This window comes from Watersipora subatra, chromosome 5 (genome assembly GCF_963576615.1).
Source record: "Watersipora subatra chromosome 5, tzWatSuba1.1, whole genome shotgun sequence".
Classification (NCBI taxonomy): domain Eukaryota; kingdom Metazoa; phylum Bryozoa; class Gymnolaemata; order Cheilostomatida; family Watersiporidae; genus Watersipora; species Watersipora subatra.
In genome coordinates, this window is record NC_088712.1 from 1,898,560 (window position 1) to 2,180,360 (window position 281,801).

A 281,801-nucleotide genomic window follows, 5' to 3' on the forward strand; every position below is an offset into this window, starting at 1 on the left:
TCTGCTCACTAGAAAGTGTTTTTAGCAGGTAACTTGTATAAGAATCTGGTTTAAAGTATTCATAGTGTAAAGTTTAAGGTTAAAGTTCATATGATGATCTAAAGTCTACTTGTTTAAACTCATATAACCTCTCAAACCTGCATTTAAACACCAACTCTCAGATCTTGCTGACAAGACGTCATTAATATACAATATCATAGAACAGATAGATAAGGATTTTGACTAGAAACATATAAATTAAATACAACTTTTAAGTAGCTGATACTAGTTATAATTATTAGTACCAAAATTATTACTAAAGTATTAAAAAGTGGACAATGAAGATGATAATCAATGAGAGAGACAAAACTTCCATGACTCCTTTGTGTCTATAGGAGTTACGATCTCCTAGCAGTTTCATTGTAAAGGTTAACAAGGTTAGACATATTCAACATTGATAATTAAGAATTTATTGATAATTGCTGGAAATTTATTGCAATAATAATTTATTATTATCTTTAAATGTAATTTGTTTTTTTTTATTTGATTATGTGCATCACGGTTTTCACAAATAATGTTATACTATAAAACTCAATAGGTCATATGATAATATAAATAACCCCGTAACCAAAGCTATATTAAAAAAATTACTCTTATTTGAATATATATAAAGTCAAACCGCGTCATACAACCTTAATACATATTGGGCGTGAACTCATATGTCAAAGTGCTTGTATCTCAATGCAATATTTTCTATATAAAGTAACTAAACAAAAATTAATCCGTTTGCATACTAAGGAACAAACACCTAAAACAGGACAAAATGATGAAAAAATACCTTTTTAAATGTAGTAATTAACTATATATGCTCACAAAGTACCAATTACCTATTTAGTGGTTATGATTTGCAATAAAATGTAACATTACTGAGTAAAGTACTGTTTGGAGTGTTTAACTTTGAGACAGATGTAATGGCTAACAGCGAAGTGACAGAAACTTGAAAGTTTGTTTTTCAATAAGTTAGATTAGCGTGACGCTGCGTAACATAACTGGAACTTTAAATTTCATATAAATAAATTTAAATTTAAAGTTTTCGTTATGTTACATGCTGCATCATGCTAGTCTAGTGTGTCGAACACAAAGCTGTCAAGTCTCTCTCACTTGGCCGTTAACCAATGTAAATGAATTTAGTCAAAGGCTTAAAGCTATGTTTTATTCATTTAATAAACTTTAATTTTGTTATTGTCCTAATTTTTTTATTACCAGCTTCTGGCTTGGCAACTTTTTGGAGCTCTGACTATAACTATTAGCCAACCTTTTGTACATAAGCCATTTGAGTGATGCTGCTCTCGAACACAGCCTGTCGCACACTTGGCCATTTGATGACTATATTAAAGGTTTCTCGTATCTCAAAGTAGTAACTGACTCAAAATTTTGCTGATATCTCCATTTGCTTGTATCTCGGGGCACTCGTTTGTTGAGGTATGATTGCACTACATTTGCTTAGCTTGCATTCCTAGCTGCTAAATTTATAGCAACATTATGCAGTTTACTAGTAATAAATTAAATATTCACTAGCTATCTCATGCTATCACCTAGTATATACACTTCATGATAGCCACTCTAACTAGTTCTGTTATAATAATAAGTCTTGTAGAGTTAATAGTGTTTATATAATATAAAATAACTAGTTATCAGGTAATTATAGTATAATGATACATCTAAATATAATTATGTTTATATAAGCTGTGAAAAGATGAACAGCTACATAAAAGTTTATACTTACAATGGAATGATGTTGCACAGTTGTCATCACTCCATTCATCATGGTCTCTGTCCTTTGTAGAGAAGGACATACCATTGTGGTTGGAGAGACCACCTTCATAAAGACTCCCACTATAAGCTACACCGCTAACCTGTTGGTAATATACATAAATACATAATATAATACAGATTAATACATTGGACAATGACAAATCTACAATCAATAATTTATTAATTAGCATGAATAGTACAATCAAATAAATAATAGCTTTGAGCATTAAAACTTTATTATTTACCAAAATTTGATTTTTAGTAAAAAAAACACCTTGTTATATTTAAAAACGGGGTTCAAGTGATTCGAACAGATCGAAGCATTTTTTGCTCAGAATCCTAGAAACAATCAAGTTCAAATAAAGTTGATGCCATTTTGATTAGTAAAATTTGTGTGAACGCATTTGTATTGAACCTACTATTTAAACTCACAGAAACGCTCACAGCGGATGGATTTGAATTAATAACAATTGATAATACCAAATTAAGCTTATCAATTATTCAATTAAGCTTTCCCGGTGGAAGTAAAAAAAATTAGTGCATCTCATTACACTATCACGTGGGTCTATTATAAACACTATTGCTAAGGATAGGTTGGTCATACAACAATGATGAGATAATTACATTTTTATTTTTTATTCTGTTATTCATTAAACAAATGATCCTGCCGCTTTTACAGACTCCCACTGCACTGTTCCTAGGCTTAACACTTCAAGTATTAAAACATTTTTTTGGCTAAAACTGATTGTCATTCATGCAACCTTTGATGTAATAATTGTATAGCAAGTAGTAAATTCCACTGCTGTTTTGTAGTGTAGAGGGGTACTCATATTATTAATAATAAAAAAATTCTGATCAGATATATTGGCTGAGTTAGTACAACAATTGTATGAAACATTAATTGAAAAGTGACCCAGACCCAAAAGTGAGTATACCTTAACCCTTTCACTGCCGTAGACGCATAAATGCGTTTTCGTGGGACGACTGCCGTAGACGCATTATTGCGACTTTCCCAGCCATTGCGTAGTTACCTCATTTTATTATTCGTTGACAGCATAACCCACGGTCTTTAAGACTTTTATGAAATTGACAGTGTTGTCTGAAGATTTGTCTATAAAATTAGCCTAAAGTAACGAATCAATTTCAAACTTTTGTTAGAGAATTTCTAATTTAATAACGAACATTTTTTGTGTGAGTTCATTAATTACCGCGCGCGAGTCAGAAAACAGGTAATTAGTAATGTTGATGGCATTATAGCCATTTCAGATTCAGATTTTCGTGATTATACAGATAGTTAAAGCAGCAGCACTGTCTCTGAGAGTAGTGAAAGTAATAATTTTGTAAGAGTAAGAAACATGGAAGATTGTTTTAGCTTCGCATCGATCATAGCATCACACAGCTTTATCATCGCACAAAGTATAGATCCGTTAGATTTTTGCATAGCAATGATGGCTAAAACGTTAGCAAATTAAAATATGTAACTAAATAGCTCTGAATAGAGATTGAAATTGGAAAAAATACTGTTTACATATCATGAAGCAATATCGGCAATTTTCGGTAAAATGGCTGGCACTTGGCAGATACCCAAATTTGTACATGCTCGGCAGTGAAAGGGTTAACAAGTTATGTTTTGAAGAGTACACACTGTAGCTAGTCTTGGAAAATTGATAAAGTGCAACTTTGAATCATGGAAACGGTATTGGGCAAATTGGTCAGCAGAGATCAACTCCGAATCTATTCTATGCATATAAATCCAGTGATTAAAACCCTTTGTTATTTATGCATAGAAATCTATTAAATTTCGCTGATTAGAAGAGTATGAATCGAAGCTTTACAAGCAGTTATATTTTTTCAATTGAAAATCAGTTTTTATCGTTATAACACTTTTAATGAAAATACTAACTGAATGAAGGTATTCTACAAACCAAATTGCTAACTTACTATTTAGTGAGAGCTGTAAGTTTCAATGTACATCATATGTAGCGAGTTAAAATCTTATTTTTATGATAGTTTCTCAAGCAAAAGTGACATAGAAATATTGCATTTATTTAAAAGCGCACTTTGATGTTGGTTTTGAAACGACCATTGTTTTTCAATAGAGTCTTGCTTTTAAAGTATGCGTGTCACGTCATATGGTTAAATATATACGAGAAATTTCTAAAGCTAACTATGACCCAAATTAAAAGAGAAAATTAAATTTTGTAATAGGTTGAGAAAAGATAACTCCTGCAGTATATGTATTTGTAATAACTGGTTAGTTCACATAATAATTATGATGTGTTATGAGCATTGTTTAGAGAGGTAAGAGGTGATATCAACTTAAGGGAATATGTCTACTCATGTTTCTTTGTTAGGTCTATTATTATTATTATTATTATTAAATGTTAACCTAATATTAATTATGATTATTATTAATATATTATATGAATTCTATTATTATTATTAAATGTTAATTTAATATTAATTATGATTATTATTAATAAATTATATGAATTTTCATCATGAATTTTATCAGCTAGGTTTTACTTAGTTTAAGTTTTGAAGTTTTAGTTATTAATAACTTTGTGAATATAAAATACAGATAATTTACTCAGTGTGAGGCAGAGGTAACACTCACTGGGTAAGTCCATTTATATACATATAATTATTGGTAGACCAATAACATTAAGGTGACTGATGATCATAGGAGGTATGTTTATGTGTAAGAGACAATTTATAGGGCAGTTTATTTGCGAAAAACACATTGCTTCTTAGTGTTCAAAATCATTTGAATATTTTTCCTTCAGATTAACTACTTAAAGGTTGACTTGCAAAAATTTCATATTACAATTATTTGGTATCAAAAGATTCACTATGTCTTACTCTGCTGTGTTGTAAGTGCAAAATATGTGAAAATGTGATTACAAGCTCTTGAAAGCTCAAAAACGAACAGTTAATCACTGCCATCACAAGAGCGCAGATTAGAATCTTTTTCCAAAACAGCTCAAATGGGACGTACTTGAACAAGATGGCTTCTGTTTACCCTATAACGCAACTTTATTCGTCGAAATATTTCCACAAATATACTTCACGCATTCAATAAAACCGGGTCTATTGTTCTTTTGTGTCTGTTTTATCATCATTGTAATGCTGTAATTTTTGAGCACTGATATCCCAAAACCTACCATAAAAAATTGTTTAATGTTTTAACATAGCTCGAAAGGATGTATATCATCATCTGATAAACATGACAAGCCTGTTGATCACCTGTGATAGTCAAAAAATGCTGAAAAAATTATTCACGCTGTTTGGCAAGAAGTATGGGTCCTATAATCAGACTACGACTGGGCGATCAGACCAAGTCGAAACAAAACAGTAAAGTAGCGAGCATCTATATTTGATACGGGCTTTTGGTAGAACCCGAAGTGTTTGTCATAAACTAGTGCTACGATAAGTTTATATCGAGATTGTTATTGGCTTTTCAATTCGTGTGAAACAGCACATGAACAAAACAATAACCAAATGTAATGACAACGCCAGAGAAATAAACTGTTTCAAACTACGGGGGTTTCATGATGGCGGCGATTAACTGTTCTTTTTGAGCTTTTAAGAGCTTGTAATCACATTTTCACATTTTTGCACCTACAACGCAACAAGGTAAGACATGGTGAATATTTTGATACCAAATAACTGTAATGTGATTTTTGTTGCAAGTCAACCTTTAATATTTTCTTTTCAGAGTAACTATTGTCATTTTAATCATCTTTAGCTGGAGGATATCTCGGAGCGATATGATTCTGACCAACTGTGAATTATGTGTAACTGTCATCATATCAACTCAGCACACAAATCCACCTCCTTCTACTAATTTTATATACAATGTTTCTATTTATCAACTTTTTATGATTTCATTCAGTCCATATTTTCCTATTTAACCATGCTTAATTTGGAGTTGTCTCCTTCACTGCTTGCATACATACTCTTCATTTAGTCCTTATGCACTACATACTCACACTTAGCTTGTAATTGTCTCCCTCGCTGCCAATTATAAAGCTAGACCAGGTTCCAGAGTATGTATTCCCATTGGCGGCTTTCACAAGAATGTTCAGCTTCCTATTAGTCTGAGTTAAAGCATGAATCTTACCCAGTCCTTAAATATGAAATAAACAAACATAATATTGGTACATACAATAATAATATTTATTTAGAAGCATATATTCTGTAATACATAATAAAAAAAACATCTGGCCTTCCAGATCATAAATGTCAGTTTGTTGAAAAGCGTAGAAAAATGTACTCAGATACCTAGCAAAATAGGAAAGTGATCTTCAGCTTGTTTTATTACTAAATTTATTGGCCAAGTAACAAAATTAGATGTTGAGTAGACTTGCTGATGGAATAATTGTTACAGTTACGCAGAGTAAATCAAAGGTAATGAAATGTTTAATATTATATGTTAACAAAGAATTAATAGCTGTTTTATTATTTCTTTTTTATATATTCAAATTTATTGGCATTATGTTTTGACTTCCGTATTGGAATTTTTATTCATGTATTTCATGCTGAACCAACTTTTAAAATATCTAGAAAACAAGTTGCTTTAGTAGCATAATTAAAGAGAGGATAAATCCAATATTCTTACCCAACCAGTACTCTCCAGTTATATTTCTAGATCCATTTTTGTAGCTCAATCAGTCTTTGTAAAAGTCAATGCTGCCATCGCAACGTTTCTGGATGACAGTCCATCCATGACCATCCAGAAAATCACACCAAACATCAAATGGCTCAAAGTTGCTGGAGGATGGATCTATTAGGTAGACTCCAGAAGTAGTCGCCTCACGTTCATAATGCTCCTGACAATCTATTAAAGTATTAAGCAAAGTTATTGAAAAACAATTTTATTTGTTTTGTCCAGTAAAGACATAAATAGTAATTAATCACAGAGTAACACAGTCTAATTTTAATTACAAAAAGAGGCACAGCTGAGTGCAAGAAAAGTGTAAGTTACCTTTGCTTACTGGCACTGTCATTGTTGTTGTTTCCACTTTGGTAGCTGCTGATATTGATTTGACTTCTGCAAACAAAAATGGGTTAAAGTTACTCTGGCTATAAAGACTTTCTATGTTTGACTTTGAATATGCCAATTTGCAAAAAACTCAGTACGATAACAATACATAAATATTCTCAGTGTTTCACATTTACCAGATTAATTTTGACAGTAGAAAATATTTTCTCGGCACTCAATTAGAATTACATTTTGTTTGTCGAAGTGTTGTATTCTCATTTGCCCTCACTTCCGCTGTTGATCTGTAAACTATAAATGACATGTATATATTTATACTCATATTTATAGCAACCAGTAAAGTTATACATAAAACATAGTCATCTGTAGGAATCATATATTACCTGGTGCAGTGGATGAGCTGGTCATCACTGCATGACTCTTAAGACTAGAAGAACGGCGTGACTGGAGAATTACCAGTAATTTGTTGAGTTTAGTTTTTGCCAACTCTAAATTTAGCGATGTGAAGTCGTCATGGTAGAGTTCACGCTTGACTCTGATTAGGTCAGGGCACTCAACTTTTATTATTTGGTGTATAGTGTAGATTTGATGTTGGTAAAAGAACAGCTCTTGCTCAATCGTATCGAGTTCAATAACATTAGATTGTGCAGCTGATATTTGCAGAGTGAGCAGCGCGAGTTGTAGAAGACCAGCCATTGTAGAGTAGCGCTGTTGATAATGATTCAAACAGGTCCACTTTATCTATTTGTATACCAGAAACTTGATAGGAATCAAAGCTGGTAGAGAGATCCACCCACAATCTGCTTCAAGCAACGTAAAGCCCTTGTGCAATGTTATAATGTTTGCATTACACTACCGTATTCTCAAACTGTTCAATCTTTTGGAGCGTTTGTTCAGTATTCTTCTTTTTAAGCTAAAAGTTGTATAATATTCATTCAATAAACAATTGACATTTTTACATCATTGATGTTTTTTACAACAACGAAACTTAATGAACATTGTTTAAAAGAATAATTTTTATGTTAAGATTTGTCTCAATGGCACCCAGCAACATTATCTTACAAAATGACAAAACTAACTTTTTACCGGTAGTTTAATTTCAAGGTAAATTTTAACATTTATGTTTACATTATTCTTGCTGTGACTTCTCATTTTCACAGCTACTATCCCGAGATCTACAATGTATTCTCTAGAAAGTTTGTAAATATAGACATTCATCTTTGAAAGGGTAGACAGTTGTTTAGGGTCAATAGAACTGATTTTGTTGGATAGAAACTATTGTAGGTGTGATAGATGTTGTTGGTTTTAGAGTGCTCGATGATGTACTTGGTGATTAGCCAATAGAAACTTTGTTACATATGCATGGCTACAATTTGAAGTATTTTATATAATATGTAGTTAGATGTACATAAGAAAAACATCCTTCTTTGATTAGTGGTAGTTATAAATACTAATTATAACAATATCAGGTAGACTGTCTGTCACCTACTTATCAGTATTATGGTAACTGAGTAAATATTTGATAATTTATCTCTTACTTTAAACTGACTCAACTGTATGATAACCATAGTAATGTCAATGACAAAGTCTGGCCTTAGATAAGGGGAGGTCTAACATGTGATAATGTGGAACAATTTATTGCAGAGGTTGCTGACAGCCTTGAGTTTAGTTAGATAGTCTGGTATGTCATGGTATGCTTGAAGACTAATACGGTATTGGCTATTGAAGCCTCGTCCGCGCAGATCAGACCATGCAAGAGAGTAGCCAATGAGAGTTGACACCCTGCGAAGAAACAATTAGGTTGCCTCACAGACTTTAAGAAAGTCAATGCGCTGACACCAGAGTGCTCAAATAACCATTGTAGCGCAGCATGGTCACTAATGACGCTGCGGGTCCACTTGATCAATTTATATACAGAGAAGCAAAAAAGAAAACTAAGCCCATGTCTAGCCCCGGCCACACGTTGGTTCAGTCATCATAAAGCCTTTTCATTGGGTTAAAACATTTGCGTGTCGCCTTCGTATTCTCATACTATCCAAGTTTAAAAAACCTAAAAAATAGATATATTCTATGGTGAATATGCTGAAACCCAACCCTTTGGAGCATTTTTCCGGTATTCTTCATTTTGAGTTGAAGTTTTTTTAACATTCATTTGATAAGAATTTTATATTTTCACATAAATAATGTTTTTATCATCATGAAAAATTAAATTAATATGTTTATAAAAACACTTTTTAAGTTGAGGCCCGTCGGAACAGCACCCAGTCACATAATATTTCAAAAGGACAAAATTGACTTTCTACTGGAAGTTTATATTAAAGGTTCAAAATATCACCTGCATCTATATTATTCCTTCTGCCACCCATTATTATTTCCTCTGATGTCTTATATTTATATTCTCTCAAAAAGGTGTCCATATAGTCACTCATTCTTTTAAAGAGGTTGATAGTTATTTAGAGAGCTAGGAGAATTAACTTGACCAGAATCTATGATATGTGTAATGGACACTGTTGGTTCTACAGGGCTCTATGAAGTACTTGGTGATTAACTAAGGAGACATTGTTGTACATGCATGGTTACAATCAGAAGAATATTATTTAATGTTTAGTTATATGTACAATAGGCAAACAGCTTTGCTTGGTTGGTGGTAATCCAAGTTCTTAATAACAAAGATGTCAGGTAGACTATCTGTCACTTAGTTATCAGTTCTATTTGTAACTGTGTAAATGTTTGATAGTGTATCTCTTACTTCAATCTGACTCCATGTATGATAACAGTAGTATTGTCAATAGGAAAGTCTGGCCAATGATAAGGTGAGGTCTAACATGTGTTAATATGGAACACTGTATAGCAGAGGGTGCTGACAGCTATGGGCTTGGTTAAAATCAGTCAACATATATAAGCGTTTAGATGTGTTGCTATGTATACATGTAATTATATACATATAGTTTTGTTTATATATATTTATGTATGTACATGCATATACACGTATATATATATATATATATATATTTCTCAAAGTTGGTAGAGTGTCAGTTTATATATATTTGTAAGTCCATCTATAGCTATTAAAACCTTGGAAATTAAATTCCACGTTCTGTTGGATTTGAACTATGAATACTGCCCCGAGCTTTTTCATCCAGGCTACATAAGGCATATGGATCATAGACATTATCGTGTACTGTATACTGTATGCACTCGCCAAAGGATGTGTTATTGAAAAGTCCACTAATTCTATTAGCTTTTATGAAACATGATGCTGCTTGGTGTTTTAATGAATTTGTGGTTATTATTTTCCATTAGGTTCAATTGTTATATTGCTGTCAAGGCCAATATTTTTTCACGCGGAAAACTGTATTGTTTCTGTAAAAAGAGCCTTGACATTTTCTCTCCATTCGGTCGGACCAAGTCAGTACGACAGTTCATTTTTACCAGTATCGAGAGGTGCCATAATCGTTTTATTTAAAATTCTGAACGATAGCTTTTGGTGGTGGTCAGCTTGAGATGTGGGCAGGATGATTGCTCCATCCTTGTTGCTTTATTAGATAATGCCTCTAATGAAGGGGAAGGTGTGATGGACGCCGGGCCATGACGTTGCATTTTTTATTTTAAGTGTTGTCCTTTTTATTACATCGTTGTTTTACTCGTTATACTATCACTTAGCGTCACTTATGTGGTTGTCATACCAACACACTAGCGATCCTATTTATTCACTTTGTTTGCCGGTATTCTCACTGTAAGCGGTTAGCCGGAATGGGTGATATTATTATATATAAAGGAGCACACTCATTTAGTTGAGAGAGCAGATAGCCGTATACTCTTCGGCTAGTTGGACTTCTTTCTGTAATAAAAACTGAACAAAATCACACGCGCTATCTTTCTTTATGAGATAGTCTAGATCATGCCAAATCAAGACCAGTAAATTCCTTTACACTGGTGGCAGCAGTCGGATTGCGCCGAACCCAACAGGCACCAACTACATATTTGGAAATCAAACTCTGGCAGACCTCTTGCCCTGCTTGCAAAAGCAGCCTCAGCAGAAGAAACCGGAGTAGTGCGGCAAACACTGGCGGTTTGGAATCTGACCATGATAGCTGTACGGCTATCACCCACATTTGTAGAGAAACCTGGTGTTTTAGAATAAGCAAGTCATATAACACTCCAGAGAAGGGTTGTTGACTGGCACTATGCTAACCACCCGTCACTCTGTAAGGCTCTCTGTACTGCCAACAAAGACTTAAGCACTCCAAGTCAGGCCACGATCATCTATAACGCTCTCCAACACTCGGAGAGAAACACAAGTCATGTCTTAAAGGCGAGCAAGGAGTGTAAACTGGGACACAGATCGACTAGCTGACAACATTGGGCAACTTTTCAGATAAAGTCAGAACTCAGAACCGGCCTCTCAGTTCAAAACGTCCAAGCACAATGGCGTCGGAGACCGGAATACTTTATTACTAGGTTTACAAAATCACAGCTGCAAATCAGTCGGTCAAAGAAACCAGCACACTGCACCTCAGAGAGGCTTTGAAGCAAGAGGCAGAGTCCTGCAGAAGGGCAGTTGGGGTGGCAGCCATTTTTGAATCTATCCCAGCACATTTTTGACTATCTTCCTAACAAGCCAGAGCAGAATTGAGAAGTTTGAAAAAAGAAACCCAAACCTCCCTGCAGGAACACGCAACGGATATTGAACGACTAGTCCAAATAGCCTACGCTGAACAACTCAAACCATTCAGAAGTAACATGGAAAAGGAGTATTTATCAAACTCCTTAAACTATCTTGCCCTACAGCGGCACTTCCTAGCGGTACTCACGAAGACCCCACGGATGCAGTGTGAGCTGAAGGAGAATTTCTCAAGATCAAGTCTGGAGAAAAACCAATTCTGGGCAGAGCCGTCTGAACTGTAGTAGAACAAATAAAAGACTCGGAGGCCAATACAGAACATGGCAAAGTATGCGTTGTAGAAGAGGACACCTTGAATGTACTGCTATCTACAGTAAAGCAGCTGGCAGAACAGTTAAAACAGCAGCAAAACAAGCCAACGGAGCTTTGAGAAACTAAGTCTGTCATTTATTGAAGGTGTGGAGGCACAGGACATCTCTGAAAGGAGTGCCTTAGTCAAAAGGAAAAGGAGTCGGAAAACAGAAAAAATGCCGCAGCAGCAGAAAACTCTATTAGCTGCAATAAGGCCCCTGCGGAACCCTTGGAAAAAACAAAGTTCTTATTCAGCTGAAGGCCTCACCCAGATGAACCTATTGGAGAAAATCAGGCTGAATAAGAACCCCACCTCAAGCAACTCTCATAGCTGCCCAGAACACATTCCAACGCCTACACCTAGAATAGCCAGGCAGGAATCCCTCCGAATAAAGCACTATGTCTTTCTCTCAGGTGCCTTGGCGCCCTGTCATACAAAGGACAGCACCCCGCTATTCAAGAAGACTCACCTAGGCATGTTTTCTACCTGCACAAATGGAGCAGCCTCAGGCAGCCTCTTTCGAATGCAGGGAACGTGCTCAAGCACGCCTTCTCGGGCACCCACATTCTACCAGTTACTTCTTCCGGAGTGACTTCAAAGGTCGTGCAGTTTACTTCCTGTTGGATACAGGATGCACCACTAACCTGCTGGGAAAACAGGTGTTCGGCCGAATTTTCTGGGATATAAGAGAACAAATGAAAGAAAGTGGCACCCATGGCCTGCTTGCTGATAAGACCAGGTTACTCTTATACGGTGTATCCGGCTCTTAGTAAGGCTCCGCGAGCTGAAGACCAAATAAGTTTTCATAGTCAGCCAGATTAGTGAAGACGCTATTCTTGGCATGCCCTTTGTATCGTTATTATACTTAAACGACTCCTTTGAAAAAAATGGCTAAATTGGTTGATGAGAGTTCGGTACAAGGGTTTGCGACGGTGTTGATGAATAATTTTCAAGAGCTGTGTGCACATGCATGTATCATAAATCTCTCAAATCATCGCTCTGCTCGTGTTTGATCGTGGGATAATCTTGTTGAATATAATTCAAAACATGATTTGCAAAACATTGAATATATCATCGCCCCGTAGACACCTGTGCTGAAATGTTGTCTGATAGATGAATTTATGAAGTGTAATCAGAGCTGTATTGACAGGTACTTTTGCATAGCTCGACCATTTGTTTTGTTCTTGAATCAACTAATCAAATGTGACCAGTAAATTTATTTTTATATCTTTACAGCGACTTGATAACGACGACTATACATTGTACATAAATTTTAGGAAGGCAAATAGTTTTGGCACATGTTCTTTTCAAAGACGCAGCTTGCTTATTTTACTTAGTAACTAACTTCTGTTGTGAGTAGCAACAGAACTGCTAAAATACAATGAGCTTATTCTACTTATTTTGCTCGACATAATTACCGTAGACTGGTAGAATTGATGGTACTAAAATGTTTACACAGCATTTAGAGGAAGCTTTATTTGCCTTTTTGGCAAGTAATCTTTGAGCAAGACTGGGCATGTTTTTTTCGCCTGAGCGTTTTCACTGCGTTCAATTTTTTTCAATTTTAATCTTCAAATATCTTGACAATGGAATCGCCTAACACAACAAACAACCTATGGAGGTCCTACCACACAAATTTGTCGTCAGAATAGTCACTTTTAAAATCACTGTCGTCACTTTTAAAATCACTTCCACCTTTTGCAAGTCAGTAACCAAAACAACATCTTTCTTCACATTCGTTATTTTAATACAAATATCCATTCTGGTGGCACTGGATTGCGTTAAAAACCTGAAACTTCTCAGGTTGAACTTCCGCTAACCAAATGCATGGCTCAACCAGCGACCTTCACAAACTTGTAAGAAATGTTTGGGAGCTTTGTTGATTACTCCGCAAAAAGTGACTGCCGTCTCTGGCTTTTAGGGCTACATTTCTTGTACTGAAAATTAACCGAGATTGTTTTTAATAATCACTGTCAGTCACAGACTTGGAAACGGATTTGCTGTCAATGTCGTGGCATTTCATTGCGGTTTACTTTAATTATTTGGCAGTCTATAAATGCTGGACCAGATGCTTCAAAACAATACTAGTTAAGTTTCAGTTGGACGTGTTGATTTATGGACAAATAATAAGTTAGTAAAGTTTTTCATTGGTTCTAACCGAAATCACGAAATGATTGAAACACACAAAATTATTCTGCGCTGCTAGAATCGTGCTAGCAAGCACAATTCCAGCAGCTTTTGCAATTAGTACATGTATAGTCCTATAGACGTATAATGACACACAATAAAAATATATAAGTGCAATTCAACATAGTACATACACACTAGTGTTTGGCCGGTATCTAATTTAGTGCCGGATCGGATATCCTTGCACATTTTTATCGGTTTTTCCGGTATCGGTATCCTCGGTATTTACCATCTTCGGTATCCTTTGCCAACTAAGAAATTTGTTCGCCAATGCATGCTCAGATTGGCATGTTCGTCATGAAGCGTTTTAAAAATCTCTCCGGATATCCGTATAACCATATACTGATAAGCTTTTACAGATAAATACCGATCATATCAAACCGGCCGCGGATACCTAGCTGATACCGAAAATGATAGGTTTCCTCAGATACCTATAATCCCTCGGTATCGGTAAGAGCGGATAAACCAATACCGGCCCAACGCTAGTACACACGATGCAACTGCTTAAATTGCGTTATTGTATGTATTTATTGTTTGGGCGCTATAGCTACAAATTGTTTATTTTTTAATTATATTTCCTTTTTAGCAGCAAAAGTGTTTTGTGGTAGAAAATGTTGCCATCTTTAGCGCAATCAAGTCGATTGCATCATATTTACTATGGTGAATTTCCAGAATGTTTTTTTGTGTGTTGCATTATGTTCTTGGGCTACATAAATTAAAAAAATTGTTAGAGTCGCTCACCAACAATAGCGCAACTTAAACAGTTACATTGTGTGTTCTATGTTGAATTCCTTTCGTACTTTTATTGTGTGTCGCGATACATGTCTTGGACTATACTAATTGCTAAAGCTGCTAGAATTGTGCTCGCTAATAATTTGTTTAATCTGAAGCGTTTTGTCGACAAACTCGGTAGGCATGCACAGCTCAAATAATTCTTAGAATTTCGACCGATTAATTCTGCGTTTTTCGTCATTTCGGCCAGAACTTAGAACCAACGAAAAACTCGTTTCCTGTAGCCGTGTACCTTTAGTAATCCTACTTACACAATCAACATCACCTACATTGATAAATGGTTGTCTCATCTGTCAGTTTTTAAATATCCCTGTCGTTGGTTCGTCAGAATCGTCACAAAACATGGGAGCACCCCCACCTATCAACTAATAGAAAAAATAGTTTCTTTTAAAACCAACTAACATTTGACGCAATCCCATTTTTAATATTTATCATTCAGTCACAAAGCCATGATTTTTTCAAAGTGAATGAATGCAATAAACACATAGCTTGTGATTCAACTACAATGTTAGGACTTCATGAAGAGTATGAGTGAATAAATCATGCAGCCTTTCAGCTTTGGAGCAAATAAGTGAAAAAATCCATAATTTTTTTGACGAAATCAAGTCGTTTGCACATGCGCTCGTTTACAAAAAAGCCGGTATTGTTGTGGAAAAAGATCGCTTTTATTATATGTATTTTATAGTAATTTTATGTGTTTTTCTGATACTATAATAAAAAAATTGCAAACAAAAGCATTGTTTTCCAAAATAAGTTGGAAAAGCTTCGTGTTTTTAACAATAAAATTGTCTAAAAAGATGGCCGACGACGATAAAATGATGTCACAAAAAAACAAAGGATGTTGATATACAAATAAACAGAAAGACTAACCAACCAGAATAAGAAGGGCTACAAAGAATGATAATATGTCTATACACTGGAACCTTGGTTCTCAAACATAATACGCTCCAGCAAGTTGTTCGAAAACCAAGTTGTTCGAGATCCGAAACTACTTTTTCCAATAAAATTATTATATGAGAATTTTTATACATTTCGTGACAAAAAAAAACTTACGTAAGGTATTTTTTTAACCTTTCACAATATAAATGGTACTGTATACTGCATACTATAAATAAAAATAGGTAGATGTAGATCTTGTTAAACAATATTAAAATATTTTTCATTTACGATTACGAAAGAGAAACGAAGAGTTAACTTTTATTTGTTTTGTTCTTGAAACATCGAAAACATTAAAGGTTAAGATAAAATTTCAAAAATGGATAATGAAACAGCACTAAATACAACAGATTGGTTACATGAAAAAATCGTGAAAAAAGAAAATATGGACAACAGTGGCATGTTTACTTTGAAAGAGCATCTTCCTCCGAAACAATTTAGGCAAACTTGACTGAATGAGTGGTCTCTCTAGCAAATCTTCTCGGTAAAGGAGACACCGTTTCAGATGGTTTCTTACATTTTGTAAAAAGTTCATGAAGCCTAACTTGCAACTTTTTCTGTTTAAAAACCCTCCAAAAGTTTCCATGCTGTTTCCGGAGCTGTTTTGAGCGTTTAATTTTAATGCACATGCTCCGGTTTGGTCGCGAACTGAATTCATGTTCAAGAACAAAGACGATTGAATCTAAAAAGGTTTTGTCAGAAAACCGAATTGGTTGATAACCGAAGCACTTGAGAACCGAGGTTCCACTGTACATGATGATTTTAATAAAAATCTTGAAGTCATCTTCGAAATCTTTAAGCTAATTTCTCTTCAACTTCCTTTTCCTCTTGCTCTTCGTCATATTGTCATACTCAGCAATCTCCTTCACTTCAACTTCCTTTTCCTCTTGCTCTTTGTCATATTGTCATACTCAGCAATCTCCTTCACTTCAACTTACTTTTCCTCTTGCTCTTCGTCATTTTGTCATACTCAGCATTCTCCTTCTCTTCAACTTCCTTTTCCTCTTGCTCTTCGTCGTATTGGCATACTCAGCAATCTCCTTCACTTCAACTTCCTTTTCCTCTTGCTCTTCGTCATATTGTCATACTCAGCAATCTCCTTCACTTCAACTTCCTTTTCCTCTTGCTCTTCGTCATATTGTCATACTCAGCATTCTCCTTCTCTTCAACTTCCTTTTCCTCTTGCTCTTCGTCATATTGTCATACTCAGCAATCTCCTTCACTTCAACTTCCTTTTCCTCTTGCTCTTTGTTATATTGTCATACTCAGCAATCTCCTTCTCTTCAACTTCCTTTTCCTCTTGCTCTTCGTCATATTGTCAAACTCAGCAATCTCCATCACTTCAACTTCCTTTTCCTCTTGCTCTTCGTCATATTGTCATACTCAGCAATCTCCTTCACTTCAACTTCCTTTTCCTCTTGCTCTTCGTCATATTGTCATACTCAGCATTCTCCTTCTCTTCAACTTCCTTTTACTCTTGCTCTTCGTCATATTGTCATACTCAGCAATCTCCTTCACTTCAACTTCCTTTTCCTCTTGCTCTTCGTCATATTGTCATACTCAGCAATCTCCTTCACTTCAACTTCCTTTTCCTCTTGCTCTTCGTCATATTGTCATACTCAGCAATCTCCTTCACTTCAACTTCCTTTTCCTCTTGCTCTTCGTCATATTGTCATACTCAGCAATCTCCTTCACTTCAACTTCCTTTTCCTCTTGCTCTTCGTCATATTGTCATAGTCAGCAATCTCTTTCACTTCAACTTCCTTTTCCTCTTGCTCTTTGTCATATTGTCATACTCAGCAATCTCCTTCACTTCAACTTCCTTTTCCTCTTGCTCTTCGTCATATTGTCATACTCAGCAATCTCCTTCCCTTCAACTTCCTTTTCCTCTTGCTCTTTGTCATATTGTCATACTCAGCAATCTCCTTCACTTCAACTTCCTTTTACTCTTGCTCTTCGTCATATTGTCATACTCAGCAATCTCCTTCACTTCAACTTCCTTTTCCTCTTGCTCTTCGTCATATTGTCATACTCAGCAATCTCCTTCACTTCAACTTCCTTTTCCTCTTGCTCTTTGTCATATTGTCATACTCAGCAATCTCCTTCACTTCAACTTCCTTTTCCTCTTGCTCTTTGTCATATTGTCATACTCAGCAATCTCCTTCACTTCAACTTACTTTTCCTCTTGCTCTTCGTCATATTTTCATACTCAGCAATCTCCTTCACTTCATCTTCCTTTTCCTTTTGCTCTTTGTCATATTGTCATACTCAGCAATCTCCTTCACTTCAACTTCCATTTCCTCTTGCTTTTTGTCATATTGTCATACTCAGCAATCTCCTTCACTTCAACTTACTTTTCCTCTTGCTCTTCGTCATATTTTCATACTCAGCAATCTCCTTCACTTCAACTTCCTTTTCCTCTTGCTCTTCGTCATATTGTCATACTCAGCATTCTCCTTCTCTTCAACTTCCTTTTCCTCTTGCTCTTCGTCATATTGTCATACTCAGCAATCTCCTTCACTTCAACTTCCTTTTCCTCTTGCTCTTCGTCATATTGTCATACTAAACAATCTCCTTCACTTCAACTTCCTTTTCCTCTTGCTCTTCGTCATATTGTCATACTCAGCAATCTCCTTCACTTCAACTTCCTTTTCCTCTTGCTCTTCGTCATATTGTCATACTCAGCATTCTCCTTCTCTTCAACTTCCTTTTCCTCTTGCTCTTCGTCATATTGTCATACTCAGCAATCTCCTTCACTTCAACTTCCTTTTCCTCTTGCTCTTTGTCATATTGTTATACTCAGCAATCTCCTTCTCTTCAACTTCCTTTTCCTCTTGCTCTTCGTCATATTGTCAAACTCAGCAATCTCCATCACTTCAACTTCCTTTTCCTCTTGCTCTTCGTCATATTGTCATACTCAGCAATCTCCTTCACTTCAACTTCCTTTTCCTCTTGCTCTTCGTCATATTGTCATACTCAGCATTCTCCTTCTCTTCAACTTCCTTTTCCTCTTGCTCTTCATCATATTGTCATACTCAGCAATCTCCTTCACTTCAACTTCCTTTTCCTCTTGCTCTTCGTCATATTGTCATACTCAGCAATCTCCTTCACTTCAACTTCCTTTGCCTCTTGCTCTTCGTCATATTGTCATACTCAGCAATCTCCTTCACTTCAACTTCCTTTTCCTCTTGCTCTTCGTCATATTGTCATACTCAGCAATCTCCTTCACTTCAACTTCCTTTTCCTCTTGCTCTTCGTCATATTGTCATAGTCAGCAATCTCTTTCACTTCAACTTCCTTTTCCTCTTGCTCTTCGTCATATTGTCATACTCAGCATTCTCCTTCTCTTCAACTTCCTTTTCCTCTTGCTCTTTGTCATATTGTCATACTCAGCAATCTCCTTCACTTCAACTTCCTTTTCCTCTTGCTCTTCGTCATATTGTCATACTCAACAATCTCCTTCACTTCAACTTCCTTTTCCTCTTGCTCTTGTCATATTGTCATACTCAGCATTCTCCTTCTCTTCAACTTCCTTTTCCTCTTGCTCTTCATCATATTGTCATACTCAGCAATCTCCTTCACTTCAACTTCCTTTTCCTCTTGCTCTTCGTCATATTGTCATACTCAGCAATCTCCTTCACTTCAACTTCCTTTTCCTCTTGCTCTTCGTCATATTATCATACTCAGCATTCTCCTTCACTTCAACTTCCTTTTCCTCTTGCTCTTCGTCATATTGTCATACTCAGCAATCTCCTTCACTTCAACTTCCTTTTCCTCTTGCTCTTCGTCATATTGTCATACTCAACAATCTCCTTCACTTCAACTTCCTTTTCCTCTTGCTCTTCGTCATATTGTCATACTCAGCATTCTCCTTCTCTTCAACTTCCTTTTCCTCTTGCTCTTCATCATATTGTCATACTCAGCAATCTCCTTCACTTCAACTTCCTTTTCCTCTTGCTCTTCGTCATATTGTCATACTCAGCAATCTCCTTCACTTCAACTTCCTTTTCCTCTTGCTCTTCGTCATATTGTCATACTCAGCATTCTCCTTCTCTTCAACTTCCTTTTCCTCTTGCTCTTCGTCATATTGTCATACTCAGCAATCTCCTTCACTTCAACTTCCTTTTCCTCTTGCTCTTCGTCATATTGTCATACTCAGCAATCTCCTTCACTTCAACTTCCTTTTCCTCTTGCTCTTCGTCATATTGTCATACTCAGCAATCTCCTTCACTTCAACTTCCTTTTCCTCTTGCTCTTCGTCATATTGTCATACTCAGCAATCTCCTTCCCTTCAACTTCCTTTTCCTCTTGCTCTTTGTCATATTGTCATACTCAGCAATCTCCTTCACTTCAACTTCCTTTTACTCTTGCTCTTCGTCATATTGTCATACTCAGCAATCTCCTTCACTTCAACTTCCTTTTCCTCTTGCTCTTCGTCATATTGTCATACTCAGCAATCTCCTTCACTTCAACTTCCTTTTCCTCTTGCTCTTTGTCATATTGTCATACTCAGCAATCTCCTTCACTTCAACTTCCTTTTCCTCTTGCTCTTTGTCATATTGTCATACTCAGCAATCTCCTTCACTTCAACTTACTTTTCCTCTTGCTCTTCGTCATATTTTCATACTCAGCAATCTCCTTCACTTCATCTTCCTTTTCCTTTTGCTCTTTGTCATATTGTCATACTCAGCAATCTCCTTCACTTCAACTTCCATTTCCTCTTGCTTTTTGTCATATTGTCATACTCAGCAATCTCCTTCACTTCAACTTACTTTTCCTCTTGCTCTTCGTCATATTTTCATACTCAGCAATCTCCTTCACTTCAACTTCCTTTTCCTCTTGCTCTTTGTCATATTGTCATACTCAGCATTCTCCTTCACTTCAACTTCCATTTCCTCTTGCTCTTTGTCATATTGTCATACTCAGCAATCTCCTTCACTTCAACTTCCTTTTCCTCTTGCTCTTTGTCATATTGTCATACTCAGCAATCTCCTTCACTTCAACTTCCTTTTCCTCTTGCTCTTCGTCATATTGTCATACTCAACAATCTCCTTCACTTCAACTTCCTTTTCCTCTTGCTCTTCGTCATATTGTCATACTCAGCAATCTCCTTCACTTCAACTTCCTTTTCCTCTTGCTCTTTGTCATATTGTCATACTCAGCAATCTCCTTCACTTCAACTTCCTTTTCCTCTTGCTCTTTGTCATATTGTCATACTCAGCAATCTCCTTCACTTCAACTTCCATTTCCTCTTGCTCTTTGTCATATTGTCATACTCAGCAATCTCCTTCACTTCAACTTCCTTTTCCTCTTGCTCTTTGTCATATTGTCATACTCAGCAATCTCCTTCACTTCAACTTCCTTTTCCTCTTGCTCTTCGTCATATTTTCATACTCAGCAATCTCCTTCATTTCAACTTCCTTTTCCTCTTGCTCTTTGTCATATTGTCATACTCAGCAATCTCCTTCACTTCAACTTACTTTTCCTCTTGCTCTTCGTCATATTTTCATACTCAGCAATCTCCTTCACTTCAACTTCCTTTTCCTCTTGCTCTTTGTCATATTGTCATACTCAGCAATCTCCTTCACTTCAACTTCCATTTCCTCTTGCTCTTTGTCATATTGTCATACTCAGCAATCTCCTTCACTTCAACTTCCTTTTCCTCTTGCTCTTCGTCATATTGTCATACTCAGCAATCTCCTTCACTTCAACTTCCTTTTCCTCTTGCTCTTTGTCATATTGTCATACTCAGCAATCTCCTTCACTTCAACTTCCTTTTCCTCTTGCTCTTTGTCATATTGTCATACTCAGCAATCTCCTTCACTTCAACTTACTTTTCCTCTTGCTCTTCGTCATATTTTCATACTCAGCAATCTCCCTCACTTCAACTTCCTTTTCCTCTTGCTCTTTGTCATATTGTCATACTCAGCAATCTCCTTCACTTCAACTTCCATTTCCTCTTGCTTTTTGTCATATTGTCATACTCAGCAATCACCTTCATGTTGAAATGCTTCTTTGAGATGGTTTTTTCCTGGTCATTCATTACCATCAGATTAAGAAATTCCCATTCTCCCTAATAAAACTTACATCTTTCAATTACAAATATTTCCTTTATGACTCACAGATAGAGTAATTAGAGATAACAAATACACCAAGTGGTACTATCACAAACTGGACTCTACGAAAAACTAAGCGATTCTACGGTAGCGAGGGAATGCGATGAACAGATAATTATGTCTCAATCAGTTAGATATGATTATGAACTGGTAAAGGCAATGACAAAGAAATATGTAACTTGATGGTTATACAGATAGCTCTATGATCTGATAAGAATGCAAGGTAAGCTTGCTGATATGACTCACTTCTTTAGTTGCCTGATGAGTTAGGACTTCAGATTTAGCCTTAGGTCCCTTCTTTTTCTTTTTATGCCTGCTGGTGTGCACCTTTTCAATACCATCATTTAATGCAACAAATTATGATGCGTTGAATCCTTTTAATAGTTTATCATCAGAGAAAGCCTTTAACTTCGTAAACATTTGTCTGTCAGTTGATTTAGAACCACCGATATGGCTCAACAAAGGAGCTGAAGACACTTATGTTGTTCTATCCAAGTAAATAATACAACTGAATGTGCAACGTATAACAAAATTTACATGTTCATCCATTTCTTTAATCTGTTTCTGTTGTTTTAGCAGCTTTGCCTTTTCACGCTTTTGCTGTCGTTGTTGATCAAACATTGGCTCCACCTCCTTTGCTTTCTCCGCCTTTGTTTTCTTTTTTATCAACCCTTCAGCGGTGTCTTTTAGACCTGAAACATTTTAATGGCATACAGAGACAAAAGCAAAAATAAAGGCATGGTAACTGTTGTAAAAACTTTTACATTTCTAGTACTAATATAATAGCATTAGTAGGGCGAAAGATCTTTAAATGTTTCATATCACAAACCAGAAGTGGAAGACTGTAAACATTTATACAATGCTCATGCCTGTGAATTTGACCCTAGCGATACTCGAGTGTCTAATAAAATGTTCTACATAAAATAGCAGAAGCAATTAAGAAGATATTGGTTAATGTGAAAAAAGATTTGGCACCAAATAGGACGCAAGTGTGTTGAGTTTCCTAATGTAAGTACATCACAGCAACACTTACAGTTCAAAGAGATATTGTGCAAGAACCTTATAGTGAACTATAATCACACTGAAGAGTTGAAAAACTAGCAAACTAAGAAATACATTAGAATACACTGCCAGACTTAACCAAACCATCTCTGTTTTGGTTCAATACGGGTCTACATACCTGTATCCTATGTGACCTCAAGATCAACTGACCCGTCACTGTCCTCTTTTGTTTTCTTGACCCCTTCGAGTAGAAGAGCTCTGTACTTATCAATTGATATCTCCTCTTTCTCACCAGAGCTTTAACCAGCCAGCACGAGTAACTCTACACAAATATTGAATTGATGTGCTAGAATGTTCCTACTTATGCAGCCTGCCTAGTACTAACACTATGACTAAATCACAATAAAATGAAATTGTCTCTCTAAATGATATAATGCAAACAGACTACAAACAGTAAACAAACATAAATGTATTTACCAACCCTGACTAGCTCATGATAACACATATGATATGATGTTAACAGGCTGCACAGTCTTTTTCAAAGGTCATTCGTAAAATGCATAAAATAGAGCGTTCTAAAATTACTGAAATAAATTACTGAATGGTAAATGGGATGTAATTAACTTTAAAGCCAAATGTATCGTCTGTGAATTGCTTGAAAACATATTATGGTCCAAGTTGACTAAATAATTAGGACTATTACATTAATAAAAATGGGAGTTGTTCAGATTCTATACAAGTGGTGTAAACCTTATAGTGGTACAGAAGATAGTTTCAGATTCCAAACAAGAGGGGAAACACTATATGAGTACATGAGAGGTGCTCGGATTTTATACAGGTGGGGAGAATACTATGGGAGGTGAATGTGGAACGCTCAGATTCCATACAAGTAAATGCAATACTGTGGTGGTATACAGGAGGTGTTCAAAATCTATACATTTATAGGCAAATCTTAGGTGGTACACAAAAAAGGTTCATATTTTATAGAATGGAGGAACCACTGGTGATACACCGGTGGGATGCAGATTCCATACAACTGAAGGAAACACTACGATGGGGTACACATGGGAGTTTCCTATGCCATACTACTGGCCAAACACCATGATGGTACATATGGTAAGTATGAGAACATTATGGTGGTACACGAAAGGATTTCAGATTTGATAGATGTTGGAGAAACATTATATGGGTACATGAGATACGTTCAGATTTCATCTAAGTGAGGGAACCATTGTGAAGAATACACGAAAGGGGTTCATATTCGCAACTTGTTGGAAAAACATAATGAAGAGTGCACGAGATAAGTTAAGATTTTATACAGGTTGAGGACACTGTGGGATACATGAAAGAAGATTGGATTTTATATGTTAGGTAGAAAAATATTGTGGTACATGAAAGGGGTGCAGATTCCATACAAGATGGAAACACTATAAAGGTTCAGAATAACTTTTTAGACTCCATACCAGCAAGAGAGAGATGATATGATGGTACATGAGAGGGTTCAGATTCCATACAAGTAAGGTGACCACTATGGTGGTACGTAATAGTGGTTTATATACTGTACAGGTTAGGTGAACACTGGTGGTATGTGAGAGTGATTTAATTCCATACAAGTGAGGGAAACGCTATGACAGGTTTTGAGAAGGGTTCAAATTCCATAAAAGTGAGGAAAACACTATGTCAGTTCACGAGAGGTGTTCCGTTTCCATATAAGTGAGGGGAAACACTGTGGTGGCACAGTTGAGAATTTCAGTCTCTATACAATTGAGGGAGCCATCATGAGGGGCACACAAAGGGGTTTCAGATTACATGCAAGTGGAGGAACACTATAGGGGTATGGAAGAAGTGTCCTGACTACATATAAGCGGGTAGACGTTGAGCAATTGCTACAGTGGTACAAGAGAGTGATGAATAAGTAAGGTGAACACTATGGTGATACGTGAGAGGGGGTTCAATTCCATGCAAGTGAAGGAAACGCTGTGGCAGTTTGTCAGAAGGGTTCAGTGTCAATACAAGGAGGGTAACAGTGTGTAGGGGTACCGAAGAGGTGTTTAGTAAGCTAAATTGGTTTACGTTAGATCAGAATCGACCAAATATACAGGAACGACTTTTGTACAAATCGTTTTATGGTCAGCAAAAAACCAAACACAGATGTAAGTCCACGACGACCTGTAGTTGTGTTTAGTTACGGTATAGACTCCATTACAAGTCAGGTTTCTCAGAGACTATTTCATGGTAAAATGTTTCAAGTCAACTTATGTTTATGGTCATGTTGCTATAGAATCAAATCAAATATGAAAAGGACATTACATAATTATACACCTAGCATACACAGCATGATGGGAAGCCTAAACAAATGATCATAGCGAAAGTGCTTCACCATATATAAAGGCTAAATGTTATAAATTTATTTCCCAAGGATTACCAGTATCAAATTTCAGTGGAGGGAAAGCATGTATTACCAGTAAAACACTTTATGAGCACACGCAATCATAACATCGCAGCCACGAATGTTCTGTTGTCCTGCCAGTTTAGAGCTTAACGAGTAAGGTGTCTAGCTTATTTTTATAATGCAAACAGTTGTGTAGACGCTTGTGTATTTACGATGCAACAGCTTGTTGTACATGTAAACGTTATAGCTTACTTGGCTGTAGCCATAGCTTATTGGCTAGAGTTATTGCCTTTAGGGTTGTAGCTGTATCTTATTTGGTGACAGTTATAGCCAACTTGGTTGTAGTGGTAGCCTACTTTACTGTGGCAACTCATTTGACTGTAATTGCAGCTTTTAATGTCATTTTGTTATTGCTTTAGTCAAACAAGGATCCGCAGGCACCATTGGTGTAGACTGTGATAGTAAAGCTGCAAATAAGGCTGGGATAACTATAAAATTCAGATTTTGTGACTCTGCGGAATAGGAACGCTTCAAGTATATTACGAATGGGTTTAAATTTTCTGTAAAATTTTCAGATCAACTACATCAATCACACTTAGAAGGGATAGACTTGAAATATTTCATGGCATCTTTCTACTTCTTTGACTTTTAAGCCAACTTTGTTTGAAACTGCTAGTAGCTCTACTCTACTAATTCGCACGGTATAATTTATATTGCTGTTGAATGCAAGAAATATATGAAGTTGCCAAACCAGAGTATGTATGTAAGTCACTAATTGTGAAAGTTGGCTCACTAGCGTTCCGATTTGCAATGCACATTATAATAAAATAACATATAAAATAGAATACGTAGGATACAACATTTAATTTATCATAATAATAGGCGTTCATTTTGCCACCATCTGTTATTGTATGAAAATATCCTTTCCTATAAAAATTTTCTTTTATCAAAATTCATTTTCCATTCAAAAGAACTTACACCAGATTTTAGTAGATTTTATCAGAAAGTACTGACATTTTTCTATCATTTCAGATTATTTTGGTGTTGGAGGTGAACTGACTGTGAAGATGTTTCAAGATTAAGTTTGACAAAACTTGATTATTTTTAAAACGCTCAGATCAAGTGAAAGTGTGATTTCTTTATAGTTGCAAAGAGATTGACAGAATAGAGATGTGTAATACTGCAACATGTAAGTAACAGCCAATATCAACTAGTGATGTCATTATGGTATGTAATTTTCTTCTGAGTGTTTGAACACCGATCAAGTTTAGTACATCTTATTCTTGATGCATCCTGGCAGTCAGTTACCCTCAAACATCAACAACAATCAGAAATGAATAAAAATAATGATAATTGTATTTATTAATTATATTAATATTTATAATATGTTCCGGTAAAATCATTTGAAGTTTTCACTAGGTGTGAATTTAAAATTTTTAATCTTGTCCATCATTTCAAAGGCGTAGCAAAAAGATTCACATCGTGGCTGGTGGTGGCCGGATTTTACACCTCCTTTTCACATATCCTCGCTGATTTCAGATTGGATAGAATGTTTTACAACTATCTTAAGAACCAATGCTGATTGGCTGAGTGTTTTAGATTACTCACAAGGAGCTACTACATAAGAGCTTTTGGTGCTTGGCTAGTTAATGACATTTCGTAGTGAGTGGCAGGTGTCACAGGTAGCTGTTCACTTAAAGACAATCATAAGTTGTCATGTTTACATATTGCTATTAACCAACAAGCATAAGTCAGTGAAAAATTTGTCATCCACTCCGTAAATTTACTTGCATGGTTAAAAGTGGTCAGTGTCTCAGGGTCAAATGAAGATAAAATGTTCATTAAGGTTATGCAATGTGTTTGTTTCTTCGGCAGTAACTGTCTAGTCTGAATATTTTTCAAAACTGACTAGGGCATAATATATTTGCACTTACGCATTAGTTTGCCATTCTTTAAAGCACCTTGTGCAAGATGAAGAATAGACCGCTTGTTCTGAGTTATCAAGGTCATCATAGCTGATTATTAAAGTCTGTTTTCTGTTTTGTGGTATCTATTGCTTATCTCAGCTTTGAGTTTTTAGTTTTTTTACTTTCTGTGATACAAGCTGGTGCATAGGAATTATGGATATCTATAAATCTCAAAGTTTGTTGTCCAGCTATAACAATTAAAATCTAGAAAGGAAAAATCTGCTTCTCATTGGTTTAGAACTCGCAAAGTTCGCAAGTCAAGTGTGAAACTGGGACAATTATACTTGCTGCATTTATTAGAGCTGGGCCCGGGTAATGAAACTTGTTGAACTTCCGGGTTTATCATTTCTCTCGAGTCTCAGGCAATAGAAGTTTGGAGAATTTTGATATTGTTGGTTTGGGTTTTTACTTGCAAGTTTTGGGTTTTGTACACGAATCTGTCGAGTAGAGTAGACAAAACTCGTTCCATTGCGCTCTTCGCGCTGTTTAAGCACTGTTTGCAACAACTTACCGGTTAACGCTGCGAGAACGAATATCAGTTAATAGAAAATAGTAAAAAGATAATAAATCAATTGAGTAGAATTATAATCACATTGTAAATTTTAAATATGTCTGATGTTTGAAAATTTTTGACATAAAACCCTGTATTATTAAACCCGATACCAGATAAGCCCGTAGGCCAAGAAGTACTCGTGCTCATCACTAGTATTCATCATAAATTTAGTACAGCTACCTATGGCCATAAGTATTGGAGTTGTTTATTCATTATAGATAAGATAACTCTCATTACACTTGTGTTTGTTTTCTCTCTTTTTAACCCCTTTAGAAAGTTTTTCATTCAATAAGGGGGGCTGACACCGCCTCTCCAAACCCCTAGATGCTCATAGTTAGTCGCCTAACATTAGCCGCCCCAACTTGCAACCAGGGAATACAGGCCTGGGTAGATTGCACTCTTGCGAGATCTCGCAATGTTCGACATTAATTAGCCTCAGCCGTGCCCTTCAACATCACAATAAAAAGAAAGAGCTAGTACATAATATTATTTGGAAAATATAGTATAGTGTTTAGAATCTGAGTTATTTATCATAAAAATAATCTGTTCAGGGAAAAATAATGACACTGATTCCTTTGTCATCTTCATTGGTTCTTTGGAGTGGTCCTACCTTTGCCTGCCACTAGCGTCATTATCGTAGTTCATAATATAAGCGGTAAGCAATAAAAAAAGCGGTAAGAGAACACAACACCAAATATGAAAATTGTGTCGTCACAAATTCTGAGCCTATGTCACTGAACATTTCTGTGGTAGACCTCTGGGGAAATCTTATAAACACCCACCATTGTCTGTCTCACCTTGTCAAACAATGGCTTATTTAAAATCCAAGATATTGAAGAGCCTGAATAAGCTTAAACAATTCTTATGTAATTGATGTGCTTTAAACATCAGAGAACACTGTAAATTATAGACAAATGATACTCTACAATAAATCTGGTAAAGTTTCATGTAAGTTTATCTTTCAAGGGCGATAAGCTCTTAAAAAGCTGAGTGTTTGCAATAAGCAGAACAGAAGGATGAAAACATATTAGTGTTAATTTGTCGTAAGTTTAACTCGCTGAAAACTTTCTGATTTTTTATGATGTCTTACTTATGTATATAGGGGACTTGGATCCAAAAATGATGGGCTCTGGATTACAATGCAGTAATGCTGCCCTGCGTCGATTTCAAAGACAACAGGCTAGGACTGGGAAAAAAGTCTGTGACTGCTACTAATCTCTTTGCTTCCTTTGCTGACTGAGTGGCAGCTCTGCTGGATGCATTAAAAGCATGCTTATATCTGTGCTGTTTGGAGTTGTCTCTATTTACATATCAGTCAATTTATAACCGCAATTGATATCTATAAACAGTCTTTAGAATGACATTTCTCTGAGGCTTAACTGGATCATTCACATTTTCTTTATTTTCTAAGGTCTTTGGAGAAAGAAAACAAAGGGAAAAAAATGGTTGTGTTATTATTGATGTTACTTTCACAATTACTGCACAATCAGCCAGCCATTCAAGAAAATTGACTAAAAAATCTTTCTTTCTCTGTGAATGCTGTATCACCAATTAAACAAGCCACTATCAAATGCAAATAAGGGTCACTGCTAAATACAACTACTGTATATTCGAATCATTTTCTAAAACGATGATGTAAAAATAAAGCTGGCATCTTTTTAAATAACATGTAAAAGTAGGTAGTCGTGCGTTTCCATGACAACCAGCAGAGCAAATTTGTTGTATGAAGGAAATGTTAGAAAATACAAACATCTATGAACATCTTCGAACAATATGATATTTCATCACTCTTTGTCTAACTAAGCACCAGCCCAACGTCTGCTTATACAAGACGGTGTGTCTAGCGTATGAAGAGTGTCAGTGTGTAGGCTACAGTTGTACATTAGCCAGAAGGCCAATTGATACATACAGCGACTTCAAACCTTTTACATTATTTTAAGCTAGTTCATTGCTGATATATGCTTTTCTATAAACAAGTTGGGGTTGACGTTGCAACGGACATTAAATTCAATGACTTTTACAATATGTATGGCGACTAGCACTAACCAAACAAACTTAAACTAACTACATCCAATACAACATACCATAAAACCTCTAAATGAACGCCACCCTGAAAGAATGGTTAAAAAATAGACCGGCACTCTCCAATTGAACGCCACCTCCATTTGCCCACTACTTTGACATTATTTGATCTTTACGAGCCCATAATATCAACTGATCAGTAGAAAAGTGTCCACAAAATCGTATTACTAATGAATTGTTTATACCAATAACAATCAATTATCTTGCTATCCAATTCCAAAGCTTTTTGCTTTTTGTGTTAAAACTTTGAAAGAGACACCATAGGAATAATCAATAATGGACTCGGGCTATTAGTAGTTCTCTGTTTAACACGGTCTTTCTACTTTGAAGAAGCCTACATATAAAAAACGGCTTAATCTTTCGATGGTAGATGAATTTTCAAAGCAACGCTATAGAAATGATTACTATTTCACGTTAATAGTTTTGTTTAACGTGGTTCGAATACTTGAAGAACATGCATACAAATACCTGATAGCAAGTTTTGGACCAAAAATTACGTTTACTAAGTAAATCTTTAAGCAATACGTTCGTGCTAAATGCAGCGCGTGAAAGCTGTGCTAAAATATGTTTGCACGCTAACATCGACTAGTTCAGCAGTGCAAAAGAAGAGTTGAAGTCAGAAGATATTACAAGAAGTATTGGGCAACTAAAATATGTTTGTTCCATTCAAGCAAGAATCAGAACGCAGCTATCCGAGCAAACGATAGAAATACTTTTGTGTTGAGAACCTTAATTTTTGTTTCTGCATGTAATATAAGTATGATTCATTTATTTCAATTGTTCATAATATAAATATTTGTATCATTTGATAGATTATTATTGTATAATTTATAAATATCCTTGCAGATATCTTAACATGGTTTACGATGGAACGATGCTCATAACTCCACTTATTATGCACATAAAAAGTTAGTTTTGGCTGTACATTGAAGCAAACATATGAAAGAGTGCAATGAGCTTTTATTTTATTTGTCACGTCATTTCCGGATTTGTGACATCACCAAAAACTGTATTGGTGACGCCATGAATGTGAAAATAACGTCACAAAAAAATTATTAGTGATGGTCATTTGCGGATTCGTGACGTCACAAAAACAATTATTTGTGACGCCATTTCCGGATTCGTGACGCCACAAAAGTTTATTAGTGACGGTCATTTTTATAAATGGTCATAAAATCAAATAGAGATGTAAATTAAAAATAGGTCTTCAAATTCAAAATGAAATAAAAATTGAAAACTCAAGCCAGTTGCAAAGAAGAACACAGGCTATAATCTCATCACATGTCAATTGCACACAATAGATATCAACTAATAAATATATTTCTCGATGAACATTCATTAAGAGATCTTTGACATGTTAGAGGCAAGTTGACAGATTTATTGCATCCAACAGGTTTAATATCGTTCCAACGAAAAAAGAGAGCAAAATATAGGCGATGTTCGTTTCACCCGCAATAGCGCTAGATTTTCCTTCCAAAAAGTCTGACAAGCCATTTGGAAAAATACACCGCCAGCTTCTCTTTGAACACCTCCTCTAATTGACCGCCATCATAGAAGAAGGGTTGAAAAATAGAGCGCCATGGCGTTCAATTAGATGTTTTACGCTGTTTGGTTGCTAGCAATAGCAAAACAAACTGAAACTAACAAAATCAATAAAACACATAACGTTGCTATTGATAACAAAATTAACTGAAACAAGTTTCAGCAGCAAACAAAAGAAAACAAATAATCGTCCTTCTTTTTATAAAGCAATACAGTGAATTAAATTATTGGAGTATCGATAACTTATTCGTGCTCATATGCATGATGCTTGATTTTACATTTTCAAAAGGGTCTCCACATTACTAAAACGAGTGACAGAAATTTTAAATGTGTTGTTGGTCATTTTAATTGTCATTATATTCATTATTGTCGTAGTAATGAGTTTAAATTTGACAAAAAAGTATCAGCTCTCTAATAAACTTGTGAATATTTTAATAAGTTGATTGATGGTGCTTTACCCAGAACGCATGGTGTTTGGACAGCAGCCATATTTTACGAAACAATTACAACTTCACCTACAATAATGAGAGAAAGTGCGTTTGTTATGTTATATATTTGATTTTAGACAAAATCATAAAAGACTTATAGGAGTGTTTATGGTGACATCATCAGCCAACCAACATGTACTATAATTATAAATATAATATATTAGAGCTCCAACAGAGTCATGTTTGCACACCATAAAGTCAATAGAGTTTAGTAAATAGTTAGTTGTGTCTATTGACTAGAGTTGATACAACTTAATCTCTACTGACTCTCATTACTGTCTCCTTCAGATGGAATAAGGGATGCCACCAGATTGAAGTACCGCCACTATTATCATAGCCACCATTGAGGTTAAAATACCCACAATCCTTGTACCACCAGGCACCTGCAATATACCATGCAACCATGCAACCAATAACCATGCAACAAAAAAAATGTATCGCTGTATCCACTGAGCTAAGCATGGTTGTCGCGCGCAACTAAACAACGCTGCTAACTATTAATAACTTCCTGCGTACAATTATTTACCTTTTTCAAAAAAGCGCCTGAGTCAATCCGCATCATGCGAATGTCGTAGAGTAGTCCATGGAAACACCTAATGCGCAACTAGCGCACAACTCCAAATCCGCAAAATGCGAATGATTCGAATCATGGAAACGCAGTGTATCACTGCGTTTCCATGACCCGCATAATTCTCCCGCACCCACTACACAATTCTCTATGTTTACAATCCAAATAAATGCTCTCATCTGTTTATGCTATATATAATGTGTAGCCAGTGTTTCTGGCCGCTAACTTTATAATAACATTGTATTGATTTCCATTAAATATTTAGTTATGAGCTATTCTCCTAATATGTTTATGGAGTTTATTATTAATTTTATGTGAGACAGACAGCTATTTTAAAATAAAACTTCAGTAATTTTCGTAACTTTAGTAATCGTCCTAATTTTTTTATTACCAGCTTCTGGCTCGGCAACTTTTTAGAGCTCTCACTGTAACTATTAGCCAAGCTTTTTTACTTTTTTCACTAAATCAACAAGGAAAATTGAGTGATGCTGCTCTCAAACACAGCCCTAAGCCATACTGTACATAAGCCATACTGTTCTTGAACACAGCCTGTTGCGTACTTGGCCATTTGATGACCATTGACAACCTGTTGTAAGTTCATATCTTAATGGTTTTTTGTATTTCAAAGTAGTAACTGACTCAAAATGTTGCTTATATTTCCATTTGCTTGTATCTTGGGGCACTAATTTGTTGAGGTATGATTGTGCTACATTCACTTAGCCTGCATTCCTAGCTGCTAAATTTATAGCAACGTTATGCAGTTTACTAGTAATAAATTAAATATTCACTAGCTATCTTATGCTATCACCTGATATATACACTCCATGATAGACACTCTAACTAGTTCTGTTATAATAATAAGTCTTGTAGAGTTAATAGTGTTTATATAGTATAAAATAACTAGTTATCAGGTAATAGTAGTATTAGGATACATTTAAATATAACTATGTTTATATGAACTGTGAAAAGATGGACAGCTACATACACGTTTATACTTACCATGCCCGCCTGTTGCACAGTTGCTACTCCATTCATCATGGTCTCTGTCCTTAGTAGAGAAGGACATACCATTGTGGTAGGAGAGACCGTACTCAAAAGGAACCCCATTATAACCTACACTGCTAACCTGTTGGTAAGATACATAAACACATAATATAATACAGATTAATATAGTGGAAAATGACAAATATAAAACAAATAATTTACTAATTAGCATGAATAGTACATTCAAAGAAATAATAACTTTGAGCATTAAAACTTTATTATTTACCAAAATTTGAATTTTAGTAAAAAAAACATCTTGTTATATTTTAAAGATCAAGTTTTATAAAAAACAAAACTTTTAATAACTTTTTTAATTGTTTAAAGAATGACTTTATAAATTCCACAGCAGAGATAATGGTATATTATGCAATATATTATTTTGATAATTTTCATGGAAGTGCAAATGCACCTTTGTGTACCTTACATTGAAACCCATTATGTACTTTACATTAAAACTAGCTGTGCACTATGCATTAACTGAGTTTAAATCCTTCGAAAATATCGAAGCATTGTTTGCTCTGAATCCTAGAAACAATCAAGTTCAAATAAAGTTGATGCCATTTTGATTAGTAAAATTGGTGTAAAGGCATTCGCATTGAACCTACTATTTAAAATCACAGAAACTCTCACAGCGGATGGAATTGAATTAATCACAATTGATAATACCAAATTAAGCTTATCAATTACCCAATTAAGCTTTCCCGGTGGACGTAAAAAAATCAGTGCATTTCATTATACTGTCACGTGGGTCTATTATAGATACTGTTGCTAACGATAGGTTGTTCATACAACAATGAGATAATTACATTTTTATTTCTTATTACTTCATTCATTAAACAAACGAACCTGCTGCTTTTACCGACTCCCACTGCACTGTTTCTAGGCGTAACGCTTCAAGTATTTTAACAAGTTCTATTTTGAAGAGTACATAGCTAGTCTTGGAAAATTAATACCCTACAGGATGAAAATATTCGTTGGTCGTAAAAATTCACGATTTCGCGAACAGTCAATTCCGCGAATTATAAAATTCCGTGAATAGTTAGTTCTATTTTTAATCACAAGGGAGAATAACTACTGCATCAAATTGAAAACTAGCTGCTAGGCTAGTTTTTAATGTAAATACTAAATGTAGTTGAGTTCCAAAACATTTTTAAAATCCTTGCCTGGGCTTTGAGCTAACACCATTGCCAATGCATCACATTTATTTACAAAATTATTCAAGGTTGTCGCAAGATATGCAGAACGGCGTCATAGCAAAAATAGCCACGAGGCAGAAGTACTAAACATAGCCGAGTTCCAAAACTTCTTTAAAATCGTCGCCGGGCTTCGAGTTTTATTGCTATTGCAGCAAACTTTACAAAATTATTCAAGGTTTTTACAAGTTGTTCGGCATGGCTTCATCATCGCAAAAAGCTCTCCTAGTCTTTTTACATTGAAATCAACTCCATCATTCTCTAATACCGAAGTTGAGCACGATCATGATTCTGATCTGGACATTATGGTATGTATTTGATTTGCAGTGCAGATACGTTTTTCCATAATTAACTGCATTAGTTAATTCTTTTGTTTAAAAACTGATCGCTTCCATTAAATACTTCAGCTATCGTTTTTGTACTTCCTTGACACTTGTTAATATTTTTTTCTTTTTTGTGTTTACTGCAGATTGAGAATGAAACAACCTACTCCGATTACGAAAACTAGAGACAAGTAGTAATATTCATCAAGGCAGAAATATTGGCAGAGAAGCAACCAGTCAACTTAGACCCCTTCATCGACAACAACTCCTTGATATTGCTGCAGCAAACATGATTAAATTATATATTTTATTTCATGTATAGATATATTATAATTAATTACAAACTTGAGTGTACAAAAAAAAATACTTCAAATACAAATAAAATTTTACAAACGATGAATGGAGTAAATAGAAACAGTTTAGTCATTATGGCGGTTATCTAGTAATAAAATTAAACTGGTACTCTTGATAAGTGAATACTAGCATGTAATGGTGCTCTCTGACTAGTTATTTTGGACATAGCAGCTCTGTCACTGTCTTGGGTAGATGTTAAAGGCGATTATCTTGCTACTACATGGCTGGTAAGAAAGTTATTCTCAGAACTCTCCTCGTGGCTTACTATTGTAAAGTTCTGCCAGTTGGCCAAAGATTTGTTCCTTTTTTAAAACATATACTGTATTTTCTCCTTGTTAGCAGCTGCGGCCACTTCTATCTCAATTTTAAGACCTCCCTGAATGATTGGTGATCTTCTAAGAATGACATCTACCACCCTTGCAATCATTGTTCTTCCGAGTATGATGCAAAATCGCTCTCTCACACTAAAACAAATAATGAAGCGGTAGGGATGGAAAAAATAAATATTGCGTTTTACCAAAGAACCAAAGTAAAATTCAATTCATTTAGTAAATGTGAAAAACTCATTACTTACCACAAATTGTTGGTTCATCAAAGGCCTCCAAATCTATGAATATTTGTAAAAACCTCTGAACGCAGCAAATAATTTATAGCTTAGCACAATCCACCCGTAGTTGTAAGCTAAATAGAAAACGAAATGCGCGATGCGCGCAGCCGCGCATGCGTAAGGTTAACTCTATTACTAAATGTAATAGAGTTAACTTTTCCTAGAGAGTGGCAGTTTTCAGCCGCGAATAAATTCATCCGCGAATATGCATGAAAAGACAATTTTCGCAAAATATAAATCCGCGAATAAATTCATCCTGTAGGTTAATTCTTAATAATTGTATCGCAAGTAGAACATTCCACTGCTGTTTTGTAGTATAGAGGGTTACTCATATTATCAATAATAAAAACATTCTGATCAGATATCTTGGCTGAGTTAGTACAACAAGTGTATGAAGTATTAATAGAAAAGTGACCCAGACCCAAAAGTGAGTATACCTTAACAAGTTATGTTTTGAAGAGTACATAGCTAGTCTTGGAAAATTGATAAAGTGCAACTTTGAATCATGGAAATAGTATGGTGCAAATTGGTCAGCAGAGGACAACTCCGAATCTATTCTATGCATAGAAATCCAGTGATTAAAACCCTTTGTTACTTATGCATATAAATCTATTAAATTTTGCACATTAGAAGAGTATGAATCAAAGCCTTACAAGCAGTTATATTTTTTCAATTGGAAATCAGTTTTTATCGTTATAACACTTTTAATCAAAATACTAACTGAATGAAGGTATTCTACAAACCAAATTGCTAACTTACTGTTTAGTGAGAGCTATAAGTTTCAATGTACATCAGATATAGTGAGTTAAAATCTTCTTTTTTATTTCTTATCAAGCGAAAGTGACATAAGAATATTGCATTTATTTAAAAGCGCACTTTGATGTTGGTTTCGATATGACCATTGTTTTTCAGTAGAGTTTTACTTTTAAAGTGTGTGTGTCATGTCATACGGTTGAATATATACCAGAAATATTCTAAAGCTAGCTATGACCCAAATTAAAAGAGAAAAGTTGTAATAGGTTGAGAAAAGATAACTCCTACAGTATATATATTTGTAATAACTGGTTAGTTCACATAATAATTATGATGTGTTATGAGCATTGTTTAGAGAGGTAAGAAGTAATATCAACTTAAGGGAATATGTCCACTCATGTTTCTTTGTTAGGTCTATTATTATTATTAAATGTTAATTTAATATTAATTATGATTATTATTAATATATTATATGAATTTTCATCATGAAGTTTATCAGCTAGTTTTTACTTAGTTTAAGTTTTGAGGTTTTTGTTTTAGTTATTAATAGTTTGTAAATATGAAAAAAAGCGATAATTTTTTTAATAGCTTCATGAATATAAAAATACAGAGAATGTATTCAGCATGAGGCAGAGGTAACAGTCACTGATTAAGTCCTTTAAATGCTTATAAATGTTGGTAGACCAATAACATTAAAATGACTGATGATCAAAGGAGGTACGTCTCTGTGTAAGAGACAACTTAGAGTGCACAGTTTATTTGCAAGAAAAGTTTTATTTGCGGTGTGAGGTAGAGGTAACACTCACTGGGTAGGTCCATTGATATACATATAATTATTGGTAGACCAATAACATAAATATAGCTGATGATCAAAGAAGGTGTGTCTATCTGTAAGAGACAAAACTTATAGAGGAGTTTATTTGTGAGAAACACATTCCTTCTTATTGTTCAAAATCATTTTAGTATTTTTTCTTCAGATTAACTACTTGAAGGTTGGCTTGCAACAAAATTCACATTACAGATATTTGGTATCCAAAGATTCACTATGTCTTACTCTGTGTTGTTGTAAGTGCAAAAAATGTGGAAATGTGATTACAAGCTCTTGAAAGTTCAAAAATGAACAGTTAATCACTGCCATCACGAGACCGCCATAGATTAGAATCTCTTTTCAAAACGGCTCAAATGGGACGTAGTTGTACAAGATGGCTTCTGTTTACACTTTCACGCAACCTCATTTGTCGAAATATTTTTACAAATATACTTCACACATTCATTAAAACCATGTCTATTGTTCTTACGCGTCTATTTCATCATCATTGTAATGCTGTAATTTGAGCACTGATATCCCATAACCTACCGTAAAAACTCGTTTAATTTTTTTAGCTTAGCTCGAAGGACGCATATCATCCTCTGATAAACATGACGAGCCTGTTGATCAAATGTGACAGTCGACAATTGCTGCATAAATTATTCGCGCTGTTTGGCAATACGTATGGGTCACATGATCAAATTACGACTGGGCGATCAGACCAAGCCGAAACAAAACAGTAAAGTAGCGAGCATCTATATTTGAAACGGGCTTTTCGGTAGAACCCGAGGTGTTTGTCATAAACTAGTGCTACGAGATGTTATATATAGAGCCTTTTATTGACCTTTCAATTTACGTGAGAACATCACGTGACAAAACAATAACCAGATGTAATGACTACGTCAGAGAAATAAATTGATTTCAATCTACGGCGGTTTCATGATGGCAGCGATTAACTGTTCGTTTCTGAGCTTTTAGGAGCTCGTAATCACACCTCCACAACTAAGACATGTACACGTACGTTGAATTGTCGGACGGAATGGCCAAGCTGAAACTGTAAAGTAGCGAGCATCTATAATTTATACGGGGTCTTAGGTAAAACCCAAAGTGTTTGCCATAAACTATTGCTACGATAAGTTTAATATTGAGCTTTTTATTGGCCTTTAAATTCACGCAAGAACATCACGTGACAAGACATTAACCAAAATCCGAGGATATGTCATTGAAATCAAGAGATTCCAATCTACGGCGACTTTTCGTTATTGAGCTTTTAAGAGCTTGCAATCACATGTCCACATATTTTGCACCTACAGCACAGCATAATAAGACATGGTGAATCTTTTGATACTAAATAGCTGTAATGTGAATTTTGTTGCAAGTCAACCTTTAATATTTTCTATTCAGAGTAACTTTGTCATTTTAATCATATTTAGCTGGAGAGATCTCGGAGCGATATGATTCTTACCAACTGTGAATTACATGTAACTGTCATCAGATCAACTCAGCACACAATTCCACCTCTTTTTACCAACTTCATATAAAATGTTTCTGTTTATCAACTATTTTATGATTTCAATCAATTCACATTTCCCTATTTAATCAAGCTTAGTTTGTAGTTGTCTCCTTCACTACTAGCATACATTCACTTCATTTAGTCCTTATGCACTACGTACTCACATTTAGCTTGTAATTGTCTCCCTCACTTCCAATTATAAAGCTAGACCAGGTTCCAGAGTATGTAGTCCCATTGGCGGCTTTTACAAGAATTTTCAGCTTCCTATTAGTCTGAGTTAAAGCATGTATCTTATCCAGTCCTAAAATATGAAATAAACAAATATAATATCGGTTTACATAATAATAATAATAATAATAATAATAATAATAATAATAATAATAATGATAGTGGAGTTGAGGAAGATGTTGGATCCTTTGGCCTTTTGTTAAGACCCGGACTCAACATAGACTACAACCAGTCACCTACCACCACACGACTGTGAAGAAAAACCTTTACAACAATAATAATAATAATAATGATAATAATAATGATAATAATATTCATTTAGAAGCATATATTCTGTAATACATAATAAATAAAACATCTGGCCTTTCAGGTCATAAATGTCAGTTTGTTGAAAAGAGTAGAAAAATGTACTCGGATACCTACGTAGCAAATTGGGAAAGTGATATTCAGCTTGTTTTATTACTAAATTTATCGGCCAAGTAACAAAATTAGATGTTGAGTAGATTTGCTGATGGAATAATTGTTACAGTTATGCAGAGTAAATCAAAGGTAATGAAATATTTAATATAATATGTAAACAAAGAATTAATAGCTGGGTTAATATTTCTTTTTTTATGCATTCATTTTTATTGGCATTAATTTTTGACTGCCTTATTGGGCTTCTTATTCATGTATTTCATGCTGAACCAACTTTTAAAATATCTAGAAAACAAGTTGTGTTAGTAGTATAATTAAAGAGAGGATAAATCCAATATTCTCACCCAGCCAATACTCTCCAGTTATACTGCCAAATCCAGTTTTGTAGCTCAACCAGTCTCTGTAAAAGTCAACGCTGCCATCAAAACGCTTCTGGAAGACAATCCATCCATGACCATCAAGAAAATCACACCAAACAGGAAATGGTTTCAAGTTGCTGGATGGTGGATCTAATAGGTAGACTCCAGAACTAGTTGCTCCATGTTCATAATGCTCCTGACAATCTATTAAAGTATTAAGCAAATTTATTGAAAAACAATCTTATTTGTTTGTCTAGTAAAGACATAAATAGTAATTAATCACAAGGAGACATAGTAAACTGTAATTAGACAAAGAGACACAGCTGAGTGCAATGAAAAATGAGATTACCTTTGCCTACAGGCACTGTTGTTGTTGTTTTTGTTGTTGTTGTTGTTGTTGCTGCTTGTTTGGTAGAGACTGAACGACATGACATCAGAACTTTCAGTACCTTACTGTAAGCGATTTTTGCCGCTTCCAAATGCAGAGATGTGAAGCCGTCATGGTAGAGTTCGCGTTTAAATCTTATGAGGTCTGGGCATTCAGTTTTCAGTATTTGATGTATAGCTTTGATTTGATGTTGATAAAAGAATAAGTCTTCCTCAATCGTGTCGGGTTCAGGAACGTTAGTTTGTGCAGCTGATATTAGCAGAGTGAGCAGTGCGAGTTGTAGAAAAGCAGCCATTGTAGCGTTGCGTGGTTACGAATAATTCTGCTGGCCCACTTTATCTATTTATATATCAAGAAGCATAGGAGAAAACTAAGCCAGTGTCTAGCCCCGCCCACAATTTAGTTCAGGCACCAAATAGCCTTTGCATAAGGTTAGAATATCTGCATGACACCACTGTATTCTCATACTATCAAAGCTTAAAGACTTGGAAAATAAATATATTCTATGATTAATTTGTTGAAATCCAACCCTTTGGAGTATTTGTTCAGTATTATTTCTTTTGAGTTAAAATCTTTTATAAAAATTGGATATTTTTACACCAATAATTCTTTTGTCATCATGAAAACTTAAAGAAACATGTTTATAAAAATACTGTTAGGTTAAGGTCTGTCTGAATGGCACCAAACAACATAATACTTTAAAAGGACAAGATTGACTTGCTATTTCTAGTTTACATTCAACACATCACCTGTATCTATAGTATTCTTTTGGTCACTCCTCATTATTCCCTCTAACTTCTCATATTTGTATTATCTAGAATAGGTTTCCATATATACACTCATTTTAAAAGAGTTGATAGTTATTTAGAGTGCCAGATAGAGAATTAAATCTACCAAAAACTATGGTCTGCGTAATGAATGTTGTTGGTTCCAGATTGCTCTAAGACGTATTTGGTGATTAGCCAAGGAACATCACAAATAATTTTTATTAACATGAAAGCGTAAAGAAACATGTTTATAAGAATACATTTAAATTAAGGTCTGTATGAACAACACCCACTCACATGATCTTTCAGAAAGCCAAAATGGACTCACTACCGCTAGTCTATATTCAACATATCATCTGTATCTCTATTATATCTGCTGCAACTCTACATTATTCCCTCTAATGTCTTATATTTGAATAATATAAAAAAATGTGTTCACATAAACACTTTTTTAAAGTGGATGGTTGTTTTGAGCCAGAAGGAGAATTAACTCTACCAGAAACTATTGTCTGTGTAACAGATGGTGTTGGTTTTAGAGTGCTCTATGAAGTACTTGGTGATTAGACATTGTTGAGGAAACATTGTTGTACATGCATGGTTACAATCAGATGTGTATTATGTAGTTATATGTAATACATGCAAACAGCTCTCGCTTGGTGGGTGGTAGTCAAAGTCCTTAATAATAATAACATCAGGTAGACTGCCTGTCACCTACTTATCAGTATTATGGTAACTGAGTAAATATTTGATAGTATATCTTCAATCTAACGCAATTGCATGATGACATTGGCACTGTCAGTAACAAAGTCTGGCCTTAGATAAGGTTAGGTTTGACATGCGATAATATGGAACATTGTATAACAAACTCCCTGGTGTTGAAACCGTAAAACCTCTAATTGTACGTAGACTAAGACTTAAGACTATTAAGACATTAATGCCATGTAGACTGTCTGTCACTTACTTATCAGTGTTATTTGTAAGTATTATATATATATATATGTATTGTATTGTAGTGAGTATTATATATATATATATATATATATATATATATATATATATATATATATATATATATGATAAAGATATATATATATGCAGTGAAACTCGGATAACTCGAACTTCACGGGACCGAGCAAAAGTGTTCGCGTTATCAGAGCACTGTCACAGTGCATGTATTAATCAGTAGATACATGTACATATACAAACTATATATAAATCAAAAGCATAGATTGCTTGTTGCAAATTAAAGGGTCTCTCGTGAAGTTTTAAAGATTTTTATCAGAAATTATAGATATTTTTCTATCACTGGAAATTTGTTTGTTGTTTTAGGTGATGTGACTGCCCGGACATTCTCAGGTTGAAATTGGCAAAACTTGAACGTGGTTAAAACGCTCAGAAAAAATACATATTTTTCTACCAAGCATTTTAACCAAGATCAATAAGCAGTACGTCAGTTATTACAAAATTGCTTTACGATTAAAAAAACATTATCAATTTTGCCGATTTTACTTTAAATTTATCCGAATTTTACTTTGCTTTTTTGTGCTTTTGGAGGGCCATAGCTAAGCGAGTGTTTGGTAAAATTTGATTTTTTGCAAACCTTAAGTAAAGCCATTAGCAAAAATATTTTGCCGATGCTGGTAATAACAAGGCCTAAGAACTACAAAAAATTAATGCTTATATTTATGGCTTGGAATAAAGTGATATTCTAAAGCGATAACAACCGTCTCGGTAGCTGTTTGGCCAAAAAACTGTTTGAGTTAAGGTCGAGATATCTAAAGCAATTTAGCATTGCGTGAGAACAGACCAAACAAATACATTGAGTTAGCCATGTTTTCATGTTATCCAAGTTTTCCAAGTTTTAAGTCGCTAAGAAAAATATTTTGCCAATGGTGGTAATAATGACAGCTAAGAACTACTAAGAGTAGATGTTTATCTCTATGGCTTGAAATAAAGTAATATTCTGAAACAAAAACAACCGTCTCAGTAGCCGTTTGTCAAAAATATGTTCGCGTTAACGACGTTAAAGTCGAGTTATCTACAGTTGTGCGCGCTTTTCAGTGCAGAATTATGTGAATTAAAAGTATTGTGCATAGACCGAAAGTTTGCCAGTAAAATGAAAAATAATGCAAAGAGAAAGCAAATGATAACAATTGATAATAAACGGAAAATTATTGAAAAATATGCAAAATTTGTATGTGTGATTGAGCTAGCTTAGCAATATGACAGAAATACATCCACAATTATCGAACAGAAGGATTATATTCAGGGCATTTAGCTCGCAAAAGGACTAACCATAGTTTCTAAACGGCACAGCGATCTTCACGACCGCTGATGGAGAGACCGCTCAGGCATTGGATAAAAGATAAACATTTGGCCGGTGACAGCGTAACTGAAACGACGCTTTTTGAAAAGGCCGGCGCTATCTATCAAAACTATAAAAATAGACAATCGGACAAGTTGGCTAGTGGTCGTGCATTAAACCTTTCTGACGACACCTGTGTTCGTCCTAATCGCAACATGTTGAAAGGGCGACAAAGGCAAACCTCCTTGGATGGGTTCATCTTAAAACGGCCGGCTAATCGTGAAAGCGAAACAAAGGAAAAATTAGCTAACCAGCGGGAAACTTCAAACTATGAACGCCGAAGAAATTTTAATTTCGTAAAGTTAAAAATGAAAGTTTGCTTTCAGATTTGCTTCTAAGTTTGTCTTTTAAGACTTTGATAAAATCCAAATTTATCAAAGTCAACTGTTGTAATGAAGGATAACTTATACATCCCTCTCTGGCAAATGCTAGCATTAGCTGCTATTGTATGTATTTAATTTGACATTTTAATTTATCACATTTCCTTGCATTATTTTTTATTTGTTGCTTTTTGAAAGCAAGTGGTAAGTTAGGACAATAATCAACATGTTCTTTCTGTTACAATATCTTGTTTCGAATGTTTTATTTGCATTTTCTAGAGTATGGAAACCAATCAATATATATTTAATTGTTCTATATATTATAAATAAATTGCACCAACATACGAGTAAATTGACATACGAGCTCAGTCTTGGAACGCATTAAGCTCGTAAGTCGAAGTATGACTGTATATGTTGTATTTATATCTATGCTAGGCAACTTCGCTTCTCAACAAAGAATCCAAGTGCGGACTAAACCAGGGAAGAACAAGGCTAAAATGCAATATGCTTCCCCAACCTACTTTAAGGGGAGCATTTATTTCATTCTGCTATAAAATTGCTCAGAACAATGTGAAAGTTTGAAGATATTCTATATTTAATTAATTGAATTATCATCAATAATGTCACAGCAGCTAATCTAAAAAGATCGAAATATAACACAATAAAACATCTTTTACGAATACTGCGATTGAACTCTATCAGATCTGTTCAGTAATGAATTGAAGCAGCAACTGTTTGTACTAAGTTCAATCACTCTCTGAAGGATAATTAATCCTTATGTATTTTAAGTCTTCTTATTTCTACCACTAAAGTAAATATATATGCACAACCTCGCTATGGTGACCAGGGAGTCAGTCTGCGGCTCTTTTCACGGTGCTCCACTGTAGCAGTTGATCAAAATAATTTCATATTGGTTTTGTCTCTAGAGATGATTTTCCTCCAGACACTAACATTGATTTTTTTGCCAATATCTCTGGCCATCTCTTTGGTCGTGGGCTGTATGACAGTGGAATTTCTAGTTATAAGTACACTTGACCTGCTGGCTAAAGTACAGCCCTAGACCACCCACACTGACAGTCTTAATTCCACTAGACACAAAGTCTTTTATAAGCAGACCTTGGACTGGTGCTTAGTTTCTAGTGAGCCTTGGAAGGGCTATGTCATACTTAGTTACTTTTTACAAAATAACCAAGTATACCTGAACACCTGTTCAATTATACTGAACTGCAGAGCTACTATATGGTTTCTACTAAACTTTGTCACTGAATTTCTTTAGTTAAGGAAACTGATAGGTAGGTTTTATTTTATTCTTTTTACTACCTTTTACCTCTTCTATCATTTCCTTCCCTTGAGATAACAGTAATAACATTCAACTTTCGGTAGTGACGCTGGCCATATTTTCATGTATATGCATGTACCTTTCTTTTGTAGGTTTTCTGTTGTTTTCTATGCTTCTAAATTACACATATGCAACTTTTTTAACATTTTTACATGTATTTTTAGTCTTGACCGTGTCACAGTTACAATAAAAACTGATAGATCTATTAGTGACGGTCTTTCAAGACCCAGTTTGTAATATTAGTTTTATTATCTGGTTTTATTGAATTTTCATTACTGCTAAAATGTACAAATTAAGGTCCTAACAGATAAGGCTGCAATGGAAAAATTGCTTCTAGGCAACTAGTGCTATGTACTAAATGCTATTCAAATGGTTATTTTTGGGATTGTTTAGTCTGACAGAGGTTATGCTTTTCTTTGAGGTAGTAGCCGGAGTTTATGATTAAAGTAGTTCCTTCTGCCCCTTAATATCAGCCCATTATAAATAATGTATGCAGTCAGTAAGCAAACAAATGGGCAAGAGAGTGTGGAAAAGCACGTATGCAGTTTCTTATCTGCCTTATATAAACAGTCTCAATATAAATAGCTATTTATCAGTTACAGCTGACGCCCCCTGACACGTACAAGAGTGTTATCACTTTTACACCCTAGAATTGTGCTGCCATTAAATATTGGTAGTGATCAACAACTCTTACCGGAATCTCTTTTGCTATCAACAACTAAAGACTGGTTCACACAATATCACCGGATGTCAGTGGTAATCACACACTACTTTGGTGATCATCTATAATAATGATATTCATACTATCATAAACCCATATGATTTTACATCAGCAAATAGGCTGTGGTATAGCGTTCTCGTTATACGTTGCGGTCACAAAAACAATGGAATACTGATCCCACAACAACGGTCATGAATAAGAATATAGATCGAGCAATCCGCAATGAGTAATTATCATTACTATTAAACATTAGTGTTCTCATTCAACATATGATGAAATATTAGTCACAGCAACGATCACGAAAGAAAATATAAACCATAAAGGTAATTATCATCACCGAAGTGGTTCATGTTGCTTAAGGTCCCACCATCCGTGCCTACTTTTTCATTAGTTCTGATCGAATTCACGAAATGAACGAAAAACAGAATTATTTGGCCAAAATTCGTCGAATTCTCAGAGCTGTGCATTTGCACCGAAATCGTCTACTAAAAAATCTATTAAACAAATTATTAGCAAGCGCGATTCTAGAAGCTTTCGCAATTTATATACATGTAGTCTTTCCTGGCGCATCCACGTTGCCTCAATGAAGTCATTGATTTATGGTACATCTAGTCTGCAAACAATTACCGAGAAAACAACTCTGATATGTTAATATAGTGTGAACCTGTCTTTAGCTATCACAGCAATGTAATATGCATCTAGCTGCTAGTTTTAGTTTACACTGATTGTATTCATAAAATAGATGGATCAAGTCACGTGACCGCGACGATAGGCTTTTAACATCTAAGACGCGCCACATCTAAATACATCGTGAGATCTGAATCTATTGACACGCTTCCATTAGTATCAGTCTGAGCGTCATACGCAACATGTTGCTCGTTTTGCAGAAGTTATCTTACTTTTTTTTTACTAGGTCTCCCAGACCCTCTTTCTCTCCCAACCCCCAAGAGATCCATGCCCAGGCTAGTGTGAACCCGTCTTCAGCTATCACAGCGATGTAATATGCATCTAGCTGCTAGTTTTACAGTTTACAGAGCTAATATTCACAATGTAGACAAGGCTTTCCAGAACTGTTTGGGGGGAGTCAGTTTATTACATACATAAAGACTGATGTATAAAATATAAAAATATTAACACCTCAGGCTATCCTTTGCCATTCAATGGCCGTGTTTTTTTAGAATGCAGTCTACTTTTAGCTTTAATAGACTTCACTAGAGTAGATATATTCTTGTTTGATTCTGAGATTTTACTGTTTATCATTAGGCTGGTCTCTGGATCAATTTTCGGCTTTTTTGGTTTGTCAATGGACCGTTCGCTGTCACGTATACGACGATGCTTTTCATCAATTATTGCTTGCATAGCCTTAGTTTTCCTGTAGTCTTGTGAAGAGGGGTCGATATTGTAAGGATGAGATGAGTACATAGCCCTGAATCTCTCATTCTTAACCTCAATCTGAAATAGAGAGTTAAAGATGATATTTACTAATAAACAAAATTGTGGCTAATTGTGCACTAATAAACAACATGATGACGCACTCAGTCATAAAATTGGTTGTGAAATATATAAATATAAAATATGTCAGTTTTCATGATTGCCTGAATAAAAAAACAAAGGGTATGAGAACAATCTATCCATTATTTTCAGGAACTTTCAAATCTCCATACAATTAGACGTAATATTACTATCTACGAATAGACAACGATGTATGCTCTGGTGCTTCTGATAAGGCTGGGCATCTTCGTTAGTAACACCTGCCATTACTTGTCATAGTTTTAACTGGTGACTTCTATAATGAGTGATAGTAACTGCAGGTGTAATCTTTTAATAAACAATACAATAGACTGACAAACCAGATTATATTCCTAACATTGTTTTAAAGAAGTTGAAAATAGACCAACTGTAAACAATAGATGAGTTTTTAGCCTGTGACTTAAAGATGTGATTGCGTCAAATAGGTAGATTTGATGAAATTAAGACCAATAAAAAACTAAAACATCAGCTAAAATTTGATGTCAATTTTGTCTTCATAGGCTAACCTTGTCCAGAGATATAAGCGTTTGAATGAGGCCATCTTTTAAAAATTCATTCGTGATGAGTGATACATGTAAAAAGAGTCCACGAGTGATAAACATAACATCTCTTCTTTAGCCAATCATCAGCACAAAATGTTTATATAGGTCATAATAAATGTTATCACTCGTAAAACGTGTTGTCTGCGATCTGGAAGTTATGCATTTTACTCTATTATTAGATCGCATCAACATTGATATTTACAAAAAAAATTAACATCATTATTTTAATGAATTACTCGATCGACACGTTTTATTGACGAAAAACAGAATCGTAAAAATGCAGCCAGTTCCTGCGAAGATGACTCTTGAGTTTTCTGAGCATCAGGTGGTTAAAGTTTGGGACAGACAGCTTATAGTTAGAGCTGAGTGGTTTCAGCAGCGTGATGCCGCAGAGGAAGATAGGAGAATCAAGGTAAATTTATCTTTTACTTTGAGTCTCCTATAGATATACTGTTGTGTTTACATTCAGATTATATTTCCCCGTTCGAGACTAATGTAATTTCCTGTGCACGCGTGCGAGATACGGATGCACAGTGAGTTATTGACGGCTTCTTTTTAATCCATAGCATCTAGCGATACAATGGCTTAGATTGATGAATATACTAAAAGTAATAATTTTAGTACTCATGAATACATTTACTAATTAATAAAATTATAACTTTTTGCTATCACCAATCATCGTTTTATAATTTATTTATTGTTTCACCTAGCTATAATATTTGCTTCCAATTTTCTTTGGCAGTTTAAGCTAGTAAATTAGTTTTATGATTATACTTTAGATGTTCAATTCTCGCTTGTAGAAAGTGAGGATAATCGATTGATCAAAGCACATCTTAACTTCCAGAACCAAAGCTTCGAATCGTTAGCTTCGCGTACTTATGCTTTTGTTAAACATTTATTCATTTTTAAAATTACACTCGTAATCTATCTAACTCCCCATTTGATAGCTTTCAGTTGATACGCGTTAGAACGACATTTCTATGAATGACATATATTTATTGTATTTGTTTTATTGATTACAGGATGTTTATGTGGTCCCATCAGCGAACAGCTTTGTCAGTGTGGAAACTGTCATAAATGGGAAAGAGAGACTTGAATGTGTGCTGCATAAACCATGATGTTTTGTTTTAGTTTGCTGCAGTAGTTTAATTTGTCCTATTGTATAAGCTGAAACTATGTGAGTGGCCACGACTTGAATATTTTTAATAAAAGCTTTATGCCGGGATGAAAACTTTTTGGATTGTAAAAATTATATAATAAAATAATATTGTTGAAGATAATGCAAAACATGATTTGCAGAACATTGAATACATCATTGCCCCATTGACACCTGTGCTGAAACCTTGTCTGATAGATGGATTTATGAAGTGTAATCAGAGATGCATTGACAGGTACTTTTGCCTTTTCAAAGACGCAGCTTGCTTATTTTACTTAGTAACTAGTTTCCGGTGTGGGTAGCAACGGAACTGCACCAATACAAAGACCTTATTCTACTTCGTTTGCTTGACATAATTACTGTAGACCGGTAGAATTGGTAGTCGTTACTAAGATGTTTACACAGCATGTAGAGGAGGCTAATATGACAAGTTTTTAATTTCCCTTATTTGAGGCTTTTGAGACGTTCATAATAATGTATCTGTAGCTGGATTAAAAATTTTATTCTAGCCAACATGAGCAAATACAAAATAAAATATATGCCAATACAGTCACGTAGGACTAGACTTTTATCGCAATAGCCGATGGGAATACGAGATATAGAGACAGGTTCTATCACATGTTACATCATTTTGGGCAAGTCTGGGCATGTCTTTTTTGGCCTGAGCGCTTTGACCGCGATCAATTTTTTCCGATTTTAATCTTCAAATATCTTGACAATGAGATTGCCTAACACAACAAACATATCAACTGATAGACAAAAAATGCTTTCATTTAAAATCAACTAACATTTGATGCAATCACATCTTTAATATTTAGCATTCAGTCACAAAGCCAGGATTTTTCGAAGTGGATGGGTGCAAAAACCACATAACCTGTGATTCAATTACAATGCTAGGATTTCTCAGAGAGTGTGAGTAAATAAACCATGTAGCCTTTCATCATTGGAGTGAATGAGTGAAAGAATTGTGATAGACAAATAAACAGAAAGACTGAACCAACAAGGATAGAGGGGCTAGAAGGAATGATAATATGTCTATAAAGTGGAACCTCGCTTCTCGAACATACTCCGTTCCAGAAAGTTCTTCAAAAACCGAGTTGTTTGAGATCCGAAACAACTTTTTCCATTACAATTATTATATGTGTATTTTTATCCGTTCTATGTCAAGAAAACAACTTCGGTAGGTGTTTCTTTAACCTTTTACATTATAAACGGTACTGCATACTGCATACTATCAATAAAACGAGTAGATGTAGATCTTGTTGAATGTTATTAAAATATTTTTCATTTATGATGATGAAAAAAGAAAACAAAAAGTAAACTTTCGTGTGTTCTGCTCTTAAAAGATCGAAAACATTATAAGTTAAGATACAATACCAAAAATTGAAAATGAAAAATGGCAAAAAATGCAAGATTGGTTACATAAAAACTCGTGAAAAAAAGGAAATATAAACAGCAGAGACATGTTCACTTCACAACTTTGAAAGAGAATCTTCCTCTGAAACAATTTAAGAAAACTCGACTGAAGAGGAGTTGTCTTTCTAGCAAATCTCTTCAGTAGACGAGACGGCGTCCCAGATGGTTTCCTAATTTTTGTAAAGAATTTATGAAGCCTAACTTGCTACTCCCTCTGTTTGAAAACCTTCCGAAAGTTTCCATGCTGTTTCCGGAACTTTTTCGAGCGTTTAATTTCAATGCACATGCTCCGGTTTGGTCGAGAACTGAATTTATGTTCGAGAACTGAGACGAAGGAATCTCAAAATGTATGGTCGAAAACCGAGTTAATCGAGAACCGAAGCGTTCGAGAAATGAGGTTCCACTGTACATGATGATTTTAACAAAAACCTTGAAGTCATCTTCGAAATCCTTTAGCTCATTTTTCTTCAACTTCCTTTTCATCTTGCTCTTTGTCATATTGTCGTACTCAACAATCTCCTACATGTTGAAATGCTTCTTTGACAGGGTGTCTCCCTTGTTGTTCATCACCATCAGATTAAGAGACTCCCCTTCTCCCTAATAACACTTACATCTTTCAATTACAAAGATTTGCTTTCTGACTCACAGACAGTGTTTAGAGATAACAAATATGCCAAGTGGTACTATCACCAACTTGACTATAAAAATTTAAGCGATTCTACGGTAGCGAGGGAATGCGATAAACAGATAAGTATGTCTCTAGTCAGTTAGATATGTTTATGAACTGGTGAAGGCAATGACAAAGAAATAGGTAACTCGATGGGTATACAGATAACTCTATGAGTTGATGATCATGTAAAATGAGCTTGCTGATATGACTCACTTCTTTAGTTGCCTCATGAGTTAGGACTTCAGACTTAGCCTTAGGTCTCTTCTTTTTCTTTTCATGCTTGCTGGTGCGCACCTCTTTAATACCCTCATCCGATGCAACAAGTTCTGAGGCATTAAATCCTTCTGGTAGTTCATCATCTGAGAAAGCCTTCAAATTGGTAAACATTTATCTGTCAGTTAATTTAAGACCACCAATATGGATCAAAAAGGGAACTGAAGACCCTATTAAAATACTTGAACTAAATGGGCAACAAATGCAAAAATTTACCTGCACATCCATTTCTTTGATCTTTTTCTGTTCTTTTAGCTGCTTTGCCTTTTCACGCTTTCGCTGTCGTTGTTTATCAAACACTGACTCCAGCCCCTTTGCTTTCTCTGCCTTCGTTTTCTTTTTTACCAACCCTTCTGCAGTGTCTTTTAGACCTGAAACATTTTATTGACATACAGACACAAAAGCAAAGATAAAGGCATCGTAACTGTTGTACAACTTTTACACTTTTAGTACTAATATAATAGTATTAGTGGGATGAGAAATCTTCAATTGTTTCATATGACAAACCAGAAGTGGAAGACTGCCAGAATTCATATAAATGTGAGACAATCGCTTCCACTAAATAGGACATAAGTGTGTAGAGTTTCCTAATGTAAGTACAGACGCTACCCTACTTACGCACATTCGAGTTACGAGCGACGGTACACACGAACATATCTGCATGTATGTGCGCCGCTAATAAAGACGCTTGGCGTCGGTATTAACAGCGGAAAGAAACACTACTTGGAAGCACTACCCAGCGTCCAACTTCTTCTGCCCAGTTCGTTGCAGTGCACAAGTACGTGAACGTATCTCCAGTGCGCAAAGAACTTTTTCTATTTTATCATTAAATATCTCATCCATTATTCAATATGGTTGGTGAAAAGCGAAAGGCTTCTAGTGAGAGTGGTCGTGCAAAGAAGAGGCAAGCCATTTCATTTGAAATGAAAGTGTCAATAATAAAGAAACATGATGCGGCTGTGAAAATGGTGAGCGTTGCAAGGGCATACAACTTAAATCGTTCGACCGTTAAAAAAGAAGAAAACTGCAATCGTAGTTAGATTGCTTCTTTGGGCCAATTTCTAGTACATCCTCTAAAGAAGATGCTCATCAACACTCATCTTTTTCCTACATTGAAGTTACGGAAGAGGAAGTAACTTTTGAAACCCATTCCAGCGACGACGAAGACCCTCTCATGATATATAATATGTAGTACAGTACCGTACGTATTCTCTCCATTTTATTAAATGTTTTTTTCAGGACAAACCAATACAGGTTACTTATACAAGCCTTTAACATACTTATATAAACCTTCGATATACTTATATAGGCCTTAAACATAAATTATAATACAAAATATAGCACTGAAACAACTTACGAACGAATTCACCTTACGAACGATCTTTCGGAACGTAACTCATTCGTAAGTTGGGGAGCGTTTGTACATCACAGCAACACTGACAGTTCAAAGAGATATTATGTAAAAACCTTATAGTGAACTATTATTACAGTATGCTAAAGAGTAAAAAAACAGGCAAACTAAGAAATGCATCAGAACACACTGCCAGACTTAACTGAGTCATCTCTGTTTTAGTTCAATACAGGTCTATGTACATGCATCCTATGGGACCTCAAGGTCAACTGACCCATCACTGTCCTCCTTCATCGTCTTGACCCCTCTGAGTAAAAGAGCTCTGTACTTATCAATTTATCTCTCATCTTCCTCACCAGAGCTTGAATCAGCTAGCTCGAGCAACTCTACACAAATATTGGATTGAGATGCTAGAGTGTTCCTACTTATGCAGCCTGCCCAGTACTAACACTACAACTAAATCACAATAAAATAAAGTTTTTTCTTTAGGTGATATAATGTAAACAGACTACACATTTTTTTCAAACAGAAATGTATGTACCAATGCTGACTAGCTCGCAATAACACAATTTTTTCTCCAAAATATAATATGAAAATATAATGTTAACAGGCTAAAGTCTTTTTCAAATATACCCTAGGACACTTATATTTTGCTAGTATTTAGTTTCGTGAGTAGCATACAGAGTAAAATTTTGCAGCTACTTGATATCGCAGCTCTGATGAGTGCGAAAATATGGTGATGTGAAAATAAATGCAAAGGAACAAACGTAATTAGATACCTCATGTCCAGTTTACAGGTAAGGGAAAAATTTTCAATCTGGGACTAGTTTGTATTTGTGAACCGCAGGTAGAAATGTGTAGACGAGATCGATAATGCAATTTGATTGCTTGCTGCCATTTGTTTCTTGGACTATCAATGACATTTAGGTCCCTGGCGCCGTGACTGAAGTGGTACCAATATTAAATCTCAAGTACTTATAGCATGCGGAGGCCATGGCTCAGTTTGATTTCACTTGTGGGTTGAGATGATTTCATGTTTATTGAGAATTCTGGACTCCTGACATGGAAGATGTCTTGACAGTATGTTATCAACAATAGCAGAGGAGGAAGGCAATTACTCATTGACTTGTTTTGTTAAAAAAACGAATGGTGATTTGAATTTAAGTTTGAGAAGAAATTTGAGAATAAAGATTTGAGTTTAAATGTAATTGTGAAATAATTAGCAAGCAATAGCTAAATTAAATCTGTTTTCTTACGATTACAATAAAAGATGATTCAGTAATAATAGAAATAATATGAACTGAGAAAACAAAATAAAAATCCTGAATATGTTGAATTACAATTCTTGCATAGAAGTGTGCGTATAAATAAAGGGTACTGTTCAAGCAGAAGCTACCGATCAAAACTTTGAATACGACAATACTGGTAACTCTAGGTACTGGTACAAATGTAAAAATGAAATATCCTGCCTTTGTCTGACTGAAAGGAGAGAGAATGTCGAGGCTCTTCCTACGGAGATAATGTGTAGCTATAGCTATACTAGCTATAGCATGGCATATAGCATGCATTATATAGCTATACTAGCAATAGCTGGACAAACACAACGTTACAAACTTTGAGGGAGTCATATTACACCTTGACTCTTTTGCAGGCATAGCGACATTATGCCTGCAAAAAAGTTGAGAGTTGCAATTTATTATCGTTTCGCGATACTGACGCCAATAGGCAGAGCGACTATTATGTCGCAATGCGAACGTTTTTTATAAATTGATTTCTGGTTAGCTTATTGCCTCTTTATTTAATTTTTTTTACTAATAGAAAACTATAATATATTGGTCTCTGTTAACAACCAAAAAATTAGCCATTTTGAGAAGAAAACAAACGGTCATTTTTGCAATACGAAACGAACGAAAAATGCAAAATAAAAACGTATTTGAATAAAATAGAGAATTTTGTTTGTAGCTTGTTTATGCTTCTGTTACTACTCTCTGAATATTTTCCCAGAGTGCAACAACTTTCTTTTACTGTCATGGCGTCTTTCAAAGGCTATAGGCAAAGGCAAAGCTATAGAAGAACAATAATAAGCGCATGATGTCAAGACTGTGGTGTAGGCCTCTGCGAGGGCAAAAGCTTCCAAAATTACTACAGCTAGAGAAACACTTATATAAGAATTTGACTTATAAATGTTTATTTGTATTTACCTGTATAATAAAAACATAATACACATATACAATACCATATAAAAAACGTATCAATGATTGTTTTTAAATCAATTTGCGAAAAATTAATCTGCCCAGCGGGTCTTAAATAGCCCAAAAATCTTGCCTGCGAAAAGGTTAAAGCACATAAATTACGTAATTTTTTATCATATATTTCAATACATCAGACTCTTGGCTTTCGAATGAGCTATTGTTTGACATGGTGAGACAGACATTAGTTGGTGTTTATAAGATTTCCCCAGAGCTCTGCTGCAGAAATGTTTAATGGTATAGGCTCCAATAAATAATCTAATCATAAACCATCAAATAATAATTGACTCTCTATGAGATGATGACCATAAACAGGAACTTAATAGGAAAAGCATGAAGCAATATGTGGAGGCCAAAAGAATGTGCTATGAATGATGACAATGAAAAGGTGCTATTTGAAATTGTAACCCTGAAAGTAGCTACATGAAATCAAGGTAGGATAAGCATGGAATGAAACTTGTGTAATGAAGCGCTACCAATATATAGAAATGTTTGATGCAGCATGCAAAGAGGGAACCAGATGGTAGACACACATAGCGAAGGTGCTAAAAGATGCAATACCGTTTTAATGTCTCTTAAAAACAAACAGCTTTTCATGAGTAAATCACCCTACAGGAAATAGACATTTCAATATATCATTGTTACAAAGTATACAGATATTCGAAATATGATGGTACCTGATCGTTCTTTAGCTTTTGTACGAGGTTTCCCAGTCTCCTCTTCTTTGTCTACACAACATATATAATAGATTAGTAACAAGATTGCTATTACATGCTGTCACATGCCAAACAATTTATTATTAAGAAAGCACAATCAGAGAAACTTAAACCATAACTGCTATGAACAGGTTTCATTGTTTGTTCCATAGGTAAATCAAAAACGCTGAATCCAATTTTGTACTCAAAATAAAGACTGGTCAACTAACTTTCAAAGTCATGTTTGTTTGTGAAGGCTTTTTTACAGCGATTCAATATCAGTGTCGTAACCGACACAACAAGCCTCGCCAATAAATGTTTGACATAACCTCACGTTTTTGGGATGGAAGTTGGAGATGTTTAGTCTGATTTAGAATTATAGAGATGGGCGTCTTAAAATACATTATTTTCAAAATTCGGCCTTCAAAATAATTTCATTATTTTTATGAAGATAAGCTAGATAAGCTACCGTACTTTTCCGACTATAAACCGCACCTCTATATGAGCCGCAGCTGCTTTATTTAAAAAAAAAGGATAATAAAACAATACATAGGTCGCACCTTTGTATAGGCTGCAACACTCAGAACAGTGCTTTTTAACAAGGCAACAACTTTCCTGTTTAGAACGGAAAAGTACCTAACAGCACTGTTTCGTATTAACCAACGTTTTTTAACCTAGTGCCTAACGGAACAGTGAGTTAGGCATCATTTCGTGTTTTCTTCCACCGCTAAAGGCGCACTAACCTGAGATTCTGATTAATGTGCCCTAGCAATGAAAGGAAAAACTACAGATTAGCCGCACCCTTACATAACCCGCATGGCTCAAATCATCAGAAACAAGTAGCGGCTAATAGTCCGAAAAGTACGGTAATTAACATTGCTTGTAGCTTGTTACAGGATGTTTATTAGGCTGAACGCCAAAGAAATGAGCTCAAAAAGCGCGATAACTATGCTAGCTTGTGATAAAATCTGTGCTTGTGTAATTGTATAAACAAGTCTCATGTTAGCGACTCACTTAGTGTTTTCATAGTTGAGTGCAAAAAAATTGTTATTTAATTGTTTATTTGAAGATTAAATGTTTTAACTCAGTTAATCGTGTATTTGTATTAATCGTGTTAATCGTTTAATTAAAGCGATCATTGTGCAGCTCTAGTTTAAACCAATTTGAAAACCATAAAGTTTCGATAAATACAACCAACAATTATGAAATGTCGCTACACGAGGCTGAACCAAGCAGTGGTATCAACATCATTCCAGTTATTTCCTATTCTACTGTCCGGTGACTCCACTGATACCATTATATTTCTACCTAACTTGTAAGTCCTCAGATAATGGATAGCGATATGCTTGTTCTGTCATTTACTACTTTATGATGGTGAGTCAATAATGTGAATATTGTAACTGCTAATATTACGTTGTCCAATCAAACCTGGACTTCAGTTAAGCAGATCAAAGCCATTCAGTTCCACATTTTTAAACTTGGGCTGATTATTCTAACTGAAACTTTTGATGTTGAAAGTTTCTCTTATGCATATTTGACCTTGACTTACCCAAACCTCCTACCTGAATCAGAGGCCAGATAGTCATCCATGTCAAGCTGTTCAAGATCATCCGCTTGGTATTTCTTGTTAAGAACTTTACTTCTGTCAGGTCCATTCTCATCTTACCTGTAACATATTGTGCACTCTTTCAGTCTGAGCAAAACAATGATAAACCCTGAATAGAGTGGGTGACTTGAGAGTTATCAGCTCCCAACCACCAATTTGCATGAACACATTGCGTATGAAATGACGCAATAGGCAAAAGAAACTTTGTCAACTCAGACATTCCCAATTCTTATCTGACACAAATGGAATGAAAATATGCAAGTTCTCAGCCTATGCAATATCATCATTATCATAATCAGTCAAACACAGTTGAATCAATGGAAATTAAGTCTGCAGTGAATAAATGGCATTTCTGGTAAACTAAAGTCAAATAAAGTAACATCATAAAAGCTAATTAGGCGCATATTTTTTACTTTACTAGGGAATGCCAATATGCTTTCCCCATGGCCCAATCTTAACAGATCAGGTTTAAACAGTGAAAAGGGTAATCTCACTTATAGATGCTGATCAGGTGAAACACAGCGCCGAAGTTCAGGGTGGTGGACTATTGGTTGGACAAAATTTCAAATTAATATCGCAAGGGTGCGCTTACCAGTGATTGGCCAACAGCGGGGTTGATGAAGAGTTTAGGCTCACAATTATCTAGCACATGATCAGCAGAGTTTATCAACCCATCTTCATAAAACTCCATTCTTCCTGAAACAAAGAAAGGTTTCTTTCTGCAAATTAAGTAATTTTGAGAATAGGCTGATTGTGAAAACACTTCTTGATAAGATAACTAACAATGAAGTAAACTGGAGAGAACTATACAAAAACCGCTAAATGATTAATAGTGCTGATGTTACAAGAGACCTAAGGTCAGGCTGTGGGCATGACGCAAATTTATTTCTTGCTGTCAAACTAGTCATAGATACGGGCAGGGAGAGTCAAACTCTGCGATAGCGTAATAGTATATTTAGATCGATTGAGCTGGTGCTGTCACAGGTTCTCTAGCATCACTTTCTACTGGTCTACAAGGGACGACACTTGGAACATAAATCTGATGTTTGTAATCATGCAACATTTCATAAGTTCAAATGGTTAGTGGACAGAGGACTAACACAGCCATACAACAGACCAGCTAGAAATGAGGAAATATTACTATCATAGTCATACAACAGGCCAACTAGCAATGAGGAAAGGTTACTAGCATAGTCATACAACAGGCCAACTAGAAATGAGGAAAGATTACTACTTTAGTCATACAACAGGCCAACTAGAAATGAGGAAAGAAGACTATCAGTCATATAACAGACCAGCTAAAATAGAGGAAAGATTACTATCATAGTCATACAACAGGCCAGCTAGGAACTCGGAAAGATTACGTTCATAGTCATACAACAGACAAGATAAAAATGAGGAAACAGTATTATCATAGTCATATAAGAGACCAGCTGAAAATGAACAGAGATTACTATCATATACATGCAATTGAATAGTTATGAATGAGGAGAGACGACTAACATAGTCATATACCAGACCAGCTAGAAATGATGAAAGATTACTATCATAGTCATACAATTGACAAGCTAGAAATGAGGAATGAGAACTAACCTATCCATGCAACAAACCAGCTAAAGATGAGGAAAGATTCCTATCATAGTAAAACACCTGACAAGCTACAATTATGGAGAGAGGACTCACAAAGTCATATAACAGACCAGCTAGAAATGAAGGAGAAGTATCCTATCCATACAACAAACCAACTAGTAATGTGGAAATATTACGATCATAGTCAGACAACTGACAAGCTAGAATTATTGAGAGAGGACTGACATACATGTAAGCATAAAACAGACAAGCTAGAAATGAAGGAGAAGTAGCCTTTCCCTACAACAAACCAACTAAGAATGGGGAAAGATTACTATCATAGTAATACACCTGACAAGCTACAATTATGGAAAGAGGATTCACATAGTCATATAACAGACCAGCTAGAAATGAAGGAGAAGTAACCTATCCATGCAACAAACCAACTAGTCATGTGGAAACATTACGATCATGGTCAGACAACTGACAAGCTAGAAATATGGAGAGAAAACTAACATAGTCATATAACTGAAAGGCTATAAATGCAGGGAGAAGACTAATATAGCCATATAACAGACCAGCTAAAAATGACGAAAGGTTGCTATCATAGACATACAACCGACAAGCTAGAAGAGAGAAGAGGCTCACATAGTCAAAAACCAGACAGGCTAGAAATATGGAGAGAGGACTAACATAGTCATATAACAGACCAGCTAGAAATGAAGGAGAAGTAGCCTATCCATACAACAAACCAACTAGTATTGTGGAAATATTTTGATATTAGTCAGAAAACTGACAAGCTAGAAATGAGGACAGAGAACTAACATAGTCATAAAACGGACTTGCTAGGAATGAGAAAGGAGCACTAACCTATCCATACAACAAATCAACTAAAAATGAAAAAAAAACTATCATAGTACAACACCCGACAAGCTACGATTATAGAGAGAGGACTCACATAGTCATATAATAGACCAGCTGGAGATGAAGGAGCTAGAAATGAGGAAAGATTACTATCATAGTCCTACAACCGACCAGCTAGAAATGAGGAAAGAAGACTATCATAGTCATACAACTGACCAGCTAGAAATGAGGACAGAAGAATAACGTAGTGAAAGAAAAGATAAGCTAAAATGAGGAGAGAGTACTAACATAGCCATAAAACGGATCAGCTAAAAATGACAAGGAGAACTAACCGGTCCAGAAAACAAACCAACGAGAAATGAAGAAGGCGTGCTATCATAATCATACAGCTGACAAGCTAGAAATGAGGAAAGAAGACTCACATAGTCAAATAAAAGACAAGCTAGAAATGAGGACAGAGGACTAACATAGCCATTATGCATGAAAGACAATCATTATAATTATATAACAGACCAGGTACAAAGGACAAAATATTAATAACATAGTGTTACAGTCATACAATTGACAAGCAAGAAATGATCACAGAGGACCAACGTAGTCATATAACAGAACAGCTAGAAATGAGGACAGATGACTAAATAGTCATATAACGGACCAGCTAGAACTGAGGAATGAGAACTAACCTATCCATACAACAAACCAACTAGCAATAAAGAAAGATTGCTATCATACTCATACAACTAACAAGCTAGAAATGAAAAGACAAGACTAGCATAGCCATACAAAAGACCACCTAGAAATATGGAGAGAAGACTTACATAATCATATAACAGACCAGCTAGAAATGATGAAAAATTACTATCATAGTCATACATTTTACAAGCTAGAAATGAGGACAGAGGACTAACATAGTCATATAACAGACTAGCCAGAAATAAGGAAAGAAAATTCACATAGTCAAATAACAGACAGGCTAGAAATATGGAGAGATGACTAACATAGTCATATAACTGAAAGGCTATAAATGCGGGGAGAAGACTAACATAGCCATATAACAGACCAGCTAAAATGACGAAAGGTTGCTATCATAGTCTATATGGAAATATATAGAAATATGGAGAGAGGAATAACATAGTCATAAAACAGACCAGCTAGAAATGAGGACAGAGGACTAACATAGTCATATATTGGACCAGCTAGAAATGAGGAAGGAGAGCTAACCTATCCATACAACCGAGCAACTAAAAATGAGGAAAGATTGCTAACATAGTAATACACCTGACAAGCTACAATTATGGAGAGAGAACTCACATAGTCATATAACAGACAAGCTAGAAATAAAGGAGAAGTAGCCTATTCATACAACAAACCAACTAGTCATGTGGAAATATTACGATCAAAGTCAGACAACAGACAAGCTAGAAATATGGAGAGAGGACTGACATAGTCATAAAATAGACCAGCTAGAAATGATGACAGTTGACTATCATAGTCATACGCCACTCAAACTAGAAATCTTGAGGAAAGACTAACAAAATCATGAAACAACAAGCAAGAAAGGCAGTGAGAACTCTAATATAATCATACTACAGACCAGCTAGAAATGAGGAAGGAAAACTAACCTATCCAGACAACAAACCAAATAAAGATACACAAATAAACAACCAACAGAGCAGCTAGAAATGAGGAAAGATTACTATAATAGTCATACAGTAGACCAGCTAGAAATGAGCAGAGATTACTATCATAGTTATACAACTGACAAGCTAGAAATGAGGACAGAGAACTAACATAATCATATAACAGATCAGCTAGAAATGAGGAAGGAGAACTAACCTATCTATAAAACAATCCAACTAGCAATAAAGAAAGATTACTATCATATTCATACAACTGAAAAGCTAGAAATGAGGAGAGAAGACTAGCATAACCATACAAAAGAGCACCTTGAAATATGGAGAGAGGACTTACATAATCATATAACAGACCAGCTAGAAATGAGAAAAGAGAACTAACCTATCCATACAACAAACCAACTAAAAATGAGGAAAGAATACTATCATAGTCGTAAAACTGACCAGCTATAAATAAGGAGAGAAGACTCACATAGTCAAATAACAGACAAGCTAGAAATGAGGACAGAGGCCTAACATATATATTATGCATGAAAGACAACCATTATAGTCATATAACAGACCAGCTTCAAGGGACCAAATATTAATAACATAGTCATACAGTCGTGCAATTGACAAGCAAGAAATGGTTGCAGAGGACCAACGTAGTCATATAACAGACCAGCTAGAAAATACGAAAGACTACTATTATAGTAATACAACTGACAAGCTGGAAATCAGGAGACAAGACTAACATAGCCATCCTAAAAACCCGCCAGAAATGGGAAGAAAGGACTAACATAGCCATATAACAGACTAGCTAGAAATAGCCATACTAACTAGAAATGAAGAGGGAGGACTAACGTAGTCATGTAACAGACTAGCTAGTAATGAGGAAAGATTGCCAAAATAGTCATACAAGAGAACAGCGAGGAGCGAAGAGAGACGACTAACATAGATATATAGCACACTAAACACACATGAAGAGATAGGCCTTACATAGTCACATAATAGACCAGCTAGAAATGAGAAGGGGTTAAGAGAGTCAACAGAGCTGCCGTACCCTGCTCCGGTAGTTTGGTAATCTTTCTTTCGTCTTCCCTTGCCTTATCACCTTTTGCGTTGCGCAGTTCCTTTGGACCAGTTCATATTCCCTCGCATTCTCTTCACCAAATTCACTCTGGTATATCTGTCAAGTGACGAGTTCAAAATACTATTTTATCTATAATAGTACAATTATCGTTCTCATCATCACAAACTAGTTACCCTATGCCAAGCCTCTATTGACATAATATAAATATCATACCTCTATTAAACCTCTCAGTTATACCTATTAATCACAAAGAGAAAAAAAAACACCCAAAACGAGGATTAGAAACTCCAAATCAATAACCATGGGTTGATGACTCTGAGAAGTGTAGGCTTGACTGTGTGTTTCAGTCCAAGTGATACATACTAGATATTAGGTGTAGTTACACTAAACAAGTTATTTGCTAGTAATAAATTATATTGATCATGCAAGCTCGGAAATCCTACTTAAGGCTTCAGAGGTGTTTTTTGCAACTTCACCAGTTCCACAAACCATAGATGAACCTCATGTGAAAGCTTTCTTTTAAAAAGCTGGTAAAAGCACAAACATGTGCACTACTTGAATGCTGTTCAGAAAAAAAACGAAGCACTTGCCCAGACCTTGTACGAACATATACTGTCTATATTTTGAGAGCTGATCAAGTGAATCCTAACACAATTTTTAGCATACGATTGTCCTCCTCTACCCTTGACACTATGAATTGCACCATATAAAGGCCAATGGACTTTTATTCAATTCCAGTACATGTTCTGTATGGCCAGTTACTGCGTCTTCTCATCCATCTCTTCGGCATCATCAACATGTTCACTCCAGTCATAATCATCGTCAGCTTCCTGGTCATACGTAATTGCTATAATGTTTAAACACAAAGCTTATCTCTAGCGTTTGCTTCAAACTGGTTCTTGTGACACCAACTCTACTTAAAACAAACTCATACATCAGAATCTACGTAGACTGAAACCCTTTGGAATGGATGTTATACTAAAGGTGCATTAATATGTTGATAAGGTTGTTTGGGTGTGACAAGAGTGAGAAATATGCCTGAAATTTCGCAGTCATGAGCTAAAATTCTGTCATTATTAAAAACACTTGACAATTTATTTGTGCCATGACTTTATAGCCAATACGATTTCAGAAATATTTTGCACAAGGTTGTGTATAAGTCACAGTACTGGATGAAAGACTACAGAAACCCCTAATTTTTGTGGTTACTCGGGACGACCTGATAAGTAAAAATCTGGGAAATAAAAATTGATTTTAAAAACCACTATTTTATAACTGATAAGCCTTGTTTTTTCATTCTCAAGCTCATAGATGATTTTGGAAGTCGTAGGTGTTCAAGAGGCATGATGAAGGCTTTAACAAGTATGTTGCACTTACACGTAGGGACATACGGCAAGAGAATAGTAAACTGGGACTGCTGCTAATACAAAGATTGAGAAGTATTTGATCATGTTACTTTTAATTATTTTCTTCAAGTTTAAATTTTTAGTGAATACTTTTCACCCCGCAAAGGACTGAAGCCGTGACAAATTAACCACGTAGTAGCTTGGACAAAATATGATCGTTCATTAAAGTTAGACCGGATATAATTTTAGGCCAACATTTCGGTGGACATTGTTGAAGAGTTGAAACAAAATGTACAAATACTGACATCACCCAAAAATTATGATTAAACTAAGAGTATCTCCATAATAAGCTCGTTTCACTTCAACCTAGCCTGAGACTAGAGGTGGAACGAGACACGAGACGTCTCGAGTATCGACGTCTCGAGTATCGACCTGTCGAGACGAGACCGATACGAGACGAGAGCTGTCTCGTCTCGGTCTCGTCTCGACTTAACTATTGCCAAACTCGAGACAGGAAATAGAACTAAAGCCCCTGCGCACAGTTGTTAAAACATGGCTTCTTGCGGTAGCAACAACTCCAAATATTGTAATGGATTGCGGGCAACTGCCTTTAAAGTTACACCTGGTCCGTTACTACCTGTTGCTATTGATTATGTTGTCCACTGAGTCTAATCATGTAGCCCGGACAACGGCCCTGTTATATTTTAGTTCAGTTCTGTGTCCATATAACAGATACCGGGTCGTATCTAATTACTTTTTGGATAATCCAGTTTAATAAATAACACTTTGGCGAGTAAAATGTCTGTATTTTATCGTATCGTGTCTAAACACCAACCGCCCTTCATAAAATTTGGGCCTCTTTTACGTATATACTATCAATCGCGGGTAAAACTTGTCCGGACACGGAAAAACGAACGAAAGGCCGTGTCGACCATAGTCCGTGTTCGGTTAACAATGACGTTTTGTTAGCTCAATATAAGAATATACATGTGCATGTATACAGTAATTAATATAATCTCATGAGTACAATTTAAATATAATTCACATACTACAGTTAATACACAAACAAAACTTAATATTAATGAAACAATAAGAATGAAAATGTTATCGTGTGTTCTTTTAGTTGCAGTATTTCTTTGTAGAGCGACGGTTATCGGTTTCATTACACATTACATTAAAAAGTAAGAACTATTCAATAGATGGTAAAAATATACATGTACAAAGCAATATGTTAATAATAATTATGATCAATCAAGCTCAAAATTTTTAGAATAATAACTTCGGTATTTTAGAGCTGTTTGTGTCACTTTTGTTTACAAAAACTACATGCATATCACTATTAAAATGTTGTATTTAAATCGTTTACACCAGGTGAAAACTCAATTTAAAAATAGTTTCATTAATTTTATATATACCAAATAGCTAGTACTTGTGTAGTGAAATCATCACCAAATGTTCATTATTTTACTGTCTCGTGTCTCGAATTTTTACAAAACAGTGTCTCGAGTCTCGTCTCGAACTTAAAAAAATCTGTCTCGTTCCACCTCTACCTGAGACTATCAATTGTCAATTTAATACTTGGATAGGAGTAAAGAGTAGCGTCCCTTACTGGACTCGTCATCATCCTCACTACTGCTTGACGCTATCACCCCTCCTTGTGCAAAGTTCTTCGTAGAATTTATCTCCCTTGTCTGCCTTTCTGCAAATACAAACTGTCATTACTTGAACTGGTCATTAGAATGCATTGAGTAGTCTTTGTATCAGCAGCGATACCTTACAATATCATTTTGACCTTCTTTTTCTTGAGGGATTTTGTCTCAGACTAGCGTGAGATTCTAAAAGGAAACATATATGATGAGCTTCACTTCGACGTTGCTATTGGTTATTTTATAGTAAGTCTATTAACTAACAATACGAGTGAACAATAGCGAATAACCAAAAATTAATTCCTCCTCACCATTAGCTTTGCCTTACAAAATGCATTTCTTGATCAAATGATCATATGTTTTTTTGGGTTCGGTATGTGTTTCAATTTATTTTACAATAATTTAAGTTTTAAGTCAAATGAACCCCTACATACTGTAGTTCTCGAAACATTGTCAAAACACTGAGAACTACCTTAAACAAGACGAGAATTGAAAAAAAGGCTGCTGACATGAAATTAGTTTCTAATAACAGACTGGCTAAATTTTTGGTAATTATGGCTCTGAAATAGACTGAGATAATTATCAAGTGAGGCGCCTCTAGACCCTACATTCACACTAGGTTGTAGTTGCACATTCAAACTAGTAGCAGAAAGAAGAAAACTCTCACCAAATTTAGTGTACATACATGTATTTACTCTGTATTACTGTAATAACACTAAACACACTAGTTGATGGATTGAGCCGTGACCGCTGACGTTTGCAACGTTTAAACCTGTTAAATAAACAATGGCCAAACAAAAGACCTTAAATTCAAACATTTAGATGTTATACATGTTTAAATGAGAAAAGACTGTTTAAGCAAAGATCAATGCATATCTCAAATAGGATCCTGATTAAAAAAACAAAATTAGAAAAAGTAACCATGATTAAATAATTGTTCTGAAATCAACAACATCCTAATATAGCATCTAGTGAAGTAGCAGAGAGAACAAAACTCTCACCAAACCGGAATTCAATTCATCACGAGATTCCCCCTTGGAATTTTCTTCTTTTTTTCATCTTCTTTTTAGTCTATTGAAAATCAAATCAATAGAGCAAAACTACTTGAAACTTCCTCCAGATTCCATGTAATAATATAGCAACAAGTATTAGACTCTACTTCAGATGTAATCTCAAACACACGACGGCCAATATTTCTTAATATAACGAAAACTAGAGATCAGGTGAAGTTAGTCTAAACTTTACCTAGCCTATGTTGAGGAGAGTCACTATGGACATTTCTATCTCAACTCTACCTCTGAACCAGGGCATTGTTGAATCTTCCTTAATTTATTTCTAGTGAAAAATATAAGAAGTCTTTTATTTATTAGTACCTTATTGAAACACTCTTTTAATATATAATATAATTTTTATATAGATTTAGTTACACGATTCCACATATCATATTCGTTCGTATTGCTTTAGTAAGGAGTTCTGGAGTAGTGGAACAAATAAGATGAATTACAGTGTACTCTTATAAAAATATTTGTTTCAACTTACAATCATTTCAACGTACAGCGAAGATCTCAGAATAAATTAACTTTTCGAGTTCATAATTGCCACAGGAACGTTCAGGCTAATTTTTATCCGAATGCTAATCATGCTACTACAAAATACGTGTGTTGTCAGGTTATCTCTTTGACTGGAATAGACACAACAGTCCATAACCTTCCAATCAACTTCTAGATACGCTGAAGAACTGGTAGTAAGGTGTCCCTAGGAGACTCGCACAACCAACAATTCTGGCTTCTCTTTTATGCTCCTCTATGACTAGAGACTATTATTATCTTGTTATATTAACTATCACCCATTGTTGACAGAGTAGCCTTACGCCACTTTTACCTTCCTGACTAAATTGACTGAGTAATATATCTGTGACTGAGAAGATAACTTCTTAAACTTTGCCACAACCATGATCTAATATCCTAAACTTCTTTTCATATGTAATACTCCAAGACGCTAACATTTGCACACCAGCAGCTTCACATTAGCTAAAGTCACTGGTGAAAGGCTACCTAATGTGGTGGACGAGGCATCTAAAGTTATATAGTTAGAAATTGCTAGCTAAGGTTACGATGTAAGGTAAGTAGCTATTGTTCACCGTTCAAATATGCTGCTAAATATATCCAATATGGCCCCATATTACTGTTACCTCTGCGTGAAAATGAACAAGAGATACAAAAGTGTTAAATCAGCTGCTACAAATAACATCATCCAATCGCAATGAGTTATTGGGAGCATCATCAGGGTATATTTATTAACTTCTAGTTGTATGTTATGTGAGACTCAAAACCTTAAAATAAACAATGACTATTAACAAGTGTTTTAACAAATTTTTATATCGATTTAATATAGTTTTTCTATTCATCTTATACCAAAGTTTATCAGCTTTGTAGATATGATGGAATATGTATATACCTTGATTGTGGCTTAACTGAGAATGATTTTCACTGCTAAAAGCACTATCTTTGCTTGATTTCCCTTTTTAATGTAGACTTTCCTACACCTCCTTACTTCAATAATGCTCCAGACATTTTAAATTACAACACATCTCTTTCAACACACCTTCATCATGGCTGACAGACAGTCAGCAAAACAAGCCAAAGAGTCTTTTTCGAAGAGGACAAGACGGTAATTAGATTTTATGTCTCAGACACTTACCTTTCTATTTTTAGACCCTGTATAACTATTGCTTGTTTTCATGTTTTAAAAATCGACGCATGGTCTTGGGAAGACCCCAGAACATTCTGTACTATCAGGAAATCTCCTTTGAAACTATAGCTTACATTTCTCACATTTAGAGGGGTGGGGATTAACATGATAGATTGATTATAACAGTCAGTTATCAGGACCAGACTTTATTTAGTTGATCTTAGCAACAGTTACTTAAAAGCAGACCATCTCCAATCAATAATAAACCTGAGCCTTCCCCAATACACCATGGATTAAATGATAGGGTGAATAACACGGCGAATAACATCAAATATTGAGTCATGGTGCTATACCGTCTGCGGAAACCATGTTGGCTACTATTTATCAGATTGAAATGGTCTAAGGGTTGCGAGATGGAACTGTTTACCAGTCATCATGAATGTATCTTTGAAATAGATATGCTTGCATTATAAGTGTAAGGTATGGTATGAAATCTTTTATTTCAATGCCAAATGCTTTCAGACAGTACTAAGATATATTATCAGGGCCAGTAGCCTACAGGATGTCTAATGATTTGATTAGGTTGGCATTTCCTACCTCTGTCACTACTATCGTTCTCAATTTCCCTAGGGAGGCATCGGTAAAAAAAACTAGGTATTAGATCCATGTCTTTATTAAACACTGACAAAAAATAGTTGCAAAGACATTGGCGGTATTCTCTGTAGGAGTATTATCTAGTCATCCAATATAGCTCGGCGTCATGATTTGGTAATGAAGTTAGAACATGGCTTGCTATGGCCTCTTCAAGAATAAAATGTAAATTTCCTCATAGTTTGCCTTTTTGAAATTGGATTTTATCTTACTAGAACTGGGATATTTCTAGGTGTAATTTCACTGGGTCAATTTCAATTAAGATCATATCATTGTCTGACAACCCTAGTGGCAGTGTTACTTGAAGTTCAACTGTTCCAAAAGCTCTGTAATCACATGACCACTAAATGTAGTGTATTGTCTTTATCATGAGTATGCCAGTCGAGTCAGACCAGAGGACTAATGGTATCAGGAGCTTTCCAGTGAAATGCTGCCTCTTGGAGAATTCTTAACCCTCCCAGACTCACTGGACCAATCGATGCCAGGATCTCTTGGTCCTTCAACGGACATTGACCTTTTCCAAGAAAATAATTTACTTGACCATTAGGCTTACTAGACAATGGTGACATGACAGTATGTAAATGTGAACCTGATCTCACCCTTCCTGTCTACTACTACAAATACTGCCCGGGTTTGAACTACCATCATTGCCTCCTGCCCTTATATAACAAAATAAATAAGTTGTCAAATACATCCGAGCCACTCAAAGAAAAAAGTTGAAAATCAAAAAGCAGTGACTTCGAAGGTAAAAGTAAAACAAAACTATGCCCGACTTACTTTTTGTAAAGTTAGTCGGTGCAAAACTGAAATGCTCTTTTTAAATCCAAAGTAAAAGAGTAAACTACGCAGAGACTTTAATCAAAAATAAAAACTACCAAAAATTGTGCACTCGGAATGTACAAAAAACTTGCGCTGTTGTATGGAAATACTGCGAAAACAAGATACCAACAGAGAATGTAGCCAGACCACAGGATAAGCATATAATTCATACAAGCAGCAAGACACCCAAATACATTAAAGATTCAAACATTAGAAAATGTCAAAAGCAAATTAGAAACTTCAAATTTGGAAGAAATCAATCATAGAAATTGCGTCAACACCAGATAGAGAATATGCCAAAGGGAGGTCGAAGCAATTAAACCTACCAACCACAATCATCAAAAAGCCACCAGAGAGACATTAGAGACGAGTCAAATGAGTCACATACAGATCTGCCACTCCTGTCAAACATGACCTAGACACCAGGAATAACTCACGAGCTCCGCCCTACATGTCAACATCACATGCACCAGCTCAAGATTTACGCAAACAAGATATCTTCACACGCCTGACAGAAAGCATAGAACCTTAACACTCAACCTACACCCACAGGCTAACCATCCCACATGCCAGACATCTATAAAAGAGAACAGCTCCTATGACTCAGCATCTCTCCCTCCATCCCCATCTCTATCTCCGGCTCTAGCTTGAGCTCTGGTTCTCTCTCTCTCTCTCTCTCTCTCTCTCTCTCTCTCTCTCTCTCTCTCTTCTCGAGAGCCTCCTTGGACGCTTTCCCATATGCCTGCTGAGGAGCCTCTCTCTCTTCTCTACCAATGGAGCCTCCTTCTCCTCCACCAGCCAAGCCTCCTCTACGCCACTATCTCAACTTGGCGACTCTCTTTACCTATGACCTCTCACGTCTCTCGTTTGACTATTGAAACTCGCAGCCGCATGGACCGAGCCAAGCAAACACAGACGACCATTCGAGTAAGGATGTAATTTTTATTAGCTCTTCTAATTGTTTTGTCATTAATATTATTGTTTTAGAATTTTGTTAGTTGTGTATTTTAATTGTTTGACTTATAGAATAAAGAAGTAACTTGTACTGGTAAATATCAGCATTACTTACAATAAGCTTAACACCTTCACTATACCTGAACCAGTAATATTCAAATTAGCATTCACAAGCTAAGTAAAAATGCATAAACTAAACATAGTCAAAATAGAATAATATGACAAGCAAATTCAACACTGGTGTTCTGTGTGGATTCATATTATTTATGCATAACATAATTTCTCCACAACCACACATAACATTTTTGTTGGAGATGCCTTATCGGTCATCAACCTTTCACATAGCTAAGTGGGTAATCCCTAAACGCTTAAATCTTTCGTAATATTATTCATAGCGCTTACCATAGAACTGACATCTTCATCTCTATTCATATCTGGTTGCTTAGCTATTTACAATACCTAATTTGATCACTATATTCTACTGGGCAGGTAGAAATTCACATATCTATTGTGGGACTCATTAAAAAGTCTATGTTAGCTGAGATCTAGTGACTTATCTAGGCGTAACGTTTAGCTAAAGCATAACCACATAGCTAGGCAAATAATCCCCTGACGCCTAGACCTTTCGTAATTCCTACTTTCATAACTCATATTGGGATTGATTACCCATTGCATACTGGTTATAGGCTTGCGGATCCTAGTTTATTGTAAGAAAATCTGAGGTCAGATTTATATTTGCCTAGGAGAAAACTAGAACTTTCACAGCCGCGTGCTTCCACTTTACATTTGCCATAGTTTCCTCTATTTCCGACTGCTGTTCGCGGGAAATAAAACTCATATATCCTTTCCGACTGTTTCGTTTGCGGGAAAGGGAATATCGAGACTATACATACAGCTGAGCACTGTTATTACTATATTGCCTACCTTCTGACTGTTTTACTCCAGGGCAAACACAGATCAGAAGTTGATAAACGTACAACTTCACAAATTTCTTAGGACACTCTCTACCTTGATTTATCTTTCTGACTGTTTCACTTGCGGGGAGGCATAGATCATATTTATACATTGGCAACCTTTTATGTACGTTCAATTCTGCAGATTAATCCAGTCACACGCTCACACGCTCACACTCAACCTATCTTTCTGACTGTTTCGCTTGCAGAGAAAGCATAGTGTCATATTATTTCCGGCTGTTTCATTCACAGGGAAATAAAACTCATATCCTTTCCGACTGTCCGTTCGCGGGAAAGTGAATATCAATACTAACTATTAGTGACTGTAGATATATTGAGCTCAAGGTTATGATACCTAACTTAAACATGTAAGATCTTAAAAACTATTTACTTTATGTTGAAGTATATCTAAGCAACATGTACGATCAAAAACTACTAAAATAAAAGTAATTTACCCTAGGCGTAATTATAACTTGGAATCAGTTATTCGTTTACTGGATGGATAAGAATATGTGCGCAATGTTCTTATTATGGGATAGCTATTTATAGCAGGTCAACATTAGCTGAAGCGAAATACAGATTCATCATTTTCTTAACGATGAAAACCAAATTAAACTCTGAAGTAAACAATAATTCACTTTGTATAATGTAATAAGTTTGGCCGTGTACCCATTTCTGCAGCTTGCATTTTTTAAATGAAAATAAACTTAAAAAACTTAAGAAATAGTTCAAAAGAAATGAATATTAAAAACTCTAACTTTTCATTGAAGTGAATCTTAGTGATAAACTTCTATTAAATTCATAAATTAAATGTTTAAATTGATTCTTTGAAGCCTAAAAATGACTTAACACTTGGCAATTCTATAGAACTAGTACAAGTTCTTAAACTGGTTGAATAATTATGTTGCCTGCTGAGAGCTTGCGGTTATGAAAGAGTGATTAATCATGAATAAGTGACATGTAGAACTACTACTCTTTATTGAACTACGACTGTGTGATGTGTGCAAATATATTGACTTTTTAGGCGCCAGATGACTTTAACAGTTAGAAAAACCTCTTTCTTCCTATTACAGTGCTTAGCTTTAAGCTCTCAAGATTTCAATGATTTTATTACTTGCTTTCCATGATTTACTTTCCTACATAGCTTTACATAAATTAAACTTTCACTTTTGATAATTAAAACTTGAAGTTAAATATATTAATTTACACATTAGCTGAGACACAACCTTTTAATAGCATTCTAGTAGAAGCCTGAACCAACCATGCTACTAAGAGACATAAACGCAATCCATTGATAGCTTTTAGTTGAATTGAACAAAGCGTAGGTGATATTAAGACTTGTCTTCCCAAATTGCTCAAACAAGAATGAGTGGAAAACTCCAAAATACAAGTCTCAATGACTAGCTTATTTGAAATTAATTTCTGACATTATAACTTATGACATTTTCCAGATTTAAAACAAAAACAGATTAATTGTATTTGATGTACTTATGACTTTCGCTTAATAACTAACTGCTGACTATGACTTACTACTAATATACTTCAAGCAAACATGGAAGAATACCATATAATTTCTGCATGTGCTTCTCCAACCAGTTACAACTCTAACCTTACCTATGACCAGGACAATTAACTTCACCGATGATGTGACTTCAAATGCTTGACATTTATTGCTAGACTTTCTAATTTAATACTGCTTATGGATAGCTCTGACTAATATTCTCATAACCATCCACTTCCACTAACCTGTCTCACAGACTCACCTGACTCTCAACAATACTTTACAACTAAATTGAATTTTCATTACTCACTTGTCACTTACAATTATATCAAGTCACTTGCACAGACTACTATTCAAAGCCACAACTAGTATATGTCTCACAAACCCGACCTAGCTAACCTTTGACAATGCCTTTCACTATTAACCACAACCTCGTCTTTTACTGCATTGCATTCAAGGCACTCATTGACATTCACTCTTCCTTACGCTCACAACATATACACAATACTTAGAGATGAAACCCTCTCATCTTCATTGCAGTCACCCTTCCAACCCCTTTTTAACTTCCATCTAACTACTAACTATGACAGATCATTGACTTTCATTTTGTATGAATATCTTGTTTATAAAACTTGTGTTCCTTTACAGGTAACGTACCGAGTTTTTATTTTGGATGTGGCTAATTGATTGTAACTGATAATTTCACTCTTGATTAACGTTCTGAAAAATAAAAATCTATTTCGCCACATTAAAGCTAACAATAATGTTATAAAAAATTCCGTTTCCAAATTTTTAGGATAGATCTTTTGTTGTAAGTAGATCGGCACATAGCAAAAAAAGATATGACTACTTAATTGTAATTTTTTTTCCTCTTTAAAATTTTCGGAACTTTTTATTTTTAGGTTAAGATAGGCTAGTCAAAAGCAGGTGTTTTAAATAAACTGTTGGGTAGCACCACAAAAAAAGAACTTGCTGAATAAGTCACTCATTTAATAATTACTGTTAATGTTTTTTATTTCTTTGGAGGTACGCCGATTTGTGTTTGCAATGTACGCAGTTTCTGTTTTATGTTACCATCTTCTTTCTCTCTACAACTGACACCCAAATGACCACAGCGTTGCTTTCAGCCACCCGCAAGTACCGATATACGGGAGGACCCGTTTCCATCCCTAAGGGAGGTACAATACAAACGACAGGATAGTAACACTCGACTCCGAAATGACAATAGACATTTGACTAAATCGCCCGACAAACTACCAACTGTATTCATATATGACATTTCACTTCAGCCATGTTTGAAAATTGTCTACTATTGCGTTTTTTGTTTTATTAATCACGCTTAACTTTATTATTGTTGGTTTTAAAGAATACTATCATTTTAGTCTTACTCTCACTCCAATAACTAGATTCAATCTTTTCAATTTGTTAATCATGTATTTTTTTTCTACCCTTACATCCTTACGTCAGCGTCAACCCCACCATGGAACGCAGACACTGATATGAGGACATATCGTTCTTTAACAGCGGGAGAAATGTTGTATGGAAATACTGCGAAAACAAGATACCAACAGAGAATGTAGCCAGACCACAGGATAAGCATATGTGACCCAGGCAGTCAGAATGTACAATCGTGCTAAAACAACATTTTTGAGTTATTTACAGATTCAAGATCAGCAATACCTGAGGATTTTAATGCAATTTAAATTTTTTAAATTGGATTATATATGCCCAGGTTATGCAAGATTTAGTAGAGAAGGTCTCACGATGAACTAAAACTGTTGTTTTGAGTTTAGGCAGGATAAGGTTGCCGATTCATGAATCGTAAATCATGGTATTTGTTTACAAATCAAAATGCCATAGCAATAGACCACTTAATCTCAACCTATATTGATGAAACCTGGCATTCCACACATTAAAACCCTGAAAAAGTCGATGGTCACATTTTTATTTAAATTTGATTGACGGTTGACCTTCCAAAGGTCAGGGTAAGGTCAGCAATATATGTGGCTAAAAGCTCACCTTCCTGGAGATTTACATTAAAAGGGTATGCTTCAAACTGGGCACTTCTCATCAAGCTATATTGCTATGACTGCGTATAATGACAATCCAACGACTTATCAAAATGTTGGAAGTGTATTCAAAATTGTCCATCTATACAGAAGGTCATGGTAAGGTCAACGAAAGGTGACCACAGAGGGCATCAATATGCAGAAATATCAACCCAACTCATCAAGTGATCATTCAATCTAGAACTATTTTTATGTAGTTTAACACTCATTCATTGTAACACAGAGTACACTGCAGAAATTTATTGTAGCCCATTCTACGGGTTTGCTTGTTATATTAGTGGCAGTTTGTCCCAACACAACTGTCAAGGGAGAAATTTGTTTAAATAATAATTTAATTTATTATATTTATTTTAGTAAGTATGTTTATTTTAAATTTCTTATAATAATGAATATAAAAAGTAGGCTAATAATAATAATTTGATATTTAAATAATAATATGAAATGTATCGTTTTTGTGAGTTTCCTTTGAGTGAAATACTACAATGGTTCTATGGTTCTATGTGTAATGGTTAGCCTCTGGACCCTGAGTTCAATTTCTCCCAAGACAAATTTTGACCGCAGACAAAGTGGCACTTCTGCCCCAGAAAATCAGACCGTTGCTATAAAGCAAAATTGAAATACCAACTCAATCAATGGAGATGGGCACTACTATAGTTATCCTTGCAATTTGTTTTGACAGTAAGGCGTTGCTGTATCGATGAGCCCAAGTATCAAGTATTATTGAGATTATGAGGCCTACTATCTCTTGTAGGCAACTCTCTGCAGGTAATTATCTTATAATTGACAATAACACGCCAGTGGTTTGTTTCTATGTGTCTGCAAACTCTATTTTCCTCCAAAGGTCAAAATAACAATTATTCTGTCAAGGCTTACTAGCTCAAGCAAAAATAACAATATGCTTAGCCCTATTTGTTATGGCCTTACTAGGTTAAATGAGTACGTATCTGTTAGGCGTGTAGTAGTAGCTCTTACTGTAAACAGGGGCGGCTGAGTTAACTTTCTTCTCTCAGGGCTTTATGGCTTCCTGGCTTGCCACCTCTTTTTGGGTGAATCGTGTTTGTTGAGTCTATCCTCGGCGAGCTGGTTGCTGCTGGCTCCTTGGCTATCTTGGGCTTATGTTAATCCTCCTATCTTGGCTCTTCCTTGCGGCGCCCCTTTATCGTCTGGCTCGCTGCCAGCTTCTCCTTTGCGGCTCCTCTTTTGCCGTCTGGCTCGCTGCCAGCTTCTCCTCTGCGGCTCCCCCTTTGCCGTCTGGCTCGCTGCCAGCTTCTCCTCTCTCCTGCCTGGCTCGCTGCCAGCTTCTCCTCTCTCCTGCCTGGCTCGCTGCCAGCTTCTCCTGCTCTTGCTTGGCTCGCTGCCAGCTTCTCCTGCTCTTCCCTTGATTTTGCCTCTCTTTTATACTTGTCCTTGAGCCATTGTCGAATGTCATTGGTTGGTTGTGTTTTACTTGCGGTCTTTGCGTAAGCTTTTGTGTAATTTCTATTTCAGATTTTTTGCGGTGAGCTAAAATTCCTTACTGTGGTTGGGATTCCATGACGACAAGCGAATGAGAAGTGAAAAATATTCTAAGTCCGGTAACAAATTGTACAAAACTGGCCATAACTCAAAAACTAACAATGGCAGCATTATAAAATTAATTTTACAGTAATCCTCGTTCTAAGACGCTACTAGCTAGCTAATTTATGTGAAGCAAGAGAAACTATTATCATATTATGCCATTCTTTTTACAACCATTTCGTCAATATTTTCTCATAAAATACAATATCTGAGTTAATGAATAATTATGCTATGTTTTTCTACTGCTCTACAATACAACATTTTCTAGACTATAATGATGTTATAAGCTATAACTAAATATACTAAATAAAGTGTTGTAAATGATTCTTTCACTGATGGCTGGTTGCTGATCTAGTGCACGCCGGCTGCTTCTTCGCTCCAACAAGTCATTAATGTGGCTGGCTCCTGTAATATTGGCGATATACCTCCATTTTTGCCTGATACTCTGTAGAGTTGTTTGCTTCGCTGAATATCCATTAATAATTGTTGTAACTAGTTAGTCTCTTTCATATTAAGTGGTGTTGATCAATAATAATCGTGATTTAGTAACAATTTTATGCTGTTTTTCATTCATTAAGCTATTCATTATAATGATCAGACAACTCCCAATCGAACTGATGTCCCATATATTCACATTGCATCAGCCGTGATGGTTGGACAACTCCCAATCGAACTGATGTCCCATATATTCACATTGCATCAGCTGTGATGGTTGGACAACTCCCATGCTTGATATTTCCAGCAGCATAGCAATTGCCATATATTTCATGTCTGCTTATTGATGCATCACAGTGCTTGCTGCAATGTTTCGCAGCAGTTGTGGTATTAGGTGATCCCACAATTTATTATTTCTTTTGACTTTTGGTCATCTATTGCTTCAAACCCTGACACAACCATATCAAATGTGTCCTTCGGTAATCCTTGATAAACAGTTCTAACGAGGCTTATTTGTTTAGATGACATAAAACTAGTGAAGATTCCCTTACGTTTGAATCCACTTATTAGTTTGATATCAACAGCTATAATGGGAAAGTTATCAGCAGTGATAGGCTGATCGTTATTCTCTGTAATTTAATTAATTAGGATGATTGCTGTTACTCTCCTTATCGTTAGCAGCCACATATTGCGTAAGCGGCTGTATTTCTAAGGTTTCCATATTATCACAATCCTGATCATTGCTTTCACTATAATCTGAGGCAGCCGACTTAGCTTCTAAGTAGAAATACTTAGAATTACATCTAAATTATTAGCGTCAACTAGCCGTAATTTGTGCGACGGTTTATTTTTTGCGACAGCGTTGAAACAGAAAATGGCCACATACACGCGCCCACCCGCAAATAGAGTCTATACTTAAGATCTTGGGTTATGACAAATTCCATAGCAACCACCAATATGGGTAGATTTAAATGGCAATTCTGGCTTTATGATTGGTCAGACACAAAAATAAACAAGACCACGTGAAAGAGCAGGGTTGAATGCACTATAAACCACAGTTACTAAAATAGTGACAGTGAGTCATATAATAGCATATAGCACGCGTTGCGCTCTATTGTGGACAATCCAATTACCGCATGATTGTACATTCTGACTGCCGGGGTCACATATAATTCATACAAGCAGCAAAACACCCAAAGACATTAAAGATTTAAACATTAGAAAATGTCAAAAGCAAATTAGAAACTTCAAATTTGTAAGAAATCAATCATAGAAATTGTGTCAACACCAGATGGAGAATATGCCAAAGGGAGGTCGAAGCAATTAAACCTAACAACCATCATCATCAAAAAGCCACCAGAGAAACATTAGAGACGGGTCAAATGAGTCACATACAGATCTGCCACTCCTGTCAAACATAACCTAGACACCAGGAATAACTCACGAGCTCCGCCCTACATGTCAACATCACGTGCACCAGCTCAAGATTTACGCAAACAAGATATCTTCACACGCCTGACAGAAAGCATTGAACCTTAACACTCAACCTACATCCACAGGCTAACCATCTCACATGCCAGACATCTATAAAAGAGAACAGCTCCTATGACTCAGCATCTCTCCCTCCTTCCCCATCTCTATCTCAGGCTCTAGCTTGAGCTCTGGTTCTCTCTCTCTCTTCCCGAGAGCCTCCTTGGACGCTTTCCCATCTGCCTGCTGAGGAGCCTCTCTCTCTCTTCTCTACCAATGGAGCCTCCTTCTCCTCCGCCATCCGAGCCTCCTCTACGCCACTATCTCAACTGCCGACTCTCTCTACCTATGACATCTCACGACTCTCGTTTGACTATTGAAACTCGCAGCCGCATGGACCGAGCCAAGTAAACACAGACGACCGTTCGAGTAAGGATGTAATTTTTATTAGCTCTTCTAATTGTTTTGTCATTAATATTATTAATTTAGAATTTTGTTAGTTGTGTATTTTAATTGTTTGACTTATAGAATAAAGAAGTAACTTGTACTGGTGAATATCAGCATTACTTACAATAAGCTTAACACCTTCACTATACCGGAACCAGTAATAATCAAATTAGCATTCACAAGCTAAGTAAAAGTGCACAAACTAAACATAGTCAAAATAGAATAATATGACAAGCAAATTCAACACTGGTGTTCTGTGTGGATTCGGATTAGTTATGCATAACATAATTTCTCCACAACCACACATAACAGCGCAGCAGCACCTGACGCGACCGAGCTCTTTAATGTCAACATAGCAGGTCAGCATTTTACGTTAGTATAAAAGAGAGCAGTAAAAACAAAGATATGATAGATACAAAAAATATATATTAATAATATCTAAGAGCTAAAGGAGAGCTTCGAAAGGACGTCCGTTTCACGCAATCTCGTGTGATTAAAGCCATTGTAATTTTTTCAGGTGAACGTGTTCTTTCGAATTCTAGAAACTAATGACCAAAACAGTTCGTGAAAACATTTTCTTCAAATGTCCGCTGTTTTCCACGATTAATGCAAACACTTCCAAACTTCCAACTGCAAACACTTGCGAAAAGTACAAACAGGCGTGAGCAATTCGGAAATTTCCAACCGGATGTGAATGGTTGGGTCCAAAAAAGATTAAATCTTGAAGTCAAGATTTAGACAAAACTGAGCAATGCTTGGAGAACTTTTATTTTTTTATAATTTTAAAAACAGAAACAAGTGTAGTAATTTTCAAGATAATTCTTTTTGGTGTACGTTTGCTGCGGAGTTCGCTGTAGCTTCACCATATTTTTCATTTTTCAACAATCGGTGCTGTGTTACTGTAAATCTTAGTTATAGCCCGTGCAAGCTTGGTAATTGTGAACAGCGCACGTTTACCATTTTAGTTTGCGACTGGTTTTCTATTGTTTTTGTTTTGCCTGAAAGCATATTAGGTTTGCAGCAAAATATGTATATATTGTAGTGAATTTTTGCGTTTGCCTCGCGCTAATATAGCGAATTACGGCATTGCAATCACTACTAAGTGGGTTCTGGTTACAAGTGGTCTTATACTGAATAATTATTATGTTAGTTATTCGTTGTACATTATGAATAGAACTGTTGACTGACTTTAGATTTGTGTTAGTTTATGTATAAGGCCCACTCCAGGCTCTACAAAACATGAAACTAAGATATATGAGTTATTCAAAATAAAAATATTAAGTCACAACACAACATAAATGTTTCGGGCATATTATCAACATCCCTTTTACAATATTTGGAAAGAAGCATGTGATAAAGCAAGTCATGAATATCACACATTATGTATCGTATGTTTCCACAAAAGTATGATGAAGAAATTTGAAATGAAGAAACATGAATAGAAATGTGTGGTAATAGCTTCTCACAAATTTTTCTCGTATGTAATAGTGTATGAATGAAATATGAACTGAATCTGACTAATTGTCGAAGCAATATAGTTTGTAAAGTCTTGTCATCTATCGTCTCATGACCAGTATCAAAGAGATTGTTTTAGTCCCTTCAGGCCTCAGAGGCGCAGGCCCCCTCAGCCTGTTCCGAAACCTCCTGGGTCAGCCTGGACACTTAGTACATCTCATAATCCTTGTATTTGCTTGGTAGTTTGACTTGTCGAGCTCTCTGCCATGGAGCTGACATAGCTTCATCTGTAGCTACAGACTGGTCACAGCTAATTGGTGCCGTTTCAACATCAGGTGGCACAGAAGCATTTGCCTGAGGCTCAGGCGGGTTAATGACTTCAGCTTCGATGGTATGGTCAGGACCAGATACCATTGGTCTTAGATCAACTATGTTTCTTCTCACTGCATTGCCTGTGTTTTCATTTGATACCAGGTACGATCTGTCTGATAGCTGTTCCACTATCCATCCCTGATACCACTTTGTCTTTTGTGCTTGAATATCTTTCAGCATCACTGGAGAGCCAATAGCCAGTTCAAAGAAATCTCTGGCTGATTTATTATAGTATTTTTGCGTCTGCATTTTTCGATTTGCCTTATGCTTCAGAACCTCAGCCTCATAGTGAGAAGCTGTAGGGAGTATGGAACGTGTAGCTCTACCAAACATTCTCTGTGCAGGCGAGGTAGACATGCCGGCAGTGGTTGTATTCCGATACTCTAACAGGGCCAGGTATGCATCATCTGCCCTCCTCATCAATCTCTTTACTAGTTTTACGGCAGCCTCTGCTTTGCAGTTACAATGTTGGTGTCCGGGAGATGATGTGGTGTGTATGAAACCCCAGATCTTGCCAAAGTTGGTGAACTCTGCTGAGGTAAACTGTGTTCCATGGTCAGAATGAATCTGATGTGGAATTCCATATCTAGCAAACGCCTTCTTACAAGCTTTAATAACAGATCTTGACTCATCTCTCTGATCTTGACAGATCAGAACTGTAAGGTAATACCGCACAGGAATTACGATCTGCATTTACGACATCACGGGCGGAGGAGATCAAGGAAGGAAGGGGATGTTTCCGGTGGAAGGAGATCGGCTGGAGAAAAGGGAGGACCGGAGGCTACGACGAGAGCGGGACTATTCTGGGCGGGGTTCACGGAGGAGGAGCAACTGACGTACGCATAATCAAGTAAGATCATATAGCTTCATATGGTGTCAGAATATATCGAACCTACAAGCGTAATCGTGTAAAACGTTGCTGTTTGTGTGACGGTATTTTACAACGGCGAGCTCGACAAGGCACAGATTCTCTGGAAGCTGTTGCGTTGAGGCAAAGTATCGGAGATTTGCTGAGATATCGCAGGAGAAGGCATACTTTGTGTGGAGCAAAATTTTGCTACCCTAACTCTTAAAGACAATATAGTGAATTATACTGTCACTCTCATATATTTTGGTGTTATCTAACTTGTTTCCTGTTAATCACGATCCATAGTATCTTCTTGATTGTGGTGAGCGGCCAATAAAACAGTATAGAGTATGTCTGCTAGTGGAGAAACCAAGCCTGAAAAGTTCGTAAAGCCCTTGGATTTTTCCTCAGGCAACCTGGCTACCGCCTGGAAAGTTTTTAAAGAACAGTTTAATATATATGTGATTGTGAAGAAACTACGAGAACTCACTGTAGACGAACAGATCGACCACATGCTTATGGCCATGGGTAGTGACTCGGTACCAGTTTACAATCAGTTCACCTTCGTGCCATCTGACGAAAACAAGAAGAAAACACTGGCCAACTGCATCAAATTTTTTGATGCGTATTTTGAGCCTGTTAAAAATGTTATTTTTGAGCGCTCAGTGTTTAATAAGATGACTCAGCAACCTGGCCAATCTCTTCACCAGTTTATAGTTAAACTCCAAGTTCAGAGTGAGAATTGTGACTACGGGGATATGCGAGAAGACTTGGTAAGGGATAGAATAGTGGTGGGGGTGCGTGACATCGAGCTTCGCAAGTACCTGATTGATGTGCCTGATCTCACACTCAGGTTATGCATTCAAAAGGCGAAGCAATATGTATCAAATCAGGAGCATGTAGCTGCGATGGCGTCTACGTCTGGGGCTCAGTGTCCCGGTAAAGAAGAGTATGCTGGGAATGTAGACTCGGTACAGCGATATAAACCTAAATCATCTAAACAAATGACTGACACTGAAGAAAACAGGAGCAGTAACGCAAAGGACCAGCCATGCTCAAAATGTGGAAAGTGGAAGCATTTTGGTGGTCGTTGCCCGGCAGAAAGGTCAAGCTGCAACAAATGCAGGAGAAAAGGTCACTGGGCAAAAATGTGCAAATGAGCCCAGCAAGTATCTGCACTGGAGGAAAATGACGATGGAGTAGATAGCTTGTTTTTAGGAAATTACCAATGACTAAGCCGCTTAAACTACATTGATACCATTGACACCATTTCGGAAACAGAAAATGCCTGGTACGTAGAGTTACAGATGAACTCAAAAAATGTGAGATTTAAAGTAGACTCGGGTGCTGCAGTTTCGGCTATTCCAGTTAGTGTCTGCGATGCTCTTGGGTTGAAACTGACACCTGCTACTCGAGAATTGTTTGGCGCGGGAAACACTAAGCTTACAGTTCCTGGAGCGGCTATCGTTTAACTATCTCATGAAGGAAGATGCCACAAAGAGAGGGTTTACGTTGTTGAAGGGCTTGCTAGTCCTCTGTTAGGCAAACCGGCGATCAAACAGCTGGGCATTCTCAAAGTATCTGAAATCGCAGAAGGTTCGTCAGCAGGTTGGAAAGAGATGTTTCCGTCATTGTTCTCAGGCTTGGGTACCAATAAATCCAGAGTTCATATTCAGCTGAAAGATGAAAGAACTTCTTTTGCTCAGTCTACTCCTAGAAGAATAGCTGCAGCTCGGCGCCGGCCGTTACAAGAAGAGCTCCACCGAATGGAGAGGATCGGAGTTATCCAGAGGATAGAGGAGCCCACAGACTGGTGCGCTCTTTGTATAGTTGTGCCCAAGAAAGATGGGAAGATCAGAGTATGCATAGATTTTACCCGCCTGAATAAAGCAGTAAAAAGGGCTTACCACCCGCTTCCAGCCACTGATGAGACAATAGCCAGTCTGGGTAAGTCACGAGTGTTCTCGAAATTAGATGCAAACAGCGGGTATTGGCAGCTTCGGTTGGATGAAAGTTCGCAGAAACTGACTACTTTTATCACACCGTTTGGTAGGTTTTTCTGCAAGCGTTTGCCTTTGGCATTTCATCGGCTCTTGAAATATTCCAGAGGGAGATGTAGAAGGCTCTGGAGGGCATTGAAGGTGTGTTATGTCAAATGGATGACATCTTAATCCATACGGAAACTGAAGATGAACACGTCAGTAAAGTGAAAGAAGTGTTATCACGTCTGGCTTCTGCAGGCATTACTCTAAATGAAGAAAAGTGTGAGTTCTCTCGGACTCGTATCACCTTTTTGGGTCATGTCATAGACGAGTCAGGTATTCATGCAGATCCAGGAAAAGTATCAGCCATACAAGATTTCCCTATTCCTAAAAACAGGAAAGGCTTAAAGAGATTCCTTGGTATGGTCAATTATCTTGGTAAGTTTATGTCTACCCTAGCAGATGACACCATAAAGATGAGATCTCTCCTCAAGCTGAAGGATAACAATTGGTATCGGACAGCTGAAATGACCAAAGAGTTTGAGGTGCTGAAGCAAAAGATCTCCTCTTTCCCGGTGCTAGTCCCATTTGATATGGAAGCCGAGACTTGGCTTTCCACCGACGCTTCCTCCTATGGTTTAGGAGCGGCAATTTTTCAGAAAACTGTTGATGGTTTCAAGCCTATAGCATTGGCGTCGCGGGCCCTTACGGACACAGAAAAGCGGTATGCCCAAATAGAAAAGGAGGCTCTGGCCATGTGTTGGGCAGCAGAAAAGTTCTACTACTATCTAGCTGGCCGCGACTTCAAAATCGAAACAGACCACAAACCTCTGGTATCAATTATGGCGGAGAAAGAACTGTTCAAACTCCCCATTCGTGTTCAGAGATTTCGTTTGCGCATGATGCGGTTTTCGTATGATGTCACATACATCCCTGGAGAAAAGTTGATAGTTGCTGATGCTTTGAGCAGAGCTCCAGCAGGAACAGAAAAAGTGTCAGAACTGGAGCCGTTACTCATTCAGGAAATGATGGAAGAGCTTCCGATATCTCGAACCAGAAGAGAGCTACTCGAAGTTGCCCTTTCAACAGACCCCACAGCCAATCAATTAATGAGGTATATTCAAGAGGGTTGGCCAAACTACCGTGATCTGCCTCAATATCTGAAAAAGTACAATTCGTTCAAAGTGGAGTTGACTGTTGTGGGAGGATTGCTGTTTTATTACAACAGATTGTATATTCCCTTGAGTGAATGAGAGAGGGTCCTGCAGGACATTCACAGGGGGCATCTGGGGGAGAACCGCTGCCTCAGAAAAGCCCAGAGTACGATTTGGTGGCCAGGGATGTCTCAGGACATCAGAGAAATGGTTAAGCGCTGCAACACATGCATTCGGTTTAGGAAAGTACCCACTGAGCCATTGATCCCTACTCCTCTCCCAGAGAGACCCTGGTGGCAGCTTGCAATGGACTTCTGCGTCGTTGATGAAAGAGGTGATGAGTATTTGGTTATTAGTGACTACTATAGCCGGTTCATGATTGCTGAAAAGTTTCCCCGAGCCACTGCTGCAGAGATGTGCAGAACTGTCAACAAGGTCATATGTACATTAGGGGTACCTCACATTATTGTAACAGACAACGGTCCACAGTTCATTTCTGAAAACTTCGCTCAGCTAATGAAGAAATGGGACATTATTCATCGAACCAGTTCCCCTAGAAACCCCCAAGCAAATGGTCATGCAGAGAGAGTGGTGCAAACATTCAAGAAGCTTGTGGCCAAAAACGTTGAGATTGAATCTGCTGTTATGTGCTATAATGACAGTCCTTTGCAGAATGGCTATACCCCTGCCCAGCTGCTCATGGGAAGAGGGTTGAATTCAATGGGATATCTCGTCAACAGTCCAGTAGATGTAAAGAAGTTTCGCGCTTATGAAGCTAACTACAGAGGTAGGCAGGCTCATACTTTCAATCAACGGCACAGGGCGGTTGAACGGGACCAAATGCCTGTCGGAACTCGGGTGGTTCTCAACGACCCCTCAGCCAAACCATTGAGAGCTGTTGTGATGGCGTCCTCTGGCAGAGAAGTTGCGCTGAAGACTGACAATGGAGCCATGCTGCGCAGGAACAGAAAACTGGTGCAAGCTGATAAACCTATTGAGTCGTCCCCATCTGATGAGAAATGTATATCAAGAGAAGATAGCGCTCATCCTACACTGAACACTAGAAGTGAAGCGAGCACCAGTCAGGTAATCATGTTACCTAGGGGAGAGAACTCGACAGATACCGGACCTCGGCAGGCGCCTGTGCCAAATGCACCTGCTTCCGAACCTCTGCGGTTGCAGACTCCTCAAGTGAATAGGACCATTGAGCGGTCACCTCCCTCGAAAAGCGGTTGTTCTCCGCAGGCACCGACTGCGGCTCCCACTAGGAAGCGCAAAGAGAGTAAGGGATCAACCAATCTCAGTCTTCAGTCTCAGCCAGCACTCATCCCCTCTAATACTCATCGTCAGGGTGTACAGACCCATCAGACACGGGCCGGGAGAGTTGTAAAACCTCCAGATAAACTCAACCTGTAATGGGTTATTCTTTGTTTTGTAAATATTGTCTGTCTTTATACTCACTGACGTTCATGTGGCTAACATTGTTATTCTACTAATTTCGAGTTTTGTTCCCCCCATGATGCGGCGACGTCTTTAAAGATTTGCATAAATCTTGAGGGGAAGGTGTAAGGTAATACCGCACAGGAATTACGATCTGCATTTACGACATCACGGGTGGAGGAGATCAAGGAAGGAAGGGGATGTTTCCGGTGGAAGGAGATCGGCTGGAGAAAAGGGAGGACCGGAGGCTACGACGAGAGCGGGACTATTCTGGGCGCGGTTCACGGAGGAGGAGCAACTGACGTACGCATAATTAAGTAAGATCATATAGCTTCATAAGAACCTGTGCTGAGGATGTTGGGATTTGTGTTTGTCGGTGGGTGTGTGAGCCGACGATGCCATCGGTCTCCAGTACAAGTTGTGGAGTTCACAGAAGCCAGGGTTGGAAAAAAACACAGTTTTTTTTGTGAAAAACAGGTTTTTTTGTTTGAACTGATTTTTATGGTTAAAACCTGTTGACTTCTTCAATGTTCAGGAGTGTGAAATATCCAAGGTTTTGCACATTGTATTTTGTATCACGCAGACAGATTTACATTTATTCAAACTTCTAATTACACACAGATAAAGTATATAAAACACGAATGCTATAGCGATACTAGTATTTAACTGCCCGTTATATTGCAGTCCAGCCGGCTTGCCTAGAACAGCGTATATTTTCATAACGATGATTGGCTAAAGATTGTCATAGCATATTGCTGTCACGCTGTGACTGGTTGATTGTATATGGCCATATCATTCTAGCACTGTAATGGTCATGTCAGAGTAGCATATCTAAAAAACTGTTTTTTTATCATTTAACCAAGGTTTTTGCAATTTCACGTCTAATTAACATAATTTACTATAACTGTATGATTGAGTATTGAACATAAATATGTGGAATCATCTGTTAAAGACGGGCCTGTGAGAGCTGTTATGGGGAAAAAGAGACAACAAATTTGGAAATTTCAGAAAGAATCTTTAATCAAAGATGATTGATGAAATACATAGCAGAAATCTTATCACATAAAGTGAATATATTACATACAATTTGATGTATAAGTAGGAGTTTTAATCTAAGTGATTAGTCGTGTGGTTATGTAAAGCAGAGCATAATGCACATGCATTGCTAGTAATTCAACTTGTGAAGAGGTGGGCTTGATGTTAGCGCGCTCTGGTTACCCTGAATGATGACTAATGGACTTCTGGCCCGTCCCCTGCACTAGTCTTCTTGGGTGGTCTGATGATGATGACCAATGATAGCATTGGCTTTGGATCATCAAATTTTGTTTGTTCCCGCTTTTGTCTGGTTTTAGCTTAGTTACAGGGTCTAAGCAAATAAGACTTGTCTTTGACATATTTGCAGCTGTTTTTTACAAATATTGAACAGAATAAATAATGTAAAACTAGTAATGCGATTACGGTGGCACAAGGTTAGGGAAACAGATGTTACACATAATCTGTCATTTTGCTTGCAATTCTGTACTACGAGTCAGTTTTCCTGCAGGTGATATGTTTCTACCTGATGCTTTATATATTCTATGTTGGTTTACTTTATGTAGTAATATTCCACTAATTAGAGTACGTTCATTCATTGTATAGGTTTTATGGTTTTTCATATCTTAAAATAGACCACTGAGCTATAACTCCAAACGTATCACGCTAGTGTCTAGCCAAACTCAACACAACTACTTTTCCTTGTGCCCACTAAATGAAATATTAGTTTGCAAAGCTGTTGCCCAAAGGATTTTGTTTTAATTGCTTATTATAAGCACTGGTTAGATTTCAGAAAGTTTTCATCATTGAATACAATGATAGGATTAGTATACTTGACGTGGTTTTTATATTTCATAAGTAAAGGGATCGTTTTATCATATCACTTGATAAAAGCAATAGAAAATGAATTCTCTAACTCATTGTTGCTCCAGGATTTCATGTAGTTTCAACTTGAGCTCTGCCATCACTTTACTACTGTGTCCTAAAATAACTTCCACAGCAGCTGCTGATAATTACATAGAATTGCATTTCTACCACATAGGATCTTAAAATAGGAACCACTAGGAGCTTAAAATATTGTTTTTCAGAAATTAATTGAAAAACCATAATACCCGGTTTTTTTGGCTTGGTTTAAACCGCTCGGTTTTAACCATTGGTTTAAACCAAGCCAACCCTGATCAAAGCTCTTGTAAATTGACACAATAATAAATTATACCTTTGATAAATAGTAGTCTTCCTGTTCGCCCACTCTCCTTAGCTATTCTGGTAGCGGCAATCTCTACATATGATCTGATGAATGTAGATCGTTCCCTTTTTGTTTCAGTCGAGCCTGCATTATTGGGGTTACTAGCAACAGGCCTCCTATTCTCTATGGGTGGTGCTAGATTCAACAAGTTTGTATCCATGTTATGTTCTGGGATCCATGCAGGTAATCGAATCCCTGTATAATTTTCTTCTCCTTTCTTTCTCTTCTTATTGCTTCTAATTTCATGTTTTCTTCCCTTTCTAAATCCAACCTTCTAAATTCGTCTCTTACACGGACCTCACGTCTGTCAAGTTCTTCATCTATATCAAGTCTTCTCTTGGACGTTACCCTGTATGATAAGTTTAAGATCTGTTGGCAGAGGCCTTTCATCCCTACTATGGTCCAGCCTATTTTCTCTTCCCTGTTCTTCGTATGGTCTATTAGTCTGTTTCATTCTGCTAACTAACACAGGTCGATGCGGAAATTTTGGTCGAGACTCGTTCGCATTTCTTGACCTCTATTTTATACAGACGGATAACACTTATCCCGCCTTTCTAACTTCTTTGGCATTTGGGTTGCACTAATCCCTTAGTCTAGTGGTATGTAAGGTAAAGAAATTGGTGCCCTCCTTTCTAGCAAATATATCAGAAAGAATTCCAGCAGTTCTTTCTTCATAGGCACTATTCATCCCTCTCTCAATGTTATTACAGGGAAGTATAATGGTTTAATCAGTTAGTGACAGAGCAGTGGAAAGATATATTGGATATACCACTATGTTTTGTATATCCCTTGCTGTAGATAATGCTCTCTCAAATTCTCTCCTAGCAGTAATTTGTGGTTATCATCTATTCCCGAATCAGTAATTCCTGCTATAATGATTTTCAGAGCAGATCCCTATTGACATTTGGCAACATCCAAGAGGTCATTGAGTTATACTCCTGGCCTAGGACTAGCACTTGCATCCTCTATGTTCAATCTTGCTCCCATACTGTTTAAAATAATAACAGTTTCCATCTAAAAACCCAAAACTGGTTAGCATATCCTACCTTTGTTAGTAAAATAGCAAACTATTATTTGTAAGTCACCCTAATTGGTGCATCCCACACTTTGTAATAAAATTGGGTATAACCTACTAATTTTTGTTATAATAATTGGGTGTAACCCAGTAATCCTAGTTTTAACAAATACAATATTAGTGCAAATGTCCTTTTTTGACAGTCCAACCAATTTGTGTTCTTTTAGATCCTCTCGGACTACTAATTTTGTGGCTCTCTGCGTATGTATCCGCTTCGAATACTTTTTTCTGGGCTTCCTGTTGCTGTTGTGGAAGACCTTCTTCAGCTTCCACATTACTGCCGTCCTCAGCTTTAGAGTTGTTGTCATCTTCTTGAGATTCCGGTCTCTCTTGATAACTGCATTCAGGTGCTCAATAAAAAAGACATTCTCCCCTCGTACCAGAGTCATTGTCATATTGCATAGTTGGTGATTGCCATGGTTGAGGAGATTGAAACTGGAGAGTTCATGGCTGTAATAGTAGAGGTGGATATGTCAGTTATGCATAAAGTTGGCTCGTCCCGGGAGTAGCTGCAGCAGTAGGTGGAGTTGTTGGAGAGCAGCATGCTTTCATGGCTTGACCAAACATTCGTGATGTTGCTTAAAAACTTTCCTTGTTGTTTGGTCATCATCTGCATATAATCTTTCATCTGCTTCGATTGCTCCTCACGAAGGCTCTTCAAAAGGTTTTCTATGTCCCTATAGTGCTTTTGTTTACGTGAGGCGGATGGCTCACTATCACTTGCGCTAGCAGATAATGTACTTAGGTAGTCTGTCGCTGCTTGATGGCCTGTCCTGACCCCATCTCAACTTGCTGATGTCTTTGGCTGTTCTTGAGCATCTCGCTTGCTAAAAACACAATACCATAATAAAAAAAGATTACTTTTTTAAGATCACATCATTTAATTTCACAAGATTTGTAATCTAAGGGAACCATTCAGCTCTTCACGACTACAATGATTGACAAAACAGCTCATAGTAATAACTAGCCTCTCAATTAAATGTCTTCAGTGACGCTAAAAAGAAACACACATACATAAAATGGTATACAAGCATTCTTCCAATTTTCCATACATATATAGGCGAGTATTTAAACTTTTTGTATGTATCAAAGCTGTCCATGATCATTTTAATACTTATAGTATCTTGACTAGTATGAACCCTCACCTCCATTCTTCCTTGTTCATGGCTGCCAACTCATCAGATACATCGTTCATTATTGGTCTATATCACATCACTTCATGCGTCTTCCCGTAACATATCCAAGTTGACGGAGTTTGACCAATGAAAACAGAACACAATAATGTGATAATTATTATCTACATCATCTGTGTATTACGATTAAACATACTTTGTGAATCACATTATTCTGCCAAAACAATAATTACTTTAGCATTAATAAGCTGCTCATGGTAAATAAGAGTAAAAAGAAAACAATAAGTTTTTAAGCCAACACACCTGGGTTAGAAGACTTAATCCTCTCCTCCTTATAAAATGACTTCAGAGCCTTCCATTTAGTGTTGATCTGCTTTCCTGACAGTTGGGCATCCCCTTCCAATTTACAACGCCCATCAACGGCATTTGCCAGTTGGTTATAAACAGCCGTATTTCTATCTCTTCGGCCATCTATCTTTACAAAAATATTTATCGTGCCGATTAGATCTAGCATCACCATCACTAACTCGTATGAAAACAATGCATTCACTATATTAAAGATATCTTCGAACGCGTGCTTTAAAAACAGTTGCAAGGGATGCTGTAAGGACAATTACCAATGTTGACGATTAAAATTCAACCTTCGATCGCAAAGATTTGTGCAAAAATCCGAATGTTTGCTGTTTACATAATACGTAGTACTTCGTTGTTGATTCGATGTTTTCAAAAATACCCCTCCTTGAAATGGAGGTTTGAATTCGCTTCAAAGATTTAAAGATTCAACCTTTTGAACTATTTACATGCTACGAAGATGCAAAATATGACAACACTTTGTAGCATGTAACACTAGTGATTGTCTGTCACTTATCTTTTCTGTCTCTTTCGACTCCACGCTTTCTGGTCTCTTCCTGAAATGTTTCCTGTTTCTTCTAATAATTCTTTCACATCTTTGTACTAAGCAAGAGTCTGATTCACTTGTTTTCCTAATAACTACTGCACTTAGTGGCTCTTCCGTGTTAGATGTTCGAATCCATACTCTGTCACCTGGCTTTAATTCCGTTAGTGACTTTGGTTTTTTCCTAACATCAAACCATTCTCTTTGTACCTTTTTCAGCAGCTTGTCATTTTGCAGAAATTTTTGTATGTTCCCTATATCTATGAAAGGTAAGTTTCACCTAATCTTGCAGTTGTAGAACAACTCTGATGGACTGGGTTTGCTTTCTAATGAGGTCATTATGTACATTGAAAGAGCTGTATTGTAATCTTCCTTTCTCCACCAACGCTTTACAGACTGAACTATCCTTTCCGCTAGACCATGTCTAGACTTTCTGCGTATAGTGGACTGCTTGTTTTATGTTTAATTTAATGTTGTCCACACTATCTCTTAAATTATTCTGCGGCATAAAATGGTTCGTTGTCTGTTCTAAGTGCATATGGATATCCTGTCCTAGAGAAAATCCTATGCATATGTTTCACTATTTCCCGTGACGTTTCTCCTTCCATTAATGCTATCTCTACTCATCTGCTGTAATAGTCAACTAAGACCAAATAATCCTTTCCAACAAACGTCATCAAGTCGGATACAGTGACTTGACATGGTCCTTGTGGAACTTCAGTATTCCTTAACGGTTGATGCTATAGCTTGATGTATTTGATACATACATGTAGATCAGAATCCATTACCATTTCTTTTATGTCATTACTCAACCTCGGCCACCACACTGACTCTCTTCCTCTCCTCAAACATCTGTTTACTCCTTGATGGCCTACTCTCCCTTGAAACATCAGAAAATTGTCATGTAAACTAAGATCCATTTGCACTGAATACTATAACTGTAATTTTGGCTTTACTCTTTTCTAACCTTTGGCCATCCTTTTACCACATACATGTATGTCATCACTAGCTGGTACTCTGGGTCAGTGTTTGCAGCCTGAACAAATGTATTCAACGGAATATTTTTAAATCCTTCCTGAGTAGCTTCAGTAACTAGCAAGACATATTCCTTTACCTCTTCTGCTTGCAAATCATTCTGTTGAACCAATTGGAGCCTCACTCCCGCCACTCTTGACAGTTAATCGGCAAGTATCACATCCTTTCTCGGAGTGTGGAATATCCAGTAATTATATCTCATCTCAAATTTCTGGCATCTTAACAGCATCTTACTCGCTATATCAGATTCTCCTAACAACTTGACTAATGGTTTGTGGTCAGTTTCTATTTCAAAATGAGTCCCTACTAAAGATAAATTAAACCTTTCGCATGCCCAGGTGATACCTAACGTTTCCTTCTCTATCTGGGCGTATCTTTGATCCGTGTCTGGGAATGGTCTTGAAGCGTAAGTTATTTGTTATTTTTCTCGCCTTTGTTATTATTCTGTAGTATTGCTACTCCTAAGGTGTGATAACTAGCATCCGAGGTTATTTTATGCGGGGCTGTTAAACTACTTTGCTAATACAAGGGCCAAAGCAATTTCTTTTTTCACTTTTTCGAAGCTTTTTATTCAATGTGGCCCCTAACACCATTTTGATGTTTTCCTTTGTAGATTTCTTAGGGACTTCTCTAGCTCGGCAATTTCCCACCAATTTTTCTTAGGTCTCTCACATCTCTAGAAAGCTTTTGAGCTCTTTCAATTCATTTACATTTCCTTCTGTTTAATGTCAATCCAGATTGCTTCAACTTTTCAGAAACCTCATCGAGTCGCTTGTCATGTTCTATTTCATTATTTCCAAATACTAGGATGTCATCCATCATACACAGTTCTCCTTCTAGCCGTTCAAAAATCTTTTCCATCTGTCTCTGGAAAAACTCAGGCGCTGCAAAATTTCTAAACCTTAGGCTTCTTCTTGATCTGGAATCTTCCAAGAGGTGTAATGAAAGTTGTTAGCTTCCTAGATTCTGGATGCAAATTACTCTGCCATTAGCCGGAATTAGCATCCAAATTAGAAAATACGTTACTTCCTTTCAGGCCTGCCAATAGTTTCTCCACACTAAGTATTGGGTAAATTTCTCTGTGAACACCATTATTCAAGGCCGTCAAGTCCATGCATCTCATAACCTGTGCATTAGGTTTCGCTGCAACTACCATTCCTGAACATCATCCCGTTGGTTCTTCTACCTTTACAGATAAAAGAACAGAGGACACCCCACAAGTCGTCCTGTGTAATTTCTCAGATCTTCTGACCTAGCTCGCCATCTTTGCTGTTGTCCTCTTCACCTTGCCGATCCTTTGAAGCTGTCGCTGTGCATAGCAACAACTGTTGAGTTCCTGTTATCTTCTACATTTACTGCTCCTGTTTATAGACATCCAATGGCTTTTGGCATCATCTCTGCTAATTCAACCTTTCCTACTTGTAGGCCCGATTCTTCTTCAGTTAGTAGCTTACATATTAACTCCTCATTTCTTATCCCGATGATTACAATCTGTATGATCATATCATCATTTAATGAACCCAATTGGAACTGTGCAGCGGCTACTCCAGCTCTACTAATGAACTCTGTAGTTGATTCACCTTCCAATTTCTTTCTGTTAAAAAAGCGCAGACAAAGTAATTCCTTCTTTCTTTGAAAAATGTCCCTTTAATCCAGCAACAATATCAGTAAAAGCTACATCCGTCGACTGCATATCCCATTCTTCAAAGATTTTCATTCCTTCTTCTCCTATAACATTTAGCGGTGCTGCTCCCTTTTTCCATTCCCCTAGTTGTGTCTTACTAGACTATGATGTGCTTTCATCACTATCTTCTTTCTCAAAAGTAGATTTATTTCTGAACCAACGACTTCTAGCTCAAATTTCATCAAAAATTTGTCACAACTGTCTCTTTCGTTGGGTTGTTTTAACCTTAGTGGCTGTACTCTTAATCCATATCCTGCTGCTGTATTATAAGTAATAGCAGGTAGTTTGAACCAATTTAATAATGTATATATAAATTATACGATAGCGACAGTCAAATGTTTATCCTCTAAATGGCTAAATAAGTTTTACAAGTAATATTCAGTCCTTGGTAAATATATCTATTAACCAGAGATTTAGTTTAACAAAATGGTTAAAACTTAACAAGCAAACTCCACTCCTTGCAATATAAATCCCCATTAAAAATACCAATATTTACAATACTTTTAGATAAGGTCTTTAGTATAATCCGTGTCCTTCGTAATATCCGTGGTACCACGTGGAGTTCACAAAAGCTCCTGTAAATTGACACAATAAGGTATATGTCTGATAAATAGTAGTCTTCCTCACTCTCCAAATCGTTCACAGCAATTCATATTTTGTCACTTCTGTTGATTATTTTATAACTTCACACCGGTCTTTTTACATTGAATATTTTTTGTGTTAGAAAAAACAAAAGATACACGATCCAGAAAATTACTCACTTCAGTCTGTCTGTTGGTTCTACCACTCTACAAGTCACATTTTCCATTATTGTCTCTCCAATTGGTCTTTTCATTTACGTTGTTCAATTTAGTTTTGTTTAAGTAGAGTGTTGTGAAAGGCCTGCGCATGAATATTTGCTGCAGTATAACTTATGTATTTGCCCGTTTGATGCAAATGTTCAGGTGCTGAGCAATCAGCATCTTTTTTTGTAAGAAGTTTTGTTCAGGTTCAGCACCTAAAGTTTTTTATGAGCTGTGAAGCTTATTCCCATAGGTATGGTACAAGTTGTGAGATCAGTACTAAAAATATTCTTTCGCAAATGACAACTCGAAACTAAGATGAATAATGTTAAGTGTGAACTCAGCGGTTTAAAGTTTCGAGTCATGTTAGAATCACCTTAGCAACCACTATTAAACTTAGCTGTAATGCCACAAACACATTGGTTCTAGGTCGTAATTTATTGCTGATTCTAAACCATTAACAAGATTATGGTAACATGTAATATAAAAACACCTTTCATAATTTTAGGCAATGCAATGAAATGCAATACTAAATCTAAATAGTTGACTGAAAGTCTTTTCATCGCTAATGTTGCATATTAGCAAAGATCCCTACCGAGTTAAAATCAAAGGGCAAGATATGTTGCTGATTATGGCTACTTTACTCTTACATTTTCTTCAGTGTTCTGTCCGCACAGATCTGACATGCGTTAACAGCAACGTACTCCAGGGAACAGCAACTTCCACAGTCATTTAAAACTAGAGGTGGTGGCTTTCAAAAATTCCCCATTTCAACTTGCCTTACAATATTGGCTGTAGACGTATTTTTAGTCAAGTGTGAAGTTGCAAAGGTCTGAAGGCGCTTGAAAGTTTACAATTGCCTCTACTTTCTGAGGATCTGTTGAGATACCGTTGTCTGAGACAAAAAAACGGGAACTTTACGGGCTTGCTTCGAAACTGACACTTCTAAGCATTCATTATTACACCAACATCTTTGAGTCTCTCAAATAAAGTCTTCAATCTGTATGCATGTTCCTCTATCGTACTAGCTTGCAGGAAGTTATAGTCTGTCATATTTTGTACGTTTCTAATACCAGAGAGAGCTTGCTGAACATTATATTGAAAGCACTCAGGAGTGGCATTGGCACCCATAGTCAGCCGCTTGTAGGGATCCAGGCCAAAGAGAGTAGAGAAAGTGGTAATATCACGCGACTCTTCATCTAACTCTACCTGATTGAAACCCTGATTCATGGCAAGATTAGAAAAAATTTTCCTTCTCGTTTGCTAGCATTTTTCTGGTTGTGGGAATGAGGTGGCCCTCACACGTTATTACCCTGTTAACCTGGTGCATGTCAACCATTACCCTAATATCACCACCGCAATGGGAATACACACCAGGGGACTGGTCCACTGTGATGGGACACCTACAACCCACTTTATGACATCATCATCTACCATAGAATCCAGTTTGCTAAGTAACTTATCTCCAAACCCAAAAGGAATTTGTCATATATTCCTATTTAGTTAATTAGTTTGCTATTAAGTCAATTGCTGTTTTTCTTCTAGTAGTAATTGTTGACTCATCATTTGTCCTACTTTTAACACCTGCCCGATTTGCTGCATACTCTCTCTTGTCACGTTGAGCTATTATTGCTAACATGTCTTTATACACAATACACCTTTAGAGCAATTACCAAAGAAAGCTTCTCTACTAAAAAACATAACAGTTGGTGTCGGAACTGGGATTATTGAAGTTATTAAAGGCACAACCATGGCAGAGAATATTACAGAATTGATAGCAGCAATGCAAGCACAACAAAAGGCACAGATGGAGCAATTTACAGCGATTCTTGGACAACTTGCTACGAACCAAACAGCGCAATCAACTGCAGCGCCATCATCCGTAAACGTACCGAGGTTTGATGACTACTGCAGAGAAAAGGAATCTTGGGTACAGTATCTACAACGCCTTAGACAACACTTTACAGTATACAACATAACAGACAGTACTCAGCAACGTGCATGTTTGTTGTCATGGGTTGTTGCAGAAACCTATGAGTTACTAACAAAGCTGTATGGGCAGGATGACATAACAACAAAAGGGTTTGATGAGCTTACCATAAAGCTCAGTGAACACTTTGCTGATAAGAAACACGTACAAGCAGCTAGATATGAATTTTATAACTGCAGAATGAAGCCAAATCAGTCGTACTCAGATTGGGCAGCTGATCTGCGAGGCATTGCCCGCAACTGCAATTTTATTTGCAAAAACACAGGGTGTGGCGAAAGTTATGTCAACGATCAGATTAGAGACGTCATAATAAAAGAGACGCCTCATGCTGACATAAGACGCCAATGCCTGTTAGATACGGATCCAAGTCTTGAGGATGTGCTTAAAAAAGCTTCCACTTTTATTAGTACATCAGAGACTGACAGAGTCTTGAAAGGTCAGACAGTAGTGGAACCAACCACTCATCAAATGGCATCGTTGTGCAAGCATAGACCCCTTAACCCCAAAGCGCAATATACACAACGACATAGTAGTGATAAGACTATGCCAGAAATACATGTAGGTAAGACGTCTAAACTCAAATCTTGCCCACAGTGTTTCATACAGCATGACCGAAAACAGTGTCCGCATCGCAACAAGCAATGCAACTTCTGCCAAGGCCTTGGACATATTAGTTCTGTGCGCATGAAATCATCCAAGACTAATACAAGTAATGGCTACAACTCTAATAATGTAGTCGATGAAACAAGCAGTGTTTTCCAAATCTCGGACACCTACGAGCGCAAAGGCAAACAAATTTGGATAAATGCCACTGTAAATGGCAGACAGGCTAAGTTTCAATGGGACACAGGCGCTACTTGTTCAATGGTAGGTCTAAAAGGGTATCAACAGCTAGGTTTTCCTCCATACCAACCCTCAGAAACGTCACTTCGTGCCAATGGCAACACCGCTCTCAAGGTAAAAGGGCAATGCTTTGTTGATGTACATATTGGTCAAACTCTAAAAAGAAACTTGCGCTTACTTGTCGTTGACTCGGACTAAGGCACAAACCTTCTTGGACTGGACTGGAGTGATGAGTTTGGGTTATCTCAGCAAGGTCTTTCCTCTGTTGCACACGCTATTTCAGACACTGACACTGACCAAGCTCTCAAATCGAATATAAACTCAATCTCAAAACAGTTTCCTGACGTTTTCAAATCAGGTATAGGCCGTTGTAAATCACATAAAGTTTCTATTCATCTGAAAGAAGGAGCTAAGCCTGCCTTTTCTAAACCACGTGTCATACCTTACTCAAAACAACAAGCGACAAAAGATGAGTTAGACCGCCTAGTCTCAGAAGGTGTTCTAAAACGTGTCGACTTCAGTGACTGGGCTGCGCCCATAGTCGTTGTATCTAAACCATCTGGTAAAGTAAGAATCTGTGGTGATTTCAAACAACTCAATCAAAGTATATCTGTAGATCAGCATCCTTTGCCACAGCTCGATGACCTAATGGAAAAACTTCGAGGGGGGTGTGTATTTTTTGAAGTTAAATCTTGCAGATGCATATCTACAACTAGAGCTAGATGATGCTTCCAAGAACTTGTGTGTCATAAACACACCATTTGGTCTCTACAGATATGAGACCATGTGCTTTGGAGTTGCCTCAAGCCCAGCACAATTTCAGAGATGTATGGATGCTCTGACTCAAGAACTTCCTGGTGTGGCTGCCTATCTCGATGATCTCATCATAGCTGGAAGCACAGAGAAAGATCATTGGGATAACCTAAAACGGGTATTACCATGTTCCTGCAAAACTGCAGGAACATGGTTTTCGTGTAAGGCTTGACAAATGTCAATTTTTCCAAAACTCCGTGGAGTACTTAGGCCATGTTATTGACAAGCAAGGTAAACGCCCTTCTGCTTCATCTATTGCTGCCCTTAAACAGCTGCCTGTGCCCCAAGATGTCCAGCAGTTGAAAGCATTCATTGGAAAAATAACTTACTACGGTCGATTTATTCCTAATATGGCAGACAAAGCGGCACCATTGTACTATTTACTCAGAGACAGTGTACCATATGTCTGGAGTGACTCTTGCCAGCAGGCCTTCATCCAACTTAAGAATGATGTTGTTAGCGCCACTCACCTATCACATTATGACCAGACTAGAACATTGGTGCTTGCATCTGATGCATCTTCTTATGGAGTGGGTGCTGTACTCTCAATGCAGGACACTAATGGTGACGATGAAACACCAATAGCCTATGCTTCCAAGACTCTCACTGATTCTCAGAAAGGATACTCCCAGATAGAGCGGGAAGCACTCTCCATTATATATGGTATCACAAAGTTCCGTCAATTTCTCTACGGAAGGAACTTTATTCTGCTAACAGATCATGAGCCTTTAGTAAGCATCTTCTCTCCAAGCAAGAACATACCCACCATGACTGCCCAACGTCTTCAAAGATGGGCCCTGACTCTTATGGCTTTCCAGTATGACATAAAGTACAAACACACGTCTAGACATTCTAATGCTGATGCATTGTCTCGACTACCACTTGGTCCTGACAGCCAGTTTGATTCTGCTGAAGAGCTGGAGAGTCAAGAAGTATCACACGTGCTGAGAGAAGAAGTAGAAACCCATCCGATAGACCCTATGCTGATCCAGCTGTACACTAAACAGGATCCTACACTTCAAACTGTCTTCAAATGGATTTCCGAAGGATGGCCTATAAACAATCCCAAAGGGAAAGAATTTCACAAAATTTGGGAGCACGGAGTATCCCTCACCATACAAGACGACGTGGTGCTTATTCAGAGAGATGCCAATTGCAGAGTTGTTGTACCCAAGGCACTACAATCTGCAACACTAGAGACTCTACACACACCCCACTGGGGAGTGATGAAAATAAAGCAGCTGGCTAGGCGTTACGTATGGTGGGAGTCAATTAATTCTGACAATGAGGCAATGACAGGCACGTGTGACATCTGTAGACAGCAGGCCCCTGCGCCTCCACAACACTACACTTCATGGCCTGCATCAGAAGAGCCCTGGAGTCGCATTCACTTAGATTTCGCCGGGCTGTTTAGAGGCAAGATGTGGCTTTTGTGCATTGACGCATTCTTGAAGTTTCCCTACGTCGGCATGATGGACATTGGGCAGACTACAACTCAGCAAACAACTCATGTTCTCAAAGATATATTTAGCTTGGAGGGCCTACCAAAAACAATTGTCACAGACAACGGCCCACAATTTGCATCTAAAGAGTTTGAGGAGTTCTGTAGCCAACATTTTATTCAACATATCACCTCCCCTGCTTACCATCCATCATCTAATGGTGAAACCGAACGCTTTGTACAGACATTCAAGAAAGCAGTAGAAAAAAACTGTGTGGGAGGAATTCAGCTAAAGGACAGTGTACGTCTTGCGCTTGCCACCTACAGAATGCTCCCTCACCCAAGCCTTAACTGGAAAACTCCTTCCGAAATGTTGCACGGGCGACAACCAAGATGCCTACTCTCCCTACTAAATCCAAAAAATAAGGCTGCTCATGTATCTAAGAACACGACCACCTTAAACGCATCACAATTTGCAGTAGATTCTTTGGTGTATGCTCGCAACTATTCATCTGGCCCTAAATGGATTCTAGGTCAAGTCATTTCTAAAGTGGGCTCTACAATCTTTATGATTTCTACTGATAAAGGACTTTGAAAAAGACATTCAAACCAACTTCAAATTCGCATTTCAGAAACTAGCATATCTAGTGCTGCTCCTGTACCAGTTGACCTGGATAAAAAGTCTTCTGGTCAGCCTGACAGTACCTTAATACCTAATAGACGATACCCTCTTCGTGTTAGGAAAGCGCCTGAGCGATACCAATCATAAACTCATAACTTGTGTGGGAGGAGTGTCATATATTCATATTTAGTTAATTAGTTTGCTATTAAGTCAATTGCTGTTTTTCTTCTAGTAGTAATTGTTGACTCATCATTTGTCCTACTTTTAACACCTGCACGATTTGCTGCATACTCTCTCTTGTCACGTTGAGCTATTATTGCTAACATGTCTTTATACACAATACACCTTTAGAGCAATTACCAAAGAAAGCTTCTCTACTAAAAACATAACAGAATTCTCCTCAGAGGTTGAGCCACTGGCTCCACAGAAAGGTCTGTGTGGAATTTAACCTTGTATCCTACCAGCTTGCCTAAACCATTAAAAAATTGGGAAAACTTTTGACGATTTTATTAGTTTTCAGGCAAAACATTGCACACCACAATATCGCTGTAAGAAACTAATGATAGCTTCACAGCAGTTTCATGTGACAAAAAACACGTAGCCTCGCCATTGTATACATAGAAAACAGCATGAACATTGTTATCTTCACATTGTATTTTCGCAATAAATGAACCAAGCAAATCTAATTTGCTTTTCCTACCATAGCCGAGCAGTTTCTCATCATCTGAACCTGTTTTTAGTGGAATGGTGAGTTTCGACTTCAGCTTGTTATACTGGTCAACACCTATAATGATGCTACAAACACAAGTATCAAATATGAATGGAACAATCTCATCTAGTATGCTGACTTGGCATCTTGATCCTCACGGGCTGAACAGTGAACAAGCAACGGTGTATCATCACCCGACTCTGCGCCGTTTACAGCTGCTGCAATAGACTTCTGCCTCCGCATTACAAAACTTGGCTCCTGTATTGTGTCCTTTTTGCGGCATACTTTGCACTGGCAATCTACAGCTGCACATTGACTGCTGTTGCTAAGGTGACTATCGCTCTTGCAATGATATCACTCCTCATGTCTAGTACTTGTCTCTGCCCATGCAGGAGTAGGTATACCTTTGTACGCTTCTTAAAAGTTTGCTTTCTCACCGCTACAACTTTAGTAGCTGACGTAACCGTTATTGAATCGAACTTCTTTTCACTGTTACGAGCTACGGCTGTAACCTCTGACAAGACAGCTTGTCTATCCGTTGACATAGCAGCTATCATGCTCCGAACTGCCTCACTATTTATCCGATCCGGAACTACTCAAAAATGTCTTTTTCCTAAATTCCCTGAAATTTATATGTCTATGCCTGGAACCTCAACTTGAGCACAAAAGTTGATATGGTAAATGCTTGACTTCGTCAGGTGAGTCAGCTTTACCCACTAACACGTACACATAACCCAAACTCCTAGTAGACCTTATTCGAGGCCTGTCTGACATGCCCAAACGGACAGGCCAGTCCATGATAAGTACCCAGCAGTCAGGCTTACTCCGAAACCAATTTAGCCTGCTCTCTGTGTCCCTATATTCGACTAGTCTGGGTCTACTAGCAGCTCACTCTAGGGCCTGATCTCTTATGCCATTGCATATCCAATCAGGTGTTTGATTGGAACATTAAAATAAAACTTGCCTTTATATTTGATTGTGATTAAAACACAAAGTAATACGATGAGAATGCAATGGTAATTAATATAGTAGTGTTGAAAAAAATACTGTTAAAACTTATAACAGCTCAACTGTTGAATAGGCTAATATTATAAAAATGGCCTACTCATAAACTATGTTAGCATTTGTTTGTTAATTAAGTAGATATGTGAGTAATTGTCCATAAGTAACTGATACTAGAATAAAATAGTAATAAACAAAAAAGTTAAATGTCAATCAGATAATAACTCATTTATTTAGTCCGAAGGTATTATTGTGTTAATAAATGATGAAGGCCTACGATTAATTTTTAGATGTTCAGTGGGCCAACAATAATAAAATTTATATAAAGACATAAAAAATGGTGAAATTAGAAATAAAAAAAATCAGTGAAGCAAGCCATGTCCAATAGGAATCTTATAGTCTCAATAGGAATTTTTTTTTATGTTGAGTGAAAGGTCATCTGTTGTAGCTGTAGTATTATTGATCATATTGAATTTCTAGATAAATTTACGTAATATGGAGGGATGAGATCATCAATGGTCAAGTCTGAATAACCAAAGTATTTTGAAACAAATAGTAGTTAAAAACTTGATGTCCTTTACATGTTATGAAAACGGTCTAAATTGAAGTTGTGTTCTTTTTCGTTACCTATACATAATATTTTTAGTGAAAGGAAGCGCAACTACTTACCAATTTGGACCTCCGCGTCGTTAAATGATTTGAATCTAGTCAGAGCGCGAATTGGCAAAGATGACGGGAGAAAGCTATTCCGGATATCAACTATTTTATAATTTTTTAAAAAAGTGTTCGATGATCAAAATTAATCATAGTAACTAAAATTCTATTGAAGCAGTCAATCTTGAATTTCATAGATATTCACACAAATGGAAGGCTAAGACTCGAACCATTGTGGATGTTGCGGATATAGTGAGACAGGTTAAGCTATGAATTACTTCTGTTTAAAGAAAAATTCGGGAATATCTTAAAATAAATATAAGTAATTCATCTTTTAGTTTTAATTTTGGTCACAAAACTAAAGAAAATGGTACAAAGTTTAAATTAACTTGTTTATCTGGTTGTAAGTTACTAATGTGCATTCAGATGTAAAGACAGCCAAGTCTCTGCATGCTAACTTCTCTTTTAGTTCATCAGAAGTTGTCATAAATGTACTAAACTACCTGTTTTAACATACCCATGGCAACGAAAACTGGATCTGCTGAATACCCTGCCACCCAATACCAAGAATGTCCACTGCTTGCACCATATGAAAAATCCACTGATCATTATGCCTTGCAATCAAACATCCTCTTAGTTAAGTTATCATTCATTTATATTATTCTAAAAAAGAAAAAACAAGAATGCTAGCCTCTTTTTTACATGAGTGCAACCATCATTTAGTGATCCCAACAACCTTTTCCGTACTTGTACAACAGTAAATTGGCCTTGTATCAGACGCAGGGTTTTTTCAATTTTTATGGTGAAAGGCAAATGGCTGTTAAACAAAAAAGGAACTAGTTTAGGTTTTTACTTTTGTAGTTTTTTTGTAATTCGTTTGAGACCTGATCAGTAATAAGTAGTAAGGGTCTCTGTTTTTTTAATTTTCTTTTGATACTTTTGTCTTTTATTTTATGCATTATTTCTTTGCTAGTTATATTAGCTTACCAGTCATTATTATTTTGATTTCAGATTACGAAGCCTCTTGATTATCAACCCAAATGCTATTCAACAAGTACCGGAAACAAGCTGCTACTCGGTAGAATAAATGAAACTGCGCGCCAGTTTAGACGTTGTGCTAAGCAAGACACAAAGGCACCAATTATCGATGCACAACTGGCAAATCATGTCAAAATATTGCTTCATCCAAAATGACCAAAGATCAACTTGGCCACTGCCAAACATCTCGTTTCTCTACAGAGTTAATATCACTTCAAGCATCACAATAGATATTAGCAATCACACGATCTCACCTGAACCTCTTAATCAGGAAGGTTAAGATAGAGCTCGAGTAGAATTTCATAGCCTTTTATTTTATCTATCTTACGACACTAATACCGTTTATTTAAAAGACTTATTAGTTCAGAGACCCGGTTTGGAGTCACCACACAATAGATGCATTGGAGACATTTGGTTAGACTGTCGCCACCTAATTATGTAATGAAGATATTTTTGTCTGCGGAATAAGAAAAAAACCTTGTCCAGTTTTAATGGAATTATCGAAGGAAGTTAGCAAGATTTCTTCTCCATGTTCTTACAATTGAATCTGTTATCTTGACATGGTGATTCTGGTTTTCCATGAACAACCTTTTTATTCGTTCAGTGTCTGTGTATCTTGCTTTCTGTGTAAACATAATGGCGTTCTATTTAATTAATTTTTATCATAGCAACTCAGGTTCTGGGACTCTTAACATTTTGTAAACTGTATATAAGGCTGTGCTTGAGAATCTTTTGTGTGCATAAGGTAGTAAGCTAGCTGTCGAGAGTATGTTACAATAAAGTTTGACATAATCTACAAGCTCATCTCTTTATCGATTTGAAAATGGTCGGTAGTTTAACTACACCGCACCCGACTATCGCACTAAGAGCTTGTACATCCATGATTATCTAGAATAAAACTTTTTTGAGACCACTAGTAAGTTGATGCTGTTTAACACACCAGACCCTCACACCTAGGTTTACTAGCCCTTACCCACTGGCTGAGGGATGCAAGAACCTTGGCTAGCCCAAGCATAGTTATCATCCTTGTGGGAAACAAGAAAGACCTGGATGCTGAGAGAGAAGTAACATTCCTGAAGGCGAGCAGATTTGCACAAGAAAATGGTAAGAAAGGAAGTTGGGTGCGGAGCTGTCGGTCAGCTGGTGATATGAGCTTTACTGTTGTTGGACTTCAATCTTTCATTTATAGGTCCTGTTAAAGTAAAGGTGGCATTGAAGTAGTGGGTTTACGTTAATTTAAGTAGTTTTAGTGGAATATAGTCATTTAAAGTGTACAGCCAATAACAAGTCTAGATGGTGCCCTCAGACCAATAAAAACATCAATATTGCAGTATTTAGCAGATTTTTATTTCTGAGACTCAATGGTTTAGGTGAATACTTACGACAGATTTGTGTCGATAATCTTTATTATAAAAGAGATTAATCAGCCTATTTATATTGAGAGACCGTTAAATCTTATTGGTACATCATTGACCTTTGAACTGTTGTTTTATATTGCATACTTTCATCACTGCAATGAATGATGAAAGCAATACCATCTGTCATTACCTGCCATTGCATATCACTATTATTACCTGTCAGAGTGTTCGCTATGTGGCATCAACAAGTTGATGCATTCAACCAAGTTTAATGGTTGGTCACATGATGGCCGAATAGACTTAGGTTTGGTTTGGTTCAGAAGTGGTTTTGGTTTGGTTCGCTCAGCTCACATGGCATCCAAAATTACTTAATTTCCTGTCTATGTCTGAAATTCATAAAACGGATGTCATTGAAGAAGATATAGATATTATTCTTGCATTTACTTGTTTGCTAGTTTACACCTACATTTTTCTCAGACAAAGAGATAGGCATCAGACAGAGAGAGAATATTTGGTACATCATATGAACATGACTAGGAATGGAGACAGTATCACATTGAGGATTGACACTTTTTTAATTTAACTTGCGCATGTAAGGAAAAATGCGCAGCGTGCTAGCTGGAATTTTAACCAATAAAAGCAGAGATTCAGCCTATGAAATTGCGAGCAGGACTGAAATAGTTCGTTTTGGCTGGAAATGTCTTCGGCAGAACAGTTTACAACTGACACCGACGTCGTTTTGTGTTGCTTAGTTTGTTTCGGCCATCGTGTGATGACCCATTTACTGTTAAACTAAGAATTATATGATGAAAAGCTCTTTGTATTTTGTAGACATGTTTTTCCTTGAAACTAGTGCGATGACTGGAGAGAACATTGAGGAAACCTTTTTAAATTGCGCTCGGTCAATTCTCGAGAAATTGAGTCAGGTAAGGCTGATTTAACTAGCAAATGACAATTAGTTGTGTTTTGATTTGAAAGGCTGGAAAACTGAGTGAAAGCTGCTATCAATTCCGATGTTTCATTTTTCTGTCATTTGCTGAATAAGCATCTTGTTTTTTAACTAAAATCAGGTAAATTTAAAATGGTAAAGAAAGTATATTTAAGTTTCTTCCAAACTTTGACCTGTCAATTAAGCCAATCACAACTTTAGATAAAATCATTGAGTTTGCCAAAACTTTTATTACTCGTGCAACGCCAGGCATTCACTTAGTATTTTATAATATAAAATAATATTATATTATTTAAATGCTATGATTAATATGTGCTGGTAACTTTTACTGTAGAAGGGATGCGTCATCTTGTTCAGAATAGGAGAGCATTAAACCTTATTGGTACATCCTTGACCTTTGAACTGTTGTTTTATATCACATACTTTCATCATTGCAATGAATGATGGAAAAAATAGCACCTGTTATTTACCTGTCATGGCATATCTCTATCATTACCTGTCAGAGTGTTTGCTATGTGTCATCAATAAGCATTTCCACTCCCTCTAAAGTATTGTTAGATACTTTTTGATTCTCATGAAGGTTTTTATATACTGAGGATTGTTTCTTGTTGCTAGGCAACTCGGTTTACTGTTAAATTAAGAGTTATATCATGAGCAAATATTTGATTTCTCTAGACATGCTCTTCCTTGAAACTAGTGCAATGACTGGAGAGAACATTGAGGAAACCTTTTTTAAGTGTGCTTGGTCAATACTTGCTAAAATTGAGTCAGGTAAGGCTGATTTAACTAGTAAATGGTAACTTTTCGTGTTTTGATTTGAAAGGTTATTATAAAACTGCGTTACAGCATTCAATGTTTCAAATGTTTCTTCTCTCTGTCATTTGCTCAAAATGCATCGTGTTTTTTCAACTTAATTCAAAAAAATTTTAATTTTTTTTTTTGTTTACAATCATTTAGCAGGCACCCTTGACCTTTCAATTGAGTCAATCACAGTTTTATATAGAATCTCCCTAACTTTTCATTGACCCAGACAATAAACCTTCGTGTTCAGTTATCTTTCTAGTGAGGTCTCATAAGAAATGAGGATAGCTAGGGCTGTGTGCTTCCCTATTGAGAGTGTAAACATGAAATATAGACAGATTTACATCAATCCATTCTCAGCCTCAGTGTTTACTATATACAGAATAGTGTAACCAGATTGTTGTGCATAACCAAGCTAGGTGCACCAGACAGGGCTATGATTAAAACAGTCACAAGCTGAGTGAATGGTAACATCGCTACAACCAATCGTCGTAGTACAGTAACTATTCGAGTTACAGCCTGTAGCACTTACATACATTTTCAGTTGACACAGTTTCTTTTTCATGCTGTGTAGATGTCATCATGGACACATGTAGGCACAAACAGGAAACACCGCAAACATGAAGAAGGTTTCAATGACGTTCAACCTAAAAGTGAAATTTTATTTTATTTTCGTTACACACATTTTTATTGTTATATTCCCACGGCCACACGAGCGGAGCGGAAGTGTGGGAGTTTTTATGATAAATGCATGCGCACACAACTTACGAAAATTATTGATCAACAAAGAGACGAACCATCTTCAAGAAATTTCATCAAAAAATTTAAGCATCGGAATATAAAGTCGTTAAAGTATAATAACGATACAAAACACATTTAAACCTATTTAAATATGTTACCAAGTCTTTGTAAACCTTCGATAATATCTTAAAACTTACCCATCTGATCGGATTATACCCAAATAGACAGATTAATTTGAACGAAAATCGCCTCAAAAAGCTTGAAAAGCTCGGTTTTATAAAAGTTAAGACCGAAAATTGAAACGCCGAGGGACAGATAGAACGATGAAGTCTTGCGCAGTTCACTAAAAGATAACGTGCACTTTTCAACAGTCTACAGCGTTGTCGAACTGCCAAAGGTTTTGGCAATTAACATAGGAGTACAGAAATCGTTTCATTTTTGCCGATTTCAATTTTTTCATTTTCATTTGCCGACACATTTGAATACTTTCCCATTCTAACTGATGTCCAACGCAGTATAATTAAAGCAAATGACGATGATATTTTTAACGTTTCTTATGAGATTATTACAATACTTAATTATAAGTTTGGATGACTACAGAACAATAAATACATAGTACAGACTTTCTAAAAATCTAACGCAGTGTAAGTGAAGGCATGACGATGATATTTTTTCTAACGGTTCTTATGAGATTATTGCAATAATTAATTATAAGTTTGGATGACTATTGGACAATGACGACGTAGTACAGATTTCCTAAAAATCTATATAAATATCGCAACTTCGTGATATTGTTAGCTGTGCCATTTTGAAATGTAAACAAAATTGTGCATTGGTTTTTCATTATTACTATATAAATAATATTGGTTATTCTAACAATATCAGTGCATTTTACTTCTAATATTGGCCAATAATGCATTTCTTTTTTTGCAGGAGAAAAGATATAAACATATAATATTTTCCTTTCATTATTGCTATTTGTTGTATATAATAACACCCAGCACATTACAGCTACCATTGCAGTTATCCTATTTGACTGCTAATATTGCATTTCTCAACCATCAGTACCCTTTCTTTTTTCCAATACCACTTTGGTCGTGGGCTGTATGACAGTGGAATTTCTAGTTGGTATATTTGTGTTAATATGTACCAAATATTAACAACAAATGTACTTTCAGTTTCTAAAATGTTCTCGAGTTTTTTGATTTTAGAATTTTTAGTCAAAATAAATCATTCATTTTTGTAACGATCGAGCTAAAGTGTTCTCAGAATAAACTTTGCTAACGTTATCATAACGCTGTTAGAGAAGCATTGTTATTGTTATTGCATGTCTCAGCGGTATAACAGGAAGTTTACTTACCAGAGTTACTTAGGAATTTTGGGGTGTGAGCATCCATATAACATTGGCTTGTAATGTGACTGGAACGTTATCATATGTCATATTTTTACCTTCAAATGGATGTCCTAGCAATGTTTCAGGAAAGTCACTTTGAAATGTTGCAGTGTAAAAATTTACATAACATTGATCTGCAATATAAATGCCACATTAAGGTGGTATATCACTTTGATCTCCACATAAATGTCCTAGTGATGTTACAGGACAGTTACTCTGAAATGTTTGAGCCAATATTACAGTGAATAGTTTCTGATTACAAAGTGAAAGTGTCTTTTAAAGATGTAATTATACAAATTTTTAGTGTATTTTACAAGAAAATATTGGTAGTTTTGTATTATTGGCAATTGTTTTCGATGTTTAAGGTGATATGATTGTGAAGATGTTTTAAGATTAAAATTGGCAAAGCTTGATCTCTGCTAAAAGCCTCAGAAGAAGACTTGGTTTGAAATGACGTCACTAGCTGCTATCATTGCTATAGCTGATAACGGCTATTGCATTCAAGTTGCCTCGTTCCGTGGCCTTTACTCTGTAGGTTTCCTTGTGATGATGTACTCTCACTCCCACTTGATCTGAAAGTTTTGGCAAGTTTTTTAGGTTTTAATCTTGAAACATCCTGGCAGTCAGATCACTTTAAATGTCAAATTCGATTGCAATTGATAGACAAATGCAAATACTTTGTGGTGAAATCTAGTAAAATTCTGTGCAAGTTGATCCTTCAAGAGCGAATAAGGCTAAAGCTAGAAATGCCGCTTGTATAATTGGAGTGTTTGCTATGAGCAGAACAGAAGACTGAAAACAGATTAGTGTTAATCTGTCATCAGTCTAACATGATCATAACTGCTGTTCTTGATAGTGTTCTACTTACGTATGTAGTAGACTTGGATCCAGAAAGGATGGGCTCTGGAATACAATATGGTGATGCTGCCTTGCGTCGATTTCAAAGACAACAGGCTAAGACTGAGAAGAAAGTCTGTGACTGCTAGCAATTTCCTTGCTCCTTTTGTTGACCAAGTTACAGCTCTGCTGGATCCACATGCTTTTACTGGCACCGTTTGGAGTTGTCTCTACTTACATAGCAGTCAATATATAACCATAATTGATATATATATAGAAAGTCTCTAAGGAGGAATTTCTCTGAGCCTTGATTGGATTATTTATATTTTTTTATTTTTGAAGGTCTTTGGAGAAAGAGAACAAAGTTGTTACGTTATCGTTTATGTTATTTTCATGATTTACTGTACCATCAGCCAGCCATTCAAGGAAATTGCTTAAACAATCTCTCTTGCTTTATGAATGCTGTAAGGTTTCACAGATTAAACAAGCCACTGTCAAATGTTCATAAGGGTCAGTGCTGATTACAATTTGAAGTATTTTCTAAAACAATAATGTGGAGACAAAGTTGGCGCTTTATTAAATAACGTGTCAAAGCAGGTAGTCATACGTTTCCATGACAACTAGCGAATGTTTGGGATGAAGGAAGTGTTAGAACAGTGGAGCATCCTGTCAGAAGATTTTGTTCTGTTTTATTACCTGTAAGGAGAAGATAACTTTTATAGAAGTGCCTTAAAGAAATGCTTTACCTTTGACCAGATTTTCTATTTTTTGAAATCAGAGTAGGCAACTCCAAAAATTATTATGCAATTGTTATTGCAGCTTACTAATTATATTTATGTTAGGTTGAATTTCATAATATTTTATCTATCATTGTCTTAGAGTGTTTGATGATCGTTTCCTTTTTAATATAAAAGAGAAGGCAACTCATACTCACACATTAATAGCAGCATAAAGTTTGTGTGCTTTAATAACCCAAAGAAATATTTTGATTTTTAACATACTTTTTTCTAGTCTCATATTTGCCAGGGTAAGATAACCCTTAACCCATCATTGTAATCAACAGTTATCAGTTTGCGGAATGCAATAGGTTCAAGATTTTCAAACAATTTCATGTACAAATAACTATTCTATATTTGATAAAGGATTTTCTAAAGATTTAATTTATGAGATTACAATCTTGTTTCTTAAAGGTCAATGTTGGTGCCGTAAACAAACATTGACAGTACAGGTTATAGGATCTTAAGGGTACTGACAAACTTGATCCTGATTAAATATATATTTACAATGTGTATTTATACTAACCATGTGTAAGGAGCATATGTATGAGGAGCTTCTTTATGAGCTAACGGCAAGCTAGCCAAAGATGGGGGCTTAATAAAAACACCCAACAGAAGGCAAGACAAACCACTGTTAAGATCTACATGTAATAACAAAAGTCGACACTCTGATGTTTAATGACAACAAGTTATGATGTATATTATGATACATATCTATATATTAGTGGAAAATTTATAAGAAAACAAATAATTTGGTAATATACATGTAAGTTTGTGAAAATCAAAGAACGTCAATGTGGCTGTGAAACCAATGATATACAGACCCTTGTATATCATTGGTGAAACAGAGGTGCCGTTCACTCAAAGGGTGGCACGGTAATTTTTAACTCCTATAGCGGTGTTCTATTAGAGGTGGAGTTGAAACAAAGGTGGTGATCAAATTGATGTTTCGCAGTAAGTACTTGACGAAGTTATGTTTGAGCTGTGTCCAAGATTCATTGGGATTTCATCGAGGAACCTAGTCTAACAGGACTTGTTCGAAGTTTTTGTAAACAAGATATTGATGGATCACTTGTTGGTGCAACGTCTTCTCATCGAAAGTTTGTGATTGTTGACTCTGCTTTTTTCTCTTTGTTTTGTTTACTGTTTAAATAGCAATGTTATACATTTACCGTCTTAACTTACAGAAAGAAACCATTCTTATTGTAGTAAAGATATATTTTTTGTTTGATTTTGCTTTAGATTTATAAAATATTGTTTATTATTCTGTTTCTGACAGAAATGTCAGAATATATTTCAAAATATACTCTGACGTCTAGAAAAGAATAAAAATTTGATGTAAATTGACATGAAGGTGCACCTGCTTCATTTCATATGAGTCATATATTATTTTAAAATTACCACAACCATAGAAAAGGTGTATAATATAGACATTCACCTCTGGAAGAGCTAGATGGTTGGTTAGAAAGCCAATAGGATAACTCATCAAATCTAAACAAAAGCTATGGTCTGTGTAATAAATGTAGTTGGTTGCAGGGTGCTCTATGAGGTACTTGGTGATCAGCAGTAAAGGGTAAAAACATGCTAGGTGATATTTAGTGTGATATCATGCTGCATGGCTCTACTCTAGCCAGCTTCCGCTGAGAGAGTTGATGCAGAGTGATACAGTGAGACTTACTCAATCAGAATTGTCTCACATTCAAGGTGCACTCTGATTAGTTGTTTTTCCCAAGAATGCAATGCTCTGGCTTCTAATTTTTGTGTCACTGTTTACCAATGTTCAGCAACACCATTTTGCTATTTTGTTACAATTGAAACGGCAGCAAATTGAGCAGTAAATTGTTCATATATTTAATAAGAGCACAAGCAGTCCTGTAATATACAACGCACAAGGATTACAAAGATGCAGATATTACAGGATTACAAAGAAACATTAAAAAAACTAACATTTGGGATTCAATCGCTGACAATCTGGAAAATTTTAAACAAAACTTTATTACATTAAAGCTAAATGTAAGTTAAATAGTATATACAAATCCTTAAATAATATTGTTGAAAATATAAAAATCTTTTTTATGTGTTCTTGTAGCGAGCAATTCGTAAAAGTGTGATTGGCTTTTACAAAAGTCGAAGTTGTTTACGTTGCTGTCTACATCGTTGCTGAAGGCTTCATATTGAGTTGAATTAATTGTCAACTTAAAAAAAGATGAGACAGAATTTTATTGGATGTTTATGAGCACGCCTACGTTATCGCTCGCTAGAAAATCACCCAAGTTTGTTTGGGTACATGCCAGCGATTTTTCTGCGTTCCTCAAGACGCCCACAACAAAATCGTCCTGAGTGTTTTAGCTTTTAGATATATTGTTTTAAATGCATCGTTAAAATTAAAAGAATGTTATATAACACATGCAACAGTACATGTTGTATACAACAGTTAACAGTTTCATTTTTTGATGGTATTCAAAGTTTATAATAGTAACACTTATTAATGTCAGGTAGACTGTCTTTCACCCACTTATCAGTATTATGGTAACTGAGTAAGTAATTGATAGTGTATCTCTTACTTCAATCTGACGCATTTACATGATAACATTGGCACTGTGAGCAACAAAGTCAGGCCTTAGATAAGGTTAGGTTTAACATGCGATAATATGGAACATTGTATAGCAAACTCCCTGGTGTTGAAACCGTAAAACCTCTAATTGTACATAGCCTCTGTTTGAACACACCCTCCAATTGACAGCCACCCTGAGAGAAGGGTTGAAAACTAGACTGCCACTCTCCAATTAAACGCCACCTCCATTTGACCACCACTTTGACGCTATTTGATCTTTACGAGCCCATAATATCAACTGATCAGTAGAAAAGTGTCTACAAAATTGTATTACTAATGAATCGTTTATATCAATAATAATTAATTATCTCGATATCCATTTCCGAAGCTTTTACTCTTTTTTGTTAAAGCTTTGCAAGTGACACCGTAGCAATAATCAATAACGATCTCGGGCTAGTATATAGTAGTTCTCTGTTCAACACGGTCTTTCTACTTCGAAGAAGCCTACATATAAAAAACGGCTCAATTTTATGATGGTAGATGAACTTTCAAAGAAACGCTATAGAAAAGATAACTATCTCAAGCTAAGAGCGGTTCCTTGTTTAATGCGATCTTAAAACTTCGAAGGACAGGCATACAAAAACCAGATCACAAGTTTTTGAACAAAGGTTACGTTTACAAAGCAAACAGTTACACTTTGTGTTATTGCTAAATACAGCGATGCTAATATCAACACTAGTTCAGTAAAAGAAGAGTTGAGGTCAGAGGATATAGCGGGAGGTATTGGATAACTAAAATATTTTTGTTCCATCTAAAGCAACAATCAGAACGCAGCTATCCGAGCAAACGATAAAAATATTTTTGTGTTAAAAATGTTAATTTTTGTTTCTGCATGTAATATAAGTATGATTCGTTTATGTCACTTGTTCATAAATATAAATATTTGTATCATTTTATAGATTAACAAGCTGCATTACTTGCCCACCGGAGCAGATTCAGGGGCAGCATAAGGTTTATTGAGAGTTGTCTTTCATATGGTAAAACAACTCCAAATATGCAGTTTACTGAAATTGTCTTGATCAGAGTATGTATGCACATATACATGTCAATTTTGGCGAGAACAATAGAAATCTGCAATGTGCTTTACAGCTAGATGCGTGTAAAATCTAGTGAATGTTCTAGACTCATGTGTCTAGATTCATGCATCCGTTCACCCTCGTCTATATTTGCAGTTGACGATCGCGCACTCCTGTCGCTGAGCCTCCGCCTCGGCTGACCAGTCTTTACCCGCCGAGTAGTTGAAAATCGCGCTCTTGCAGTTGCCTCGCAATCAATCGCCTTGCAATCAATTGGCCTGCACCAGCCTCGCACTCAATCGGCCTGCGCACCTCGCAATCAATCGCCTAGCACTCTCCTCGCAATTAATCGCCTCGCACTCGCCTTGCAATCACCTCCCACTCGCCTTGCAATCAATCACCTTGCTCTCGCAACCAATCGTCTCGCAAACAATTGCCTCACACTCGGAATCAATCGCCTAGCACTCAATCGCTTTGTAATCAATCGCCTCGCACTCGTCAACTCATTCATCTGGAAAGCCGCTCCTGGAGACTCTCGCTGTACTCGGGGCGAAAAAGGTCTACCGCGCATCTCCGAGTGGCGCCACGGCCCCAAGCCTAGCTGTGCTACCCGGCGTTGCCCGGTTAGTAAAAAAGGTCTTTGCACACAAAAATGATTTGTATTTAACACATAACAACATTTTCCATTCTAACTTTCAAACTACATAGGTAACATGAGAAAACATGATAGGTAACCTATCATGAGAAAAGTGTTTTGTGTAGTTGAAATAATTTAACAAAAAATAAAAACAACTGTAAAGTTTATCAAACTTTGTCAAACAACTGTAACTTTCAAACTTCATATCCTGAGGAAAAGGGTTTCTGCTAGTCTAATAAATTAAATAGAATAAAACTATTGTAAAAGGGATTAGATGTAAATTTCAAATAATTAGCAAGTAATAGCTAAATTAAGTCAGTTTTGCAACAATTACAATAAAAGATGGTACGGTATAAGAAGATTACTGTCCCACCATCCATCAACTCTTTGAATACGACTATATTAAAAAATATGACAGAATATCTGTAGTATTTTGTAGTTGAAATTTTATTAAAACAATGCCTGCTAAAAATGGTTGATTAGAAAAATAATTTTTTCTTTTGACTAGAGCACTCCTTTTGGAGATGTCTCATGCCTCCACATCCCCAACAAATGACAGGCTTAGTTTCTGAAGGCTCTATTCGCTGGTTTTGCAGCTGCTTGACCTGTTCCGCCAGCTGCTTTACTGTGGATAGCAGTACATTCACGGTGTCCGTTCGACACTGCGTACTGCATTATGTCCCGTATTGGCCTCCGAGTCTTCTATTACTTCTACCACAGTTTGGACGGCTCTGCCCAGAGTCGGTTATTGTCCAGATTTGATCTGGAGAAAATTGCCTCCAGCTCGTACTGCATCCACGAGGGTCTCTGTGGGTAGCGCTAGAAAATGTCGCTGTAGGGCGGGATTGTTTATGGGAGTTTGAGAAGTAATCATTTGCCATGTTACTTCTGAATGGTTCAGGTAGTTCAGTGTTGGCTATTTAGACTAGCCGTTCAATTTCGGTTGCATGTTTCTGCAGGGAGGTTAGGGTTTCTTTTTTTAAACTGTTCAACTCTGCTATGGTTTGTCGGGGAGATAGTCCAAATCAGGCTCGGATGGCTTCAAAGATGGCTGCCATCCCGACTGCCCCTTTGCGGGATTCTGCCTCTTCCTTCATTGCCTTTCTGAGGTGCAGTGTGCTGGCCTCCTCAGCCCACCTATTTGCAGCTGCAATTTTTCTAAACTTGGTAACGAAGTATTCTGGGTCTTCAACATCATTTTACTAAGACGTTTTGAACTGGGAGGCCTGTTCTGGGTTCTGACTTAATCTGACAGTTGCCCAACAGTGTCAGCTAGTTGATCCGTGTCCCGGTCTACACTCCTTGCCCTCCTTTGAGACATGACTTGAACTTCTCTCAAGTGAGAGGTACCGTTATAGACAATCGCAGCCTGACTTGGAGTGCTTAAGCCTCTTTTTGGCAGTATCTGGTGCCTTACAGAAATGGGGATGGTTGGCATGGTGCCAGTCATCAACCCTTCTCTGGAGTGCTAAATAATTTTGCTTATTCTAAAACACCAGGTTTTTCTACGAATGTGGGAGATAGCCATACAGCTATCTTGGCCAAGTTCGGAACCCCTGGTGTTTGCCATACTACTCTGGTTTTCTTCTACTGAGGCTGCTTTTGCAAAAAGGGCAGGAGGCCTGCCGGAGTTTGATTTCCAAATTTCTACATGGTGCCTGCCGGTTTGGCTCAATCCATCTGCTGCCACCAGTATTAAGGAATTTGCCAGCCTTTACTTAGCTTGGTCTAGACTATTTCATAAAGAAAGAAAATCTGTGTGATTTCATTCAGTTTTTATTACAGACGGATGTCCCACTAGCCGAGGAGCATACGGCTATCTGCTCTCTCAACTAAATGAGCGAGCTCCTTTATATATAATAATATCACCCGTTCCGGCTAACGGCTAACGGCCAGAATACCGGCTAACAAAGTGAATAAATAAGATCACCAGTGCGTTGGTATGACAACAACATAACTGACAATAAGTGATAGCATAACGAGTTAAACAACAATATTATAAAAAGGACAATACATACAATAAAATAAGAAATGCAACATCATGGCCCGGTGTCCACCAAACACTCCCATCCAGTAGAGGCATTATCTATTTAAACAACATGGGTAGAGCAACCAGCCAGGCCCACGTCTCAAGCTGCCCACCACCAAAAGCTATCCATCAGATCTTTGAATACAACGATGCTGGTGCCTCTCGATACTGGTACAAATGTAAAAATGAAATATCATATTCTTTTTGTCTGACCGAACAGAGAGAGAATTTCAAGGCCCTTTCTACAGAGATAATAAAATTGTCTGCGTGAAAAAAGGGGCCTTGACCGCAAAATAGCATTTGAACCTAATGAAAAATCGTAACCACAACTTCAAAAAAACACAAAGCAGCATCATGTTTCATAGAATTAATAGAATTCATGGAGTTTTTAATAATACATTATTTAGCGAGTGCATACAGTATACGGTATATGATAATGTTTATTATCAAAATGCCTTATGTAGCCTGAATAAAAAACTTGCGGTAGCATTCATACATGTACATGTAGTTCAAATCCATCAGAACGTGGAATTTAGATTCCAAGATATTAGCTGGACACGCCAACATATATACACACACATTCTCCCAACTTTGAGAAATATATATATAAACTAGCTGCATTACCCGCCTACAGGAACAGGTTCACGCGTAGCATAAGGTTTATGGAGAGTTGTCTTTCATACTGTAAAACATCTCCAAATATGCAGTCTACTGAAATTGTTGTCCTGCTCAGAGTATGCATGCACATATACATGTCAATGTTGGGGAGAACAATGGAAATCTGCAATGTGTTTTACAGCTAGATGCGTGTAAAATCTAGTAAATATTCTAGATTCATGTGTCTACAGTAGATTCATGCATCCGTTCATACCCTTCTATATTTGTAGTTGACGATTGCGCACTTCTGTCGCCGAGCCCCCGCCTCAGCTGACCAGTGTTTACCCGCCTCGCAGTTGACAATCGTGCTCTTGCACTCGCCTCGCAATCAATTGCCTCGCACTCGCCTTGCAATCACCTCCCACCCGCCTCGCAATCGATCGCCTCGCAACCAATCGCCTTGCACTCGCCTTGCAAACAATCACCTCGCACTCGCCTTGCAATCAATCACCTTGCTCTCGCAACCAATCGTCTCGCAACCAATCACCTCGCAATCAATCGCCTAACACTCAATCGCTTTGCAATCAATCGCCTCGCACTCGCCAATTCATTCATCCGGAAAGCCGCGCCTAGAGACTCTCGCTGTACTCGAAGCAAAAAAGGTCTCCCGCGCATCCCCGAGTGACGCCACAACCCCAAGCCTAGCTGTGCTACCCGACGTTGCCCGGGTAGTAAAAAAAAATCTTTGCACAGAAAATTGATTTATATTTAACATACAAAAACATTTGCCATTCTAACTTTCAAACTACATATTATGAAATAAGTGTTTTGTGTAGTTGGAATAAATTAAAAGAGAAAATAAAACAACTGTAAAGGTTTTCAAACTTTTTCAAACTACCACAACTTTCAAACTTCATATCATGAAAAAAAAGTTTTGTGCAGGACAACTGATTTAGAAATAAATAAAACAACTGTAAAGGTTTTCAAACCAATGTAAATTTAAAATTTCATAACTTTCAGCGACCTAGTGTATATCTTTTGATAATGTATAGTGAAACCTCAGTTCTCAAACATAATCAGTTCTAGAAGTTCGATATCCGAAACAATTTTTTCCACTAAAATGAAATAATGAAAATTTCAATCCCCTTCAAGGTGAAAAAACAACTTCGGTAAAGTATTTTTCCAACATGTTACACCATAAGCTGTACTTGTAGCCGGGGAAAAAAGAAGTCTGCACAGAAAATCTATTTGTATTTTTAACATACACATAACAACATTTGCCATTCTAACATTCAAACTACATACATGTAGGTAACATGAGAAAACATGATAGATAACCTATCATGAGAAAAGTGTTTTGGGTAGTTGAAATAATTTGAGAGAAAATAAAAACAACTGTAAAGTTTATCAAACTTTGTCAAACAACTGTAACTTTCAAACTTCATATCCTGAGGAAAAGGGTTTCTGCTAGTCTAATAAATTAAATAGAATAAAACTATTGTAAAAGGGATTAGATGTAAATTTTAAATAATTAGCAAGTAATAGCTAAATTAAGTCGGTTTTGCAACAATTGCAATAAAAGATGGTACGGTAATGATAAAATTAATATAAACTGAGAAAAAAATAATATTCTTGAATATTTTGAATTAATAGTAGCAATTCTTGCATAAAAGTGTGTGGGTATAAAAAGGTTACTGTCCCACCAGAAACTATCCATCAATTCATTGAATAAGACGGTACTAAAAATATGACAGAATATCATAGTATTTTGTAGCTGAAGCTTTATTAGAACAATTTCTGCCAAAAATGGTTGAATAAAAGAATAATATTAATAATGAAGATTGGAAACTAATCAAGTAATAATAACAGTGATAGGAAAATGAATAATGTTTTAATTTCAAACACGATACTCAATTTATGTTAAAATAATGCAAGTTGAAATAATAACAAGGATGAAACCAACTTTAAAAAACCTATATTATAAAAGTTATACAAACTTTATAAAACCTATTATTCAAAAGTCATAAGAAATTTTTAAATGTAAGAAAATTTAAAATTATATATCTTCTATATATGAATATTTCTCAAGGTATGTAAATGTATGTAAATATAAGAGAGGGGAGAATAACTGATACTTGCAATCTTACTCGATTAATCTTACAGTAATCTTACAAATGTTTGTGGTAAAATGTGAAATTAATTACGAAAAACTAATTGGTTAGGTTTAAAAAGAAAGATGTGTAAGCTAATACATCTAGCTGTACAACGCAGCGTTGCCAGGGTAACAAAAAACTGAGCAAAAATTGATTTGTATTTAGCATATAACAAAATTGCAATTCTACCTAAAACAACTGTACAGGTTTTCAAACTTACTTTGTCAAACAACTTTTAAACTTCATATCATGAGAAAAATGTTTCGTGCAGGTCAAATCAATTTTAAAAATAAAACGACTATAAAGGGTTTAGATGTCACAGTGAAATAATTAGCAAGTAATAGCTAAATTGAGTCTGTTTTGCTACGATTACAATATGATATGATTTGGTAATGATACAATTAATACGAACTGAGAAAACAAAATAAAATTTGTGAATATGTTGAATTAATAATAACAATTCTTGCATAGAAGTGTGTGTATAAAATTGTTACTGTTCCACCAATAGCTATCCATCAAAACTCTGAATATGACGATACTGGTACGAAGATATGTTATGTAAAAATAAAATATTGTAGTGTCCTTGTCCGATCGAAGGTGAGAGAATCTAAATGCTATTCTTTTTCGAGGTACTAAAATTGTCCGTGTGAAAAGTAAATACCTTAACAGCGATCTAGCAATGGAACCTTAAGAAAAGTCAGAAATAGAGGTTCACAAAAACGGCATCGCGTTTCATAGAGTTAGTAAAAATTAATCGCCAAAGTCTAATATCGAAAGAGTCTATTGTCGATAACGTTTTGCCGAAAATAAATTAGCCCTAATACGTCGAGGACAAAAAAGCAACGCGTATCATGAAGCTAAAAGAAAGTCATAGAGCTGTAATTATTACCTCATTTTTGTGTGACATCGGCAAACGATTATTAGGTTATGTATAATAGAGGCGTGTACTAACCGGAGATTTCGTTTATAACTGTTTATATAGTAGATATTGTATAATTTATAAATATGCAGATTTATAGCATGTTATTTAATTAATAGCGTCTTTGCAGCTATCATAACATGGCTTACGATGGATCGATGCTCATAACGCCACTTCTATTGCGCATAAAAAGCTAGTGTTGGCTGCAAATTGAAGCAAACAAATAAAAAAATGCAATGAGCTTTTATTCTATTTGTCACGTCATTTCTGGATTCGTGACGTCACAACAAATTATTAGTGTTTTCATTTCCGGATTCATGACGTCACCAATAAATCAAATACCGATATTAAATAAAAATATGTTTTCAAATAGAAAATGAAATAAAAATTGAAAACTCAAGCCAATTGCAAAGAAGAACACAGGCCATAATCTCATCGCAGGTAAATTTCACACAATAGATATCAACTGATAGAGATAATTTTCGGTTTCTCGATGCACATTTATTTAGAGATCTTTGACAAGTTAGAGGCAAGTTGGCAGATTTATTGCATCCAAAAGCTTTAATATCGCTCCAACAGAAAAGAGAGCAAAATATAGGCGATATTCGTTTCACCCGTAATAGTGATATGTGCAAAAATAGTATACCTGATTAGCACATAGAAACAAAGGACTACAAATTATACATAGTAGGCTATAGCTAACGCAGTTGCCCTTCCGAAACAAAAGCCACGATCCATGACTGGCATATCCTATGAACTAAGTATTACCATCTAATTATACATACTTCAACGGAACCAATGCTGATGTAAGAATGAATAATTTAACCTTGAAAGACACACAGCATTGGATCTCTTATGGCTCAAATAAGGGTAAAGACAGCCTACCAGTTTCTAGATACTGCCTCTGAGTGGTTGATTTTAGAATAAGAAATCTGCAGCTCCCAATCTCAGTGAGCTCCACGGACTTGAAGTTGGACAACACTCAGAGGTAGACGTACCGACGAGCCCTGCAACAAGTCGCAAGCCTAAGTACTTTGGTGAGTCAATGTGCTCTCTAGTTGTCTTTGATTTATAGCCGGTAAATACTTATCACAACTAATTAACGGGATAACTAGATAGAGCATTTTTGGTGGAGGCACAGTGTTTCTTTCCTGTGTACCATACATGAACTTGTGCATATTTTTGCACAGAATAACTGAGATCTCTGGTGTAAAAACACTTTTGCACATACAATATATTTGAGATCTCTGGTGGAATAGCCCCATCCAACCAAAAGATTAATTGCTCTTGTGGTCAGTTGCCTTGTCGCGTGTAGTACCGCTCAAATAGGGCAGGGAGCACGCTTGATAACGCTTCTAGGCAAGCAGAAATCCTAGGCCTGGGAAATTTTTTTTTAACAATTTAAAAGATTGTTGAATTAGACCGCAATTGAGTAATTCTGACAAGCTAATATACGCCTGACAGGGAACCGGCAACCTGACTGCGCTGTGTCATTAGCAATTATCTAATCAATAAATTTTTGATAGATAACTAAAGGGTAGATTAAAAATACATTTAATCCCCACACTAAGCTCTGAAAGGACTTGATAAATTGTCAAGAGAGCGAAGTGAATTTGTCTGTTTGAGTAATTACCATTGGCTTGAGTGCAGTTCATATTATTTAAACAATTTCCATTTATCTTAGTGAACCCGCATTTGCCAAGAGTGTATTTACATAGCAACTGGCAATTAATATATTCAACTAAAAGTAAAATAATCAATTAATTCAATTTTCACAGCTGACTGTCTTGCAATTTGCTCACAGAATATAACCATCAAATGTTTTCATCTGACTGGTACAAAAACTTAGTAGGTGGTAGAACTCGTGGTGGAGCCACATATAAAGCTGTATCAACTGAATCAGTAACAGTGATGGCGTCAGAAGCCACTAGTACCAATTCAACCCCTCTCGTCACCACTGCCTCTACAGTCTCATACACTCCTAATCCTTTATCTACACCTCGTCATTCATCCACACCTTACCAAAGGCCAATGGACTTGCTGGATGAAATACGTGAGAGCCAAGCCCAGCAAGCACCTTCAGCCACACCCCCTCTACCATCCAACATGTCTGTACATGACATGCAGCTTACCAATCTGACCACCTCTACTATCACTCAGCCTCCATCACTGCAACCAAATCAGCAAATACAAATGGCAGCATCTTTTGGTACATCTTCCATACCACCGATAAATATGGCTTTTGGAGGTACATGTATGTGTAATGCTCGATTATCTAATCAAAATTTTCAGCAGTCAGTGGTAGATAGCCAACCAGTAAATGGAGCAATCCCACCGACTAGCTCAGCAAAAGCTAACACAAACATTTCCAGAGAACATCAAGCATTAGCAGTATGGAACTCTATACCTAATGACTTGAAAGCATATATATTAACAATGAATGGAGCTCCTGTGCATAGCACACCACTCGTCCCTCAAGCACCACCGCCTCGGCCGAACTTCACGGGTGCTTATCCTCGTCCGAACAACCCTAGGCATGGCTAAGGCCACCCAGGCAAAACCTTTGGCGCACCAGGAATGCCTCCGCCACGCTTTTCTCGACCCCCATACGAGAATCAGCAAGAACGGATTGCTCAAAGACCAGGAGCTCAAAGCCAGCTTAAGGAAATAAACCGAGTGCCAAGCGACGAGTTGCCCCTAACTGCTTCCGTCAATAATAAAGACCAAAAGGCAAGCGGTACCATCATTCTACCCAATTTTGATGTGAAGGAGACATTCGCCGATGAACCGACAGAGAGCTGGGAAGGATTCATCGAGCGTTGGGAGATAGGAATGATGACCTTTGGTCTGGATGAACTGCAGCTAGCCCAGTACTTACCAAAGTCATTAAAAAGGTCAGCGAATCAAACTTACATAGGTTTGGTGAAGGCCGGAAGCCCCGCCATTCGTGACTATGCAAAGCTCAAAAGTGAACTGAGCAGCGCCTTTTTGAGGCATAAGCCAATGAAAGGACGAAGTCTATTTACTCTATCACAAGGGAAAAAGAGCGTGGGCACATTCTACGATGAGGTGGTGACCGCAGGCAAATCAGCATATGCTGATATGCCAGCTGACTACAAAAATCGCATTATACGAGATGCATTCATCAATGGACTCAAAGACAAGTATCAGGACAAGATTTTGGCCAGTGGAGATGTGTCTCTTGAAAAGGCTTTGGACATAGCAAAAAGAGTGGAGTATACCGATACAATCGGTAAAGGCCAGAAGCTAGTGGCAGCATCCCAAGGACATGTAAATTGTGTTCAGGATAACCCTGACCAACTACAAGCCCTTACTCAGCAAATGAGTGCTTTAACTGAGTTGGTAAGAGCCCAAACTGCAAGGCCACCCAAAAGCCATGAATCTTCCAAGCATAGTTTTCTATCAAATGGTTCGGGAAAAGGCAGCAACTCGAAATGGGTTCCGAAAGCTCAGAATCAGCAAAAATTTCAGCATAAGAATACAACATCAGCGAATAACCCTCGTGAAACTCGAAACTTTGCTAATAGCCAGCCGAAGTCTAGACTCTTTTGTACAAATTGCCGTGTACCTGGTCATGATATCACTAAATGTTACAAGGTCAAGCGAGGTGTGAACGCGGTGGACCTTGACACAAACCATGAAGTAACAGCTGAAATGAGTGATGATCAATTTGCGGAGATGTTGTGCCAACCGGCAGAAGAAAAGGAACACGTGAATGTGGTGATGGACGAAAAACCAAAACGACGCCGTAATTGGAAAGGGAAAGGTAGTGGCATAACTCCGACCACTTACGCGCCGTTAGCATTGATGTCACTGCTCTGTCAGTTTGTAGGCGGAGAAGCTGTGCATGCTAGAGGCCCATTGATATGTGGATCAAAGAAAGAGGACAGTTCTCACATTTTTCGAGTTAATACAAACTACCACTGTGATAGTAGGGTGCAGAATGCCACACTGAAACCTGCCCTCCTACGCATGATGGTCTACCAAAGAAATTTAGTGAAATGGAACAGCCTAGCCTATCAATGCAGCAAATTTCGACAAACTATTACCACAGAAGTTAGTTTCTTCACTGAGATAAAAACCAAAACAACAAGCTCTGAACCACTCTCGATAACGAAAGAAGAATGTTTGACCATGGTCAGCAACCATGAATGCAAAGATGGAACTCTCTATGGAGAACAAGGTGTTTACCTAACCAAGAACCCTATTGATGCAGAATACAAATACTGTTGCAAGAAACACGACTTCAGTGCTGATCAATGCAGCACAATCGAAACAACTGTGTATAAAAGGCATGACGCTCAGTACTTTGAGTCACCTGCAGGAGATGTATCTCACTGCAATTATGACCATGGTAGTTGCCTACTGGCTGATGGCACCATGCTCGTTTGGGAAAGGAACGAAAATGTCACCTGTGAGTTTGAGCCAGACTTTTCAGTCAATGGCACATACTTTGATGGACATTTTGTGAGTGATGATTTCGATCTCGCCTTTACTTTCACTAAACATGGACTGCATCATCACAAGGACTGTCAAGGAAGAGTCGCATCTATGACGGACCAAGGACTCCTTGTGCGGTTCTTGACACCTTTACCAAATATCACCCTAGATGATCATGTTGTAAATGAGTATACAGCATGGGGAGACGATACGGCGTTACTCAACGCAATGATACAGGACGTAGCACCTGATCTTGCAACATCAGAACGGAAACAATTTTGGGACAACTACGCATACACTTGCCAGAATATTGCAGCTACTCTGAAAATAGTAAGTCTGCTGATGTCTCAACATCCCACAATTAGCGCTCGATACATGCTGAAAAATTCAAACATAACCGCCAAAGCCAGCCCAAGTTTTGTGCAAGTCTACCCTTGCACCTAACTGTCTGCAGGCATGTACAACTTTGTGGCAATGCCCAAGGATAACTGCACCGAGTACCTTCCAATGAATGTTACTATTGGTGGCAAGACACATACAGGATTCTTGGATCCAGTAATGAATGTCGTTCATTCCAAAAGCATGCAAGTAAAATGCGAGTTACAAGAAGAGGCATTAGTACAGCTAAATGGCACAATATATAAGTACAAACTGGATGGAACCCTGGAAGTAGCAAAAGTAACTCACAACCTTACTCTGCCAAATATCCATTTAGGTGCCCATCCAGTAGAGATTCATGAAAGTATTTTCAGTCTCGCCCATCGTCTCAATTGGCAAGAATTCAGTGACCATAGCGCTCTGAATGATATGCTTGCCACATTCAGCCGACAGCATCAAGTTCTACACGCTATGGGAGTGGCCACCTCTCCCCATAAATCATTTGAGGAAATTGTAGTTGAGTCCAAAGAAGAGGTCCTAGGCAGGTCCTTCATGGCTTTCTTATTTGGAGGACATGTCGCCTCAGGCTTCGAACTCTGGACCTTAGCAGTCAACGTGATTGTTAGTGTTATTTCTATAGCACTCCTAGGATATGGCTGTCTCCTTAAATGTTGTATTCCACGGTTTGGACCCAGTAGAGAGTCAGTAAATGCTATTAGAGCGCAGAACAATGATGAGGAAGAACTAGAAGTAATTGTTGACCAGACTCCAGCTTTCCAAGATGCAAACGATCTAGTTCTGGCCACAAATGAGCAGGAAACCATGTTACTCCCGTGTAGCGCCACGACCTCTTGGGAACTACCATCTGCTCCAACAGAATCAGAAGTGTATGCCCAGGAACCTTTGACCATGATACCGGAAGTAACATTTCCAACTTACTTCACAGAAGAATTTTGACTAGAGGCCGACCCATCCAACATCTCACAAGTTTTCGGAGTCAATAGCGGTAGACGATGCAAGAATGCATTGGTGAAAGTGAGCATAGCCAGTCGCAATTATATGGCTTTAGCAGATGCAGGAGCCACTATTACCCTAATGCGATTGAACATTGCTCAAGAACTAAATCTACCACTGCATAAGCATAAACTGTGTGCAACTGGAGTAACCAATGACGCATTAGCTATTGTTGGTCGTACCGCAGCACTTGTGAAACTTGGAAGACATGAGTATCAGCAATGTTTCTATGTTGCTGATAAAATTTCTCACGAAATAATCTTGGGTACCGATTTCTTGGCCAAGTTGGGTGAGGTCGCCTATAACTTTGATAAATGCACGATACAAGTCAATGGAGAGACGCTACCTATGGGCAACAAAGCTGTCAAGGCTTGCACAGTGTCGAGGACAGATCATATGGTCTGTGCAGTAAAAGTTGTACACAACACCGAACTGCCTCCATTTTCTGAGACACTAGTAGAAGCCCAGGTTAAATCATCAAACATTGACGGGCGTGACTGCATATTCGAAGGAGATTCAAAAGCTGGATCTCGACGTGTAATTATGGGAAAGTCAGTGTGTAAAGTTGATAGAGAAAAAATTTGCATTCCAGTGATGAATGCCGGACCATCATCCTATACACTGCAAGAAGGTACATTCGTAGGCAATGTAGAAACCTTAGAGCAAGACTTGCCTATACTCAATCTGAAATCAGTTCCTGCGAGAACCAAGGAGTCTACTAACCCAGGAGACACCCTGAAGCAAGAGAACACAGATCTGACAGACAGTGAAATGGGTCGACTAAGAACACTGATAAACAATTTTAGTGACATAATTGGAGAAAATGTCTCAGAGCTCGGAAGAACTACCATTCTCGAGCATGTTATTGAAACTGTACCAGGAGCAACACCTGTACGGAGCAGACCCTACAACATACCGGTACATCTGAAAGCCGAAGTGAAATCTCAGATTGATAAAATGCTAGAACATGGCCTGATAAAGATGAGCACAGGTAATTGGAGCTCTCCAATAGTTTTAGTTAAAAAAATGATGGTAGTTGGAGATTCTGTGTCGATTACCGCAAATTGAATGCCGTCACTGTCAAGCACTCTATGGCCTTATCTAACATAGAAAATGCCATGGAAGTGATGCATGGGAAGAAGTATTTCAGCAGCATCGACTTAAGCCCCGGATTCTATCAGGTAGCCCTCCACAAGAATTCTCAAGAGAAGAGTAGCTTTATAACACCATGGGGATCCTACGCATGGACAGTTATGCCTATGGGTGCATCCGGAAGCCCTAGCACATTCACACGGTTAGCGTTAGCCATAACTGCTGATCTGATTAGTGCTGGAAACTCTTGCGTTTATATAGATGATTGGCTACTCACTTCCAAAGATTTTGATCACCACATCAAACTACTGACCACAGTATTCACACGTTTGCAATATGCAGGCATAAAATATCGCTTCAGCAAGAGTTACTTTTGCCAAAAGGAGATAACGTATCTCGGTCATGTGATTTCACAAAGTGGTATAACTGTGTCACCACATAACACTGTGAAAATACGGGAATTTCCCACGTTGAAAGATAAAACAGGAGTTCGGAGACTCTTAGGATTGTTCGGATTCTACCGGTCCTACATCCAGAACTTCAGTAAACTAGCGGCACCATTGATAGCCCTCACCAAGGAGTGCAGTCCCTTCATTTGGACAGAGGAATGTGAGAAAGATGCCATTACGCTCAAGGACAGAATATGTTCAGCACCAGTTCTAGCATTCCCAAATTTTAAACAAGAATTTGTACTGACTACGGATGCATCAGCAACTGCAGTGGGAGCAGTTCTTTCACAGAAGGGAGAGGGTGGGAAAATGCACCCAATCTCCTTCTACTCGAAAGCCTTCTTAGCTGCAGAACAAAAATGGGATGCTTGTGAACAGGAGCTCTACGCCATTCTATGTGCAATAAAGCACTACAAGGCATTTCTCATGAACGCGCACTTCAAGGTGCTAACAGACAATATAGCCTGCACATTCATTGTAAAGAAAGGCGACTTATCACCAAAACTAGCTAGGTGGGCAGTGCAGCTAGCTGACTACTCATTTGACATCAGCCACAAACCTGGATAAGAGAATGTAGTAGCAGACGCTCTATCCAGAGCAGAAGTTGCTTTAGTCGAATCGGATGACGAGATTACTGAAAATGATAGGGCAACATCAGCTGCCCAAGCAAAAGATTACTATCTCTCACCAATCCTCTTGTATCACCAGAAAAGAAAATTCCCAATAGATGCCGGAAAACGAGATATTAACGTCATTAAAGAGAAAAGCAAGCATTTCAGAGTAGTGAAAACAGTGTTATACCGTGTTAAAGATGACAAGCTGTTACTGGCAATACCTTCCTCTCAAAGGAAGGAGCTGCTACATGCCGCACACGAGACCGTGATGTCCATGCATCCTGGCCTGACAAAAACAATGTTAACCTTTTCTGATCGTTATTGGTTTCCGAAAATGCGAAAAGAAGTTGGCCGTCACATTGCCCAATGTGGATCATGCCAACAGAAGAAAAACCCAAAAGTACCAATGAGAGTACCTCTGAAAAATCAGATGGCACAACACCCTTTTATGTACTTTCGGTTGATTTTCAAGGCCCATATGTTGAAAGCGAGTCAGGTAACAAACACATTCTGGTATGGGTAGACCATTTCACTAAATGGTGTGAAATGGAAGCCACCAAGGACCAATCCGCCGCAACGGTAGCTCGATCGTACATACACAGAATTTTCTGTCGATTTGGAGCTAGCAAGATTCTAATCAGCGATCGAGCAAAGAACTTTTTGAGTGATGTAATCTCAAATATCAACAAGTTGTTAAAAGTCGTTCATCGATTGACCACCCCGTATCACCCACAAACAAACGGTCAGGTTGAAGTTTACAATCGGAGCATCGGAAACATGCTATCACGTGTCGTAGCTGAGAATCACAAAAACTGGGATGAGTTCATTCCATTTTGCCATTCCATTCCATTTGTTCATTCCATTTCCAATTCTTCCCGACATACAATAATAAACGCCTCTCCAAGCCTACTCCTGATGTGTCGAGAAATGCGATTACCTTACGACCTAACTAAACCTGAACTACCTGAGAGAATTGAACCAGGAACATTTGCTGCTCAACTACATGAGAAAGTGTCCCAGGTTTGGCAACGAGCTAGGGAAGCTATAGAGAAAGGAAAGCTCATGCAGAAGCATTAGTATGATAAGAAGGCGAAGCCTTCAAGCTTGCAAGTGGGTGATGCAGCTCTATATTACACACCCAGAGGATACAAAAATCGTATCTCTAAGCTAATTAAGCGATGGACAGGAATATACATAATCAAGAGTATATCCGACACTAATGCTGACATCCAGCATTTTGATGACCCAGATGAGCCACCCTTCCGAGTACATTTAAACACGCTCAAGCTATATCTTGGACCACTAGTACGAGGAAGTAGTCATGAGATGAGTCTAGATCTTGGTTACTCACCTGATAGCGACACCGATGGAGATTCGGAAAGAAACGTTAGCAGTGGTTCCGAGTCGGATGATGATACTAGCGCATCAACAATAGATATTAGCAGAAGTGATGAACTAAGCGATAGCTCTACGGCAAATAGCAAACCTACAATTAAAAAGAAAGAGTTAGTAGCTCAACAATCAAACAACAAACAACCTGCAAACACAATAAGTCAGCTGCAACATTCGACAAAACTCGCAAACAAATTGGCGACAGATCAAGAGTCTGTAGCAAAGTCTGAAACAGGCAGCAACCCTACCACCACTAACGAGCAAAGAGCAAACAGATATGGTCTGCGGAGGAAGCCAAAGCAAAAACGAGAGAAAAGCTTTCTCTACTCCAGCCAATAGACTAACCTTGGCATCTGTCATTTTATAATCGCATATAACCGCATTATCTTTAACCAAAGACATTATTAAGAACCAAATAGACTGGATGTGTAAACACGATTACTTTTATTGAAATATTTATATATACAATTAGGCATCAACTTGTGCTAATTCAATTTGGATGGGTGCACGCTGGCATCTTCTATGTAAGTTCTATGTAAATTCTATCTTCTATTCTTTTACACATGACATGACTAGCAGAACTGAAAAAGGTAAATAAATAAATTTGTAAACCATAAATTGCTTAGCACAATTACCGATAGCTAGTGGCAATTCAGCAGTAGATGTGAACACAAACGGAGCTGTAGTAGGAGGCTTCAGTGTGGTAAGACGCTTCAGTGTTGTGACACACTCTGTGACACCCCTCCATCCTTTACAAGTGTTTCTAATCTGATAATTAAGTAGGAAGGAAATAGTCACGCGCCACTCACTTCTAGGTATTGCAATGGATAGTATATCTGTACCCTGTTTTCTATGCATACAAACATACATTTTTATTTTGCTATTTTTATTTTAACTAGAAACATTGCCACGCTTACGCTGCTTATATTGATAACCAAATTTCTGGGAAAGTGGTGAGGCGTTGCTATTACCTTCCTGGTAGTTAGGGACCGTTTGTACACTCTTGCACTCATGGATAACGAGTGCACTATTCATTCAGTTATATATAATGTAAAAGGCATTTATGTGAGCACAGATATGCCTCGAGTAATCTAAAGCTAATATAATCTGGTTAATGTAATTTTTGAAGAAAATCCCGAGAAAAAAAAACTTTCTCGGTCGCAAAGCCATATTTATGGCCAAGCACAAAAAAGGTACATAACGGCTTTGTGAAAAGATGCAATGACGGCCTGATCAAGAAATGTGATGTTTCTTCACAATTATGTTTTTATTTTAATACTTACAAAAGGTGTAGAATTAGCAGTAGCATAATTGATTATGAATGTAACTAGAAGAAACTGTTTTTGTAGTGACATGGTAGTGTTATGGATAGCAGTGTGTAGTGTACTTGTAATGCTGAGTACGACAAGGCGTATGTTGTTTACGCATGCGTAAATAGCCTAAGTGAACCATACGATTACTGTTTTTTTTTAATCTCCGTAGTTTCGGTTTCCACCCTCTGATTTGGTGGGATATTATTTTATAATTATTACTTTATTATGATCATGTCATTTTTGTTTTTCATATTAGGGACTAATATGTTTTAAACTGCGGGTGTATGATATGTGCAAAATTAGTATACTTGATTAGCACATAGAAACAAAGGACTACAAATTATACATAGTAGGCTATAGCTAACGCAGTTGCCCTTCCGAAACAAAAGCCACGATCCATGACTGGCATATCCTATGAACTAAGTATTACCATCTAATTATACATACTTCAACGGAACCAATGCTGATGTAAGAATGAATAATTTAACATTGAAAGACACACAGCATTGGATCTATTATGGCTCAAATAAGGGTAAAGACAGCCTACCAGTTTCTAGATACTGCCTCTGAGTGGTTGATTTTAGAATAAGAAATCTGCAGCTCCCAATCTCAGTGAGCTCCAAGGACTTGAAGTTGGACAACACTCAGAGGTAGGTGTACCGACGAGCCCTGCAACAAGTCGCAAGCCTAAGTACTTTGGTGAGTCAATGTGCTCTCTAGTTGTCTTTGATTTATAGCCTGTAAATACTTATCACAACTAATTAACGGGATAACTAGATAGAGCAATAGCGCTGAACTTGCCTTCTGAAAATTCTGACCGGTTGTTTGAAAAATATACCGCCAGTTTCTATTTGAATGCCGCCTCTGGTTGACCACCACCATAGAAGAGTTGAAAAATAGAGCGTCATGGCGTTCAATTAGAGGTTTTATGGTATATGGTTGCTAGCAACAACAAAACAAACTGAAACTAACAACAATCAATACAACATATATGGTTGCTAGCAACAAACAAAACAAACTGAAACTGACAACAACCAATACAACATATATAGTTGCTAGCAATAACAAAAACAAACTGAAACTGACAATAACCTATACAGCATATATGGTTGCTAGCAGTAACAAAGCAAACTGAAACTAACAACAATCAATACAACATATATGGATGCTAACAATAACAAATCAAACTGAAACTACCAATAACCTATACAACATATATGGTTGCTAACAATAACAAAAACAAACTGAAACTGACATCAACCAATACAACATATAGGGTTAAGAGCAACAAAAATAAACCAAAACTAACAAGATGAATACAAAAAATACAAAGCAAACCAAAGTTAACTAAATCAATACAACACATAATGTTGCTATCGATAACAAAATAAAATGAAACTAAAAAATTATTGCTAGCAACAACAGTATGCAGATACAAATTTGAGCAGCGAACAAAAGAAAACAAGTAATTGTCTTCCCTTTTATAACGCAATGGTAGTGAATTAAATTATTGGAGTATCGATAACTTATTTATGCTCATATGCAGTGTACGCAAGTGATGCTTGTTTTTACATTTTCAAAAAGGTCTCCGCACTTTTAAAAGGAGTGACAGAAATTTTAAAATGTGTTGTGGGTCATTTTAATTGTCATTATATTCATTATTATAGTAGTAATGAGTTTAAATTTGTCGAAAACTATCAGGTCTCTAATAATCTTGTGAATATTTTAATAAGTTGTTTGATGGTGCTTTACCCAGAATGCATGGTGTTTCGACAGCAGCCATATTTTACTGAAAAAAGACAGCTTTACCTACAATGATGAGAGAAGATGCGTTTGTCATGTTATATATTCGATTCTGGAACAAATCATAAAAAGGTTATAAGAGTGTTTATGGTGACATAATCAGACAACTAACATATACTATAATTATAAATATAATATATTAGAGTTCCAACAAAGTCATGTTTATACATCATAAAGTCAATAGAGTTTAGTAACTAGTTAGTTGTGTCTATTGACTAGAGTTGATACAACTTAATCTCTACTGACTCTCATCACTGTCTCTTTGGTCTGGTATAAGCGATACTTGTTATCCCACCAGATTGAAGTAACGCCAGTATTATTATAGCCACCATTGAGGTTAGAATACGCACAACTCTTGTACCACCAGGCACCTGCAATATACACAATTCTCTATTTTTACAATCCAAATAAATGCTCTCATCTGTCTATGCTATATATATCGTGTAGCCAGTGTTCCTGGCCGCTAGCTTTATAATAACATTGTGTTAATTTCCAGTAAATATTTAATTATTAGCTATTTTCCTAATATGTTTATGCAGTTAATTATTTAGGTGAGACAGAAAGCTATTTTAAAATAAAACTTTCTTAACTTATAAATATCAACAGCAGGTATCTGCTCACTAGAAAGTGTTTTACTGCAGGTAACCTATATAAGAAACTGGTTTAAATTATTCATAGTTTAAAGTTGAATGATATGTTTGAGTCATATGATGAATCAAAGTCTACTTGTTTAAACTCATACAATCTTTCAACCCTGCAGTCAGACACCAACTCTCAGATCTATCTGTCATTACCAGTAGATACCATTGTATAGATAGAAAAGGGTTTTGGCTAGAAACATATAAATTAAATACAACTTTTAAGTAGCTGATACTAGTTATAATTATTAGCACCATAATTATTACTAAAATATTAAAAAGTAGACAATGAAGATGATAATCATTTAGCTAGATCAACTTCAATCACTCCTTCTGGTCTGATAGGAGTTATGATCTCCTAGCAATTTTATTGTAAAGGTTAACAAGGTGAAGCATACTCAACACTGATATCATAAAATCTACAGCAAGAAACAATTGTATATTATGCAATATATTATTATGATAATTTTCATAGAAGGGCAAATGCACATTTGTGTACTCTACGTTGAAACCCTTTGTATACTCTACATAGAAACCCTTTGTGTACTCTACATTAGAACACTTTGTATACTCCACATTAAAACCCTTTGTATACTCTACATTGAAACCCTTTGGTTACTCTACATTGAAACATTTTGTGTACTCTACATCGAAACCCTTTGTATACTCTACATTGAAACCCTTTGTATACTCTACGTTGAAACCCTTTGTGTATTCTACATTAAAACACTTTGTATACTCCACATAAAAACCCTTTGCATACTCTACATTAAAACCCTTTGTATGCTCTACATTGAAACCCTTTGTTATTAAATTTGTTAGAAAATCGTTATTAAAACTTTCAAACCTAACTTTTATCAAAATTAAGACCGGCAATTGAAACGCCGACTGACAGAGAATAGAACCATTAGGTTGTGCGCATTTCACGAAAAAATAACGTGCACATTTCACCAGTCTATAGCATTGTCGATTTGCCGAAGGTTTCTGTAATTAATGTAGAAGTACTGAAAGATAATCGTTTCTTCTTTCAAAGTAACTGATATTTCAGACACTTTTGAGTACTTTGGTGTTCTAACTGGTGTCCAACGCAGTGAAAGTACAGGAAATGACGATGATATTTTATTAACGATTCTTATGAGATTGTTACAATATTTAGTTATAAGTTTGGATGACTATTGAAGTGTTATAGTCACACTAACAACATTGATGATGGGTAATATGTTACTGTTATTATTTTTTGTAAATATTTTTACTTAATTTTACTTCTAATATTTCATTTATCCTATTACAAGGAGGGAGATGTAAACATATAATCTGTTCCTCTCATTATTGCTGTTTGTCATGACCAAACACTTTTTTAAATAGATCTTCTAAAAAATCTATATCAATATCACAACTTCTTGATATTGTTAGCTATGACGTTTAGAATTGTAAACAAAATTGCGCATTTGTTTTGTAGTATTACTATATTAATAATATTGGTTATTTTAATAATGTCAGTGCATTTTACTTCTAATATTAGCCAATATTGCATTTATCCTATTGAAGGGGAGAGATATAAACATATAATCTTTTCCTTTCATTATTACTGTTTGTTGTATATAATAACACCCACACCCAGTACATTACAACTATCATTGCAGTTATCCTATTGCACTGCAGGGCCATTTGACTGCAAATATTGCACTTCTCAACCATCAGTACCCTTTCTCTTTTCCAATATCACTTTGGTCGTGGGCTGTATGACACGGCAATTTCTAGTATATTTGATAAGAGCACACAGTCCAGTAATACACAACACACAGTCCTGTAATACACAACACACAAGGATTACAAAGATGCAGACATAAGGATGACAAAGAATCAGAAACAAAAACTAACATATGGGATTCAATCGTTGACCACCTTGAAAATTTTAAACATTTATTTTTTTTTTATTATTTGCGCATAACTTTATTACATTAAAACTGAATGTAAGTTAAATTGTATACACAACTCCTTAAACAATATTGTTGAAAATATAAAGATATTTTATGTGTTCTTGTAGCGTGCAATTCGTAAAAGTGCGATTGACTTCTACAAAGGTCAAGGTTGTTTACGTTGCTGCCTAAATCGCTGTTTCATATCAAGGTAAATTTATTGTCAACTGAAAAAAAATGAGACAGAATTTGATTTGATGTTTGTGAGAGTGCTTACGTTATCACTCACTAGAAAATCACTCAAGTTTGTTTGGGTACATGCCAGCAATTTTTCGGCGCTTCTCAAGACGCCCACAATAAAATTGCCTTGTGTGTTTTAGCTTTTCGATATATTGTTTCACATGCATGCTTACAGTTTAAAGTGTGTTAAATAATACATGCATGAGGCTCCATGTACAACATGCAATTGGCATTCCTTTGTTAATGGTATTCAAAGTTTATAATAGTAAGACTTATGAATGTCAGGTAGCCTGTCTGTCACCTACTTATCAGTATTATGGTAGCTGAGTAAGTATTTGATAGTGTATATTTTTCTTCGATCTGATTAATATGCATGATAACCTTGGCACTGTCAGCAACAAAGTCTGGCCTTAGATAAGGTGAGGTTTAACATGTGTTAATATGGAACACTGTTTAGCAGACGATCTGCTTAGGAAAAAAGCGGCCAAAATGACGGCGCCGCTGGAAAATACCTCTGCCTTATCAATGGAGCCTGAAGGCCGGATGGAGTGGCTGGAGTTCAGCATTCCGCAGGCCGATGAAGAACTGTATGGAAGACAGGAAGAGTGGGCCCTGCAGCTGTTAAAAGACAGCAGACAGTGGCAACGCATGACACTGCAGAAAAGCCAGCACACCAGGTCCTAGCACCTGACAAGAGCAGACTGGGCATTTGAGGAGACCGAGGTGGCCAGGCTGGAGTTCAGTGCCCAGCACCAGCTGCTCTGCCTTCTCAATTCAGAGTGGACAGCCCTCAGGGCCTCCACTGTAATGGCATAGCACTGTGATCAGGGCTATAGCGACAGACCACCTGGCTACCATGGTCAAAGGACTGAGCGTTGGAAGCATCAAGGAAAGCCCCACCAGCAATAAGAACTCGGGCTACCAAAAGAAAAGATAAGGAACTGAGACAAAGACTGAGGGGTGAGAAGAAGATCAAGAAGTAACTTTGTGTAAAATAACTATATCATCACTAATACATCTATAATTTTTACTTTATTGTAAAGCATTACACTGTCAAAACTGAAATTATAAGATTCAATAATTTACATTTCTGTAATTTATAAGTATAGAATAATATTGATCAATTTACAGAGCAAAGGTACATGCATATACATAAAACCATGGCCTGTGACACTACCAAATATTGAAAATTATTACTGTTATCTCTGGGAAGAAGATAGATGAGTAATAAGATAGAATAAAGGAGAATAAAATAAAACCTACCTATTGGTTTCCTTAAACCAGTTCAGTAGGTAAAGTAACAAAGTATGACATAACCCTTCCCAGTCTCCCTACTAACTAAGCTCCTGTTGAGCGTCTGCTTATAAAATATGTTGTGTCTAGCGTATGAAGAGTGTCAGTGTGTAGGCTTCATTTGTACATTAGCCGGAAGGTCAATTTATACATAAAACGACTTCAAACCTTTTACATTAGTTCAAGCAAGTTTATTGTAGAAAGTGATACGCATATCTCTTCTATATGCTCTTCCGTATTCTCTTCTATAAACAAATTTGCGTTGCCGCTGCAACAGACAGTAATTTCAACAACCTACACAACATATATGGTTGCTAGCAACAACAAAACAAACTGAAACTGACAACAACCTATACAGCATATTTGGCTGCTAGCAATAACCAAACAAAGTGAAATTAACAGCATTCAATATAACATATCGTAAAACCTCTAATTGATCGTCGCCTCTTTTTGAATGCCGCCTCTAATTGACTGCCACCCTGAGAGAAGGGTTGAAAAATAGACTGCCACTCTCCAATTGAACGCCACCATGATTGACCACCACTTTGGCATTATTTGATCTTTACGAGCCCATAATATCAACTGACCAGTAGAAAAGTGTACACAAAATCGAATTATTAATGAATTGTTCATATCACAAACAATTTATTATCTCGCTATCCAATTCCAAAGATTTTTCTTTTCTTTTGTTAAAACTTTAAAAGCAGCACCATCGGAATAATCAATAACGGTTTCAGGCTAGTAGTAGTTCTCTGTTTAACACGGTCTTTCTACTTCGAAGAAGCCTGCATATAAAAAACGGCTTAGTTTTACGACGGTAGATGAACTTTCAAAGCAACGCTATAGAAGTGATTACTATCTCAAGCTAATAGTGGTCCTTGCTTAACGCGGTTCTAATCCTTTGAAGGACATGCGTACAAATACCCGATTGCAAGTTTTGGACCAAAGGTTACGTTTACTAAGCAAACTTTTACTAGTTGTGTTTGTACTAAATGCAGCGCGTGAAAGCTATGCTAAAATATGTTTGCACGCTAACATCGACTAGTTCAGCAGTGCAAAAGAAGAGTTGAAGTCAAAGGATACTACAAGAAGTATTGGGCAACTAAAATATGTTTGTTCCATTCAAGCAAGAATCAGAACGCGGCTATCCGAGCAAACAATAGAAATACTTTTGTGTTGAAAACCTTAATTTTTGTTGCTGCATGTAATATAAGTATGATTCATTTATTTCAATTGTTCATAATATAAATATTTGTATCATTTGATAGATTATTATTGTATAATTTATAAATATCCTTGCAGCTTTCTTAACATGGGTTACGATGGAACGATGCTCATAACTCCACTTATTATGCACATAAAAAGTTAGTTTTGGCTGTAAATCGAAGCAAACATATGAAAGAGTGCAATGAGCTTTTATTTTATTTGTCACGTCATTTCCAGATTTGTGACATCACCAAAAACTGTATTGGTGATGCCATGAATGTGAAAATAACGTCACAAAAAATTTATTAGTAATGGTCATTTGCGGATTCGTGACGTCACAAAAACAATTATTTGTGACGCCATTTCCGGATTCGTGACACCACAAAAATTTATTAGTGACGGTCATTTTTATAAGTGGTCATAAAATCAAATAGAGATGTAAATTAAAAATATGTCTTCGAATTCAAAATGAAATAAAAATTGAAAAGTCAAGCCAATCGCAAAGAAGAACACAGGCTATAATCTCATCACATGTCAATTGCACAGAATAGATATCAACTAATAAATATATTTCTCGATGCACATTTATTAAGAGATCTTTGACATGTTAGAGACAAGTTGACAGATTTATTGCATCCAACAGGTTTAATATCGTTCCAACGAAAAAAGAGAGCAAAATATAGGCGATGTTCGTTTCACCCGCAATAGCGCTAGATTTTCTCTACAAATTACCTAAATAAAAATGAATTTGTTTGCATACTAAGGAACAAACACCTAAACAGGAAAAAATGATAAAAAATACCTTTTTAAATGTTGTAATTAACTATCTATGCTCACAAAGTAACAATTACCTATTTAGTGGTTATGATTTGCAATAAAATGTAACATTACTGAGTACAGTACTGTTTGGAGTGTTTAACTTTGAGACAGATGTAATGGCTAACAGCGAAGTGAAAGAAACTCAAAAGTTTGTTTTTCAATAAGCTAGACTAGCGTGACGCTGCGTAACATAACTAGAACTTTAAATTTCATCTAAATGAATTTAAGTTAAAAGTCTCCGTTATGTTATGTGCTGCATCATGCTAGTCTAGTGTATCAAACACAAAGCTGTCAAGTCTCTCTCACTTCACCGTTAACCAATGTAAATGAATTTAGTCAAACACTTAAAGCTAAGTTTTATTCTTCTAATAAATTTTAATTTTGTCATCGTCCTAATTTTTATATTAACAGCTTCTGGTTCGATGACTATTGTGAGCTCTTACTGTAACTATTAGCCAACCTTTCGTAGATAAGCCATACTGTTCTCGAACAGAGCCTGTCGCATACTTGGCCATTTGATGACCATTGACAACCCGTTGTAAGTTCATATCTTAATGGTTTCTAGCATCTCAAAGTAGTAACTGAATCAAAATTTTGCTGATATCTCCATTTGCTTGTATCTTGGGGCACTCGTTTGTTGAGGTATGATTGTATTACATTTGCTTTGCCTGCATTCCTAGCTGCTAAATTTATATCAACATGATGCAGTTTACTAGTAATAAATTAAATATTGACTAGCTTTCTTATGCTATCACCTGATATATACACTTCATGATAGACACTCTAACTAGTTCTGTTATAATAATAGGCCTTGTAGAGTTAATAGTTTTTTATAATATAAAATAACTAGTTACCAGGTAATTATAGTATTAGGATACATTTAAATATAATTATGTTTATATGAGCTGTGAAAAGAGGGACAGCTACATTCAAGTTTATACTTACTATGGTAGAATGTGGCGCAGTTGTCACTCGATCCATCATGGTCTCTGTCCTTTGTAGAAAAAGACATACCATTGAAGTAGGAGAGACCGGGTTCATAAAGACTCCCATTATAAGCTACACTACTCACCTGTTGGTAAGAGACATAAACACATAATATAACACATATTAATATAGTAGACAATGACAAATCTACAATAAATAATTTATTAATTAGCATGAATAGTACATTCAAAGAAATAATAACTTTGAGCATTAAAACTTTATTATTTACCAAAATTTGAATTTTAGTAAAAAAAAACATTTTGTTATATTTTAAAGATCAAGTTTTATAAAAAACAAAACTTTTAATAACTTTTTTAATTGTCTAAAGAGTGACTCTATAAATTCCACAGCAAAGAAAATTGTATATTATGCAATATATTATTTTGATAATTTTCATGGAAGTGCAAATGTACCTTTATGTACCTTACATCGAAACCCATTATGTGCTCTATATTAAAACTAACTGTGCACTATGAATTAACTGGGTTTAAATGCTTCGAACAGATCGGAGCATTTTTTGCTCTGAATCCTAGAAACAAACAAGTTCAAATGAAGTTGATGCCATTTTGATTAGTAAAATTTGTGTGAAGGCATTTGCAATAAACCTACTATTTAAAATCACAGAAACTCTCACAGCGGATGGATTCGAATTGATAACAATTGATAATACCAAATTAAGCTTATCAATTACCCAATTAAGCTTTCCCGATAAAAGTAAAAAAAATCAGTGCATTTCAATACACAATCACGTGGGTCTATTATAGATACTATTGCTAAGGATATAGGTTGCTCATACAACAATGATGAGATAATTACATTTTAATTTTTTATTACGATATTCATCAAATAAATGATCCTGCTGCTTTTACCGATTCCCACTGCACTATTCCTAGGCTTAACGCTTCAAGTATTGACACATTTCTTTTGCAAAAACTGATTGTCATTCATGCAACCTTTGATGTAATAATTGTATCGCAAGTAGAACATTCCACTGCTGTTTTGTAGTGCAGAGGGGTACTCATATTATCAATAATAAAAAAATTCTGATCAGATATCTTGGCTGAGTTAGTACATCAAGTGTATGAAGTATTAATAAAAAAGTGACCCAGACCTAAAAGTGAGTATATCTTAACAAGTTGTGTTTTGAAGAGTACATAGCTAGTCTTGGAAAATTGATGAAGTGCAACTTTGAATCATGGAAATAGTATGGTGCAAATTGGTCAGCAGAGGACAACTCCGAATCTATTTTATGCATAGAAATCCAGTGATTAAAACCGTTTGTTACTTATGCATACAAATCTATTAAATTTCGAACATTAGAAGAGTATGAATCAAAGCCTTACAAGCAGCTATATTTTTTTCAATTGAAAATCAGTTTTTATCGTTATAAAACTTTTAATGAAAATACTATCTGAATGAAGGTATTCTACAAACCAAATTGCTAACTTACTGTTTAGTGAGAGCTGTAAGTTTCAATGTACATCAGATAAAGCGAGTTAGAATCTTCTTTTTTATATTTTATCAAGCAAAAGTGACATATAATTATTGCATTTATTTAAAAGAGCACTTTAATGTTGGTTTCGGCACGACCACTGTTTTTCAATAGAGTTTTACTTTTAAAATATATTCAGAAATATTCTAAAGCTAGCTACGACCCAAATTAAAAGAGAAAAGTTGTAATAGGTTGAGAAAAGATAACTCCTACAGTATATAAATTTGTAATAACTGGTTAATTCACATAATTATGATGTGTTATGAGCATTGTTTAGACAGGTAAGAAGTGATATCAACCTAAGGAAATATGTCCACTCATGTTTCTTTGTTAAGTCTATAATTATTATTAAATGTTAATGTAATATTAATTATGATTATTATTATTAATATTAAATGTTAATTTAATAATCAGTATGATTATTATTAATATATTATATGAATTTTCATCATGAATTTTATTAGCCAGTTTTTACTTAGTTTAGGTTTTGAAGTTTTAGTTATTAATAACTTTGTGAACATAAAATATGGATAATTTACTCAGTGCGAGGCAGAGGTAACACTCACTGGGTAGTTCCATTTATATACATATAATTATTGGTAGACCAATAACATTAAGATGACTGATACTCATAGGAGGTATGTTTATGTGTAAGAGACAACTTAAGGGGCAGTTTGTTTGCGAGAAACACATTCCTTTTTAGTGTTCAAAATCATATTGATATTTTTTCTTCAGATTAACTACTTTAAAGGTTGACTTGCAAAATAATTCACATTACATTTAGTTCGTGTCAAAAGATTCACCATGTCTTACTCTGCTGTGTTGTAGGTGCAAAATATGTCGAAATGTGAGTACAAGCTCTTAAAAGCTCAAAAACGAACAGTTATTCCCTGCCATCGCGAGACCCCCATAGATTAGAATCTCTTTCAAAACAGCTCAAATAGGATGTAGTTGTACAATATGGCTTCTGTTTACATTTTCATGCAACTTCAATCGTCGAAATATTTTCAAAAATATACTTCACACATTCAATGAAACCATGTCTATTGTTCTTACGAGTCTATTTCATCATCATTGTAATGCTGTATTTTTGAGCACTGATATCCCATGATCTACTGTAAAAATTTGTTTAATTTTTTTAACTTAGCTCGAAAGATGCATTTCATCCTTTGATAAACATGACGAGCCTGTTGATCACCTGTGATAGTCGAAAAATACTGCAAAAATTATGCGCGCTGTTTGGCAAGGCGTATGGGTCACATGATCAAATTACGACTGGGCAATCAGACCAAGCCGAAACAAAACAGTAAAGTAGCGAGCATCTATATTTGATACGGGCTTTTGGTAAAACCCGAAGTGTTTGTCATAAACTAGCACTACGATACATTTTATATAGAGCCTTTTATTGATCTTTCAATTTACATGAGAACATCACATGACAAAACAATAATCAAATGTAATGACTACATCAGAGAAATAAACTGATTTCAATCTACGGCGGTTTCATGATGGCGGCGATTAACTGTTAGTTTTTGAGCTTTTAAGAGCTTGTAATCACATTTCCACATTTTCTGCACCTACAACACAGCAGAGTAAGACATGGTGAATCTTTTGATACCAAATAATTGTCATGTGAATACTGTTGCAAGTCAACCTTTAACATTTTCTTTTCAGAGTAACTTTGTCATTTTAATCATATTTAGCTGGAGAAGATCTCAGAGTGATATGATTCTTACCAACTGTGAATTACATGTAACTGTCATCATATCAAATCAGCACACAAATCCATCTCTTTTTACCAACTTCATATACAATGTTTCTATTAATCAACTTTTATCATTCCAATCAATCCACATTTCCCTATTTAATCAAGCTTAGTTTGTAGTTGTCTCCCTCACTGCTAGCATACATTCACTTCATTTAGTCCTTATGCACTACTTACTCACATTTAGCTTGTAATTGGCTCCATCACTCCCAATTATAAAGCTAGACCAGGTTCCAGAGTATGTAGTCCCATTGGCGGCTTTCACAAGAATGTTCAGCTTCCTATTAGTCTGAGTTAAAGCATGGATCTTATCCAGTCCTAAAATATGAAATAAACAAACATGATATCGGTACATACAATAATAATATTCATTTAGAAGCATATATTCTATAATACATAATAAAAGAACACATCTGGCATTTTAGGTCATACATATCAGTTGGTTATCTGTTTTAGTGAAACATTGATTACTAATATATGTTATTAGGAGTTGAATAGAAACAGACTCTAGTTTGTAAATGTACTTAGACACCAAGAAAGATAGGAAAGTGATCTTCAGCTTGTTATATTGCTGAATTCATCAGCCAAGTAACTAAATTAGACGTTGAATAGATTTGCTTATACTATAATTGTCGAAGTTACGGCAAGTAAAGCAAAGATTATAAAACTTTTATATATTATGTAATCAAAGCAGCGAGGAACAATAGTAATGTTATTTTATATATTGATCTCTTTGATTGGTTTACTATTTAAACCATAGACTTCTTAAAGAAAGGGCTTCACACTGTGCCGCTCAGGATTTAGAACTTGGGTGCTAGACTTAACTTGGTGTATCTCTAAAAATGGTTCTAGACGCCCTAGAGAGGTGATTCTGGTGTCATAATGGGGGTTTCTAAAGACAGCAGATTTAATTATGCCAAAGTCAGTGTACTAAAAGGTCATCTAGAAGGTAAATAAGTCAAGTTCCAAAGACAAATAGCATAATTTGGCTTAAAATTAGTCAAAATTGGCCTCAGCATGGGTTACAAGAGTGATTTCAGTGTCTATTGATGGGCTAAAATAACTTCTAGATAAAATAAACAAGATCGATGCAATGAACATTCTTCGACACAAGTCACCTGAAGAGTGCACCAGCACGAAACAGACCTGTTGTGACCCCAGAATAAAACATCAATCTGGAATAAAGATAAGTAAAATTAACCTATTCCACACTCTAGTTAGTTATAACACTCCGCACTTTTTAGAGCGTAGAGTGCTGTTAGCAGTAGGCCTGACAACTTATCTATTATATATATATATATATATATATATATATATATATATATATATATATATATATATATATATACGTCATATATATATATGACATATATATATGACGTTTATTAAATTTGTTTTAATTTTGCACGATGTTTAGGTTTACAGGTTCTTTTGCAAAGCCGTTGTGTCGGTCTGGAAACTGCCATAAATGGGAAAGAAAGACACAAAAGTGTGCTCCACAAAACCATCATATGTTTAGTTTAAACTTGTTGCAGTAGATTAATTTGTCCTATTCTATGAACTGAAGCTATGCGAATGGCCATGACTTGCATGGATGTTTTTAATAAAAGGTTTGTGATACAATGAAAGTTTTTGACTGGTAAAAATGGTACAATCAAATAATATTGTTGAAGAAATTGCAAAACATGATTGAACATATTAAATACATTATAGCCCTGCTAAACTACAGCTACTACGGAACTTGCACGGGTACTGCTACTGTGTTTTACCTACTGAATTTCTATTTTAAAAGGGTAAGTACTTCTCATTCAATGTTGTAGTGTATTGTCTATGAATTGCAACACATCAACTACTTAATAACGTTGAATTGGTCACTGTTCGTGATAGTGGGACAAGTTCATTTCCTTCAGCAGCTGAGTTACTAAAATTTTTCTAGCTACTAGTAGGCCTACTGTAACTTACAACTACAGAACTTACACGAGTACTTCATGGGTTGCGATAGGCGGTGGTGAAAAGAAACAGAGCAGCTGGTATCGACTTACTGTCACTCTGCTTTAGCCATGACCAGCTGTACGTCGCCTGCTCAAAAGTAGGCACAAGTCGAACACTGTTTGTTCATACACCCGACAGAAAAACAAATAAATGTTTTCTATCCGCAAGTGTTGCATTGAACTAACATTGTGTTATTTTTATGTCATGTTATGTTGTTCATGTTCTGCTATACCACATGCAGCATTTTCTAACATGTTTTTCAGTATATACATTTTCATGCATCCTTATTGTATCCCATGAAAAGGCTATCATGTTGGCACTATTTTTGTACTATTGTAAGGTGTTAATGCTGTATCTGCCTTGACATCATGCTGTCTGTGCTGTTATACATATAAATTTAATTGACACAATCTCATTACTGTTTGTATATACCATGTCAAAACACAGGCTATAGACAGAAACGGTGAGTTATGATTAGTGTTTTAAGCATGTAGAAGTCTCCATTCAATAAATGCTTGCAATAGCAAGATATTTTGTATAATTTTTTTAAAAGAAACAGAATTTTTCAATACTGCCAGTGTGAAGAACTTCAGTTTGCCTAGCAATGTCAATTTCATTATCATTCATAAAACTTGCCATCTAGAATTAAGAAGAGAGAATAAACATGATAGTACAAAAACCATCTACATGTAGAATTGAGAAAAGAGAATCAACATGGTCATATAACATACCAACTCAAAATGAGAAAAAAGGCCAAACATGGTCATACATAAGACTGAATAGGGACGAGGGAAACTGAATAACATAACCATATAACAGGCAAGCAAGAAAAGAGGAGAAAAGACTAACATGGCAATATAACAGACAAACTATAAAATAAGAGAGAAAGAGAGAGAGAGGGCTAACATAGTCATATCAAAGACCAGCTAGAAATGAGTAAAGATGACTAACATATTTATAATTATAACAAACCAGCTAGAAATGAGGAGAGAGAACTAAAAATTTAATGCTTATCATAAAGTCGATACAGTTTTAGTAATTAGTTAGTATTGTTTATTGTGTTTGGGCTTGGTTTGGTGTTTGGCTCGGGTTCATATGACCTAATCTTTACTGTCTCTTTCAGCTGGTTTTCATAAAGTTTTCCAGATGATGCCAAAATCACAATACTTATCATAGTCACCTATACCGTTATAATAATAATAACTTTAATAGTAATTACATGGCTGTCTGTCATGAGTGACTATGACTTGCATCTTAGCGATGCATGCTTAGGTCAAGCAGTCTGGTATAGCAGAGGTGACTAAGTTCTTCCGAATGTCAGATCACCCTAAAAGAATAAATTGTGCAACACAACCAGTCTGATAGAGCCAGAAAGCCATTTCCCTAGGCTTATGTGCAAAAAGACGGAGGTGGTTCTTAAACATGCCTACATTGTTAGTGTGGTACACGGGCCCTCCAATTTATGGTCTAGATCCAAAAAAACAGAAATTTAGGTTTGAAAGCTTGCTGAAATATTTTTGTTAGATTGGCATTAAACAGGACTCCAATCACTAATTCTATGGTTGACAGTCAAAGACGCTACCACTAGGCCACCCTGACACTCTATCATTATATATTATATTGGATACTACTATACAAGGTTATTATATATTTTTATATATTTATATACATGTATATTTCTAAAAGTATGTATTTGTCTGTGGATCTGTCTGTCATTCCGGCTATAGCTATTAAAATATTGACAGTATAATTCCACATTATTGTTGATTTGAACTCACAACTGATGTATCAGCAAGTTTTTTACCCTGACGTTCTACCACTGAGCTACAACAGCATTAATTTATCAAAGGTGTTTTCATATACCGCATGCCGTATGTGTATGCTAATTATTTGGCGCTATGATGCCTCTGTTAGGAAATACTTTAAAACTTGAGTTCATGCAACACAGTGCCTCGCCGTTTTATTTTTGTTATATCTAGTATTAGTTAAAATAACAACATTTCATAATGATAAAACTTATATTAGAAGTTTAAAGTTTACTAAAACATTTACTACAATCTCCTTCAAGTCTGTGTGCAGTAAAACAAATTCCTTAAAGCTAGATTCAACGTTTATGTCACAAATCTGTGTCAAAGGTAAAAACTCTCCGCGTTGTACACTGCAATGTTATGTTATCTCGGGCTTCCGGATCATAACCACAAAATGCACTTAAGTCATCGTAGGTACTAATATTTACTAAAGTTAACATGATATTTTGACACTATTTTTAATTATTATGATTTTTACCAGGAGGTGATTTCATAAGATAATGACTATCGGTTTCTATATCACTTTATGTTTGTCTATATCCTATGATATTAGCCTACATGCCATTTTTTGCATGCCAATGCTTATGCAGACTGAAACGATAGAATGATATAATGATTTGATATTTGATTTCTAACACACTTTTTAATAGTCTCATAACTGCCAGGGTAAGATAGCACTTAACCTTTCATTTTAATCAACTGTTATTAGTTTGTGAAATGCAATAGGTTTAATATTGTCAAAGAATTTTATGTACACATACAATGTAACTATTCTATATTTGATAAAGGATTCTCTAAAGATTTAATTGTTGAGATTACCATCTTGTTTTTAAAAGTCAATGTTGGTGCCATAAACAAACATCGACAGTACAGGTTATAAGATCTTAAGGCCACTGACAAACTTGTTCCTGACTAAATATATATTTACAATGTGTATTGATACTAACAATGTTTAAGGAAGGTATGTATGAGGAGCTCCTTTATGAGCCAACGTCAAGCCAGCCAAATATGGGGTCTCAATAAAAACACCCAACAGAAGGCAAGACAAACGACTGTTAAGACCAACATGTAAAAACAAAAGTCATGTTCATAGGAAGTAAAGAGAAGCATGATCTCCTACATCCTCACAGATCGTGGTACTCAGGGAGAGAACATGAAACACTCGTGATGGGTCAACTGCCAGATCTCAGGCCCCGCGACTAATTGTAACAAAATTTCATGACAGAGTCAACCTGATAACTTAGTGTCAGCTGTTATAGTCTGACAACATATGACAGGTAATATTAGCTATGCCAATAATGAAAGTCTGTTTATCAGTTGTGTCAGCGTCACAAAGTCATTTTCCTAAAAGTTCTCATACTAGTGTTTACTAACTGATTCTAATAGACCACATTAAGTGTCAAGTTACTGTAAAACCTCAATTTAAATGCCTTGGTGCCCAAATCATTGACATCTCTGGTGGCTAATGACATCAAATTATGATGTGTATTATAATACATATTTATATATTAGTAGAACATTTGTAAGTAAACATTTAACTTTCTAATTTACATGTAGATTTGCGAAAATCAAAGAACGTCAATGTAGCTGTGAAACAGAGGTGCCATTCACTCAAAGGGTGGCACAGTATTTTTTAACTCCTCCTAAAGCGGTGTTCTATTATAGGTGGATTTGAAACAAAGGTGGTGATCAAATAGATGTGTTACGGTAAGTACTTGACGAAGGTAGGTTGGAGCTGTGTCCAAGATTCATGTGGATTTCATCGAGGAACTTATTCTAACAGGACTTGTTCGAAGTTTTTGTAAACAAGATATTGATGGATCACTTTTTGGTGCAACGTCTTCTCATCGAAAGTTTGTGATTGTTGACTCTGCTCTTTTCTCTTTGTTTTGTTTACTGTTTAAATGGAAATGTTATATGTTCACCGTCTAAACTTACAGAAAGAAACCATTCCTATTGTAGCAAAGATATACTTTATGTTTGATTTTGCTTTAAAATTATAAAACATTGTTTATTATTCTACTTCTGCAAAATATACTTTGACCGTCTAGAAAAAAATAAAAACTTGATGTAAATTGATATGAAGGTGCACACGTCTCCATTTATAGGAGTCATATATTATTGTAAAATTACCACAATCATAGAAAAGGTGTATATAGACATTCACCTATGGAAGAGCTAGATAGTTGTTTAAAAAAACAATAGGATAACTCATCAAATCTAAACAAAAACTATGGTCTGAGTGATAAATGTTGTTGGTTCCAGGGTACTCTATGAAGTACTTGATGATCAGCCATAAAGAGTAAAAACACACTACATGTAGGTGATATTTAGTGTGAGATCATGTTACATGGCATTACTCTAGCTAGATTCTGCTGAGAGAGTTGATCCGGAGTGATGGAACGAGACTTGCTCAATCAGAATTTTCTCACACTTGAGGTACACTTTGATTGGTTGTTTTTCACCAGAACGCAATGCTCTGGCTTCTAATTTTTGTGTCACTGTTTACCAATGTACAGCAACACCATTTTGCTATTTTGTTAAAATTGGAACGTCAGCAGAATGAGCAGTAAATTGTTCATATAGTTAATAAGAGCACACGCAGTCCTGTAATATACAACACGCAAAGATTACAAAGATGCAGACATAAGGATTACAAAGAAACATAAATAAAAACTAACATTGGGAATTCAATCGCTGACCATCTTGAAAATTGTCAACATCACATTATTAGATTAAAACTGAATGTAAGTTAAATGGTATATACAAATCCTTTAATAAGATTGTTGAAAGTATAGAAATATTTTTGATGTGTTATTGTAGCTTGCAATTCGTAAAAGTATGATTGGCTTTTACAAAGGTCGAAGTTGTTTACGTTGCCGTCTAAATCCCTGTTGAAGGCTGCATATCGAGTTAAATTTATTGTCAACAGAAAAACAGGACTATACAGAATTTTATTGGCTGTTTGTGAGCATGCTTATGGTATCGATTGCTAGAAAATCGTCCAAGTCTGTTTGGGTACGCGTCTGTGATTTTTTCGTGCTCCTCAAGACGCCCACAATAAAATCGCCCAGTGGATTCTCGCTTTTAGATATAATGTTTTACATGCATGCTTACAATTTAAAGTATGTTATGTAATAAATGCAAGTGGCTACATGTACAACATATAATCGGCATTTTTTTGTTGTTGGCGTTCAAAGTTTATAACAGTAAGACTTATGAATGCCAGGTAGACTGTCGGTCACCTACTTATCAGTATTACGGTGACTGAGTAAGTATTTGATAGTGTATCTCTTACTTCAATCTGACACAGTTGCGTGATAAACATGGCACTGTCAGTAACAAAGTCTGGCCTTAGATAAGGTTAGGTTTAACATGTGATAATATAAAACACTGTATAGCAGACGATCTGCTTAGGAAAAAAGTGGCCAAAATGATGGCGCTGCTTGACAATACTTTTACCTCATCAATGGAGCCTGAAAGCTGGGTGGAGTGGCTAACTTGTCGTTCAGCATTCCGCAGGCCGATGAATAACTGTATGGAAGACAGGAAGAGTGGGCTCTGCAGCTGTTAGAAGACAGCAGTCAGTGGCAACGCATGACACTGCAGACAAAGCAGCACACCAGGGCCTAGCACCTCAAGGGAGCAGACTGGGCATTTGAGGAGACCGAGGTGGCCAGGCTGGAGTTCGGTGCCCAGCACCAGCTGCTCTGCCCTCTCAACTCAGAGTGGACAGCCCTCAGGGCCTCCACTGGTGAAGTGTAACGGCAGAGCACTGTCATAAGAGTTGTAGCAACAGACCACCTGGCTACCATGGTCAAAGGACTGAGCCTTGGAAGCATCAAGGAAAGCCCCACCAGCAATAAGAACTCGGGCTACCGAAAAAAAAGATAAGGAGCTGAGACAAAGAATGGAGGGCCGAGAAGAAGATCAAGAAGAAACTGTGTGTAAAACAACTATATCATCACTAATACATCTATAATTTTGACTTTATTGTAAAGCATTACACTGTCAAAACTGAAATTATAAGATTCAATAATTTACATTTCCGTAATTTATAAGTATAGAATAATATTGATCAATTTACAGAGCAAAGGTACATGCATATACATAAATCCATGGCCTGTGACACTACCAAATATTGAAAATTATTACTGTTATCTCTGGGAAGAAGAAGATAGATGAGCTAGAAGATAGAATAAAGGAGAATAAAATAAAACCTACCTATTGGTTTCCTTAAACCAGTTCAGTAGGTAAAGTAACAGAGTATGACATAACCCTTCCCAGTCTCCCTACTAACTAAGCTCCTGTTGAGCGTCGGCTTATAAAATATGTTGTGTCTAGCGTATGAAGAGTGTCAGTGTGTAGGCTTCATTTGTACGTTAGCCGGAAGGTCAATTTATACATAAAATGGCTTCAAACCTTTTACATTAGTTCAAGCAAGTTTATTGTAGAAAGTGATACGCATATCTCTTCTATATGCTCTTCCGTATGCTGTTCTATGAACAAATTTGCGTTGCCGTTGCAACGGACAGTAATTTCAACAACCTTCACAACATATATGGTTGCTAGCAACAACAAAACAAACTGAAACTGACAACAACCTATACAGCATACTTGGCTGCTAGCAATAACCAAACAAAGTGAAATTAACAACATTCAATATAACATATCGTAAAACCTCTAATTGAACGTCGCCTCTATTTGAATGCCGCCTCCAATCGACTGCCACCCTGAGAGAAGGGTTGAAAAATAGACTGCCACTCTCCAATTAAACGCCACCAAGATTGACCACCACTTTGACATTATTTGATCTGTACAAGCCCATAATATCAACTGATCAGTAGAAAAGTGTACACAAAATCGAATTATTTATGAATCTTTTATATCAAAAACAATTTATTCTCTCGCTATCCAATTGCAAAGCTTTTTTTTGTTAAAACTTTGAAAGCGGCACCATAGGAATAATTAATAACGGTCTCAGGTTAGTGGTTACTCTCTGTTTAACACGGTCTTTCTACTTCGAAAAAACCTACATATAAAAAAGGCCTAATTTTACGACGGTAGATGAACTTTCAAAGCAACGCTATAGAAGTGATTATTATCTCAAGCTAATAGTGGTTCTTGTTTAACTCGGTTCTAATCCTTTGAAGGACACGCATACAAATACCCGATTGCAAGTTTTGGACCAAAGGTTACGTTTACTAAGCAAACTTTTACGCGTTGTGTTTGTACTAAATGCAGCACGTGAAAGCTATGCTAAATTATGTTTGCACGCTAACATCGACTAGTTCAGGAATGCAAAAGAAGAGTTGAGGTCAGAGGATATTGCGAGAAGTATTGGACAACTAAAATATGTTTGTTCCATTCACACAACAATCAGAACGCAGCTATCCGAGCAAACGATAGAAATATTTTTGTGTTGAAAACCTTAATTTTTGTTTCTGCATGTAATATAAGTATGATTCATTTATTTCAATTGTTTATAATATAAATATTTGTATCATTTGACAGATTATTATTGTATAATTTATAAATATTCTTGCAGCTTTCTTAACATGGTTTACGATGGAACGATGCTCATAACTCCACTTCTATTGCACATAAAAAGTTAGTTTTGGCTGTAAATTGAAGCAAACATATGAAAGAGTGCAATGAGCTTTTATTTTATTTGTCACGTCAGTTCCGGATTTGTGACATCACCAATAACTGTATTGGTGACGCCATGAATCCACAAATGACGTCACAAAAAATTTATTTGTGACGCCAGTTCCGGATTCGTGACGTAACAAAAAAATTATTTGTGACGCCATTTCCGGATTCGTGACGCCACAAAAATTTATTAGTGACGGTCATTTCCGGAAATTTCATAAATGGTCATGAAATCAAATAGAGATGTAAAATAAAAATGTGTCTTCACATTCAAAATGAAATAAAAATGGAAAACTCAAGCCAATTGCAAAGAAGAACACAGGCTATAATCTCATCACAGGTCAATTGCACACAATAGATATCAACTAATAGATATATTTCTCGATGCACATTTTTTAAGAGATCTTTGACATGTTAGAGACAAGTTGACAGATTTATTGCATCCAACAGGTTTAATATCGTTCCAACGAAAAAAGAGAGCAAAATATAGGCGATGTTCGTTTCACCCGCAATAGCGCTAGATTTTCCTTCCAAAAAGTCTGACGAGCCATTTTGGAAAAATACACCGCCAGCTTCTCTTTGAACACCTCCTCTAATTGACCGCCACCATGGAAGAAGGGTTGAAAAATAGAGCGCCATGGCGTTCAATTACATGTTTTACGCTGTTTGGTTGCTAGCAATAACAAAACAAACTGAAACTAACAAAATCAATAAAACACATAACGTTGCTATTGATAACAAAATTAACTGAAACAAGTTTCAGCAGCAAACAAAAGAAAACAAATAATCGTCCTTCTTTTTATAAAGCAATACAGTGAATTAAATTATTGGAGTATCGATAACTTATTCGTGCTCATATGCATGGTGCTTGATTTTAAATTTTCAAAAGGGTCTCCACATTACTAGAACGAGTGACAGAAATTTTAAATGTGTTGTTGGTCATTTTAATTGTCATTATATTCATTATTGTAGTAGTAATGAGTTTAAATTTGACAAAAACTATCAGCTCTCTAATAAACTTGTGAACATTTTAATAAGTTGATTGATGGTGCTTTACCCAGAATGCATGGTGTTTGGACAGCAGCCATATTTTACTAAACAAATACAACTTTACCTACAATAGTGAGAGAAAGTGCGTTTGTTATGTTATATATTTGATTTTAGACAAAATCATAAAAGACTTATACGAGTGTTTATGGTGACATCATCAGACAACCGACATATACTATAATTATAAATATAATATATTAGAGTTCCAACAGAGTCATGTTTGAACATCATAAAATCAATAGAGTTTAGTAACTAGTTAGTTGTGTCTATTGACTAGAGTTGATACAACTTAATCTCTACTGACTCTCATCACTGTCTCCTTCAGCTGGTCTAAGGGATACCAGTAGATCGAAGCACTGCCCCTGTTATTATAGCCACCATTGAGGTTAGAATTCGTACCAGCCTTGTACCACCAGGCACCTGCAATATACACAATTCTCTATGTTTACAATTCAAATAAATGCTCCCATCTGTTTATGCTATATATAATGTGTAGCCAGTGTTTCTGGCCCCTAACTTTATAATAACATTGTATTAATTTCCATTAAATATTTAGTTATGAGCTATTCTCCTAATATGTTTATGGAGTTAATTATTAATTTTAAGTGAGACAGACAGCTATTTTAAAATAAAACTTTAGTAATTTTAAATGTTAACAGCTGGTATCTGCTCACTAGAATGTGTCTTACTGCAGGTAACTCGTATAAGAATCTGGTTTAAATTATTCATAGTTTGATGTTTAAGGTTAAAGTTCATATGAGGATTTAAAGTATATGGTTTAAACTCATACAATCTCTCAAACCTGCATTCAGACACCAACTGTCAGATCTAGCTGACCAGCTGTCATCACCATACAATATTGTGGTACAGATAGATAAGGATTTTGACTAAACATATAAATTAAATGCAACTTTTAAGTAGCCGATACAAGTTACAATTATTAGTATCATAATTATTACTAAAATATTAAAAAGAGGACAATGAAGATGGTAAAAATTTAGATAGACAAACTTCCATCACTCCTTTGTGTCTATAGGAGTTACGATCTCCTAGCAATTTCATTGTAAAGGTTAACAAGGTTAGACATACTCAACAATGATAATTAAGAATTTATTGATAATTGCTGGAAATTTATTGCAATAATAACTTATTATTATCTTTAAATGTAATTTGTTTTCTTTATTTGATTATGCGCAATACGGTTTCCACAAATAATGTTATACTATAAAGCTCAATAAGTCATATGATAATATAAATACTCCCGTAACCAAAGCTATATTAAAACAATTACTCTTATTTGAATATAAAGTCAAACCGCGTCATACAACCTTAATACATATTGGGCGTGAAATCATATGTCAAAGTGATTGTATCTCAATGCAATATTTTCTCTACAAATTAACTAAATAAAAATGAATTTGTTTGCATACTAAGGAACAAACACCTAAAACAGGACAAAATGATGAAAAAAATACCTTTTTAAATGCTGTAATTAACCATCTATGCTCACAAAGTAACAATTACCTATTTAGTGGTTATGATTTGCAATAAAATGTAACATTACTGAGTACAGTACTGTTTGGAGTGTTTAACTTTGAGACAGATTTAATGGCTAACAGCGAAGTGAAAGAAACTCAAAAGTTTGTTTTTCAATAAGCTAGACTAGCGTGACGCTGCGTAACATAACTGGAAATTTAAATTTCATATAAATAAATTTAAATTTAAAGTTTTCGTTATGTTACGTGCTGCATACATGCTAGTCTAGTGTGTCGAACACACAGCTGTAAAGTCTCTCTCACTTGGCCGTTAACCAATGTAAATGAATTTAGTCAAACGTTTAAAGCTATGTTTTATTATTTTAATAAACTTTTATTTTGTTATTGTCCTAATTTTTTTATTACCAGCTTTTGGCTTGTCAACTTTTTGGAGCTCTGACTATAACTATTAGCCAACCTTTTGTACATAAGCCATTTGAGTGATGCTGCTCTCGAACACAGCCTGTCGCATACTTGGCCATTTGATGACTATGTTAAAGGTTTCTCGAATCTCAAAGTAGTAACTGTCTCAAAATTTTGCTGATATCTCCATTTGCTTGTATCTTGGGGCACTCGTTTGTTGAGGTATGATTGTACTACATTCACTTAGCCTGCATTCCTAGCTGCTAAATTTATAGCAACGTTATGCAGTTTACTAGTGATAAATTAAATATTCACTAGCGATCTTATGCTATCACCTGATATATACACTCCATGATAGACACTCTAACTAGTTCTGTTATAATAATAAGTCTTGTAGAGTTAATAGTGTTTATATAATATAAAATAACAAGTTATCAGGTAATAGTAGTATTAGGATACATCTAAATATAATTATGTTTCTATTATATATAATTATGTTTATATGAGCTGCAAAAAGATTGACAGCCACACACATGTTTATACTTACCATGATATGATGTTGCACAGTTGCCACTCTGTTCATCATGGTCTCTGTCCTTTGTAGAGAAAGACCCACCATTGGAGTAGGAGAGGCCGTACTCATAAAGACTCCCATTATAAGCTACACGGCTAACCTGTTGGTAAGATACACAAACACATAATATAATACAGATTAATATAGTGGAGAATGACAAATCTACCATAAATAATTTATTAATTAGCATGAATAGTACATTCAAAGAAATAATAACTTTGAGCGTTAGAACTTTATTATTTACCAAAATTTGAATTTTAGTAAAAAAACATTTCGTTATATTTTAAAGATCAAGTTTTGTAAAAACAAAGTTTTTAATAACTTTTTTAATTTTTTAAAGAATGACTTTATAAACTCCACAGCAGGAAAAAACCGTATATTATGCAATATATTATTTTGATAATTTTTATGGAAGTGCAAATGTACCTTTGTGTACTTTACATTGAAACCCATTATGTACTCTATATTAAAACTAACTGTGCACTATGCATTAACTGGGTTTAAATGCTTCGAACATATCGGAGCATTTTTTCCTCTGAATTCTAGAAACAATCAAGTTCAAATAAAGTTGACGCTATTTTGATTAGTAAAATTTGTGCGAAGGCATTTGAATTGAACCTACTATTTAAAACCACAGAAACGCTCATCGCGGATGGATTCGAATTGTTAACAATTGATAATACCAAATTAAGCTTATCAATTACCCAAATAAGCTTTCCCGATAGAAGTAAAAATATCACTGCATTTTATTACACAACCACGCGGGTCTATTATAGGTACTTTTGCTAAGGATAGGTTGCTCATACAACAATGAAGAGATAATTACATTTTAATTTTTTATTACGTTATTCATTAAACAAATGATCCTGCTGCTTTTACCGACTCCCACTGCACTGTTCCTAGGCGTAACGCTTCAAGTATTTTAACAAGTTCTATTTTGAAGAGTACATAGCTAATCTTGGAAAATTAAAAAGTCTTAATAATTGTGTCATAATAATTTTTTTGGCTAAAACTGATTGTCATTCATGCAACCTTTGATTGTATAGCAAGTAGTACATTCCACTGCTGTTTTGTAGTATAGAGGGGTACTCATATTATCAATAATAAAAAAATTCTTATCAGATATCTTGGCCGAGTTAGTACAACAATTGTATGAAGCTTTAATGAAAAAGTGACCCAGAACCAGATGTGAGTATATCTTAACAATTTCTGTTTTGAAGAGTACATAGCTAGTCTTGGAAAATTGATAAAGTGCAACTTTGAATCATGGAAACGGTATGGTGCAAATTGGTCAGCAGAGGACAACTCCGAATCTATTCTATGCATAGAAATCCAGTGATTAAAACCCTATGTTACTTATGCATACAAATCTATTAAATTTCGCCCATTAGAAGAGTATGAATCGAAGCTTTACAAGCAGTTATATTTTTTCAATTGAAAATCAGTTTTTATCGTTATAACACTTTTAATGAAAATACTAACTGAATGAAAGTATTCTACAAACCAAATTGCTAACTTACTGTTTAGTGAGAGCTGTAAGTGTTAATGTACATCAGATATAGCGAGTTAGAATCTTCTTTTTATGATATTTTATCAAGCAAAAGCAACATAGAAATATTGCATTTATTTAAAAGCGCACTTTAATGTTGGTTTTGACACGACCATTGTTTTTCAATAGAGTTTTACTTTTAAAGTATGCGTTTCACGTCCTATGGTTAAATATATACCAGAAATAATCTAAAGCTAGCCATGACCCAAATTAAAAGAGAAAAGTTGTAATAGGTTGAGGAAAGATAACTCCTACAGTATATATATTTGTAATAACTTGTTAGTTCACATAATAATTATGATGTGTTATGAGCATTGTTTAGAGAGGTAAGAAGTGATATCAACTTAAGGGATTATGTCCACTCATGTTTCTTTGTTAGGTCTATTATTATTATTAAATGTTAATTTAATATTAATTATGATTTTTATTAATATATTATATGAATTTTCATCATGAATTTTATTAGCTAGTTTTTACTTAGTTTAAGTTATGAAGTTTTAGTTTTAGTTATTAATAACTTTGTGAATATAAAATACAGATAATTTACTCAGCGTGAGGCAGAGGTAACACTCACTGGGTAGTTCAATTTATATACATATAATTATTGGTAGACCAATAACATTAAGATGATTGATATCTTAGGAGGTATGTTTATGTGTAAGAGACAATTTATAGGGCAGTTTATTTGTGAAAAACACATTCCTTCTTAGTGTTCAAAATCATATTGATGTTTTTTCTTCAGATTAACTACTTAAAGGTTGCCTTGCAAAACAATTCACATTACATTTATTTGGTATCAAAAGATTCACTATGTTTTACTCTGCTGTTTTGTAGGTGAACAAAATGTGGAAATGTGATTACAAGCTCTTAAAAGCTCAGAAACGAACAGCTAATCACTGCCAGCACAAGACCCCCATAGATTAGAATATCTTTCAAAAACGGCTCAAATTGGACATACTGTAGTTATAAAATATGGCTTCTGTTTACATTTTCACGCAACTTCAATCATCGAAATATTATCAAAAATATACTTCACGCATTCAATGAAACCATGACTATTGTTCTCACGCGTCAACTTCATCATCATTGTAATGCTGTAATTTTGAGCACTGATATCCCATAACCTACTGTAAAAATTTGTTTAACTTTTTTTACTTAGCTCGAAAGACGCATTTCATCCTCTGATAAACATGACGAGCCTGTTGATCACCTGTGATAGTCGAAAAACACTGCAAAATTATTCACGCTGTTTGGCAAGACGTATGTGTCACATGATCGAATTACGACTGGGCAATCAGACCAAGCCGAAACAAAACAGTAAAGTAGTGAGCATCTATATTTGATACGGGCTTTTGGTAGAACCCGAGGTGTTTGTCATAAACTAGCGCTACGAGACGTTTTATATAGAGCCTTTTATTGATTTTTCAATTTACGTGAGAACATCACGTGACAGAACAATAATCAAATGTAATGACTACATCAGAGAAATAAACTGATTTCAATATACGGTGGTTTCATGATGGCTGCGATTAACTGTTCATTTTGGAGTTTTTATAAGCTAGTAATCACATTTCCACATTTTCTGCACCTACAACACAGCAGAGTAAGACATGCTGAATCTTTTGATACCAAATATCTGTAATGTGAATATTGTAGCAAGTCAACCTTTAACATTTTCTTTTCAGAGTAACTTTGTCATCTTAATCATATTTAGCTAGAGAAGATCTCGGAGCGATATGATTCTTACCAACTGTGAATTACATGTAACTGTCATCATATCAACTCGGCAACAATTCCACCTCTTTTTACCAACTTCATATAAAATGTTTCTATTTATCAACTTATATCATTACATTCAATCCACATTTCCCTATTTAATCACGCTTAATTTGTAGTTGTCCTGTCACTACTTCTATACATTCACTTCATTTAGTCCTTATGCAATACATACTCACACTTAGCTTGTAATTGTCTCCCTCACTCCCAATTATAAAGCTAGACCAGGTTCCAGACAGTATAGTCCCATTGGCGGCTTTCACAAGAATGTTCAGCTTCCTATTAGTCTGAGTTAAAGCATGGATCTTATCCAGTCCTAAAATATGAAATAAACAAACATAAAATTGGTACATACAATAATAACATCTATTTAGAAGCATATATTCTATAATACATAATAAAAGAACACATCTGGCATTTTAGGTCATAGATGTCAGTTGGTTATCTGTCTTAGTGAAACTTTGATTACTAATATATGTGATTAGGAGTTGAATAGAAACAGACTCTAGTTTGAAAATGTACTTAAACACCAAAAAAGATAGGAAAGTTATCTTCAGCTTGTTATATTACTGAGTTTATCAGCCAAGTAACTACATTAGACGTTGAATAGATTTGCTTAAACTATTATTGTTGAAGTTACGTCGAGTAAACCAAAAATTATAAAACTTTTATATATAATGTAATCAAAGCAGCGAGGAACAATAGTAACGTTATTTTATATATTGATCTCTTTGACGGGTTTACTATTTAAACCATAGACTTCTTAAAGAAAAGGCTGCACACTGTGCCGGTCGATATTTGGAACTTGGGTGCTAGACTTAACTTGGTGTATCTCAAAATATGGTTCTAGACGGCCTAGAGAGGTGATTCTGGTGTCATAATGGGGGTTTCTAAGGATAGCAGATTTAATTATGGTAAAGTAAATGTACTAGAAGGTTATCTAGAAAGTAAATAAATCAAATTCCAAGGACAAATAGCATAATTTGGCTGAAAATTAGTCTAAATTGGCCTCAGCATGGGTTAAAAGAGTGATTTTAGTGTGTATTGATGGACTAAAAGCACTTCTAGATAAAATAAACAACATCAATGCAATGAAAATTATTACCACTATGCCTATTTTAGTAACTTACATGCAAAGGTTTATCAAAATGCTTATACTAGTAACAATAAGTACTTAATTTGACAACTTTACTTCTCTTCTCAAGCACTCAAGTTGCTTTTTTTGTCACTTTTATCAAGCACAAATGACTTTGAGAAAATATTAGATAATGTCACACATGCTCCATGAATTATTGCCATAGGTCTATGATTAAGTGATATTGCTTGGCTAAGGTAAACACAGTAGCAGTGAAGGTTACAGTCAATGAATTATCTATGAGCAGCATGAACAAATTAAACAGTGGACATTTTTGGTACAGTCAACCCATCCCTGTTCAAGTTAGTAATAAAATCAGAATCTGCAAGGTCTTCAGCTGTCTCTGGTTCTACAAAATCATCTGTCCCACGGAACTTGTGCTCTAAAAACCCTGCTAGGAAAATGATTTTGTGTTTTGATGTCTCATCCGAGTTTATCAGTTTCTCAGTGTCAGTAATGGTAAGATCGTATTGCTCGTTATCAATGGAAGTGTTGTTGGTGCAAGACATAGCTTGTGATGGGGTTGATGATATAAACTCATACTTAAGCGGTGAGTGTAGATTCTTAGTCTTGGCACTTGCCTTGATGCCTACCCTGTCAATAAAAGAAATTACCCCCACTGTGTTTTCGAGCCTGACCGAGGAGCTTTTCGAGAGTTTCATCAGAAAATATTGCAGGTAAGACATAGCTGTAGCTATGTTCATTCATAAGAAACTCTGCAGCCTCCATGATTGTTTTCGTTGATATCACAAAAGCATTTAGGGTTTACTTGGTAAGTTTTTCATTTTGACCTCGGCCACCGCCCATGTGGATGTGCACAACTTGGTGGATGTGCACAACTTGGCACAACTTACATGCACAAGTGGATACAACTTCACACGTTTCCTGCAATTATGTCACAGCTGAAGACCATTGATAATCATCAATATGATCTTACCATTACTGACACTGAAGAACTGACAAACTCTGATGAGACATCAAAACACTAAACCAATGTCTCAGCAGGGTTTTTAGAGCACAAATTTTGTGGGACAGCAGGTTTTGTAGAACCAGATATAGCTGAATTCCTCGCAAAATCTGATTTTACCACCAACTTGAAAAGGGGTAGCTTGACTGTACCAAAAATGTCCACTGCTTATTTCGTTCATGCTGCTCATAGATTATTCATTGACTGTAACATTCACCGCTGCTGCGTTTACCTTAGCCAAGCAATATCACATATTCATAGACCTATGGCAATAATTCATGGAGCGTGTGTGACATTGTCTAATATTTTCTTAATGTCATTTGTACTTGATAAAAGTGACAAAGAGAAGCAAGTTGAGTGCTTGAGAAGAGAAGAAAAGTTGTCAAATTAAGTACTTATTGTTACTAGTATAACCATTTTGATAAACCTTTGCATGTAAGTTACATAAAATATACATAGTAGTAGTAATGTTCATTGCATCAATATTATTTATCTTATCTAGAAGTGATTTTAGCCTGTCAAAACACACTAAAATCCCTCTTTTAACTCACGCTGAGGCCAATTAAGACTAATTTTCAGCCAAATTATGCTATTTGTCCTTGGAATTTGACCTATTTAATTTCTAGATAACCTTCTAGTACATTTACTTTAGCATAATTAAATCTGCTGTCCTTAGAAACCCCCATTTTGACAATGGAATCACCTATCTAGGCCGTCTAGAACCAATTTTAGAGATACATCTAGTTTAAATCTAGCACCCAAGTTACACATCCTGAGCCTGACAATGGGCCATCTTTTCTTTAAAGAGTCTATGATTTAAACACTTCACGCTGACCAATCTGCCAAAATATTTAAGAGAAAATCTTGGGTAATAAAATTCTTAAAAAGAAACTAATTCCAGTAATCTTACCAAGCCAGTACTCTTTAGTTACAGTGCCAAATCCCTCTTTGTAGTGCAACCAGTCTTGGTAAAAATCAATGCTGCCGTCGAAACGTTTCTGGAAGACAGTCCATCCATGGCCATCAAAAAAATCACACCAAACAGGAAATGGTTTCACACCGCTAGTAGGTGGATCTATTAGGTAGACTCCAGAAGCAGTTGATCCATGTTCATAATGCTCGTGACAATCTATTAAAGTATTAAGCAAGTTTATTGAAAAACAATCTTAATTGTTTGGTCCAGTAAAGACATAAAGAGTAATTAATCACAGAGTAACACGGTCTAATTGTAGTTAGAAAAAGAGACAGCTGGTTTTAAGGAAAGAAGAGATCACCTTTGCCTACAGACACGGTCGTTGTTGTTGATGCTTGTTTGGTAGCTGCTGACGTCGATGTGGCTTCTGTAAACAAAAAAGATTAAAGCTACTTCGGTTATAAAAGTTGTTTCGGCACAGCTTTGAATACGCCATTTTTTTGGAAGACCGTCCATCCATGACCACCAAGAAAATCACACCAAACAGGGAATAATTTCAAGTTGCTGGAGGGTGGATCTATTAGATAGACTCCAGAAGTAGTTGTTCCATGTTTATAATGCTCCTGACATTCTATTAAAGTGTTAAGCAAATTTATTGAAAAAACAATCTAATTTGTTTTTTTCTAGTAATGACATAAATAGTAATACTCACAGAGTAACACAGTCTAATTGTAGTTAGATAAAGAGACATGGCTGAGTGCAAGGAAAGAGTAAGTTACCTTTGCCTACTGGCACTGTCGTTGTTGTTGCTTGTTTGGTAACTGCTGATGTTGATCTGACTTCTGTAAACAAAAATGGGTTAAAGTTACTTTGGGTATAAAAGCTTTCTATGTTTGGCTTTAAATATGCCAATTTGAAAATAACTCAGTACAATAACAACAGATAAATATTCTCAGTGTTTCAAATTTAACAGATTACTTTTGACAGTAGAAAATATTTTCTCTGCACTCAATTAGAATTACCGGTTGTTTGTCGAAGTATTGTAGTCTCTTCTGCGGTCACTTCCGCTGTTGATCTGTACACTTTAAACGACATGTACATATTTATACTCATATTTACAGCAACCAGTAAGGTTATACACAAAACATAGTCATCTGTACGAATCATGTATTACCTGGTGTAGTGGATGAGCTGGTCATCACTGCATGACTCTTAAGACTAAGAGAACGGCATGACCGGAGAATTACCAGCAATTTGTTGAGTGTAGTCTTTGCCAACTCTAAATTTAGCGATGTGAAGTCGTCATGGTAGAGTTCACGCTTGACTCTTATAAGGTCAGGGCACTCAGCTTTTAATATTTGGTGAATAGTGTAGATTTGATGTTGGTAATAGAACAGTTCTTGCTCAATCGTGTCGGGTTCAATAACATTAGATTGTGCAGCTGATATTAGAAGAGTGAGCAGCGCGAGCTGTAGAAGAGCAGCCATTGTAGCGTAGCACATTTGATAATGATTCAAACAGGTCTACCTTATCTATTTATATACCAGAAGCTTAATAGGAATCCAGGTTGGTAGAGAGCTCCACCCACAATCCGCTTCAAGCAACGTAAAACCCTTGTGCAATATTATAATATTTGCATTAAACTACCGTATTCTCAAACTATCCACTCTTTCGGAGAATTTGTATATAATAACTTATAATAACGCTCTTATAATAACTTGTAACTTGTAGTTTAATTTCAATGTGCAATGTAACAACTATATTTATATTATTCTTGCTGCAACTATTCTTTTTTAAGCTATTATCTCTACACTGTATTCTTCAAAGAATGTGTAAATATAGACACTCATCCTTGAAAGAGTAAACAGTTATTTAGGGTCAAAAGAATAACTGATTTTGTCTGGCAGAAACTATGGTAGGTGCGATAGATGTAGTTGATTTTAGAGCGCTCAATGAAGTACTTGGTGATTAGCCCATAGAAACTTTGTTGTACATGCATGGTTACAATTTGAAGTCTTTTATGTAATGTGTAGTTAGATGTACATAAGAAAAACAGACTTCCTTGGTTAGTGGTAATTATAAATACTAATTATAACAATATCAGGTAGACTGTCTGTCGCCTACTTATCAGTATTATGGTAACTGAGTAAATGTTTGATAGTGTATCTCTTACTTTAAACTGATGCAGCTATATGATAACATTAATATTGTCAATAACAAATTCTGGCCTTAGATAAGGTCTAATGTGTGTTAACATAGGGCACTGTAGAACATAGGGTGCTGACAGCCATGGGTTTGGTTAGATAATCTGCTTTGTCTGGTATGTTTGAGGACTAATGCCGTTTAGGCTATTGAAGCCTCATCCTCGCAGCTCAGAACAGGCAAGAGAGTTGCCAATGAGAGTTGACTTCCTGCCAAGAAACAATTAGGTTGCCACACAGACGTAAAGAAAGTCAATGTGCTGACACCAGAGTGCTCAAATAGCCAATGCGGCACCGTGTGGTCATTAATGGCGCTAACGTTCCACTTGATTCATTTATATACAGAGAAGCATAAGATAATTTTGTTCAGGCACCGTAAAGCCGTTATATAATATAGGAATACTTGCGTGACACCACCTTCTTCTCAAACTGTCAATGTTCAAAAACCTGGAAAATAGATCTATTCTATGGTGAATATGCTGAAATTCAGCCCATTGAAGCATTTGTTCAGTATTCTTCATTTTGAGTAAAAAAAAATTTATAACATTCATTTGATAAGAATTTTATCTTTTCACATAATTAATGTTTTTTATCACTACGAAAAATTAAAGTATCATGTTTATAAAAACACTTTTAAGTTAAGGTCTGTTGGAATAGACCTTAACTTAATAGACTTAACCCAGTCATATAATAGTTCAAATATATATATTAATGGTCATAGAGTGCTCTACGGAGTACTTGGTGATTAGCCAATGAGACATTGTTGTACATGCATGCTTACAATCTGAAGTATATTATATAATGTGTAGTTATATGTACAGCATGCCAACAGCTTTGCTTGGTGGATGGTAATCAAAGTCCTTAATAACAATAATATCAGGTAGACTAACTGTTACCTACTTATCAATATTATGGTAACTGTGTAAATGTTTGATAGTGTATATCTTATTTCAAGCTGACTCCGCGGTATGATAACAGTAGTATTGTCAATAGCAAAGTCTGGTCATAGATAAGGTGAGGTCGAACATGTGTTAATATGGAACACTGTATAGCAGAGGGTGCTGACAGATATGGGCTTGGTTAGAATAAGTATACATGTACAAGTGTATATATGTGTTGCTATGTATAAATATATACATATATATTTATGTATATACTTATATTTCTCAAAGTTGGTAGAATGTGTGTGTATATATGTTTGCGTGTCCAGCTATAGCTATTAAAATCTTGGAATTTAAATTCCATGTTCTGATAGATTTAAACTATGAATGCGACCGCAAGTTTTTTATCCAGGCTACATAAGGCCTTTTGATCATAAACATTATCATATATCGTATTCTGTATGTACTCGCTAAATGATGTATTATTAAAAACTCCATGAATTCTATTACCTCTATGAAACATGATGCTGCTTTGTGTTTTTTTTTAAGTTGGGGTTACGATTTCTCATTAGGTTCAAATGGTATATTGCGGTCAAGGCCTCTTTTTTCACGCAGACATTTTTATTATCTCTTTTATTATCTCGGTCAGACAAAGACAATATGATATTTCATTTTTACATTTGTACCAGTATCGAGAGGCAGCAGCATCATTGTATTCAAAGATATGGTGGATAGCTTTTGGTGATGGGTCGCTTGAGACGTGGGCCTGGCTGGTAGCTCCACCCATGTTGTTTAATTAGATAATGCCTCTAATGGATGGGATTGTTTGGTGGACGCCGGGCAATGATGTTACATTTCTTATTTTATTGTATGTGTTGTCCTTTTTATTATATTGTTGTTTTACTCGTTATGCTATCACTTATCGTCAGTTATGTTGTTGTCGTCATATCAACGCACTGGTGATTTTATTTATTCACTTTGTTAGCCGGTATCCTAACCGTTAGCCGTTAGCCAGAACGAGTGATATTATTATATATTAAAGAGCAGGCTCATTTAGTCGAGAGAGCAGATAGCTGTATGCTCCTCGGCTAGTGGGACTTCCTTCTGTAATAAAAACTGAATGATATCACACAGATTTTTTTTCTTTATAAAATGGTCTAGACCAAGCTAAGTAAAGGCTTGCAAATTTTTTAATACTGGTGGCTGCAGTGGGATTGTGTCAAACCGGCAGGCACCATCTAGAAATTTGGAAATCAAACTCCGGCAGGCCTCCTGCCCTGTTTGCGAAAGCAGCCTCAGTAGAGAAAAACCGGAGTAGTATGGCAAACACCAGGGGTTCCGAACCTGGCCAAGATAGCTGTACGGCTATCTCCCACAATCGTAGAGAAACCTGGTGTTTTAGAATAAGCGAAATTATCCAGCACTCCAGAGAAGGGTTGATGACTGGCACTATTCCAACCACCCCCCTTTCTGTAAGACACTTGATACTGCCAAAAAAAGGCTTAATCACTCCAAGTCAGGCTGCAATTGCCTATAATGGTGCCCCTCACTTGAGAGAAGTTTAAGTCATGTCTCGAAGGAGGGCAAGGAGTGTAGACCAGGACACGGATCGACTAGCTGACACCGTTGGGCAATTGGTCAGATTAAGTCATAACCCAGAACAGGCCTCCCAGTTCAAAACGTCTTAGTATAATGGCGTCGAAGACCCAGAATACTTCATTACCAGGTTTAGAAAAACTGCAGCTGCAAATAGGTGGGCCGAGGAGGCCAGCACACTGCACCTCAGAAAGGCTTTGAAGGAAGAGGCAGAATCCCGCAAAAGGGCAGTCGGGATGGCAGCCATCTTTGAAGCCCTCCGAATGGACTATTTCTCCGACAAACCATAGCAGAGTTGAACAGTTTAAAAAAGAAACCCAAACCTCCCTGCAGGAACACGCAACGGAAATTGAACAGCATGTCTAAATAGCCTACACTGAACTACCTGAACCATTCAGAAGTAACATGGCAAAAGAGTACTTCTCAAACTCCCAAAAACAATCCCGCCCTACATCGACATTTTCTAGCGGTACCCACAGAGACCCTCGCAGATGCAGTACAAGCTGGAGGAAAATTCTTCCAGATCAAATCTGGAGAATGGCCGATTCTGGGCAGAGTCGTCCAAACTGTGGTAAAAGTAATAGAAGACTCGAAGGCCAATACGGGACATAATGCAGTATGCAGTGTCGAACAGACACCTTGAATGTACTGCTATCCACCGTGAAGCAGCTGGCGGAACAGGTCAAGCAGCTGCAAAACCAGCCAATAGAGCCTTCAGAAACTAAGCCTGTCATTTGTTGGGGATGTCGAGACATGGGACATAATCGAAAGGAGTGCCCTAGTCAAAAGAAAAAAAGTTGAAAAACGGAAGAAGGCCGCAGCAGTAGCAAACTCTACTAGCTGCAAAAAGGCCTTTGCGGAAACCAGGAAAAAACACAAAGTACTGATTCAGCCCAAGACCTCGCTCGGCTGGACCTATCCGAGGAGATCAGGCCGACCAAGGACTCCGCCTCAAGCAACCCTCATCGCTACCCAGGAAAGGTTATAATCACTAAACCTAGAATAGCCAGGCATGAGTCCCTCCGAAGTAAGCACTATGCCTTTTGCTCAGATACCTTTAGCCCTGTCCAACAGAGGACAGTCCCTGCCATCAAAAGAGACTTGCCCAGTCACGCTTTACATCTAGCAGCCCACTTCAAGCGCCGGGAACTTACTCAAGCACGCCTCCTGGGGCGCCCACACCGTACCAATTACTTCCTTTCGGGTGAAATCGAAAGTTGTGCAGGGCATTTCCTGTTGGATACCGGATGCACCACCAATCTGCTAGGAAAGCAGGTGGTGTTCATCCGACTTGCCTGGGTTATAAGAAAACAACTGAGAAGAATGACATCCATGAACTGCTCACTGATGGGACCAGGCTACCCTTTTTCGGAGTAATCCAGCTCCCAGTAAGGCTCTGCAAGGTCCAGACCGAAGAAGTCTTTATAGTCAGCCAGATTAGTGAAGACGCTATTCTTGGCATGCCCTTCTTTATGGCGCACCAATGTTCGATGGAGTTTGAACGACCTGTGGAGAAGGTGGGTGGGAAGCCATTAGCTTGTACCTACCAAATGGGGAAGCTTCTCTAAAACAAAGTCCAGGTAATTAAGGACTTGGTGGTGCCAGCTAGGACAGAGGGTGTGGTCAGGTGTAGGTTGACTACGCAAAATTTCTGTCTACTCGATATAATAGAAAGGTACCCTGAAGGCCTTTAGCTACAAGCCTGAACAAGCCTGGAACTGATGGAAAGGTGTTGGTTAGGTGTCTCAACCCAAACCCCACCCCCCCTTCTGACCATCCGTTCAGGAACTACCGAAGGCACCTACACTTGTGTGGAAGCACTTCTTCCCATCGCCGACGCTCCTCCCCCTTAAGGGTGGCCCTGCCTAGCCGATCACCCAAGTCAAGGCCAAGACACAGATCCTCCAGTATCTCCAGGAACTGTACCAGGCCGCAAGACCTTTGTGCCTAAATGCAGAGCAGGCTAGGAAGCTGGCTACCCTACTGATCAAGTACAGGTCAGTGTCTAGCACTGGAGATGTTGATATGGGAAAAACATCGCTTGTGGAGCACTATATACCTGTGAAATATGGGACTTGAGGCATTGTCTCAGCTAATTAACCAGTTTGCTTGGCTGCAGAACAAGGGCAAGAGTGCCGTAGCCCTAATTTACTGAGCACTTCAAAGCTACACCTAAGTGCCCTCGGAACAGTTGGAGTTGAGAAACCAGGAGCTCAGGATTCTGCATAGCAGGAGGACATCCATGGGAATCAGGCAGGAATGCATGCTAAAAGCCAAAGTGGCCCCTCCTGGTCAAACCCGGTGGTGTGCCGTGTGACCCTGGCTATAAGGGAACCAGTTATCTGGCAGACATATGTCATAAACCACTCCGAGGTGGGGAAGACGGTAAGCCGCCTCCAGTTTACATGGTACTGACCTGGACTGACAGCTGCTGTCCGCAGGTAAGTACGAAGCTGTGAGATGGGCCAGGCAGCCAAGCGCGGAGGGACTAACCATGCATAAAAGTGGCAGCGGTTATATACGGGCCAACCCTAGCAGAAGGTTCCCGTTGACCTGGTAAGCCCCCTCCCCACCACCCCGAGGGGCAACACATGAATATTAGTGCCCTCGGACCACTTTACCCGGTGGCGGGATGCCATTGCCATTCCGGAGGTCTTGGCTCCAGTAGTGGCCAGTGCCCTCAAAGAAAAACTGTTCTGCTACTTAGGGCTTGCAGAGCAAATCTACACAGACTAAGGCACTCAATTTGAGAGCCATCTGAGGAAGGAGCGCTGCCAGCTCTGAAAGGTAAACAAGCCACAGACTAATCCTTACCATCCCCAGGCAAATGGGATCGTGGAGAGGAACAATCGAGACCTGGGCGGCTCTCTGAGAGCCCTGTTGTTAGAACGAGGCAAGGAGGAATGTGATGAGCTCCTGCCAAAGTCTATGTGAACGTATCGGGAATCTCCACATACGTAGTAACAGGCAAGCCGGCCAACTTCATGATCTTCGGCAGGACGCTGCGTTTGCCTGACCAGTTAGAATGTCACCCTCTCCCATGGAGATACAATCGGCCACCGACTACATGCTGTGGAGACAGAAGAGGCTGGAGGAAGCGCATGAGGCCTTCAGGGAAGGACAGAAAGAGACTAGGCAGGCAGACCACAAAGAGCTACCGCTTTTCGCACTTAAAGATTGGATGCGGTTGGTAAACAGGCGGCAGCGAAAGGAGGCAAACGCTTAGCTACAAGCTAAATGCATGGGCCCCTACCAAGCCATAACTGCCTGGTCCAACCACATCTACGTAGTGGAAAGACAGGCCAAAACCTGACTCCACACGAGTCCAGTTTAAAACCCTATCATGCCTGTGAAAAGAGCTCTGGCCGTGCTCCCAAGACGCTTGAGCCTTGAAGATAGCCAAATATGAAAGGGGTCAGGAGGGCTTGGCTCTCACAAGGAAACTGCTCGCAACCAGATAAAAAATTAATAGAGTTCTTCCCAAATGAGTTTAGCTGACAAGCTTGACAGAATAGGAGAGGCAACTCCACAGGCCAACGCCAAAGACAAAAATTCGCACACTGGTTCCAACTCCGAACTTCCTGCAGCACAACCCCAAAGTGAAATTAGAGACGAAACAAACTCTTCCCCTCTAGAAAGCCCCGGTAAGTTAGCTACGGACATAGACTCCAGACAACTAGCGATGTCTTCCCAGGCCATGGAAATCCTAACTTCCAGATTTCCCTAAACCTAAATGCTAAACCACATTTAGCTTATCTTAACAAAACAAGTGAAATTCTTTATTTAACACAGAAATTGTGTTCTTCCACTGATTAAATTAATGGCTTATTTGTACTTTTGAGTTGATACGCTCGAGTATTTGCTTGCTTGCTTTTCGGAGCTCCAATTTGACCGGGTTGATAAAGAGAGCATGTTGGGCTGTTCGCAAAAGTTTCTTTGTGGTATATCATAGTTATGAAGGCTCTACTCTATGCTGTTTTACTAATTCTGTCATCAAGTAGCAGTTTTGTTGCAATATTCTTACAACATTGACTTTGATAGTGTTCTTACCATAAGTTTTAAACTTCCAGTTCTTTATATGGATATATAGCATACATGTATATACATCCATAAATATATGTATATATATAGATATATACATATGTATGTATATATACATATATATATATGTATGTATGTATGTATATACATATGAGGCTTCAATAGCCGAAACATATATATATATATATATATGTATATATATATGTATATACTTATGAGGCTTCAATAGCCGAAACAGTACTGTCTGTAGCATGAGTATATATATATATATATATATATATATATATATATATATATATATATATATATATATATATATATATATATATATATATATATATATATATATATATATATATATATATATATATATATATATATATGCTCCCTTACTTCGGTTTGGTTGAGCACTCTGTGAGAGGTGCGGCACTATTAGCCTTTGTGCAAAGCTCATCACTTTTGTGATTTGAGCACTCTGGTGCCAGCACATTGACTTTCTTAAAGTCTGCGAGGCAACTTAGGTGTTTTGTGGCAGGAAGTCAACTCTCATCGGTAATGGGATTTGTGTCCCTTGCCTAAGCTCTGATCTGCACTGATGAGGCTTCAATAGCCGAAACAGTACTGTCTGTAGCATGAGTATATGCTCCCTTACTTCGGTTTGGTTGAGCACTCTGTGAGAGGTGCGGCACTATTAGCCTTTGTGCAAAGCTCATCACTTTTGTGATTTGAGCACTCTGGTGCCAGCACATTGACTTTCTTAAAGTCTGCGAGGCAACTTAGTTGTTTTGTGGCAGGAAGTCAACTCTCATCGGTAATGGGATTTGTGTCCCTTGCCTAAGCTCTGAGCTGCACTGATGAGGCTTCAATAGCCGAAACAGTACTGTCTGTAGCATGAGTATATGCTCCCTTACTTCGGTTTGGTTGAGCACTCTGTGAGAGGTGCGGCACTATTAGCCTTTGTGCAAAGCTCATTACTTTTGTGATTTGAGCACTCTGGTGCCAGCGCATTGACTTTCTTAAAGTCTGCGAGGCAACTTAGTTGTTTTGAGGCAGGAAGTCAACTCTCATCGGTAATGGGATTTGTGTCCCTTGCCTAAGCTCTGAGCTGCACTGATGAGGCTTCAATAGCCAAAACAGTACTGTCTGTAGCATGAGTATATGCTCCCTTACTTCGGTTTGGTTGAGCACTCTGTGAGAGGTGCGGCACTATTAGCCTTTGTGCAAAGCTCATCACTTTTGTGATTTGAGCACTCTGGTGCCAGCACATTGACTTTCTTAAAGTCTGCGAGGCAACTTAGTTGTATTGTGGCAGGAAGTCAACTCTCATCGGTAATGGGATTTGTGTCCCTTGCCTAAGCTCTGAGCTGCACTGGTGAAGCTTCAATAGCCGAAACAGTACTGTCTGTAGCATGAGTATATGCTCCCTTACTTCGGTTTGGTTGAGCACTCTGTGAGAGGTGCGGCACTATTAGCCTTTGTGCAAAGCTCATCACTTTTGTGATTTGAGCACTCTGGTGCCAGCACATTGACTTTCTTAAAGTCTGCGAGGCAACTTAGTTGTTTTGTGGCAGGAAGTCAACTCTCATCGGTAATGGGATTTGTGTCCCTTGCCTAAGCTCTGAGCTGCACTGATGAGGCTTCAATAGCCGAAACAGTACTGTCTGTAGCATGAGTATATGCTCCCTTACTTTGGTTTGGTTGAGCACTCTGTGAGAGGTGCGGCACTATTAGCCTTTGTGCAAAGCTCATCACTTTTGTGATTTGAGCACTCTGGTGCCAGCACATTGACTTTCTTAAAGTCTGCGAGGCAACTTAGTTGTTTTGTGGCAGGAAGTCAACTCTCATCGGTAATGGGATTTGTGTCCCTTGCCTAAGCTCTGAGCTGCACTGATGAGGCTTCAATAGCCGAAACAGTACTGTCTGTAGCATGAGTATATGCTCCCTTACTTTGGTTTGGTTGAGCACTCTGTGAGAGGTGCGGCACTATTAGCCTTTGTGCAAAGCTCATCACTTTTGTGATTTGAGCACTCTGGTGCCAGCACATTGACTTTCTCAAAGTCTGCGAGGCAACTTAGTTGTTTTGTGGCAGGAGGTCAACTCTCATCGGTAATGGGATTTGTGTCCTTTGCCTATGCTCTGAGCTGCACTGATGAGGCTTCAATAGCCGAAACAGTACTGTCTGTAGCATGAGTATATGCTCCCTTACTTCGGTTTGGTTGAGCACTCTGTGAGAGGTGCGGCACTATTAGCCTTTGTGCAAAGCTCATCACTTTTGTGATTTGAGCACTCTGGTGCCAGCACATTGACTTTCTTAAAGTCTGCGAGGCAACTTAGTTGTTTTGTGGCAGGAAGTCAACTCTCATCGGTAATGGGATTTGTGTCCCTTGCCTAAGCTCTGAGCTGCACTGATGAGGCTTCAATAGCCGAAACAGTACTGTCTGTAGCATGAGTATATGCTCCCTTACTTCGGTTTGGTTGAGCACTCTGTGAGAGGTGCGGCACTATTAGCCTTTGTGCAAAGCTCATCACTTTTGTGATTTGAGCACTCTGGTGCCAGCGCATTGACTTTCTTAAAGTCTGCGAGGCAACTTAGTTGTTTTGTGGCAGGAAGTCAACTCTCATCGGTAATGGGATTTGTGTCCCTTGCCTAAGCTCTGAGCTGCACTGATGAGGCTTCAATAGCCGAAACAGTACTGTCTGTAGCATGAGTATATGCTCCCTTACTTCGGTTTGGTTGAGCACTCTGTGAGAGGTGCGGCACTATTAGCCTTTGTGCAAAGCTCATCACTTTTGTGATTTGAGCACTCTGGTGCCAGCACATTGACTTTCTTAAAGTCTGCGAGGCAACTTAGTTGTTTTGTGGCAGGAAGTCAACTCTCATCGGTAATGGGATTTGTGTCCCTTGCCTAAGCTCTGAGCTGCACTGATGAGGCTTCAATAGCCGAAACAGTACTGTCTGTAGCATGAGTATATGCTCCCTTACTTCGGTTTGGTTGAGCACTCTGTGAGAGGTGCGGCACTATTAGCCTTTGTGCAAAGCTCATCACTTTTGTGATTTGAGCACTCTGGTGCCAGCACATTGACTTTCTTAAAGTCTGCGAGGCAACTTAGTTGTTTTGTGGCAGGAAGTCAACTCTCATCGGTAATGGGATTTGTGTCCCTTGCCTAAGCTCTGAGCTGCACTGATGAGGCTACAATAGCCGAAACAGTACTGTCTGTAGCATGAGTATATATATATATATATATATATATACACACATATACATATACTCATGCTACAGACGTAACTGCTTTGGCTATTGAAGCCTCATAAGTGCAGCTCAGACCTTAGGCAAGGGACACGAATCCCATTACCCATGATAGTTGACTTCCTGCCATGAAACAACAAAGTTTCCGCACAGATTTTAAGAAAGTCAATGTGCTAACACCAGAGTGCTCAAATCACAAAAGTGATGAGCTTTGTTCAAAGTATAATAGTGCCGCACCTCTCACAGAGCACTCATATACATATATATATGTATGTATATACTCATGCTACAGACAGTACTGTTTCGGCTATTGAAGCCTCATCAGTGCAGCTCAGAGCTTAGGCAAGGGACACAAATCCCATTACCAATGAGAGTTGACTTCCTGCCACAAAACAACTAAGTTGCCTCGCAGACTTTAAGAAAGTCAATGTGCTGGCACCTGTATATATATATATATATATACATACATATATATAGCAAACAATTTATATATATATGTATGTATATATATATATAAATTGTTTCCTCACCCCGGTAAACCCGTATGGGTGGTAGTTTCTGCTCTAACTCGGGTCTCCTACTGGAGACATGGGAGTTTGAGCGCTCGCCTCAAGTTCTTAGCTGTTCCCAGTAGCGCACTTTTCTGCAACTCACCTGAGTTGATTGCTGTTGGTATTTGGGCAAACCACATCTTATGCGCCGGTTTTATTGTGCCCAGTGCCCCAATGACTACTGGGATTACAGTTGTTCTTACATCACAGCATTTTTCAATCTCTTCCCCAAGAGGAGGATATTTCTCTACCTTTTCTTTTTCTTTGCTGGCTATATTGTAGTCATTGGGTACTGCGATATCTATTATAGTAGCTCTCTTGTTGTCCTTGTCCACCACCACTACATCTGGTTGGTTTGCTAGGACATGCTTTCCAGTTCGGATGTAGAAGTCCCAGAGGATCTTAGCGCGGTCATCTTCATTCACCTTACCAGGAGCTTCCCACCAGTGTTGTGGTTTATTAAGGCCATACTCATCACAAAGACTTCAATACACAACACCTGCGACATGATTATGTCGCTCAGTGTATGCGTTCGCTGCTAGCTGCCTGCATCCATTGATGATGTGTTGGATGGTCTCAGATGCATCTTTGCACAGTCTGCATCTAGGATCATCTCTAGTGTGATAGATTTTTGTTTGGAGTCGCCTTGTTGGGAGCACTTGCTCCTGGGCTGCCATGATTGGCGACTCTGTATTGGTCATTAGGTTTCCTTTGTTCAGCCATATATATGTCTGGTGAAGATCGCCAGCCTTAGATATTTGTTGGTGGTAAGCACCATGAAGAGGTTTCGTGTGCCAGTCAATTTCCTCATCATCAGGGCGTAGGTCCGTTGTAAGAGCAGCCGATTGAAATTCAGCTAGCAACTTATCTGAGATGGCCATGGAGGCTACATATGCTTTGATGCTTTGCTCCTTCTCTTTCACTGTCTGCTGTACACTTTTGAGTCCCTTACCGCCATCTTCTATATATATATATATATATATATATATATATATATATATATATATATATGCAGTGAAACTCGGATAACTCGAACTTCACAGGACCGAGCGAAAGTGTTCGCGTTATCAGAGCACTGTCACAGTGCATGTATTTATCAGTAGATACAGGTATATATACAAACTATATATAAATCAAAAGCATAGATTGTTTGTTGCAAATTAAAGGGTCTCTCGTGAAGTTTTAAAATTTTTTATCAGAAAGTATAAATATTTTTCTATCGCTTGAAATTTGTTGGTTGTTTTAGGTGATGTGACTGCCCGGACATTCTCAGGTAAAAATTGGCAAAACTTGATCGTGGTTAAAACGCTCAGAAAAAAATACATATTTTTCTACCAAGCCTTTTAACCAAGATCAATAAGCAGTACGTCAGTTTTTAAAAAACTGCTTTACGATTAAAAAACCATTATCAATTTTGCCGATTTTACTTTAAATTTATCCGAATGTTACCTCGCTTTTCTTTGCTTTTAGAGGGCCATAGCTAAGCGAGTTTTTGGTAAAATTTGATTTTTTGCAAACCTTTAGAAAAGCCATTAGCGAAAATATTTTGCTGATGCTGGTAATAACAAGGCCTAAGCACTACAAAAAGCTAATGCTTATCTTCATGGCTTGGAATAAAGTGATATTCTAAAGCGATTCCGTCTCGGTAGCCGTTTGGCCAAAAAACTGTTTGAGTTAAGGTCGAGATATCTAAAGTAATTTAGCATTGCGTGGGAACAGACCAAACAAATACGTTGAGTTAGCCATGTTTTCATGTTATCCAAGGGCAGGTCTTCCAAGTTTTATGTCGTTAAGAAAAATATTTTGCCAATGGTGACGCCTAAGAACTACTAAGAGTAGATGTTTATCTCTATGGCTTGGAATAAAGTGATATTCTAAAGCAGAAACAACCGTCTCGGTAGCCGTTGGTCAAAAAAATGTTCGTGTTAACGAAGTTAAAGTCGAGTTATCTACAGTTAACTATCATTGCGTGGGAACTGACCAAACAAATTCGTTCGAGTTAACCATGTGTTTGACCTATTTGAGGGCGAGTTATTGAAGTTTCACTGTATATAATTATTGGTCATGGGTTTGGTTAGAATAAATGTATATATATACCAGTGTATAGATTTCAAAATTAAAAAAGGTTAAATAAAATTTCCACATTCATAGAAAAGGTGTATATAAAGACACTCGCCTCTGGAAGAGCTGGATAGTTTTGGAAAAAATGATGAGACACAACTCTATTGGCGGTTTGTGAGTATGCTTACATTATTGCTCGCTAGAAAATCACTAAAGTTTGTCTCGTACATGCCAGCGATTTTCCCGTGGTCCTCATGATGCCCACAATAATTTCGCCTAGCGGGTTTTAGCTTTTAGATATATGGTTGTACATATGTACATGGATGGTTAAAATCTGAAGTCTATTATATAATGTGTAGTTAGTTATATGTACAACAAACAACCAGCTTTCTTCGGTTGATGGTAGTCAAAGTACATAATAATAAGACTTATAAATGTCAGGTAGACTGTCTGTCACCTACTTATCAGTGTTATGGTAACCGAGTAAATATTTGATAGTGTATTTTTTACTTTAAACTGACTCAACTGTATGATAACAGTAGTATTGTCAATAGCAAAGTCTGTACTCAGATAACGTGAGGTCGAACATGTGTTAATATGGAACACTGTTTAGCATGGGTTGCTGAAAGGAATCGGTTTGATACATATATATATACATATATGTATATATATATACATATATATATCTACCTATATATATATATATATATATATATATATATATATACATATACATATACACATATATATACATATATGTATATATATAAAAACAACTATATATATATATATAGTTGTTTTTATATATATTATATATAAAAACAACTATATTTATATTATATATATATAACATATATAATCTTGTATGTTAACAGGTTATTATATATATATAATAACCTGTTAACATACAAGATTTTATGCTGCAAAGAGCTTACTAACATATGCTCTTATTATAAGTACACTTGACCTGCCGGCTAAAGTACAGCCCTAGACCACACACACTGACAGTCTGCATTGTGCCAGGCACAAAGTCTTTTATAAGCAGACGTTGGACTGGTGGTTAGTTAGTGGTGAGCCTTGGAAGGGATATGTCATACTTGATTACTTTTTACAAAGTAACCAAGAATACTTAAACAGCTGTGCAAGTATACTTGGATTATACTTCAATTATACTGAACTGCTGAACTGCTAGTTTCTACTAAACTTTGTCCCTGAATTGGTTTTAGGAAACTGATAGATAGATTTCATTTTATTCTCCTTTCTACCTTTTATCTCTTCTATCATTTTCTTACCTAAAATAACAGTAATAACTTTCAACTTTTGGTAGCGCTACTGGCCATATTTTTAGGTATGAGCATGTACCTTTCTTTTGTAGGTTTTCTGTTGTATTCCATGCTTATAAATTACACATATGCAAATTGTTGAACATTGTTACATGTATTTTTAGTCTTGACGATGTCACAGCTACAATAAAAACTGATAAATATATTAATGACGATCTTTCAAGACTCAGTTTGTAATAATAGTTTTATGGTCCGCTTTTACGGAATTCTCATTGCTGCTAAAATTTACAAATTAAGGTACTAACAGATAAGGCTGCAATGGAAAAATTGCTTCTAGGCAACTAGTGAAATGCTATTCAAATGGTTATTTTTGGGATTGTTTAATCTGACAGAGGTTGTGCTTTTATTTGAGGCAGTAGCCAGAGTTTATGATTAAAATAGTTCCTTCTGCCCCTTAATATCAGCCCATTATAAATAATGTATGCAGTCAGTAAGCAAACACATAGACAAGCGAGCGTGGAAAATCACGTCTGCTAGTTTATTATCTGCCTTATATAAACAGTCTCGATATAAATAGCAATTTATCAGTTACAGCTGACGCCCCCTGACATGTACAAGAGTTTTATCACTTTTATTCCCTAGAATTGTGCTGCCATTAGATATTGGTATTGGATCAACAACTCTTACTGAAATCTCTTTTGCTATCAACAACTAAAGACTTGTTCACACAATATCACCGGATGTCAGTGGTAATCACACACTACTTTGGTGATCGTCTATAACAATGATATTCATACTATCATAAACCCATATGATTTTACATCAGCAAATAGGATGTGGTATAGCGTTCTCATTATATGTTGCGGTCACAAAAACAATGGAATACTGATCCCACAGCAACGGTCATGAATGAGAATATAGATCAAGCAATCAGCAATAGCCATTCATCATTACCATTAAACATTAGTGTTCTCATTAAACAAATGATGAAATATTAGTCACAGCTACGATCACGAAAGAAAACATAAACCAAGCAATCCGCAATAGGTAATTATCATCACCGAAGTGGTTCATGTTGTTTAAGGTCCGACCACCCGGGCCTACTTTTTCATTGGTTCGGATCGAATTCACGAAATGAATGAAAAACAGAATTATTTGGCCGAAGTTTGGTGATCGTCTATAATAATGACATTCAGACTATCCAGTGTGACACTATCCATTATCACACTATCCACTAAACTATCCACTATCCCCTTTACATCAGTAAATAGGCTCTGGTATAGTGTTATCATTAGATATTAGTCACACAGCTCGTTGCCTCGATGAGGTCATTGATTTATGGTACACCTAGTTTACAAACAATTACTGAGAGGACAACTCTGATATGTTAATATAGTGTGAACCTGTATTTAGCTATCACAGCAATGTAATATGCATCTAGCTGCTAGTTTTAGTTTACACTGCTTGTAATCATAAAATAGACGGATCAAGTCACGTGACCGTGACAATAGGCTTTTAACATCTAATACATCGTGAGATCTGAATCTATCGACACGCTTACATGAGTATCAGTCTGAGCGTCATATGTAACATATGTCGCTCGTTTTGCAGAAGTTATCTTCCCTTTTTTTGCTGTGTCCCAGACTCTCTTTCCCCCACCCACCCTCAAGAGATCCATGCCCAGGCTAGTGTGAACCTGTATTTAGCTATCACAGCGATGCAACTGTAAAACTAGCTGCTAGTTTTACAGTTTACACTGCTTGTATTCATAAAATAGACTGTGCTTTCCACACCTGTTTGGGGTCAGTTTATTACATACATAAAAACTGTTGCATAAAATATAAAAATATTAACACCTCAGGCTACCCTTTGCCATTCAATGGACGTGTTTTTTTAGAATGCAGTCTACTTTTAGCTTTAATAGACTTTACTAGAGTAGATATATTCTTGTTTGATTCTAAGTTTTTACTGTTTATTATTAGGCTGGTCTCCGGATCTATTTTTCGCTTTTTTGGTTTGTCAATGGACCGTTCGCTGTCACGTATACGATGTTGCTTTTCATCAATTATCGCTTGCATAGCCTTAGTTTTCCTGTAGTCTTGTGAAGAGGGGTCGATATTGTAAAGATGAGATGAGTACATAGCCCTGAATCTCTCATCCTTAACATCAATCTGAAATAGAGAGTTAACGATGGTATTTACTAATAAACAAAATTGTGGCTAATTGTGTACTAATAAACAACATGATGACGCACTCAGTCATAAAATTGGTTGTGAAATATAGAAATACAAAATATGTCAGTTTTCATGATTGCCTGAATAAAAAAAACAAAGGGTATAAGAACAATCTATCCATTATTTTCAGGAACTTTCAAATCTCAATACAACTAGACGTAATATTACTATCTTCGAATAGACAACGATGTATGCTCTGGTGCTTCTGATAAGGTTAGGCATCTTCGTTAGTAACACCTGCCATTACTTGTCATAGTTTTAACTGGTGACTTCTATAATGAGTGATAGTAACTGCAGGTGTAATCTTTTAATAAACGATACAATAGACTGACAAACCAGATTATTCCTAACATTGTTTTAAAGGAGTTGAAAATAGACCAACTGTAAACAATAGATGAGTTTATAGCCTGTGACCTAAAGATGTGATTGCGTCAAATAGGTAGATTTGATGAAATTAAGACCAATAAAAAGCTAAAACATCAGCTAAAATTTGATGTCATTTTTGTCTTCATAGGCTAACCTTGTCCAGAGATATAAGCGTTTGAATGAGGCCATCTTTTAAAAATTCATTCGTGACGAGTGTTACATGTAAAAAGAGTTCACGAGTGATAAACATAACATCTCTTCTTTAGCCAATCATCAGCACAAAATGTTTATATAGGTCGTAATAAATGTAATCACTCGTAAAACGTGTTGTCTGCGATCTCGAAGTTATGCATTTTACTCTATTATTAGATCGGATCAACATTGATATTTACTAAAATAATTAACATCGTTATTTTAATGAATTACTCGATCGACACGTTTTATTGACGAAAAACAGAATTGTGAAAATGCAACCAGTTCCTGCGAAGATGACTCTTGAGTTTTCTGAGCATCAGGTGGTTAAAGTTTGGGACAGACAGCTTATAGTTAGAGCTGACAGGTGTCAGCAGCGTGATGCTGCAGAGGAAGATAGGAGAATGGAGGTAAATTTATCTTTTACTTTGAATCTCCTATAGATATACTGTTTTGTTTACATTCAGATTATATTTCCCCATTCGTGGGCAAAGAACTTTCTTGATGATGATCCACTTTCTTCTGGTCTACAAGGGATGAAACTTGGAACATAAATCTGATGTTTGAAATCATGCAACATTTCATAACTTAAAAAGGTTAGTGGACAGAGGACTAACACAGCCATACAAGAGACTAACTAGAAATGAGGAAAGGTTACTATCATAGTCATACAATTGACAAGCTAGAAATGCGGACAAAAGACTAACGTGGTCATAAAACAAACCAACTAGGAATGAGGAAGGAGAACTAACCTATTCATACAACAAACGAACTAGCAATAAGGAAAGATTACTACCATAGTAATACACCTGACAAGCTACAATGAAGAAAGATTGCTATCATATTCATACAACTAACTAGCTAGAAGTGAGGAGAAAAGACTAGCGTAGCCATAAAAAAGAGCACCTAGAAATATGGAGAGAGGACTTACATAATCATATAACAGACCAGCTAGAAATGAAGAAATATCACTATCAAAGTCATACAATTGACAAGCTAGGAATGAGCAGAGAAGACTAACATAGTTATACAACTGACCAGCTAGAAAGGAGAACAGATGACTAACATAGTCATACAACGGACTTGCAAGAAATGAGGAAGGAGAACTAACTTATTCATACAACAAACCGACTAGTCATGTGGAAATACGGAAATGTGGAAGCAATACAAAAGGCCACCTAGAAATATGGAAAGAGGACTTACATATTCATATAACAGACCAGCTAGAAATATGGAGAGAGTACTAACATAGTCATATAGCAGACCAACTAGAAATGCGAGACGGCTAATATAGTTATATTATTGTTCAAACCAACTAGAAATGATGACAGTTGACTAACATAGTCATACACCACTCGAAGTAGAAATGATGAGAAAGAACTAACATAAAGATAAAACAAACCAGCAAGAAACGCGGAGAGAACCCTAACATAATCATACTACAGACAAACTAAAAATGAGGGAGGAGAACTAGCCTATCCATACAACAAACCAACTAAACATATACAAATAAACAACTAACAGACCAGCTAGAAATGAGGAAGGAAGACTAACCTATCCATTCAACAAACCAACTAAAAATGTGGAAAGATTACTATCATAGTAATACACCTGACAAGCTACAATTATGGAGAGAGGACTAGCATAGTCATATAACAGATAAGCTAGAAATGAAGGAGAAGTAACCTATCCATACAACAAACCAACTAGTCATGTGGAAATATTACGATCATAGTCAGACAACTGACAAGCTAGAAATATGGAGAGAGGACTAACATAGTCACATAACTGAAAAGCTAGAAATGAGGACAGACGATTAACATAGCCATATAACAGACCAGCTAAAAACGAGGAAAGATTGCAATCATAGTCATACAACTGACAAGCTACATGTAGAAGTGGGGAAAGAGGACTAACATAGTCATATAACAGACTAGCTAGAAATGAGGACATAGCACTAACAAAGTCATATAACAGACCAACTAGAAATGAAGAGAGAAGACTAACATCGTCATACAATATACCAGCTAGAAATGAGCAGAGAAGACTAAGATAGTTATGCAACTGACCAGCTAGAAAGGAGGACAGATGACTAACATAGTCATACAACACTCGAACTAGAAACGATGAGAAAGGACTAACATAACCATGAAACAAACCAGCAAGAAGCGCGGAGAAAACCCTAATATAATCATACTACAAACCAGCTAAAAATGAGGAATGAGAACTAACCTATCCATACAACAAACCAACAAAACATAAACAAATAAATAGCTAAAACACTAACAGACCAACTAAAAATGAGGAGAGATTACTAACATAGTCATACAATAGACCAGCTAGAAATGAGCAGAGAAGACAAACATAGATATACAACTGACCAGCTAGAAGTGGGGAAAGAGAACTAAGATAGTCATATAACAGACTTGCTAGAAATGAAGACATAGCACTAAAAAAGTCATATAACCGACCAACTAGAAATGAGGAGAGATTACTAACATCGTCATACAATAGACCAGCTAGAAATGAGCGGAGAAGACTAACATAGTTATACAACTGACCAGCTAGAAAGGAGAACCGATGACTAACATAGTCATACAACGGACTTGCTGGAAATGAGACAGGAGAACTAACCTATCCATACAAAAAGCCAACTAAACATAAACAAATAAACAACAGAGCAACTAGAAATGAGAAGAGATTACTAACATAGCCATACAATAGACCAGCTAGAAATGAGCAGAGAAGACTAACATAGTTATACAAGTGACAAGCTAGAAATGAGGACAGGTGACCAACATAGTCATACACCACTCGAACTAGAAATGATGAGAAAGGACTGATAAAATCATGAAACAAACCAGCAAGAAATGCGGAGAGAACCCTACCATAATCATACTACAGACTTGCTAGAAATGAGGAAGGAAAACAAACCTATATATCCAACAAACCAACTAAACATACAAAAATAAACAACTAAACAACTAACAGACCAGCGAGAAAAGAGGAGAGATTACTAACATAGTCATACAGCTGACAAGTTACAATTATGGAGAGAGGACTCACATAGTCATATAACAGATCAGCTGAAATGAAGCTAGAAATATGGAGAGAGTACTAACATAGTCAAATAAAAGACCATCTAAAAATGTGAGACGGCTAACATAGTTATATTATTGTTCAAACCAACTAGAAATGATGACAGTTGACTAACATGGTCATACACCACTCGAACTAGAAATGATGAGAAAGGACAGACATAATCATGAAACAAACCAGCGAAAAACGCGGAGAGAACCCTAATGTAATCATACTACAGACCAGCTATAAATGAGGAAGGAAAAAAAGCGTATCCATCCAACAAACCAACTAAACATATAAGACAAACAACTAACAGACCAACTAGAAATAAGGAGAGATTACTAACGTAGTTATACAAGTGATAAGCTAGAAATGAGGAAAGAGAACTACCATAGTCATACAACAGACTTGCTAAAAATGAGAAAGGAGAACTAACCTATCCATACAACAAACCAACTAGTCATGTGGAAATATTATGATCATAGTCAGACAACTGACAAGCTAGAAATATGGAGAGGACAAACATAGTTATATAACTGGAAAGCTAGACATGAGAACAGACGACTAACATAGCCATATAACAGACCAGCTAAAAATGAGGAAAGGTTGCAATCATAGTCATACAACTGACAAGCTAGAAGTGAGGTGAGAAGGCTAGCATAGCCATACCAAAGAGAACCTAGAAATATGGAGTGAGGACTTACGTATTCATATAACAGACCAGCTAGAAATAAGGAAAGATTACGATCATAGTCATACAATTGACAAGCTAGAAATGCGGACAGAAGACTAACATAGTCATAAAACAGACCAACTAGAAATGAGGAAGGAGAATTAACCTATCCATACAACAAATCAACTAAAAATAAACCAATAAACAACTACACAACTAACAGACCAGCTAAAAATGAGGAAAGATTACTATCGTAGTCATACAGCTGACAAGCTAGATATGAGGAGAGAAGACTAACATAGTCATAAAACAGACCAACTAGAAATGAGGAAGGAGAACTAACCTATCCATACAACAAACCAACTAGCAATAAGAAAAGATTACTATCACATTCATACAACTAACAAGCTAGAAGTGAGGAGAGAAGACTAGCATGGCCATACAAAAGAGCACCTAGAAATATGGGGAGAGGACTTACGTAGCCATATAACGGACCAGCTAGAAACGAGGAAAGATCACTATCAAAGTCATACAGCTGACAAGCTAGAAATGAGGAGAGAAGACTAGCATAGCCATACAAAAGCGCACCTAGAAATATGGAGAGAGGACTTACATAATCATATAACAGACCAGCTAGAAATTTGGAGAGAGTACTAACCATAGATATAGTAAACCCTAGATTGGCGAATAGCTATCATTACAATGCAGCAAAAGTGAGGCCTATAATTGGCTGTTGTTCTCACGATGTTACGTCGCAGTGATGTGCATCCAGCATCAGAGCATTCAGCCGTGCAATGAGTTTAGTAATGAAAGCACGCTTGTCCTACTAGTTTGTAAGCCATAAACGTTACAATAAGACCAAATTTTTGGTGAAATGTCATCAGAGGATACTACAACACCTCAGGTATGTGAACCCACAATAAAAATTTTAAATACTTGGTAAACCTAACCTTTGCACATGTACTATACTGTACTATGTAAGAAACCACTGGAAACAAACTAATTACCAACTCAACTGAACTTATTTGTCTTATCATGGTCTATGATTGTTCTGAATTGAAAGTGAGGTGAATGAATGCTTAGGACTATCAAAAGAACGAGTGTCTAGACAGGTTGCAACAACAAATATTACAAACTTGTCTCTCAGCTGATAAGGTTGTAATCTAGCTTGGTATGATTGATCAAATGTCTTTTGTGTTTCATTCCAAGTAATGTAATGATATTCATTCTATTACATGTATGTATTGTTAATGTTTAGGCTAAGAAAAAATTAAGCCGCAGCTGGTGCTGTGCCTATGGATGTACAAGCAATCCTAAGCAATGCCCAGATCTTGCGTTTGACCGGTTTCCAAACGAGAAACGTGCTGAAACCCGTAATGCTTGGGTAAAGGCGGTGTGACGACAGGATTGGACTCCAACATCAAGCTCTGTATTATGCAGTGGACATTTTCAGAAAGACTGCTACAAGATTCCACCAGGTATTGGAAGAAAACCAATGCTAAAATCTGACGCAATACCTACAATATTTACAGCTTATCCAACCTACCTTCAGCCAAAAGCTGTGAAAAGACGGACACCAACCATAAGAACAGAAAGCCTGCCGAAATGTGGAAGAACATCTCAGACAGCAGCCAGTACCATAATACCTAACCCTGACAATACTACACCTGGTGATACTACTATCCATGATGATGAGCAACCTGCAGTTTCTGGCAGTTAGGACACCCCTACAGCCTCAACAACGAGCTGCCGACGTGGTGGTAGACCTAAACAGCCTGCTGTCACACGTATCTCAATATTAAAAAGAAGAATCAAAACTCTACAGCAGAGAGTCCGTCGATTAGAGCAGAGGAATTGGATTCAAAATAATTTGATCACAATACTGAAAAAGGACAATAAACTTGACAATATAGAGCTTACATCGATGGATGGATGTCTAGAAGAATTATTGTCAAATGAAACCACAAACAAAGCTAGAAAGACTAAAAAGACTTACAGCAAAAAGGTAAAAGAGTTTGCCATAACATTGTTCTATTATTCTCCCAAGGCTTATGAATACCTGCGGACACAATTTACATTGCCAAATGTACGCACTATCCGATCATGGTTTGAAACAGTAGAGTGCCAGCCTGGCTTTTTGACAGATGTCATCAGGAATTTGAAGACTGCCACCGCAGATCTGTACAGCCTTGTCATTGACAGTATGGCAATTCGTAAACGACTGATTGTAGATAAGGCAACAAATGAAGTACTTGGTCATGTTTCTATTGGTGATAGTAATAAGATGGCAACTGAAGCTTTAGTCTTTCTTCTGGTTCCAGTATGTGGGGGGCAGAGAAGCCCAATTGGTTAAAAACTATCTCGTCTAGTTATTTTCAGTCATGTCTAATGGGTGTTTAAACCATAACTGCCAAGTACAACCTTTATCGTTGCATCTATGTACATGAGACACGCCGATTCCGTTTTGGTACTCAAAATAAAGATTGGCTTACTAACTTTCAAATTCATGAAGGCTTTTTTTACAGCATTTCAATATCTGTCTCGAAAACAACACGTTCGGCGCAACAAGTTTCGCCCATATAGATATATGTGACGTATACTAGCTTTTTAGGAACAGAAGTTGGGGATATGTTTAGTCCGGTTTAGAATGATAAAGATGGGTGTCGTAAAACCCATTATTATCTAAATTCAGCCTTAAAAATTAACTTAGTCTTTTGGGAAAAGTAGATAAACTATTTAAAACTCATGGCTTGTTACAGCTCATAGCTTGTTACAGGATGTTTAATAGGCTGAACGCCGAGAAAAAGGATCTCAAAAGAGCGCAATATCAACGCTAGCTTGTGCTTTTCTTGGCGTTCAGCCTATAAACATCCTGTAACAAGCTACAAGCAATTTTAAATGTCATCTCATGACATTTAAAATTTTAAATGTCCTAAAATAACATTGTAAATGTTAAATAACTTCTCAGTCCTTTCATAAAAAAACTGAGAAGATTTTGATGACTGAATTTAGATAATAATGGGTCTTGAGCCACTCATGTCTATCATCATCGTCTAACATTCCCAACTTCCAATCCTAAAAAGCTAGCATACATCACATATCTATGGGCAGAGCTTGTTGTGCCGATTGTGTTGTTTTTGAGACCGAAATTAAAACGCTGTAAAAAGCTTCATGATTTTGAAAGTTAGTGAACCAATCTTTATTTTAAGTACAAAATCGGAAGCAGCATGTCTGATTTACCTATAAACTACAATTTAAGTGGTACGTGACAGTTATGGTTTAATACAGTGGTCCAACTTAACTGCTTCTAAATCTCATTTGATTCAGTAGTTATTAGTTTAATTTCTAGTTGGTTACTCTTTGTATTATCAATGATATAGGAGCTTCTAAATCATTGGTATTATCCATTACCATGTGTGTAAGATTCTTGCCTTTCTCATCCAAAGTCAGTTTTATATGTTATCAATAAAATATGCAGTCTCAGATGCACAAACTATGGAAAAATTGAGCAGTTTTTAGTGCTAAGTCAATAGGAGTTAATAGATCAGCTGATTAGCTTTGCACATCACTGTGACGTTGCGTCATGCTAATTATAGGCCTCACTTGTTTTGATTATTCGCATATCTAGGGTTTACTATATCTATGGTACTAACATAGTCATACAACAGACCAGCTAGAAATGAGCAGAGGAGACTAAGATAATTATACAACTGACCAGCTAGAAAGGAGGACAGTTGACTAACATAGTCATACACCACTCGAACTAGAAATGATGAGAAAGGACTGACATAATCATGAAACGAACCAGCAAGAAACGCGGAGAGAACCCTAATATAATCATACTACAGACTAGCTAAAAATGAGGAAGGAAAACGAACCTATCTATACAACAAACCAACTAAACATAAAAAAATAAACAACTAACAGACAACTAGAAATTAGGAGAGATTACTAACATAGTCATACAATAGACCAGCTAGAAATGAGCAGAGCAGACTAACATAGTTATACAACTGACAAGCTAGAACCGAGAAAGGAGAACTAATATAGTCATTCAAAGAACCTGCTAGAAATGGGAAAGTAGCACTAACCTATCCATACAACAAACCAAATAAAAATGAGGAAAGATTCCTATGATAGTAACACGCCTGACAACTTACAACTATGGAGAGATGACTCACATAGTCATATAACAGACCAGCTAGAAATGAGGAAAGAGTACTGTTGTGTTCGTCAGTTAGTAGTTAGTAATTATCATTTACTAACAGGATCAGACATAGATTAGATTGCTGTTTGTTTGGTTTATTATCTCTTATGAAATGCAGGTGTGTACTCTGCGATGTCCACGAGGTAAGAGAAAGAAGTATTCATCCAGGTCGGCAACCTGGTTACATAACGTGTTGATGCGCAGTATAAAATGCAATAGTATCACTACGCAACATCCCTTCCCATCTTCCTTAATTCGCTATGAATATATAATATAATGTTATGTGGTAGACTATAATATTGTGTCGCTATTTCTGAATTATTGGATTGTCAATAGTTGATTGTTGGAACATGTATGATGGTTCATGCGTGGTGTTGTTTCAGTCCGTTTTCTAATCGTGATCTTGTCGCAGTCGATTATCGCTTCATATCATAGTCTTTAAATTTCTGTGGAGTTTTCCGCTCTCGTTCAGACGGTCTGATTTTCGGGGTATGGGACGTCTCGGTGTTTACTGGACTTGCCCTATTGGTTGGTATGTTGTCATCATTGTCCTTTTCTAGCTGGTCACTATTTGATATTCTCTCTCTTTCTTCATCGTCTACAACATAAATCACAGGTGGTAGTATATATGGTTTAAAATGAGTGATGTTACGCTCAACCCTACGGCCATCGCTGCATTCGACGGTTACGTGGTTACCTGTTTTACCCGTTACAGAGACTGGTTCCTTGTGAAAAGGTGTGTCAGCTTTCAATGGAAATTCTTGTCTCATTAATACTCGGTCACCAGGGTGTATTTTGGAAAATTCGGCCTGAGACTTTTCGTCGAAATACACTTTAGACTTAGCTTTGTATTGGCTATCATGATCTGCTACTTCCTGATCAATTACACTAGAGGTCCATTGGGGTAATTTAGTTCGGATTTTTCTACCAAATAAAAGTTCAGCCGGGGTTTTTCCTGTACTTGGATGTGGGACATTACGGTACGCCCTCATGTATCGCTTGATCTCAGATTTGTAATCTCCACCTTCGCTATATGCTATCTTGATGCGTTTTAAAAGTGAGGCATTCTGCCTTTCTACCTCCCCGTTAGCCTGGGGATACCTCGGCGTGACACGTTTATTGACTATACCATAATGGTCACAGTATTTGGCAAACTCGTGAGAAATGAATTGCGGGCCATTATCGGTTTTAAGTGATTCTGGAAAGCCATGAGTAAAAAATATGTTGTCTAGCGCTTGGATAGTTTTGTCTACGGTAATTGACTTCATGTATGCAACTTTGTAGAACCTACTGTAGTAGTCTATGACGACTAGTATGTATTCTCCTGAAGAGAGTGGTCCAAGAAAATCGGCTGAAATTTCTTGCCAGGGCGCAATTGGTAAAGGAGTGGAACGCAGCGGTTCAGGATTTAAGCCTCGCCCTGTGATCTGGCAACCATGACAGGATTTGCAATGCTTTTCGGCTTCAGCCACCATACCAGGCCACCAAACTTTAGTTCTGAGATTTTGCTTAGTTCCTACTATACCCAGGTGACCTTCATGAGCAAGACATATGATTTGATTTCTCAGGGTTTTTGGAATTACGATTCTATCCCCTCTCAAAAGCACCCGCCCCACGACGCACAATTCGTCTTTCAAGGTTTTAAAAAGGGGAGGACCTTTAAAGTCGTGCCAATTTCCGAATTCGAGGCATTTCATCACCTCTGTTAATTCACCGTCCTTATCGGCGGCTCGCTCAATCTGCCTAGCAGTTAAAGCACGCGGGGTAGAATCAATCACTACCCTACGAACTGCCAAGTCTTCTAACTGTGTCTTAGTGAGAGTTTTACTGGTGTCTACAGTCATTAACCTAGACAAGGGGTCAGCAATATTGTTTTTTCCCCTAACATAAACGACATTGAAGTCAAAAGGTTGTAATCTTAGCACCCACCTTTTAATACGAGCGCTGGGTTTGGATTTCTTACTATAAATACTGAGGAGAGGTTGGTGGTCAGTAACCAGATCGAACTTCAACCCCAGCAAATAACATTGAAACCTTTCGCAGGCCCACACTAACCCGAGACCATCTTTTTCAGTCTGGCTATACCTACGTTCAACATCAGTGAGCGATCTACTAGCAAAGCTAATAATTCTAGGGACCCCATCTTGGACCTGTACCAAAACTGCCCCTAAACCCACAGGCCCTGCGTCAGCTATGACCTTTGTTTTTGCTTTAACATCAAAGAATCCCAATGTTACATGACTTGCTATGGCCTTTTTGAGAAGATTGAACGCTTGGATCTGGTCAACCCCGTAATCAAAAGGAACGTTTTTACAAGTAAGCCTTCTGAGAGGTTCACTGATTTCGGCAAGGTTAGGAATGAATTTTCCACAGTAAATAACAAGGCCCATAAAAGATCTAACTTCGGAAACATCCCTTGGAGGTGTGGCATTCAGGATGTCTCTAACTTTATTTTCACCCGGGGCCACCCCATTACTGGAGAGTTTATGGCCTAGAAACTCCATCTCGCTTACACCGAACTTGCACTTTTCTTTATTTAGAGTGAGTCCACAGTTTGACAGACGTTTGAAAACGTCGTTTAGCCTTTGGTCGTGTTCGTTCTTTGACGAGCCATGTACAACCAAGTCATCGCTCATATTAGCGACTCCCGGGATACCAGCAACGATCTTATGGATTTCGCTCTGATAAACCTTCGTCGCAGCGTTAATGCCGAACATAAGGCGTTTGTATCGGTACAAGCCGATATGCGTGTTAAATGTAGTTATGTCTCGACTGTTTTTGTGTAGCTGAATCTGATGGAATCCCCACTTTAGGTCTAGTTTACTGAACACTTTGGATTGATTCATATCCAAAAGCATCTCATCTATAATGGGGATAGGGTGTATCTGCCTCTTTATTGCAGTATTTGCCTGGCGCATGTCAACACACAAGCAGATGTCTCCGTTCGGTTTAGGTACTATAACCGCCGGACTAACCCAATCAGATGGCTTATCTACCCTCTCAATTATCCCGCTGTGAACTAATTCTTGGAGTTTGTGTTCAACCTTCTCTCGTAGGCCAAAAGGGACCCTCCTATAGGGCTGAATGACAGGTTTAACTGATTTGTCTATGCTTAGTTTCAGTTCATAGTCTTTGAGTAGGCCTACCCCGTCAAACACTTCTGGGTATTTGTTGCACAGTTCTGAATAAACAAGATGAACACAGTTGTTAACATGTAGGCCTATTTTTAGTACCCCTAGAGCCTTGGCAGTTTCCCTACCTAGCAGTGCGTCCGTAGCGTGGTCCACTACTACGAACTCTGATTGGATTCCACCACCTGTGCCTTCACATTTGGCAATTTCATCAAAAATCCCTATTACGGTTAGAGGTTGGTCAACAGCATATGGGTATATGGCTTTATCAGCCTTTTTACTGGTACATGAAATTTGTTGCTTTCTAGCGTTTTCCCACAGGTCTCGACCCATAAGGTTGCAGTCACTGCCAGAGTCGATGATAAAATTCATAACCACACCCCCGACATTTACGTTGATTTTGTCTCTGTTGGACGAGGTTGAATTGACACTAAAGGCATACATATTCCCATTGCTACCAACATGACTGTCTTGATTACTAGGCTGGTTAGCTTGGTTATAGGGGTTTGCTTGGGACTGGTCACTTAGCTGATGTACCTGGTTACGGTTTCCGCGGCCACGCCCCCTAAAATTCCCTCTACCTCGACCTCTGCTAGGTTGGTTGCCATTTTCAGTTTTACATTTGGACTCGTAATGGTCTCGCCCGCCACATTTGCTATAAACTTTACCTCTAGCCGGGCATTTAGGGTCGCTACCAACATGTCCATAATTACCACACTTGTAGCTTTCAACATTTGACTGAGGTGGGCTGTTTGAACTCGACCTATAGCTATTGTTAGTCTTGGAAGACACATGATACACTTGTGTTTTACTTGAGCCTGCCTTCATTTCCCTACTTTGGCTAACAACAGCTTCCATATTGGCAGCGATTTCCAACAGTTTTGCCAGTGTCAAATCTGAGCCTTTACCCAACAGTTTTGATCTCAAAATATCTGACCTGCAAGTACTGACCACTTGGTCTTTAATTTCTATCGAAACATTAGCGTATTCGCACCCTTCTGCACTGTCTCGTAGCCGTGCTACGTACTGCGCTATTGACTCATCAGATTTTTGAGCGCATTTTCTGAATAAGTGTCTTTGGAAAGTAGGGTTAGGGACTATGACAAAGTGTTTAGCAAGTGCGTCTATGGCGGCTTGATAATTATCAGCTCCGCTCTGATTGTCTAATGTTTTGAATACAGTGCGGACTTTGGCACCCGCAGTATACAGCATTGAAGCTCTGCGTCTAGCACGTTTTTCCGTCAAATCTGCATCATTTTCACCATCATTTGGATTATTTGTCAAACCTCTACAATCGGCATACGCTTCAAATTCTTCCAGCCATTGTTTCCACCGCAAAGAAACATCGTTAGCATTTCCCTCTAAATCAAATTTGGGTGGGCCTCTAAGCTCACTAAACTCTGTCTTATTCCCTTTCCCAAGTTAAAACAAAAATATTCTCAAATTATTAATGCTTAAATACTTAGCTTTTATCTTTACGTAGATCCGTTGTTGTTCCTCGTCGCCATTGTTGTGTCCGTCAGGTAGTAGTTAGTAATTATCATTTACTAACAGGATCAGACAGATTAGATTGCTGTTTGTTTGGTTTATTATCTCTTATGAGATGCAGGTGTGTACTCTGCGATGTCCACGAGGTAAGAGAAAGAAGTATTCACCCAGGTCGGCAACCTCGTTACATAACACGTTGATGCGCAGTATAAAATGCAATAGTGTCACTACGCAGCAAGTACTATCATAATCATACAGTTGACAAGCTAGAAATGAGGAGAGAAGACTAACATAGTCATAAAACAAACCAACTAGAAATGAGGAAGGAGAACTAACCTATCCATACAACAAACCCACTAGAAATAAGGAAAGAGTTCTATCATATCCATACAATTAACAAGCTAGAAATGAGGAGAGAAGACTATCATAGCCATACGAAAGACCACCTAGAAATATGGAGAAAGGACTTACATATTCATATAACAGACCAGCTAGAAATATGGAGAGAGTACTAAAATAGTCATATAGCAGACCATCTAGAAATGCGAGACGGCTAACATAGTTATATTATTGTTCAAACCAACTAGAAATGATGACAGTTGACTAAAATAGTCATACACCGCTCGAACTAGAAATGATGAGAAAGGACTAACATAATCATGAAACAAACCAGCAAGAAACGCGGAGAAAACCCTAATATAATAATACTACAGACTAGCTAGAAATGAGGACATAGCACTAACAAAGTCATATAACAGACCAGCTAGAAATATGGAGAGATTACTAACATAGTCATACAATAGACCAGCTAGAAATGAGCAGAGAAGACTAACATAGTTATACAACTGACCAGCTAGAAAGGAGAACAGATGACTAACATAGTCATACACAACTCGAAATGATGAGAAAGGACTGACATAATCATGAAACAGACCAGCAAGAAACGCGGAGAGAACCCTAATATGATCATACTACAGACTAGCTAGAAATGAGGAAGGAAAACGAACCTATCCATCCAACAAACGAAATAAACATAAAAAAATAAACAACTTAACAACTAATTGACCAACTAGAAAGGAGGAGAGATTACTAACATAGTCATACCATAGACCAGCTAGAAATGAGCAGAGAAGACTAACATAGTTATACCAGTGACAAGCTAGAAATGAGGACAGAAAACTACCATAGGCATACAACAGACTTGCTAGAAATGGGAAGGGAGAACTAACCTATCCATACAAAAAACCAACTAAAAATGAGGAGAGATTACTATCATAGTAACACACTTGACAAGCTACAATTAGGGAGAGGGGACTCACATAGTCATATAACAGACCAGCTAGAAATGAAGGAGAAGTAACCTATCCATACAACAAACCAACTAGTCATGTGGATATATTACGATCATAGTCAGACAACTGACAAGCTAGAAATATGGAGAGAGGACTAACATAGTCATGAAACAGACCAGCTAGAAAAGAAGGAGAAGTAACCTATCCATACAACAAACCAACTAGCCATATGAAAACATTACGATCATAGTCAGACAACTGACAAGCTAGAATTATGGAGAGAGGACTAACATAGTCATATACCTGAAAAGCTAGAAATGAGGAGAGACGATTACCATAGCCATATAACAGACCAGCTAAAAATGAGGAAAGCTTGCAATCATAGTCATACAACTGACAAGCTAGAAGTGGGGAAAGAGGACTAACATAGTCATATAACGGAGTAGCAATAAATGAATAGCACTAACAAAGTCATAGAACAGACCAGCTAGAGTTGAGGAGATATTACTAACATAGTCATACAATAGACCAGCTAAAAATGAGCAGAGAAGACTAACATAGTTATACAACTGACCAGCTAGAAAGGAGAACAGATGACTAACATAGGCATACAACGAACTTGCTAGAAATGAGGAAGGAGAACTAACTTATCCATACAACAAACCGACTAAAAATGAGGAAAGATTGCTATCATACTCATACAACTGACAAGCTAGAAATGAGGCGAGAAGACTAGCATAGCCATACAAAAGAGCAGCTAGAAATATGGAGAGAGGACTTACATAATCATATAACAGACCAGCTAAAAATAAGGAAAAATTGCGATCATAGTCATACAATTCACAAGCTAGAAATGCGGACAGAAGACTAACATAGTCATAAAACAGACCAACTAGAAATGAGGAAGGAGAACTAACCTATCCATACAACAAATCAACAAAACATAAACCAATAAACAACTACACAACTAACAGACCAGCTAGAAATGAGGAAAGATTACTATCGTAGTCATACAGCTGACAAGCTAGATATGAGGAGAGAAGACTAACATAGTCATAAAACAAACCAACTAGAAATGAGGAAGGAGAACTACCTATCTATACAACAAACCCACTAGCAATAAGGAAAGAGTTCTATCATATCCATACAACTAACCAGCTAGAAATGAGGAGAGAAGACTACATAGCCATACAAAAGACCACCTAGAAATATGGAGAAAGGACTTACATATTCATATAACAGACCAGCTAGAAATATGGAGAGAGTACTAACAGAGTCATATAGCGGACCATCTAGAAATGCGAGACGGCTAACATAGTTATATTATTGTTCAAACCAACTAGAAATGATGACAGTTGACTAACATAGTCATACACCGCTCAAACAAGAATGGTGAGAAAGGACTAACATAATCATGAAACAAACAAGCAAGAATTGCGAAGAGAACCCTAATATAATCATACTACAGACTAGCTAGAAATGAGGACAGAAAACTACCATAGGCATACAACAGACTTGCTAGAAATGGGAAGGGAGAACTAACCTATCCATACAAAAAACCAACTAAAAATGAGGAGAGATTACTATCATAGTAACACACTTGACAAGCTACAATTAGGGAGAGGGGACTCACATAGTCATATAACAGACCAGCTAGAAATGAAGGAGAAGTAACCTATCCATACAACAAACCAACTAGTCATGTGGATATATTACGATCATAGTCAGACAACTGACAAGCTAGAAATATGGAGAGAGGACTAACATAGTCATGAAACAGACCAGCTAGAAAAGAAGGAGAAGTAACCTATCCATACAACAAACCAACTAGCCATATGAAAACATTACGATCATAGTCAGACAACTGACAAGCTAGAATTATGGAGAGAGGACTAACATAGTCATATACCTGAAAAGCTAGAAATGAGGAGAGACGATTAACATAGCCATATAACAGACCAGCTAAAAATGAGGAAAGCTTGCAATCATAGTCATACAACTGACAAGCTAGAAGTGGGGAAAGAGGACTAACATAGTCATATAACAGACTAGCTATAAATGAATAGCACTAACAAAGTCATATAACCGACCAGCTAGAAATGAGGAGAGATTACTAACATAGTCATACAACAGACCAGCTAGAAATGAGCAGAGAAGACTAACATAGTTATACAACTGACCAGCTAGAAAGGAGAACAGATGACTAACATAGGCATACAACGAACTTGCTAGAAATGAGAAAGGAGAACTAACTTATCCATACAACAAAACGACTAAAAATGAAGAAAGATTGCTATCATACTCATACAACTGACAAGCTAGAAATGAGGCGAGAAGACTAGCATAGCCATACAAAAGAGCAGCTAGATATATGGAGAGAGAACTTACATAATCATATAACAGACCAGCTAGAAATAAGGAAAGATTGCAATCATAGTCATACAATTGACAAGCTAGAAATGCGGACAGAAGACTAACATAGTCATCAAACAAGCTACAATTATGGAGAGAGGACTCACACAGTCATATAACAGACCAGCTAGAAATGAAGGAGAAGTAACTTATCCATAGAAGAAACCAACTACTCATGTGGAAACATTATGATCATAGTCAGACAACTGACAAGCTATAAATATGGAGAGAGGACTAACATAGTCATATAACTGAAAAGATAGAAATGAGGACAGACGATTAAGATAGCCATATAACAGACCAGCTAAAAATGAGGAAAGATCGCAATCATAGTCATACAACTGACAAGCTAAAGGTGGGCATAGAGGACTAACATAGTCATATAACAGACTAGCTAGAAATGAGGACATAGCACTAACAAAGTCGTATAACAGACCAGCTAGAAATGAGGAGAGATTACTAACATAGTCATACAATAGACCAGCTAAAAATGAGCAGAGAAGACTAACATAGTTATACAACTGACCAGCTATAAAGGAGGACAGATGACTAACATAGTCATACACAACTCGAACGCGAAATGATGAAAAAGGACTGACATAATCATGAAACAGACCAGCAAGAAACGCGGAGAGAACCCTAATATAATCATACTACAAACCAGCTAAAAATGAGGAATGAGAACTAACCTATCCATACGACAAACCAACTAAACATAAACAAATAAACAACTAACAGACCAACTAGAAATGAGGAGAGATTACTAACGTAGTCATACAATAGACCAGCTAGAAATGAGCAGAGAAGACTAACATAGTTATACAACTGACCAGCTATAAAGGAGGACAGATGACTAACATAGTCATACACAACTCGAACGCGAAATGATGAAAAAGGACTGACATAATCATGAAACAGACCAGCAAGAAACGCGGAGAGAACCCTAATATAATCATACTACAAACCAGCTAAAAATGAGGAATGAGAACTAACCTATCCATACAACAAACCAACTAAACATAAACAAATAAACAACTAACAGACCAACTAGAAATGAGGAGAGATTACTAACGTAGTCATACAATAGACCAGCTAGAAATGATCAGAGAAGACTAACATAGTTATACAACTGACCAGCTATAAAGGAGGACAGATGACTAACATAGTCATACACAACTCGAAATGATGAGAAAGGACTGACATAATCATGAAACAGACCAGCAAGAAACGCGGAGAGAACCATAATATAATCATACTACAAACCAACTAAAAATGAGGAATGAGAACTAACCTATCCATACAACAAACCAACTAAACATAAACAAATAACCAACTAACAGACCAACTAGAAATGAGGAGAGATTACTAACGTAATCATACAATAGACCAGCTAGAAATGAGCAGAGAAGACTAACATAGTTATACAACTGACCAGCTATAAAGGAGGACAGATGACTAACATAGTCATACACAACTCGAACGCGAAATGATGAGAAAGGACTGACATAATCATGAAACAGACCAGCAAGAAACGCGGAGAGAACCCTAATATAATCATACTACAAACCAGCTAAAAATGAGGAATGAGAACTAACCTATCCATACAACAAACCAACTAAACATAAACAAATAAACAACTAACAGACCAACTAGAAATGAGGAGAGATTACTAACGTAGTCATACAATAGACCAGCTAGAAATGAGCAGAGAAGACTAACATAGTTATACAACTGACCAGCTAGAAAGGAGGACAGATGACTAACATAGTCATACACAAGTCGAACGCGAAATGATGAGAAAGGACTGACATAATCATGAAACAGACCGGCAAGAAACGCGGAGAGAACCCTAATATGATCATACTACAGACTAGCTAGAAATGAGGAAGGAAAACGAACCTATCCATCCAACAAACGAACTAAACATAAAAAAATAAACAACTTAAGAACTAATAGACCAACTAGAAAGGAGGAGAGATTACTAACATAGTCATACCATAGACCAGCTAGAAATGAGCAGAGAAGACTAACATAGTTATACAAGTGACAAGCTAGAAATGAGGACAGAGAACTACCATAGGCATACAACAGACTTGCTAGAAATGGGAAGGGAGAACTAACCTATCCATACAAAAAACCAACTAAAAATGAGGAGAGATTACTATCATAGTAACAGACCTGACAAGCTACAATTAGGGAGAGGGGACTCACATAGTCATATAACAGACAAGCTAGAAATGAAGGAGAAGTAACCTATCCATACAACAAACCAACTAGTCATGTGGATATATTACGATCATAGTCAGACAACTGACAAGCTAGAAATATGGAGAGAGGACAAACATAGTCATAAAACAGACCAGCTAGAAATGAGCAGAAAAGACTAACATAGTTATACAACTGACCAGCTAGAAAGGAGGACAGATGACTAACATAGTCATACACAACTCGAACGCGAAATGATGAGAAAGGACTGACATAATCATGAAACAGACCAGCAAGAAACGCGGAGAGAACCCTAATATGATCATACTACAGACTAGCTAGAAATGAGGAAGGAAAACGAACCTATCCATCCAACAAACGAACTGAAGATAAAAAAATAAACAACTGAACAACTAATAGACCAACTAGGAATGAGGAGAGATTACTAACATGGTCATACCATAGACCAGCTAGAAATGAGCAGAGAAGACTAACATAGTTATACAAGTGACAAGCTAGAAATGAGGACAGAGAACTACCATAGCCATACAACGGACTTGCTAAAAACGGGAAAGGAGAACTAACCTATCCATTCAACAAACCAACTAAAAATGAGGAGAGATTACTATCATAGTAATACACCTGACAAGCTACAATTATGGAGAGACAACTAACAGTCATATCACAGACCAGCTAGAAATGAAGGAGAAGTAACCTAACCATACAACAAACCAACTATTCAAGTGAAATCATTACGATCATAGTCAGACAACTGACAAGCTAGAAATATGGAGAGAGGACTAACATAGTCATATAACTGAAAAGCTAGAAATGAGGACAGACGATTAACATAGCCATATAACAGACCAGCTAAAAATGAGGGAAGCTTGCAATCATAGTCATACAACTGACAACCTAGAAGTGGGGAAAGAGGACTAACATAGTCATATAATAGACTAGCTAGAAATGAGGACATAGCACTAACAAAGTCATAGAACAGACCAGCTAGAAATGAGGAGAGATTACTAACATAGTCATACAATAGACCAGCTAGAAATGAGCATAAAAGACTAACATAGTTATACAACTGACCAGCTAGAAAGGAGGACAGATGACTAACATAGTCATACATAACTCGAACGCGAAATGATGAGAAAGGACTGACATAATCATGAAACAGACCAGCAAGAAACGCGGAGAGAACCCTAATATGATCATACTACAGACTAGCTAGAAATGAGGAAGGAAAACGAACCTATCCATCCAACAAACGAACTGAACATAAAAAAATAAACTACTAAACAACTAATAGACCAACTAGAAATGAGGAGAGATTACTAACATAGTCGTACCATAGACCAGCTAGAAATGAGCAGAGAAGACTAACATAGTTATACAAGTGACGAGCTAGAAAGGAGGACAGATGACTAACATAGGCATAAAACGGACTTGCTAGAAATGGGAAAGGAGAACTAACCTATCCATACAACAAACCAACTAAAAATGAGGAGAGATTAGTATCATAGTAACACACCTGACAAGCTACAATTAGGGAGAGGGGACTCACATAGTCATATAACAGACCAGCTAGAAATGAAGGAGAAGTAACCTATCCATACAACAAACGAACTAGTCATGGGAAAACATTACGATCATAGTCAGACAACTGACAAGCTAGAAATATGGAGAGAGGACTAACATAGTCATAAAACAGACCAGCTAGAAATGAAGGAGAAGTAACCTATCCATACAACAAACGAACTAGTCATGTGAAAACATTACGATCATAGTCAGACAACTGACAAGCTAGAAATATGGAGAGAGGACTAACATAGTCATATAACTGAAAAAGCTAGAAATGAGGACAGACGATTAACATAGCCATATAACAGACCAGCTAAAAATGAGGAAAGCTTGCAATCATAGTCATACAACTGACAAGCTAGAAGTGGGGAAAGAGGACTAACATAGTCATAGAACAGACCAGCTAGAAATGAGGAGAGATTACTAACATAGTCATACAATAGACCAGCTAGAAATGAGCATAAAAGACTAACATAGTTATACAACTGACCAGCTAGAAAGGAGGACAGATGACTAACATAGTCATACACAACTCGAAGGCGAAATGATGAGAAAGGCCTGACATAATCATGAAACAGACCAGCAAGAAACGCGGAGAGAACCCTAATATGATCATACTACAGACTAGCTAGAAATGAGGAAGGAAAACAAACCTATCCATCCAACAAACGAACAGAACATAAAAAAATAAACTCCTAAACAACTAATAGACCAACTAGAAATGAGGAGAGATTACTAACATAGTCGTACCATAGACCAGCTAGAAATGAGCAGAGAAGACTAACATAGTTATACAAGTGACGAGCTAGAAAGGAGGACAGATGACTAACATAGGCATACAACGGACTTGCTAGAAATGGAAAAGGAGAACTAACCTATCCATACAACAAACCAACTAAAAATGAGGAGAGATTACTATCATAGTAACACACCTGACAAGCTACAATTAGGGAGAGGGGACTCACATAGTCATATAACAGACCAGCTAGAAATGAAGGAGAAGTAACCTATCCATACAACAAACGAACTAGTCATGTGAAAACATTACGATCATAGTCAGACAACTGACAAGCTAGAAATATGGAGAGAGGACTAACATAGTCATATAACTGAAAAGCTAGAAATGAGGACAGACGATTAACATAGCCATATAACAGACCAACTAAAAATGAGGAGAGCTTGCAATCATAGTCATACAACTGACAAGCTAGAAGTGGGGAAAGAGGACTAACATAGTCATATAACAGACTAGCTAGAAATGAGGACATAGCACTAACAAAGTCATAGAACAGACCAGCTAGAAATGAGGAGAGATTACTAACATAGTCATACAATAGACCAGCTAGAAATGAGCAGAGAAGACTAACATGGTTATACAAGTGACAAGCTAGAAAGGAGAACAGATGACTAACATAGGCATACAACGAACTTGCTAGAAATGAGGAAGGAGAACTAACTTATCCATACAAAAGACCGACTAAAAATGAGGAAAGATTGCTATCATACTCATACAACTGACAAGCTAGAAATGAGGCGAGAAGACTGGCATAGCCATACAAAAGAGCAGCTAAAAATATGGAGAGAGGACTTACATAATCATACAACAGACCAGCTAGAAATAAGGAAAGATTGCGATCATAGTCATACAATTGACGCGCTAGAAATGCGGACAGAAGACTAACATAGTCATAAAACAGACCAACTAGAAATGAAGAAGGAGAACTAACCTATCCATACAACAAATCAACTAAACATAAACCAATAAACAACTACACAACTAACAGACCAGCTAGAAATGAGGAAAGATTACTATTGTAGTCATACAGTTGACGAGCTAGATATGAGGAGAGAAGAATAACTTAGTCATAAAACAAACCAACTAGAAATGAGGAAGTAGAACTAACCTAACCATACAACAAACCCACTAGCAATAAGGAAAGAGTTCAATCATATCCATACAATTAACAAGCTAGAAATGAGGAGAGAAGACTATCATAGCCATACAAAAGACCACCTAGAAATATGGAGAAAGGACTTACATATTCATATAACAGACCAGCTATCAATAAAGAAAGAGTTCTATCATATCCATACAACTAACAAGCTAGAAATGAGGAGAGAAGACTATCATAGCCATACAAAAGACCACCTAGGAATATGGAGAAAGGACTTACATATTCATATAACAGACCAGCTAAAAATATGGAGAGAGTACTAACATAGTCATATAGCAGACCATCTAGAAATGCGAGACGGCTAACATAGTTATATTATTGTTCAAACCAACTAGAAATGATGACATTTGACTAAAATAGTCGTACACCACTCGAAATAGAAATGATGGGAAAGGACTAATATAACCATTAAACAAACCAGCAAGAAACGTGGAGAGAACACTAATATAATCATACTGCAAACCAGCTAAAAATGAGGAATGAGAACTAACCTATCCATACAACAAACCAACTAAACATAAAGAAATAAACAACTAGACAACTAACAGACCAACTAGAAATCAGGAGAGATTGCTAATATATAGTCATACAATAGACCAGCTAGAAATATGGAGAGACTACTAACATAGTCATGCAATAGACCATCAAGAAATGGGCAGAGAAGACTAACATAGTTATACAACTGACCAGCTAGAAAGGAGAACAGAGAACTAGTATAGTCAGAAAACGGACCTACTAGAAAGGAGGACATATGACTAACATAGTCATACAAAGGACTTGCGGAAAATAAGGAAGGAGAACTAACCTATCCATACAAAAAACCGACTAAAATGAGGAAAGATTCCTATCATAGTAATACACCTGACAAGCTATAATTATGGAGAGAGAACTAACATAGTCATATAACGGACCAGCAACAAACGAAAGAGAACTAACCTATCCATATAACAGACCAGCTAAAATGACGAAAGATTGCTATCATAGTCATACAACTTAGAAGCTAGAAATGAGGACAGAGAACTACCATAGTCATGCAACAGACTTGCTAGAAAAGGGAAAGGAGAACTAACCTAACCATTCAACAAACCAACTAAAAATGAGGAGAGATTACTATCATAGTAAGACACCTGACAAGCTACAATTAGGGAGAGGGGACTCACATAGTCATATAACAGTCCAGCTAGAAATGAAGGAGAAGTAACCTATCCATACAACAAACCAACTAGCCATGTGGATATATTACGATCATAGTCAGAAAACTGACAAGCTAGAAATATGGAGAGAGGACTAACATAGTCATATAACTGAAAAGCTAGAAATGAGGACAGACGATTAACATAGCCATATAACAAACCAGCTAAAAATGACGAAAGATTGCAATCATAGTCATACAACTGACAAGCTAAAGGTGGGCAAAGAGGACTAACATAGTCATATAACAGACTAGCTAGAATAAGGACATAGCACTAACCAAGTCATATAACAGACCAACTAGAAATGATAAAGGAGAACTAACTTATCCATACAACAAACCGACTAAAAATGAGGAAAGATTCCTATCATAGTAATACACCTGACAAGCTACAATTATGGAGAGACAACTAACAGTCATATCACAGACCAGCTAGAAATGAAGGAGAAGTAACCTATCCATACAACAAACCAACTAATCATGTGGAAGTATTACGATCATAGTCATACAACTGACAAGCTAAAAGTGGGAAAAGAGGACTAACAAAGTCATAGAACAGATCAACTAGAAATGAGGAGAGATTACTAACATAGTCATACAATAGACCGGCTAGAAATGAGCAGAGAAGACTAACATAGTTATACAAGTGACAAGCTAGAAAGGAGGACAGATGACTAACATAGTCATACACAACTCGAACGCGAAATGATGAGAAAGGACTGACATAATCATGAAATAAACCAGCAAGAAACGCGGAGAGAACCCTAATATAATCATACTACAAACCAGCTAAAAATGAGGAATGAGATCTAACCTATCCATAAAACAAACCAACTAAACATAAACAAATAAACAACTAACACAACAACTAGAAATGAGGAGAGATTACTAACATAGTCATACAATAGACCAGCTAGAAATGAGCATAGAAGACTAACATAGTTATACAACTGACCAGCTAGAAAGGAGGACGGATGACTAACATAGTCATACACAACTCGAACGCGAAATGAAGAGAAAGGACTGACATAATCATGAAACAGACCAGCAAGAAACGCGGAGAGAACCCTAATATGATCATACTATAGACTAGCTAGAAATGAGGAAGGAAAACGAACCTATCCATCCAACAAACGAACTAAACATAAAAAATAAACAACTAAACAACTGATAGACCAACTAGAAATGAGGAGAGATTACTAACATAGTCGTACCATAGACCAGCTAGAAATGAGCAGAGAAGACTAACATAGTTACACAAGTGACAAGCTAGAAAGGAGGACAGATGACTAACATAGGCATACAACGGGCTTGCTAGAAATGGGAAAGGAGAACTAACCTATCCATACAACAAACCAACTAAAAATGAGGAGAGATTACTATCATAGTAACACACCTGACAAGCTACAATTAGGGAGAGGGGACTCACATAGTCATATAACAGACCAGCTAGAAATGAAGGAGAAGTAACCTGTCCATACAACAAACCAACTAGTCATGTGGATATATTACGATCATTGTCAGACAACTGACAAGCTAGAAACATGGAGAGAGGACAAACATAGTCATAAAACAGACCAGCTAAAAATAAGGAGAAGTGACCTATCCATACAACAAACCAACTAGTCATGTGGAAACATTACAATCATTGTCAGAAAACTGACAAGCTAGAAATATGGAAAGAGGACTAACATAGTCATATAACTGAAAAGCTAGAAATGAGGACAGACGATTAACATAGCCATATAACAGACCAGCTAAAAATGAGGAAAGATTGCAATCATAGTCATACAACTGACAAGCTAAAGGTGGGCAAAGAGGACTAACATAGTCATATAACAGACTAGCTAGAAATGAAGAAATAGCACTAACAAAGTCATATAACAGACCAGCTAGAAATGAGGAGAGATCACTAACATAGTCATACAATAGACCAGCTAAAAATGAGCAGAGAAGACTAACATAGTTATACAACTGACCAGCTAGAAATGAGGACAGACGACTAACATAGTCATACACAACTCGAACGCCAAATGATGAGGAAGGACTGACATAATCATGAAACAGACCAGCAAGAAACGCGGAGAGAGCCCTAATATGATCATACTACAGACTAGCCAGAAATGAGGAAGGAAAACGAACCTACCCATCCAACAAACGAACTAAACATAAAAAAATAAACAACTAAACAACTAATAGACCAACTAGAAATGGGGAGAGACTACTAACATAGTCATACCATAGACCAGCTAGAAATGAGCAGAGAAGACTAACATAGTTATACAAGTAACAAGCTAGAAATGAGGACAGAGAACTACCATAGCCATACAACGGAATTGCTAGAAATGGGAAAGGAGAACTAACCTATCCATTCAACAAACCAACTAAAAATGAGGAGATATTACTATCATAGTAACACACCTGACCAGCTACAATTAGGGAGAGGGGACTCACATAGTCATATAACAGACCAGCTAGAAATGAAGGAGAAGTAACCTATCCATACAACAAACCAACTAGTCATGTGGATATATTACGATCATAGTCAGACAACTGACAAGCTAGAAACATGGAGAGAGGACAAACATAGTCATAAAACAGACCAGCTAGAAATGAAGGAGAAGTGACCTATCCATACAACAAACCAACTAGTCATGTGGAAACATTACGATCATAGTCAGAAAACTGACAAGCTAGAAATGTGGAGAGAGGACTAACATAGTCATATAACTGAAAAGCTAGAAATGAGGACAGACGATTAACATAGCCATATAACAGACCAGCTAAAAATGAGGAGAGATTGCAATCATAGTCATACAACTGACAAGCTAAAGGTGGGCAAAGAGGACTAGCATAGTCATATAACAGACTAGCTAGAAATGAGGACATAGCACTAACCAAGTCATATACCAGACCAGCTAGAAATGAGGAGAGATTACTAACATAGTCATACAATAGACCAGCTAAAAATGAGCGGAGAAGACTAACATAGTTATACAACTGACCAGCTAGAAAGGAGGACAGACGACTAACATAGTCATACACAACTCGAACGCGAAATGATGAGGAACGACTGACATAATCATGAAACAGACCAGCAAGAAACGCGGAGAGAACCCTAATATGATCATACTACAGACTAGCTAGAAATGAGGAAGGAAAACGAACCTATCCATCCAACAAACGAACTAAACATAAAAAATAAACAACTAAACAACTAATAGACCAACTAGAAATGGGGAGAGATTACTAACATAGTCATACCATAGACCAGCTAGAAATGAGCAGAGAAGACTAACATAGTTATACAAGTGACAAGCTAGAAATGAGGACAGAGAACTACCATAGTCATACAACGAACTTGCTAGAAATGGGAAAGGAGAACTAACCTATCCATTCAACAAACCAACTAAAGATGAGAAGATATTACTATCATAGTAACACACCTGACAAGCTACAATTATGGAGAGGAGACTCACATAGTCATATAGCAGTCCAGCTAGAAATGGAGGAGAAGTAACCTATCCATACAACAAACCAACTAGTCATGTGGATATATTACGATCATAGTCAGACAACTGACAAGCAAGAAATATGGAGAGAGGACAAACATAGTCATAAAACAGACCAGCTAGAAATGATGGAGAAGTGACCTATCCATACAACAAACCAACTAGTCATGGGGAAACATTACGATCATAGTCAGAAAACTGACAAGCTAGAAATATGGAGAGAGGAATAACATAGTCACAAAACAGACCAGCTAGAAATGAAGGAGAAGTAACCTATCCATACAACAAACTAACTAGTCATGTGAAAATGTTACGATCATAGTCAGACAACTGACAAGCTAGAAATGCGGACAGAAGACTAACATAGTCATAAAACAAACCAACTAGAAATGAGGAAGGAGAACTAACGTATCCATGCAACAAACCCACTAGCAATAAGGAAAGCGTTCTATCATATCCATACAACTAACAAGCTAGAAATGAGGAGAGAAGACTATCATAGCCATACAAAAGACCACCTAGAAATATGGGGAAAGGACTTACATATTCATATAACAGACCAGCTAGCAATAAGGAAAGAGTTCTATCATATCCATACAACTAACAAGCTAGAAATGAGGAGGGAAGACTATCATAGCCATACAAAAGGCCACCTAGAAATATGGAGAGAGGACTTACTTATTCATATAACAGAAAAGCTAGAAATATGGAGAGAGTACTAACATGTCTAACGTGTACTAACATGTACTAACGTCATGTAGGAGACCAACTAGAACTGCGAGACGGCTAACATAGTTATATTATTGTTCAAACCAACTAGAAATGATGACAGTTGACTAAAATAGTCATAAAACACTCGAACTAGAAATGATGAGAAAGGACTAACATAAACATGAAACAAACCAGCAAGAAACGGGGATAGAATCCTAATATAATCATACTACAAACCAGCTAAAAATGAGGAATGAGAACTAACCTCTCCGTACAACAAACCAACTAAACATAAACAAATAAACAACTAACAGACCATCTAGAAATGAGGAGAGATTACTAGCATAGTCATACAATAGACCGGCTAGAAATGAGCAGAGAAGACTAACATAGTTATACAACTGACCAGCTAGAAAGGAGGACAGATGACTAACATAGTCATACACAACTCGAACGCGAAATGATGAGAAAGGACTGACATAATCATGAAACAGACCAGCAAGAAACGCGGAGAGAACCCTAATATGATCATACTACAGACTAGCTAGAAATGAGGAAGAAAAACAAACCTATCCATCCAACAAACGAACTAAACATAAAAAAATAAACAACTAAACAACTAATAGAACAACAACTAGAAATGAGGAGAGATTACTAACATAGTCGTACCATAGACCAGCTAGAAATGAGCAGAGAAGACTAACATAGTTATACAAGTGACAAGCTAGAAAGGAGAACAGATGACTAACATAGTCATACACAACTCGAAATGATGAGAAAGGACTGACATAATCATGAAACAGACCAGCAAGAAACGCGGAGAGAACCCTAATATGATCATACTACAGACTAGCTAGAAATGAGGAAGGAAAACGAACCTATCCATCCAACAAACGAACTAAACATAAAAAAATAGACAACTTAACAACTAATTGACCAACTAGAAAGGAGGAGAGATTACTAACATAGTCATACCATAGACCAGCTAGAAATGAGCAGAGAAGACTAACATAGTTATACCAGTGACAAGCTAGAAATGAGGACAGAAAACTACCATAGGCATACAACAGACTTGCGGACATAGCAGTAACAAAGTCATATACCAGACCAGCTAGAAATGAGGAGAGATTACTAACATAGTCATACAATAGACCAGCTAGAAATGAGCAGAGAAGACTAACATAGTTATACAACTGACCAGCTAGAAAGGAGAACAGATGACTAACATAGTCATACACAACTCGAAATGATGAGAAAGGACTGACATAATCATGAAACAGACCAGCAAGAAACGCGGAGAGAACCCTAATATGATCATACTACAGACTAGCTAGAAATGAGGAAGGAAAACGAACCTATCCATCCAACAAACGAACTAAACATAAAAAAATAAACAACTTAACAACTAATTGACCAACTAGAAAGGAGGAGAGATTACTAACATAGTCATACCATAGACCAGCTAGAAATGAGCAGAGAAGACTAACATAGTTATACCAGTGACAAGCTAGAAATGAGGACAGAAAACTACCGTAGGCATACAACAGACTTGCTAGAAATGGGAAGGGAGAACTAACCTATCCATACAAAAAACCAACTAAAAATGAGGAGAGATTACTATCATAGTAACACACTTGACAAGCTACAATTAGGGAGAGGGGACTCACATAGTCATATAACAGACCAGCTAGAAATGAAGGAGAAGTAACCTATCCATAAAACAAACCAACTAGTCATGTGGATATATTACGATCATAGTCAGACAACTGACAAGCTAGAAATATGGAGAGAGGACAAACATAGTCATATAACAGACCAGCTAGAAATGAAGGAGAAGTGACCTATCCATACAACAAACCAACTAATCATGTGGAAACATTACGATCATAGTCAGAAAACTGACAAGCTAGAAATATGGAGAGAGGACTAACATAGTCATATAACTGAAAAGCTGGAAATGAGGACAGACGATTAACATAGCCATATAACAGGCCAGCTAATTATGAGGAAAGATTGCAATCATAGTCATACAACTGACAAGCTAGAAGTGGGGAAAGAGGACTAACTTAGTCATATAACAGACTAGCTATAAATGAATAGCACTAACAAAGTCACAGAACAGACCAGCTAGAAATGAGAAGAGATTACTAACATAGTCATACAATAGACCAGATAGAAATGAGCAGAGAAGACTAACATAGTTATACAACTGACCAGCTAGAAAGGAGAACAGATGACTAACATAGGCATACGACAAACTTGCTAGAAATGAGGAAGGAGAACTAACTTATCCATACAACAAACCGACTAAAAATGAGGAAAGATTGCTATCATACTCATACAACTGACAAGCTAGAAGTGAGGCGGGAAGACTAGCATAGCCATACAAAGGAGCAGCTAGAAATATGGAGACAGGACTTACATAATCATATAACAGACCAGCTAGAAATAAGGAAAGATTGCGATCATAGTGATACAATTGACAAGCTAGAAATGCGGACAGAAGACTAACATAGTCATAAAACAAGCTACAATTATGGAGAGAGGACTCACACAGTCATATAACAGACCAGCTAGAAATGAAGGAGAAGTCACTTATCCATACAACAAACCAACTACTCATGTAGAAACATTATGATCATAGTCAGACAACTGACAAGCTAGAAATATGGAGAGAGGACTCACATAGTCATATAACTGAAAAGCTAGAAATGAGGACAGACGATTAACATAGCCATATAACAGACCAGCTAAAAATGAGGAAAGCTTGCAATCATAGTCATACAACTGACAAGCTAGAAGTGGGGAAAGGGGACTAACATAATCATATAACAGACTAGCTATAAATGAATAGCACTAACAAACTCATAGAACAGACCAGCTAGAAATGAGGAGAGATTACTAACATAGTCATACAATAGACCAGCTAGAAATGAGCAGAGAAGACTAACATAGTTATACAACTGACCAGCTAGAAAGGAGAACAGATGACTAACATAGGCATACAAAGAACTTGCTAGAAATGAGGAAGGAGAACTAACTTATCCATACAACAAACTGACTAAAAATGAGGAAAGATCGCTGTCATACTCATACAACTGACAAGCTAGAAATGAGGCGAGAAGACTAGCATAGCCATACAAAAGAGCAGCTAGAAATATGGAGAGAGGACTTACATAATCATATAACAGACCAGCTAGAATTAAGGAAAGATTGCGATCATAGTCATACAATTGACAAGCTAGAAATGCGGACAGAAGACTAACATAGTCATATAACAGACAAGCTAAAAATGAGGAAGGAGAACTAACCTATCCATACAACAAACCCACTAGCAATAAGGAAATAGTTCTATGATATCCATACCACTAACAAGCTAGAAATGAGGAGAGAAGACTATCATAGCCATACAAAAGACCACCTAGAAATATAGAGAAAGGACTTACATATTCATATAACAGACCAGCTAGAAATATGGAGAGAGTACTAACATAGTCATATAGCAGACCATCTAGAAATGCGAGACGGCTAACATAGTTATATTATTGTTCAAACCAACTAAAAATGATGCCAGTAGACTAAAATAGTCATACATCGCTCGAACTAGAAATGATGAGAAAGGACTAACATAATCATGAAACAAACCAGCAAGAAACGCGGAGAAAACCCTAATATAATCATACTACAGACTAGCTAGAAATGAGGACATAGCAGTAACAAAGTCATATACCAGACCAGCTAGAAATGAGGAGAGATTACTAACATAGTCATACAATAGACCAGCTAGAAATGAGCAGAGAAGACTAACATAGTTATACAACTGACCAGCTAGAAAGGAGGACAGATGACTAACATAGTCATACAAAACTCGAAAGCGAAATGATGAGAAAGGACTGACATAATCATGAAACAGACCAGCAACAAACGCGGAGAGAACCCTAATATGATCATACTACAGACTAGCTAGAAATGAGGAAGGAAAACGAACCTATCCATCCAACAAACGAACTAAACATAAAAAGATAAACAACTAAACAATCAATAGACCAACTAGAAATGAGGAGAGATTACTAACATAGTCATACCATAGACCTGCTAGAAATGAGCAGAGAAGACTAACATAGTTATACAAGTGACAAGCTAGAAATTAGGACAGAGAACTACCATAGGCATACAACAGACTTGCTAGAAATGGGAAAGGAGAACTAACCTATCCATTCAACAAACCAACTAAAAATGAGGAGAGATTACTATCATAGTAAGACACCTGACAAGCTACAATTAGGGAGAGGGGACTCACATAGTCATATAACAGACCAGCTAGAAATGAAGGAGAAGTAACCTATCCATAAAACAAACCAACTAGTCATGTGGATATATTACGATCATAGTCAGACAACTGACAAGCTACAATTATGGAGAGAGGACTCACACAGTCATATAACAGACCAGCTAGAAATGAAGGAGAAGTAATTAATCCATACAACGAACCAACTACTCATGTGGAAACATTATGATCATAGTCAGACAACTGACAAGCTATAAATATGGAGAGAGGACTAACATAGTCATATAACTGAAAAGCTAGAAATGAGGACAGACGATTAACATAGCCATATAACAGACCAGCTAAAAATGAGGAAAGCTTGCAATCATAGTCATACAACTGAAAACCTAGAAGTGGGGAAAGAGGACTAACATAGTCATATAATAGACTAGCTAGAAATGATAAAAGAGAACTAACTTATCCATACAACAAACCGACTAAATATGAGGAAAGTTTCCTATTATAGTAATACACCTGACAAGCTACACTTATGGAGAGACAACTAACAGTCATATCACAGACCAGCTAGAAATGAAGGAGAAGTAACCTATCCATACAACAAACCAACTAATCATGTGGAAATATTACGATCATAGTCATACAACTGACAAGCTAGAAGTGGGGAAAGAGGACTAACAAAGTCATAGAACAGATCAACTAGAAACGAGGAGAGATTACTAACATAGTCATACAATAGACCAGCAAGAAATGAGCAGAGAAGACTAAAATAGTCATACAGCTGGCAAGCTAGAAATGAGGACAGAGAACTAATATAGTCATACAACAAACTTGCTAGAAATGGGAAAGTAGCACTAACCTATCCATACAACAAACCAACTAAAAATGAGGAAATATTCCTGTCATAGTAAAATACCTGACAAGCTACAATTATGGAGTGCGGACTCGCATAGTCATATAACAGACCAGCTAGAAATGAGGAAAGAGTACTATCATAGTCATACAGCTGACAAGCTAGAAATGAGGAGAGAAGACTAACATAGTCATAAAACAGACCAACTAGAAATAAGGAAGAAAAACTGACCTATCCATACAACAAACCAACTAGCAATAAAGAAAGAGTTCTATTATATCCATACAACTAACAAGCTACAAATGAGGAGAGAAGACTAGCATAGCCATACAAAAGTGCACTTAGAAATATGGAGAGAAGATTTACATAATCATATAACAGACCAACTAGAAATGAGGAGAGATTACTAACATAGTCATACAATAGACCAGCAAGAAATGAGCAGAGAAGACTAACATAGTTATACAACTGACCAGCTAGAAAGGAGGACAGATGACTAACATAGTCATGCACCACTCGGACTAGAAATGATGAGAAAGGAATGACATAATCATAAAACAAACCAGCAAGAATTGTGAAGAGAACCCTAATATCATCATACCACAGACCAGCTAGAAACGAGGAAGGAGAACTAACCAAGCCACACAACAAACCAACTAAAAATGTGGAAAGATTACTATCATAGTAATACACCTGACAAACTACAATTATGGAGAGAGGACTCACACAGTCATATAACAGACCAGCTAGAAATGAAGGGGAAGTAACCTATCCATACAACAAACAAACTAGTCATGTGGAAACATTACGATCATAGTCAGACAACTGACAAGCTAGAAATATGGAGAGAGGACTAACATAGTCATCTAACTGAAAAGCTAGAAATGGGGACAGACGATTAACATAGCCATATAACAGACCAGCTAAAAATGAGGAAAGATTGCAATCATAGTCATACAACTGACAAGCTAGAGGTGGGGAAAGAGGACTAACATAGTCATATAATAAACTAGCTAGAAATGAGGACATGGCACTAACAAAGTCATATAACTGACCAGCTAGAAATGAGGAGATATTACTAACACAGTCATACAATAGACCAGCTAGAAATGAGCAGAGAAGACTAACATGGTTATACAGCTGACCAGCTAGAAAGGAGGACAGATGACAAACATAGTCATACAACGGACTTGCTAGAAATGAGGAAGGATAACTAACTTATTCATACATCAAACCGATTAAAAATGAGGAAAGATTCCTATCATAGTAATACACCTGACAAGCTACAATTATGGAGAGAGAACTAACAGTCATATAACAGACCAGCTAGAAATGAAGGAGAAGTAACCTATCCATACAACAAACCAACTACTTATGTGGAAACATTATGATCATAGTCAGACAACTGACAAGCTATAAATATGGAGAGAGGACTAACATAGTCATATAACTGAAAAGCTAGAAATGAGGACAGACGATTAACATAGCCATATAACAGACCAGCTAAAAATGAGGAAAGCTTGCAATCATAGTCATACAACTGACAACCTAGAAGTGGGGAAAGAGGACTAACATAGTCATATAATAGACTAGCTAGAAATGATAAAAGAGAACTAACTTATCCATACAACAAACCGACTAAATATGAGGAAAGTTTCCTATTATAGTAATACACCTGACAAGCTACACTTATGGAGAGACAACTAACAGTCATATCACAGACCAGCTAGAAATGAAGGAGAAGTAACCTATCCATACAACAAACCAACTAATCATGTGGAAATATTACGATCATAGTCATACAACTGACAAGCTAGAAGTGGGGAAAGAGGACGAACAAAGTCATAGAACAGATCAAATAGAAACGAGGAGAGATTACTAACATAGTCATACAATAGACCAGCAAGAAATGAGCAGAGAAGACTAAAATAGTTATACAACTGACAAGCTAAAAAGGAGGACAGACGACTAACATAGTCATGCACCACTCGAACTAGAAATGATGAGAAAGGACTGACATAATCATGAAACAAACCAGCAAGAAACGCGGAGAGAACCCAAATATCATCATACTACAGACCAGCTAGAAATGAGGAAGGAGAACTAACCTAGCCATACAACAAACCAACGAAAAATGTGGAAAGATTACTATCATAGTAATACATCTACACCTGACAAGCTACAATTATGGAGAGAGGACTCACACAGTCATATAACAGACCAGCTAGAAATGAAGGAGAAGTAACTTATCCATACAACAAACCAACTACTTAGGTGGAAACATTATGATCATAGTCAGACAACTGACAAGCTAGAAATATGGAGAGAGGACTAACATAGTCATATAACTGAAAAGCTAGAAATGAGGACAGACGATTAACATAGCCATAAAACAGACCAGCTAAAAATGAGGAAAGATTGCAATCATAGTCATACAACTGACAAGCTAGAAGTGGGGAAAGAGGACAAACATAGTCATATAACAGACTAGCTAGAAATGAGGAGAGATTACTAACATAGTCATACAATAGACCAGCTAGAAATGAGCAGAGAAGACTAACATGGTTATACAACTGACCAGCTAGATGGGAGGACAGTTGATTAACATAGTCATATAACAGACCAACTAGAAATGATAAAGGAGAACTAATAACTAACTTATCCATACAACAAACCGACTAAAAATGACGAAAGATTCCTATCATAGTAATACACCTGACAAGGTACAATTATGGAGAGATAACTAACAGTCATATAAGAGACAAGCTAGAAATAAGGGGAGAGTACTAACATATTCATATAACATACCATCTAGAAATGAGAAACGGCTAACATAGTTATATTATTGTTCAAACCGACTAGAAATGATGACAGTTGACTAACATATTCATACACCAATCGAACTAGAAATGATGAGAAAGGACTGACATAATCATAAAACAAACCAGCAAGAAACGCGGAGAGAACCCTAATATAATCATACTAGAAACAAGCTAAAAAGAGGAAGGAGAACTAACCTATCCACACAACAAACCAACTAAACATCAACAATGAAACAACTAAACAACTAACATACCAACTAGAAATGAGGAGAGATTACTAACATAGTCAAACAATAGACCAGCTATAAATGAGCAGAGAAGACTAACATAGTCATACAGCTGGCAAGCTAGAAATGAGGACAGAGAACTAATATAGTCATACAACAAACTTGCTAGAAATGGGAAAGTAGCACTAACCTATCCATACAACAAACCAACTAAAAATGAGAAAATATTCCTGTCATAGTAAAATACCTGACAAGCTACAATTATGGAGAGCGGACTCGCATAGTCATATAACAGACCAGCTAGAAATGAGGAAAGAGTACTATCATAGTCATACAGCTGACAAGCTAGAAATGAGGAGAGAAGACTAACATAGTCATAAAACAGACCAACTAGAAATGAGGAAGAAAAACTGACCTATCCATACAACAAACCAACTAGCAATAAAGAAAGAGTTCTATTATATCCATACAACTAACAAGCTACAAATGAGGAGAGAAGACCAGCATAGCCATACAAAAGTGCACTTAGAAATATGGAGAGAAGACTTACATAATCATATAACAGACCAACTAGAAATGAGGAGAGATTACTAACATAGTCATACAATAGACCAGCAAGAAATGAGCAGAGAAGACTAACATAGTTATACAACTGACCAGCTAGAAAGGAGGACAGATGACTAACATAATCATGCACCACTCAGACTAGAAATGATGAGAAAGGACTGACATAATCATGAAACAAACCAGCAAGAATTGTGGAGAGAACCCTAATATCATCATCCTACAGACCAGCTAGAAACGAGGAAGGAGAACTAACCTAGCCACACAACAAACCAACTAAAAATGTGGAAAGATTACTATCATAGTAATACACCTGACTAGCTACAATTATGGAGAGAGGACTCACACAGTCATATAACAGACCAGCTAGAAATGAAGGAGAAGTAACCTATCCATACAACAAACAAACTAGTCATGTGGAAACATTACGATCATAGTCAGACAACTGACAAGCTAGAAATATGGAGAGAGGACTAACATAGTCATATAACTGAAAAGCTAGAAATGGGGACAGACGATTAACATAGCCATATAACAGACCAGCTAAAAATGAGGAAAGATTGCAATCATAGTCATACAACTGACAAGCTAGAGGTGGGGAAAGAGGACTAACATAGTCATATAATAAACTAGCTAGAAATGAGGACATGGCACTAACAAAGTCATATAACTGACCAGCTAGAAATGAGGAGAGATTACTAACACAGTCATACAATAGACCAGCTAGAAATGAGCAGAGAAGACTAACATGGTTATACAGCTGACCAGCTAGAAAGGAGGACAGATGACAAACATAGTCATACAACGGACTTGCTAGAAATGAGGAAGGATAACTAACTTATTCATACATCAAACCGATTAAAAATGAGGAAAGATTCCTATCATAGTAATACACCTGACAAGCTACAATTATGGAGAGAGAACTAACAGTCATATAACAGACCAGCTAGAAATGAAGGAGAAGTAACCTATCCATACAACAAACCAACTAATCATGTGGAAATATTACGATCATAGTCATACAACTGACAAGCTATAAATGATGAGAGAGGAGTAACATAGTCAAATAACAGACCAGCTTGAAGTGAGAACAGAGGACTAATATATTCATAAAACAGACTAGCTAGAGATGACAAAAGAGAACTAACCTATCCATACAACAAACCAACTACAAATGAGGAAAGAATACTATCATATGTAGTCGTAAACTGACCAGCTAGAAATAAGGAGAGAGAAGACTCACATAGTCAAATAACAGACAAGCTAGAAATGAGAACAGAGGACTAACATAGCTATTATGCATGAAAGACAACCATTATAGTTATATAACAGACCAGCTACAAAAGACCAAATATTAATAACATAGTCATACATTCATACAATTGCCAAGCAAGAAATGATTAAAGAGGACCAACGTAGTCATATAACAGACCAGCTAGAAATGAAGAAAGACAACCATTATAGTCATACAACAGACCAGCTAGAAATGAAGAAAGACAACCATTATAGTCATACAACAGACCAGCTACAAAAGACTAAATATTAATAACATAGTCATACAGTCTAATACAATTGACAAGCAAGAAATGATTAAAGAGGACCAACGTAGTCATATAACAGACCAGCTAGAAATGAAGAAAGACAACCATTATAGTTATATAACAGACCAGCTACAAAAGACCAAATATTAATAACATAGTCATACATTCATACAATTGCCAAGCAAGAAATGATTAAAGAGGACCAACGTAGTCATATAACAGACCAGCTAGAAATGAAGAAAGACAACCATTATAGTCATACAACAGACCAGCTACAAAAGACTAAATATTAATAACATAGTCATACAGTCTAATACAATTGACAATCAAGAAATGATTGCAGAGGACCAACGTAGTCATATAACAGACCAGCTAGAAAATATGAAAGACTACTATTATAGTAATACAACATACAAGCTGGAAATAAAGAGACAAGACTAACATAGCCATCCTAAAAACCAGCAAGAAATGAGAAGAAAGGACTAACATAGCCATACAATATACTAACTAGAAATGAAGAGGGAGGACTAACGTAGTCATACAATATACTAACTAGAAATGAAGAGGGAGGACTAACGTAGTCATGCAACAGACTAGCTAGTAATGATGAAAGATTGCCAAAATAGTCATACAAGAGAACAGCGAGGAGCGAAGAGAGACGACTAACATAGATATATAGCACACTAAACACAAATGAAGAGATAGGACTAACATAGTCACATAAAAGACCAGCTAGAAATGAGAAGGGGTTAAGAAAGTCAACAGAGCTGCCGTACCCTGCTCCGGTAGGTTGGTAATCTTTCTTTCGTCCTCCCTTGCCTTATCACCTTTTGCGCTGCGCAGTTCCTTTGGACCAGTTCATATTCCCTCGCATTCTCTTCACCAAATTCACTCCGGTATATCTGTCAAGTGACGAGTTCAAAATAATATGTTATCTATAAGAGTACAATTATCGTTCTGATCATCACAAACTAGTTATCCTATGCCAAGCCTCTATTGACATAATATAAGTATCATACCTCTATTAAACTTTTCAGTTATACCTATTAATCACAGAGAAAAAAAACACTCAAAACGAGGATTAGAAACTCCAAATCAATAATCATGGGTTGACGACTCTGAGAAGTGTAGGCTTGACTGTGCGTTTCAGTCCAAGTGATGCATGCTAGATATTAGGTGTAGTTACACTAAAAAAGTTATTTGCTAGTAATAAATTATATTGATCATGCAAGCTCGGAAATCCTACTTAAGGCTTCAGAGGTGTTTTTTGCAACTTCACCAGTTCCGCAAACCATAGATGAACCTCATGTGAAAGCTTTCTCTTTCAAAAAGCTGGTAAAAGCACAAACATGTGCACTACTTGAATGCTGTTCAGAAAAAAAAAACGAAGCACTTGCCCAGACCTTGTATGAACATATACTGTCTATATTCTGAGCGCTGATCAAGTGAATCCTAACGCAATATTTAGCATACATTTGTCCACCTCTACCCTTGACACTATGCATTGCACCACAAGTAGGTCCATAGGTTTTGATTCGATCCCAGTCGATGTTCTGTATGGCCAGTCGACGCGTCTTCTCATCCGTCTCATCGGCATCGTCATCATGTTCACTCCAGTCATAATCATCGTGAGCTTCCTAGTCATACGGAGTTACTAAAATGTTTAAACACAAAGCTTATATCTAGCATTAGCTTCAAACTTGTTCTTGTGACACCAACTCTACTTAAAACAAACTCTTACATCAGAATCTATGTAGACTGAAACCCTTTAGAATGGATGTTATACTAAAGGTGCATTAATACGTTGATTAGGTTGTTTGGGCATGACAAGAGTGAGAAATATGCTAGAAATTTTTCAGTCATGAGCTAAAATTCTGTCATTATCAAAAACACTTGACAATTTCTTTGTGCCATGACTCTATAGCCGATACGCTTTCAGAAATAGTTTGCACAAGGTTGTGTATAGGTCACAGTACTGAATGAAAGACTACAAAAACTCCTAATTTTTTGTGGTTACTCGGGACTACCTGATAAGTAAAAATCCGGAAAATAGAAATTGATTTTAAAAATTACTTTTTTATTACTGATAAGCATGTTTTTTTCATTCTCAAGCTCGTAGATGATTTTGGAAGTCGTAGGTGTTCAAGAGGCATGATGAAGGCTTTCACAAGTATGTTGCACTTACACGTAGGGACATACAGCAAGATAATAGTAAACTGGGACTGCTGTTAATACAAAGATTGAGAAGTATTTTATTATATTACTTTAAATTATTTTCTTCGATTTTAAATTTTTAGTGATTACTATTCAGCCCGCAAAGGACTGAAGCCGTGACAGATTAACCACGAAGTAGCATGGACAAAGTATGAACGTTCATGAAAATCTGACAGGAGATAATTTTAGGCGAACATTTTCGCGGATATTGTTGAAGAACTGAAGGAAAATGTAAAAATACTGACATCACCCAAAAATTATGATTAAACTTAGAGTATCTCCATAATAAGCTGGTTTCACTTCAACCTAGCCTAAGACTATCAATTGTCAATTTAATATTTGGATAGGAGTAAAGAGTAGCGTCCCTCACTGGACTCGTCATCATCCTCAATACTGCTTGACACCATCACCTCTCCTTGTGCAAAGTTCTTCGAAGGATTTATCTCCCTTGTCTGCTTTTCTGCAATTACGAACTGACATTACTCGAAATGGTAATTAGAATGTATTGAGTAGTTTTTGTATCAGCAGCGATACCTTGCAATATCATTTTGACCGTCATTTGCTTGAGGGATTTTGTCTCCGACTAGCATGAGATTCTAAAAAGAAACTTATATGATGAGATTCACTTTGACGTAGCTATTGGTTATTTTATGGTAAGTCTATTAACTAACAATACGAGTAAACAATAGTGACTAACCAAAAATTAATTCCTTCTCACCATTAGCTTTGTCTTACAAAATGCATTTCTTGATCAAATGATCATATGTTTCTTGGGTTCGGTATGTGTTTCAATTTATTTTACAATAATTTAAGTTTTAAGTCAAATGAACCCCTACATACTGTAGTTCTCGAAACATTGTCAAAACACTGAGAACTACCTTAAACAAGACGAGAATTGAAAAAAAGGCTGCTGACATGAAATTCGTTTCTAATAACAGACTGGCTAAATTTTTGGTAATTATGGCTCCGAAATAGACTGAGATAATTATCAAGCGAGGCGCCTCTAGACCCTACATTCACACTAGGTTGTAGTTGTACATTCACACTCGTAGCAGAAAGAAGAAAACTCCCACCGAATTTAGTGTACACACATGTATGTACTCTATATTACTGTAATAACACTAAACACACTAGTTGATGGATTGAGCCGTGACCGCTGACGTTTGCAACGTTTAAACCTGTTAAATAAACAATGGCCAAACAAAAGACCTTAAATTCAAACATTTAGATTTTATACGTGTTTAAATGAGAAAAGACTGTTTAAGCAAAGATCGATGCATATCTCAAATAGGATCCTGATTAAAAAAACAAAATTAGAAAAAATAACCATGATTAAATAATTTTTCTGAAATCAACAACATCCTAATCTAGCATCTAGTAAAGTAACAGAGAGAAGAAAACTCTCACCGAACCAGAATTCCATTCATCACGAGATTCCCCCTTGGAATTCTTTTCTTTTTTCATCCTCTTTTAGTTTATTGAAAATCAAATCAATAGAGCAAAACTACTTGAAACTTCCTCCAGGTTCCATGTAATAATATAGCAACAAGTAGTAGACTCCATATCAGATGTTATCTCAAACACACCACGGCCAGTATTTCTTAATATAACGAAAACTAGAGATCAGGTGGAGTTAGTCTAAATTTTACCTAGCCTATGTTGAGGAGAATCACTATGGACATTTCTATCTCCACTCTACCTCTGAACAAGGGCATCGTTGAATTTTCCTCAATTTATCTCTGGTTTAGTACTATTTACTGTTTAGTAGTATTTATTAGTACCTTATTAAATCACTATTTTAATCTATAATATAATTTTTATATAAACTTGGTTACACGATTCCACATATCACATTCATTTGTATTGCTTTATTAGGCAGTTCTGGAGTGGTGGAAAAAATAAGATGAATTACAGTGTACTCTTATAAAAATATCTGTTGCAATTTACAATCATTTCAACGTACAGAGGAGATCTCAGAATAAATTAACTTTTCGAGTTCATAATTGTCACAGGAACGTTCAGGCTGATTTTCATCCGAATGCTAATCACGCTACTACAAAATACATGTGTTGTCAGGATATCTCTTTGACATGAATAGACACACCTGTTCATAGCCTTCCAATCAACTTCTAGATACGCTGAAGAACTGGTAGTAAGGTGTCCCTAGGAGACCTGCACAACCAACAATTCTGGCTTCTCTTTTATGCTCCTCTATGACTAGAAAGTATTATTATCTTGTTATATTAACTATCACCCAGAGCTGACAGAGTAGCCTTACGCCACTTTTACCTTCCTGACTAAATTGACTGAGTAACATATCTATGACTGAGAAGATAACTTCTTAAACTTTGCCACAACCATGATCTAATATCCTAAACTTCTTTTCATATGTAATACTCCAAGACGTTAACATTTGCACACCAGCAGCTTCACATTAGCTGAAGTCACTGGTGAAAGGCTACCTAATGTGGTGGACGAGGCATCTGAAGTTATATAGTTAGAAATTGCTAGCTAAGGTTACGATGTAAGGTAAGTAGCTATTGTTCACAGTGACAAATATTCTGTTAAATATATCCCACATGGCCCCCATATTACTGTTACCTCTGTGTGAAAATAAACAAGAGATAAAAAAGTGGTAAATCAGCTGCTACAAAATACATCATCCAATCGCAATGAATTATTGGGAGCACCATCAGGGTATATTTATTAACTTTTAGTTGTAAGTTATGTGAGACTCAAAACCTTAAAATAAACAATGACTATAAACAAGTGTTTTAACAAATTTTTATATCAATTTAATATAGCTTTTCTATTCATCTTATACCAAAGTTTATCAGCTTTGTAGATATGATGGAATATGTATATACCTTGATTGTGGCTTAACTGAGAATGATTTTCACTGCTAAAAGCACTATCTTTGCTTGATTTCCCTTTTTAATGTAGACTTTCCTACACCTCCTTACTTCATTAATGCTCCAGACATTTTAAATTACAACACATCTCTTTCAACACACCTTCATCATGGCTGACAGACGTGTCAGCAAAACAAACCAAAGAGTCTTTTTCGAAGAAGACAAGACGGTAATTAGATTTGATGTCTGAGACACGTACCTTTCTATTTTTAGACCCTGTATAACTATTGCTTGTTTTCATGTTTTAAAAATCGACACATGGTCTTGGGAAGACCCCAGAACATTCTGTACTATCAAGAAATCTCCTTTGAAACTATAGCTTACATTTCTCACATTTAGAGGGGTGGGGATTAACATGATAGATTGATTAAAACAGTCAGTTATCAAGACCAGACTTTATTTAGTTGATCTTAGCAACAGTTACTTAAAAGCAGACCATCTCGAATCAATAATAAACCTGAGCCTTTCCCAATACACCGTGGATTAAATGATAGGGTGAATAACACGGCGAATAACATCAAAAATTGAGTCGTGGTACTATACCGTCTGCGGAAACCATGTTGGCTACTATTTATCAGATTAAAATGGTATAAGGGTTGCCATATGGAACTGTTTACCAGTCATCATGAATGTATCTTTGAAATAGATATGCTTGCATTATAAGTGTAAGGTATGGTATGAAATATTTTATTTCAATGCCAAATGCTTTCAGACAGTACTAAGATATGTTATCAGGGCCACTAGCCTTCAGGATGTCTAATGATTTGATTAAGTTGGCATTTCCTACCTCTGTCACTACTATCGTTCTCAATTTCCCTAGGGAGGCATCGGTAAAGAAAAACTAGGTATTAGATCCATGTCTTTATTAAACACTGACAAAAAATAGTTGCAAAGACGTTGGCGGTATCCTCTGTAGGAGTATTATCTAGGCATCCAATATAGTTCGGCGTCATGATTTGGTAATAAAGTTAAAACATGGCTTGCTATGGCCTCTTCATGAATAAAATGCAAATTTCCTCATAGTTTGCCTTTTTGAAATTGGATTTTATCTTACTAGAACTGGGATATTCCTAGGTGTAATTTCACTGGGTCGATTCAAATGAAGATCATATCATTGTCTGAACACCCTGGTAGCAGTGTTACTTGAAGTTCAACTGTTACAAAAGCTCTGTAATCACATGAACACTAAATGTAGTGTATTGTCTTTATCATGAGTATGCCAGTTGAGTCAGACCAGAGGACGAATGGTATCAAGAGCTTCCCAGTGAAATGTTGCCTCTTGGAGAAATTCCTAACCCTCCCAGACCCACTGGACCAATCAACACCAGGATCTCTTGGTCCTTTAACTGACATTGACCTTTTTCAAGGAAACAATTTACTTGATCATTAGGCTTACTAGACAATGGTGACATGACAGTATGTAAATGTGTACCTGATCTCACCCTTCCTGTCTACTACTACAAATACTGCCCGGGTTTGAACTACCATCATTGCCTCATGCCCTTATATAACAAAATAAATAAGTTGTCAAATACATCCGAGCCACTCAAAGAAAAAAAAGTTGAAAATCAAAAAGCAGTGACTTCGAAGGTAAAAGTAAAACAAAACTATGCTCGACTTACTTTTTGTAAAGTTAGTCGGTGCAAAACTGAAATGCTCATTTTAAAACTAAAGTAAAAGAGTAAACTACGCAGAGACTTTAATCAAAAATAAAAACTGCCAAAAATTGTCCACTCGGAATGTACAAAAAACATGCGCAGCAGCGCCTGACGAGACCAAGCTCTTTAATGTCAATATAGCAGGTCAGCATTTTACGTTAGTATAAAAGAGAGCAGTAAAATCAAAGATACGATAGATACAAAAATATATATATTAATAATATCTAAGAGCTAAAGGAGAGCTTCGAAAGGACGTCCGTTTAACGCAATCTCGTGTGATTGAAGCCATTGTAATTTTTTCAGCCGAACATGTTCTTTCGAATTCTAGAAGCTAATGACCAAAACAGTCCGTGAGAACAATTTCTTCAAATGTCCGCTATTTTCCACGATTAATGCAAAGACGCAGAAATCTTGATGCAAAACATGCGCTGCTGCGCATGTTTTTTGTACATTCCGAGTGGACAATTTTTGGCAGTTTTTATTTTTGATTAAAGTCTCTGCGTAATTGTTCGACCATTACTCGAATATGCCTGTCAGGTATGGTCACCGCACGCAAAAGGCTTAACTGACAAATTAGAAACAATTCAAAGACGGGGGGTTCGATGGATTTTCAGACTCGGGCCTATGGATAGTGTCACAGAGTGCATGCGTGTAAATAACATCCAAGAACTAAAAGATAGAAGAGAAGATTTGGATTTGAAATTTTTAAAAAGAATTGAGTTTGGTCTATACGAACTAGACCTCAATAACTATATCTCTTTTAACCCATCCCACCAAACCCGTCATGGAGTAGTCCACCCACATTTTAGGATAGACCAATATAAGCACTCTTTTTATAATAGAATGGCACCGAATGTTGTGGGTCAGGGCGTTGATGACTCCCTCAGTTTTTAATACGATCTTGGTGTTGCAACAAATTAGGTTTTAGCGTTCTTATCAATCATTTTATCTCAAATTTTATGTTCATATAATGCCCTCGGGCGTATTGGACAGATTCGAATATATATAAACACTTCCAAACTTCCAACTGCAAACACTTGCGAAAAGTAAAAAAAAGGCGTGAGCAATTCGGAAATTTCCAACCGGATGTGAATGGTTGGGTCCAAAAAAGATTAAATCTTGAAGTCAAGATTTGGACAAAACTGAGCGATGCTTGTGAAATTTTTATTTTTTTATAATTTTAAAAACAGACGCAAGTGTAGTAATTTTTAAGATAATTTATTTTTGGTGTACGTTTGCTGCGGAGTTCGCTGTAGCTTACACCATATTTTTCATTTTTCGACAATAGTTGCTGCGTTACTGTAAATCTTAGTTATAGCCCATTGAACTTAAACCTTAAAAACTTAAAAGGGGTTTTAAGTTCAGTGGTTATAGCCCGTGCGAGCTTGGTAATTGTGAACAGCGCATGTTGACCATTTTAGTTTGCGACTGGTTTTCTATTGTTTTTGTTTTGCCTGAAAGCATATTAGGTTTGCAGCAAAATATGTATATATTGTAGTGAATTTTTGCCTCGCGCTAATATAGCGAATTACGGCACATGCAATCACTACTAAGTGGGTTCTGGTTACGAGTTGTCTTATTCTGAATAAGTATTATGTTAGTTATTCGTTGTGCAATATGAATAGAACTGTTGACTGACTTTAGATTTGTGTTAGTTTATGTACAAAGCCCACTCCAGGCTCTACAAAACATGAAACTAAGATATATGAGTTATACAGAATAAAAGTATTAAGTCACAACACAACATAAATGTTACGGGCATATTATCAACATCCCTTTTACAATATTTGGAAAGAAGCATGTGATAAAACAAGTCATGAATATCACACATTATGTATCGTATGTATCCACAAAAGTATGATGAAGAAATTCTATTTCACATTAATAGAAATGTGTGGTAATAGCTTCTCACAAATTTTTCTCGTATGTAATAGTGTATGAATGAACTATGAACTGAATCTGACTAATTGTCAAAGCAATATAATTTGTAATGTCTCTGGTCATCTATCGTCTCATGACCAGTATCAAAGAGATTGTGTTAGTCCCATCAGGCCTCAGAGGTGCAGGCCCCCTCAGCCTGTTCCGATACCTCCTGGGTCAGCCTGGTCACCTAGTACATCTCATAATCCTTGTATTTGCTTGGTAGTTTGACTTGTCGAGCTCTCTGCCATGGAACTGACATAGCTTCATCTGTAGCTACAGACTGGTCACAGCTAATTGGTGCCGTTTCAACATCAGGTGGCACAGAAGCATTTGCCTGAGGCTCAGGCGGGTTAATGACTTCAGCTTCGATTGTATGTTCAGGACCAGATACCATTGGTCTTAGATCAACTCTGCTTCTTCTCACTGCATTGCCTGTGTTTTCATTTGATACCAGGTACGATCTGTCTGATAGATGTTCCACTATCCGTTCCTGATACCACTTTGTCTTTTGTGCTTGAATATCTTTCAGCATCACTGGAAAGCCAATAGCCAGTTCAGAGAGATCTCTGGCTGATTTATTATAGTATTTCTGCGTCTGCATTTTTCGATTTGCCTTCTGCTTCAGAACCTCGACCTCAGGGTCAGAAGCTGTAGGGAGTATGGAACGTGTAGCTCTACCAAACATTCTCTGAGCAGGCGAGGTAGACATGCCGTCAGTGGTTGTATTCCGATACTCTAACAGGGTCAGGTATACATCATCTGCCCTCCTCATCAATCTCTTTACTATTTTTTACGGCAGCCTCTGCTTTGCCGTTACAATGTTGGTGTCCGGGAGATGATGTGGTGTGTATGAAACCCCAGATTTTGCCAAAGTTGGTGAACTCTGCTGAGGTAAACTGTGTTCCATGGTCAGAATGAATCTGATGTAGAATTCCATACCTAGCAAACGCCTTCTTACAAGCTTTAATAACAGATCTTGACTCATCTCTCTGATCTTGACAGATCAGAGAGAGGCTCGCACTCGAAGAAGTCTGAGTAGTAGTCAATAAGTATCAGATAATGCTTGTCTTTATGTGTAAATATGTCCATTCCAATCTTGCTCCACACCTTTTCAGGTATGTCATGACTCTTTAGAGTCTCATGAGGTTGTGCTGGAGAGTCTAATGCACGGGTGACGCACTTATGCGTTTTGATTCTTATGTCCTCGGCCATCTGGGGCCAGAACACTGCACTTCTGGCTCTCCTGGTTGTTGCTGCGGTACATTGATGGCTACTATGAAGTTTCTCTAGAATATCCAGTTTCATCATATCTGGAACTACAAGTCTTGAACCCTTATAGATGACCCCATCAAGTACAGCCAACTCATCTCGATAAGAGTAGTATGGCCAGAGTTCTTCCGGCAGATCACCTATTTTATCAGTCCATCCTGACAGAATCATTGTTTTCAGCTGGCTCAGAATGGGATCAGTCCTGGTTTGCTGTTGTATTTTCACATATGTCGCCTCTGAGACTGGCAGGTCTCTCTTTATGATTTCTCGATTCAGGTCTGACATGAATGACCTCAGCTGGTTGACTGTGAAAATTTGTTCTTCATTGATTCCCTGTTCAGGTGTGCCAGTGGGAGCTCTTGAAAGTAGATCTGCACTAATCTGTTCCTTTCTTGGCTTGTAGACTACTGACATAGGATACCGTTGAAGGGCCAACCACATCGACTGCAGTCTTTTTGGTGCTTGAATAAGTGGTTTGCTGAATATTGACTCCAGTGAACTGTGATCTGTGTGCACAGTGACATCAGGATTTCCAAAAACATACTGATCAAATTTCTGCATACCAAAGACAATGGCAAGCAGCTCTAGCTCTATGGGCGCATAATTCCGTTCACTGTCAGTCAGACTCCGAGAGGCATAAGACACTGGTTGACCATCTTGTAAGAGTACTGCACCAAGACCCTCTGTGCTGGCATCTGTTTGCACTACAACTGCTTTGTTCACCTGAAAGTATCTTAGAGAGGAAGTTGCGGTGATTAAACATTTTAGTTTTGCATAGGCACGTTGCTGATCTTCACCCCATCTGCAATCCCCATCCGACACCCCTACTAGTCTGCGCAATGGCTCACATTCTGCAGAAGAGTGTGGAACAAACTTGGCCAAATAATTCACATGACCAAGAAAGATGCGCACCCCATCACTGTAGGTGGGAGCAGTAATCTTGGTAATAGCTTGAATTTTAGCAGGGTCTGGTCTTACGCCCTCCGGTGTTATTATGTGGCCAATATATGGTAGTGAATCGAGCATGAACTTGCACTTCTTTCTGTTGAGTTTCAGGTTTACTCTCCTAGAGCGGGCAAGGAATTTCTCCAGATTTGCATTGTGGTCCAGCATAGCTTCTTCATATGTTGCGCCTTTTCCATAGATTAGAATGTCATCCGCTACCACTCTCACTCCCGTTAACCCACTCAAAGCATCTGAGAGTCGTCTTTGGAACTCCTCGGGACTCGATGACAAACCGAAAGGCATTCGGAGCCATTTGTATTTCCCAAAGGGAGTCCAAAAGGTTGTCAAATCGCTAGATGCATCACTCAACTTTACTTGGAGAAAACCATCTTTAGCATCACACAAGGTAAACGCCTTGGCACCATCCAGATCGCTGAGAACATCATCCAGAACTGGCATGGGGAAATGGTTCCTCTGTATCACCTTGTTGAGGTTACAAGGGTCAATGCACACACGTAGTGAACCATTCGGCTTTCTGACAGATACATTATTGCGTAGGGTTGTCAACTGGAGCTAAAATACCCTTATCTGTGTAGCTCTCTAATTTAGCTTTCAGATCAGTCATCATGGAAAGTGGCGTATTTCGGTTGTGGCTCTGTCTCGGTATGGCTTCTTTGTCAACTTCAATATAGTATTCTCCTGGCAAGCAACCAATTCCTTCAAATACATCTGGATAGCTTTTGAGGATTTCTTGAAAGTTGTCACCACTAACAAGAGTTACCCATTCATCTTTCATTGAGATCAGCCCGAGGTCAAGGCAAGCATCTAGAGACAGCAAGCTGTGATTGCGTGTTTTGTGTACCAGAAAATAGATGGTTTCACCTGCGACTTCCACTTCACATCCTCCTAACGCCCTAGTAGATGAACCATCAAACTGTCTCAGCTGTTTACGGTTGCCATCTAGACTGGGTTTTCCAAAATCTATGTAATCTGTGTGATTCAACATATTACAGGACGCTCCGGTATCCAGCTGAAATCTGGTCTGCTTTCTATTTCCATTCACCTTGGTGACAACAGATGTAAGCAGTTTCCTGTCTCTCGGGACAACATGAAGGCATAATAGGGAGTCTTCTGACCCTTCTCTTTCATCCTCCACAAGATTCACTTGTCGTTTAGATTGACATTGCTTCTTATAGTGGTTGTACTTTTTGCAGCCATGGCACTGTTGTCACCATGCTGGACATTTTCGTGGAAGATGGGATCCGCCACAATTTCTGCACACACTTCTGTTGCTTGATTTACCAACCCGGGTGGGCCTTGTTCCTTCTTGATTATCATTTTTGCCATCATTCTTCTTTGTAGTTACTACCTGAATGGCCTCCTCTGACTGAAGAGTGGCCATGTCATTCTTCAAGTTTTCTGCAATGCGGCATTTCTTTATAGCCTGCTCTAATCCAAGTCCGGTATCACTTCCAGCGTCATCGAATAACTTTCGTCTCAGTTGATCATCATTGATACCCAGAAGCAGAACTTGAAGCATGAAGTCGTCATACATGGTATTGAGTTGACATTCACGCGCCACTTTATGAAGAGCTGTAACATATTCATCCATCGTCAGGGTGTTCTGCTTCATTGAAAGGAGTTGATGTCTTTTGACAAGCTTGTTTGTGCCGCGGTTACAGAAAGCATCAAATTTCTCAATCACATCTTTATAAACATTTTTTGACTTGCCAGTCTGGAACGTGAATGTTTTAAATATATCACTTCCCCTTGGTCCATCGCACCTCAACAAAAGAGCAACTTTAACTTTGTCATCTGAGTTAGTCTTCTCAGCTGCTGTTAGAAATAACTCAAATTCATCTTTGAATCTGCTCCACTGATTGGATAGTCTGCTCCATCTTCTATAGGCTTAGGAGCTAGAAAGTCAACACTGATGCTCATATTGTTAAGTTGTTGTTGTGATTTGAGATAGGTAGAAGCTTTGAGATTTGTGAATCATCAACTCTCAGTCATATCTCATCAGTAGTAGTATCTCCTCACTTGGGGTACCATGTTAGTTATTCATTGTACAATATGAATAGAACTGTTGACTGACTTTAGATTTGTGTTAGTTTATGTACAAGGCCCACTCCAGGCTCTACAAAACATGAAACTAAGATATATGAGTTATTCAGAATAAAAGTATTAAGTCACAACACAACATAAATGTTACGGGCATATTATCAACATATTAGCTCTCATGCACAACTGTAATTGTTGCAAGCAAGATGACTGGTGAATGATGAGTAAGGCTCTTTAATACGCAAGCTAAAGCTGCACAGAGATGAATTAATGTTCAAATAATCCCCGAATGTTCATATATAATACTCAACAAATGTACTCTTTGTTCTTCTGTTTCATAAGTGTATCTTCCTCGTTACTTATCATTACCCATTCTGGTCTATAATGCTTTACATATCCTTATATACAGTGTTCTTTGATAGTCCATTGGCTTTCCATGAAAGCTGGCTTGTATATTACTATGTTAATCCCAGAACAGCTGGATGCATAAGGCTATTAGAAATAGCTGAGTTTAGCAAATCCATAACAATATTTCGATTCCAGTGCGGTCGTGTTTTTGCAAGTGGTCTCGATTTACAGTTGTTATATGGTTATTTAACCCTTTCGGGGTTTGATTTTTTTTCTAAAACAGTACCCAAAATGCTAATTTATTTGCGAAAATATGCAATTTTCAATACCTATTTGCACTACTTTGGCTGCAGGTATTTCCATAATTTTTTTTTAATTTTATTGTCTATAAACATAGAAGATATACATCATGCTGTGTTGGAACTGCTAAGTATGCCTTGGTAGAGTATCTGAGTGCTGCAATAGAAGCAGAATACCAAATTTTGGAAAAAAACGATTGTTGCAAAATTATAATCGTTTTTGTTTTGTATATACTTGTGCTATTTTTGATGACTTTGGCTGCAAGTATTTCAATGATATTTGTTAGTTTTACTAGCTATAAACATATAAAACAACCATCCAGCTGTGTTGAAGTAGCTGAATATACTTTGGTAGGTTATCTGAATGCTATCATTGTGTCAAATAATCACTAATTTGTAACTCACAACAAATGAATTCTGCGGAATTATCATTTTTTTTATCAAGTTTATTCAAATTTCAAACAATACTGTTACAAACTGTTATAATACAAATAATACAACATTGTTATAAATTGTTACAATACAAAACAAATACAAACATGTATATCATCGAACATCAAGCTACAGTTTGTAGTTGACGCGAGTGTGGTAACGCTCATCACACTCTCCGATGCACAAACCAACGTCGCAAGTTGGGCAGTATGTTCGTATTCTCGTTCCAGAGTATCCTTCTCCATCTCCACAAACCACACACTTCTTTCTCTTTTTATCAGGAATAAAGCGAATGAAGTGCCTACCAATCAGCCTAGTATCATTGGCACCGGTACTTGGACGTCCACGTTTGCGTCCACCTGAACGATAACCACCAATTAGCTCCTCAACTAGCCGAATCATGAAGCTGTAGCGTGTGACCACTTTTTTACCATTCTTCTGGAAGCAAATATAGCTGTTCACTGCTGCTCTGTCAATTAGATGGAAGACAATCTTTTTCCACATCTTGACCGTACGTCTTTCATCAGCATACTCACACGTCAATTGATCTGAGAGATCGACACCGCCCATTGTGGAGTTATACAAGCCTACCACAGATGGCCGTTGGAACTCGTTGCCAATACGTCTCTTTGCAATCTCAGTTTTAGCAGTAGCTAGAGTTGAAAGAAACTTTACACACTTTCTGTCGTGAAAGTTTACAGCTAGGATTGCACCCTTACGAAGACTGACATGTTCCCCTTTTCGTAGCATTTTGTTGTCTCTCACCGCCGGTGGTAAACCACGTCGGTTTGCACGTACAGTCCCTGTACAGTAAGTACCTTTTTGGTGTAGGTCAGAACACAGATCAATGCTTGTGTAATAATTGTCTACACCTAAATGATGTCCTTTGTTGAAATGACCATCCATCAGCTTCATGCACACATCATATGGTTGTCCTTTCTGACTCTGCGGTAGTTGGTACTTCTTCGGCAAATGAAACATGCTTCGGTGGACGTAACCCGTGGATGACTCAGCAAGTATGTACATTTTAGGGCCCCACTGATGGTGTTTTTTATTTTGATGTAATTCACCATCATATTCCTTCCTTTGAACCCAACACGCGATTCATCTATGCTCACATCTCTAGCCAAATTATAATTAGAGGCAAAGTTATTATTGAACATCTCCAACACTGGCCGAAATTTGTGCAAAGGATCATGATTTGGATCATCACGAGGTAAGATCAGTGCATTATCAGACACATGAAAAAACCGAAGCAGCAGTTTGAAACGATTTACAGTCATGACATTTCGAAAGTATGGAGTATCTTGTGAGCTGTTTGTCTCATCCCAGTATGCAACAATAGTTGGCTTCTGATTCAATCCCATATTCAGTAGTAACCCTAAGAAAGCCTTCATCTCTACTTCATCTGTGTCTGTCCAAGCTTTAGCTCTTGAATATGGCGGTAGATTTGGATTCTGTGTGAGATATGTTTGAGCATAATGGTTAGTTTGCTCTACTAGCAAATGCCAAAAATCCATGGTACAAAATTTACTGAAGTAATCAAGAGGAGCTGCATCGCTGTCAGGTGGATTCACAGGACCAGGTGCAGGCAGGGGAGCTGCTGTAACCACTGGCAATGGCAAACTTGAATCAATGTCTCTTTGATTTCCTGCTAAAACTGTCCATGTATCACTAGTAGCAGTCCTAGGACGCACAGTTTCGTCACCAGATTCATCTGATTCATCTGTTGTTTCGTAGTAGTCAATATCACTGCTTGAATCTTCTGTATAATCTTCAGCAGCAATAAAACGTCTTCTATTTGTTGCCATAATAATTTTGGTAATAGTAAAAATAATTTCAACGTAAAGACAAATGTGGTTCCAATGCAACTAGTCGTAAAAACATCGAGGTAAGTGAAGGAAGTCCTACCTCAATAAAAAACGTCAACTACGCAAACGATCTCTCGTTATTGTTTACAATAATAATAATAACACGAACTTTTGAAGATGATTCACAATAAATTACAGCGAGTATAACTCAAAGCTTTCTGTAGATTACTATAACAACAACGATCTCCATCATAAACGGCTTATATATCTTTTATGAATCAATATAAACAAACGCGGTAGACGTTCTACAGGAATTGACACATGTTTCGCCCTGGCAACGCACGAACGATATGCACGAGGAATTATGTGTCGTTCAAACCGTAAAGGGGTTAAGGAATTTGTTTCACTTGAATACCACACTAACATCAATGATTAATAACTACCAGTTCCACTTCTATCTAGCCAAGTTGCTATGGTTGCTTAGGCACAGTCAAGCCGCCTTGTTTGTTATGATTTTCAGAGTGGAGAGTTCAATTTATAGGATTTGACTCAGATCTTTAGTGCAAATGTATCTATGCTAAACCTCAGATGTTTGGTATAGCAATCAAAATATATTTTAATCTTATGAACCACAACCTAATACGCAAGTAGCGAAATTCCAGAATATAAGCAAGTTAACAAGTAGTAAAAGCTAAGTAAAATAGTCTCTTAAGCCAACAGCTGTATAGGCTCTTGAGCTCTGTCTTGTACGTCTACAAGTGTCACTCTCAAAAGAGGATGAACTACTAAACTTGTTCGCTTTCATAGGCATTCAGGATAACCTGAGGACATGTACACATTATGTTTGTATCATATTTTGTGTTGTAGGAGTAAGTCCATTAGAGGAGACACTGTCTGGTGACACTGTCACATCACCGTTAGTATTTTGTTTTTGCAGTATCTCCATTCAACACAGTACACAATTTTATATTTGCTATCTTATTTTATATTCGTTCTATTTGTCATAATTTATTTCATACTCAACGAACCATGCCTACTAACCCGTGCTGAGGATGTTGGGGTTTGTGTTTGTTGGTGGGTGTGTGAGCCGACGATGCCATCTGTCTCCAGTACAAGTTGTGGAGTTCACAGAAGCCAGGGTTGGAAAAAAACACAGTTTTTTGTGAAAAAACAGGTTTTTTTGTTTGAACTGATTTTTATGGTTAAAACCTGTTGACTTCTTCAATGTTCAGGAGTATGAAATATCCAAGGTTTTGCACATTGTATTTTGTAGCACGCACACAGATTTATATTTATTCAAACTTCTAATTACACACAGATAAAATATATAAAACACACGAATGCTATAGCGATACTAGTATTTAACTGCCCGCTATATTGCAGTCCAGCCGGCTTGCCTAGAACAGCGTATATTTTCATAACGATGATTGGCTAAAGATTGTCATAGCATATTGCTGTCACGCTGTGACTGGTTGATTGTATATGGCCATATCATTCTAGCATCGTAATGGTCATGTCAGCGTAGCATATCTAAAAAACTGTTTTTTTATCATTTGACCAAGGTTTTTGCAATTTCAAGTCTAATTAACATAATTTACTATAACTGCATGATTGAGTATTGAACATACATATGCGAAATCAGATGTTTAGTAAGTATATTAGTTGTATGGGTAAGTCCATTAGAAGGAACACTGTCTTTAAGTACGTCATCTGAAGAGCACCAATTCTGTGGGTTTGGTACCAGGATTGCATATCATTGTTTCCGTTGGCGCAGTACATGTGTCAGGGAGAAGTACTATATAAATGTGAGGTTGAGTTCAGTTATTTTTGGCGGTGCTCAGTGGGGGATTGGAAGATACCATTGTTTCTACTTCCCTTCGGCAGTTTCCCTTGGCGGGTATTGATGCATTTTCCATGATTGGTGTCTTTTCACTTTTGACGTTTTCAACTAGCGAATCCTTTGATGTATCTTAGCGGTTCTACTGCTTGTGGGTACCACATGCCTATCCTGTGGTCTGGTTACATCACCGTTAGTATCTTGTTTTCGCAGTATCTCCATGCAACACATTACACAATTTTGTATTTGCTATTTTATTTTATATTCGTTTGTCATAATTTATTTCATACTTAACGAACCATGCCTACTAACCCGTGCTGGTGATGTTGGGGTTTGTGTTTGTTGGTGGATATGTGAGCGGATGATGCCATCCGTCTCCAGTACCGGTTGTGGAGTTCACAAAAGCCAGGGTTGAAAAAACCACGGTTTTTTGTGAAAAAAAAAACAGTTTTTTTTGTTTGATTTGGTTTTTATGGTTTAAACCTGTTGAGTTATTTAATGTTCAGGAGTATGAAGTGTCCAAGGTTTTGTACATTGTATTTCGTAGCACGCAGACAGATTTATTTATTCAAACTTCTAATTACACACAGATAAAATATATAAAACACACGAATGCTATAGCGATACTAATTATTAACTGCCCAGCTATAGTGCAGTCCGGCCGGCTTGCCCAGAACAGCGTATATTGTCATAACGATGATTGGCTAACGAATGTCACAGCGTATTGCTGTCACGCTGCGACTGGTTGATTGTATATTGCCATATCATGTTAGCATTGTAATGGTAATGTCAGCGTAGCATCTCTACAAAACCGGTTGTTTATCATTTGACCAAGGTTTTTGCAATTTCAAGTCTAGTTAACATAACTTACAATAACTGCATGATTGAGTATTGAACATACATATGTGGAATCATCTGTTAAAGACGGGCTTGTGAGAGCTGTTATGGGGAAAAAGAGACAACAAATTTGGAAATTTCAGAAAGAATCTCTAATCAAAGATGATTGATGAAATACATAGCAGAAATCTTATCACATAAAGTGAATATATGACATACAGTTTGATGTATAAGTAGGAGTTTTAATCTAAGTGATTAGTTGTGTGGTCATGTAAAGCAGAGCATAATGCAGATGCATTGCTAGTAATTCAACTTGTGAAGAGGTGGGCTTGGTGTTAGCGCGCTATAGTTACCCTGAGTGATGACTAATGGACATCTGGCCCGTCCCCTGCACTAGTCTTCTTGGGTGGTCTGATGATGATGACCAATGATAGCATTGGCTTTGGATCATCAAGTATTGTTTGTTCCCGCTTTTGTCTGGTTTAGCTTAGTTACAGGGTCTAAGCAAATAAGACTTGCATTTGATATATTTACAGCTGCTTTTACAAATATTGAACAGAATAAATAATGTAAAACTAGTAATGCGATTACGGTGGCACAAGGTTAGGGAAACAGATGTTACACATAATCTGTCATTTGGCTTGCAATTCTGTACTATTAGTCAGTTTTCCTGCAGGTGATATGTTTCTACCTGATGCTTTATATATTCTATGTTGGTTTACTTTATGTAGTAATATTCCACTAATTAGAGTACGTTCATTCATTGTATAGGTTTTATGGTTTTTCATATCTTAAAATAGACCACTGAGCTATAACTCCAAACGTATCACGCTAGTGTCTAGCCAAACTCAACACAACTACTTTGCCTTGTGCCCACTAAATGAAATATTAGTTTGCAAAGCTGTTGCCCAAAGGATTTTGTTTTAATTTCTTATTATAAGCACTGGTTAGATTTCGGAAAGTTTTCATCATTGAATACAATGATAGGATTAGTATACTTCACATGGTTTTTATATTTCATCAGTAAATGGATCATTTTATCATATCATATCACTTGATAAAAGCAATAGAAAATGAATTCTCTAACTCATTGTTGCGCCAGGATTTCATGTAGTTTCAACTTGAGCTCTGCCATCACTTTACTACTGTGTCCTAAATTAACTTCCACAGCAGCTGCTGATAATTACATAGAATTTCATTTCTTCCACATAGGAACCACTAGGAGTTTAAAATATTGTTTTTCAGAAATTGATTGAAAAACCATAAAACCCAGTTTTTTCGGCTTGGTTTAAACCACTCGGTTTTAACCATTGGTTTAAACCAAGCCAATCCTGATCTAAGCTCTTGTAAATTGACACAATAATAAATTATACCTTTGATAAATAGTAGTCTTCCTCACTCTCCTAGTCCCAACATTGAATAATCTCCTTTCAATCTTCTCGCTCTCTCTTTCTGTGGTCTCCATTTCTCCTATCATTCATTGTTCATTTTTCGAATTCAAACTAAAGGTTTGGTACTTTCTGTGGGCATATTGCTCACAGTAATTCATATTCAGTCACTTTTGTTTTCTATGTTATAACTTCACAATTTTTTGTTTTTTCTTCATTCGAGTGGTAAAGTTCTGTATAATCAGCACTTTGGTTGTAAGGTCAATAACAGTAAATAACAAGAATTTTTTTGATATCCTGTTCGCCCACTCTCCTTAGCTATTCTGGTAGCGGCAATCTCTACATATGATCTGACGAATGTAGATCGTTCCCTTCTTGTTTCAGGCGAGCCTGCATTATTGGGGCTACTAGCAACAAGCCTCCTATTCTCTATGGGTGGTGCTAGATTCAACAAGTTTGTATCCATGTTATGTTCTGGGATCCATGCAGGTAATCGAATCCCTGTATAATTTTCTTCTCCCATCTTTCTCTTCTTATTGCTTCTAATTTCATGTTTTCTTCCCTTTCTAAATCCAACGTTCTAAATTCGTCTCTTACACGGACTTCACGTCTGTCAAGTTCTTCATCTATATCCAGTTTTCTCTTGGACGTTACCCTGTATGATAAGTTTAAGATCTGTTGGCAGAGGTCTTTCATCCCTACTATGGTCCAGCCTATTTTCTCTTCCCTGTTCTTCGTATGGTCTATTAGTCTGTTTCATTCTGCTAACTAACACAGGTCGATGCGGAAATTTTGGTCGAGACTCGTTCGCATTTCTTGACCTCTATTTTATACAGACGGATAACACTTCTCCCGCCTTTCTAACTTCTTTGGCATTTAGGTTGCACTCATCCCTTAGTCTAGTGGTATGTAAAGTAAAGAAATCGGTGCCCTCCTTTCTAGCAAATATATCAGAAATAATTCCAGCAGTTCTTTCTTCATAGGCACTATTCATCCCTCTTTCAAGGTTATTACAGGGAAGTATAATGGTTTAATCAGTTAGTGACAGAGCAGTGGAAAGATATATTGGATATACCACTATGTTTTGTATATCCCTTGCTGTAGATAATGCTCTCTCAAATTCTCTCCTAGCAGTAATATGTGGGTATCATCTATTCCCGAATCAGTAATTCCTGCTATAATGATTTTCAGAGCAGATCCCTATTGACATTTGGCAACATCCAAGAGGTCATTGAGTTGTACTCCTGGCCGAGGACTAGCACTTGCCTCCTCTATGTTCAATCTTGCTCCCATACTGTTTAAAATAATAACAGTTTCCATCTAAAAACCCAAAACTGGTTAGCATATCCTACCTTTGTTAGTAAAATAGCAAACTATTATTTGTAAGTCACCCTAATTGGTGCATCCCACACTTTGTAATAAAATTGGGTATAACCTACTAATTTTAGTTATAATAATTGGGTGTAACCCAGTAATCCTTGTTATAACAAATGCAATATTAGTGCAAATGTCCTTTTTTTGACAGTCCAACCACCTTGTGTTCTTTCAGATCCTCTCGGACTATTAATTTCATGGCTCTCCGCGTATGTATCCGCTTCAAATACTTTTTTTTGGGCTTCCTGTTGCTGTTGTGGAAGACCTTCTTCAGCTTTCACATTACTGCCGTCCTCAGCTTTAGAGTTGTTGTCATTTTCTTGAGATTCCGGTCTCTCTTGATAACTGCATTCAGGTGCTCGATAAAAAAGACATTCTTCCCTCGTACCAGAGTCATTGTCATATTGCATAGTTGGTGATTGCCATGGTTGAGGAGATTGAAACTGCAGAGTTGATGGCTGTGATGGTAGAGGTGGATATGTCGGTTGTGCATAGAGTTGGCTCATCCCAGGAGTAGCAGCAGCAGTAGGTGGTGTTGTTGGAGAGCAGCATGCTTTCATAGTTTGTTGTTTGGTCATCATCTCCATATAATCTTTCATCTGTTCGATTGCTCCTCACGAAGGCTCTTCAAAAGGTTTTCTATGTCCCTATAGTGCTTTCGTTTACGTGAGGTGGATGGCTCACTATCACTTGCGCTAGCAGATAATGTACTTAGGTAGTCTGTCGCTGCTTGATGGCCTGTCCTGACCCCATCTCAACTTGCTGATGTCTTTGGCTGTTCCTGAGCATCTTGCTTGCTAAAAAAACAATACCACAATAAAAAAAGATTACTTTTTTAAGATCACATCATTTAATTTCACAAGATTTGTAATCTAAGGGAACCATTCAGCTCTTCACGACTACAATGATTGACAAAACAGCTCATAGTAATAACTAGCCTATCAATTAAATATTTTCAGTAACGCTAAAAAGAAACACACATACATGAAATGGTATACAAACATTCTTCAAATTTTCCATACATATATAGGCGAGTATTTGAACTTTTTGTATGTATCAAAGCTGTCCATGATCATTTTAATACTTATAGTATCTTTACTAGTATGAACCCTCACCTCCTTTCCTCCTTGTCCATGGCTGCCAACTCATCAGATACATCGTTCATTATTGGTCTATACCACATCACTTCATGCGTCTTCCCGTAACATCTCCATGTTGACGGAGGTCGACCTATGAAAACAGAACACAATAATGTGATAATTATTATCTACATTATCTGTGTATTACGATTAAACATACTTTGTGAATCACATTATTCTGCCAAAACAATAATTGCTTTAGCATTAATAAGCTGCTCATTGTAAATAAGAGTAAAAGGAAAACAATAAGTTTTTAAGCCAACACACCTGGGTTAGAAGACTTAATCCTCTCCTCCTTATAAAATGACTTCAGAGCCTTCCATTTAGTGTTGATCTGCTTTCATGACAGTTGGGCATCCCTTTCCAATTTACAACGCCCATCAACGGCATCTGCCAGTTGGTTATAAACAGCCGTATTTCTATCTCTTCGGCCATCTATCTTTACAAAAATATTTAGCACGCCCATTAGATCGAGCATCACCATCACTAACTCGTATGAAAACAATGCATTCACCATATTAAAGATATCTTCGAACGCGTGCTTTAAAAACAGTTGCAAGGGATGCTGTAAGGACAATTACCAATGTTGACGATTAAAATCCAACCTCCGATCGCAAAGATTTGTGCAAAAATCCGAATGTTTCCTGTTTACATAATACGTAGTACTCCGTTGTTGATTCGATGTTTTCAAAAATACCCTTCCTTGAAATGGAGGTTTGAATCGCTTCAAAGATTTAAAGATTTGACCTTTTGAACCATTTACATGCTACGAAGACGCAAAATACGACAACACTTTGTAGCATGTAACACTAGTAATTGTCTGTCGATTTTCTTTTCTGTTTCTTTCGACTCTACGCTCTGTTCTCTTCCTTAAATGTTTCCTGTTTCATCTAATAATTTTTTCACTGCATTTTACTAAACAAGAGTCTGGTTTATTTGCTTTCCTAATAACTACTGCACTTAGTGGCTCTTCCGTGTTAGATGTTCAAATCCATACTCTGTCACCTGGCTTTAATTCCGTTAGTGACTTTGGTTTTTTCCTAACATCAAACCATTATTTTTGTACTCTTTTCAGTAGCTTGTCATTTTGCTGAATTTTCTGTATGTTCCCTGTATCTATGACAGGTAAGTATCACTTAATCTTGCAGTTGTAGAACAACTCTTCTGGACTGGGTCCGCTTTCTAATGAGGTCATTCTGTACATTGAAAGAGCTGTATTGTAATCTTCCTTTCTCTACCAACTCTTTACAGATTGAACTATCCTTTCCGCTAGACCATTTCTAGGCTTTCTGTGTATAGTGGACTGCTTGTTGTATGTTTAATTTAATGTTGCTCACACTATCCCTTAAATTCTTCCGCTGCATAAAATGGTTCGTTGTATGTTCTAAGTGCATACGGATATCCTGTCCTAAAGAAAATCCTATGCATATGTTTCACTATTTCCCGTGAGGTTTCTCCTTCCATTAATGCTATCTCCACCCATCTGCTGTAATAGTCAACTAAGACCAAATAATCCTTTCCAACAAAAGTCATCAAGTCGGATACATTGACTTGACATGGTCCTTGTGGAAGTTCAGTATTCCTTAACGGTTGATGCTTTAGTTTGCTATACTTGATACATAGATCAGAATCCATTACCATTTCTTTTATGTCATTACTCAACCTCGGCCACCACACTGACTCTCTTCCTCTCCTCAAACACCTGTTTACTCCTTGATGGCCTACGTGTATTTGTCCTAGAATGTCTTTATTTTTGCGATTTCGAAACCACTACTCTCCCTTGAAACATCAGCAAATCGTCATGTAAACTAAGATCTATTTGCACTGAATACTATAACTGTAACTTTGGGTTTAATCTTTTCTAACCTTTGGCCATCCCTCCACCACATATGTCTTTACTAGCTGGTACTCTGGGTCAGTCTTTGCAGCCTGAACAAATGTATTCAACAGAATATCTTCAAATCCTTCTTGAGTAGCCTCAGTAGCTAGCATTGCATGTTCCTTTACCTCTTATGCTTGCAAATCATTCTGTTGAACCATTTGGAGCCTCACTCTCGCCACTCGTGACAGTTAATCGGCAAGTATCACACCCTTTCTCGGAGTGTATACTATCCGGTAATTATATCTCATCTTAAATTTCTGGCATCTTAACGGCATACTCGCTATATCAGATTCTCCTAATATCTTGAATAATGGTTTGTGGTTAGTTTCTATTTCAAAATTAACCCCTACTAAAGATAAATCAAACTTTTTGCATGCTCAGATGATACCAAATGCTTCCTTCTCTATCTGGGGGTATCTTTGATCCATGTCTGTTAATGGTCTTGAAGCGTAAGCTACTGGTAGCCACTTGCCTTCGTTATTTTTCTGTAGTATAGCCACTCCTAAGGTGTGATAACTAGCATCCGAGGTTATTCTATGTGGGGCTGTTAAACTGTACTTTGTCAATACAAGGGCCAAAGCAATTTCTTTTTTCTCTTTCTCGAAGGTTTTATTCAACGCACTTTGATGTTTTCTTATGTAGATTTCTTAGTGGCTTCTCTAGCTCGGCAATTTCCCACCAAATTTTCCTAGGTGACTGCACATCCCTAGAAAGCTTTTGAGCTCTTTTTTATTTCTTGGCGGTTGCATGTCCTGTATTGTCTTTACCTTGCTTGGGTCAATTTTAATCCCCTTTTGACTCACTACATGCCTTAAGAACTTTACTTGATTCATCCTACATGTAAATTCAAATTTCCCTCTGTTTAATGTCAACCCAGCTTGCTTCAACTTTTCAAAAACCTCATCGAGTCGCTTGTCATGTTCTATTTCATTCTTTCAAAACACTAGGATGTCATCCATCATACACAGTACTCCGTCAAGACGTTCAATAATCTTTTCCATCTGTCTCTGGAAAAACTCCGGCGCTGTAAAAATTCCAAACTCTTGGCATCTTTGTGAACTGGAATCTTCCAAAAGGTGTAATGAAAGTTGTTAGCTTCCCAGATTCTGGATGCAAATTGATCAGCCAGAAGCAGAAATAAGCATCCAACTTAGAAAATGCGTCACTTCCTTCAAGTCCTGCCAACAGTTTCTCCACACTAAGTTTTGGGTAAATTTCTCTGTGAACACCATTATTCAAGGCCGTCAAGTCCACGCATCTCCTAACCTGTGCGTTAGGTTTCGCTGCCACTACCATTCCTGAACATCATTTCCTTGGTTCTTCTACCTTTACAGATAAAAGAACTTAGGACACCTCACAGGTCGTCCTGTGTAATTTCTTAGATCTTCTGACCTAGCTTGCCATCCTTGCTGTTGTCCTCTTCCCCTTGCCGATCCTTTGCGGCTGTCGCTGCGCATAGCAACAACTGTAGAGTTCCTGTTATCTCCCACATTTACAGCTACTGTTTCTATACATCAAATGGCTTTTGACGTCCTCTCTGCTAATTCAACTTGTTCACATTTAGTAGGAATACTTTGTAGGTCCACTTTTTCTTCAGTTAGTAGCTTACATCTTAACTCATTTATTTTCCGTTAATTACAATCTGTACGATCATACCATCATTTAATGAACCCAATTTGCACTGTCCAGCAGCTACTCCAGCTCTACTATTGAACTCTGTAGTTGATTCACCTTCCAATTTCCTTCTGTTAAGAAAGTGCAGACAAAATAATTCCTTCTTTCTTTGAAAAATGTCTCTTTAATCCAGCAACATATCAGTAAAAGATACATCCGTCGACTGCATATCCCTTTCTTCAAAGATTTTCATTCCTTCTTCTCCTATAACATTTAGCGGTGCTGGTCCCTTTTTTCCATTCCCTTAGTTGTGTCTTACTGGGCTATGATGTGCTTTCATCACTATCTTCTTTCTCAAAAGTAGATTTATTTCTGAACCAACGACTTCTAGCTCAAATTTCATCAAAAATTTGTCACAACTGTCTCTTTCGTTGGGTTGTTTTAACCTTAGTGGCTGTACTCTTAATCCATATCCTGCTGCTGTATTATAAGTAATAGCACGTAATTTGAGCCAATTTAATAATGTATATATAAATTATACGATAGCGACAGTCAAATGTTTATCCTCTAAATGGCTAAATAAGTTTTACAAGTAATATTCAGTCCTTGGTAAATATATCTATTAACCAGAGATTTAGTTTAACAAAATGTTTAAAACTTAACAAGCAAACTCCACTCCTTGCAATATAAATCCCCTTTAAAAATACCAATATTTACAATACTTTTAGATAAGGTCTTTAGTATGATCCGTGTGCTTCGTAATATCCGTGGTACCACGTGGAGTTCACAAAAGCTCCTGTAAATTGACACAATAAGGTATATGTCTGATAAATAGTAGTCTTCCTCACTCTCCAAATTGTTCACAGCAATTCAAATTTTGTCACTTCTGTTGATTATTTTATAACTTCACACCGGTATTTTTACATTGAATATTTTTGTGTTAGACAAAACAACACATACACGACCCAGAAAATTACTCACTTCAGTCTGTCTGTTGGTTATACCACTCTACAAGTCACATTTTCCATTATTGTCTCTCCAATTGGTCTTTTCATTCACGTTGTTCGTTTTAGTTCTGTTTAAGTAGAGTGTTGTGAAAGGCCTGCGCATGAATCTTTGCTGCTGTATAACTTATGTACTTGCCCGTTTGATGCAAATGTTCAGGTGCTGAGCAATCAGCATCTGAAGTTTTGTTCAGGTTCAGCACCTGAAGTTTTTTTATGAGCTGTGAAGCTTATTCCCATTGGTATGGTACAAGTTGTGAGATCAGTGCTAAAAATATTCTTTCGCAAATGACAACTCGAAACTAAGATGAATAATGTTAAGTGTGAAATCAGCGGTTTAAAGTTTCGAGTCACGTTAGAATCACCTTAGCAACCACTATTAAACTTAGCTGTAATGCCACAAACACATTGGTTCTATGTCGTAATTTATTGCTGATTCTAAACCATTAACAAGATTATGGTAACATGTAATATAAAAACACCTTTCATAATTTTTTGGCATTGCAATGAAATGCAATACTAAATCTAAATAGTTGACTGAAAGTCTTTTCATCGCTAATGTTGCATATAGCAATGATCCATACGGAGTTAAAATCAAAGGGCAAGATATGTTGCTGATTATGGCTACTTCACTCTTACATTTTCTTCAGTGTTCTGTCCGCACAGATCTGACATGCGTTAACAGCAACGTACTCCAGGGAACAGCAACTTCCACAGTCATTTAAAACTAGAGGTGGTGGCTTTCAAAAATTCCCCATTTGAACTTGCCTTACAATATTGGCTGTAGACGTATTTTAGTCAAGTGTGAAGTTGCAAAGGTCTGAAGGCGCTTGAAAGTTTACAATTGCCTCTACTTTCTGAGGATCTGTTGAGATACCGTTGTCTGAGACAAAAAAAAACGGGAACTTTACGGGCTTGCTTCGAAACTGACACTTGTAAGCATTCATTATTACACCAACATCTTTGAGTCCCTCAAATAAAGTCTTTGATCTGTATGCATGTTCCTCTATCGTACTAGCTTGCAGGAAGTTATAGTCCGTCATATTTTGTACATTTCTAATACCAGAAAGAGCTTGCTGAACATTATATTGAAAGCAATCAGGGGTAGCATTGGCACCCATAGTCGGCCGCTTGTAGGGATCCAGGACAAAGAGAGTAGAGAAAGTGGTAATATCACGCGACTCTTCATCTAACTCTACCTGGTTGAAACCCTGATTCATGGCAAGGTTAGAAAAAAACTTTCCCTCTCTCGTTTGCTAGCATTTTTCTGGTTGTGGGAATGAGGTGGCGCTCACACGTTATTACCCTGTTAACCTGGTGCATGTCAACCAATACCCTAATATCACCACCGCAATGGGAATACACACCAGGGGACTGGTCCACCGTGATGCGACACCTACAACCCACTCTATGACATAATCATCTAACATAGAATCCAGTTTTCAGAATCCAAGGAAAACTTTTGACGATTTTATTAGTTTTCAGGCAAAACATTTCACACCACATTATCGCTGTAAGAAACTAATGATAGCTTCACAGCAGTTTCATGTGACAAAAACACGTAGCCTCGCCATTGTATACATAGAAAACAGCATGAACATTGTTATCTTCACATTGTATTTTCGCAATAAATGAACCAAGCAAATCTAATTTGCTTTTACTACCATAGCTGAGCAGTTTCTCATCATCTGAAACATTTTTTAGTGTAATGGTGAGTTTCGACTTCAGCTTGTTATACTGGTCAACACCTATAATGATGCTACATACACAAGTATCAAATATGAATGGAACAATCTCATCTAGTATGCTGACTTGGCATCTTGCTCCTCACGCGCTGAACGGTGAACAAGCAACGGTGTATCGTCACCCGACTCTGCGCCGTTTACAGCTGCTGCAATAGACTTTTCTGCCTCCGCATTACAAAACTTGGCTCCTGTATTGTGTCCTTTTTGTGGCATACTTTGCACTGGCAATCTACAGCTGCGCATTGACTGCTGTTGCTAAGGTGACTATCGCGCTTGCAATGATATCACTCTTCATGTCTAGTACTTGTCTCTGCCCTTGCAGGAGTACCTTTGTACGCTTCTTAAAATGTTGCTTTCTCACCGCTACAACTTTCGAACAGCTCGAACTTCTTTTCACTGTTACGAGCTACGGCTGTAACTTCTGACAAGACAGCTTGTCTATCCGTTGACATGGCAGCTATCATGCTCCGAACTGCCTCACTATTTATCCGATCCGGAACTACTCAAAAACGTCCTTTTCCAAAATTCCCTGAAATTTATGTCTATGCCTGGAACCTCAACTTGAGCACAAAAGTTGATATGGTAAATGCCTGACTCCGTCAGGTGAGTCAGCTTTACCCACTAACACGTACACATAACCCAAACTCCTAGTAGACCTTATCCGAGGCATGTCTGACATGCCCAAACAGACAGGCCAGTCTATGATAAGTACCCAGCAGTCAGGCTTACTCCGAAACCAATTTAGCCTGCTCCCTACCCTGCCCGCGTCCTTATATTCAAATAGCCTGGGTCTACTAGCAGCTCACTCTAGGGCCTGATATCTTATGCCATTGCATATCCGGTCATGTATTTGATTGGAACGTTAAAATAAAACTTGCCTTTATATTTGGTTGTGATTAGAACACAAAGTAATATGATGAGAATGCAATGGTAATTAAAATATTAGTGTTGAAAAACATACTGTTAAAACTTATAACAGCTCAACTGTTGAATAGGCTAATATTATAAAAATGGCCTACTCATAAACTATGTTAGCATTTGTTTGTTAATTAAGTAGATATGTGAGTAATTGTCCATAAGTAACTGATACTAGAATAAAATAACAATAAACAAAAAAAGTTGAATTTCAATCAGATGATAACACATTTATTTAGTCCAAAGGTATTATTGTGTTAATAAATGGTGAAAGCGTACGATTAATTTTTAGATGTTCAGTGGGCCACCAATAATAAAATTTATATTAAGACATGAATTATGGTGAAATTAGAAATAAAAAAATCAGTGAAGCAAGCCATGTCCAATAGGAATGAGTTTTTTTATGTTGAGTGAAAGGTCATCTGTTGTAGCTGTAGTATTATTGATCAGATTGAATTTCTAGATAAATTTACATAATATGGAGGGATGAGATCATCAACGGTCATGTCTGAATAATCAAAGTATTTTGAAACAAATAGTAGTTAAAAACTTGATGGCCTAGTTACGTAAAGCATATGATGGCTGGAGGAGCACTAAATGACCGTTTAAAGTTGGAAATGAATATTTAAATATAACTATGTTCTTAGCCACAACTTGTCTCTCTAATTTTATTTTTTGTTAGCGAGTCAGGTTAGGGTTTACATGTTATGAAAACGGTCTAAATTGAAGTTGTGTTCTTTTTCGTTACCTATACGTAATATTTTTAGTGAAAGGAAGCGCAACTACTTACCAATTTGGACTTCCGCGTCGGTAAATGACTTGAATCTAGTCAGAGCGCGAATTGGCAAAGATGACGGGAGAAAGCTATTCCCGATGTCAACCATTTTATAATTTTCTAAAAAAAGTGTTCGATGATTAAAATTAATCATAGTAACTAAATTTCTATTGAAGCAGTCAATCTTGAATTTTATAGGTAAACACAAATGGAAGGCTAAGACTCGGACCATTGTGGATGTTGCGGATATAGTGAGACAGGTTAAGCTATGAATTACTTCTGCTTAAAAAAATTTTTGGGAATATCTTAAAATACATATAAGTAATTCATCTTTTAGTTTTAATTTTTGTCACAAAACCAAAACACATGGTACAAAATTTAATTTAATTTAACTTATTTATCTGGTTGTAAGTTACTAATGGGCATTCAGATGTAAAGACGGCCAAGTCTCTGCATGCTAACTTCTCTTTTAGTTCATCAGAAGTTGTCATATATGTACTAAACTACCTGTTTTAACATCCCCATGGCGACGAACACTACCAAGAATTTCCACTGCTTACACCATACAAAAAATTCACTGATCATTATGCCTTGCAATCAAACATCCTATTAGTTAAGTTATCATTTATTTATATTATTCTAAAAAAGAAAAAAAAAAGAATGCTAGCCTCTTTTTTACATGAGTGTAACCATCATTTAGTGATCCCAACAACCTTTGCCGTACTTGTACAACAGTAAATTGGGCTTGTATCAGACGCAGGGTTTTTCCAATCGTTATGGTGAAAGGCAAATGGCTGTTAAACAAAAAAGGAACTAGTTTAGGTTTGTACTTTTGTAGTTTTTTTGTAATTCGTTTGAGACCTGATCAGTAATAAGTAGTAAGGGTCTCTGTTTTTTTAATTTTCTTTTGATACTTTTGTCTTTTATTTTATGTATTATCTCTTGACTAGTTATATTAGCTTACTAGTCATTATTATTTTGATTTCAGATTATGAAGCCTCTTGATTATCAACCCAAATGCTATTCAACAAGTACCGGAAACAAGCTGCTACTCGGTAGAATAAATGAAACTGCGCGCCAGTTTAGACGTTGTGCGAAGCAAGACACAAAGGCACCAATTATCGATACACAACTGGTCAAATCATGACGAAATATTGCTTCATCCAAAATGACCAAAGATCAAATTGACCACTGCCAAACATCTCGTTTCTCTACAGAGTTAATATCACTTCAAGCATCACAAGAGATATCAGCAATCACACGATCTCACCTGAACCTCTTAATCAGGAAGGTTAAGATAGAGCTCGAGTAGAATCTCATAGCCTTTTATTTTATCTATCTTACGACACTAATACCGTTTCTTTAAAAGACTTATTAGTTCAGAGATCCGGTTTGGAGTCACCACACAATAGATGCATTGGAGACATTTGGTTAGACTGTCGCCACCTAATTATGTAATAAAGATATTTTTGTCTGCGGAATAAGAAAAAAAACGTTGTCCAGTTTTAATGGAATTATCGAAGGATGTCAGCAAGATTTCTTCTCCATGTTCTTACAATTGAATCTGTTATCTTGACATGTTGATTCTGGTTTTCCATGAACAACCTTTTTATTCGTTCAGTGTCTGTGTATCTTGCTTCCTGTGTAAACATAATGGCGTTCTATTTAATTAATTTTTATTATAGCAAATTAGGTTCTGGGACTCTTATCGTTTTGTAATCTGTATATAAGGCTGTACTTGAGAATTATTTGCGTGCATAAGGTAGTAAGCTAGCTGTCGAGAATATGTTACAATAAAATTTGATATAATCTACAAGCTCATCTTTTTATCGATTTGAAAATGGTCGGTAGTTTAACTACACCGCACCCGACTATTGCACTAAGAGCTTGTACATCCATGATTATCTAGTAAGTTGGTGCTGTTCAACACACCAGACCCTCACACCTAGGTCTACTGGCCCTTACTAACTGGCTGAGAGACGCAAGAACCTTGGCTAGCCCAAGCATAGTCATCATCCTTGTGGCAAACAAGAAAGACCTGGATGCTGGGAGAGAAGTAACATTCCTGGAGGCGAGCAGATTTGCACAAGAAAATGGTAAGAAAGAAAGTTGGGTGCGGGGCTGTCTGTCAGCTGGTGATATGACCTTTACTGTTGTTGGACTACAATCCTTCATTTATAGGTCGTGTTAAAGTAAAGGTGGCATTGAAGTAGTGGGTTTACGTTAATTTAAGTAGTTTTAGTGGAATATAGTCATTTAAAGTGTACAGCTAATAACAAGTCTAGATGGTGCCCCCAGACCAATAACAACATCAATATTGCATTATTTGGCAGCTTTTTATTTCTGAGGCTCAATGGTTTAGGTGAATACTTACGACAGATTTGTGTCGATAATCTTTATTATAAAAGAGATTAACAGCCTATTTTTAACGAGAGACCGTTAAACCTTATTAATACATATTTGAACTGTTGTTTTATATTGCATACTTTCATCACTGCTATGAATGATAAAAACAATACCATCTGTCAATACCTGTCATTGCATATCACTAGCATTACCTGTCAGAGTGTTCGCTATGTGGCATCAACAAGTTGATGCATTCAAACAAGTTTAAGGGTTGGTCACACGATGGCCGAACCGACTTAGGTTTGGTTTGGCTCAGAAGTTGTTTTGGTTTGGTTCGCTGAGCTCACATGTCACGTGGCAGCCAAAATTACTTCACTTCCTGTCTATGTCTGAAATTCACAAAACGGATGTCATTGAAGAAGATATAGATATTATTCTTGCATTTACTTGTCTGCTAGTTTACACCTACATTTTTCTCAAACAAAGAGATAGGCATCAGACAGAGAGAGAATATTTGGTGCATCATATGAACATGACTAAGAATGGAGTCAGTATCACATTGAGGGTTGACACTTTTTAATTTAACTCGCACATGTAAGGAAAAAATGTGCAGCGTACTAGGTGAAATTTTAACCAATAAAAGCAGAAATTCGACCATGAAATTGCGAGCAGGACCGAAATAGTTCGTTTCTGCTAGAAACTTCTTTGGCTGAACAGTGTACAACAGACACCGACATTGTTTTGTGTCTTTCATTTCATTTCGGCCATCATGTGACGACCCCTTTACTGTTAAAATAAGAGTTATATGATGAAAAACTGTTTGATTTGTGTAGACATGCTCTTCCTTGAAACTATAGTGCAATGACTGGAGAGAACATTGAAGAAACCTTTTTAAATTGTGCTCGGTCCTTTTTCGCCAAAATTAAGTAGGGCAAGGCTGGTTTAACCAGCAAATATCAACTAGTTGCGTTTTGATTTAAAAGGCTGGAAAACTGTGTGTCAGCAGCCATCAATTCAAATGTTTCATTTCTCTGTCATTTGCTGAAAAAGCATATTGTTTTAACTAAAATCAGGTAAATTTAAAAAGGTAAAGAAGGTAAATTTAAATTTTTTCCTAATTTTGACCTGTAAATTGGGCCAATCAGCCAACTTTAAATAAAATCCTTCTACCGTACTTTTCGGACTATAAACCGCACCACTATATAAGCCGCATCTGCTTTATTTTTCCAAAAAACGATAATAAGACAACACATAAGTCGCACCTTTGTATAGGCCGCAGAACTCAGGACGGTGCTTTTTCACATGACAGCAACTTTCTGGTTTAAAACAGAACAGTGCCTAATGGCACAGTTTCGTATTAACCGACGCTTTTTAACCTAGTATCAAACGGAACAGTACCGTTAGGCATTTTTCGATTTTTCTTTCACCGCTAGAGGCGCACTAACCGGAGATTCTGGTTAATGTGCCCTAGCGGTGAAAGAAAAAGCCACAGAATAGCCGCACTCTTCTATAAGCCGCATGGCAAAAATCATCAGAAAAATGTAGCGGCTAATAGTCCGAAAAGTATGGTAACTTTTCATTAGCCTAAACAATTAGCTGTCGTGTTCAGTTATCTTTCTAGCAAGGTCCTTACTAACTGGCTGACAGATGCAAGAACCTTGGCTAGCCCAATCATAGTCATCATCCTTGTGGGAAACAAAAAAATACCTGGATGCTGAGAGAGAAGTAGCATTCCTGGAGGCGAGCAGATTTACACAAGAAAATGGTAAGAAAGGAAGTTGGTTACAGAGCTGTCTGTCAGCTGGTGATGTGACCTCTACTGGTGTTGTACTACAAACCATCCTTTATAGGTGATGCTAATGTAAAACTGGTATTCATATAGAGTTTTACGGTAATTTCAGTAGATTTAGTGGAATATAGTCAAAGTTTACAGCCGGTCACAAGTCTAGATAGTGCCCCCAGAGCAATAACAACGCAATATAATTGTTGTAAAAAGCAGACTTTTAATTCTGAGGCTCAACGCTTTAAGTGAATACTTATGATAAATTTGTGCTGGTAACTTTTGTTGTAAAAGCGATTAATCACCTTGTTCAGAATGAAAGAGGGTTAAACCTTATTTATTCACCTTTGACCTTTGAACTGTTGTGTCATATCGCATACTTTCATCACTGCAATGAATGATGGAAAAAATTCCACCTTTTTATTGCCTGTCATTGCATATTATCATCATTACCTGTCAGAATGTGTTCTATGGTGCTTCAATAAGCATTTTCACTCCCTCTAAGGTATTGATAGCATCGTTAGATACTAGGTGATTCTCATGAAGACATGTATACTAAGGATTATTCCTTGTTGCTAGGCAACTCTGATAAATTAAAGGTTATACGTCTATGATGAAAAACTCTTTGATTTCTGTAGACATGCTCTTCCATGAAACTAGCGCAATGACTGGAGAGAACATTGAGGAAACCTTTTAAAGTGTGCAATTAACAAAACTATAACATCTCTTTAAGATACATTTTACATTCATATGACCTTGAAGTACCGACCACCTTCAACCATGCAAATAAATCTATGGAGTCGATGATGAATTTTCCACCGACTTATGCTTGTTGGTTAATAGCAATATGTAAACAAGACAAGTTATGAGTGTCTTGAAGTTAACAGCTACCTGTGACACCTGCCACTCACCATGAAATGTCATAAATTAGTATAGCTTAAGAAGCTCCTCTGTAGTAGCTCCTTGTGACTGATCGAAAACATTTAGCCAATCAGTAATGGCTCTTAGGATAGTTGTAAAGAACTCTATCCAATCAAAACTCGTGATAATATGTAAACAAGAGTAGTAAACACAGACCACCAGCTATCAAGGTAACGCTATGAGTCTTTCTATTAGGTATTTAATATGACCGACAAGGTCAATGATGAACAAACACAAAACTTTAGTTGGTTGTATCAGACATTATAAACATTTTCCATTCGTTTGTGATTGTTTTTTTTATGTTTTCAGCCGTCTGAATGCCAGGATGCTTTAAAATTAAAATTGACAAGTCTTGAACACGATTAAAACACTCAGCTATATTTGCAAAGAGTCCAACAGAGTAGAGACTCGTAATCATGTAACTTGAACACAATAGCAAATATGAACTATAGCAATGATAGCAACTAAATCAATATTTTACCATTTTAATTTTGAAACATCCTTGCCGTCAAATCGCGGTATAATATAAAATAATATTATCTTATTTTTGTGCTATGGTCAAATAGATATTTGCCTAATAGATGCTTTGCTTTTATTAGCTAATACAGGAAACTCCTTTTAGTCCCTTGTTCTTTGTACAGCTGGGAGTTACAAAGAGTTTGACATAATATAGAAGTGTATTGCTGCAATATATACACAACAGCCTATAGCTACTAGTGATGTCATTATAGCACACATCTTTCTTCTGAGCATTTTAACAGCGATCAAGTAATGTCAATTTTATTCTTGATAAATCCTGGCAGTCAGGTCACCTCCAACATCAAAAACAACCAAAAATTAATGGAAAATGTTGATAATTATATGTATTAATTATATTAGTAATTATAATATTTTATGGTAAAACCAACTAAACTTTGCTCTAGGTTCATTTTTAACCGTGTCAGTTATCTCAAATACCTAATAGAAAGACTCATTGTATTACCTCGATAGCTGGTGGTAGTCTGATTTTACACCCCCTTATTGCATCATCACTGAGTTTAGATTGAATAGAATACTTTACTACTATTTTAGAGACACTGCTGATTAGTTACTGATTGACACTGCTACAACATGTACTCATCAGCCGATATCAACTAGTGAAGTCATTTTGGCACGTATTTCTCTTGTGAGCCTTGTGAAGTGATCTGATTACCAGGATGTTTCAAAACAAGACTTTAACGCGGTTAAAATGCTCAGATCAAGCGAAAGTGTGATTATGATGTCTAATAGTTGCATAGAGGCTGAGAGAATTGAAATGCGTAGCGCTGCAACATGTAAGCAGCAGCCAATAGCAACTAATGATGTCATTATGAGCACGTATTTTTTTCTAAGCGTTTTAACAGGGAGCAAGTCTAGTCCATTTTAATCTTGATGCATCCTGGCAGTCAGCTACCCTCAAACATCAACAGCAATCAGAAATGAATGGAAGATATTTATAAGTGTATTTAATAATTTTATTTAACATTTATTAAATTTTTCAGTAAAACCAACTGAAGTTGTTTGTAGGTTAATCTTTAATTTTGTCAGTTAACTCGACGGCCTAATAAAAAGACTTATAGTGTTACATTGATAACTGGGTAACACCGTCAGCCACACAATGAGCCTAATAGAAAGGCTCGTTGTGTGGCTGGTGGTGGCATGAGTTTACACCTCCTTATTATATATCCTCACTGAGATTAGATAGTAGCCTATGCTATACGACTATCTTAAGAGCCATTCTGATTAGTTAAATGTTTTAGATATCAGCCACACAATGAGCCTAATAGAAAGGCTCGTTGTGTGGCTGGTGTTGGTCTGGGTTTACACCTCCTTATTATATATGCTCACTGAGTTCAGATTAGATATGTTTTACAACAATCTTAAGAGCCATTCTGATTAGTTAAATGTTTTAGATCGGCCACGAGGAACTACTACAGAGGAAGTGCTGGAGCTCTATTAGCTTATGACATTTCATGGTGAGTGACAGGTGTCACAGGTAGCTTTTCACTCGAAGACACTTGTCGTAAGTTGTCATCTTTATTTAGTGCTATTAACCAATGACCATAAAACATTGGAAAATTCATCATCGACTTCGTGAATTTACTTCTATGGTTAAAGTTGGTCAGCATGTCAAAGTCATATAAAGGTGACGTATATTCCAAGGTCATTTTATAATTTGTTAATTGTTTGTTTCATTTGTTAGGTCCTGTTTAGCCTAAATGTTTTACAAAACTGATTAAGGCACAATTTATTTTCACCTGCCCATGCATTAGTTCGTCATTTTTTAAAGCACCTTGTTCAAGTTGAAAAATAGATCACATCTTCTGATTTTTCAAGGTCATCATAGCTGAGTATTGAAGTCTATTCTTTGCTGTGTGATAGAGCTGTTGTAATATTTATTGTTTATCTTAACTTCTGCAAACAATTGAGTTTTTCAAACTTTTATAATATGCTGATGCAAGCTGGCTCATAGGCAGCTGCAGATATTCTATAATATAATATTTAATGTACTTTTAATGCTTAAACCAGCTTTTACCTCAAAAGCCGCAAACTTAAATTTAATTTTTTGTAATATTTAAAAGGAAATCACTACCATCTCTGAAGTTTTAGACTGTGAGACCGTTGTTAAAGTTTTTGCTTGTAATGATTTGAGCTAAATTCTTTTGATATTATTTATTTCCAAACGAATAGTCAAGTGTGGAACTATGACATTTATACTTAATGTATTCATGATACAATTCATAAAGGTCCCTATCGCTATTAGTAATGGAGTTGTCTATTCGTAATAGCTAGGATAGGATAACTCTCATTACACTCATTTTCGTTTTCACTTTACTCTCCCTGCAGGTATTTTGTTTGTTCTGATGGAATTGCTTGTTGTTAAGAAGTTTATAGCTGATGAACACTTAGTATTCTTGTTGTTGAAGCAATAGTTTTTACCCTAAAGTTTCAGTCTAAAGTTCTTTAAAATCAACAGAAATTTCTGTGCAAGATTTGAAGCATTTAAAGTACAGATGCAATGTTTGATGAGGTTTTCTCTGGTTCAGTAAAACAGGCTGCAAAGGAAGAAAGGTGTCATTTTTTGCAATTTGCTCAAAAGACAGGCTCCCATTTTTTAATAACAGATATACCGTAAAACCTCTAATTGAATACCGAGGAATAGTGGCGGTCAAATGGAGGCAGTTATTAAATAGAGGCTGGTGGTGTATATTTCAAAAGGCTCGTCAGAAGTTTGGAAAATAAAAATTAGCCCTTTTTCCGGTGAAGCAAGTTTTGCCTATATTTTGCCTTCTATTTTCTGGTAGAGCGATATTAAACCTTATGGGTGCAATAAATCTGCTAACTTACCTCTAACTTGTCAAAGATCTCGTGATAAATATGCATCGAGCAACCGAGAAATATATCTACCGGTTAATATCTATTACTCGCATTTAACCTGCGTTGATATTATAGCCTGTGTTCTTCTCGCAATTTGTTGGCACTGTCAATTTGATTTGATTTCCTGGTGATTTGTGTACTGGTTATATATATTGGTTATATATACTGGTTATATATACTGGTTATATATACTGTTATATGTACTGGTTATATATACTGGTTATATATACTGGTTATATATACTGGTAATATGTACTGGTTATATATACTGGTTGTATATACTGGTTATATATACTGGTTATATATACTGGTTATATATACTGGTTATATATACTGGTTATATATACTGGTTATATATACTGGTTATATATACTGGTTATATATACTGGTTATATATACTGGTTATATATACTGGTTATATATACTGGTTATATATACTGGTTATATATACTGGTTACTGAGAGTTACGCATTGCTCGCTTGTATTATTTTTCTCTTAATTTATTTAAACTGTAAAAAACACTTTTCTCATGGTATAAAAATTGACAGTTAAAATGGTAACTGTTGTTATGTTAAAAATAAAGAAATTTTCTGTGCCAAGACTTTTGTTACTCTGGAAACGCCGGGCATTCACCTAGTATAATGTAATATAAAATAATATATTATTTTAATGCTATGATCATATAGATGTTAACCTAATAGATGGGAAGTTATTGTTAGTTAATACAAGAAATTCATTCTGTATTGTCTTGTTCTTTTTGCAGTCGGGAGTCATATAACGCCCTTACTAACTGGCTGAGAGATGCAAGAACCTTGGCTAGCCCAAGCATAGTCATCATCTTCATGGGAAACAAGAAATACCTCAATGCTGAGCGAGAACTAACATTCCTGTAGGCGAGCAGATTTGCACAAGAAAATGGTAAGAAAGGAAATTGGGTGCAGAGCTGTCTGTAAGCTGGTGATATGACCTCTACTGTTGTTGGACTACAAACCATCCTTTATAGGTGATGTTAAAGTATAGATGATATTCAAATAAAGGTTTTACTGTAATTTCAGTAGTTTAGTGGAATATAGTCAAAGTTTACAGCCAATCACAAGTATAGATGGTGTCCATAGAGCAACAACAACACCAATATTGCTGTATGGAGCAGATTTGTACTTCTGAGGCTCAACGGTTTAAGTGAATAATTACGATAGATTTGTGTCGATAACTTTATTGTAAAATAGATGAATCAGCCTATTTATAATGAGAGACCGTTAAACCTTATTGGTACATCCTTGACATTTGAACTGTTGTTTTATATTGCATACTTTCATCACTGCAATGAATGATGGAAAAAATAGCACTTGTCATTACCTGTCATGGTATCTCCACAATCATCACCTGTCAGTTTTGGTTATGTGGCATCAACAAGCATTCCCATTCCCTCTAAAGTATTGTTAAGTACTAGATGATTCTCATGAAGGCTTGTGTATTCTGAGGATTGTTGCTTGTTGCTAGGCAACTCTGTTTACTGTTAAACTAAGAATTATATGATGATCAAATCTTTGATTTCTCTAGACATGCTCTTCCTTGAAACTAGTGCAATGACTGGAGAGAACATTGAGGAAACCTTTTTAAAGTGCGTTCGGTCTATTCTCGCCAAAATTGAGTCAGGTAAGGCTGATTTAATTAGTAAATAGTAACTAGTCGTGCTTTGATTTAAAAGGCCTTTACAAAAACTCAATTACAGCATCCATCAATTCAAATATTACATCTCTCTGTCATATGCTGAAAGCATATGACAGAAAAGCTAGTTAAAAAGTTAAAAAATTTAGTTAAAAAGCATCTTTTTTTAACTAAATTCAGCAAAAAATAAAAAGTTTTAGCTTACTTTTTTACAATTTTTAGCTTTCAATTCAGCCAATCACAACTTTGGCTAAAATCCTTCTAACTTTTCATTGGCCTAAACAATTAGCAGTTGTGTTCAGTTATCTTTCTAGTGATGTCTCATAAGAATTGAGGATAGCTAGGGCTGTGTACTTCCCTATTGAGAATGTAAACATAAAATATAGACAGATTTACACCGATCCATTCTCAGCCTCAGACCCAGTTTTCACTATATTCAGAATAATGTAACCAGATTGTTGTGCACAACCAAGCCAGGTGTACAGGACAAGGCTCTGATTGAAACTGTCACAAACTGAGTGATTTGTAACATCACTACAACCAATCGTCGTGGTACAGTAACTATTCGAGTTATAACCTGTGGTATTTGCATTCATATTCAGGCGATACAGTTTCACTTCCATGTTGTGTAGATGTCATCATGGGAACATGTAGGTACAAACAGTAAACAATGTGAACATGAAAAAGGTTTCAATGATGTTCAACCTAAAAGTGAATTTTGTATTTTTTTATTTTTGTTACACACATTTTTTTATATTCATTTCATACAACTCCATTCACACAGCTTCATTTATACAGTACGCGCTCTTATAACGTAAATAATCCATTCCAGTAGCGTTTACATTATGGGGAATTTATGTTATAAGAACATTAAAATACATGTAAATTGACTAATCCATTCCAAGATCTTTCCAAATTCACCCTTTAGACATACAAAAAGGAAAAACTTGATGCAATTTTTTTAATTTGTGGGCTGTACCATTACTGCAGTATTATTGGTTTGCACCGACAAATTTTCTCCTTTTATGATCAATTTCACTGGTTTTATAGACCATCATTGCTGTAATTTTACAATAAATTGATGTGCAGCGTACATGTTTGACGTTCATTCACAACGATTGGCTTATTTTTTTAAACAGCGAGGTGTACTCTGCAAAGTAAAACTAATAACAAATATTTTATACGCCTGCGACAGAGCAAAAAAAAACAAAATGTTTTACAAAAAGTGGTACTACATGTTTTTCATCTATCTGTATCAAGGAGGTAAGGTTAAAATAAAAGATAACTTTTGACGATACTCCACCTCATGATATTTGATTGGTGGACCAATGATGTAACACATGCGCCAATCGATTACTTTTGTGTTTATGAACAATTTGCAGCTATCCTATTCTCTGCTTTGTCGACACATCTGGTGATCCATTACCAGTAAAATCTTGTATGATTCTGTGTAAGCTTATCTCTCAGGGCTGATAAAAGCTACAGCAAGGAATACTGTTTTCTTATTAAGTTGAAGTGTTTGCCATAAGAAGAACAGAAGTCTGAAAACAGATTTATGTTGGTGTGTCACATAAGTCTAACTTGCTCATAACTGTTGTTCTTGATAGTGTTCTACTTATGTATATAGGAGACTTGGATCCAGAAAGGATGGGCTCTGGAATACAATATGGTGATGCTGCCCTGCGTCGATCTCAAAGACAACAGGCTAAAACTGAGAAAAAAGTCTGTGACTGCTAGCAATTTTCTTGCTCTCTTTTTTGACTGATTTACAGCTCTGCTGGATGTGCATGCTTCTATCTGCGCCATTTGGAGTTGTCTCTACTTACATAACAGTCAATATATGACCACAATCGATATCTATAGAAACTCTCTAAGGAGGAATTTCTCTGAGGCTTGACTGGTTCATTCATATTTTCTTTATTTTTGAAGGTCTTTGGAGAAAGAGAACAAAGGGTTTATGTTATCGTTTATGTTATTTTCACGATGTACTGCATCGTCAGCCAGCTATTCAAGAAAATTGCTTAAACGATCTCTCTTGCTCTATGAATGCTGTTAGGTATTACAGATTAAACAAGCCACTGTCAAATGTTCATAAGGGTCAATGCTGAATACAATTTGAAGTATTTTCTAAAACAATAATTTGGAGACAAAGTGGCTTCTTGTTAAATAACATGTCAAAGCAGGTAGTCGTACGTTTCCGTGACAATTAGCGAGTGTTTGGTATGAATGAAGTGTTAGAACAGTGGAGAATCCTGTCAAAAAATTTTGTGCTGTTTTATTACCTGTAAGGAGAAGATAACTTTTATAGTAGTGCTTCAAAGAAATGCTTTACCTTCAACCAGATATTGTATTATATGAAGTCAGAGTAGGCAACTCCAAAGATAATTATTTAATCGTTATTCCAGCTTGCTAATATATTTATGTTAGGTTGAATTTCATGATATTTTATCTACCATTGTCTTAGAGAGTACGACGATCCTTTCCTTTTTAATATAAAATAGAAGACAACTCATACTCACACATTAATAGCATCATTAAGTTTGTGTGCTTTAATAACCCAAATAAATACTTTGATTTCTAACATACTTTTAATAGTCTCATAATTGCCAGGGTAAGATAACCCTTAACCCATCATTGTAATCAACAGTTATCAGTTTGTGGAATGCAATAGGTTAAAGATTTTCAAACAATTTCATGTACAAATAACTATTCTGATTGATAAAGAATTTTCCAAAGATTGAATTGTTGAGATTACAGTCTTGTTCTTAAAAGTCAATGTTGGTACCGTTAACAAACATTGATCGTACAGGTTATAGGATCCTAAGGCTACTGACAAACTTATTCCTGACTAAATATATATGTACAATGTGCATTTATACTAACAATTTTTAAGGAGCACATGTATGAGGAGCTCCTTTATGAGCCAATGACAAGCTAGCCAAAGATGGAGTCTCAATAAAAACACCCAACAAAAGGCAAGAAAAATCACTGTTAAGATTTACTTGTCTTAACAAAAGTCGACACTCTGATGTCTAATGACATCTAGTTATGATGTATATTATTATACATATATATATATATTAATGGAACATTTGTAAGAAAACATTTAATTTTGTAACATACATATAAGTTTGTGAAAATCAAAGAATGTCAATGTGGCTGTGAAACCAATGATATACAGCCTCCCCTGTATATCATTAGTGAAACAGAGGTGCCGTTCACTCAAAGGGTGGCACAGTATTTTTTAACTCTTCCTATAACGGTGTTCTATTATAGGTGGAGTTGAAACAAAGGTGGTGATCAAATAGATGTTTTACGGTTAGTATTTGACGTAGTTAGGTTTGAGCTGTGTCCTAGATTTATTGAGATTTCATTGAGGAACCTAGTCTAACAGGACTTGTTCGAAGTTTTTGTAAACAAGATATTGATGAATCACTTGTTGGTGCATCGTTTCCTCATCGAAAGTTTGTGATGGTTGACTCAGTTTGTGATTGTTGATTCTGATCTTTTTTCTCTGTTTTGTTTACTGTTTAAATAGCAATGTTATATGTTTACCGTCTAAACTTACAGAAAGAAACCGTTCTTATTGTAGTAAAGATATGTTTTATGTTGGATTTTGCTTTAGAGTTATAAAATATTGTTTATTATTCAGCTTCTGCAAAATATACTTTAACGTCTATAAAAGAATGAAAACTTGATGTAAATTGACATGAAGGTGCACACGCCTCATTTTATATGAATCATATATAATTTTAAAATTACCACAACCATAGAAAATGTGTATATAGACATTCACCTTTGGAAGAGCTAGATAGTTGGTTAGAAAGCCAATAGGATAACTCATCCAAACCAAACAAAAACTATGGTCTGCGTGATAAATGTTGTTGGTTCCAGGGTATTCAATGGGGTACTTGGAGATCAGCTGTACAGGGTAAAAACACACTACATGTAGGTGATATTTGGTGTGATATCATGCTGCATGGCGCTACTCTAGCTGGACTTCGCTGAGCAAGTTGATGCGGAGTAATAAAGCGAGACTTGCTCAATCAGAATTTTATCACACTTGAGGTGCACTTTGATTGGTTGTTTTTCCCCAGAATGCAATGCTTTGGTTTCTAATTATTGTATCACTGTTTACCAATGTACACCAACACCATTTTGCTATTTTGTTACAATTGAAACATCTGCAATATGAGCTGTAAATTGTTCATATAGTTAATAAGATCACACACAGTCCTGTAATACCCAACACACTAGGTTTACAAAGATGCAAACATAAAGGACGACAAAGAAACAGAAATAAAAACTAACATTTGGAATTCAATCGCTGACAATCTTGAAAATTTTAAACATAACTGTATTACATTAAAACTGAATGTTAGTTAAATGGTACATACAAATCCTTAAATAATATTGTCGAAAATATAAAAATATTTTCTATGTGTTCTTGTAGCGAGCAATTCGTAAAAGTGTGATTGGCTTTTATAAAGGTCGAAGTTGTTTACGTTGCTGTCTACATCGCTGCTGAAGGCTTCACATTGAGTTGAATTTATTGTCAGCTGGAAAAAATATTAGACAGAATTTTATTGGATGTTTGTGAGCATACTTATGTTATCACTTGCTAGAAAATCACCCAAGTTTGTTTGGGTACACGCCAGCGATTTTTCCATGTTCCTCAAAACGCCCACAACAAAATCACCCTGTGTGTTTTAGATTTTAGATATATCGTTTTATATGCATGGTTAATATTAAAAGTATGTTATATAATACATGTGAGTAGCTACATGTACAACATAAAATCGGCATTCATTTGTTGATGGTATTCAAAGTTTATAATAGTAAAACATAAATGTCAGGTAGGCTGTCTGTCACCTACTTATCAGTATTATGGTAGCTGAGTAAGTATTTGATAGTGTATATCTCCCTTCGATCTGACAAAATTGCATGAAAACCTTGGCACTGTCAGTAACAAAGTCTGGCCTTAGATAATGTGAGGTTTAACATGTGTTAAAATGGAACACTGTATAGCAGCCTCCCTGCCTCGGAAGAGAGTAGCCAAATTGATGACTTCGCTAGAGAATACCTCTACCTCATCAATGGGCCCCGAAAGCTGGATGGAGTGGCTAACTCGCTGTTCGGCAGTTTGCAGGCCGATGAAGAACTGCATGGAACACAGAAAGAGTGGGCCAGGCAGCTGTTAGAAAACAGAAGTCAGTGGCAATGCATGACACTGCAGACAAACCAGCACATCAGGGCCTAGCGTCTGAAGAGAGCAGACTGAGCGTTTGAGGAGACCGAGTGGCCAGGCTGGAGTTTGGTGCCCAGCACCAGCTGCTCTGCCCTCTTAACTCAGAGTGGAATCAGTCTTCAGGGCCTCCACTGGTGGGAAGTGTAATGGCAGAGCACTGTGGTTAGGGCCATAGCAACAGATCACCTGGCTACCACAGTCAAAAGACTGAGCCTTGGAAGCATCAAGGAAAGCCCCACCAGCAATAAGAACTCGGGCTACCAAAAGAAAAAATAAGGAACTGAGACAAAGACTGAGGGGTGAGAAGAAGATCAAGAAGTAAATGTGTGTAAAATAACTATATCATCACTAATACATCTATAATTTTTACTTTATTGTAAAGCATTACACTGTCAAAACTGAAATTATAAGATTCAATAATTTACATTTCTGTAATCTATAAGTATAGAATAATATTGATCAATTTACAGAGCAAAGGTACATGCATATACATAAAACCATGGCCTGTGACACTACCAAATATTAAAAATAATTACTGTTATCTCTGGGAAGAAGATAGATGAGTTAGAAGATAGAATAAAGGAGAATAAAATAAAACCTACCTATTGGTTTCCTTAAACCAGTTCAGTAGGTAAAGTAACAAAGTATGACATAGCCTTTTCCAGTCTTCTTACTAACTAAGCTCCTGTTGAGCATCTGCTTTTAAAATATGTTGTGTCTAGCGTATGAAGAGTGTCAGTGTGTAGGCTACAGTTGTACGTTAGCCGGAAGGTCAATTTATACATAAAACGACTTCAAACCTTTTACATTAGTTCAAGCAAGTTTATTTTAGAAAGTGATACACATATCTCTTCTATATGCTCTTCCGTATGCTCTTCTATAAACAAATTTGCGTTGCCGCTGCAATGGACAGTAATTTCAACAACCTACACAACATATATGGTTGCTAGCAACAACAAAACAAACTGAAACTGACAACAACCTACACAACATATATGGTTGCTAGCAACAACAAAACAAACTGAAACTGACAACAACCTATACAGCATATATGGTTGCTAGCAACAACAAAACAAACTGAAACTGACAACAACCTATACAGCATATTTGGTTGCTAGCAACAACAAAACAAACTGAAACTGACAACAACCTATACAGCATATTTGGTTACTAGCAATAACTGAACAAACTGAAACTAACAACAACCTACACATTATATATGGTTGCTAGCAACAACAAAACAAACTGAAACTAACAACAACCTTCGCAACATATATGGTTGCTAGCAACAACAAAACAAACTGAAACTGACAACAACCTACACAACATATATGGTTGCTAGCAACAACAAAACAAACTGAAACTGACAACAACCTATACAGCATATTTGGTTGCTAGCAACAACAAAACAAACTGAAACCGACAACAACCTATACAGCATATTTGGTTACTAGCAATAACTGAACAAACTGAAACTGACAACAACCTATACAGCATATATGGTTGCTAGCAACAACAAAACAAACTGAAACTGACAACAACCTATACAGCATATTTGGTTGCTAGCAACAACAAAACAAACTGAAACTAACAACAACCTTCACAACATATATGGTTGCTAGCAACAACAAAACAAACTGAAACTGACAACAACCTACACAACATATATGGTTGCTAGCAACAACAAAACAAACTGAAACTGACAACAACCTACACAACATATATGGTTGCTAGCAACAACAAAACAAACTGAAACTGACAACAACCTATACAGCATATTTGGTTGCTAGCAACAACAAAACAAACTGAAACTGACAACAACCTACACAACATATATGGTTGCTAGCAACAACAAAACAAACTGAAACTGACAACAACCTATACAGCATATTTGGTTGCTAGCAACAACAAAACAAACTGAAACTGACAACAACCTATACAGCATATTTGGTTGCTAGCAACAACAAAACAAACTGAAACTGACAACAACCTATACAGCATATTTGGTTACTAGCAATAACTGAACAAACTGAAACTGACAACAACCTATACAGCATATTTGGTTATTAGCAATAACTGAACAAACTGAAACTGACAACAACCTATACAGCATATTTGGTTACTAGCAACAACAAAACAAAGTGAAACTGACAACAACCTACACAACATATATGGTTGCTAGCAACAACAAAACAAACTGAAACTGACAACAACCTATACAGCATATATGGTTGCTAGCAACAACAAAACAAACTGAAACTGACAACAACCTATACAGCATATTTGGTTGCTAGCAACAACAAAACAAACTGAAACTGACAACAACCTATACAGCATATTTGGTTGCTAGCAACAACAAAACAAAATGAAACTGACAACAACCTATACAGCATATTTGGTTACTAGCAATAACTGAACAAACTGAAACTAACAACAACCTACACAACATATATGGTTGCTGGCAACAACAAAACAAACTGAAACTAACAACAACCTTCATAACATATATGGTTGCTAGCAACAACAAAACAAACTGAAACTGTCAACAACCTACACAACATATATGGTTGCTAGCAACAACAAAACAAACTGAAACTGACAACAACCTATACAGCATATTTGGCTGCTAGCAATAACCAAACAAAGTGAAATTAACAACATTCAATATAACATATCGTAAAACCTCTAATTGAACGTCACCTCTTTTTAAATGCCTCCTCTAATTGACAGCCACCCTGAGAGAAGGGTTGAAAAATAGACTGCCACTCTCCAATTGAACGCCACCATGATTGACCACCACTTTGGCATTATTTGATCTTTACGAGCCCATAATATTAACTGACCAGTAAAAAAGTGTACACAAAATCGAATTATTAATGAATTGTTTATATCACAAACAATTTATTATCTCGCTATCCAATTCCAAAGATTTTTGTTTTCTTTTGTTAAAACTTTAAAAGCGGCACCATCGGAATAATCAATAACGGTTTCAGGCTAGTAGTAGTTCTCTGTTTAACACGGTCTTTCTACTTCGAAGAAGCCTACATATAAAAAATGGCTTAATTTTACGACGGTAGATGAACTTTCAAAGCAACGCTATAGAAGTGATTACTATCTCAAGCTAATAGTGGTCCTTGCTTAACGCGGTTCTAATCCTTTGAAGGACATGCGTACAAATACCCGATTGCAAGTTTTGGACCAAAGGTTACGTTTACTAAGCAAACTTTTACTAGTTGTGTTTGTACTAAATGCAGCACGTGAAAGCTATGCTAAAATATGTTTGCACGCTAACATCGACTAGTTCAGCAGTGCAAAAGAAGAGTTGAAGTCGGAGGATACTACACGAAGTATTGGGCAACTAAAATATGTTTGTTTCATTCAAGCAAGAATCAGAACGCAGCTATCCGAGCAAACGATAGAAATACTTTTGTGTTGAAAACCTTAATTTTTGTTTCTGCATGTAATATAAGTTTGATTCATTTATTTCAATTGTTCATAATATAAATATTTGTATCATTTGATAGATTATTATTGTATAATTTATAAATATCCTTGCAGCTTTCTTAACATGGGTTACGATGGAACGATGCTCATAACTCCACTTATTATGCACATAAAAAGTTAGTTTTGGCTGTAAATTGAAGCAAACACATATGAAAGAGTGCAATGAGCTTTTATTTTATTTGTTACGTCATTTCCGGATTTGTGACATCACCAAAAACTGTATTGGTGACGGCATGAATGTGAAAATAACGTCACAAAAAATGTATTAGTAATGGTCATTTGCGGATTCGTGATGTCACAAAAACAATTATTTGTGACGCCATCTCCGGATTCGTGACGCCACAAAAGTTTATTAGTGACGGTCATTTTTATAAGTGGTCATAAAATCAAATAGAGATGTAAATTAAAAATATGTCTTCAAATTCAAAATGAAATAAAAATTGAAAATTCAAGCCAATTGCAAAGAAGAACACTGGCTATAATATCATCAAATGTCAATTGCACACAACAGATATCAACTAATAAATATATTTCTCGATGCACATTTATTAAGAGATCTTTGACATGTTAGAGACAAGTTGACAGATTTATTGCATCCAACAGGTTTAATATTGTCCAACGAAAAAAGAGAGCAAAATATAGGCGATGTTCGTTTCACCCGCAATAGCGCTAGATTTTCCTTCCAAAAAGTCTTAACAGCCATTGGAAAAATACACCGCGAGCTTCTCTTTGAACACCTCCTCTAACTGACCGCCACCATAGAAGAAGGGTTCAAAAATAGAGCCCCATGGCGTTCAATTAGATGTTTTACGCTGTTTGGTTGCTAGCAATAACAAAACAAACTGAAACTAACAAAATCAATAAAACACATAACGTTGCTATTGATAACAAAATTAACTGAAACAAGTTTCAGCAGCAAACAAAAGAAAACAAATAATCGTCCTTCTTTTTATAAAGCAATACAGTGAATTAAATTATTGGAGTATCGATAACTTATTCGTGCTCATATGCATGATGCTTGATTTTACATTTTCAAAAGGGTCTCCACATTACTAAAACGAGTGACAGAAATTTTAAATGTGTTTTTGGTCATTTTAATTGTCATTATATTCATTATTGTCGTAGTAATGAGTTTAAATTTGACAAAAAAGTATCAGCTCTCTAATAAACTTGTGAATATTTTAATAAGTTGATTGATGGTGCTTTACCCAAAATGCATGGTGTTTGGACAGCAGCCATATTTTACGAAACAATTACAACTTCACCTACAATAGTGAGAGAAAGTGCGTTTGTTATGATATATTTGATTTTAGACAAAATCATAAGAGACTTATAGGAGTGTTTATGGTGACATCAGCAGACAACCAACATATACTATAATTATAAATATAATACATGTATATTAGAGTTCCAACAGAGTCATGTTTGTACATCATAAAGTCAATAGAGTTTAGTAACTAGTTAGTTGTGTCTATTGACTAGAGTTAATACAACTTAATCTCTACTGACTCTCATCACTGTCTCTTTCAGCTGGTATAAGTGATCCCAGTGGATCGAAGCAAGGTCAGTATTATTATAGCCACCATTGAGGTTAGACCCACAACTCTTGTACCACCAGGCACCTGCAATATACACAATTATCTAAGTTTACAATCCAAATAAATGCTCTCATCTGTCTATGCTATATATAATATGTAGCCTGTGTTCCTGGCTGCTAGCTTTATAATAACATTGTGTTAATTTCCAGTAAATATTTGATTATTAGCTATTGTCCTTATACTTTTATGCAGTTGATTATTTAGGTGAGACAGACAGCTGTTTTAAAATAAAACTTTCTTAAGTTATAAATATCAACAGTTGGTATCTGCTCATTAGAATGTGTTTTACTGCAGGTAACTTATATAAGAATCTGGTTTAAACTATTCATAGTTTGATGTTTAAGGTTAAAGTTCATATGATGATTTAAAGTATATGGTTTAAACTCATACAATCTCTCAAACCTGCATTCAGACACCAACTGTCAGATCTAGCTGACCAGCTGTCATCACCATACAATATCATGGTACAGATAGATAAGGATTTTGACTAAACATATAAATTAAATGCAACTTTTAAGTAGCTGATACAAGTTACAATTATTAGTATCATAATCATTACTAAAATATTAAAAAAAGGACAATGAAGATGGTAAAAATTTAGCTAGACAAACTTCCATCACTCCTTTGTGTCTATAGGAGTTACAATCTCCTAGCAATTTCATTGTAAAGGTTAACAAGGTTAGACATACTGCACAATGATAATTAAGAATTTATCAATAATTGCTGGAAATTTATTGCAATAATAACTTATTATTATCTTTAAATGTAATTTGTTTTCTTTATTTGATTATGCGCAATACGGTTTTTACAAATCATGTTACACTATAAAGCTTAATAAGTCATATGATAATATAAATAACCCCGTAATCAAAGCTATATTAAAACATTTACTCTTATTTGAATATAAAGTGAAACCGTGTCATACAACCTTAATACATATTTGGCGTGAAATCATATGTCAAAGTGCTTGTATCTCAATGCAATATTTTCTCTACAAATTAACTAAATAAAAATGAATTTGTTTGCATACTAAGGAACAAACACCTAAAACAGGACAAAATTATGAAAAAATACCTTTTTAAATGTTGTAATTAACTATCTATGCTCACAAAGTAACAATTACCTATTTAGTGGTTATGATTTGCAATAAAATGTAACATTACTGAGTACAGTACTGTTTGGAGTGTTTAACTTTGAGACAGATGTAATGGCTAACAGCGAAGTGAAAGAAACTCGAAAGTTTGTTTTTCAATAAGCTAGACTAGCGTGACGCTGCGTAACATAACTGGAACTTTTAATTTCATATAAATGAATTTAAATTAAAAGTTTCCGTTATGTTACGTGCTGCATCATGCTAGTCTAGTGTATCAAACACAAAGCTGTCAAGTCTCTCTCACTTGGCCGTTAACCAATGTAAATGAATTTAGTCAAACACTTAAAGCTAAGTTTTATTATTTTAATTAATAAACTTTAATTTTGTCATCGTCCTAATTTTTATATTAACAGCTTCTGGTTCGATGACCATTGTGAGCTCTTACTGTAACTATTAGCCAATTTTTTGGTACTTTTTTCACTAAAACAACAAAATAAATTGAGTTATGCTGTTCTCGAACCCAGCCTGTCGCATACTGGGCCATTTGATGACCATTGACAACCTGTTGTAAGTTCATATCTTAAAGGTTTCTTATATCTCAAAGTAGTAACTGACTCAAAATTTTGCTGATATCTCCATTTGCTTGTATCTTGGGGCACTCGTTTGTTGAGGTATGATTGCACTACATTCGCTTAGCCTGCATTCCTAGCTGCTAAATTTATAGCAACGTTATGCAGTTTACTAGTAATAAATTAAATATTCACCAGCTATCTTATGCTATCACCTAGTATATACACTCCATGATAGACACTCTAACTAGTTATGTTATAATAATAAGTCTTGTAGAGTTAATAGTGTTTATATAGTATAAAATAACTAGTTATCATGTAATAGTAGTATTAGGATTCATTTAAATATAATTATGTTTATATGAGCTGTGAAAAGATGGACAGCTACATACATGTTTATACTCACCATGCCTGTCTGTTGCACAGTTTACACCACTATATTCATCATGGTCTCGGTCCTTTGTAGAGAAAGACATACCATTGTGGTAGGAAAGACCGTACTCAGGAAGACTCCCATTATAAGCTACACTACTAACCTGTTGGTAAGATACATAAACACATAATATAATACAGATTAATACAGTGGAGAATGACAAATCTACAATAAATAATTTATTATTTAGCATGAATAGTACATTCAAAGAAATAATAACTTTGAGCATTAAAACTTTATTATTTACCAAAATTTGAATTTTTGTAAAAAAGAACGTTTTGTTGTATTTTAAAGATCAAGTTTTATAAAAAAAAACTTTTAATAACTTTTTTAATTGTTTAAAGAATGACTTTATAAGTTCCACAGCAAAGAAAATTGTATATTATGCAATATATTATTTTGATAAGTGTCATGGAAGTGCAAATGCTCTTTTGTGTACTTTACATTGAAACCCATTATGTACTCTATATTAAAACTAACTGTGCACTATGCATTAACTGGGTTTAAATGCTTTGAACATATCGAAGCATTTTTTACTCTGAATCCTAGAAACAATCAAGTTCAAATGAAGTTGATGCCATTTTGATTAGTAAAATTTGTGTAAAGGCATTTGCATTGAACCTACTATTTAAAATCACAGAAACTCTCACAGCGGATGGATTTGAATTAATAACAATTGATAATACCAAATTAAGCTTATCAATTACCCAAATAAGCTTTCCCGATAGAAGTAAAAATATCACTGCATTTTATTACACTATCACGTGGGTCTATTATAGATACTTTTGCTAAGGATAGGTTGCTCATACAACAATGAAGATATAAATATCTTTTTATTTTTTATTACGTTATTCATTAAACAAATGATCCTGCTACTTTTACTGCCTCCCACTGCACTATTCCTAAGCTTAACGCTTCAAGTATTAAAACATTTTTCTAGCTAAAACTGATTGTCATTCATGCAACCTTTGATGTAATAATTGTATAGCAAGTAGTACATTCCACTGCTGTTTTGTAGTATAGAGGGGTACTCATATTATCAATAATAAAAAAATTCTGATCAGATATCTTGGTCGAGTTAGTACAACAATTGTATGAAGCTTTAATGAAAAAGTGACCCAGACCCAGATGTGAGTATATCTTAACAAGTTCTGTTTTGAAGAGTACATAGCTAGTCTTGGAAAATTGATAAAGTGCAACTTTGAATCATGGAAACGGTATGGTGCAAATTGGTCAGCAGAGGTCAACTCCGAATCTATTCTATGCATAGAAATCCAGTGATTAAAACCCTTTGTTACTTATGCATACAAATCTATTAAATTTCGCCCATTAGAAGAGTATGAATTGAAGCTTTACAAGCAGTTATATTTTGTCAATTGAAAATCAGTTTTTATCGTTATAACACTTTTAATGAAAATACTAACTGAATGAAAGTATTCTACAAACCAAATAGCTAGCTTAATGTTTAGTGAGAGCTGTAAGTGTTAATGTACATCAGATATAGCGAGTTAGAATCTTCTTTTTATGATATTTTATCAAGCAAAAGCAACATAGAAATATTGCATTTATTTAAAAGCGCACTTTGATGTTGGATTTGACACGACCATTGTTTTTCAACAGAGTTTTACATTTAAAGTATGCGTTTCACGTCCTATGGTTAAATATATACCAGAAATAATCTAAAGCTAGCCATGACCCAAATTAAAAGAGAAAAGTTGTAATAGGTTGAGGAAAGATAACTCCTACAGTATATATATTTGTAATAACTTGTTAGTTCACATAATAATTATGATGTGTTATGAGCATTGTTTAGAGAGGTAAGAAGTGATATCAACTTAAGGGATTATGTCCACTCATGTTTCTTTGTTAGGTCTATTATTATTATTAAATGTTAATTTAATATTAATTATGATTTTTATTAATATATTATATGAATTTTCATCATGAATTTTATCAGCTAGTTTTTACTTAGTTTAAGTTTTGAAGTTTTAGTTATTAATAACTTTGTGAATATAAAATACAGATAATTTACTCAGTGTGAGGCAGAGGTAACACTCACTGGGTAGGTCCATTTATATACATATAATTGTTAGTAGACCAACAACATTAAGATGACTGATACTCATAGGAGGTATGTTTATGTGTAAGAGACAATTTATAGAGCAGTTTATTTGCGAAAAACACATTCCTTCTTAGTGTTCAAAATCATATTGATATTTTTTCTTCAGATTAACTACTTAAAGGTTGACTTGCAAAACAATTCACATTAGATTTGGTATAAAAAGATTCACCATGTCTTACTCTGTTGTGTTGTAGGTGTCAAATATGTGGAAATGTGTATACAAGCTCTTGAAAGCTCAAAAACAAACAGTTAATCACTGCCATCACAAGACCCCCATAGATTAGAATCTATTTCCAAATTGGCTCAAATTGGACATAGTTGTACAATATGGCTTCTGTTTACATTTTCACCCAACTTCAATCGTCGAAATATTTTCAAAAATATACTTCTCGCATTCAATGAAACCATGTCTATTGTTCTCACACGTCAAATTCATCATCATTGTAATGCTGTAATTTTGAGCACTGATATCTCATAATCTACTGTGAAAATTTGTTTAATTTTTTAACTTAGCTCGAAAGACGCATATCATCCTCTAATAAACATGACGAGCCTGTTGATCACCTGTAATAGTCGAAAAACACTGCCAAATTATTCACGCTGTTTGGCAAGACGTATGGGTCACATGATCAAATTACGACTGGGCAATCAGACCAAGCCGAAACAAAACAGTAAAGTAGTGAGCATATATATTTGATACGGGCTTTTGGTAGAACCCGAGGTGTTTGTCATAAACTAGCGCTACGAGACGTTTATATAGAGCCTTTTATTGATTTTTCAATTTACGTGAGAACATCACGTGACAAAAACAATAATCAAATGTAATGACTACATCAGAGAAATAAACTGATTTCAATCTACGGCGGGTTCATGATGGCGCGATTAACTGTTCGTTTTTTAGCTTTTAAGAGCTAGTAATCACATTTCTACATTTTCTGCACCTACGACACAACAGAGTAAGACATGCTGAATCTTTTGATACCAAATATCTGTAATGTGAATATTGTAGCAAGTCAACCTTTAATATTTTCTTTTCAGAGTAACTTTGTCATTTCAATCATATTTAGCTGGAGAAGATCTCGGAGCGATAGGATTCTTACCAACTGTGAATTACATGTAACTGTCATCATATCAACTCAGCACACAATTCCACCTCTTTTTACCAACTTCATATACAATGTTTCTATTAATCAGTTTTTATCATTACATTCAATCCACATTTCCCTATTTAATCAAGCTTAATTTGTAGTTGTCTCCCTCCCTACTAGCATACATTCACTTCATTTAGTCCTTATGCTCTACATACTCACACTTAGCTTGTAATTGTCTCCCTCACTCCCAATTATAAAGCTAGACCAGGTTCCAGACAGTATAGTCCCATTGGCGGCTTTCACAAGAATGTTCAGCTTCCTATTAGTCTGAGTTAAAGCATGGATCTTATCCAGTCCTAAAATATGAAATATACAAACATAAAATTGGTACATACAATAATAATATCCATTTAGAAGCATATATTCTATAATACATAATAAAAGAACACATCTGGCATTTTAGGTCATAGATGTCAGTTAGTTATCTTTCTTAGTGAAACTTTGATTACTAATATATGTTATTAGGAGTTGAATAAAACAGACTTGAGTTGGAAAATGTACTTAGACACCAAAAAAGATAGGAAAGTGATCTTCAGCTTGTTATATTACTGAATTTATAAGCCAAGTAACTAAATTAAACGTTGAATAGACTTAAACTTAATAGAGAGGTTTAAATAGTTTAAAACTTGTGCATACTTGAAACTTGATGCAATGTGAATACGTATATGCCATATGGGACATCAGTTAGATTGGGAGTTGTCTGATCATTATGATGAAGAGCTCATGAATGAAAACAGCACAAAATTGCTACTAAATCATGATTATTATTGACCAACACCACTTAATATGAAAGAGACTAACTGGCTACAACAATTACTAATGGCTATTCAGTGAAGCAAACCACTCTACAGAGTGTCAAACACAAGGAGAGGTATATCACCAATATTACAGGAGCGAGCTAGATTTATGACTTGTTGGAGCGAAGTAGCAGTCAGCATGCACCAGATCAGCAACCACTCATCAGCGAGACAATTATTCCACACATGCGACACTTACAACATTTTATTTAGTATATTTAGATATAGCTTATAACATCATTTTAGTCTAGAAAATAGAAATTTTAAGTATTTTAAACCAACTTAATAGAAATTGGTTTACTTTTAAACCATAGACTTCTTAAAGAAAGGGCTGCACACTGTGCCGGTCAGGATTTGGAACTTGGGTGCTAGACTTAATTGGTGTATCTCTAAAAACGATTCTAGATGGCCTAGAGAGGTGATTGTGGTGTCATAATGGGGGTTTCTAAGGACAGCAGATTTAATTATGCTAAAGTAAATGTACTAGAAGGTTATCTAGAAATTAAATAGGTCAAATTCCAAGGAAAAATAGCATAATTTGGCTGAAAATTAGTCTAAATTGGCCTCAGCATGGATTAAAAGAGTGATTTTTGTGTGTATTGATGGACTAAAATCACTTCTAGATAAAATAAACAACATCAATGCAATGAACATTATTACCACTATGCCTATTTTAGTAACTTACATGCAAAGGTTTATCAAAATGGTTATACTAGTAACAATAAGTACTTAATTTGACAACTTTTCTTTTCTTCTCAAGCACTCAAGTTGCTTTTTTGTCACTTTTATCAAGCACAAATGACTTTGAGAAAATATTAGATAATGTCACACATGCTCCATGAATTATTGCCATAGGTCTATGATTAAGTGATATTGCTCGGCTAAGGTAAACACAGCAGCAGTGAAGGTTACAGTCAATGAATAATCTATGAGCAGCATGAACCAAGTAAACAGTGGACATTTTTGGTACAGTCAACCCATCCCTGTTCAAGTTAGTAATAAAATCAGCATCTGCGAGGTCTTCAGCTGTCTCTGGTTCTACAAAATCATCTGTCCCACGGAACTTGTGCTCTAAAAACCCTGCTAAGAAAATGATTTTGTGTTTTGATGTCTCATCCGAGTTTATCAGTTCCTCAGTGTCAGTAATGGTAAGATCATATTGCTCATTATCAATGGAAATGTTGTTTGTTCAAGACATAGCTTGTGATGGGGTTGATGATATGAACTCATACTTAAGTGGTGAGTGTAGATTCTTAGTCTTGGCACTTGCCTTGATGCCTACCCCGTCAATAAAAGGAATTACCCCCACTGTGTTTTCGAGCCTGACCGAAGAACTTTTCAAGAGTTTCATCAGAAAATCTTGCAGGTAAGACATAGCTGAAGCTATGTTCATTTAGAAGAAACTCTGCAGCCTCAATGACTGTTTTCGTTGATATCACAAAAGCATTTAAGATTTGCTTGGTAAGTTTTTCATTTCGACCTCGGCCACCTTGCCGAACCAGGAACTGACAAACTCTGATGAGACATCAAAACAAAAAATGATTTTCTTAGCAGGGGTTTTATAGCACAAGTTTTTGGGACAGCAGACTTTGTAGAACCAGAGACAGCTGAAGACCTTGCAGATTTTGATTTTATCACTAACTTGAACAAGGGTGGGTTGACTGTACCAAAAATGTCCACTGTTTACTTCGTTTGGGCTGCTCATAGATTATTCATTGACTGTAACCTTCAATGTTACTGTGTTTACTTTAGCCAAGCAATATCACATATTCACAGCCCTATGGCAATAATTCATGGAGCATGTGTGACATTGTCTAATATTTTCTTAGTCATTTGTGCTTGATAAAAGTGACAAAGAGAAGCAGCTTGGTTGTTTGAAGAGGCGAGAAAAGTTGTCAAATCAAGTACTTATATTTACTAGTATAACCATTTTGATAAACCTTTGCATGTAAGTTACTAAAATAGGCATAGTAGTAGTAATTTTCATTGCATCGATCTTGTTTATTTTATCTAGAAGTGATTTTAGCCCATCAATAGACACTGAAATCACTCTTGTAACCCATGCTGAGGCCAATTTTGACTAATTTTAAGCCAAATTATGATATTTGTCTTTGGAACTTGACTTATTTACCTTCTAGATGACCTTTTAGTACACTGAATTTAGCATAATAGAATCAGCTGTCCTTAGAAACCTCCATTTTGGCAACGGAATCACCTCTCTAGACCGTCTAGAACCAATTTTAAAGATACATCCAATTTAAATCTAGCACCCAAGTTACACATCCTGAGCCTGACAATGGGCAGTCCTTTCTTCAAAGAGTCTATGATTTAAACACTTAATGCTGAACAATCTGACAAAATATTTAAAAGAAAATAGCTGGTAATAATATCATTAAAAAGAAACTAATTCCAGTAATCTCACCTAGCCAGTACTCTCCAGTTATAGTGCCAAATCCCTCTTTGTAGTGTGACCAGTCTTGGTAAAAATCAACGCTGCCGTCGAAACGTTTCTGGAAGACAGTCCATCCATGGCCATCAAAAAAATCACACCAAACAGGAAATGGTTTCACACCGCTTGTAGGTGGATCTATTAGGTAGACTCCAGAGGCAGTTGCTCCAAGTTCATAATGTTCCTGGCAATCTATTAAAGTATAAGGCAAACTTATTGAAAAACTATCATGATTTGTTTTGTCTAGCAAAGACTTAAAAAGTAACTGGTCAAAGAGTAAGACAGTCTAATGGTTATTAGGAGAAGAGACCCAGCTAAGTGTGAGGAATGAGAATCTTACCTTTGCCTACCGGCATGGTCGTTGTTGTTGCTTGTTTGGTCGTTGTTGTTCTTACCTTTTTGGTAGCCGCCAACGTCGATGTGACTTCTGTAAACAAAAAATGATTAAAGCTACTTTGGTTATAAATGTTGTTTAGGCGCAGCTTTGAATATGCCATTTGAAAAACAAATTTTTTTTAAAACTTAGTGCAGTAAAAATTGATAATATTCTCAGTGTTCCAAGTTTAAGAGATGTATTTTTGCATTTAAAACTTTTTTCTGCATTCATTTAGAATTACTTTTTGTACGTCGAAGTGTTGTAGTCCTTTTTGTGGTAACTTCTGCTGTTGATCTGTACACTATAAATGACATGTATATATTTATACAAAAATATTTTAGTATGGTAGTTCATATACAGGTAGTTCAAGTTTGTGGTAAGGACTTATCAACTTGCTTCAGAATTTTAATTCTGAAGCAAGCTTCCGCTGTTGATCTGTACACGATAAATGACATGCGCATATTTATACAAACATATTTGAGATGGTTTATATAAATGTAGGTTAAGTATTTTATTAAAACTTATCAGCAGACCTCAAAGTATTTAAATAAAGGTATCAGATAATTAATTAATTTGGTAGAAACCAGTAGAGTTGTGCACAAACCCTAGTTGCCCTTTTACAAGTTAGGTATTACCTGGTGTGGTAGAGGAACTGGTTCTCACTGCTTGAGTCTTAAGAACATCAGAACGACATGACATCAAAGTTTTCAGTAAATTATTGTAAGTAATTCTTGCTGTTTCCAAATGTACGGACGTAAAGTCGTCATGGTAGAGTCCACGCTTGAACCTGATGAGATCAGGGCACTCAGTTTTTAATAACTGATGTATGGTGTAGATTTGATGTTGGTAAAAGAACAACTCTTGCTCAGTCCTGTCAGGCTCAATAACATTAGATTGTGCAACAGATATTACCAGAGTGACCAGAGCGAGTTGTAGAAGAGCAGCCATTGTAGCGTAGCGCCGTTGATAATGATTATACAGGTCTAGTTTATCTATTTATATATCGAGAAACATAGGAAAAATCAGAGCCCATGTTTAGTCCCGCCTACAATTTCGTTCAGGCACCATAAAGCCTTTGCATAAAGTTAGAAAATTTATGGGACACCACCGTATTCTCATACTATCAAAGTTTAAAGACCTGGGAAAAAAGATATTCTATGGTGAACCTGCTGAAAGCCGGCCTTTTGGAGCATATTTTCCGTATTTTTCATTTTAAATGGAAAATTTTATAACATTCCTTTAATGAACCCTTGATATTTTTACATCATTAATGCTTGTTGTTGTGAAAAATACTCCAAGTTGTGCAAATTGTAAGCTACCATCAAAATTGATTGGCTTTTAAAATCCTTGTATAGCTTCAAGTGATTATGATATAGCTAATGAATTTAACTTATATTTCAGTAGCATTGGAAAGCGCTTGGCTTCTAACTTCAATAGCAATGCTTCGCAGCCTGAAAGCAGTCCTGAAGCTGAGGTCAACAGCGATTCCTTAGTTTTCCAATTTAAACATACAGATAAAAATAAGGTTCTAAAACAGCTATAAATTATGAATTCAAATAAATCTTCTGGACTCGATAATATTTGTGCTAAATTTACCAAATCTTTATCTCATGCTGTAGCCGAGCCGCTATCTAAAATAATCAATTCTTTATTTGAATCCGGCAAAGTTCCTGCACAATTTAAAACTGTGAAAGTTATTCCATTACATAAGAAAGGATCTTGTGACGAATGTGCTAATTATTGTCTTATCTCTATCTTACCTATTTTAGTAAGATAATGGAAAAAACTTGTAAATCAGCAGATTCTTGATTATTTTGAATCCAACAACCTTCTCAATCAAAATCAATTTGGCTTTAGGCGGGAAAGAGGCACACCGGATGCAATTTTATCTGTTACTGATCAAATTCTAGAGTCTTTTAGTAAAAGAGAATGTGAAAATAGTATTTTAATAGATTTTAGAAAGGCATTTGACACCATTGATCATAATATATTACTTAACAAGTTGAATAATTATAATTTTAATCCATTGACTATTAATTGGATCCATGGAAATCTGTCAAATAGAACTCAAGTCACACAAATAAATGATTCATATTCTAATTCCTGCGATATAACATGCGGTGTGCCTCAGGGTTCTGTGTTAGGGCCAACTCTTTTCTTACTATATATAAATGATCTTTGTCAATCTCTACAGTATCTAACTCCAAATTTACATTGTATATGCTGACGACACAAATTTGTTTTTTTCTTCTTCTGACTTGAAT

The 281,801-nt window shown here is 36.6% G+C and overlaps 4 protein-coding genes and 1 long non-coding RNA gene across 6 annotated transcripts; 2 read left to right on the forward strand and 3 right to left on the reverse strand.

Moving 5' to 3' along the window:
- Window positions 1–50,983: 50,983 nt before the first annotated feature.
- On the reverse strand, window positions 50,984–57,429 carry LOC137396378 (uncharacterized). The gene is made up of 5 exons (XM_068082635.1): window positions 57,341–57,429; window positions 55,761–55,811; window positions 51,700–51,854; window positions 51,424–51,579; window positions 50,984–51,137 (listed from the first exon to the last, which is right to left on the reverse strand). The coding sequence occupies exons 1-5, from the start codon at window positions 57,366–57,368 to the stop codon at window positions 51,060–51,062; spliced, it is 468 nt and encodes a 155-aa protein (XP_067938736.1). The 5' UTR covers window positions 57,369–57,429; the 3' UTR covers window positions 50,984–51,059.
- A 542-nt stretch (window positions 57,430–57,971) lies between these two features.
- LOC137396380 (uncharacterized) lies at window positions 57,972–220,800 on the reverse strand. Of its 2 annotated transcripts, none has more exons than XR_010978546.1 (3): window positions 220,481–220,800; window positions 58,237–58,394; window positions 57,972–58,080 (listed from the first exon to the last, which is right to left on the reverse strand). It is a non-coding gene; the product is annotated as an uncharacterized lncRNA (long non-coding RNA). The 2 variants fall into 2 exon arrangements; XR_010978545.1 differs by lacking the exon at window positions 220,481–220,800 and adding an exon at window positions 62,494–62,595.
- Window positions 102,294–110,543, forward strand: LOC137396615 (ras-related protein Rab-4B-like). Its single transcript, XM_068082935.1, has 4 exons — window positions 102,294–102,310; window positions 105,250–105,410; window positions 107,289–107,384; window positions 110,425–110,543. The coding sequence occupies exons 1-4, from the start codon at window positions 102,294–102,296 to the stop codon at window positions 110,532–110,534; spliced, it is 384 nt and encodes a 127-aa protein (XP_067939036.1). The 3' UTR covers window positions 110,535–110,543.
- A 28,182-nt stretch (window positions 220,801–248,982) lies between the features above and the next one.
- On the forward strand, window positions 248,983–262,342 carry LOC137396760 (ras-related protein Rab-4B-like). The gene is made up of 4 exons (XM_068083070.1): window positions 248,983–248,999; window positions 252,022–252,182; window positions 260,090–260,185; window positions 261,825–262,342. Exons 1-4 carry the CDS (start codon window positions 248,983–248,985, stop codon window positions 261,932–261,934), a joined length of 384 nt encoding a protein of 127 aa, XP_067939171.1. The 3' UTR covers window positions 261,935–262,342.
- A 3,199-nt stretch (window positions 262,343–265,541) lies between these two features.
- Window positions 265,542–279,517, reverse strand: LOC137396761 (angiopoietin-related protein 1-like). Its single transcript, XM_068083071.1, has 6 exons — window positions 279,502–279,517; window positions 279,135–279,353; window positions 276,075–276,211; window positions 272,616–272,745; window positions 270,455–270,571; window positions 265,542–265,702 (listed from the first exon to the last, which is right to left on the reverse strand). The coding sequence occupies exons 1-6, from the start codon at window positions 279,515–279,517 to the stop codon at window positions 265,542–265,544; spliced, it is 780 nt and encodes a 259-aa protein (XP_067939172.1).
- Between the last annotated feature and the right edge of the window lie 2,284 nt (window positions 279,518–281,801).

What these genes read in the sequence shown, in the direction of transcription:
- LOC137396378 (XM_068082635.1), bottom strand. Translation starts at nt 57,368, where the DNA reads ATGGATGACTATCTGGCCTCTGATTCAG. An exon ending in TCAAAGAAATGGATGTGCAG is followed by an intron (nt 51,580 to 51,699) that starts GTAAATTTTTGC and finishes ACCAATTTGAAG; the next exon opens with GCTTTCTCAGATGATGAACT. An exon ending in CTCATGAGGCAACTAAAGAA is followed by an intron (nt 51,138 to 51,423) that starts GTGAGTCATATC and finishes AAGTGTTATTAG; the next exon opens with GGAGAAGGGGAGTCTCTTAA.
- LOC137396615 (XM_068082935.1), top strand. An exon ending in CAGATTTGCACAAGAAAATG is followed by an intron (nt 105,411 to 107,288) that starts GTAAGAAAGGAA and finishes TGATTTCTCTAG; the next exon opens with ACATGCTCTTCCTTGAAACT. An exon ending in ACTTGCTAAAATTGAGTCAG is followed by an intron (nt 107,385 to 110,424) that starts GTAAGGCTGATT and finishes TTACGTATGTAG; the next exon opens with TAGACTTGGATCCAGAAAGG.
- LOC137396760 (XM_068083070.1), top strand. An exon ending in CAGATTTGCACAAGAAAATG is followed by an intron (nt 252,183 to 260,089) that starts GTAAGAAAGAAA and finishes TGATTTCTCTAG; the next exon opens with ACATGCTCTTCCTTGAAACT. An exon ending in TCTCGCCAAAATTGAGTCAG is followed by an intron (nt 260,186 to 261,824) that starts GTAAGGCTGATT and finishes TTATGTATATAG; the next exon opens with GAGACTTGGATCCAGAAAGG.
- LOC137396761 (XM_068083071.1), bottom strand. An exon ending in AACTGGAGAGTACTGGCTAG is followed by an intron (nt 276,212 to 279,134) that starts GTGAGATTACTG and finishes TTCATATTTTAG; the next exon opens with GACTGGATAAGATCCATGCT. An exon ending in AGAGACAGTGATGAGAGTCA is followed by an intron (nt 265,703 to 270,454) that starts GTAGAGATTAAG and finishes TTCTTTTGGTAG; the next exon opens with CCCGAGTTCTTATTGCTGGT.